This window comes from Lycorma delicatula, chromosome 2 (genome assembly GCF_047948215.1).
Source record: "Lycorma delicatula isolate Av1 chromosome 2, ASM4794821v1, whole genome shotgun sequence".
NCBI classification, from domain to species: Eukaryota; Metazoa; Arthropoda; class Insecta; order Hemiptera; family Fulgoridae; genus Lycorma; species Lycorma delicatula.
Window position 1 is genome coordinate 31,688,941 of NC_134456.1, and position 239,062 is coordinate 31,928,002.

Sequence of the window (239,062 nt, forward strand, 5' to 3'; positions counted from 1 at the left end):
GGTTTCCGATCCTGCAGTACTGGTGGTTGCCGGCGTCATACCCATTTATATTTTGGCAAGGAAGCGCCAGGCAACCTGTAGAAGGCGACGAGCAGGTGAAGACCGGGAGACCATTACTAACGAGGAACCCACTCGCATGGCAAGAAACCTGGGTCCACGAGACCAGAGGAAGGTGGTCCGCAAGGCTTATCCCTCTGGTCAGACCGTGGACGGAGCGACGGCATGGAGTGGTGAGGTACTGCATGACCCAGTTTTTAATGGGTCACGGGTACTCCCGCGTTTACCTCCACGTCATAGGGAAAGTGCCGTCCCCCGACTGCCTCTATTGCCCCGGTGTACGGGACGACGCCGAGCACACCTTTTTCAAATGTGCTTTGTGGGCGGCAGATCAAGGACACTAGAGACAGATCTCGGAGCACTGAGCCCCTACAACGTGGGTGCGATGATGCTCCGTAACATGAGCAGCTGGGAGGTTGTAGTTTGATTAGTCGGCAGAATTCTCAGGACCAAGAAGGATGATCTGGATAGTCCTGAAAATTAGGTAGCGGCCTTCACAGGCTAGAATAGAAGGACTCGGCCGGAAGTAATGTGTTAAACGGTTCCGGGTCGAGTCCTGGTAGAAAGGGGGGTTGGTTTTAATCGGTAGTCTGCTGATAGTGATCGGATAATACCATCAGTGGGAGCCCGACACTCCGTGCGTAAATGCATTTCCACCTCCCACCGCCTAATAATATACTCCCACAGATAATGAAGACACTGCAGTTGAAAATAATAGCTATTTTCAAGAAAGATATCAAAGTAATATAAGAAACGAAAAGTATAAATGTAGATAATATATCTACTCTGAAAATAATTAAAAATTTATAGGGGATTCGAGAAATTCATAACATAACCTAATTTCTAGTGCACGTCGCATTGTAATCTCGTATGTAATCTCGAGATTACATATTTTTAATTTTTAAGATTTCATGTTTTATAAATGCGTTGACTGTTAGAAATTTATCACTACTTTCATTAACTCTTTTTTTACAGTGTATTTTCTTGTACAGGCTTTCAAATTCTCTAGAAAAGAAAAATAGTTCTTACGAATTAATGATCAGCGAAGGAACTTTCTCCCTCATCTCAAGAATGAAAGCAAATTCTGAATTCAGTTTATTATCGATCGTTCCGGGTTCTTTAATCTTTAAAGAAATCGTGTAATATGATAGTGTTTGACTTCATTACAACTACTATCTTAACTGAAAACATTCAAAATCAATAACAAAGGATTACTGCCTTCGTTTTAAGAAAGGAAAAAAGTTGAATAATTACTGATTTTGTAGAAAAACATTTTCTACAATGCCTGCCCATCCTCAATCTCCCTTTCATTCGTTGAAATATATTTTATTATTATAAATATTACTTATAGTTTTCCTAAATTAACATCAAAATTTCAAATAATATTTAGTTATAATAATTATAATTAGTAAAAGAAATAATTAAATTTCGTTAAGAAAATATAATTGTCTTTCTAAAAAGCAATCTCGATCAAATTATATTCTATCTATTATACCTTAATAAATCATCTGAATTTTGTATCTTTTATTATTTTTAAACGGTAAGTAAAGAGGACAAGAGGTTATATGTAAAAAACTGTGAGGTGTATTTTCTAAATTTTGTAGGAATACCTGGATAGATTGAACGAACGATCTTTGATACTAAATTATCTCGAACAATGAATTATAAAAAGTTAGTGATAGGAAAACATATTAATAAATTGAAATAGCAATTAATTAATTACTTTTAAATTGTTCTATAATGATTACAATTGATAATGATGATGAACAGCAGGCCTGTTTTACAAATTTAAAGATGTCAAATTTACAACTTTTTTTAAAGTAGCGAACATTTTACTTTTGAAAAATATAAAACGAATTTAAGCGATCCACTGAAATACAATTGAGTGAATGAATGGTTTTCCTCTGTACGGTCTGTTTTCTGAGTTGACATGAAGCGGAAAATCACATTATTGGCTGGACCACTTGTGTTGATGGAAAGAAAGCAAAAGCCTCAACTACAATAATACAATCCAATAGATAGATAGATATGTTGAAATGACATACACCCTTCTTTTTCAATAACACATCATTGTTTATGTCAATTCAAGTTTTGTTATAAGTTATTATATTTCAGACGTATAGGATCAATAGTACTTTTACGAAGGAAAGTAGGCTTAAAAGCAGTACATTTTTTATCTCACTAACAATGTTATATATACCTGTATTTGATAACATATCGAACATTGTTCTTTTCACCAATTTTTTTACGAAATAAAATATGTCCATAAAATCAATCATAGACATTAATATAATCAATTTATTAATATAATCGATTAATATTATAATGTAATCGACTTATTATTATTTTTTATTTGTAAAAATAAATACTACTTTGAAGCGATTCCTCCAAAATGTAATTATAGAAATTAAAGTAATTTACTACTATGACAGGAATTTAATATTTTTTATCCGCAGCATTCTAAAAGAAAAGCTAATTTTTAATTACATTAATCCCTGTCATAACTGAGGGCAGTCTAAGAAAATAAAACTTTACAGAGCTCATACACTACAACCTGTATCTATAAGTGTGTGTTACATTAAGTTAAATATACTGTTACACTGTAATATAATGTAACATGAAAAACGACATAGCTTGTGAACCAGTTTTCTTTTTCTCCATTATAAAGAATTTTTTTTTTTAAATTTATTTACAATCAGTCATTCTACTTGTAAATAATTTGACAAATAAAAATGCCACGTAAGGAAACAATAACTAGGGTTCAGTTCAAAAAATGCATTAAAATAATAGACCTAAAATACATACTTAAAATACCTGAACTAAATAAAATTCTCAGACAAACCAAAACGTTCAGGATCTTAAAGGTTCAGACCTAACCTAAACTAAAATTTTTATATTATTTTTTAGTCCTTTATTTAACAATTCATAAATCACTGACTAAAACATATACAGAAATTCTTAACATTAAAAACTGTTAAAAAACATCACAGTTTCAGAGAACCCAATGAAAATGATACAAACAAAAGAACAGACGCACACAAGATATTTAGTAGCAGAATAATTAAAAAAGTAACCAACAAAAATTAAATTATTGTAAAAAAATGAAAAATTAAAAAAAAAAACAATATAAAAAAACTAAAGGAAAATAATCCACTAATTATAAAAGCAGGTAAAGGAAATGCATTAGTTATCCTTAAGAAAGAAGATTATATAAAGAAATCAGAAAATTTTATAAATAAATCTCAATGAGCAATAGAAAAAAAAGATAAAACCGAAATGTATCGGAAAGAAATTTTTTAAATATCTAAAAATCTAATTAAAAAAAAAAATGATTACAAGTATATAAACATGAATCAGATTACACCAATTATGAGAGCACAGGTTAAAATCCACAGAGAATTTACCGATTAGACCTCTGACAAATTACTCGAATACACCAGCGTATAAATTAGCAAATATATTAAAAGACATGGCATTATTCAAAAACCAATGTACAATAAAAAATTCAATTGAAGTAGCAGAAAAATAAAAAAATATAAAAATAACAGAAGATTGCAAAATTGTATCGTTTGACATAGAAAATTTATATCCATCTATACCGTTAAAATTAACAATAAAGCTTTTAGAAAAGAAACTAAATAAGGTTAAGATAAATAATAACTTGAAAATATAAATAATTAAAACTTAATTAAACTTAACAAAACCAATTTAAATTTAATTATAAAATATATAAAATGAAGGATGGATTAGGGGTAACTCACTATCAGCGATATTAAGCGAAGTATTCCTACAGAATATGGAAGAAGAAAATATATCAGATAACATGAAAAAATACAGTTGTTTAGAATATATTAGGTAAGTGGATGACATTCTTTTATTAATAATAAAAAATAAATAATAATGAAGAAAAAATTCTGGAAGAAAGGAATAAATTGTACCGTAACATTAAATAAACGATGGAAAAAGAGAAAGACGAAATTATTAATTTTTTAGACCTAACAATAAAAAAAAATAATAAGAATCTAAATTTTTAAATATACAGAAAAGAAAGCTGTGCAGATACATCACAATTTACGATTCGAATCACCCAATGGAACATAAATTAACAGGTTTTAGATATATGATCAGAAAAATGAATGAAAATAGAAATAGATTAAATGAAATTAAAACAACAAACGATAAATAAACCTTTAAATGAAGTAAATTAACATTTAGTGGGAAAGAAGTTTACCCAATTAAACAATTCTTTAGTAAATATAACATAAAAATGTCTAGAAATACAAATAATACACCGAAAAAAATCTTTGATTGTAATATAGAAGAAAAAGATATTTACAGCAATAATGGTATTTATAAAATCTATTTTGGGGGAATTTTCTGGACATATCCAGGGATTTTAATAACTTATGGTGACCCATAAGCTATTATGTTATATGCTGCGCCAGTCTGGGCTTACCGCTTGGTTTTAAGGTATTACGCGAATATTTTGCTGCGAGACCAGCGGTTTCTCTTGTTGGCTGTTATAGTCTGTTATAGAACAGTTTCGCAAGAGACAGTCTGTGTTATAGCCGGTGTCAAACCAACGTTTGACGCAGGTCAAACGTTGACCTGCGGTGTCAAACGTTTAACAGCCGGTGTCAAACTATATGGTTTGACGCCGGCTGTTGAACGTAAAGAACCTTATGTTTCCAAGGCAAATAACCTCTTGACGTTGGAACGAAAGCAGGAGATTGAAGACTGAGGGACGGCAGGTCAGGTGGGACGAGTCCCCCAGAGGTCGCTACTCGCGTGGTATATTTCCTATAGTATCTGATCTAGGTGCGGTTTGACGGATTTCCCCCAATCGATATATTACGCAGTTTCTCTCCGGGCATGGCACCTTTTGAGCAAATTTGACTAGGTTTCATTTGGTGGATTCGAGTCGATGCCCGGATTGTAGGACTGACGATACAGTGGGTCATGGTTCTCTATGTCAGTCCTCGATATGAGGTGAACATTCGCGAGCGGTTAAAGAACTTAGAGAATACATTCCTTTCTGGATCTCCACATTAATTGGATGTTCCGCGAGGAATGGTCTATAGTGGCTGATTTTCTTCGCGTTCTCGCGGTGTGTAGGTCCGCAGAAGGTGTTTGATCGCATTATTTGGTCGTGGCAGGATCCCGGGCGGCTAGGGTTTTGGCCTAGGCATTGGATTGGTTGGATGTAGGCGTATTGGCGTCGGGCCACGGTTATTTTGGTATCGTTTGTAGTGGTTAGTGCAATCCATTGCACTTCGGATTTATGACTTACTAAGTCAGGTGAGTACAACGATAGGCGAATAGAGCTGCCGTAATCACGAAGGCGGTTAACTGAATCAACAATCTATTGCACTTCGCATTTGTGACTTACTTACTAAGACGAGTAGAGCTGCCATATATATAAATATAACAACAATCCATTGCACTTTGGATTTGTGACTTATTAAGTTAGGCGAGATGAGCTGTCGTGATCATAATGGCTGTTAGCTGTTTATTTAAATATTATGTTTACAAAAAATGTGAAAGTGTTTTGTGAAAAAGAAAATAACATCTTATTTATTCAAATCTTTTCATAAATGAAAAAGTTATTGCAAAAATTCTTAAAGTGAGTTACTCTAGATTAAAAAACCATTTTGCATTTCCTCGCGAATAAAATTGAATAATTCTACACGAACTCAAGTGGAATAATTTTATTAATGTTATCATGTAATAAATTATAATAATATTGATAATAATAAAATAAAATACTATTGAAATCTGAAAATATTGTAATTTTTTTTTTTAAATAATTTGCATAAAAACAGATGTAATTAAATTATCCCAGTGGATATATACATACATTATTCCAGTGATATATATATACTACCATCCCCGTCGCGGCTCCGCTGGGGATAATTTGCAATCATTGTCCAAAATTTCTTTACATTTCTTCACCTCTTTCAAGTTACACGAAGATTACACACACCAAAAATCAAGTTGAATCTTCATATGTTGCCGAGAAATTAAAAAAAATATCTGGGTTTCAAAAAAAATTCAAAATCTATTTTAACCTTTTAAACACGGAATTTCAAAAAATTCTTTCTAGTGTGCACTTACAAGTAAGAAGAACATGTACACAAATTTCCATCACTTTATCTTTAGCTGTTTTTGGCGGACGTTGATGAATCAGTAACTCAGAACAAGTTCCTTTATAGGTAAAAAAATATCGAGAGAAATTTAAAATAATAACAGTTATAACATCAACTTCGACTACTGAATGTATTAGTAAATATATTAGTCTGATAATTAGTAAATAATTATATTAATGTATAAGTTTATATATTTTTATTAAATAATCTTTGTTTAGGGGTAACGTGCAGCACAAATAAATTATAAAATACAAATTTTATCATACAATTTTAATTCAAAATTGTAATTTATTAATAATAAAAGAGATGATTGACTTTAATACAAGAATGATATTTTTAGAATACATATATACATATACATATATATATATATATATATATATTATTTAGAATAATATTACTCATATGTTTTATTTAAAAATTCGGCAAAATTCCAAAGAATTGCGGTAGATAATAATGTAAGTAACATTTCAGTGGGCTTGTTAAATCAATATGCAATACTACATTATATTCGGCTCTATAAGAAAACTACTGGAACCACTTCATCTCTCTTTTTTCTAACTATGCGTGGGATGACTGCTGATTAAGCCCAGGAATTACACTGCTCAATAATATCACTGTGATGTGAAGGGCTGTAACAATTTGATTTCGCATGTTAATTCGATCTTTGCAGTCACGGTATAAGTAAACTCCTTCTTCTGTGGATATCTTCTTTCCTCAAGAAAATTTTCTGAAATTTTAGATCGAGTTTACTCACCAGAAGATATTTCCTCTGGTAACTCCAAATAGTTCTAAGTTCTGATAAAAGTCACACAATCAGTTAAAACTATATTTCTTGGAATTTAAAAGAATTTCAAACTCTAAGATTTACCAAATCTTGTTTGGTTAGGATGTAGGCATGTATTATTACGACTCTGAGCCAAAATTATAAAATTAAGTTCATGAAAAAATTAAAAAAGAAATATTACGTATACAGTGTCTTGAGTAAAAATAATTTATTTAAAAAAATTAAATTAAATATATAGGTAAAACATCTAAAAAGCTCTTTAATATAAAAACGGATAAAAATGTAAATCATTGGTTATATAAGTTTAATTCAATTAATAAATAATTAATTTAAATATATACTTAAGCACCATTAAAATTATTATCCATAAAATAGAAATTATCTAAAATTTATTTTTGTAATCAGGATAAAATGTTACAGTTAACTATAATTAAAAATTACGAAACAATAATTGGATACGAAAGAAACAAAAAAGGATAAATAAAAATCCTTTTTTGTATAAAAGTAAATTCTTTGCGGATACAAAAATTGTGTTTTTTTTGTTTGTTTTTTGGTTGTCTGAACAAATCCATCGTTAATCTTTTCCCTTCATCGCTATATCAACCATTTAATAGTAATTTTAAAAAACTGTAATAAATATATGAATTCATAACAAAGCGAATACAGAGTGTTTCATACCTCTAAGAATTCCAAAAAAGATATCAGGTCATAATAAGAGACAAAAAACTATTATTCTAATAAATTTAGTAATTTAATTATTCAGTAGTTCAATTCTTAAACCTAAAATTAATAATTATTCAAAATTAAAAACTATTTGGTTATGATTTTTATAAATTTCATTCTACTAAAGTAAGTAAGTAATCATAATTAATTTAAAACCAAACCATTTTTCGAGTTAAAAAATATAATATTAAACATAAATCTCAAATGTAAAATGTTTTTTTAGAGATAATTAAGAAAGGTAAAACTGGAAGAATACTTTTTTACGCAATATGTCATTAATATCTTACCTTCCATTTTCTGGTTAATCATTCTAAAACAACTTTCACATGATTTTAAAAAAATGTTATTTTCCGGCTACGGCGATCAAGTTTTTTTTTGGGGGGGGGGCGAAAAACGCCTGTGCGTTATCATCGCCCGGAGTCTTCTTTAATAAAAAGGTAAAATAACACTGAAATAATAAACTAAATAAGGTTTAAAACTAACATAAATTATATAATAAAAAATTTATTAAAACAAAACTTAAAAAAGTGAAATAGAACTCAAAACTAATATCGCAGACGGAGTCTTTAAAGTATAAAAGTTAAAATAATAGAAAAAGGAAACTGTTTAAAACTTGACTAATTCCGATAGGGAGTGCAAAAGGCTCCCAACTCGGATAAAAAATTGAAGACAGAACCAAAAAATCAAACTTGAAAGTAAAGGAAAAAAATTATCAAAAACTCTTCTAGCATAAAATATATGTGATAATATTACATTTTTTGCAGTAATCTAGTACTACGCAAAAACAGAAAGTCCAGATCAGTCATTTTAAGCTCTATTTGTTTGTACCTTTATCACAAAATAATTCATTTTTATTGAAAAACAGTAGCCAAAGTTATGAATTATTTTAGTCCCATTTAATGTAAAAATATTTATTTCTAACTTTATGAGACATAATTAATAAATAAATACAGAAAAAATTGACTATTTCTATACTTGTGTATTTCTAGACTTAATGAAGAATGAACGGTTTGACTATTGTTTTATGAACTTAAAAAATTAAATTTTTTTAATTTTTATTTTAGGAGCTCCCATACTCGAAGGGAAGCATTCGAGTAAAATTAATTTTTAAGTAAATAATCCCTAATTGATGATAATAATAAAAATAAAAAATAACTTTTTAAAATTATTTAAGAAATACAAAGGTTCAGTCATAATTCTAAATAAGCAAAGTTGTAATTTTGTACTAAAATGTGAAGATTTTTGCCTTATTTTTTTCAAAATATGAAAAAACTAAGATTTACCATTTTAAATGCAACGAATTAATTATTTTCTGTATTTTAAATGGATTGAAATTTAAAATAAATTTAAAAAAAATTGTAATTAAAAAATATATATTTACCACAAACCCAAAAAAGCCCATTAACTCCTTTTCTGAAGCAAGATCTTCAGAGATCTTTCTTCTAAAAAAAGAAAACCATATAGTCTTTTTGAGAAGAGGAGAAAATTAAGGAAAACTTCGGGTAATTTGTGAACTTGATAAAAGAAACTTAATTTTTGTAAGTAAACGATTTTGCAAAACAGCCCCAGCAAAGGTTTGAAATTTTATTTCGATCATAACACCTACACCCCTTTTTTCCAATTTTCGAAAAGTTTAATCCATTCTTTCCCCCTGAAAGTAGTATCTGTCTACCACCAATTAGAAAAAAAATTGGTTAACGGTATCTAGAGTTATAGACCAAATACAGGCCAAAATACGTATTTACTTACGCACACACGCATAAAAGCACAAACGTCCGTCTGACAAAAAAATATTTTTTGTTCTTTGAAAGCATTTGAATAAAAATTATTTTACGTCGAATATTTACAATTTATTTAAATTTACTTTTTTTGTTACAATGCTTTTTTTTAAATGTCTCTTCAAGACACAAACCTTAAAAAATACCACTTTTTTACCGATCTATATACCTGCCCTTTATTGCTATAGCAGCATTTATTGCTACAGCAAAATGACAAATCTAAATTTGAGGTTCTAACCTAGGATCATTGGACGAAATCCGGTAATTTAATCGTATAGCATAGTAATCCTCCTCTATGAATCATGAGACCTTGCCGTTGGTGAGGGGGCTTGAGTGCTCAGGGATACAGAGTAGCTGGACCGAAGGTGCAACCATATCGGAGAGGTATCTGTTGAGAGCCAGACTAAGGAATGATTCCTGAAAGAGGGCAGCAGCTCTTTCAGTAGTTGTTAGGGGCGTGAGTCACAATGACTTAAACGGCCGTATCAACATCACTCAGTCCTCTGAGTACTGCGCAGCTGAAAGCAATGGAAAACTACAGCTGCTTTTTTTCCAAGAAAATGTGGCTCTCTGCATTTTCACATAGCAACAATGGAGGCGCCTTCCTTGGTAAAATATTCCGGAGGTAAAATAGTCCCCCGTTCGGATCTCCGGGTGGGGACTACTAAGGAAGGGGTCACCAGAAAATTAAAAAATAACATTCTACGAGTCGGAGCGTGGAATGTTAGAAGCTTAAAAAATGTTGGTAGGCTAGAAAATTTAAAAAGGGAAATGGATAGGGTGAATGTGGATATAGTAGGAATTAGTGAGGTTCGGTGGGAAGAGGAAGGCGACTTTTGGTCAGGTGATTTTAGAGTAATTAACTCAGCGTCAAATAATGGGCAGGCAGGAGTAGGTTTCGTGATGAACAAGAAGATAGGGAGGAGAGTGGAGTATTTCAAAACGCATAGCGATAGAATCATTGTAATAAGGATAAAATCAAAACCTAAACCGACAACGATTGTTAACGTTTATATGCCTACAAGCGCCCATGATGATGATGAGGTAGAGTGTGTATACGAAGAGATTGATGAAGCAATTAAACACGTAAAGGGAGATGAAAATTTAATAATAGTTGGAGATTGGAATGCAAGCATTGGAAAAGGCAAGGAAGGAAATATAGTGGGTGAATATGGGCTGGGCAAAAGGAATGAAAGAGGGGACCGACTTATAGAATTTTGCACGAAGTATAATTTAGTAATTGCCAACACCCAATTTAAAAATCATAATAGAAGAATATACACTTGGAAAAAGCCAGGCGATACTGGAAGGTATCAGATAGATTATATCATGGTTAAGCAAAGATTTAGAAATCAACTCGTTGACTGCAAAACTTACCCTGGAGCAGACATTGATAGCGACCATAATTTGGTGATAATGAAATGTAGATTGGGGTTTAAAAACCTGAAGAAAAGTTGTCAGATGAATCGGTGGAATTTAGAGAAGCTTGAGGAAGAGGAGGTAAAGAAGATTTTTGAGGAGGACATCGCAAGAGGTCTGAGTAAAAAAGATATGGTAGAAAATGTAGAAGAAGAATGGGAGAATGTTAAAAAGGAAATTCTTAAATCAGCTGAAGCAAACTTAGGCGGAATAAAGAGAACTGGTAGAAAACCTTGGGTTTCAGACGATATATTGCAGCTGATGGATGAACGTAGAAAATATAAGAATGCTAATGATGAAGAAAGTAAAAGGAACTATCGGCAATTAAGAAATGCTATAAATAGGAAATGCAAACTGGCGAAAGAAGAGTGGATTAAAGAAAAGTGTTCAGAAGTGGAAAGAGAAATGAACATTGGTAAAATTGTCGGAGCATACAGGAAAGTTAAGGAAAATTTTGGGGTACATAAATTAAAATCTAATAATGTGTTAAACAAAGATGGTACACCAATATATAATACGAAAGGTAAAGTCGATAGATGGGTGGAATATATTGAAGAGTTATACGGAGGAAATGAATTAGAAAATGGTGTTATAGAGGAAGAAGAGGAAGTTGAGGAGGATGAAATGGGAGAAACAATACTGAGATCTGAATTTAAGAGAGCATTAAAAGATTTAAATGGCAGAAAGGCTCCTGGAATAGACGGAATACCTGTAGAATTACTGCGCAGTGCAGGTGAGGAAGCGATTGATAGATTATACAAACTGGTGTGTAATATTTATGAAAAAGGGGAATTTCCGTCAGACTTCAAAAAAAGTGTTACAGTTATGATACCAAAGAAAGCAGGGGCAGATAAATGTGAAGAATACAGAACAATTAGTTTAACTAGTCATGCATCAAAAATCTTAACTAGAATTTTATACAGAAGAATTGAGAGGAGAGTGGAAGAAGTGTTAGGAGAAGACCAATTTGGTTTCAGGAAAAGTATAGGGACAAGGGAAGCAATTTTAGGCCTCAGATTAATAGTAGAAGGAAGATTAAAGAAAAACAAACCAACATACTTGGCGTTTATAGACCTAGAAAAGGCTTTCGATAACGTAGATTGGAATAAAATGTTCAGCATTTTAAAAAAATTAGGGTTCAAATACAGAGATAGAAGAACAATTGCTAACATGTACAGGAACCAAACAGCAACAATAACAATTGAAGAACATAAGAAAGAAGCCCTAATAAGAAAGGGAGTCCGACAAGGATGTTCCCTATCTCCGTTACTTTTTAATCTTTACATGGAACTAGCAGTTAATGATATTAAAGAACAATTTAGATTCGGAGTAACAGTACAAGGTGAAAAGATAAAGATGCTACGATTTGCTGACGATATAGTAATTCTAGCCGAGAGTAAAAAGGATTTAGAAGAAACAATGAATGGCATAGATGAAGTCCTACGCAAGAACTATCGCATGAAAATAAACAAGAACAAAACAAAAGTAATGAAATGTAGTAGAAATAACAAAGATGGACCCCTGAATGTGAAAATAGGAGGAGAAAAGATTATGGAGGTAGAAGAATTTTGTTATTTGGGAAGTAAAATTACTAAAGATGGACGAAGCAGGAGCGATATAAAATGCCGAATAGCACAAGCTAAACGAGCCTTCAGTAAGAAATATAATTTGTTTACATCAAAAATGAATTTAAATGTCAGGAAAAGATTTTTGAAAGTGTATGTTTGGAGTGTCGCTTTATATGGAAGTGAAACTTGGACAATCGGAGTATCTGAGAAGAAAAGATTAGAAGCTTTTGAAATGTGGTGCTATAGGAGAATGTTAAAAATCAGATGGGTGGATAAAGTGACAAATGAAGAGGTATTGCGGCAAATAGATGAAGAAAGAAGCATTTGGAAGAATATAGTTAAAAGAAGAGACAGACTTATAGGCCACATACTAAGGCATCCTGGAATAGTCGCTTTAATATTGGAAGGACAGGTAGAAGGGAAAAATTGTGTAGGCAGGCCACGTTTGGAGTATGTAAAACAAATTGTTGGGGATGTAGGATGTAGAGGGTATACTGAAATGAAACGACTAGCACTAGATAGGGAATCTTGGAGAGCTGCATCAAACCAGTCAAATGACTGAAGACAAAAAAAAAAAAAAAAAGCATAGTAATATTATTGTCCCTCCTTATGATTTCAGCTGCTAGTATAGGCTATGCTGTAATTCCATCTAAATTACAACAGTAAAAACTTTAAAATAAACTTTAAAATCTAATCGGTTATCGATTTTAAGGAAACGCGATTTTATTAACTTACTGGTTGTAAATTCATTTGAAACCAAATTAATTACCTTGCAGTAAGTACATTACGGTTGTATTTGCACAAAAAAACCAGAAATAGATTGTAGTACTTAAAAAAAGCTATAATTTCTTGAACAGTCGCTTTACTTGATTAAAATTTTTTCCGCTTAAATCGTATGTTATTAATAAAGATTTATTTCACGAGAATCGTGGTACAACAGAGTAGAGTTTTAGCTAACATATTAATAAGTCTCTCTAGTAATGAAAACTGAACGACGTTTAAGTTAGAGTGGGCAGATGCTTTAGTAGAATTCTGTATGAAAAGCATTATTTGCGTATCGACGAACCAGAAAAGATCCGATGTCATTTCGCTCCTTCAGATCTCCGTTAAGCAGACAGAAGAGGGAGAAGCGAGGGAGATAGAGCATTAGACGAGAAGAGGTGTACGGGTACGTAGAGTACAATAAGAGTTCAGAGAGAGAAAGAGCGGAGCTAATAGGCAAACGAGATGAAACAGACAACATAAAATAGACAAGCGATGTATTTTATGAGGAGAAAAATTCCTTTTTAGAAACCCTCTCACTTTGAAGGAGTGTTCTTTTTGAAGAAAGGAATCGAGCAAGTCTGTATGTATTACTGAAAGCCTATTTCACATTTGCGTGACTCTTTTCATAACCCTCTGTGTATTTTCTAAAGCCCTTATTTCCAGCTATTATATATGGAAATACAATTTTACTAGTGAACTTAATTGAGGCTCTCCGTAGATTGAGAACATCTTAATTACTATTTTATATCGCTCTTTTGTAAACGAATACTTCAAGAAATTTATACGGAAACTCAGTCATAAAAGAAATAATTGAAACTAATTATTGCAATCAAAGATCTTTACTTTAAATAACCTAATTTCTTATAAATGCTTTTAAATAGACACCCACACAAGCGCGCGGGCGCACGCACGTAAACACACACACACACACACAAATATATTATACACTTATGCATATACTGTGATTAAATCTTAATTAAACTTGAGAACTCTGTACAATCTACTTAACAGAAGACCGGATTTTGTTCCATTCCTTTTGCGGGGTTTTGTTTATTTTTTATTTACGAGTATTATGTTTTTAATATAAGTAGTAAACTGTTGTGGTGATTATAGCCAACAAGCAGTGAAATTAGTACAGTTTCACTGTATCATCGTTTAGGTACTAATGTTGTTGAACTTCGGCAATCTACGGGAACCGTTTTACTTGTACTAAACACGGTTTTGGCCTTTAGCAAGTTCCTTTCTACTGATTTATGCATATTCTGTTTGTTTATTTTTAACAAAGTAGCAGTAAGTATAAATAAATAATAATTGTCATTAATTATCCGGAGCGTTGCATTGTTGACAGATTAATTTATGTGATATTTTGTAAATCTTCAGTTATTTTCTATGGTTTTGATGCTTCGGATCCTTTCGCAGCTGCGTTTGCGTTCCTTAATCATATATTGAATAGTTGCTTATATCTGGTCGCCTGGCCAAGATGCACTGATAACTCGGAGAAGTTATGATTTCGAAAATAATTCTAAATCATAATTCGAAATTTAAGATTATCAGAATGGTAATGATAAGACTATATCGACGAGCCGTTGTAGTTAAAATATAACTGGTTCGATCTGGCCTCAGTCTATTTCATACCACTATAAAGGACCGCGCTAACTCGAAAATTGCGACCATCCCACCATACGATACCCTTTTGCACTAGCCGACACCCTTCTAAATTTTTGATTCGGTTTAGTACACTTTTCAGTCTTTTTTTTTTTGTTTTTGACATCACTTAATGTCTAATTGGTTCCAAAAACCTTTCTCTACAACATATAATCTATCACCAAAATGGAAACTGTATCGAGGATTATTTAACTTCAGTGATAAAAAAAACTGATTTATTAAACGTCGCTCTAAGCGTTGACAACTATTTTTATTTAATTTTTTATTCTTATTTTCCATATACACTCCTAAGCTATTCAGTTATACATTAAAATGATGTGGTTAATCATCTTAACCAGGAAATTAATAACTTATCAAAATCAGTGAACCCTTTTAAATAAACTCAGGATTTTAAATTAATTAAAATCGGTTCAACAGCTTATTATTATAAATAATTATTTTAAGGCATACAACGATTATATTCTTATAATATTTCAAGAAATCACGGTTAATTGATTTGGAAAATATAAGTCTGAAGTTAAACGTCATCGGAAATTATATTGCCCTTTGTCAGGTTAAAATCTATCGTTGCATCTACAAGATCGTTAAAATAGAATTATTATTGTATTGATCGTGTACTGAAACGTATAAGTCATATAAACAGAAAATCTGAGAGAAAAGACCTTATAAAATGTATAATCTGATAATAAACACAATCATAGCAACGAGGCTGACATTGTTCATTCAACAGAACTTACTGTTCTTATTTCAGTGTTTATTTTGTTTTTACTTTCTATTTAAACACTTCCCCGCTTTATTCATTTTCTTAGTGTTAAATTACAATTAGTGTTAAATTGCAATTTTCTTGGTGTATATTTATTCGAATGTATTTAACAGGTACTAAAGTAAAATAAAAGTGAATTACCCGAATTTAAATGTCTAAAGGTAAACGAAAAATTATTCGGCTTAATGTTTTTAACAAAGTTAATAAGAAACGCGGTTTATTTTTAATTTGCTCGTCTTTTATAAGTTATAACTTTCATTAATAACGACGATAATAATTATTATATAATCATTAAAATTTCAATTTATGGCTTTATAAATGAAAACCTAAGGGCGTAAGTAAATTGGATGAGACTGAAAACGGAGGGTAAGGAGTTTGAGAGATAGAGAATGTAATGCGTTTCGTTTCTATTGGTTCAGGGCAAACAAGGCTCGGGGCGTGTTATTGTCGAGCCCGGTGAGCCAAGAGATGACATCGCGTAGCGCTTGGCATGATCAAAATTAGTGCAAAGTGGCAGAAAATGCCGAGATTTCCTCATTTGACAGCTAGAACACCGAGTAATTGAGCGTGAGATACGTTGATAGAAATCGTAACACGCTCTGTCGCCTGTACACCCCCTGCAGCACCGGTAGCGCACCGCTTGCCCCCTTCCACCGTACTACCCTTGTCCTGGCTCCATTATAAGCGCAGTGTAGTAGGCACATAGTATTGTGTGCACTCCAATGAACGCACACATGCACACAACTCCGGTTACAGTATCTACTCTTAACTGCATATATCTTTTATGAAAGTTAATACAATAGCCACGATAATGCCACTCGATTAACTACATTATTATTATTATTTTCATTAATCGTAAATTAAAAACCAAAAATTAATTAAGAATTATTTTTTAACTATTTACGAAAATTTAAGAGGATATCTATACACCTTTTTTTACTTTCCAATAAAAACAAATTAAACAAAAGTTCAAAAAGTGAATAATAGAACTAAAAAGCCTAATTAAAAGATTAATCTGATTAAGTATAATAACACCTGATTTAAATAGCCACTCTTAAAGTGTAGCCTAATAAACAAAAGAAAAACATATTATTAATAATAGTTAATAAAATCTGGAATATACTTTTCGCTAGTTACAGTATAGTAAAACAGATATAGTAAGTTATAGCGATAAGTTTCAGATATTTTGTATTACATTATTAGTTGCATAATTTTGATGCTATTATCCAACTGTAATTTTTTTTAAATTTCCATTTTTTTAGCATTATAGACTCAGTGGAACGGACTTTTTACATTATTATTATTAGTATTGTTACGCTTACTGAGTAGCACATTAATGAATCGATTATTTCAAAATCCTTGAAGAACGAACTCGAGAATGAGTAACCTGCTTTTTCATTTGCTCCCAATATTTTTTCATACGGTTTTTCATCCGTAGAGATCTTTTTATATTATATAATATTCGATAATATATTTCAATAAAAATTTATTTTGAACATAACATTCAGGACTTTCATACATACTTTCTTTGAGTCAACCCTTTGTTTTAATCCGGTATTAAGTCATAAGTTAATATTAAATACATGCTAACAAAAAACAAAAAAAAAATAGTGTACATCAAGAACAATATTATATATACAGTGGTTTGTATTTTAACGTAAATTAAAAGTAAAGATTTTCAATTATCGGGATAAAAAGTGGTAACAATCTTCTTTATAAAGTTTAATTCTATTAATTTGTACCACCTTAGACTTAATTTTAAGGTAGAAAGTAAATGGAGAACAAAGTTAAATATACTGTAATGGTATTTTCAACAGATTTCTTGCCGGAAATACCTTTGCAGGCCTTTAAATAGAAGAAGAATCACAAAAAGCATTGGATTTGATCTCAGAAACTAATTTATTTATTATTTGAATCTAATATTGCGATTTTAATATGAAATCCCGTCGACGCCATTTCTGGATCCACTCCTATTCTTCCTTATTTAACGGAATCAATTAATAAGATTATAGGTCAACTATCTCTCTATGACCCAGCTACGTAGTTTTACAACACTAGTGGAAAACATGCAGTAACTGACGGACCAGTAATTATTTCGTTGATCTCAACGTCCCTCGTGTAATGAACATCAGCTAAAGGCCTTTAGCTCAAAGTTAATCGATTCAAGTCTCCAATTTATTGCAATTATGCAACCGTACTTTCTAAAAATACAAAAAAAAAGTATTATCTTCAATTCCGGCATTAAAAAGTAATTTATTCCATCGAAATACAGGTAGGTTACCGTACGATTCGAACAAAAGGGTATAGTTTAAGATTTAAAGGTATTCCGGGTCAACTTCTAAAATTACCAGAAGTCCCATGATTCCAGCTAAATTTCCTCTCCATCTAAGAAGTTAAAATTAACTGATGCTAAACCATCTAACTTTTTTAGATACTATAATTTATAAAGTATAAACTTTTTATCATCTAAATTTTGTAGTCTTCGAGCGGCTAAAAAAAAAATCATAACTTTTATTATAAGCTCTCTCTGATCGTTATATTTTCATACCATTTTTACGATCAGTAAACCCTTTTTGTGGTCTCTCACGTTTGACAACACCTTATCTGAATAACTGACAACCGTGTCCTATACCGTCTTCAGTAAAATCTTCGGTTAGCAAGTAAGAAAATATTACTCTCAGTGCATTACAAAACGTAAATCTGATATATAAGTGACAGGTGACAGCGTCTCGGCCTTACATCCGGAGGTCCCGGGTTCGAATCCCGGTCAGAAAAATCCATGGCATTATTCATACTCTACATAATTCATCTATCGTTCATCTAAGAAGGTGTAAGTTTGTTGTTACTATATAAATAAATGAATGAATATAAAAAAATCTACTGGTGTGTTAACTAGTTTATTCTTTGTTAAATGGTTTTACCGAACGGTTGTAGGCTACATGACACACGAAACGTAAGTCTCTCAGAAATCAGCTAATCCATTTTCAAGAATAACAACTCTCTAATAGCAGATTTACAAGGAAAAATGAGAAGTAAAGTGTTTTTTGCAGTTTTTTCATCGTTCAATTTCTGTAGTATATTATCAAGCCGAATTTATTAAATCCTAATAACATTCAGCCCTCCAAGAGACGTCTTTTCTTTGTTCCCAATAAGGAATATATTATAGTGAGAATCATAACTGTCAGAGAAAGCAACGCTGACTGTCCTCTGTTACTTTTACATGATGGCCAGTTAGTATCAGCTGTAATGAGACACCGCATATTTAAACCATGATTGGTGTATATTTTTCTACTTGAAATAGAACACCTCCTTTGGATAGAGAACTTTCATCGTTGGAATTAAATTAAATAGGTAACCTGAGGTAGACGAAACAAATTTCTTAATAATAATTAGTCGTGCTTATCTCCTATTGCAAGACATAGTACTCTCAAAATAAAAAAAGTCCTTTTCATTTTAAAATTTAAGAACAGAAATTTTTATAATTACAAAATAAAAAGAATTATTCGTAATTTTAAGTGATTTTATACAATAATCATATGACGTTACAAATCGTAACCAAAATATACAACGGTTCAATAGGGTTGAATATTCCTAACCGCACAAAAAGGGAATGAAAGGATGAAGTATGATATAGTAGGGGTACTGAAAGGGTGTTAGACAAGACGAGGTAGACGAGCAAAACTTCAGGATTCAGTAAGCGCGCGCCATCAGATGAGAGAAAATGCGAATCTTTCATATTAGTATTAATGTGTTTTAAATGAGAAAATGGCTGATAGAAGCCCTAGGCAACTCCTGATATAGCCTCATTGATCTGTTAACACCTTCAGAAACACCTCTTTAATATTTATTTATCTTTTATGGTATCATTTAATTAATTATTTCTTATACGAGAAAATTATAATTTCTTGATTTATCAAAGTGTTCATCAGAAAACCTTTTATAAAAAAAACTTTATCGAATGGAATGGAATTAATATCGCTTTATTAGTAAAATAAAATAATATGATATTTAAACTAATTGGATTCAATTTAAATCGCGTTTTATATCATAAAAGGGTTTATAAAATATATGAATGAGAAAAACGTTTAAAATACGAGTAAAAAATGACAAAAAAATATCATGATCACAAAATTCCAATACTTCATTAAATGGCATTATTTTATTGATTGTAGTGTTAAAAGATTCATTTGCAATAATTTGTTCCAACAAAAAGACACGAATAAATACCAAAAAAAAAAAAAAACAGCATATACAATCGTCAATAATGTTTATTTTAAGGCTTATATCACCCAATTATTGGTAGAAAAAAGTTAAATAGCACATTACACTACAAGAATCATTATGTAGACACAAATTGTAAAACTAGAAAGCACTCAAAAACCGATAACAAAAAAAATTATTTAAATTCTAAAATTATTTAGTTTTAAATGTCTTTCTACGTCCAAATTTGACTATCTAGTCGTTTCGACTATTAAACGATCATTAATAATCACGAAATACAATATAAAAAAATAAATAAATAAATAAAATAACCATCGAAAGGTACTTACAACTTTATAAAGACAACGATTTTAATGTTGGATACGAAGAGCAAATTAAAAGAAAACTTGAAAGTTTCTATACTTGCATAAATACGAAACCATTACAGAGCATAGATCTGTAATATCTGTTATATAAATCTGTTATATCAATTTTCTCATAATTTAATTCTCTAAAAGGTTTAATAAAAATTTACGAAAATAAAAAAACGTGTTTTTCGTAACCAAATTTTTCTGTTTTACGTTAGACATCAAGAAAACTACGGGATATTCAGTTCGGGTACTTTTTTTATTCGATTTTTCATTTCAATAAACATAAGAGCAACAGAAATCCGAACGAAATTTTTCGCAGGCCACAACTCGAAAACAAGATTTCGGACATATGCTTGCGCGAAATTTTACTTTCCCGTCTAGATAGCGCTGTAGCTCTAGAAGGGAAAGTATCGGACAAATGTCTGTTTCACCGGATCTTTTCGTTTTGACCACTAAAGAACCTAAAAAACCGGATGAAAATTTTTCGGATGTTAATGTTCGTATATACGTGTGTGTGTTGCTCGGTGTTCGTCTCTAAATCACTTTAAATCTCCAGAACTGCTGGACCTATTTTGACCAAACTTGGTCAGATCACAGAAGTAATCTGATATATAGAAATATATGGGGCATTGATTGATGCCATTAAATTTTCAACTTTGAACGTCATGGGAGTGAAGCTGTAGAGCAAGGTCACTCTCAATATCTCGAAATTAACAAACTTTCTTAAACTTTTAATTTATTTTATCATTTTACTCTCGAAACCTAATACTCTGCAGTCAAGTTAATTAAACAATATATAACCAACTAGAGACAAATAATGTGTAATATAAAACAAAACCAAAAACTAAAGAAAATAAACGTTGGTCTTATTAAATAATAAAAAATAAATTTAAAAAAAGTCCGGGTGAATTGTTTAAAACGAATGATGCACCAGCTACATTAAACCGTATGAAAATTATTGAAGGGTCATTTTACGTTATATTTGAATAAAAATAAAAATACTCTCCTTTGAAAAAAGTTTCATTAAAATAAATTTTCAATACAAACAACATATTGAATTTTTTTTTAACGTAGTTTATTAACAAATCCTTTCTCTAATGCATTTTTAAAAATGTTCTGGACACAAGGCTATTCACTATACGGTGTACAGCATTGAGTTTTTATTGCTACTACAATCATCGCAGTAAGCGGACACAAGAGAAAACCACAATTTATGCACTATTGTATAAGACGGGAGATAAAACTGTGCGAAAATTGGAAGGAGGGATAATAGGATTTTACTGGCACTATAACATAATGGTGGCAATAGATAGAAGAGTGAGGAGAAAAGAAGATACGGCGTTATCTTATGAGCAAGAAAGAAGAACAGAGGAAATGGAAAAAAAGACGATGCTATACTATATTACGCGGCCGTTATCAGTTTGCTTCTTCCTCGCCACACCTTTAGAGAATGACACTATATTTTGCTGTGCTTTATTCAGCCCTGACGTTTATACAGAGGTTTACTTTTGTTGCCTGTAAAGCGGTTTTCCTTTACCCTAAACAAAATTATTTATGCCCGTCCCTTCTTTTCATATTGTACTTCTTAATGTAATTCGACTACGTATTTAAAAACAAAATCTTCACAGAAATAAAACTATAATCTACTTACAAAGAATAAAATAATCCTAATTAAGCTTACATGCACGCTTGTTTATTTGAAGTTTTGTTTTCATTATATCCTTTCTAGACAAATATTATAAATTATTTTACGTTTTAATTGAAGAACTCAGCACCATATGAAAGTCCATAAAAATGACACATTTTGTCAATTTTTCAAGTAGTCAACCAGTTCACTAACTACTGCACATACAGAATCAAAGCGAAAATATACAGTTATTACCAAGACATAACATAACTCATAATTAATCGTGCGCCCCCCCCCCAAAAAAAAACTCATAGTCAGGTAATTTTTGTCGAAGTTAAGAATGGTTTAACATTTAAACAAACGACACAGTAGCTCCACCAAGGATGCCTGAAATAGTATTGGTACTGCTAACAGTAAAATGAAGATGTATACTGCGTCAAAACGTTTTAACTCGCAAGAAGCCAGTCACCGGCCCAGCAATCTATCCCCACTGTACGCGTCAACTGAGCTTTCTAAACTTCGATGAGTCATATAAAACTGTATAAACGAGGCAATCCATACTTGTATCTGTATCGTACATTCATACCATCTTCCATACACTCGTCTACCTTTTTGTAAATAAATGCAGATTCGACATAAAACCATCTTAATGATGACTGATCTAAACAGTTCATGCGGCGTCGCCCACGAGCTAATTCACTATTTTAACGTTCTTTGTTCCCACGGACTGTATTCGGCTGTCATCCATCCCAAAATTGTATAAAAGAAGAAAAATCTATTAATAAAACTTTTAGCCAATTATTTTGAAAAATTATGAAATTGCCTGGATCCCAAGAAACTTTTAATTTTATTAAAAAAAACTAAAAATTCGCAACCTCCAGATTTAAAAGAAATTAGAGAGATTATTAAATCTTTAAAGAATAACAGAACTAGTGAAGAGGATTGTACAGTAGCAGAAATGTTAAGGTATGAGACCGATGAATTAGGCTCCAAACTGGAAACCATTCTAAAAGAAATCTAGGAAAAAGAGAAAATACCGACAGAATAGAAAAACCGCGTTAATACACTCCATAAAAAATGAAATAAAACGGGTATTACAAATTACACAGGCATCTCACTTCTACCAATTCCGTATAAAATTATGTCCAAAGCCTTGCTAAACAGAGTACAGCCGATAATAGAAAAACCGATAGCCGAATACCAAGGAGGATTTAGATCCGGAAGAAATTGCGCGGAACAAATATTTACTATAAAAAACAAATTTTACAGTACCAGAAAATTAGAAACTCAAAAAGCCCTACGATTCCATACATCGCGAGACTTTATTTAAAATATCAGAAGAATCTAAAGTAGACACAAAAACAATTAACATTATTAAAGGAACAAATACAAAACCCAAAGTTAAATTTCTTGGAGATCTTTTTGAACCGTTTGAAATAAACATGCGTCAGACAAGGACGGACTTTCACCGACCCTCTTTAACTGCACTCTAGAAAAAGTAATTAGAGAATGGAAGGAAGAACTCGAAAAACTAAACATTACAGAAAATGTTAAAATGGGATATTAAAAAAAAATATAAACACAATCTTCGCAGATGATATAGCGATATTGTAAAAGGCACGGACGAAGCTCGAATTAAAAACCAGAAATTAAGCGAATGTGCAAATAAAATAGGCTTAAAATTTCTTTCGAAAAAAAAGGTTCTCCAACGATAAAAAGAATAGATTGCAAACATTAAAAATTCTCGGAAAATCAAGAAATTAAGAGTATTCAAATTTAGATATCTCGGAGAAGTAATAACGCCAAACGCTCTAGAAAAGGAAGGGCTAAAAAAGCGAACGCATAAAATGGCGTTAAAGTTTAACTTAACACGAAATTGATATAATAAAAATCGCTTTCGCGTAATGCTAAGCTCCGATATTACAAAACAGTTATTCTTTCGAAGGCATTATGTGGCAATGAGTGTTTGCAAAATTTTTCTGATAAAGATCTTTTTAAAATAGAAAAAAGAATTTTAAGAAACATATATGGACTCGATTACCAGAACGAAATTTATTAACTAAAAATCTGATGTGGACACTACATGACTTCCTTGAACGCCCATTAAACTACATATACACATTTTTTTTAAATGAAAAGTACATAAAACTTTATTCCATTAATAACTTTTGATATTTTTTTTATTATTTTTAATTGTTATTATTGAATTCTTATTTATCGTAAACATTTTTTTTTACAATCAGAGATTAATAAATCAATATATTTAAATTAAGAAAAAAAAATAGATGAAGTTTGATTTCAACCGATGTGCCTTCCCCTTGTAAGATCCAAATATTTCATTAATTAAATTTTCATTTGGCTATAACTCTGGAATAAATAAAAACAAGTACCACTTAAATGATATATCGTTCAAAAGCTCTCAATGAGGGCTTATTACTGGAGTTAAGAAAAAGTAAAATTCAAAGCTTTTGGATTTCGGGATTTTTTGGATACTTTTGGTTCAGTCGATTGCAATCAAACAGGGAGGTGCACAACTAGATGTTACAACAGTCCTAAATCCAAAATTTCAACATCCTACAGCTAATCGTTTTTGAATTATGTGAGGTACATACATACGTACGTACAGATCTCACGCCGAAACTAGTCAAAATGGATTCAGGGATGGTCAAAATGAATATTTCCGTTGAAATCTGAAAACAGGAATTTTTCGCTAGCACAATACTTCCTTTACTTTGTACAAAGAAATAAAAAGTGAAATAAAAATGCAGGAAAAATAAAATTCACTATCCGGAGAAAATTACAATTTTATGTAGAGTATGCAAAAACAGATTAACAAAACAAATATTTAACTTTTATAACAGTAGAACTATTAAAATTAGCTGGTTTAAAGAAGTAGAAAACGATCTGAAAACTTCAAAATCTCCAATGAAATCTGTTTCACTACAGACCACTTTAGAAAATTAATCAAAGAATTCTAAGTTTCCAAAGAAGAGGAGTGTAGGAAGAACGTGGGCCGCGGAAGAAAAACAACAACACAGTGAAATAATATTGGGAAAACAAAAGAAGTTCCAAACTATTACTCAAACGTGATCCTTAATGGTCTCAAAAAAAAAAACAAAACTTTTTTTATAAGTATCGTCACAATATGTTAGACCTAATTGTTATTTCGCTAAATGTTGTTCTTAATCAGTATTTTTATCTAAATAAATGTTAAATATATTGAATGTTAATAATTTTATCAGTTAAAATTTAAAAGAAAGAAGTTACTATTAAAGCGTGTAATTCTGAAATTTATATCAGTTATTAGTAATATGTCCAAATTACACTCTGTTTTTAGTAAAACTCAAAACTTTTTGAATTGTATTTGAATACTAGTTGTTCACCATATATAATAAAATAAATAAGGAAAACAAAATGAGATAAGATTACAAAGAGAAATAAGACTCCAGCGTTAAATAAGAATTGTAGGTATACAGTGTGCCAGCAATTCACGAATTCTGAAGATAAGCCTACTTATCAGTGTTATACAAGTATTCTCATACAATGAATAAGCCTGCAATGCGAACAGTAATATTTAAAGTTAACTAATATTTGAATTATCTATCAGCAGTCGTCCTGTTAATTAAGCATTCATGTTATTTATAACTCTATTAAAGATTATTACAAATATTTCATAGTTTAATTATAGTTTTATGAAACTGGAATTGTAAATGTTACTCCTGATACTGTTTCCTATTTGTCAAAAAAAAAAGAAAAAAGTCGTTTACCAAAACTACCTAATGTTTATACATCCAATTTATTAATAATGTAGACTTACTTAAATTGTGTCTTTAGTTCGTTTAATTACTTTTTTGAAAGTAGATTTTCACAATATGCAAAGTTTTTATTTTTATTTTTCTACTATTTTAATTTTCAGTAAACAATTAGTGAAGGTCATTCAGCTACATGTAATCATGTTCATGTATATAAATACATTATAATATTAATATATTATAATCAATCATAAATCACTTATATTATTGATATAAATATGGTAAATTTAATATTTATAAGCAACACTAACCAAATTTTTATTTATTTATTTTTAATTAGATATTTAATATTTATATACATTTAATAATTAATAAATAATATTCTATCATTCATTACTACTTTTTATAATATACAGAATTTACTATGTAAACACTAAAAAAAATTAAAATCATTAAATTATTGAATTTTAATCGTATACACAGAGAATAATTACTATTAATTTATACTACTGTCAGGAAACAGATTAGTTACAAATTGACTTTGCACAGTTGGTAAACGTAAAAATTAATCTTCGGGTACTTCCAAGAAAAAATTAATATACAAACAAAATTTCATAACATAAATTCTTATCAAATAATTGAATCTTTTATTTAAACAAAAATTAAATACTGCAATCTAACCCAATTTATTACTTGACTTAGCAAAGACCAATAAAAAATAAAAAAAAAAAACTTAAAAAACTGCAGCTCTTCAAAATCTTTATTTTTTGTGACATTTATATCTGAAAATAACTTAGCTTTTAGAGTGTTGAACAATCATTGCATGCAACTATAAAAAAAAAAGGATGGAGTAAGAGAAATCTGTATACTCAAAGAATGCGCAGAATATACATTGGTCTGACTACATCTATATGTAGGCGAAAAACGCATACGCGTTATCATCGCCCGGAATTTTTTTTTTATAAAAGCAATTACAGCTAATCTAAAAGATAAATAAAACTTACAGCTAATATTACAGATAAAATCTAAAATAAAACCAAAATTAAGTAGAATTTAACAAAGTCCGAGATGGGTGTAAAGGGCCCATTCTCGGATAACAAAAAGACTAAACAGAAAACTAAAAAACATAAAAGCTCTAACATAAAACTTAAAAATAGGTTAAAAACTAAAATAACAAAATTAAATAAAACTTAAAACTAATATCATTAAAAAACTTACAACTAATATCACAGACGGAGTCTTTAAAATATAAAAGCAAAAATAATAAAGAAACTATATAAAATTTAATAAATTCCGATAGGGAGTGTAAAAGGCTTCCTACTCGGATAAAAATATCAAAAACACAGAACCACAAAAATTAAAATTAAAATAAAAATAAAAAACAAACTTATTAAAAACTCTTCCAGCACAAAAAATATACGCAACAATATTACATTTTTTGTATTAACCCAGCACAACGCAAAAATAGAAACATCCGGTTTAAAATTTCATTAACATTGCACAAGACAACGCTGATGTTTCTGGATAGATTAAATTTACGACGCAACGCTGCATAACAAATGCGATGTACGAGTATGTGGCGCACAGTCATGAGGCAGTTGCATCGTGCGCACAGGGGTGCGTGTCCTCTTGACATCAGCCACTCGTGTGTGACTCTCGTATGTCGTATTCGCAATCGACAGACGATACTTCCTCACGACGAGTTTTTCTACATGAGGAGTCCCATGGCAATACAGGTTCTTTAATCTGCAGGAGTTTATTATCAACGGTAGCCGTCCAGTCACCTTGCCACTTTGCTCTTAGACTGTTTTACATAATTAATAAAATCAGAAGTAGCAACTCGGGTGATGAAAGAAAACTGATTACATGCTTCTTTGGCAGCGGAATCTGCATTTTCATTACCTGGAATCCCTACGTGGCTAGGGACTCAGCAGAACTTACTTCTGTGTTGCGATTATTCAACTCAGCGATTGCGTTTTAAATTTCAATGACGGTAGGGTGTCTGGAATAAAGGTTCTCTAAGGCTTGGAGAGCACTACATGAGTCACTGCAAATACGGATTTTTCTATACTTAGGGTTAATGATATTTAGATCCATATTTATAGCGTATAGTTCAGCGGTAAACACACTCGTAATACCAGGTAGACCAAACACATACGTTCTATCACTGACGACAACAAATGCACAACCAACGGTATCGTTTTGTTTCGATCCATCAGTGTATACCACCGCGCCTGAGTTCATCTTGGAGAGAACATGTTGAAACATATGCTGGTAGTATTGATAGTTTATTGTGTGTCGTAAGGTTGAACGTAAAATTTATAAGGTTTATTCCCCACGGAGGATATGAGCACGGATACGTTGGAAAGAATGACGGTCTGTCAACATTTATATGCTGCAGTAGACATCGGGTACGGACACCTACAGGTGCAGTACAACGTGGATGGTCCTCACACCTTCCTAAATTAGGATTTCTAAGGACTGAGTCAAAAGCCGGGTGATTTGGCTGTCCTTTGAGACGAAAAAATAAGATAATTAAAGCTGGTCTCGTCTATCCCAAAGAGATGGTTCACCACAGTCTACAAGTAAGCTTGCAACAGGGCATGATCTAAACGCGCCTGTGGCAAGCCGAAGGAAATCATGATGTACAGCATCCAGCATTTTAAACACGGTGTGACGAGCTGAAGAGTAGGCGACACAACCATAATCTAGACGGGAATGAACAAAGGAATAATAAAAACGTATCATACATGACCGATTGGCTACCCAATTGGTGTTACTAAGGACTCGCATCATATCTAAAAGTTTGGAACACTTTGTATTTAATTCTTTTATATGTTTTACCCAAGTAAGACGACTATCAAAAAATAAACCTAAAAACTTGACGTAAGGAGAGATAGCAATAAGCTCTCCGTTCAGAAAAACTTGCGGAATAGAAGTGTTCGTAGCCGAGAAGAGACTACACATTTTGTTTTGGCAGATGAAAATGTGAAACTGGTAATTCTGGACCAATCTTCAAGGTGAGATGTTGTCCGGTCCAAGGGAAGTATCATGTGAGTTTTTAAGTGCATGAAACAAATTAAAATACAAATGGGGCGTTTAATTCACCAATGTTTAACGATAATACTTCTATCTGTATCTTGTACCTTTGAAAATCGTTATTATATGATGAAGTGAGAGACACCGAGCGGAAAGATTTTGTTAAAGTATTTGCCATAGCCGAAGATGATGAAAGGAGTTTACCTTCATAAATAAGACTGAGAATAGATTGTTTCGGTGATCCGAAAATTGCACAGATTTTTTTCTACACAGTAGACGTGGAAGTAGTGTGTGAGATAATGTTCACGTATTTCGTCCATAACTTCCTCTTAGCGTTCAAGAATACTCGACGGCATACCGCTCTAGCCCTGCGGTATAAATTTAGATGTTCAGTTGTAGGCCTACGATTAAATTTGCGTAGTGCCTGCCGTCGATTCCTAATAGCATATTTGCAATCATCATTCCACCATGGAACGGAAGGACGTCTAGGATTACCCGATGTTTGTGGGATATATCTGTTGGCATTCTCAAGTATCATGGACGTAAAAGAGGAACATTGGTCAAGGATGGTCGCACCATCGTCATACTGTAATTGGAAGGCTTTATGGTATCCATTCCAATCCGCCTTCTCAACAATCAATCTCCGTGGCCTTCTTTTCACCTCGCGGTCTACACCGAAACCAATAATAATTGGTCTGTGATCACTGCCGTGAAAGTCATCACAAACAAACCAATTCAGACGAGGGAGTAAATTCGGTGAGTATATAGAGAGATCGATGTTAGATACAGTACCAGATGATAAAGACATGAATAGGTATGATCCATTATTCAGTAAACAAAGGTCCAAGTCTTGTCTCACTCTATCATATTTCCTCGAGTGGAGCAGAAGGTTGAGCCCTAGGAAATATGGTAGGCGTAATATGGTGCAGTCTCCTACTATTAGTGATGGAGTTGGTATTTACGTTAGGAGATTTGAGATATCTAGAGCACTGAACTCCGTGTTCGGTGAGAGATACAAATTGCAGATATGCAATTTGAAGGGGATAGAGACATTTACTGCAACAGCAGGTATCAAAGTGGTTAGTTGAATCCTTGTAGCCGACATCCCATTCTTCATGAAAATAGCCACTCCACCACTCTCTCTAATGTCTACTAGACAGTCGTATCTCTCACAGAAATACCCTCTGAGTGTTATTGGGTTATGTTGTAGAAGATGTGTTTCTTGGAAACACATGATTAGTGGATCATGTGCGTGCGCCAGTACTCTAATATCTTCAATACGGGACCGAAGACCTCTAACATTCCACTGAATAATGTTCGTAAGTATAAAAAAATAAATTCAGGAAACTATATAAAAATTAGTTGTACGCGATTCGGTTTTCTTTTTTGTATTTAAAGAACTCCGATGCCCTGGGGTCGGGTGGTTCTTCAGCCACATCCTCCAGTATATGAGGTGATGGTGGAGGAGATTTATTAAAATGGGATGCCGCAGATGACATCCCAGAAGGGGTGGTTATGTGGGTTCCCTTAACGGGGAGCTTATTAGGTGGCTTACTGCCAGCTGTGATAATCCCTGCCCGTACCGGTAAAACTTTGGGAACAGGAACTTTCACAGGGATACTGTTGGATTCACTAACTGCGACGAAAGACTTTTTTTCATCTTTGAAATAGTGGCTGTTAGTGATGCAACTTGATCAGATAACATTTGAACAAGTTTTTTTAGCTCACTGCAGGATCTACATGGCTGATTGCTTAAATTTGTAGGAACTTGTTGTGATGCAGCGGCAGCAAAAGATACGTCTGGTTTAACCAGGTTCCTTGCGTTAATAGTGTTTATATTCTCTGCGTGCCGCTGGAAAAGATAGTTTCTGCTCGGTAGAGATTCTGAGAATTGCCTTTTCTTCCTTAAACGTTGGGCAATCTCGGGAGCGAGCTGTATGCGAACCACTGCAATTGGCACATTTTTCATCTTCTTGGCAGTTAGAATCATTGTGGCCTTCTTTAGCACATCTACCACAGATCTCTGTTTTTGAGCAAGATATTGTTCTGTGACCATACCCTTGACATTTGAAACATCGTCGTGGGTTGGGAATGAAAGGTCGTACTCGAACTGAAAGATAACAATTTTTATTTTTTCCGGTGGGACTGGAAGGTTGAGGGTCAGTATAAGAGAAGGTGTTGGTTCTTCCATTCCTCCGTTTTGCCTTTTCATTATACGCTTCACTTCTACAACGTCTTGAGCACGAAGCTTATCAGTTATTTCAGTCACCTCTATATCCATAAGAACTCGACAAAAAATTACCCCGCGACTCGTATTTAAGGTTTTGTGGCATTCCGCACTTATTTTTATACTGCCCATATTACGGAGACGTAAGATAGATCGACTCTGTTCATCATTGAATGTTTCAATCAGAATCGATCCGTCACGTAATTTTCTGATGTTCTTCGGGGAACCACTTGCACCTGTTATAGTTTTGTTTATTAAGAAAGGTGAAATCTTTTGGAGGGGGCCACTTTCCTGACTATTTCGGAGAACAACGAATTTAATATTTTTAGAATTCAAGTCTAATGATTTGCGGTTTTTTTCTTCAGTAGGACTTTTATCCTCGTCAGACAAAGCTGACCGAGGTCTCATCACAAGACTAGGTTTGGTGGTTTTTTCAGATGGACCACCAACCATCATAGTATTTATTATTGGAACTGAAATTTTGGTCCCACGAGTATCGGCGAAAAAACGAACCACTCCAGCAGAGCACACGTGTACTGGAGCTAGAGCTAAATACAACTGGGTTCGCTGTGGTGCCCAGAGGACAAAGTTCGAGACTCACTACGTATAGACATTCACCCATCGGCACGATTTGTTCCCACCTTGGGTTACGGTTGCGTTTCGTAAGATGTGGCAACAACATCGAGTGTAAATGTAAGAAATATCAGTGTAGAATGTTGTGTAAGTGTTTATGTTGTAATGTTCTTGGTGTAGTATATGTGTATAGTGTAAAGTGTTCTGCAGCTCAGTGTATAGTGGGAAAAACAGCTGCAGAGGCTAGGCCCGTGGGGACACCAACCCCCAAAGTCTTAAAGAATTAGACTCCCCGTCGGGGTCTTTTATAATAATACTGCATCTTTCAACCGAGAGGTTGTAGTAATTATTAGTCACTTCCAAAATTGGCATCTCAACAATTACTGACTTTTTTGTGAATGTGCATGAAGTGATTTCTCATTGCATTCTTTTTTATTGAATGTAAAATTGTATATCAGCATGTCAAGCTTACAAACTGCATTTAATCCAACATTAAAAACAACATATTCCTTTTTTTCACACAGAAATCGATTGTAATACAAATATCACTTCTATCGGAAAAAGCAAATAAGAGCTAAAATAAAAATCTAAACCTAAAACATAGATTTATTACCACAAAATCTTGAGCGCCCTATCAGCAGAATAAGACAATTCCACACCTATGATCAAAATGAAATTTTTCATTATATTTGATTACGCACTTGTACAATACTGCAACAGTACTGCTGATTCTTTCTGAATATTCTTTACATAAATGAAATAATACTAAACTATTTAAGTTCTATCTGATCCTAAAACTTATCATTTGCTAAAACAAATGTTAATTGTAACTAAGCAATATATGAAACTACAGCCCGTTTTAAACAAACTATATATACTATTTTGAAAAAAAATTATGCAATAAAAAATCTAATTTAAAACAACCAAAAATAAATCAGTTAATTATTTCCAATTGTTAACTGAAAAGACAAAGTATAAGTGGTAGTATAAATAATCTTAAATTTTAATTACATTTAATTGTTTTAATTTTTAAAGGAAATAACATTTATAAATACAATAATAATAAATAACAACAGAAGAGTTTTATTTAATTTATGTGAATTACATTATAACAGCCAAATACAACAACACTAGCATGTTTTACTTACATTTTACAATGCAGAAATATTATAATTTGTACGAAAGAAAAGTTTCTTTGGCTTGAGACTAATTGCTAGGAGGCTTTGCTGAGCACAACAATAGGAGTAATTTGAATTAGAGAGCAGATCAACTGAAGGAAAAGCAAGCTGGAAAAAGAGGGAAATGAAAAAGGAAATTCTTATACATAATGTTCATTTACATTTTGATGTTTCCTTTCCTTAAAAGGTGTTGAATGGAGACTAATTTCTTATAAACTTCAATGATTTTCAATTCTCAAGGGTTCTGTAATGTGTGTGACATAATATGATTTCTTTAGACAGCAAGAGAACTTCACCAAATTGGGTTACGCTTTCAGAAAATTCAACGAGCATTTCACAAAGTTGTTTAATGAATAGCATGATAATAAGCACACTTTTTTTTGTTACTTTTAATTCTTAGTAAAGCTGGGCACAATTTCTACTTCAGTAACTTTGCTTTATATCTATTTATTTATTTTTAATCTTGATCGCTTTTATAAACAATAACAATTTCAAGCAAAACATTATTTCTACAGTTATGTAATTTAATTCATCAATTACCTTTGATCCAATAATACTGGCAAGTTAAAAACAAGAAATAAAATATTAATAAATATATTTTAGTTGAAATTTGTTGCCCAATCTGTATTAAATATAATTTATTTTTAATATAAATGAGATCTTAACAAAACTAAATGTTTTTGTTAAAAAATACTCAAAAGAAAACAAGAGAAACAAAAATGAAGTTACCTATGATCATATAAATAATTATTAAATATATTTATTTTTGCAAGCATTGCCAACAAGAAATGCACTATGATAATGACAATCTTGAAAGAACCAATAACATGTTTAAACTTTAATTGATGAAGCAATGATAAGCAAACATTCTGGCTTGAAATCAGAGTCAAGCTCGATGACATTTTTCATACACTATAAAATAACAATATTTTATAGTGTATGAAAAATGTAATCCTGAATTCAAGCATCAGATCATTCAAAAAAATAAAATAAAATACATACTGAGTAAAATATAACATAACTAAACTTTTAGTAATAGAAAGTGCCATAATAAGAATGAAGGAAAAAATAAATGTAAATCGACAGATTTAAAAAGAAAAATCCAGAAACAACAAAGAGAATTTCTAGAATAGTATAAAAGTTTGGATTATAGAAACAGTTATGCTTGAACAAACAAAAAGATGGGTCGGTTGCTGTTACAAGCCCTAGGCCCAGTGGTATAAATACCACTGAGAACAAGAGAACTTTAGTTCAGTGCACAAGAAATACAGTGGCAAAGTGCAATAACATTCGAAGTGACTGTGCAGTGTAACAGTTGAGCATATAAGCAAAAAGTGCATTGTGAGAATATTCTGTTTTGAGACAATGTTTTTTTTTTTTTTATGATTAAGTTCGAGAAGTTGTTTGGTGAGTTCATTGTGAACAGGGATCAAGTGACATTATTCATTGATAAAAGCGTAAGCTAGTTTCCTTTTGTAAGAAGTAGAATTAAATAATTCTTGTATAATTATTGATTTTGTAATTGTTATCTTAGTGTTAATCACATGTTAAATTATAATTAATTTCTATTATCTATTGTATAAATTCATAGTAGAATCAGAATTGTATTTCACTTGCACCTAAAGTCACTTGCACAAGCAGATGAATCGTTTGATATTTTATTCATGAAAATCTGTACAATCATTCTGATGTTACAGTGCCATAAATAAGTATCACTTTATTATATATATATATATATATATATATATATATATATATACAAAATTAATCATAAAATGATTTAGTCTCAAAGCTTAAAAAGCTTATGCATGGAAATTAGTAGAATAAGAAATGCCAAACCTAAGAGGGAGTTGAACCTGGAACCTTCCAGATGTATAACTGAGATATTATCACTCCATTATAAACAATTTCACAGATCGTTCAACACATTAACTTCATTCCAGAATCAAGTAACAAACACATATACATATCAAAATAAAATATCAAAAGAAAAATAATCAATTTTTATGAAACTTTGTATTAAAGTAGCAAGAAAATTTCCAGTAATAAAGTACATAAAAATACAAAAAAGGCATGGGAAAAATAGTACTAGGACCTTTCAACAATTAGTCAATGAAGCTTCTACAATCAGTTATGAATAATAACTCTGTTATGTTCTTTAATTTCCACTTTAATAATTTAATTTCAATGCAGAGTTAAATTTGTTAAATTTAGTACAAAGTGATCAGGATCTATTCTTTTCACAATTACTAGTAAAATTAAAAATACTATTATGAAATGGATAATTATATGTTTCCTTAAGAAGTAATATGTTTAGTGAGTATGAAAAAATTAAGGAATAAATCAAAGAAAATTTCATCCAATAAATAAACAACATTAATGGGCCCACCCTAACAAATAAAAAATTGCATCTCTTAAAAACATCTTCCAAATTCTGGATTGATTGTTCAGTGGTATCAACAATTTCACTTAGATGATTAGAATTTACTTGTATATTGTAACTATTTCTTTATAGTAACATAAATCATTACAAAAATTGGCAAAGCATACATAAAAAAATTCTAAAACATTAAAATTTACTGTTAAAATACTTAAAGTACTAAAAAACAGCCACATATTTCAGAAAAAATTACACATAAATACAATAAGATAGTTTCAACGAGGATGATTATGAATCATAATTAACTTGATTCTTACTAGAAGTTCACTGGTTGTAAAGCAAATATATCAAACTCCAAATTTCCCATAATACAAATCTGATTTCTTGAAAAAATAAAGTAGAATGGCATGCTTTCCCCATATAAGCACAATCGAATAAAAAACCAACACACACTGAAAACATTTAATAGAAGCAGATTATATGGACTACAATAGAAATAAATCTGCTATCTACATGATTTGCCTTACTATCTTTTTCCTAGATGTATCACACATTACTGAGTGCTCATTAATATAAATTTTTACAGGTACAAGTAATTACATTACATTATGTAAAACTAATAATAAGAAACTCTCATGTGTGTGTGTGTGTGTGTGAACTAAATATTATCAATACATGATGAGTGAATCACGAACAGTTTCCTATTATCATTTTCTTTTTTCTATACTGATGAACACAGTAAAATGAATTAAAATGAAGATATGGAAATTAAGTTGCTAATAATTAACTCTTAACCGAGGAGGATTTTAAAGATGAGGGTGAGACTTACATAACTAAACATAATATAATACGAGCATCCTTCCTGAAGACACTTAACAAACTTCACAATAATTGCTCTCATAACTGCAACCCCACAAACCATACCCCATACTCTTACTACTACCTCCATGCCTTACACTGTATATCCAATCTTTGCAAAACAAACTTGAATCTTGTTTAATATAAATTCCCATCCAGAAACATATAGATGAAAAAGAGTAAAATACTGATAATATAGAAAGTTTCAGGGTATCTTGGTATTTATTAAATGGAACAGTATCACAGTGTAAAATGTTTCTCTTCTAGCACTACCAGCCAGGAAACACATATTTTAGCCAAACAATATACAACTTATAATGAAGTGTGCTAAACAGCTTGATAGACTAACTAAAAACTCCCATTAAGAAGTCTTTAGTAATAGTCATAATAATGTAATTAAGTCACTAACTTTACAGCGTAACAAATTTTCTTCGCATCTTAATTGTTTTCATAAGTTGTGTAGGAGATCCATTAGTTAGAATTGAGATTCTACTGCAGGAAGAGGTCGGTTGTTAGAGGATGTATTACAAAGTTAAGAAGCTTATTATAAATTTCTAACTTAAATGATTCTACATTATGATTAATTTACATAAAAATACATGAATTTTTATTAAATGATATCGATTACTAAAATAAAAACATTTTTAAGTTAATTTATGTAGGCCCTAAGAAGAAAATGCTTTTCGCTATAAAATGTTCAACTTCACCTATGCTTTTAGAATAATAACAAATTGTTAGTTATCTTTATTCTTAAATGACACAGTATTTGTGCAGTGTGGCAAAAAAATCTTGAGCCACAATCTTACCCCTTAAAAAATGCACATAAAACATATACGGAAATGAATAATTAACACAAGCAAGTTATGTTTGCATATTTAACATTTTTTTAGAATCAAAAGTAATAATAATTATTTTTTCTTGATGACAGTTACCACTTTTTAATGTAATATGCTTTGCAATTTTTGTAAATATTTTTTTTACTTGGAAAAATTTGAATTTAATTTTTTATGCTTGAATTGTTTTTTACAAAATTTTTATTCATTTTTCAAACAATACAGATCCATATGTTTGGTTTTAAAAAAAATTACAAAAGTATACTATAGTTGTGAATAAAAAAAATTAACAAAATTTAAAAAATAATAAAAATATTAATAAAATGAAATAATTATATTAACATTTCAGTTTTGATCAGTGGCAACAAATTCAAATGAATTTTATACGGGTATAAGTATTACTAGTGTAATTACTGTTGTACAAACTTGCAGGAAAGTAATTGAATAGGAGTTACAGTATGGCATGTAGCACAAAATTCTCATTCTACCAAAGAACAATATACGAATTGCGCATTGATTCACAGTTTAATCTGATAAAACCACAATATGTACTTCTTCCTGTAAATATCTCTTATACTTTAACTCTTTGGGTGATTGGTTGAATTTTAACACATTTCACAGAAATATTTTCAATTTCTTCTTATATTTGTATGTAAATATCTTTAATATTTCTCTACAGAAATTAAATTAAAATCATCTGATAACAATCACTCTTACTTTTGAATACTATTAATTTGACCACCTTTTTAATTCTTGAAAAGTTAACAGCAAACTGTTGATTTAACTTAAAAAAAAAAACAAAAAACAACATACAGCATGCATTTGATATTTCACAAAGATATTCATATTAATCTCAAGAAAATCACAACCCAAAAGAACTCAAAATTAACAGGGAAGACTTAATCCTCTAATATATATTAAGGTATTATTTCTTCCCTACTGTACAAAGGTTAATTAATTTATTACTTTATATCACTTGTCTGTTTTTTATGCCTGTAAATCATGTGAACTGTTTGAGTACAAAAGGCACTACACTAAACTTGCTTTCTCACGGAGTATATGTTCACTATATAGTATAGTACTCTTGTACTACAAAGTTAGTATGTGAACAGGTGTTATATATAAAACTAAACATCTCAAACATTTTGATACACCTTGCATGCAAATATGCAACAGTATATTTAGCTCGATAAAGAAAGTAGCTGGAAACCACTTCAACCTTCATTTTTTTTAGTCAGCCTAGCAAAAGATTCTTGCTATATTAAGATTGGCTATGTCAATTTTAGGAGTAAACTGTGTCTTATATCAGGTCACTTTTTTGTTATAGTAACTATAATACAAAAGTTATTATCTATACAGCTACAGAGTATATTATTAAATTTGTTTTGTCTACAGGTTTAATAGATTTTTAAAGCTAAGTTAGTTTCTTTACTTGAAGTATAACATATATATCTAGTTTATAATTTGAAAAGAATTGTTGTAAAATCAGATACTAATTTTATAAAAGTTCTGCTCTACATGATCACAATAGTTTTATCCACAATTTAAAAATAACTGATTTATTTCCCAGTGTCTGCAAAATTTCAAGTGATAATAGTAGTGTTCATACAAATTGAAAACGAAACATTAATTTAGATTTAAAAAAAAAAATTTTCTACAGAATTTTCACTGTTTGCTGTTTGTAGATGTACATTAAGTACAAGATTATTTTTGCATTTCTTTATTTCATTTCTTGCATTTCTTTTAGATATAGTTGCAATGCTATTTTAAGCTATAGTTATATGGTGGAATCATAGGAATAAAAAAAAATGTTATGGTGTTATAAGATATATGGAATATATGAATTAACTGATTTATGTTTACTTCTTCCACCTAGTTCTAGGTACAAACCTATTCTCATCTCAAGAAAAATCTTCCTATTCTCTGATATCCTTTAATTATTCTTAGAAAATGGCAATATTGTACATAATACTACTCTTTATTTTGTAATTCAATTAGTTTACTTACTATTTAGGAAAGCACATTTAAGTTGCTTCTCATCATGGAGTTCTGCAATCTCTCCCTCAAGATACATCAATTAATTACTCTCAAAAACTAATTTTTCAGCTCTCATTTGTCATTAACAAACTCTCTGAACAATATGGATTGGTAGGTAATGTCATGGTCTGTTTTTAGTAAGTTTTAAAATTTGAATGATCTTTTTACTGAAGCTACACGCAGAAAGTAATTGAAAGACATAAAAAATGGGGTTTTCTAGATTATGGAATTTTTCTAAGTGAACTGATTGTGTTTTTGAAGTAGTTAAATTTTACTTTATTTAATCACCAAGGAAAGATAGTTCAAGAAGATTAATAAGCAGATGGATAGTGTTTGAACTAAGAACAACTTTTATTTAAAATTAAATGCAGTTTAATAAAAAAAGAGCATCTGATACCATCTATATTTACCCATACTGCTGCAATTAAAAAAAAATTAATACCTGGAAACATGTACTTACTTAAAACTTATAAAAATTACTTTAAAAATTTACAAAAATATGAAATTTTAGTCATATTGTCATGCATTTATAACATACTAGTTTAATTTAAAAAAAGTAAGTTCAAAGCATGTACAGCGAATTGCTCAGCTATAAGATTCAATGCCTGCTGCACTACCACCTGATCGAATCAAAGATGCTGCTGCTTTCTTAAATAGTGATATTGACTTTGTAAGACAATTAATTCTAAAAGAATTAAGAATTAAAGAGGCTTAGAATTAAAGAGAATTAAATTAATTTAAGAATTAAAGAGCCTTGGATATGCCTCTATACATGAAATGTACATCCTGAGCTTATCTACAAAAGACACATCCTGTATTAATCACTATCTACAAATTCTTATTTTCAAACTTTGAAAAGATTCATCAGGAAAACCCGTCTTTAATTTATATGACTTAATTTTAGAGAGCAAGTAACACTTTTGATATGCTGAATTAGGCTAGCTAGAAAAATATAGTACATCACAAAGGATCAAATGGATTTGTAATCTGCCAACAGCTGCCTGGTGAAGTTGATGGTGGAAGCAAATAGTTGGACTTCTCAAAATTTTGGGGAAGGCACTGCTGGGATATAAAGAGCTTGTCATCGTATTATGAAACTGTGAAGCGTTGCTGAATAGCCAGCCATTGTTATATAATGTCACACTGATCAAAAGACTTGTAGCTATTAATGCCTGCAATGTTTATTCAAGATACACCCCATAGAGGAGTTCTCAATTGTGTCAAAATAGATTCTAAAATATTAAATAAAAGACTGACTTATCACCAAAGAATAAGAGAAGACGTGAGAAAACGATTTAGAATGGAGTACCTTGGTTTGCTCAAAGGTGATGGAAAAGAGGCCAACAATTGCTTGGAGTAGGAGATGGTAAAAATGGCAAAATGTGTTTGGTTTGATTGAAGACAGCATCAGGAAGACTACTGTGCCCAGCTCAAAGAATTTACCCACTGGAAGTAACTTCGGTTGCTGAAGATGTTCCAAAGACACTAATGAACATAGTTTCAAGAAGACTGCTTTATTGATTCTTATTAGTTACTTGATTGAATATTGTTTTGTTAATTTAAAGTTTTGATTAATTTAATTATTTTTATTTAGTAAAATAATGACTTTGTTGAGACAATCGTAAAAATAAATTTTAAGTAAAGATGAGGTCTTCATTTAATTGCAATAATTCACAATCCAAGGTGGAAGTGTTTCAGATCTCTATTGATTATAGAAACAGTATCGATTTAATGTAACCAGGAAATAGGTTCTTTTAATGATACTGTTAACTTTCTCAATGTGCTTAATGTTATTTGTGTAGCAAATCTTTATTTTTATAAAATTTATACTTAAAACAATCGTTAAATCTTGTTAATCATACATCATCAGTATCCCATAGTTGACAATAATGAATATTACCACTATCACTAAAAAAGTAACCAAATCTAAAATTGTACAAAACCAAAACTATATTTCAGTCTACTGGAGAATGCTATTTAAGTTACATTTTCCAAAGTGATTATATTTATAAAAAAAAGAAAAAAAAAGGCAATTATGCCAAAGTTATCTTTTGTTTCATTTCAACCGACAAGTTCTCTCCTTGATTGTTTTTACACCTCAATTTCTGAAAATTGTCATATCTGAAACAAAATATAAAATAATGGTAACTGTCATAAAAACACTTCTAAAATACAACACATGGCCTGAAAGCCACTAAATCTAAAATAAAATATTTTTAATTGTTAGTTTTGTACTATTTTAATCTCCCTATCCATTATTTTAACTTTGTCATGTGCCACGCACACACAGATAAAACAGCTAGCTAGGATCAATTAAGCTTCACATTTTAATAATATTTGATTGTAACCAAAGACTAGGAAATTTAAAAAAATTTACGCTCCTGTAAACTGTTTTGCTGTTTACATGAACCTCTAAATACCAAATACCACCACAAGAGAATGTTTGTGACCACAAAGCTAGTTAAAATTTAAAAAAAGTAAATTGATCCTTTCATCCGCTTACATGCTTCAAAACTGAAAAGGGAATATATGGTTAGAAAATATGGAGTCAATGATCCAAACCATATCTGACTACCACAGTGACTGTAGTACATGTGTTTAATATAAAACAGGTGAACAGAAACTAAGACAAATACATATATTTTTGTTTATTCATAGTTTGGCTGGTTCTGGAGATGAACTATACACCAAATTATGGCACACAAATTGCAGAGTCCAAAACAAATTATGAATTTGTGTTCACCAATAAATTATAATTTTTATTTACATTCCTTACTTGCTGATTATTTTTAAAATTTTATTATGAAAAGGTTGTCTGATTATTCCCTGAATATTAAAAAATGCTTAAAACTAAGGTAACTTATGATTAGTCTCTTTGATTTCACAACAAAACAATAAATATAGGAAAAAGAAATAATTCTAAAAAATTTCATATCTACAGTAATGATAAAATAATATGAATTATAATATTAAAAAATTTATTTTCTAAACAAAGCTGTAAAAAAATATAATTTGTAATTATTTATATATATATATATATTTGGCCGGTTTATCAAATTTTTATTATTGTTATTTTTTTTCAAGCAAACAACGAAGAAGAAACACCTGAGAATGTAAAATCTACAAAAGCAATTATCAGCTGAATTAAGAAATCATCTAAATATAAATTCTTCACATAGACAAGTCAGAAAATTATTTAAATGAGATATTAAAGTAAACAGAATGGGTATCATTGGATAAGTAAAGTGAGACGAGAAAAAAAGTAAAATTAACAGCAATGATGTTACAATGTATTATTGCTGAAATAAGAGAAATAGTATAGTAGTCATTTTAAACAAAGAAATAGCAAAATGAGTGTAAATGAAGATTACATTTTTTTTATAATAAGAAAATTACTGTTATGATATTGCTGAAAATTAAAGTACTGAGGACAGAGACAATAAACCGTGAATACCTTAAAAAAAAGGTGGAGATCTGAACAAGTAAAACAGCGCAAGTACTTTATGCACACAGGAAATAGCAAAAGCAAAAACAGAATAGCAATGGTTAAGGAAACATAAAAACAACTATTATTACATAATTACTTCTTATTACATTAGTTAAAATGGAAGGATATCTTGTGACTTGTTATACACCTCACAAGATACGCCTCTTTATTCTCTCTACTCTTACAGATGTGAAACATAACTAAAAAAAAAAATAAATAAATAAATGTTGACGAAGTGAAAAATGAAGATGTAACGAGGAGAGTTAATGAGAAGCTTAATTCATAACAGATAAGCTAACTGGCTGGGAAAAACTTGTTTCTCCCATCTCTTGTTTTATTTTACCAAAGAAAATCTTTAAAAATTCCTGTATGAAATTAAGTAGCTACATTGCACTACTAATATTACAAAAAAACTGGCATGATATTCCCACAAAATAAGAAATTAAATAAAACATACATTTTTTTTCAAAATACAAGCGCTATTTGGGAATTAACCTAATTCTGGTTCTCAGTATTATGTGAAGGAGTGGGGTTAGGAATTCTATCTTTGCACAGTTAAATAGCGCAGTTCAGTGTGTTCTAGCAGTGTTATTGGAAATACTGCTCGCTTATTTTTTCCTGTAAAACTCTCATGTGAAATGGCTGCAGTCATAGAAAATCCTGCCGACTGTGTAGTATATGCCATCAGCCGTTTCCTTCACATAAGAAATCTTTCAGTTGCTGAAATTCATCATGAACATTGTGCAGTATATAGAGAGAATATCATAAGTAATAGTGCGGTAAGACAATGGTGCCTGCCACATGTTTCGGGAAGGTTGAACGAACATTCACAACAATGAAAGAAGTAGTTAAGCCTTAGTTATCACAGATGAATTTGTTGCAAGTGTCGATGTGAAAATTCAAAAACATTGTCCATTCATGATAACATAATTATCAAAATTTTTTCCTCACATGTCACAAACAGTGGTATATGAAATCATAACTGATAGGTTAGGCTTCCACAAATTTTGTGCTCGCTGAGTACAATTTCTTTCTGATGAACACAAAAAAAGAGGATGAAGTCAGCACTAACCTTCTTTTACAGTTACCCTAATGAAAACGGTGAATTCCTTGACTACATCATAACAGGCGGTAAGGCACGGGTTAAATTTGTTAATGTGGAAACAAAAGCGCAATCAACGCAATGGGGGCACATCATTTGTCCTCAAAAATCCATAAAGGCCAATCAAACACTTTCTTTAAAAAAGGTGATGGCATCAGTGTTTTGGGACTGAAAAGATAGATCTTGACTGATTTTATGGAAAGGGATGACAATTAATGCTGAAACTTACTATGAGATGTTGAAGAAATTGAGGAGGCCCATACAACAAATGACGCAGCATGCTGAATTTAGGTATCATTTCTCTTCATGACAACATTTGTCTGCATACTACAAGTACGCACTTACTGCCAAATTGACAGTTTCAAATGCTTAACCATCCTCCATCATACAGCCCTGATTGACTCCCAGTGACTGACTAACACCTTTTCCCGAAAATAAAGAAATGGTTAGTGATGCAGCGTTTTATGAGAAGTGTTTTTAAAAACATTTTTACAGATATAACGTCTTAATTTTGTGGGCAAATATGTAAAAAGTAGCTAGTAGATGTAACTAGTAACTACAAGGTGTATATAATAAATTGTTTTTTTACCAATTTGTGTTTTTTTAATGACAACTCGGAAGTTAGTTTCCAAATAGCCCTTGTAATTAATGAATTGTACTGCTTTTTGGAAATTGAGAACAGCTCATAATACCATGGTTAAAAAAGGTTCTACTGAACTTTACTTTCATTCAGTGTGTATAACCAGACTTAAATATATTTAATAAATTCACAAGTCACAGAAATCCAGCTGGAATTTGAGCTGATTAATAATTTTGTTAAATACATTGTAATCTGTTAGATCAATCTAGAAGTCATTTAATAAAAATTGCTATGCAAGATACTTGCAATGATAAGTGCATAAGCATAGACGTATACTCCAAAATTAAGCATTTGTTGAAATTATGTATTTATTACTTTTGTTTCAACCCCCTTCATTAAAAAAAAAAGGTCAGAATAGAGAGGCTCTTTGTGAGAGCAATTTAATTTTTTAAATTAATTTCTAGAACTGCACTTAATTTTTAAAACTATTCAATACATCAGTTATTTCCTAGCAGAAATTATTTTTTTCCACAAGGTTTCTTAACTCTAATGCTTCATTTTAGTAATCAGTCAATAATATCAATTGAAAATTGTAATTTTAATAACTCAGAATAAATGATATATTAACAAAAATTAATCTTATTTAATTTTATTATTTTTTTCAGAATTACATGCAAACTCTTTTTTACTGGAGAAGGCAGTGATTACGGGTATGAATACTATGGGTTACAAAAGATAAAGCAATACATTAGAAAATTCATCCACTATATATACAAATATCTATATTAATCTAAAGTATAATTTTTATACTATTATATTAGACTAATTTAAAAATTTTTCATACCTTTTTGATTCATTTTTCTTCCCATACATAAAATATACAAATGTCAGTATTTATTTTAGTTACAAAATTATAATGCTGAAAATTTATGCTTTTCTTAGGAAGTCAATATGTATTATCCATTTCATTTAATTTAGAACTCAGAACTCTAAAAATATACAACACTTTATAAATGATGACATAAGTGAAATATTAAGACATATTATTTCACTTAAAACTAATGAGTCGTAAAACTAATGATCTCTAAGATCTGTAAAACCGACAAATTTACTACTTCTCAGAAAGATCACAGGCTGGTAAGATGATTTTTGTGTTTTCATGCTGTATTTTATGATTTCTAAATTGAAGCAAACAAAATGACAATTTATAAACTTACATTCTTTGGTATCTCCTTAATTCTTCAATATTTAATGATGGTTTCGTTTCTTTTAATGCCAAAAGCAAATGTGAATTTTTTATCGTAAGTTTTCCAGGTACTTCTGTTTTAGCCTGCACAGATAATAAACAGATAAATTTGGTGATACTTGGTCAGTGAATAATACTTTTTATTTTAATCTATCATACAGGGTCCATATAGTACAATATGCAATAAATAAACATCATTTAAAACAAGCACCTGAAGAACTTATGTCTTGTATAAGGATAAATCAAATATAAACAGGATTTTTGTTCCTGAGCATCTATGGTTGGTAGGCCTGGGCCCGTGCTTCTAGTATGCTTGGGTGAGGTCATTAGGAGTGGGGAGAGCCAGCCATTCCACACTCCCAACCAATTCATCAGTAACACTCATGATGTCGGAGCAACAGGTGCACCCCTCCACTGTGCAATGAATAATTATAAAATTTCTTGTTCGTGAAGGAGTTCAAGCGATGGAAATTTTCTAGAGATTGACTGCACAGTTCGGGGACCAAACATTGTCAAGGATTCGTGTATTTACCTGGCATACAGAGTTTAAGAAAGGATGAGAACAAGTGGAAAATCAGGAAAATGATCGCCATCCTCAAACCAGCATTACAGACAAAAACATTCACGTGGTTGGAACAAGTTATGGGAGCAGTCAAGCAATCATCACAAATGACCTACAGTTCTATACAGTGTGTGCTAGATGGGTCCCTCGTCTTTCGACTGCAGATCAGAAGTCGAGACGTTTGGAGGTCTGTCAGAGGCTTACAGCAAGGTTTGCAAAAGGTGATACATTTTTGTGTCGGATCGTCACCTGTGACAAAATGTGGGTCCACCACCACATTCCTTAATTGAAACAAGCTAGTATGGAGTGGCAGAGGAAAGGAGAGACAGTCCCAGTGAAAGCCAAGACTCGACTGTCAGCTGGCAAGGTTCTTTCAACCGTTTTTTTCAACTGGTAAGGCATTTTTCTCATTGGTTTATCGCATGGGTGACAAACAATCAACACTGCTTAATACTGCATGTTGTAGAACCAGGTGAGGGCTGCATATCGTAAAAGATGAGGCCGACTAATTCGAGAGTCTATCCTCCTCCATAACAATGCCAGGCCCCATACTGCAGCTTTAACGATCTCAAAACTAAAAGGAATACACTGGACTCCTTGATCATCCTCCCTACAGCCCGGACCTATTGCCCTGCGATTTTCGTTTGTTTAGGTCACTTAAAGAAGCTCTAGGAGGGCAATGATTTGAAGATGATAAGAGTGTGGAGGGATTTGTGCGCAATTGGCCCCTGATGCAACCAGCTTCATTCTACAATGCTGCGATATAAAACCTTCCTTCTCGCTGGGAAAAATGTATTTCTAAAGCAGAAAACTATGTGGAAAAATAAATTATATTTGCCATTTACTTTTCATTAAATAAATTTAAAAAAAATAAAATCCCATTTATATTTGATTTACCCTCGTAATAACTCAAAAATTTATTACTAATGAATATTTTATAGTATAGAATGACTTGTTTACTAATAATGAAATAATATTAAAATTATTATTTTAATAAAAAATGCTCCTTACTACCTTTCAGTTCTTCTACAAACACTTATAAGCACTTTCATTGCATTAATTACTTTATCGAATGCATATTCAAAGTTAAAAAACCATTAAAAACTTTGATATACAGGAAGGAATTCATTTTATTAATGACTCAAATAAGACAGATGTTTCCTTTATACATTTAAAAATTTTTTGATTTTTTAATTTAGAATGCTCATCTGATAAAGTAGTAATTACTGCTAAAACAATCATGAGCAAACATAAAAAACTGAAACGCAGAAATGTGTTTCTATAGGTATAGAAGGATCTCCACAAAAGTGCTGAATGGAGTTAATTAAAAAAAGTAAACGAAAGCAATTAACAAAATAATTATATTATGTGGTTAGTATATAATTTACTATCCTATTTTAACATAAATAAATATTATATTAAACTTTTCACACCTTTATTCATCTTCTTAAAAGATAATCAAATTAAGACAGATTAGAAGGTTCAGATATGATCAAATACAATATATATATATATTCACTTATATATTTCACAACAATTAATCCAGAGGAAAGTTCTTTCTGATCACGTTTAATTAATATAAGAAAGTATTTATTACATTAATAAAAAACAGTTTTTGTCATATTTTTAATATAATTAGAAAATTATAATTACAAATAAAAAACAACTATAATTATACATTTTTCTTTGTTTTGAAATTCAAGATGGATGACTTAAATAATTATTATTTGCACAACATAACAATTAGAATTTATGTTTTTATAATTAAAAATTTTTCTAATACATGAGAAATTTTTTGTAACAAATTTATTAATTTACAATTAATTAACTTCTGTATAAGCAGTTTCAATTAAAGTGTTAGAGAAAAAATTAAAATTATAACAGTAAATAACTGGTTCAATCATAAATAGTTGATCAAGAGTGAAAACTGCTAGACCCAGAAGCATCTAACTTTTCATATCCCACAGAGCTCCCACTTTCATGCTAAGAATTATAATTTTATGAATTGATTAATTAATTATTTAATGAAGAAGGAGAGCTTAGATAATCTAGAGGATATATTTTATAAAATCAGGAATAAATAAGAAAAATAATTTGTTTTATTTCAATCACTAACTGATATCTGATTTGTTCTTGTTTTATTGACACATCTTATTTTTATACTACTTCATTTTACGATACGTTTTAATGTGTTCTATATTTTATAGTAATTTATTTATTGTGCAGTTTAAACTGATGACCATTAGCTTTATCATACATTATAATGTAAAATGAAGAACCTTTTTTAAAAAGCTTGTTTTAAATTTCCATTAGTTTATTCTAAGAATGATGACGGCATATACACCTAATTGCTGAGATCAGTGTTCGAATTTATTGATCGTGGAATTATCATCAGTATATGTACACATTGAAAAAAACATAGATGACTATTGAAAATAAAAGATGTGGGATATCACATAAAGTAGAATTTTTTTGCGCAGTTATGCTTGACACTGATTTAATTCAAATACATTTGATCATCCTGTCTATAGTCCCTGATCCCAAACAAAGTGACAAATATTTGTTTAAAACTAAAACAAGAATATGAATAACAGAGGTTTGAAGGAATGAAATATTACAATAACGAATAGTTGAAATCACTGGCAGGAGAATATCAAGGAGAAACAAATACGCTGGTAAAACAGTATGAAAATATCTTGAAATCAATGCAACTAAATCAAAAAATAATTGACTGACTGATTAATTATAACTTTTTATATATATATTATATATATATATATTTATATATATATATATATAAATATATATATATATAAATATATTATATATATATATATTTATATATATATATATATAAATATATATATATATTTTTTTTTTTTTTATTTCAAACTGGATCTTACTTTGGAAAAAATAAGTTTTTTACCTTGTAAAAAATTATAATATTAAGTCCAGTTTTAATAAAATGAATTTAACTAAGTAATCTAGATAAAAATAAATTCAATTCAAATATTTCACATGAATCTATTATTATAAAGTAAAATAATACTAATAATAATGCACAGTTCAGTTTATATAGAGAAATGAAGACTTTGATTACAGTACTGTTAATTGGAAGAGAATTAAAGATAGTGAGAAATGGAGCTAAGAGGAGAGAAAGATGATGACAACTAGTCGTAGTATAATATTAATGTTAATACAGTTTAGCACAAGGTGTTATAAGGAGATAGGTTGATGCTTTTCCTGCTTCCATGTTTTACTTATGATAATCGACTCCCCTATACGATAACAAGATAACAGATACTAATAAAGCAAACTGCAACCCTCCTCTATCCATCTCAGTGAGTAGTAGATGTGTAAAGGATGGGTGAATGGATTAAGTTATGTATTAGAGTGGTAAGGATGTAAAGGGGTGAGAGCATATGTAGTAATACTAGCTCCACCGATTCAGATATGAATACGTTAATTGCTCTTCCCCTTTGCCTCCTTTATGTGACTCCCATCTACAATCTTACTCTAACAAACTATTTCAGAACTTCAATTTGATTTTATAAACAACAATAAATAAATTTAATCACCTGGTTAATAAATAACACAGCTATTAAAATAATGAACAATGCTATTATTATATTAAGCTATCATATTTAAAACGTATAAATTAAATCGATAAAAATGCAATGATGAACTTCTTCTGGCAAATCAATAAACAATTCATCACTAACATCCATATAACATCTGTTTGACCATCACCAACCCTGTTACAATTATTACATATAGCCTAGGATACAATGGTGCAACTAGAATTATGAAGATAAACAGATTTAAAGTTTTTTGGCCCATTTCTCTTTTTGGAAGTTGTACCTCTTTATTTCCATTACAAAGAACAATTAATTTCAGTCATACATATATTTTGCAATTATAATAAAACTATGAGTTCATAAAAATTAATTTCCATTACAAGCAAAACTGTTTGCATTAATTTTGCTTACATTCATCCACTTTTGGAAAGCTGAGATGAATTTCTAAATAAAGATAATATAATATTGATGAAGAGGTAGTCTTAAAAAAAATTTCAAATAAGGAATTCTAATGCAAAGCTGCCACTAAAGGAAGATTTTATGAATTTTTAAAAAAGAAAAATAATAAGCATTTATCTCTATTATAAATAATTCTGATTTCTTTTTTTTTATAGTTTGTAAAATGGTAAAACTTTCAAAACTAAGCAGTGAAAACTCGTACTAATTTTTATCCAACATGCACAACCATTTTATCTTCTTTCTTTCACTTGTTAATTTCTGTAGCTGTATTGTTCTCAACTGCCCCTGGTATTTAGCTGACCAGATCTATAAAAAGTTTTCTTCTCCTATGGTCTTAATGTTTTCCTACATACTAATACTCTGCCCTGGGGATGTCACTCCTTCTTCCATTGTATTCAGAATAAATTCACACCTAAACTTAAAATCTCCTATCCCCTCAGACAGTATGTTTCAATGAAACTATTAAGGAAACAAAATTTAAAAAATTCACTCAAAGAAGGAACCTTCTACCTACTGTAGTACTAAGCGTTATATTTCAACTTCTTTTATTCATCTATTTACGATTCCTTTAAATTGTTTTAAATTCTTTAAATGCAGATTCACTTATGTTTTGCAGTTCAGCAGAGACAAGAAAATAACCAAAGTCTGAACATATAATAATAAAAACTTTCCAGTCACAACCCTGTTAGAGTGAAGACTTTGATTATAGTACTGCTAATTTGGAAGAGAATTAAAGACAGTGAGAAATCAAAGAAACTTTGACTTTAGACTTTAGCATTTAGTATTTTAGCATTCAGGATTGAGCTTGCACTAATTTTATTATTACTCATACAAATTATTATAGAAAGATATTTCATTGTTTTAAAACATATTAAAACAAAACAACATGTTAAAACATTAAACTTGTAAAATATGTTTTAAATACTTACAAGTGAAAAAAATAGCTAATTTTTTTTTATTGTTTTGAACAGTGTATAAATTGTCGCAACAATCTAAGAACATCTGAGTTAAAAATAAGATATTTTTAAAAAATAATTCTAAATAATAACAAATATAGAAAAAGATTATTAAAATAATTTTTTCATGCATTATTAGAAAGTATAATATACTATTGTAGTTTAAAATTTTACTTACAAGCATAGAAAGATCATCTGAATCTTCTTCACTCTGTACATCATTACCATTCAATTCTGTAAAATAAGTCATATTATTAATCAAACTATTACATGAGAAAGCGAAATTAAGTAATAACAACTATAAAATAAACAAAAATACATCTGAAATCAGTGAAATACTCATTATGAAATTCATATTAACCAAATGGAACTGAGGTAGTCATGATATCTTCAACATTTTTCAAAGATACAGTAAACATTACTTCCAAAATGAAACAGTAATAAATGGCATAAACTACAACTATATTATAGACAATTTTTTTTTAGTTGGCTTTACATTCAAGAATTACTGGTTAAAAACAAAATCAGAATGGCCACACTCATGATTTCCTAGCTGTAATGAACATTTCATCTTCATTAATAAATACATAAAATATTTTCATATATCTCTGTCAATCAAAACTGATTTCTTCTCTTTTATTTCAGTCACTTTATACAATAAAACAGAGCATAAACGATTGCTTTTTGCCTTTTTATTAACTTCAGGCAATACTCAGTGAAGTGAATTTTTACTTTAAAGTAAATACTGGTCAAGTAAAGTAAACCCTTGAGACTAGGTGACTAGGTTTACTTATAAGTAAACACTTGTAACATTTGTAGTTGTCCGAGTATTTGCCAGTAGTTTTTCCATTTTGCTTTTACTTATCCAGTATTCTCTTTACTTATCAAGTAAACACTTATATGATTCATATCCTGTACATCATCATGTTCAGAAACTTTTGTCAATACATCAAATGTTTCTCATGTTTTAATCAATCCAGCACCGTTTGCATGCCAGTCTTTTAGCAAACATCATCATGTTTAGTGAAGAAACTAATTTCGAAGTACAAGAACCAGTAGAGCCATCTGCGTCAGAAAGTAGCAGAATGTATTTGGTAAATATTCTTAAAGACAACACCGTTGTTTTAGACCGGTCTATGAGTTCTAAAAGAATTGTTGCCAAAGAAAAAGCATAGAACACTATTCAGAAGGAATATCAGAAAAGTACGGGGAAGTCAATTACAGTAGAAACAATTTAAAAAAATGTTAAATAACATGAAAACAGACCTTAAAAAGAAAACTGACAAAAATAAAAGTGGGAATAGAGCAGTAAAATTACTAAAATGGGAATCAAATCTCCTTGAGTTACTTGAAATCCAAGAAAATCCTGTATTGCATCAGATACCGGGAACAACCAATGTAGGAATTGAAAATAGGATTCAAGAAGATACCCCAATTCAGCCTACTAACAAAATCGCTAACAAGTCGCAGACTAAAATCATTCAAAATCAGGGCAGCTTGAAAAGCGTAAAAAAGAGAGACAACATTGGGACACTGATGAAACAGCCGATCTATCAACCACTGATCTTCAACGACTCGTTCTCAGTGAGCAGCTGAAACTTGCAAGAATGCAGATGAAGAGAGAGGAAATAAAAATAAAGGCAGAGGAGACAGAACTGGAACAAGAGAAAATTAAATTACGTCAGCTGCAATCATCTTCCACAGAATGGTGCGGAGTTAATGAAGAGAGTAGAGATTTTTATCTCAGCCAATACATATTGTTGAAGTAATCCTTATTTTGTATTTCTGTAAAAAAATTATGTATTTATTTTCTTATTTGTAAGCCTTAATAAAATAAAATAAAAACCTATCACTTTCAAAAAAATATATTAAAAATCCATTTATACTTGCGGGGGCCGCGTGCATAGATGTGTTAACACATGCTCATTCATTCGTGTGCGCACATGCAGGCACACACACCAGTATAAAATAGAAATATCCAGTATAAATGATTAATTTTATTTTTTCTCTTATACTGATTTTTCTCTTTATTTATTTTTCTCCTGTTATTTATACTTATTATATTTTTTTATGTACAAAATGAGGTAAGGAAAAGGGTAACAAATTTATAATAATAATAAATTCTATTAAAGTTTTTAATAAATGATAAATATAAAAAAATGGTAAAATGATAAGGAGTTTATTCCAAATCAATTTTCCAACAATAAAGCCATGATTTCATTTCTTCTTGCCTGCCCTCTGAGACAGAGGGCAGGCAAGAAGTAGGAGTAGAAGTAGAAGTAGGAGGAGGATGGAACTTAATTCCATCTTCTTCAAGTTCTTCTGGTTCTTCATTTTCATCCTCTTCTCTTTCATAATTGATATTTTCTTCTAACTCACAATATTCGTCATTTAAATGTTTCACAACATTGTGTAAAACAGAACATGCTACAAATACTTTCGGAATTTTTCCCAATTTTACACGAACAAGATTCGCCAATATCGGGAACCGTTTCTTAAATTGACCAAAAATGCGTTCAATAACAACTATTTCTTTAGAATGTTGTTTATTGAACACTTTTTCCTGCCTGTTTCCCGCTGGTTTAAAAGGTGTTATTAACCACGGGGCAATTCCGTACCCACTGTATCCCAAAAGGCATACATTAGGCGTACCATTAGATTTAGCCATGGTTTGGCAAACACTGCTCCGTCTCCAAATGTGACTGTCATGGAAGCTACCCGGCCAAGAAGCATCAACGCTAGTGATTTTTTCAGTGGAATCATATGTTACCTGAACGTTGATGCTGGGATACTTCTTACGGTTTATGTAAGAGTCTCCGTAGCGTGCTGGTTTATTTATTTCTAAGTACGTGCAATCCACAGCACGTATTACGCTCGGCATTTTAAAGCGAGAACTCCATTTTCTCTTGGCTTTATTTAACTCATGAGCATTCTGTGGAAAGTGAATCCACTCAGATGCCTTTTCATTTATTTACTTAGATGCCTTTTCAGAACGTAATCGAAAGTTTTGCATACTGTAGAACGGTGAATCCCGAAGTCTTCACTGACACTGTTTTGAAATCCAGGGTCTGATAAGTGCCGCAAAAATACTTCCATCTTCTGTTGCGATGACAGAACACCTCCTCCCTTTTCATTACTTTCTTCCAAAAAAGCGTTCGTCAAAAATTAAACTGATTCTTTTGTAAAAGGAATTAGTTCTTCGTATCTTCTTCGACTCAATGCTCGCCTTTTTTTGTAAGTTTTTGGTTGACGAATGTTGACAAAGGCAGCCATACAAAGTATAAAAAATTAAATGAAAGTTTGAAAAGGTTACTAAATAGCTACCTTGAAATTCTACCAGTAAATACTTTAATACTCTTCCGAACATAGGATTTTATTCACTCGTTTTAAATAAAGTCTGACCGGAATCAGTAATTGCGTGTAGTTACAAGTAAACGCTTGATAAGTAAAGGTTATTCACTTCCCTGTTTTACAAGTAAAGAGAATACTTGTCAAGTATTTGGTTTGCCGTTGTTTATTCACAGAACTGCAAGTAAACACTTGTATAATTGCAAGTAAAAGTAAATACTGGTTTTTATTCACTTCACTAACTATTTATTTTACTTTTTACCTTAGTTTTAAATTCTATTCAACTAGTATTCATAATAGTCTGATTTATTTGTTTTTTGTAGTGTCTCATTCTGACTGATATTTCTGTTCATTATTACGTTTTGTTCAATAATAATAATAGACAAAATAATAATAATAACAATTGGTTCTATTAAAATGTTTAAATGCTTTTAATTTGAAGACTAATTTTCAAAATTGAGTTTGCTCTTTTTTATAAAGTTAGTGCTATAATAACAATTAAGATTTTATTTACTTTTTCAAATTTTCAAACCCAAACCTCAATAATTAATGGAGTGATTTTTATCATTCAAATTTCATTATTTATAGGATTTTATCAAGATTACTTTGATTTTTATCTTTTAATTTTTCTCTTCAGCGAGTTAACCTTTTCAAAACTTTTTTACAAAATTCCCAAAAATGTTTTAATTAAAAATTTATTTAATTATAAAATTACTATGAAAATATATGTTTATTTTCATATCAATGTGTGGGTTATTCCTACAGGTGCTGGTAACTTAATCAGTAGTCTGACTTTCTAAATCATCAATAAGCATTAAATTTTATATTTTACTAACTATTATTACAATATTCTATTTTTGCCAACTGTCAGCAAATTACATTATCCAAAAAGGAAATTTTTCTAAAGTTTATTAATCTTATTTCTGTTGTTATTAACATAATAATTACTATTAGCTTTTCTGGTAAGAACATTATAATTTCTATGTTAAGTACTGTTTACTCAACACTAAACAGTACTCAAAACAGATACATAAAATATCTTCATATATCTGTCAACCAAATCCGATTTCTTCCTTTTATTTCAGTCATTTTATACAATAAAACAGAGCATAAAGCTTAGCTTCATTCTTTTAGTAAAAAAATAATTCTTTATCATTATTTTATTAAATGTTGACGAGTTTTGAAACCACTCCATTTTCAAAACTTATTGTACTAATACTTTTAAATTTCTGTTAATCTTTATATAGCATTTAGTCAATGCTCCTCTCTTTATCTGACATCATGACTTATCTGGCCTTCTTCTTGTTTATTTGTTATTAATGATTATCTTTTAATTTTATTTATCAATTTCCTGTTTTCAATAAATTGAGGTTCTTGAAAAGACATCCACTTGATTGTTGATCTATTCATTTATGATCATTTTATTGTTACTTTTTAATTTAAAGATTTATAAATTTTCTAAAATGTTCATTTTTCTTCCTTTACACATTTCTAAATTAATTTCATAGATTCTTCCATTTTCACTGGGATATGTCCTTCTCTTATTAAATGCATTGCATAATTAAAATCTTGTTTTTGATTTTTAAAAGATCTCATATGTTCGTTAAATCTTAATTTTAAGATATAACGTTTCTTAATGTTCTTTATCTTTGTCCAATGTATGTTATGTTGTTATGTTGCATTTACATTTTATTTTATTTATACCATTAAGTAAATATCTTTTTCTTTTATATTGATATTAAAAATCTTTTTAGTGTATTATTCTCTTTATAGCCATTTTTATATTACATTTATTAAAGAACTGTTTAATTGGGTAAATTTTTTTCCAGTAAATGTTAATTAGCTCCATTTAAAGATTACTTTATCATTTGTTGTTTTAATTTAATTTAATCTATATCAATTTTTATTCATTTTTCTGATCACTTCTTTTTTATACTAGTTATTTTTTGCTATTTGAAAAATAGTGTTCTTTTTTATATGCTGGTTTCTTTAATAGTAATTTATGAAGCCTATCTATCATGCATCTATCTAAAAGCCACTAATTTATGCTCCATTGGGTGATTTGAATCATAAAGTATGATGTTATCTGTATAAATTTCTTTTTATTGTTAGGTCTAAAAAATTAATAGTTTTATCTTTATTTTTTCCCATTGTATATTTACATACAATAATGGTAAATATTTTTTTTATTTTTTATTTTAGAACGAAGGTGATGTTCATATCACCTTCACAACAACTATTCTTCTTTTAAATAAGGGGAAAAAATTAGGAAAAACAAACTGAGCAAAAAAAAATAAGTTATACACGACTTTAAAATATTATAAAACACAGTGTAAGATACAGTAAATTGCAGTGTGATAATATTTTTCATTAATAAGAAAATCAATCTAAAAACAAAAAAGGACTATTAAAATAAATAAGATGTAAATTACCATCATAAGAGATCATTTGAGCGCCATAAATAAGAGCTTGCAGATCAGCACCAGAGAAGCCATCAGTCTGAGCTGCAATAAATGAGAAGTCGCAACCGCTGTCTAAAACTAAATGATGACTAAGCACTTTTATTATTGCTTGGCGATCATCCTAATACAAAATTTATGAATTACTATTTTAAAAATTGTACCTCTAATTAAAAAAAATTATTCTTATAAAGAAATAGATTCCATAAAAACTGAAAAATGTGCACGGTAACCAAAAAAACTTAATATTTTCACCAAATTTAACACTTATATTAAAGTCCTTTAAATTTTGGACAAAAAAATTCAGAAATATAAATCCTGATTATCCACATGCAGATAAGTTCATTTTGAGGCAAATTTTCATAGTTTTATTTCTTTCTTTAGAATTAATTCATGCTAAGTTTACGGGTGACACATGGTTACAGTCAAGCTGACAGGTCCAGCCACACTTTCATCAAATGCTAAAAAATCAAGCTTAATTTTCAACTGGAGTCACTGATTATTTAAAACAGGGTCACAATGTAAAATTATTGTTAAACTCAGCAGCCTGTAAAGTAATTCCGAGAGGTAATTTAAACAAAATTTAAGTTAATAAAATTTTACGTTTTTCATGTATGATGTTAATTGCCTAATGATTTTAGGCAACCTAACACAAGAGACCAATCACTTTCAAAAATGGCACAATCATTGACAAGAATATCAACCATCTTCTGTCAGGCTTGGAAAAGGTGGAGTTAAGTGGTTTCCCCCAAGCTTCTTCACTGAACAACATATACTACGACTGTATGAAGGATGTCTGAAAAGATTTGAGCCTAACATAGAAAAATGTATTTTTTCTGTCAAAATATAGTTTTTTATTTTTCAACCAAGTCTCCTTTCAAGTTGATACACTTTTTTCAGCGATGCTCTAACCTCTTTAACCCTTCCAAATAGTAGCTGGCACCTTTCTTCTCAAAATAGGTGTTTAAATATGCAATAACCTCCTCGCCCGATGAAAATCTGTTTTTTCCAAGCAAAACTTTAAGGTTAGGAAACAGGAAAAAGTCGCTTGGGGCCTGATCTGGTGAATACAGTGGGTGGTCAACCAATTTAAAGTGCAATTCGTGAATTTTAGTGAAGACAACTGTCTAAAGGCACATTGTCCTAATGGAAAAGTACTTTCTTCTTCTTATTCAAATGTGGTTATTTTTTTGCAATTTCTGCCTTAAAGTAATGATGTATGTAATGAGCATAATACCGACCAGCTATTGTTTTACTTTTTTGAAGATAATCGATAAATAAAATTCCCTTACTATTCCAAAAAACAGTCGTCATCACCTTCCCAGCCGATGGCACTGTCTTTGCCTTTTTCAAAGCAGGTTCACCTTTTGCAGTCCAGTGTTTTGACTCTTTCATCTCAAAAGTGTACTGGTGGATCCATATTTCATCTACAGTTATGAAATGACACAAAAAATCTGACTCATTTTGCTTAACCTACTCCAGCAGGGCCTAGGAAATGTTCATCTGAATGGGTTATTGGTCCAAAGTGAGCAAAGCGGCACCCAACAAGCGGATAGCTTACACGTATCCAATTCTTTAGTTAATATATGACAAACACGATCTTTCGATATGCCCATAGCCTCTGCTATCTCTCTAACCTTAATTTATCGGTTGTCCAGTACCATTTGGTGAACTTTTTCAATGATATTGGTGGTGGTTGCAATTTTTGGCCAACCCAAACGCTCATCATCAATCAAGTTGGTATGACCATGTTTAAATTCAGCTGCCCATCTTCTCAAGGTGGCAAATGATGGAACAGAATTCCCATAAACAGCATCCAACTCAGTTTTAATTTGCATAGGTGTATTGTCTTTCAAATGCAAGTATTTAATCGCAGCACGATATTCAATTTTTTTTCATTTTCACAAAAACACTCACAATGACCTATTCAAACGATTATCAAACAACTGAGTGTCCAAAATGACTGGAATTTTAGTGGGTACCTTTCAGCGCGTGCATGAATACATTTTCTAACTTTTGTTGACGAGTGCTGCCATCTTCTGTTGAGGCTCAAAACTTTTCAGACAACCCTCATATGTGTACAAAATTTTATACTATTTGAAACTTAAAAATTACTGTACTTTACGTCAGTCCATCATCATATTAAACAAAGTGAAATTAAAAGTGTTAAATAGAAAAAATAAACAAGTCAAACAAAAAGTAGAGTAAAGACATCATTTGGCATCATGTTAAAATGTAAATAAATAAAGGAATATACATTTATGGGACAATAATTACTTCCAACACTGTTTTAATATCTGGTCAATAAATATATGGTGCTGCACAATAAGCAATGTTGTTATTGTTATAGGGTGTTTTCAACAGTAGACTTAAAGGTAATGGTCCACCATTGAAATTGATCTCAACTTTCTCGATAATTAGCTAACACAATTTTGGAAGTCTTACTATACAAACACACACACAAACATACATATATATATATATATATATATACATACACACATATACACAAAAAGATGGAGTTACAAGTTCATGTTTATTATCTAGTTATTCATCATCTAAATAAAATCTTTTGCAAGTGGCTGATTGACCAAGGTGGAATACATGCACAGACAACCACTCCACTTGATATGAATTATATCAATTTCTTCTTGAAGGCATCCCGAAAAGACATAGAAAGGCATTAGTGTATGTTCAAAAATCAGAGAGTATAAATGAACTTTTACAAAGAAATTTCTTCTTTTTTTTTCACTGAAAAAATCAATAACTCAAGATTTTTAAGAATGCAATTGCATCTTTAATTGGCAGAGTTGAAATATGCATTCAGGTTGGAAAAAATTTTAACAATTGAAGTAAAAATTTTATTTTGTGAAATAATTAATTAACTTACTACTTATAAAATAATGTTGTTTGTTTTGTGAAATTATTTTGATATAAATATCATTAAGTGATTTTAGTAGAATACCATATTCAATATAAATTATTCATTATAAACAACCAAATATTCTAAGACCCATATTTTTTTACTACGTATAACAATAATTTTTTTTAAAATTACCATATCAGGTAAGGGGCAATGAAGCATGTGACCAATCCTACCAGGTCTTAACAAAGCTGGATCTAATAGATCAGGACGACTTGTTGCAGCTAAAACATAAACTCCTTTACGTTCTTCAACACCATCCATCTGCGTCAATAACTGATTAACAACTCTATCCATGACTCCTGAACTATCATGACCTCGTCTGCAAACAATATTTCTTTTGTATATAAACAATGTAAATATAATTCACATCTATTACAATTCTACACTATCAAAACATCCTGTACTTTGGTATCTCTCAAGTCAATTTTCATACATTTATAAAAACTTTTTTTTAAATTCTATAAGATATCTGATTTTCTTATTTATACAATAATAGTAAGAGGGAAGTAAAATATAAAAGAACAAAGTGCAGAAATAAAATTAAAAATATGTCAAAATTACGTCAATCACAAACAGAAAGAATAAATAGAACATTTAATAAGTGAGGAAAAAAGGTTTTTGATAATAGGATTCATTCTTCAGAACAGAAATTGTTAAATGATTGTATAGGAGAAAATGTTTATACAACTACAGACCTCATAATCACTAAAAGAATTTAAGTTCCATAATTTTATGATTAAAAGCAAAATTAGAGTGACTAATGACACCTTTTATTAAAGGTGTTAGATGGTCCAATTGTTTATGGTGTGGATATGTACAAACAAATTTATATATTTAGATTGATAACAGGTCTTTTCTCATTGGCTTGCTGCTCTCAGACAACAATTTCCAACTACTAATTTTTTTTTTTTTTAATTTCATGAACTCTAAGATACTTGTTTTATAATACAATATTGCACTACATAGAGTTTTTCTAGAAAAATACCAAAGTTCATTTCAACTGAGGTAACTATAAATTACAGTCAGGCTCACTTCTGTTGTCGTACAAGCTGATTCAGTTACCATAAACCGATTTTTTAATGTATAAATAACAAAAATTTAATGAAATGTAGTAAAAGCAAAGTAGATGGACCACTGAATTCACTTTTCGTGAAACGAGTTTTTATTGCGCGTTATAAAAATTAGTGATACTAATTATGAGCAGCATTGTGCAATCAAGTTTTCTGTTAAACTCGGTGAAAATTCTACTGAAAATTTTTCAAAATTGAAAAGGGCATATGGAGATGACGCTCTGTCACGAGCTAAAGTTTTTAGGTGATTTAAAGCATTTTCTGATGGCCAGGAATCAGTTGCGGATGATCCACACTCTGGAAGATCATTAATGTCAAAAAGTGACGACAATGTTGAACGAATCTGAGGCTTGATATGGTACAATCGGTGATTAACTGTCAAAATGATTGCAGAACAATTGAATTTGAACCATGCCACAGTCCATCAAATTTTGACAAACGAATAGGAGATGAAAAAAGTTTGTGCAAAATTGGTCCCAAAAAACCTCACTGTTTTGTGCCAAAAACAGAAAAACAACAGGATGGAAGTGTGCTGCGATCTTCTAGGGCAAATTGAAACTGATCCTGACTTTCTAAAAAATGTTACTACTGGAAATGAATCTTGGATATTTGAGTACAATCCAGAAACAAAACACCATAGCAAGAAGTGGCACACTTTAAATTCACCACGTCCAAAAAAGGCAAAAATGAGCAAATCGAAACAAAAGCCTGCATGAGACCAGCCATCAAAGACAACTGGATGCTACATCATGACAATGCACCTTGTCACACTACACTCTCAATTAATGAGTTTTTGGCAAAGAAAAACCTTATTCAATTTATGAAATTTTAACAAAATTTACAGAAATTTGTGCATCAGGTTGATACAAAAAGTCTAACAAAAAAAAAAACTGTAAAAAAATAATAAAGCTAACACATGTTTTTCCTTATCGATCTCTCAGCAATACAACAATGGACAAAGAAAAACTTTTTGCAACTCAAGCATTTTTGCAGCATTACCAGAACGCATGCAACCTGTATTAGCATTTTGACTGGAGATTAAACTTGGACATCAATGTTAAAATAAACAGTAATTGATGCCAGTGGTAGCATTCATCATCTCTGAGGCCTAAAAAGTTTAAGCAAAATCATTCAGACAGAAAGTTTACGGCTACAGCTTTTTGAGACATCAAAGAGATCGCTTATAGAGTTCTTTGATCATGAAAGTAACTGTACATATGATATGTATTGTGAAACTCTTAAATATTTTTAATGTTCTTTCAGAACAAAACTTAAGAAGCTGTTCAACAGGATCTTATTTCTGCACAACACAGCCTCACATTGCAACAAAAACCATTTCAAGAATTACATTAACTGCTGGGAAATCTTTGAATATCCACCACACAATTTTAACCTCACATCTTGTGCTTATTACCTTTACCCAATTAAAACAATGGCTTGCATCACATAGGTTTGAAAAGGATGTTGAACTAAAAGAAAAAAATAATTAATTAGGGTTTTAAATCACTAGTGGGAAAATGTTTTACAGAACAATATTATAATTTGAATTAATACTTTACAATGAAATTAAAAATTTTTATAAACATTTCATGTATAATAAGCTGGAACAAAACAAAAATTTAAGTAGATAAAGAATAGAAAATTAAACAATTTCTACTTACCTTGGTGCAAGACTATCAAACTCATCGAAAAACAGAATACAAGGTTTGGCTTTCTTTGCCCTGAAACAGAGATAAAGGTAAAATTTATAAACTAAATGAGTTCATACATCAATATATGTTGACACATTTACCTGACACATGTTGAAGTGCTGGTGGATAACAAAGTACATAAATAGTTGAACAAAACATATAGAGGAAATAGGAGAAATAGGATGGCAAAGGAAAAAAAAAATTGTAACAGCAAACAATCTTAACAGTGAGACATGTAGGGGTTCTAAAGGGATCTTGCAAAAATGAAAAACAACAAACCATGACAGATACAAAAAAGCCTTCATTAGGAAATTCCTGAAAAATGTTAAGTAGGAGATAAACACAATCATCTGAAACAATATTAGCAATGTAAAAAGTAATACACTAAAGTTTACATATAAATATTAGGTTGTAGACTTAAAAAATGTTGGCAATTTGTAAATTTCAGTTCCATCATTACTTACAACACCATCACCAATTAATGCTGTGTTGACTAAAGTTTTTCTGATCCATCCAAAATCAAGGAAATTCTGATAAATCATGATGTTACCCAGAAGCAAACTGAAGTACCACTAGACAACATGAGACATCTAAAATTAACCTGATGTGACCCAAATGTAACCAACAAATGCTCTTCACGGTAACTAATCTCATATTTCCATGGCAATAAAATATCTTCTATGAACTATAGATTATCAACAATAGCTTATCATTCGGTCTGTTACAGTTGCATTAACCGACGTTTCACAAAGACTATATAATCAGACTCGATCACATGAAGGCAATTATATCAACTGATTCCAAGCTTCTGTAGACATCCATGTTGAGGAATTTCTAAATTCCTGAATTTTGCTGGGAAACCAACAAAAACTGACGAATATATATATATATATATATATATATATATATATTCAAGTTCTTGTGAACGCAGATAAATGTAGGCAACCAAAATTGTAGGAGGTTTTGTACTAAAGCACTTAAATAACACTTTGTGTTAACATCTTTTATAATTAACTAATACAAATTTAAACATGTTTTATAAAATAGTGTTAAGACTATAATAAAAGAATAATTTAATTTGATACATTATAAGAAAATTGAAACTGTTAAATTTGAAACAGAACTAAGAAATTTGAAACTGTTATTTTGGTTAAATTAATTATCAACCTAATTTTAAAATTATTTATTCAGTAGTAAAATACACATCATGTTCAGTTACAGAAGTTTCTTTTTTACTAAAATAATTATTTGTACGTTTATAAAGAAATATTAACTCTATAAATAAGCTACAAATAAGAACAAATTATAAATTCTGTTCGTTTAAACATAATTGGTATTGCATTTATTGTTTGTTGAATATAAAATTTCTAAAGAAAAAGTAATCTAAGCAGCAGAAAACATACACCCAAACACCTATTTTATAGTATTCCAGGGAATAAAATCGAAGTACAATTTTTTCACCAGCTACCAAACTTGCCAGGTTTGATCATCTACAAGATCAAATCTACATAGATTATTCTAAACCTTTTTAAACAGCATGTCGACATGAAGTTATAGTATTGCTCAATCAGTGCCAATACATAGGTGACCTTCATGACTAATCAGCTAATGAAAGCATCATTGAGCGACTAGGTTTTTCATTGAACTACAACTTCATTCATTCATGGGTATGTTGTGTGTTTTGTGATGCTTAAAATAGCTGATGTTTATGAATAGCAAATCAGCATTAAATTTTGATTAAAGTCTTCTAGAAATCCATAAAATGATGAAACAAGCTTCTAGTGATTAAAACTTTAATCATACATGTTGTTATGAATAGCTGAAACAATATAAGAGTTGTTAGTCAACAGATGATGACCTGCTTTTGGAACAGCTATCCAATGTAATGTGATGATGTTCATATTGCAATGTTTGTGAAATTGTAATTCAAATTATCATCTGACAATAAAGAAAATAGTAGAGTAATGCAAAATATTGATAAAATGATTTTATGGCATTCATACAAAACAAATTTAGACATGCGTAAAAAAATTTGGCCAACTTAATTTAAGTTTACCACACTACTCCTGTTTCATAACTTTTTGGTCAAAAACTCTTTGAAAGAATGAAGATTAGAGACAACTTTAGTTAAGAAAATCTGCAGATGAATCTATACATAATCCTGAATGATGTATATCAGGACTGCTTTCAGGAGAAGAAACAATGTTGGGATCTGATCACCACCTCAATAGATACTTAAACTAGGAAAGGCTCACTTAATTATAAATGTGTCCACAAAACTAATAAAAAAGAAACTTTTTGAACAGACCTGTATTTTCTTGGTTACAATTATGTTTTTTCAAATTCACTTATTACAAGATTATCTGAACAAAAAAAGTGTAAAAAAATTTTTTTAGCAGGAATTACATAAACTAATAACTACACAATAGCAAATATAGTAAAAGTAAATGTTACGTGCAGGTAAATATATTACAAATACTTATTCTTTTAAATAAAAGTGAAAAACTTAGATTATACTTTTCAATTTTTGGCATTCAATATAATCAAAAGTAAGTCCATTAATTAAAATCACCGACTCACTTTCATACATTTTCAGAACAATATATTAATTTGAAAACAAGTGACTTTCCAAGATAGAAATGATTTGTAATTATTTGATCAACAAATTGGTTTTTCTCCTGCTCATTTTAAAATTAAAAACAAACTGGTTGTTTAACAAAATGCGTTGCAGTAATCGATAAAGTTAAATACATCTGTTTATATTGTGCATATGAATCTGAAATAACTTAACGTAAAAAACTGCACAGATTTCTCAGTACAATTTAAAATTATAACAGAAAATTTACGCATAAATAATCATAAACTTTAAATCATAATAAAATTTTGTGAAAGTTCAAAACAAGTGGAAGATTGATATTAAAAAATTACATACTTTGCAAAAACATTTCGAACTGCCTCTTCACTAGCTCCTATGTATTTGGACAAAAGTTCAGGTCCCTAGAATTACAAAAAAAAATAAAAATAAAATATTTTACTAAATGAATTTATAAGCAATGAATATCTGTTAAGTGGCTTATTACATGTATTTTCTTAGTGTTATCTTCTAAAGAATAAGTCATTAAAAGAGCTATGTATATTAACAAATAAAGCTGGCCTTCACACTCAGTACCACTCTTCTTCATATATAAGTAATATGCAGTAAAGTTTATCTCAAGAAAAACCAGTTGGAAAAAAAAATCAAGCCTAAAGAAATATTTCAACAAAATAAGTATTTTAAAATTAAAAAGAACCTAATTTCTAAAAGAAACAAAAATTTTATAAAATTGTAAAAGACTATCAGGATATTGGCCCTTTCTTTATCCATTACTCAACAATACATTTGCTCTTTCATTGTTAATAAAGTGGGTTTCTCATTATCTAATTCATGTTAATTATAGATATTTAAAAAAATCTTAATTACTAATAACCAGTGTACAACAAATAAAAGTAAAATTGTTTCAAGCAAACTTGGGTTATGCATCAATGACCAAATTTACAGTATAATTTATCACTTTTTTCACATTTAATTTCAAGTAAGGTAAGGGTAAAATTTAGCTGATGAAGAGACAAAAAGAGTAAATGCTCCAAAGACAATAGATTGTACAAGGTGAGCAACTTAAAACCAAACTAGTCAGACTGAACTGCAGTTATTTGAGTATCACCTTATTGCTGCTACCATTGCTATTACTAGTGGCACTATTGGTTGTGTTTGTTACCATTCTTGTCTACTGTCAGTTGTTTTTCTAAAATATTTTATTCAATTGAGGAGAGAGTTGCTATAGTGGAAGCATATGTGTGTTCTAGATCCTTTCAAGAATAATGTCAAATATTAGCAGAAAAATTTCCGAATGCCAGTATTCCAGCAAAGAGTAGCATAACAATTTTGTGGCATACAATGGTATCAAAAAATGAGGTGCCGTATGATTCTTCATGATTTAAATTTGAAATCATATCATGTAGAACTGAGAGATAGGCTCAATGCTGTATTTCATGTCGGGCAAGGCACAGTTTCATTTATCTAGGCATGTTAATTTGCAAAACACCAGATACTGGGCAACTGAGAATCCTTAATAGATGTTGATTTGATGATGAGCATCCACTTCATGTTGAAAAAATCAGTGTATAGCATGTTATTTCTGATATCGTACAGCGAGGCCAATATTTTTTGACCAGACTGTAAATGCAGAATTGTAGGGTACAATTTTAGAAATATTCTACATTCAATTAACATTATAAAAAAATATACAGCTTCTTCCTACAAGACCGAGCAACATGTTACTTACCTAATTATTCACTAGCATGTGTTCATGCAGCTTTTACAGAATAACAAACTGTCAGCAGAATGCAGTGTGGACTCTGCATTCCCCAGATTTCTCTAGTTGCGATTTTATCTTTCGGGAATACTTTAAGGATAATTAATGAATCAAATTCCTACAGTATCAATGAACTGAAAGGGAACATTCAACACGAAATCAACAGCATTGTCAACATTTTGCATCATGTGACTCTCAATGTGATCACTCGAGCACAAAAGTACAACCCCGACCAGGGTGCTCATTTTAAACATCTTTTGGAAAAAATATGGTAATTATATAAAATTTTGCTAATGTAAACACAGAATTTAGTTCATGTTTTCATTCAATCATTAAATATTAAATGTTGCAATTGTGTTTAGTCTGCAGTGGTTCCATTTTAAGCTGATCATCAGGTATACTAGAGGCTAGGTTCTTCTGCCCAGCATGGTGAATATGCTGCCAACAATTTTGGAACAATTATGTATTGACAAATAAAAGTATCCTTAGTATGCAGAATATGACTTATTCACACCTATATTACAAATCTCGCAACATTTCCTCAACAGATTTTCCTCTATCATATCAAACACATACTGAGTATATCAAAAGTGCTCAATATTTTTTCATTTGTCATGTTATACAGGCATCCACAACAAATATCATCAGCAAAGTAATACAAGCCTCAAAAAATACTGCTGCCACTTAAAAGTGCATGGTTTTTTACTGCACAAGATTTTTCAAAGTAAATGTTTAATGGTGATTTTTTTTAAACAAAACTTTATTTCAATGGTGTTCAATGCCAGACATTTTGAATTGAGTTGTCATAGCACATTACACAAGTACAGAGTTGTTATTTTTATTAAAGAGAAAAACAAAATGCAACACAAGCCCAACAATATGAATACTGTTAATCTATGAAACAACAATCTACTTATTATGATTTTAAACAGAATAAATAGAAGATACCTATTTTTGAAAGTTTGAAAGGAACCTCATATAAAGATAATAACAAATTAATAAATGACCAGAGGTTGAAAATAATTTAATTCTTAAATTAGGAAAACTAAATTCATAAAGGAAATTCAAAATACAACTGTTACAAATAACATGATAGAATACATTTTCTTCTTAACTATACATGTAATATATTCATATGTATTCTGCTACTCATTGTTTTGCTTGTCATGAATATAATTTTGCACACACCCATATGGTCAAATAGCTTTTTAAACTTACAAAGATTTTTCACATGAGAAATTAGCTTTATTTGTGTCATTTACAACAAAAACATGGTAAAAACTTTCAAACAGAAACTCTAAAAACTTGTACAGAATATTGAATAGCACTGAATAAGGTACCTTTCTGATTGCACCATATCCAGTAATTTAAATTTGCAGCATGTAACAATACAAATTATTCTTTAATAAGTAGATATCAATATAGCAACTATGCAATAGCACAAACAAACCAGTAATTTTAATCATAAACTTACCCAAAACATCTTTAAATCAAACTAAAAAAATTTTAACAAATTTTTGCTTGTTGAATTTTAAAGAATTTCCTTATTGTTTTTAGCTGTAAGTTTGACACACATTGACACACATTACTGGATATGTAGCATGTCTTCAATAACAATTTAAAAACACTATACTATCATTTTTCAAATTTTTATTATTTGTAAAATATAAGATTTTAACATTTTATAATATTATCGTATTTATTCAAAGATAGGACCCCCTCAAATGTAAGACCCTCCAAGTTTAGCAGGCAAATATAAAAAAAAAAAAAAAATTTGCGAATGTTATTTTTGTCAGTTTGACAGGCTGTAATTCCTAGAAAAAACAGTTATTTGGGTATTTCTTTGTTACTGCACATACAGTTAGTTGTTGGCTAAAAACAAATTTTACCCTTTCAGGTGTTTGCGAAACAATGCTATAGTATTTATCAGAGGGGGAGGGGGGTGAGATAATGACCTTCACACAGTAGCAGCTTCAATCCTATTACCTGCTTTCTTTTAAAGTGAGTTTCTCTTGTATTTTGTCTGTGTTAACAGTAAAATGAAATCACAGAAAAGTTTCACTGTAGGGTTTAAGTTAATGTTTTGGAATTCACTGAAAAAAATGATGCACGAGCAGAGCAGCGGGTCAAGAGTATTCAGTACAATCAAACATGATTTGTTACTAGAATAAACAGAGAGATAAATTTAAAGCCGCGAAAAAAGGAACTCAATCTTTTCGTGGCCCTAAAAAAAGGACGCCATCTCACAGTGGATGATACACTGATTGAATGGGTGGAAGAGAAGAGAAGAGAGAGTGCTGTGTAGTGAACTGTGAAATGATACAAATGAAAGGATGTGAAGTAGCAAAACACCATGTAAATACGAGTGACTAAAGCCAGTCATGGGTGGGTGGTGCGATTAATGAGAAGAAAGGGATTTATTTTGAGGTGAACAACTTCTTTGTGCCAACAACTACCAGCAGAATATACTGACAAAGTTTTGGAGTTTCAACAATACGTATTATGTGAAAGAGGATAAAATCAGTACCTCATATCTCAGATTGGAAACAGAGATGAAACACCTGTCTTTTTTGAAATGCCGCGTAACACAACTGAAAACAAAGTGGGTGTCCAATGTACTGGTGAAAACAGCTGGAGCAGAAAAAATGAGATGTACAGTTATATAAGCCATTTGTGCAGATGGAAAAAGATTGCCTCCTAATGTCATTTTTAAAAGAAAAACTTTTCCAAAGGGAAAACTACCAAGAGGTTTACTTGTTCACATACAAGATAAGGAGTGGATGGATGTGAAAATAATGTGCAACTGGCTAGAAGTTGTTTGGAATTGCCGCCCTGTAGCAATGTTAAAGAAACAAGGACTTCTCATTTTAGATAACTTCTGTGACCATTATGAAGATTCTGTGAAGAATCAAATTAATGAAATGCACACAGATGCTGCAGTTATTCCAGAAGGCCTCACTTCTGTACTGCAACCCTTGGACGTGAGCATCAGTATGTTATTCAAGGACCATGTTAGTTTTATACTACACGGATGGCAGATTGAGATCACAAATTCATGAAGAGTGGAAAAATCTAGGAACCTTCCACAGAGCTTCTTTGCAAGTGGACTGTCAAAGTCTGGAAGGAAATTACTATGAAAATGATAATTAGGAGTTTCAAGAAGACCGGCATCTGCACATTGAATAGAACGGAAGATCACCTCATATATGAGGATTCTGTGACACAACTGAGGGAGAGACTGATATTGATGACAGTGAAGACAAGGATGATGATAAAAGCAGCAGTGACTCCACGTAAACAACTGTGTTCCAGGTAATTAAAACACAATGCCACACTTTTTGTATTGTTAAAATAATGGCAATTGGTTTGAACTATAAATTCGTAAGTTGTACATTTTTGTTTTTAAGCATACCAGTACCTGTGAACCTGAACAAAGCCATGCCCCTGATGTCAAATAGTATGCATCCTCAAATAACAAGACTTTTATATCTGTATAACTTATAACAGTTAGTGTTTAATAAGAGATACTAAATTCATAGTTCGGTAATACAGTTATTTTTATTTTAATTTTCCAAAATACCCATTTGTATGGACCCGCCTTGAATATAAGACCCTTCCAAATTTTGGGGTACAATTGTATTAAAAAAAGGGGGTCTTATTTTTGAGTAAATACAGTATGTTTTACAATATTTTAGGTCAATAATAACATATTAATCAATAATGCTTATTGAAGGATGTATGTACACATGAGCTATTTTTATATTTATACAATTAATTATATATATATATATACATACACTCACTTATATATATTTATAAATTTATCAAACAAATTCTTATCCAACTGGTTATATAAAATATATTAATGCAGTATACATCAATTTTGTTGATAGTACACTTGATTTTCGAGACACTTGATTAACATTTACATATAAAAGTTAATTTGTACTCACACTATATTTTGTTGAATTATGTTTGTTATCAAATTTTTTCCCTTTATCACGGAACATTGTCAATCAGGCTATTTTCTTTGATGGAGGTTATAAGGTTGTACCATTGGTCTTGTATTACTTTTGGTATTGGTTACGTAAGTTCTACCTATATGAGGCATGTCTTTTTAAATAAGGCCTATTTTATACAAAAACACAACTGCATGACATAGAAAAAACTTCACTGCAATAAAAAATTTCAAAGATTTCCCAGAAAAGTCACTTTAATTCTTGAACTAGTTCTGTTTCAGTGTGGGGCTGAGTATTGTCATGTAAAATTCCAAAAAACTGTCATGATGATCCCATTGGAAGCTTCCCACATCATTTGTTCTGAATAGCACATCAAAATCTTTAAGTTTCACAAAAATAACTGCATTTACAGTACTTCTATGATCAAGGAACCCTACAAACAATATCCCTGTAGTATTAAAAAACAAAGACCATAAGCTTTCTGTTTAAGTTAATCTTTCTATTCTTGTTAAACTTAAAATGGGCCTACAAGATGATGAATGCTAGTCTTAGCTTCAATCACAATGTGAGTAGGATATTCATTTAGTAGTGCTGCAAAAATGTTTGAGTTGCAGCAAGACACTTTTTCTCATGTCTGCTTATCAACTATTGTTGGCACCCACTAGATGAAAAACTTTCTTTAACCCTGTTTTCCTGTTAAAATTTCATTGACCACTGAACAAGAAACACTAAAAATAAATTTAATAATTATGAAACAGTAAATAGTATATTTTTATGAATTTTTCTGTTCATTTTTTCAACAAATCATATGTGATTACAGGTGGGTGGATCCAACATTCATTGTCGTTAATGATTTAAAACTGATGATCTTTAAACTTTATCTTCATATATAACATTTGGTCCATAAACAACACAAATTTCTTTGTGGATTTTATAAGCAGATTTGTCTTTGCCATTAAGAAATTAATTATCACTCGAACCTCAGATTTTTCAAGACAATTTATTTTATCACTCACTCATTTTATTCAGTTATGCAGATCAGTTAATCAGAACATAATTGGTCTTTGTCACCAAGAGATGACTAATATATAAATAAATGCTATGCAAAAGCTATCTGTTTGCAAAGTACAAATTGTTGTCAAAGTTGAGATACCACTTATTTAAAAAATTTGCCTTATATATTTGCCTGTTTTTAAGTATGTCTTCAATTGTGTATGTATATTACTGTGGGTTTATGCATATTTATTAAAGATTCAATTCTTGTTGAAGTTTTTTCTATTGTCATTGGGTTCTTTAAGTCTTATTTTAATAAATCTTGTAGTTCAGCTGATGTATTTTCAATCATTATCCAGTGTATTTTTTATCATATGTATTGCAGTTGATTTCATATATTTCATGTTGATTCTGTATTCCTATTTTTTTATTCTTAAAGTTTAAAAAAAATTTATTTTATTTATTTTACTGTTGTAAGAGAATGTGCAGTATTTAAAATTGTTTGTTTGTTTATTAATTGTGATATTTTACATAATATATATAATAAGTAAAACAAATTGTTAGGGATATAGGATGTAAGGGGTATACCGAAATGAAACGACTAGCACTAGATAGGGAATCTTGGAGAGCTGCATCAAACCAGTCAAATGACTGAAGACAAAAAAAAAGTATATATAATAAACAAATTCAAACTTAATAGATATTTCAAATTAACTTATGGCCATAAAATTTAAAAAAATAACCACACTACACTGTACAAATCAAACATAGCAGCATGTGTGTTCAATAATGAACATCCAGAAATCACATAATTAAAATACACAAAACAAGTTAAAGAAAATTAAAAAAATCTGGGAGAGTTGCATAACTTTCCCAGCAAAGGTGAGAATGTTAAAGTTCTGCAACTCTAGCTACAGACTTCTTATTAAAAGAAAAAATTAAGTGGAACATTAAAGTATGTACAAGTAAAGAATTATTATTCTATTTTTTCAGTAAAATTTTGAGATACGGGACTCACAATGACCAATCTACTTCCTTTCCATCACTTTGACCAACCGTAACCAAAATTAAATGTTATCAATGACCTATATTCAAAAGTCATCATGGAAAATTTTGTAAAAATCAGTTAATCTATACTGAAGATATCAAGCAAAACAATAATTGGGGAAAAAATTAGATTTATTATCCCCACTTCATAATGAAATTGCCCAAATACATAACCAATGTGATACATTAATGCAATGGCATAATTTAATATGTGAATGTGACTTAGGCCAGAAACAAAAAAAAAGAACTTTTTGACCCCACCATTATAGGGGTTTGAATATCTCAGCAACTTAGGATATTAAAAAAGGGTATTAAATTTACCCATCTGAGTTAAGCTTTGAGATAAGCCTGCCTTCTTGACCAATTGAACCAAAATTAAATGAAATTTATATACTATGTACAGAAACACAGGTCAAATTTCATTCAAATCAGTGCATCTAGTGTAGAAATATCAGCAAAAAACAAGCCAATATACATATGTATGTAAATAAGCTTCCAGAATTTTTCAAAGCTAAAAAATGTTTTTTCTTTCTTTTTTTTAGAAAAAGGTATTATGAAACAAGCTCTGCAAAAACTATGACACAAAATTTAATCAGATTAGTACACTTTCCCTCATATACTATGCTACATAGCTCTGCAGTATACATACAGCCTTGAAAACAGACAATACAGATTGTAATAATAGTAATAGACTAATTAAAAAGGATTTACACTTTTAAAAAATTACATTTTAAACAGTATAAACATACATCAAATACAACAATCTATCATTAATTAATAAGTAAATACAAAAACACACACACACACACACATACACACACACACATTTTTTTTTAATCTGAAATCAGGCAAAATATGAGTAGAAATAGTAAAAATAATGGTATATCACACAGACTACAAATAATAGAAATTCATACAAACTTACAGCCAACACAAACAAGAAATAAACCAAGCAACTGAAACCAGATAAAATGGATAAAGGAAACCAATTGTCTAATGAACAATTTTCTGTAAGATAGAGGATCAAAATCTACTCTCTAAAACAAATGTAATAATTTTTATGATTAAAGCATTTATTAAGTATTTCTACAGCTATGAAGCTGTCATCATGTTTCCTGCTATTGTATAATAGTGTTCATTTAAATCGATTTACAAGAAAAAATCCTCAATTTTTTTTAAATGAATAATTCATGACATATGCATAAAGGTTTTATTTGAGAAATGTGATATTAAAATTTTGTAAAAGGTGAAGATATGGTACACTTGCTTAGAATTCAAACCTATAGCCCTTTGGATAAAAGGCAGAAGTGCTATGTCTTTGCTATGGAGGGTCATTTTAATACAAAACATGTAAATGTTGCAAGCAGATTGAAATGTGCAATTTAAATTTAACACCGCCTTGTATCTCATATACTGATATCTAAAAATATGATAAATTATCATAATAAAATTTAAAGTTCACTAAAGACATTAATAAAATATTTAATCTAATATACATCAAATATTGTTCATGTTAATACCTTTACGCTAATGAAATTCAAACCAGCTTCTCCAGCTAGTGCACTTGCTAACAATGTTTTTCCTGTTCCAGGTACACCATATAATAAAACACCACTTTCACTGCGCAATGGACATTGCTCATATATTTCTCCAAACTGTAGCAAAACAGAAATAATTTTCACAATGTATTATTATGGATAAAAGGAATAAATAACATTTTAAAACTTAAATATGCCATAACAAAGCATAATAGAAGAAATTACAAATACAAACATTAAACTAAACAAAGTGATTAAATTTCCCAACAGAACACAGTTGCCAGTTGTTCTACATCCAAGGACTTATTAGTATGATCCATTTGTGTAAAAAGCAATATTTTTAATCTTGTTTCTCTCAGAGAGAAAGAAAGATATCCATAACAAAACTGTTTTTACTACTAGTAAAAACTGATAAATAATTAGCTCTTTTGATTTTTGCAATTTTCTAAAATAAAACATTTAAAAAATAACATTCTGATATATCAGCTTTATAGAAATTGTTGACTTGTGTTACTCGAAATTATGTTAGGCAGAGAGAGTTCAAGATTGGCTGACAAGAATTGCTGCTAATGTTGAGAGGAGATTAAGCTTTTTGGCAACTTTTTTAAGACAATTCAATTCCCCATTTTCCTTTTATAATTACACTAATGACATATACTATATTTTAATAACTTTTTATTTTAAATGCTTTTAATTATTCTCTTTTATCTAATCTCTTAGTTGTTCTTTAATCTCTTAAGTTGTTCTTAATTATATAGCAAAGGTATGAAAAGTAATCCAATTTTTGATGGCAAAACACAATTCTGCAGTTGAAATTCAAGACAGATTTTAAATATTTATGGGCTGACTATTAAAGTGACAATAATGTAAAACAGTGGTGGTGTTCATATAAAAAACGGTTAATGAATGTTTATGGTAAGAATGTAGCGGCCAGCCATCAGTGATAACAAATTTGATTGAAAAAAATTAATATTTTCACAATCTTGATTTATGAAGTTTTGGCTGAAAAATTGGCTAAGTTTTGGCAAGTTTTGGCTATAAATAACTGAGTACGAAAATGGGTGCAGAAGATGTTAACTGCAAGGAAAAACATCTTGTAGTGCATGAACTTTTGCAGTTATGATAATGAAGATGATGAATTGTTTGATCACATTTTTACTGGAGATGAAACCTGGATTTCTTACTTAAATATAAAGTTACTGCAATGGAAAAATTCATCATCATCATCGCCTAAACTGAAGAAGTTCAAACAAGAATGTTAGATAAAGAAGCTTATTGCTTCTTTTTTTATGACAAAAGGGTGTCTTGCTAGTTGAATTTTTTTTCCTGGGCACATAACGAAATGTCATCATCAGCACTTGGACACAATATTAATATAGTAATCAATTAAATATTAAAAATTAAACAACAGTAATATAAAAACACAGCATAGGTGTAAAACGCCTATGTCGTATGCTAAAGGTGAAATTAAACTACAATGAAATAAACACTAAGAATCTTACTTAAAAGCAACAAAATTACCATCTGGCATAGACTGATGAAAAACATTATGTTAATAATCAAATATTTGAATACAGATGCATGGCCTTAAGAAATTGTAAGACTTCCAACGCTAGCTACATAACATACAGTCCACAAGAATTTGGTGTACCATTAGTTGGCAGTTGCAGTGAACAGAAACAGATGTACTGGTCTGGCCGACCTCCACGGCATGAGTGGCAGCATCTTGGCCTTTCATCCAGAGGTCCCAGGTTTGAATCCCAGTCAGGCATGGCATTTTTCACACATGCTACAAATCATTCATCTCATCCTCTGAACCAATACCTAACGATAGTTCCGGAGGTTAAACAAGAAAAAAAAAGATGCATTGGTCTGATTGATGAGGTGTCCGTGAGCAAGTTTAGGGTGCCCTATTCCAAATGACAAATAATAATAACCTTCTCTCGATGGTTATCCTGCATGAGGAGCTCCACAGTGACAGTATTCTTAACTGGAGGAAGTTTATTGTTGATAAGGTAGCATTTCATTCATTTTCCCACTCATCATGAACCACCCTCCTAAGAAAAGAGACAAGATCATCAGAAACAATGTGATTATTGAAAGGAGAATAGAAAATAACTTTTTTTGGCACACTATCAGCACACTCATTGCCTGAAATTTCAATATGGCTGAAAATTCAGTAGAAGCTTAAATTATGCTATGCTGAGTCATTTCAAAAATAACAGACTGTATCTGATGGGCAACAGGTTGTCTGGAGTACACTATCACCTGCAAGGCACTTATGGAATCTGAACAGACAAGTATGTGTCTGGGCTAACTATATTTAAGGTCTTATTAACTGCATACAGCTCCACTATGAAACATTGATGATGCTGGGAAGGAAAAACATACATATTCTACGCCCAACCACAAAAGCACAACCAACAGAATAATTGTGTTTAGAGTCGTCTGTATAAATTTTTGCAACATGATTCACGATCCCCCTCTATTAATCATGAGACCTTGCCGTTGGTGAGGGGGCTTGAGTGCTCAGAGATACAGAGTAGCTGTACTATTGAAATTAGGTTATTTATTTTACACATTGAGAATGTAATGCTCGATGTAGATAGCAAGAAGCAATGTTGAAGTATTATTTAAAACATTCATATAATATAGCACTGAGGCCAATGGAATAATTTCAACGCTATATACCTGAAGCTTTTGTACATGTGAATGAAAGACGATCTCTTTTCAGTCCATGGAGTTATTTTTATATCATTACTTTATAAACTGATATTTGGACGGATGAAAAATTGTGCTTTCACTAATGCATACTATTACAAAGATAACCTGCAACTACAAAAACATTACTGTGGACATCTTACCGCAGACTTATATCTTTATGTAATTTATAAATGCATTATTAAAAGCAGACTTTGATAATACTACCTTTTTCTTCAATTATCCTTAAAATTCTATCTAATTGTTTGGTTAAATCTATTATAGTTAAATAAAGTGTAGCACCGATTACTATCAATGATATTTGGGACAAGTTTGTCCCAAATAATTTAAATCACAGATGCCATACAAATAATTTAACCAACAAAAACTATGTTGTATAACCCCTTGACTAGCACTAAAGTTTTCCTGTACTTAACTTGGTTGTTGCTGGTTCCAACATGAGATAATATTCGCTTCCATTTTTCTAGACTGCAGTATAAAGAGCTAGGATTTCTAGAATATAATATATGTTTGGCTGCTTTTTGCTTCATATCTTCAAATTTGACACGATTACTGTACATGGGGCTTAGAAGCAATTTAGTTTTGGCCGCAATCAAGGGAGATATAGAGACCTTATGGATTTCGGGTCAAGATTACTCACAAGGGTTAATTTTTTCTGCATCGTCTCTTAGGTATACAAGGTGCTTTCTGTTTGGTTTAATTTAAATCCCCTAAGAGTAAGGGGCAAAAAATTATTTTTTTCCTGACATGTCAACTTCTTGTACTTATTACATGGTTCTATTAAATTAGTATGTCATAAATTTATGACGTTTTATACAAATTTGGGCAATATTATTCAGGGATAGGGAAGAAGAGTAAACCTAATTTTTTGCCATATGTTATTTGGCTAGATTACCTGATTTCTATGAAATATTTTACGATAAATCATGAATCTCCTCTATGAATCATGAGACCTTGTCATTGGTGAGGGTGCTTGAGTACTCAGTGATACAGAGTAGCTGGACCGAAGGTGCAACCATATCGGAGAGGTATCTGTTGAGAGCCAGACTAAGGAATGATTCCTGAAAGAGGGCAGCAGCTCTTTCAGTAGTTGTTAGGGGCGTGAGTCAGGACGACTTAAATGGCCATATCAACATCACTCAGTCCTCTGAGTACGGCGCAGCTGAAATCAATGGAAAACTACAGCTGCTTTTTTCCAAGAAAATGTGGCACTCTGCATTTTCATATAGCAATGATAGAGGCGCCTTCCTTGGTAAAATATTCCGAAGGTAAACTAGTCCCCCGTTCGGATCTCCGGGTGGGGACTACTAAGGAGGGGGTCACCAGAAAATTACAAACAACATTCTACAAGTCGGAGCGTGGAATGTTAGAAGTTTAAAAAAGGTTGGTAGGCTGGAAAATTTAAAAAGAGAAATGGATAGGATAAATGTGGATGTAGTAGGAATTAGTGCGGTTCGGCGGGAAGAGGAAGGCAACTTTTGGTCAGGTGATTTTAGAATAATAACTCAGCTTCAAATAATGGGCAGGCAGGAGTAGGTTTCATAATGAACAAGAAGATAGGGAAGAGAGTAGAACATTTCAAAACGCATAGCAATAGAATCATTGTAATAAGGATAAAATCAAAACCTAAACCGACAACGATTGTTAACGTCTATATGCCTACAAGCGCCCATGACGATGATGAGGTAGAGTGTGTATATGAAGAGATTGATGAAGCAATTAAACACATAAAAGGAGATGAAAATTTAATAATGGAGATTGGAATGCAAGCACTGGAAAGGGCAAGGAAGGAAATATAGTAGGTGAATACGAGCTGGGCAAAAGCAATGAAAGAGGGGACAGACTTCTAGTTTTGCACAAAGTATAATTTAGTAATTGCCAACACCCAATTTAAAAATCATAATAGAAGAATATACACTTGGAAAAAGGCAGGCGATACTGCAAGGTATCAGATAGATTATATCATGGTTAAGCAAAGATTTAGGAATCAACTCATTGACTGCAAAACTTACCCTGGAGCAGACATTGATAGCGACCATAATTTGGTGATAATGAAATGTAAATTGGGATTTAAAAACATGAAGAAAAGGTGTCAGATGAATCGGTGGAATTTAGAGAAGCATGAGGAAGAGGAGGTAAAGAAGATTTTTGAGGTCATCGCAAGAGGTCTGAGTAAAAAAGATAAGGTAGAAAAAGTAGAAGAAGAATGGGAGAATGTTAAAAAAGAAATTATTAAATCAGCAGAAGCAAACTTAGGCGGAACAAAGAGAATTGGTAGAAAACCTTGAGTTTCAGACGATATATTGCAGCTGATGGATGAACGTAGAAAATATACGAATGCTAGTGATGAAGAAAGTAAAAGGAACTATCGGCAATTAAGAAATTATATAACCAAGAAGTGCAAACTGGTGAAAGAAGAGTGGATTAAAGAAAAGTGTTAAGAAGTGGAAAGAGAAATGAACATTGGTAAAATAGACGGAGCAACAGGAAAGTTAAAGAAAATTTTGGGGTACATAAATTAAAATCTAATAATGTGTTAAACAAAGATGGTACACCAATATATAATATGAAAGGTAAAGTCGATAGATGGGTGGAATATATTGAAGAGTTATACGAAGGAAATGAATTAGAAAATGGTGTTATAGAGGAAGAAGAGGAAGTTGAGGAGGATGAAATGGGAGAAACAATACTGAGATCTGAATTTAAGAGGGCATTAAAAGATTTAAATGGCAGAAAGGCTCCTGGAATAGACGGAATACCTGTAGAATTACTGCACAGTGCAGGTGAGGAAGCTATTGATAGATTATACAAACTGGTGTGTAATATTTATGAAAAAGGGGAATTTCTGTCAGACTTCAAAAAAAGTGTTACAGTAATGATACCAAAGAAAGCAGGGGCAGATAAATGTGAAGAATACAGAACAATTAGTTTAACTAGTCATGCATCAAAAATCTTAACTACAATTCTATACAGAAGAATTGAGAGGAGAGTGGAGGAAGTGTTAGGAGAAGACCAATTTGGTTTCAGGAAAAGTATAGGGACAAGGAAAGCAATTTTAGGCCTCAGATTAATAGTAGAAGAAAGATTAAAGAAAAACAAACCAACATACTTGGCGTTTATAGACCTAGAAAAGGCATTTGATAACGTAGACTAGAATAAAATATTCAGCATTTTAAAAAAATTAGGGTTCAAATACAGAGATAGAAGAACAATTGCTAACATGTACAGGAACCAAACAGCAACAGTAACAATTGAAGAACATAAGAAAGAAGCCGTAATAAGAAAGGGAGTCCGACAAGGATGTTCCCTATACCCGTTACTTTTTAATCTTTACATGGAACTTGCAGTTAATGATGTTATAGAACAATTGCTACGATTTACTGATGATGTAGTAATTCTAGCTGAGAGTAAAAAGGATTTAGAAGAAACAATGAATGGCATGGATGAAGTCCTACGCAAGAACTATCGCATGAAAATAAACAAGAACAAAACAAAAGTAATGAAATGTAGTAGAAATAACAAAGATGGACCACTGCATGTAAAAATAGGAGGAGAAAAGATTATGGAGGTAGAAGAAATTTGTTATTTGGGAAGTAGAATTACTAAAGATGGACGAAGCAGGAGCGATATAAAATGCCGAATAGCACAAGCTATAAACGAGCCTTCAGTAAGAAATATAATATGTTTACATCAAAAATTAATTTAAATGTCAGGAAAAGATTTTTGAAAGTGTATGTTTGGAGTGTCGCTTTATATGGAAGTGAAACTTGGACAATCGCAGTATCTGAGAAGAAAAGATTAGAAGCTTTTGAAATGTGGTGCTATAGGAGAATGTTAGAAATCAGATGGGTGGATAAAGTGACAAATGAAGAGGTATTGCGGCAAATAGATGAAGAAAGAAGCATCTGTAAAAATATAGTTAAAAGAAGAGACAGACTTATAGGCCACATACTAAGGCATCCTGGAATAGTCGCTTTAAAATTGGAAGGACAAGTAGAAGGGAAAAATTGCGTAGGCAGGCCACATCTGGAATATGTAAAACAAATTGTTAGGGATGTAGGATGTAGAGGGTATACTGAAATGAAACGACTAGCACTAGATAGGGAATCTTGGAGAGCTGCATCAAACCAGTCAAATTACTGAAGACAAAAAAAAAGATTCACGATATTTACAATATAAAATTTTTCTTGTAAGATAACTGGATTTGGGTACTTTTAGTGATACCAACAAAGACTACAGCAGTAATTTATGAGAGAAGACCACCAAGTGTGACAATAATATTGAGTAACAGTAAGAACTAGAGGTAATTATAATTTTTATCTATACCACTCAGATGGCTCACCACTGTTCACTAGTAGATTTACAATGGGGGTTGAAAGAAACATACAAATAGCAAGACTGATAAACAAATGATAGACTACATAAAGCATTCTGAGAGCAGTAGTCCATGCGGAAAGCCACACAGTCGTAGTCGAAACAGGAACAAACCAGAGCTTGGTAGAAGCGCAACATGCACACTCTATCAGCTCACCTAGTATTAGACATAACTGTTAGCATGTCTAGAATTCTTAAACATTTTACCTTCAGCTCCATTAAATGTGTTACTCATGACAGTTTTGGTCAAACCACAAAAATCTAACCTTCGTGCATGGTTCAATTGGTTCACCATATAAAAACAGTTGAGTCAACATGTTCCCTCAACTAAAAAAAAACATTTTGTTTTCTCCAGGAAAATTGTGAATCCACTCATTTTGCACTATGATTCCAAATGGGTTATAGCGTTTTGTAGCAGCCTTTCATCAATAGCTAACGTTCTACAAGCAATGTAAATTGAAAAATCATCTACAAATAATGAACACATAACGGGTTTTTGCATACAGTTTGTTAAACTATTTTTGTCAAACAAGGTAATACTTAGGATACTTCTCTTGACATTCCATTTTAGTGTGAAACTTTTGGATACTGTCGTTCCAACTTGAATGCGAAAGGACCAACTGCTGAAGAAACTCCTGATAAATGCAAGGAGATTCCCTAGTATACCTCATTCATTCAATGTATTTAGGATTCCTCTCATGTGGATAATATGTAAAGGTGCAGGTGTTTTCCCTTCAGGAAAACAGGAAAACACCTGCACCTTCACTCTTCTATAATCTGTTTGATGATTGCAAACGTAACTGTAAAAAGTCACTTCATCCTGAGGAGAGTTTCCAGCAGTCACAACATCAATGAATTTTCTTCTTTTAGTAGGACTTCGATATCCTCACAGCAAGAATGGAGACCACAAACATTCCAATAAATAATATTTATACCCATAAAAATTACTTTTTTTCTGTTATATAAAAAACTCTGTCTGCAGATTATTTATCAAATGTTATCTGGTTTTTTCCTTTGGTGTTTATAACTTTTAGGAAGTGCTTTGCTTCTTTGGGCATTTTCTCTGCCACCATATCCTTAAAGAGACCTTGAGATGGTGATAGGGATTTGGAAGCCAAGAGGCCACAGAAACTGTACCAGGCAACGGCTTTTTAGTGGATTCCTTCATATGGATCTTGGTGGTTGGTGCATAGTTTCTGCAGCAGGAATTTTATTTGCTAGTGTACTGACTGAAGTGGTTCTTCATAAACCACTGTCAGTCTTTCTACCAAAAATACTTCTTGACTGTATAACATCTGAAGAAGCTGTTTTAATTTACTGCAGGATCCACACTGCTGATTACCCGCATTTGTGGGGGCTTGCCTTGATGTAGTGTGACAAAGAGATGTCCGGTTTAACCAGGTTCTGGAAGTTAAACATCTTTTTATATTCTTTTCGTGGGCCCAAAAAAGATAGCATTTCCTCGATGCAAATTTTGAGAATTGCCTACTCAGTTTTAAAAGTTGGGCAATCTCATGTGCGAGCTGAATATGATCAATCAGTTAGCACATTTTTCTTCCTCCTGGCAATTAGTCTCATTGTGACCTTTTTTAGAGCACTGAGCACATATTGCATTATTCGAGCCAGAAGTTGTAGTGTGACCTTTGACACTGGAAATATCACTGTGGGATGGAGATGAATGGTCATACTACAACTGATAGGTAACTTACTTTTATTCTCTCCCTCTTTGGTGGTATAGGAAGATTAATTCTTTGGTGGTTGGAAGAAGGAGCGGTTCTTCCAACCCGCTCTGACGTTTCTGTAACACCTTGGGGAAGAAGCTCATTGACAATTTCATTAATATCAATTTCCAGAAGGTCACAGCAAAAAATTATCCTTCAGCTGCTATTTAAGGTTTTGTTGCTTAACATACTTACACAGTGGAACCTGGCATAACAAGCATAATTTGTTCTAGAATCTTACTCATAATACGAAACACTTGTTAAGAAACAATTTTTCCCAAATAAATTAATGTAAGATATGATAATTCGTTCCATGCCAAAAAATATTCAAAATATTTTATATGTAATGTTTGTTTAAAGAAAATTACTTATACATAAATTGTTAAGGAGCAAAATCATCCATATTGTAGTTTATTTATGAATCTATGACACATATCTAATTCTTTTTTACTAGAAAGCTATCTAGCAACATTTGTTTTTCAAAGTGCTACAAAATTTGGTGAAAATGTGACACCGCATTATCGTTGAATGAATAAATTTATAGCCACTGTCTTATTAGGGTGATGTTTTTCAACGTATGATGCAACAGTCTCCCATTCTTTCAGTATTTGCTTTATTATGCCAGAAGATTGCTGCTTTGCTGTTTTTTCGTCCTTCTCCATTGACAAACTCTCCTCTACAACTTCTTGCTGTGAAAGGCAGTGTAATTCTATAAGCTGTTTGGTGGTCAGTGCTTGGTTGTGCTCTTCAACAAGCTCATCAATAACATTGTTATCCACCTCCAGTCTCTCATAATATTGGCTAAAGACACAATCTCATTGACTATAGGCTCCACAAGTACTGTCCCAAACCCCTCAGTCACATTCATCGCGAGCAAATATTTTTTCACAGAAGGACCAAACATTTCATTGATTCAGTCAGTAAAAATGTCACGTGTCATCCAAGCCTTGTTGCTGGGTCTCCAAATCACATTTAGCCTGCTCTTCTGTTAATTATACTTCTTGAAGGCTTGTGGAGTTTCTGAATGGTAAGCAAGCAGCGGTTTAATTTTTAAAACGCTACTTGCATTGGCACAAAATAGCAACATGAACCAGTCTTTCATTGGCTTGTAGCCAGGCAATGCATTCTCCTTTGCTGTTATATACATTCGCTTCGGCATCTTTTTCCACAAGAGAATCGTCTCATCACAATTAAAAACCTGTTGCAGACAACAGGATTCTGAGGTAACCCTCAGAATCTACAAATTTCTTGAAGTTGCCAATGAAGATTTCAGCTGCCTTTGTTGCTGCTTCACTGTGCCTCACAACAGTGGGATGCCGGTTTATCTCTTAAACGTCTTGTACCCTCCATAGATATCCTTAAATACTTCTTCTTCAGCCATTGATGATCCTGATGTGTTCTTAACAAGGTTTGCAAAAATAACTTTCGCTTTCTGACAAATGATGTTTTCGTTAATAATATCGCCTTGTAATTGGTTTTTGTTTATCCATATGAGAAGCAACCTTTCAACATCGTCAAGAGTACGTAACCGTTGCGTAGATATTCTTGTCATTCCCTTTGAAGCATCTATCTCCTTAATCTTGTCCTTGTTCTTGAGGATAGTGCATATCATTGATATAGACCGATTATTTTATGTGCGTGCAAGATCAGCCATGTTCGCACCTTGTTCTCGCTTTTCAATGATTTCATGTTTCATTTCTACAGTTAGTTTTTTCTCTTATAACTGCCTTCTTGTGGTTAATTCGTCAGGGACATTTTTGCAAGGGTTAAACTTCATTGGACCAATGAAATGAGCTTCAGATAGTTGTATTTTATAAGGTGTTACAATGCCACCGAGTATAAGTGTAAGATGAAATAGTGTAAGATGTTGTGTTGCTGTGTATATATATGCTGTGTATATATGTTGTAATTTGTGAAGACTTTGTGGTGTGTGTATGTATATGGTGTAAGAGATTCAGCAGCTTGGTATGTAGTGGGAAGAAAAGCTGCATAGGCTAGGGCCATGGGGATGTCAACCTCCAACGTCTTAAAGAGTAAGACTTCCCATTGGGATGTTGAATTCTCTGATTGCAGAACGACTGTAAATGCAAATGCATATTGTGAAACATTAAATATCCTAGAAGAGCTATAAAATAACAAACAACATGGGATGCTCTCCTGCAGGATTTTGCTTATTCTTGTCAATGCCTGGCCAGACATGGGAAATTAGATAAGGAGGAAATTTGAAAAATTTTGTTAGAAAATCTTCAATTATTTACCATATAGTCTGACTTAGCTTCCAGCGATTACTTTCTTTTTGTTCACCTTGAACAATGGCTTGCATCAGAAAAGTTTACAATGCTGAATTGAAAAATTGTGTTACTGCATGGTTTAAGTCATGGCAGCAGAATATTTTGAAGAGAGATTGAAAAAGCTTTTGAAATGCTAAGAAAAATGTATTGAAGTTGAAGACAGCTGTGCAGAAAAAAGTAAATAAATATAATTTTTATGTGTAAATAATAAAATTTGTTCATAATTAATAGTTTTGTTTTTACTTACAAAATGAATCATTCTTTAAGAACAAGACTCGGAGAACACAAAAAATCCTGTACAAATCAAGTGAGTAAAAATTGTAATTTGAAGTTGCACTTTAAATATACATATATTTTTTCTGGTTATTTAAATGTGTAAAATTGTAAAATGCATAAAACCATACAATGAGTAAAATAATTTGTAAAACATGCATAATAATGTAAATAAAACATAACTGAAAACATAACATAAATGAAACATAACTTCTTACAAATCTTTATTTTAAAAAAAGTATATAGGAAAACTTTTATGGATGTAACATCAAAATGTTTGCACCATCTTACTCCTTTAAAAAAATAAGAAATTTCAAAAGAATCATTAGGTTCCTTCTGCCTTTCAAAATTTACAATGCATGATTTATTGTAGAAAAAGTAAACACTCTGCAGATCTATGATTTTGTGATAGATTTTTTATATTTGTACAGTTAAGTATTAACTACTGTTTATAAATTTATATAAACACTGTATAATTTATATCCAGAATTTTAGATACTACTTCTATTACAAGAAAAATATGCTTATCTTTTCCTTAAACAAATTTTTAAATAATATTTCAGAACATTAAACACATGATACATATTAATATCTCACTTCAATGACAAATTTTTGAGTTGTAATTTGCAAATAACAGCTTGAAATGAAGTGCTCTTTTATAACAAACACATTATTATTTAAATAAAAAATGACAATAAAAAAAATACCTTTGAAGGCCAAATAATAATTTCAGTGAGATTTTCTTTTAGGGTTTTCATTCCACCAATTGTTTTCCAAGAATGATTTGAGCTTTTATATAAGTTAATTGAACGAAGATGAGCTGGAATGTGTGAATCCAAAGCAAGCATAAGATCATCAAGTGTTAAATTTAATTCTTTATTTCTTTCCTTTGTAACTGCATGGAAAACAGAGAATCAGAATACTGGGAAATAGAAAACATACACAAAAGTCACAATATACATTATGATATACATATGAAAAACCACTAAAAAAATGGGCATAAAACATTTTTTTAGCTATGAATAATAATATTAATGAAAATTAGAAAAGATTTACAAAACTTTTTTTAACTTAAATATCTATCTAAGAAAAACTAGAAACTCTTCTACAAGCTCAGTGCAAATTGACCCCTTTACTTTACTCAGAATAAAAGTTGCACAAACTTACTTGTACAGTATGATTTAAGGTACAATAAATTTAATAATATAATAAATTAATATAAAAAAAAATTAATTTTAAATTAAAATAAATAATAAGCAACAGAAAAAAAGGTTGTATACAAGGAACACCTTTGTGAAATCTGAGTACAAACAAAACAAAAACATAATATTATGTTTAATACTTGCTTAAATGATCAACTAACATATAGCATATACACTAAACTAGATATAAGATAATACCTCAGACAGATATATATCTGTCTGATATTATCAGACAGATATTATCATACCTACCTGAGAAGTATTAACAATTCTATCATAAAAATTTATACATTTATCAAAAAAATAAACAATTTATACATAAAATCACAAATTTATAGTAATTGAAGTGATCAGTTAAATTATTGTGCTGAACAGTAGGACCTGGAGAGGTCATTTGTTGCTTTATCAAATCAAATGTACAAATGATCAATGCAAGAAACACTGTATTTACAAAGTCTCAAGTTGGCTCGTTAACAATTGAATCCGATCCAAAGATAGATATACAATGAATTTGTATTTATCTGTCAAAACATTTGTTTTCAAAATTTCTATGACTATCACCTGTGTATAAAAGAATCCTACCTTTAATATTCGCAAGGAAGTCTTTGAGTTCATCAGTAAAAATGTAGAGAGGTAAATTATAGAATCTACAGAATACAATGATATAAAAATGACAATATTCACTTTAAAATTAACTTTTCAACTGTCAGCGGAAACCAGAGTAATCTAATCAGTCAGTGTAGATTTCAGATCTAATATATTACAGCAACTTCTCCGAACCTGTAGTTGTCATTACAATTAGGATAACAGCAATAATTATCAAATGAATAATTATTTATTTCATTGCTGTAGGTACACAATTCAGCAAGAACAACACAGACTGGTAAACTAACTAATCTACTTAACTCCAATAACATCAAATTAAAATTTTCTGTAATATTTCATATGTTCTGTATTAAAAACAGAAATATTTCATCATCTTTATCAGCTACCATTTTTGTAAATGTTATAAATAAACTCAATTAAAACTACATAGAATGAACAATATAAATAGACTAAACAAATTACATAATATCCAAACCAATGAAATTAACAAGACACTCATATTGAACAAGATATGAAATATTAAATTGTTAATATAATTGAATCATAGTGAGAAAAATATTACATACTACTACCATTTAAGCCCAAAAAAAGTATATCTTTAAATGTCTTAGTGATTTCAATCGGCATTTGCCTACATTATCTTATTCAAATCACATTATAATGTTATTCTTGATTAATGTAGCCGGGTAAGTAGTGTGAATCAATGCCAGTTTTTTTTTTAATACTATTTCTTTGAATGTTCTGTATACAAACAACAATACAAAAATACTTCAATTTCTTAAAATTAATGATACATTTTGGGCCAAAAATGTCACTTAAGTAATTGAAACAAGGTCAACTTACACTGACAGAGCAGAAAACATATCTTTATGAGTCTTATCATTCTTGACAACATAGGTAGTTATTCTTCAAACATTAGTGTAAATGAAAACATGCAAGTTTTACTTCTTCCTTATAAAGCCATTTATTTAGAACAACTAATAACCGATTGACTAAAGGACTATAACTGCGTTTAAAGCAAATTATCTCTGTTAAATTTTTTCAAAGCTTATTGACCACTGCGATTCAAATGAAGAGTTTACAATCAAGGCATTCTAGCACAAACTATATTAAGATGGCAATTAAAATCATTCAAGAGGCAGAAGTTACACCTTAGTGTATGAACAGTGTATGAAAGAACTAGTAGTCTGAAGCTGTAGAAACTATTTTTGATAAAAGAAACTGACATTATCATCAACATTAAAACAGAAATAAATCAGGTGACATAGCAATAACTTCAGAACTCATGTTGATGGATTAATATAAAAGGACAGGATCAGCATTTAAATCCAATATAGACGAAATTTGTCCTTTACCAGATATGAATTATCAATGTAAGATATCCATTATTAAGATTGCTTCTATTATTATTTTTTAATTAAACTGTTTTTTTTTTCTTTATCTATTTTCATTGATAAAAAATTACCATTTTATTTTCAGCATTTATGACTAGTATTTGTTGTCATATCATACAACGTTCAAAGTTCAAATGTATTAAAAATACTAATACTTTTTCTTTTCACACAAAATTAGAAATCAAAAGCAATTAATTTTATTACTTTGATTCAATAAGCAATTACATTTATTTATGTTATGAAGATAACATTTGTTAAGTTTACAGAGTATAGGTAACTTTTTTTTATTTAGATTGTTTTATGAATTTATTTTAAGGAATGTAAATTACATTGTTGATAAAGAAATCCATACTATTAGGGCATCCAGAGACAGATTAAATTTGAGGTTGAATATTGAAGATAGATAATACACGGCAATGAGCTGACTTCAGGATATCACATTTTTGTCAACCATTTGACTTCACACCTCAGCCTCTAGTTCAATGTGCCTTACACTCATATGACGCAGAACTGGGCACCACAAGTTATATAAATATAAGTAAATAATCTATGCTTACAATTTTCTGACATAAACATTATTTTCAGTTCAATACCTTTTCTTTGCCATGCGTAGAAGAAAGCTTTATCAACAAGTAATAATAAATCTTCATAGCTGTACCCATCAATTTTCATAGAGAATTCTTCAAAATTAGCATCACTGATTTGATTAATCATCAATTTTCTATTAATAATATCCTTAATTATTGTAATTCTGTCAGCCTAAAAGAAAGGTAAGTAAAGCAATAATATTGGTTAACAACTGCTTCATAATGGACAGCAAAATATTCTACAAAAATCTTGTACAGGAAAGAATGTTCCAACAGGTGAAAATGGCTTAAGAAAAAATATTACTATTATTAGAAACCACTAACTTTTTTTTTATTAGCAATAATTGTTATTACTGAAAACACAAACAAAAACTAAAAAAAAGTCATGCATTGAGTAACCCAGAAGAATGTATCAAGAAAGCTATAGGGATACTTCATTGAACCTTCCTTCCACACTCACATACAAATGATAGTGGGTCCTGCGTAAGACAGTAAATTATATCTACTATAACTTACCTATTCATAGTATACAATGGAATGTTTCAGAAGGCAGCAGCTTGAAAATAGAAGTGGATGTGAAACATATATTAAAGTTAATAGTTAATTAAAGTCATCTTAAATAAATACACAAGCCAGAAAAATTTGGGTTGTGAAATGATTTTTAACTTTTGAAAATTGATTCTTATGTAATTTTCAGCACTGAATCTGAAAATACCCTTAACTTTTTTCTATCACGTCAAAATTTTTCAAAAATCGCAAATGTCAAAATTTGTAAAGTTGAAAAATTTCAAAAATGTGATACTATAAAATAGACATAAAACGTTATAATAAATTAATACAATATATTCACGTTTTTTGGCTTATACTATAAATTTTTATAGCTAAACAGTACAGTTATCTAAAAAGAACAGGGGGGGAGTTGAGTTGAAGGTGACGAGACGGTGAGATAGCTCAGCCGACAGGTTGAGCTATCTCACAGTCAGACTTAACAAGATAAGACCGATAAGACTTAACAAGATGTAACATGTTTACTGGCAGCTATCCACACCACTCATGTACCATACAACTACTATCAGCGCTGTTTGAACTATCAGCATGTATAAATCAACTTTTTTCTCTCCTCCATGATCAAACACGTATTTGTTGGTGGAGAATATATTTTCAGGCCATAAAGCAAACTTTCTGTTTTCAAAATGGCTTCAGGAGGCTGCTAAAATTCTGCAGATCCTTTTTGTACATCTGTGGTGAGTTAAATCTGTGGAAAGGCAAAAAATAAATAAAACAAGTTTCATTTGATAAGTGTACCTCAAATATTTCAGAGTAAAAATAAGAGATAAAGACAAAACTTGGGCACTCCATCATTCGCTACACATGTGTTGAAGGATTTACGACGATGGTCAAAGTGTGAACAAGAAGTGTTCAGATTTGGACTTCCAATAGTGTGGTGAGAGCCACAAAATCACATCAATGATTGTTACTTTTGTTTAACTGGTGTTCACAGTTTCAATTTGAAGAATAAAAAAAGAATCATCTATCCAAATATGCCATCCACTTTATGCCCAGTTCCTCATGATCCAGACGTACCAGGACCAATTCCACCAGAAAATTTACCTAAAATAGACAATTCTACAAGTGATTTAAATGAAGATAACACCAAGAATTACGAACCCAGAGATAGCTGTGCACCAGAGCTTTATTCAGAGTCTGAACTAAACGATTTGGTTTGAGACTTACAGCTGATTAAAGAAAATTCAGAATTGCTTAGTTCGAGGTTAAAAGAGAACCTGCTAGCAGCTGGCACTTCATTTTGCTGGTTCAGGTACAGAAAAAAAGGATTTTCTTCCATATTTTTCGGAAGAAGGGGAATTAGTCTTCTGCACTGATGTACGTGAACTTTTGACTCTATTTAAGATTTCATATGAAAGTACTGACTGGAGACTGTTCATAGATTTATCCAAAAGAAGCCTCAAAGTTGTCCTTCACAATGGGAATACATATCTGTCAATACTCGTCGAACATTCTGTCCATTTAAAAGAGGGTTACAGTAATTTGGAATTCATTCTCGATAAAATAAGAGGATTGAGTGCGGTGACCTCAAAATAATATTGATGTTCATAGACAGCAAGCAGGATGCACAAAGTTTCCTTGTTTTTTGTGTGAATGGGATAGCAGAAACAGAGAAAATCATTGGATAAAGAAAGATGGCCAAAAAGAGCTTCATTAGAACCTAGAACCAAAAATGTGCTCTGAAAAGCTCTCATAGATCCGAATGAAGTTCTCCTTCCACCTTCGAATATGAAGTTATACATGATGAAGGAATTTGTCAAAGCCTTACCAAATGAAGGTAAATGTTTTAAATATATCTGTGACAAATTTTCAGTCTTATCAGCCACCAAATCAAAAGAGGGTGTTTTTATTGGTCCTGACATTAGAAAACTTCCCAAAGATGGTAATTTTGAGAAACAAATGGAAGTTGTAGAAAAAGAAGCCTGGGGAGCCTTTGAAGATGTAGTAATCAAGTTTATGGTCAATAAGAAGGATCCGAATTTCAAATCAATTGCTGATGGAGAAGTACAAGAATTTAGGCTGTTCCTTGAGCTTGAAGTTTCACTACCTAAATTCACATGTAGACTATTTTCCTGAAAATCTGGGTGCCGTTAGCATAGACAAGTGTGAGAGATTTCATCAGGACATGAAAGAAATGGAAAGGAGGTATCAAGGAAAATGGACTACTACAATGATAGCAAACTATTATTGTATATTACACCAAGATGAGCACTGAAATGAGAGAACACAGAAGGAAAAGCGTGAAGCAGAGTATAAACCATCCAAAGAAACTTCGATACATAGAATAAAATTGTAAGTATTTTATATACTTCGTCATTAAGAGTAGGTGAAGAGAGGAGGAGTGGTTTCCAAAGGCATGATGTACCTCATAAAAATTAATTAAACAAATAAAAATAATTTAAAAACATACTGTAATAGAAATTAGGCTTATTCTGTGGCAATTTTCATTAGAAATTAAGGGGTCAATGAACCCCTCCCCCCATCATCTTCAGACCACTCAACTGTTTAGCTCTAAGAATGCATAGTATAAACCAAAAAAGTGAATACATTATATTAATTTATTATTAAAAAAAAAAAACCATGTTTTATATTTATATATTTTATTGCATCACATTTTCATTATTTTTCAACTTTTTACAAATTATAAAATTTATGATTTGCGAAAAATCCTGACGTGATGAAAAAAAAATAAAGGTTATTTTTGGATTCAGTGCTAAAAATATATAAGAATCAATTATCAAAAACTGAAAAACACAACCATTGCAGGCTTACGATATAGATAGATATTTCTGTAAATCACTGATATATAAAACCAGATAATTTCATTTACATCAGTATATATTTGTATAACAGCAGCACTTTTGACTGATACGTTTAGTATCCAATGGCTGATAAAAAAATATTGTATTCAAATTATATAGCAACAACTAATGCAGTTATGTAGTCAACTTAGTCATTGCAAATTTTTTGAAGTGTTCATAGTTAGTATGCTACTCTACTCATAACATGTAAATAATATACACTACTGTATTAGAATATACATCACTGTATTGTTATTATATTATTTTTTTGGTTACACTTGTACTATTATAACCGACACGTACTACCACAGATTTTATAATATAATATACTTTTCACATAACACACATTTAAGATAGCCTCCTCCATTGGGCTATAAAATACCACTGCAATACTACACCTACATACCACTAACAACAAGTTTATATCAGAATAATTCCTGTTGTATGTCACATCAGCACTATCTGATATGTTAACATGTTGTCTAATACTTTTCATAATTGTATAACATAACACTTATGAGCTCCCAAATTTGATGCCATCACATTTTTATTAATAAATTTTCCTGTTTTATTCTATGCATTTTCTTTTTATAGAATATTTATTTGGCACTTTTATAATTAAAAAAAAAAATAAAAAACCTAATCAAAAGCACCTTCTTGTACATCATTACACAACTGTTTAATTTTTGAAAGACTTTGAAATATTTAATGAGTTTTTACTTCATGTTATGATTAAACTTATAGTAATTTATTTTATAACAGTGCATTTAAGTAACTAAAATGTATATTCTTACCAAGTACAAAACGTAACATGTTGACTGCAAACAAACTGATGCAGTTTTAAAATAGCAAATGAAGAGTACAAAAATAAAATTACCTTAGACAATGTTGGAATTTGAAGTAATGTTGGAAATAGATGATAACCTCTAGGACCTAAAATTTCAGGATTAACACTATTACTTGACTGAGCAGTAGCTAGTATACCAATAAGATGATTAGACTGATTTTCAAACACAATATCACGTATCATCCTGCACATCCTTTAAAAAAAAGCATCACTCGTAATAAACAGTAATAGCTTTATAGTAACTCTTGTTATTATTCAAGGTGTTACTCAAGTTCTCATTCATTTCTAATTCTTTATCTACAATTAACAAAAGTTCACACTTAAAAATCTTAGTTATTAATTTTTTATTGTAGATGATTATTTTATTTTATTATTGCATCCCCAGATGTAACTGCATATGCATTTTAATAAAGAATATGAGATGGATGATGGGTGAAAAATTTCCAGATCTTTTTTGGGAATCAAATCCAAGACTAACTCATCTAGAACTTAATGTGCAACCCACAAGTTATAGAAAATGTCTATTTTCCTTTTAATTTTGTGCTAATATTATTAATTATCTCTTCCTTTAATTTAATTTTGTAATTATTAATTGACATTTTTAAATCAATTTTTGTATGTTACACATTTGAAAAACCTTGTTTTAAATAAATGTTGAAACATGTTTTATTTAAAGTTTTAGGAAAAACACAACAAATATATAGACAGTATACTATATTTATTAATAAGATATAATTCTACAAACCCCACTTTGACTGAATTATGTCTTTTACACAAACACATCATAAAATGAGGTTTCGTACAAAACAAAAAATTTTTTAACCAGTATCGTTAAAGAAATTTACATCACAGGAGTTTCAAGGGAATATTTTTTTGTGGACTGCACAATAGATAACACAATACATAACTGAAAAATAAAAATATAAATGAATTTAACAAATTATACAATTTTCTCAAATAAATGGAAACAAAACGAAACATATACAAGCAATTCTTAGAAACAGTCTGTATTCTTTCTTCTCCCTGCGTTTCTTAAGTTAAACTACAATTAAAAATTCCATGAAACCTTTCCCATTAGTTATTTTTTGAAGTTTCCTTTCTTCTATGGCACATTTTATTAAATATAGTACTTCAATCTCCTTACTTTCTCATTTTATTTAGTTCTCTTTTATCATATTTCAAGATGTTTTCCTTAGTCACTTGTTTTAAAATTAGAAGTAGTGACATATGCTGAAAGATATAGAAACAGGGCCGAAAGAAAATTTAATTCTAACTGAAAAGTCGATCAGTGATTGGATCAACCCAAAAGAGAAATTAACAATCAGCAACAAAAATAAACAATACCTTCAGGTAGAAAAATTACAGTAGCCAGAATTAGAAAAATAAATCAGCTAGTGGGAAAAGGAATAAAGAAAGCAATGATAACAAAAATTGTTGAAGTGAAAGGTATGTGTATGGCAGAAAGAAAAATGAGCAAAATTTCACAGAATGAGTACCTTAGTGCTTGTTTCTTTTTCATAAAGATGGCTTGACAATGACAATCAGACTTTCTCAGAAGCTGCCAAGAGAATTCAAGAAAAAAATTCAATCACATCACAAATTAATACTCGACAGTATGAAAAAAATTTATTTTCAACTTTAGCAAATTACTACAGATATATTAAGGGAAACCTGATTCATGGTGATAAGAAATATATGAAAGAAATATATATTTACTTTAATGAGGTTATTATTTTCTTAAACAAAAATGTTGCTGCCATTAAAAAGGGTTTTGAAACAGGTGATTTGAAACTATGTTATACATATAACAGTATATATTGCATTTGTTTAACACAAAAAAAAACACACAGCCACTTCTATCATTAATTTCACATATTGGAATCAATTTTTTTTTTTTTTTTTTAAGTACAAGAACCTAAACTTGACAAAGACGTAAAAATATTATTATAGATAATTAACTGAAATATGTACTGGGTTACTGGGATTCCTGGGAGACACTTTATAGCCACCTTAAGTTTGGTAGCAAAATTCAGCTTACATTAATTTTATTAATATATATATACATAGACAAACAAACAGCTTTCTTTTTTATGTTTAATTTTTTTATATTAACATAAATTACAAAACTGTACTGTTTTTACTTTAGATGTACAGTATTGTATTTTCTTTTTTTGCATTGCTGTAATGATTTCTTTTAGAATATATTATAAGGAGAATGAATGATATTATATTTGTCTAATAAAAATGATACAAATGAAATAATAAAAATTATACCATGAAACAAATATGGTGTAAAAGTACATTTTAGTTGCTATAAAAACTTATATTTATTTTTTCAAGTAGTGACTGTTTACAGCTACACATTTCTCCCAAACGTGAACCAGTTTTCTCATTCCATAAATAAAAATGATAGTGGTTTTTTCTTGATCCATGACCTCACTGCATTCTTCAGCTCATTATCCAATGTGAAATGATTACCCTTAATATCCCTCTTTAATTACAAAAAGAAGTAAAAATTATAGGGTGCTAAATGTGATGATTAAGGAGTGTATTTGGATTAGGTTAAAATTTCAACTTCACAAGAGCCTCGGTGATTGCATGCAATGTGTGTGGCTGAACATTATTATGTTACAGAATTATTGGTTCCATGGATTCTCAAATGCAATACACATGTCTCAACTCCATTGCAGGAGAAAATTTAACATTTTAAATGCTGTTATATGTGATAATTTTTTCCATACATAAACAATTATTATTTTTGTTAAAATATCTAATACCTCAATATGTAAGATGTTAAATTAATAGCTCGTAGGGTTAGATTACCATGATATGTACATAACAAACATACAGATTGTCATATTGAACAATTTTTTAATATACAGTATAATGACAAAAGAAGAGAGCCACTGTTAATACTATTAATAAATATACTTTAAAAAAATTATTATAATAAAATATTGTGTTATTTATTTACTCATAAAACAGAATGTCACCTTCCAGGTAATATTAGAAGATTCTTTTAATTTAGTTCTAAATATTTAAAACACACCTGTAGTACACAAATTTTTGCATGCATATAGTTAAGCTGGATCACACAATAAATATTTATGAACAATGTTTAATATATGATAAGGAACATAAAAGATACGATTTTTTTAAAAAATAAGGTACATAGTAAGATACGGAAATTTTTATTCATCTTACCCTTGCAAAAAGATTTCTTCAGCTTTGTTTTCTGGTTGATTTGGTACACCTGCTATAGCATCAATATCTAATAATACCAGAAGTGACGGCTGATAATATATGCATTTCTGTAACCTCTCAAGAAGGAATTTTTGTATATTATCTCCTTTTTTTCCTGGAAATAACATAATAAATCTAGAAACAATTAAAATTAAAAAATATTTACTGTAGTATATAGTTCATTAAGATTTATCAGTTAGAATTTAATTTACTTCAGACTAATGACCTACGTATTGCAATAAATTAAATCTTATTAACAGTAATAAATATAATTCAAGTTATTTAATCAAACTAATATGTACAGTAAGGGGGCTTATATTGCATTAAGAAAAATGCATCCAAAAATCTGTTTTTATTGGTCTTTAATAACTACAGATCAATTTAATTCCACAAGATGTAAAACATTTATATAAAATATCTTCATTTCATTAACTTTATCATACAAATCTAATTTTATCATTTTTTCAATTTTTTTTTTTTGTCTTCAGTCATTTGACTGGTTTGATGCAGCTCTCCAAGATTCCCTATCTAGTGCTAGTCGTTTCATTTCAGTATACCCTCTACATCCTACATCCCCAACAATTTGTTATACATATTCCAAACCTGGCCTGCCTACACAATTTTTCCCTTCTACCTGTCCTTCCAATATTAAAGCGACTATTCCAGGATGCCTTACTATGTGGCCTATAAGTCTGTCTCTTCTTTTAACTACATTTTTCCAAATGCTTCTTTCTTCATCTATTTGCCGCAATACCTCTTCATTTGTCACTTTATCCACCCATCTGATTTTTAACATTCTCCTATAGCACCACATTTCAAAACTTCTAATCTTTTCTTCTCAGATACTCCGATCGTCCAAGTTTCACTTCCATATAAAGCGACACTCCAAACATACACTTTCAAAAATCTTTTCCTGACATTTAAATTAATTTTTGATGTAAACAAATATATTTCTTACTGAAGGCTCGTTTAGCTTGTGCTATTCGGCATTTTATATCGCTCCTGCTTCGTCAATCTTTAGTAATTCTACTTCCCAAATAATAAAATTCTTCTACCTCCATAATCTTTTCTCCTCCTATTTTCACATTCAGTGGTCCTTCTTTGTTATTTCTACTACATTTAATTACTTTTGTTTTGTTCTTGTTTATTATCATGCGATAGTTCTTGCGTAGGACTTCATCCATGCCATACATTGTTTCTTCTAAATCCTTTTTACTCTCAGCTAGAATTACTACATCATCAGTAAATCGTAGGAATTGTTCTATAACATCATTAACTGCAAGTTCCATGTAAAGATTAAAAAGTAACGGGTATAGGGAACATCCTTGTCGGACTCCCTTTCTTATTACGGCTTCTTTCTTATGTTCTTCAATTGTTACTGTTGCTGTTTGGTTCCTGTACATGTTAGCAATTGTTCTTCTATCTTTGTATTTGAACCCTAATTTTTTTAAAATGCTGAACATTTTATTCCAGTCTACGTTATCGAATGCCTTTTCTAGGTCTATAAACGCCAAGTATGTTGGTTTGTTTTTCTTTAATCTTCCTTCTACTATTAATCTGAGGCCTAAAATTGCTTCCCTTGTCCCTATACTTTTCCTGAAACCAAATTGGTCTTCTCCTAACACTTCTTCCACTCTACTCTCAATTCTTTTGTACAGAATTCTAGTTAAGATTTTTCATGCATGGCTAGTTAAGCTAATTCTTCACATTTTTCTGCTCCTGCTTTCTTTGGTATCATGACTATAACACTCTTTTTGAAGTCTGACGGAACTTCCCCTTGTTCATAAATATTACACACCAGTTTGTATAATCTATCAATCGCTTCCTCACCTGCACTGTGCAGTAATTCTACAGGTATTCCGTCTATTCCAGGAGCCTTTCTGCCATTTAAATCTTTTAATGCCCTCTTAAATTCAGATCTCAGTATTGTTTCTCCCATTTCATCCTCCTCAACTTCCTCTTCTTCCTCTATAACACCATTTTCTAATTTATTTCCTTTGTATAACTCTTCAATATATTCCACCCATCTATCGACTTTACCTTTCGTATTATATATTGGTGTACCATCTTTGTTTAACACATTATTAGATTTTAATTTATGTACCCCAAAATTTTCCTTAACTTTCCTGTATGCTCTGTCTATTTTACCAATGTTCATTTCTCTTTCCACTTCTGAACACTTTTCTTTAATCCACTCTTCTTTCACCAGTTTGCACTTCTTGGTTATATAATTTCTTAATTGCCGATAGTTCCTTTTACTTTCTTCATCACTAGCATTCTTATATTTTCTACGTTCATCCATCAGCTGCAATATATCGTCTGAAACCCAAGGTTTTCTACCAATTCTCTTTGTTCCGCCTAAGTTTGCTTCTGCTGATTTAAGAATTTCCTTTTTAAGATTCTCCCATTCTTCTTCTACATTTTCTACCTTATCTTTTTTACTCAGACCTCTTGCGATGCTCTCCTCAAAAATCTTCTTTACCCTCTCTTCCTCAAGGTTCTCTAAATTCCATCGATTCATCTGACACCTTTTCTTCACGTTTTTAAACCCCAATCTACATTTCATTATCACCAAATTATGGTCGCTATCAATGTCTGCTCCAGGGTAAGTTTTGCAGTCAACGAGTTGATTTCTAAATCTTTGCTTAACCATGATATAATCTATCTGATACCTTGCAGTATCGCCTGGCTTTTTCCAAGTGTATATTCTTCTATTATGATTTTTAAATTGGGTGTTAGCAATTACTAAATTATACTTCGTGCAAAACTCTCTAAGTCGGTCCCCTCTTTCACTCCTTTTGCCCAGCCCGTATTCAACCACTATATTTCCTAACTTGCCTTTTCCAATTTTTACAATAAGGATGGTATTTTTTAAATGATGTATATTAAAAATGACATAATGTTTATGTGAATCAGCAGTTTTTCACTCTAAGGTTTTATATAAATTATTAAAAAAAATCGGTTTTAATAATTATTTTCCTGGGTGCACAACGAAATGTCATCAGCATCCAGACACAATATTTATACAATAAATAAATAAATATTAAAAATTAAATTAGAAACTAAAACCCAATAATACAGAAACACAGTGTAAATGGAAAACGCCTACAACATATGCTAAGAGCGAAATAAAACTACAATGAAATATTACAATAATAAACTAAATTAAAACAATAAAATTACTATCTGCCATATGCCAAATGGCATAAATAACTGAAACGTACTATAATAAAAATCAAATATATGACAATAACCAGATGACCTTATGAAATTGTAAAACATTCGATAACATCATCTCACTGTTTTCTAAAATAATTTGGAAGTTAGTCCCTAGTTTAAACTTTTGACACAACACCGCATAACAGACACAATCCATAAGGACAGAGTGTATAGTTAGTTGGCAGTCGCAGCAATCACAAATAGCTGCATCTGTCTGAGTCATGAGATATCCATGAGTGAGACTATTGTGCCCTATTCGCAAATGACAAACAATAACCTTCTCTTGATGGTTATTCTGCATGAGAAGCTTGATGGTGATACAGTGCTCTTAACTGGAGGAAGTTTATCGTTGATGCATTCCATTCATTTTGCCACTCATTATGGACCACCCTCTTCAGAAAACGAACATGATCATCAAGATCAATAAAATTGGTGAAAGGAGACTGGAAACAAGCCTCTTTTACTACACTATCAGCACGCTCATTGTCTTTAATTCCAATATGGTTGGGAATCCAGGAAAAGCTCACAGTTGTTACGTTGAGTTGTTTGAGAAATAACAAACTATATCTCACAGACAAGATTGTACGAAAGAAGTCTACAGCAAAGGCAAAGGCTGAGTCATTAATGCACTGATGCAAATGTCTACTGAGGCATTAACATCGGTGGCATCCCAATGAGGCTTGGCTTATTACTATGAGTTGTAAAAAGTTAGAAAGCAAAAGACGATACCCATTAAAGCCCATCAGGGCTATGAGCAGGGGGGGATGTGGTGACCGGAATTGTCACAAGGCGAGTGTCATCCCCTACGAGGGTTGGGATGTGAAGTTGAAATGTTTCATATAATTGAGTGATCAGGCAATTGCGAAATATGGTCAGTGAATTGATTTTTGACTACAAGGAACGTGTCAGCAGCAGACATTCATCACCAGATATGGGAGATTTATGGGCCTAATTCAATGAGTGACAGTAAAGTGCGTAAATGGGTAAGACTGTTCAAGGATGGGCGAGACAATGTCCATGATGAACTGTGGCCATGATTACAGACAGCTAAACCTCTGTAAGCAGACAATTTGGTGTGCAAAGTTGACAAAGTTAAAATTCATGAAGACTGGCGATTCATGATTTCCACTTTGTCTATGATATTCTCACAAGTTTCAAGGTCAGTGCTATACAAAATCATTTCTGAAATCTTGCAGTTCAAAAGACTGTGCTTACAATGGAATCCCAGGTTGCTTTCTGAAGAACACTAAAAAAGGGGAATAACTAGTACTTTAACATTTTTGACCCAATTCAGTGAGGAAGGAGATGAACTTTTGGACCACACTATTACAAGGGATGAGACATGGGTTTCTTACATCACTTTAGCATCAAAATGGCAATCAATGGAATGGCAACACACAACATCACCAGTCAAAATGAAAAACCAAACAAACAATGTCAACACACAAGATTATGGCAACTGTGTTCTGGGATAATGTCCTGACAGTCAATTTCATCCCAAAGGGACAATAATAAATTCAGCTGTGTACTGCAAGATCTTAACAAAGCTTCTGCCATACAGAACAAGCGACATGGCCTACTGTCTTCTGGAGTTTTGTCATTACATGACAATCTACGACCTCATTCTGCTGCTAAAACTCTTAGAGTTAATCAGATCTTTTAGATGGGAAGAAATGGACCCCCTCTCTGTACAGCTCGAACCTAGAACCGAGCGGTTACCACCTGTTCCGCTATCTCAAGTTTCTCAGCAGTCAGCAGTTTGACACTGATATAATGAAAACAATTGAAGATTGATTGTCTTTAAAGGTGGCTGATTTATATGACGTGGGTATAAACAATTTAGTAAAACATTATGATTACTGTTAACAAACAAGGTAACTATGCAGAAAAGAAGTGTAAAGAGTAAAGAGTGAAATAAAAAAAAGATTTTTGACAATATCTTTACTAGTATTGTTTGTATTAAAATTCGGACCTAACTAAAAAAAAATAGCCCTCATACATTCACAATGTCGATCTTTGTGGCAGAGTGGTAGCATATAGGCCTTGTAAGCTTCTATGGTGAATTAATTCATCAATCAAAAAAAAATTGTAAAAATAAATTTATTCAAACCTTTAAGAGACCTGCAATCAACTTTGGACACATATACCTTATGAGGAGGTCCAGTTAATGAATTACTTAACCATTCACTTAGGATATGTGCTCCAGAACCTGAAAATTCAAAACATACAATGATTCTATACATAAGTTACAATAATACCAACTAAACAAAATAAATAACTGCTTAATTGTAATCAGGCTTACAGCTTGTTGTGGCTGTATATAATATAAATTTAAAAAAAATAATAATATTAAAAATATCATTTTATTAGTCTATTTTTTGTCTAAATAAATGGAACAGTTGTAACTACAAAATATATCCTATTCTTCAGTTAAATTCAGATCAAATGTTAAGAAATATCTGAGAGAACTCAAAACTATTTCATAAATATAGAAATGCTGTTTGGAAGAATTGGGAACCCCAGATATGTATAAACTAGCTGTAACAATAAGAATACTTATCCACTTCAAAAAAAACAAAAAAACACAATTGAACAAAAAAGACTCAAATGGTCCATCTAAATTCATTTCCTTGCCTGTAAAAATCAACAAATTTTAAAGATTTAAGTAACATTTTATGTGAAAACCCACAAGTTCAAAATTGTTTAAATATTACAATGGCATCCTACAGTTGCATATTAGATATGTTTATAATAGCTATAAAATGGCTCAAAATTAATTTTTTTTATAAATTGTAGTTCAATAGACAAATTTGCTTTATGAATTAGAATATTAAGAATAGTATTAAATTTGAATTAATCACTCAGAAAAACATGGAATTTTATCAGTTAAACAACCACTAATACTGCACATTTCTATGAATTAAATGTAGTTGGGGAAAAAATCATATTTACAGGTCAGTGTAGATAAAGTGCAGAATAAAAAATCATATTTTACTAGTGAGTGGGGATTCTTTTTTTCAATTGCATCTATTGCTTAGATAGACAACATTTAGAAGAAACAACATTATTACTATGATATATCAGAATCATTAATAATCAAATTATGCTAATTTTATTAAAAAATTTATACATCAATAATTGTACTGTGTTATAAATTCCAATTTATGTCTTCCTCTGCAGTTGTACCACCTATACATCCCTCTATTACCAGATTAATTAAACCTAAATGACTTAATAAAATTGACACACTAACTTTTTTTTTCCTCTCAACTCCCCTGGGCCGGACCGACTTGTTGGTATTACGCCACCCAGAGGAGTGTCTTTTGACTCTAATGGGCCTCCCCACCACCGGGCTGTACGTCCGGCATGGCAGGTCGGCCCACCGGTTCAGCTCTTTTGAGAGTTCCTTATTTAGATTTGCCCATTTCTGACACCATGCCATACTTGGTTTGTCGTGGCGTGGTGTCGGGTCTTTTCACTGATCTTCCTTTTCCAATATTCCTAACTTAGAGCCCCTGGAGTCCCAAGCGGCTCATTGGAACCGACACTCCTCGACATGTCGGCCCTCCCCGCTGAGGCTATCCTCCCTACCCTAGTCTATACTAATATCCTTGGCTTCTTTCATCAACATATTTCTGGGTTAGAATCTGCCTAACATAACCTGCTACTGTGTTCCAGTAATATTCACTGCTAGTCATAAATTGCACTATATTGTCAGGTGTTAATCCATTGATGTTCTGATTAAATCTCAAAGAGGGCCCACCTATCACACATGAAAAAGGTGTGCTCCTCATCGTCAAGTTGGTCACAATACATACAGGTTGTTTCTTCTCTTCTGTCTATTTTATTTAAATAATAGTTAAATACACCGTGTCCACAGAAAAATTGTATCAAGTAATGGTCCATTTCACCGTATCCTCTTCTTACCCATGGTGTAATCTCAGGGATGAGCCGCCTCGTCCATCGACCAACACCATCATTGGTCCATTTTTCTTGCCACAAAGTATTGATTTCCTCTTTGGCCTCTTGTTCTATTTTTCTTGCCACAAAGTATTGATTTTCTCTTTGGCCTCTTGTTCTATTTTTCCTTAGACCTCTCAACCCTGTATTTCACGATGAGATCAATCAGTGGCACCCCCACAAGCACACAGTGTGCTTGGTAGGACACCATCCTATAAGCGGCCACCACGCCAAGTAGTATCCTCCAGTGTGTTCTGACAAGTTTCTCCTTGTTACAACCAATGTCTATCGCCTGATGCCATACAGGTACCGCATACATGAGTGAAGATATTATTGTTGATGCTAACAGTCTGCACTTGGATACCCTAGGGGCGTTCTGCGTTGACATTATGATGTTGAGACTCCTCACCATATTTTCGGCCCTCTTACAGATGTTATCTATGTGTTCAGTGTATTTACCATTCCTCTGGAGGATGACAACCAAATACTTCAGACTGTGAACCTCCTCAATGACATTACCGTTGATAAATACAGCAATGGGGTCTAGTACCCTTCTGCCTGTTATGGCAATACACCGACACTTTTCATATCCATCCACTCATATATAACGCGGGTGGCCGCGTTCGCTCTTTCTTGTACCTAATCAACCGTTCTGCCCTCCACAAGGACTGCGAGATCGTCCGCATAAGCCAGCAATTCCACTCCATCAGGGAAACTTTTAAGCAGGAGGTTGTCTATGTCAAGAAACCATAGCAGCGGCCCCAAGACTGATCCTTGTGGCACCCCACAGTGCATCTCGAAATGTATCCTTCCTTCCTGGGCCTCGATGCTACATTTTCTATCCTCAAGAGATAATCCTCAATTTGTCTACGTAAATAAGGGCTCAGCCCCTTTGAGGTCATCGCACTATTTATATGTCTCCAGCTAACTGATCCGAAGGCATTCCTTATATCAAGTGAGATTATCAACGGTATGCGTCTAGTACGCCAAGTTCCTCTTTTGACCTCGTCGGCCCAGTTCGAAATTCTACTGATGACCTGCACCGTGGACTGCCCCCGCCAAAAACCATATTGGTTTGCACTGATCCCGACTCCCTGTTATAATTCCTGTATAATTCTGCTTGCTAGCATCTTCTCTACAAGTTTAGCCATGGTATTTAGCAGACTCAACTGCCTATAAGTGGCGTCCTCAGCCGTAGGTGCACCTTTAGGAAGGAAGACCACTCTGGCCTCCTTCCAACATGCAGGAAAAAACTTCCTCTCTAAACCATAGCTAGCGATCTCTAATAACTCCCAGGGAGTCTTCCTGATCAAACACTTTATTACCGCTGCGGGGATCCTATCCGGCCCGGGGCTTTTTTTTAATGCCAGACTTTTGGCTGCCAGTTGTAATTCGTCGATGGTAAACCTCCTGCCCTCACAGAGTGTGGGTCCACTGTCTTCAGCCATCGTTCTGGGGAACAAATTCGCCACCTGTATCTCTGCGTTTGCCCTGTCCAGCACAGGCAATCGTCTTCCGAATCTCTTCGTCACTACGCGATAAGCTTACACTAAATCAAACATAAATTGATATATAGGTGGGCAAAAGTGAAAATATTAAGAAAATCTTGTTGGTGATGTCCTATTGATTTTAAATTTCCCTTTTATTAGTTTTTTCTCCAATAGCAATTGATGTAAATTACAGTGTACTATTAATCAACCAAACATATATTGGATATAGCTATTATATTCACTAGATATTTTCTATCCAAGTAATGAAAGCATTTACTAAAGACGGAAGATCTTTAGTTTTAAAAATCTGATACAAAGGTGGTTATAATTTAATAACTGATGAGTAAAATAATAATTTCAATGCTGTTCTGCACACAGAAGGCAGTCTATACTTTACAAAAACCTACTGAGAAAAATGCATCTGCAGCAGACTACCCAGATGAAGAAGACAATCGTTAGGTGATGAAGTAAGATTGAAGTTTACAAGTGGTTATCCTGAGTCCTAAAAAGTCTACTCACAGGCTAACTCTTGAACAGAATGTTTAAAAAATCTCTGAAGAATTCAACATCAGACTAAGTTCAAACATTACATTCCTTTTTCTGTACATGGCCAATTAGAAGATGGTCCTGAAAGAAAGCTTGTTTTGCAAGACAGTGTTAAATGAAATAAGAGAAAGAGGCATTGAATTGTTTTCTAAAATAATCTGAAGTAAAGGGGCCAATTACAAATTATCTGACCACATCAACAGTCACAACAGTACTTATTGGTATGTAAAGAATCATAGAACTGTCTTTGTAAACAGCTAAATTGATAGCAATGCTTCTAGAAAATGAGGGGCAATAAAAATACCATCTAGATCACTACAACATAGATGATACAACTGATGAAAATTCAACAGCAGATCCTAGTTTGTCACAGCACAGAGTGGCAGGGATTAAAGGGAAAAAACACATCAGAGTGATGTCCTCGGAAAAAGAGGAGTCCCCTCCTTAGGGATTTAAAGAGTTAACAAGCAAACTTAGGTGTGTGCTGTTGCTTCTCAAGCAAAACTTAGGCTCTGCAGAAACAAATCATGCAACATGAAAAGGTACTGGCAATTTTCAATGGATTGCAGACTTTGACCAGGTACTCATTGCTGGTGATAGTCATCACACAGGCGATTCAGACTGAGCCTATTCAAGAGCGCGGATTAGAAGGCATTCTGGTGGATGATTTGAATGATACTGAGATATTGAATCAATTGCCATGAAGGTGGCCATCAGCAATAATGAATAAAGTCAGACTGGTGAAGGTCCTAACTGAAGAAAACAGCGATACTTGTACTTTTGTGGATATAGCTCATGAAAGAAGTGATGAAAACAGGACTCAGGTATCTAGATTTAAGCCTGGGGACATCATATGTAAAGTATCGTCTCTCTTGGGTCAGGAGAGTAAATATATTACTTACTATAATTCGTCTGGTGCTGATAAGAGAATCCATCTCAATAATTTTGAGGTTGATAAGATGGGTCTTGGCTAAGATGGCATCCCTGGTGTTCATACTGCCTGGCGGTACTATTGGCATAGCCATCATGAAGATCTTAATATACCTTTCAGGAAGAGTGATGCATTGGTAGTGATTGTTGCAACAGCCCCTACTGATAAAACAGGTTGGTCACAGTTGGTTAGACGAACAGCTGTAGAAGGCAGCAGAGTTGTAGTTGTCAGGTTGTGTGGGAAGTCCTATGCAGATCTGGAGAAGACCATGAAATCTTTTGTTACCACTGATGAAGCCGGGGAAGGTCCTCTCGTTACGAAAGTGGCCTAATGACAAAATACAGGTCAGGATAAAAGGCCATGAGAAGGCCTGGAATTTCACCATTGCGCTCCACGTTAAGGCGTCCAACCTCCAGGTGGACTTACACCCGAGGAGATAGGCGGACGGTGGTGCAAATTAGATATAGAGATGGACACCACCAAGCAGGAAGTCAGAAAAGCGTTAGAGAAGATAACTAGCAAGTCAGAGGATTTCCGTATCACGTCATTCAGGCACACTTATGGGGATTCACGCAATGCAACAGTAGTCACAACTTTCCAAATGGTGAATAAGTTAATCAATGAACGAATAAAGATTGGGTGGGTTCACTGCAGGGCGTATATTAGAGAGCAAAGCGACTGTTGCTTCCTGTGTTGGAGGTCTGGACACTGGAGCGGAATGCAGAGGGCCCAATCGAGTGGAACTTTGTTATAATTGCAAAGGTCACAAAATACAGAAATTTAGGGAGCCAAAAAATGTCTAGATTGTAATTCAATTACCCACACACCAGAGGCTTGATGTGCAATTCTCGAAAGCATGATTAAGGTCGTCTTATCGAATCCAAATAGAAGCATCATCTCCCACAATCTCATTGGAGAACTGGCTAGCAGCTTGGGCACAGACTTTTTGATCACTAGAGAGCCCAATTAATTTACAGCAGTGAAGAGTGAGTGGTGCTCCGATACGACCGAAAATGTAGCTATATGCTGTGTCAGCGGTAGATGGGGCTACCATCTGTTCTACAGAGCCAAGGGAATTATTGCTGTCGAGTTGTCAGACACGCTATTAATAGAAACCTATGTTAGCCTTAATTGCGGCTTTCACAAATTCAAGAACTACATGTGGGGTCTCAATGAAGTTATAACAAAATCACTGAAGAAAGTTATTCTAACGGTTGACTTAAATAGTAAGACTGTTATCGCTGGCAGTCTTTATACTAATAGAAGAGGGAAAATATTAGCAGAATTGATGATGTCAGCAGGTTTATACTGTATGAATGATTAGATGCCAACATTAGATCTTACCATTTTGGATGGTGGCTGGGATCACTCCAGTTGCAGCTGGAGGGTCCTACCAGATGAGACAGTTAGTGACCATTTTGCTACATAGCTAGAAATTGAAAACACCTGATCAAAACAGCTGGAGAGCAGAGACCGCCGCAACTAACACAAACAGTTGTTGATAATGCTGTGAGGCAGTTAACAGATGGACGGCTGTCACCTGAAGTTCTACAGGGGCTAATAATACACAAGATTGCTCAGATACCAAAGATTACGAATAGACACCACCCGATATATTAGTAGACGGAAAATATCGCATGGCTCAGGCAAAACCTAGTGTCTGCAATGTAAAAAACAGTGGCTGAGATTGGCAGGTGGTGAAGAGTATGAAGATGCGGCTAGGAGATATGTTGATGTGAGACGCATATTAAATCTTGAAATCAAACAAAAGTGATGAAATGGTGTGAACTATGTGGGGAGCTTGACGTGGATCTGTGGGGGTAGGCCTACCAGATCACTATGAAGTGTTTTGGTAGGTGATTGCTCATCCTTGCAGAAGAGTCAGCGAGACATCAGATACGTAAACTCTTCCCCAGGGAGGAGAGTGGCTTTACAGAATTAATAGACAGCGACAGGAAGAGATTCTCGTAGGATGAGGTAGTCACGGCGATTTTAAGGTTACAGGATACAAAGAGCTCTGGGCCGAATGGCATTCCAGCCACGGTCTTGAAGGGTTGGGCCAGGAAAATACCATGGGAGCTGAGCGATATCGCCAACTTTGGTCTTTAGAGTAAAAGCTTTCCCAAATGTTGGAAGGATTCTAGGTTAGTCTTCCTGCCAAAGACGGCTGATATCGGGGTTAACGCAGACTATAGATCACTGTGTTTAATCAATAACATGGGTAAAGCCGTGGAGAGGATTCTAGCATCCCGCACAGTTGAGGAGTAGGATGCAGGTGCTGGCATCCATACCAGTTAGTATGGTTTTTGGCAAGGGTGCTCTACAGTACAAGCCACTGAGAGAGTGATTAGCTGGGCTGCTGTAGACAGGGAACCTGGAGGACCCGGAAAATTCCCAGTTATAATGTTGGACGTACGAAATGCTTTTGGGTCCCTTATGTGAGATTCTACTTTGTCAGCATTGGTAAGAAAGGGAATCAGCTGCTATTTCCGAAGGCAGGTGGCTGAGTATCTGACGACTAGATGGATCGAGGCTGACTCATTGGGTGGCAAGTTGAGGTTCCAGGTCTATGGAGGGGTGCCTCAGGGTTCAGTACTGGTCCCCCAGTACATATTGTACATATTGCGGCTATTAGTGTATGGCAGAGTCCTTAATCTTCCCATCCCAGTAGATTCTCATATGGTGGCATATGCTGATGACCTCGTCGTCCTGGTAAGATGGAGGCAACTGGTAAAATGGAGGCAGACATAGAAGAATGAGGCAACATGGCTTTAACTAACATCAGAGAGTGGATGATTAATCATGAATTGGACTTGGCCCCACAGAAATGTGTATTTATTACTTTGACTAGAAGACGACATATTGGCAGGGTAGACTTGAGGCTGGGTGATTACTCCTTGCAACTCAAAGTATAAAATATCTAGGAGTTAACATTGACAGATCCTGTAAGTTTACGCAGCATATTCTTGATAGCTGTGCTACATCGAAGAAGACATTAAAGTCTGTTTGAACATGCTGCTTTCGACACAGTCTGCCCCGTGGGCCTCTAAAAATAACTTAATAATGTCAACAGTCATGTCCACTGTGTTGTATGCTGCACCAGTGTAGAGTGCTGCTATAGGTGTTAGAAGAAATCTGGATCAGCTTCAGAGAATACACCAATGTACATTACTGGCTGTAATATGCAGATACAGGACTGAGTCATATAACATAGCTTATGAGTCATATAACTGGCATCGGTCCCACCGATTGACATACAGGTGAAGGAATGGATGATGTGACATGAAAAGACAGAAAGACGTAAAAAGCAGTTACAGCCATGAGAGAGGGCTGAAAGGTAAACTGGGTGGGTGACAAGTAGAGGTTCTGTCTGGATGACGTATATATGTGGATCATTAGGGGCCATGGTGAAATGAAGTTTTTCTGACCCAAATGCTCTAATGGCATGGTGCTTTCGAGTACTACTTGCACAAGTTTGAAGGTTAGATTCCCCCTATTGCATGTATTGTAGCAGGGTGGACATGGCAGAACATATGATCTTTGAGTGTGATGAATAGAATCTTCAGCACAGGCAGGTATTGACAGACTTCAGCCAGATAGTATGATTTCGTTTGTTTTGGTCTCAAATGAAAACTGGAGGGCATTTGAAAGTGGAACTGCCATGCTGGACATAACGCTGGTATGTGGGGAGGCCCCCATAGAGTTAAAGGACACTCTCCTGGGCTAAGCTTTACTTGATTGTATGTCCGGCCCAGGGAAGTAAGGGGAAAAAAAGACCACTAGACCCCATATCCATGGATTTTACTTTTGGGGCATAGTTGAAAATAAAAGTAAATGCTACCAAACCACAAACAATTAAGAATTAAGCACTTGAAAGTAGCTATTAAAACTTCTTTTGAAGATTTTTTTTATGCAAAAAAGTATGCTTAAGTATCCCAGATTATCTGCAGAGATGTATCAAAATAGAAAGAAAACAATTTGAGAAATAATGTAATAAATAGTCGTATAGCTTCAAAATGTTTTCTCAACTCAATTTTTACGGTTTTTTTTCCAATAACTTTACTTACAATGGGAAGCAGTAATCCGTACAATATATTAAAAATATAAAAAAAATCTAATTAAATTAATTTTTGACTAGTTATATGATGAGTTTTACCATTAGACTAACCTGGTGAGTTAGTTTTCTTGTGAAAAAAAGTTGTAATAGTGTCAACATACAGTAAATTAAATATATTTCCATAATATTCTTTTAACCAGATGTGCATTTAACTCTCAAACAATCATAGCTATCAAAGATATTCAAATATTTATTAAAACTATTTTGGCTATCAACTGATGATTTAACAATCAGAATTTATATTGAAATATAGATTTTTAATTCCTTCAAAATGTTTTTGAGCATTTTCTTTTCACAATTTTATTTCAGTAACCATTAACCATAACTATATTTTGGATTTAATATGGCAAGTAAGTCTTTAAGCTAAAAACCAACAAAATATCTACTAATGATTTGTTTTTTAAAAATCCTATTTAATACACACATAAGATTTTACTTATTCAATCAATTGGTTAGTATAACCAATCGATTTTATAATGCTTAAGTAAACACATATGCTGGAAATTCCTTTTTTGTACAGCATAATCACTAAGGTGTAATGGGTAATGATCCAAATCTCATTAATTACATACGGTTGCCCTTAATCAATACCAACTCATAAAGAGCCTGTGAGCAACAAACGTTAATGCTTATAATAAAAATTGAAACTTCGCAATGATTCGATTAGTAATATATTCAGTATATTCTCAGTTAAGATAACTAATAACCCTAGTCAAAAATTCATAAAGTATACAATTAAAAATAACATATCTCAAAAAGATGAACAACTTATTCTTATATTTAATAGCATACCAAAACATTTATATATGCTTACCAACACACAGTACATTATTATAAAGTTTAACTGGTACATCCTCAGGAACAATGGAAGAAGAGAGTTTCAAACATTGATCAAATGATATCAACCCTTCTTTTACAATATCACTTAAAGTCCTGAAAAACAAAAGAAAAAACTTACTATTTAATGAAAATAGACTACAACCTTTCTTCATTTATTGAGCAATATGAAGTCAATATTAAATATTCAAATGTAATCACCTTCTGATGAGAGGAGTTTAACACACAGATGATTAATAATATGTTGATGGGAACTTATAGAGTTAGTAATGGTGGTAAAATAACAGTATTTTGCAAAGAAAAGCAATACCTGAGTACTTTAGATTGAGAGTTAAGTATGTCAAACTCAAACCCTCCCAAACACATAAAATAATGCTTGGACACGAGAGAATTTTCATTTCAAAACTTTAAAAGTATCATATATTATTAGCGTTTATGGTTATAGCAGTTTTGTACATAAATATTGGTCATAATACATATTAGAAAGAAAATAAAATGCGAAGTTGATCACAAAGTTACTATTAAGTTCATTTTGGAATTCTAAGAGAAATACAGGAAGGATGAATTAAGAATGAAGCTATTTGAAATGACAGAATGTAACTCCGCAAGACAATCTAAATGATATAAAATCATCAGGTAATCATACATGCAGTTTGTAATCTTACAAAATTTCTTATTGTGTCTATTTCTACCTTTGTTCATTATTTTTCTATATAATCTGTCAGTTGGTTTAGTATTGTATCCATTATTTTGTATCTATTATATTTATTTATTTTAATACTTTACTTCAATAAATTGATAGTCAACTACATATTTGTATGCTATTTGGCATTTGGTTTCTTGTCCATTTTGAATTTATCTGTTTTTATTTCTTTTGTCCCCATATTACATGTTTTATATTGTAAAATATAATGTCAGTAAAATTCTTCTCCATATGACCATAAGATATCAGGTGAAATACTGGCTCATATAAGTCTCATAGATTATCTGTTTACAAGTATTTATAATATTATGACAAAAGTAATTTTAGATTTTACTTCGGTTAGGTTTACAATTTTTTTTATATATACAGTTGACAAAAAAGAGAAAAGCTTAAAAATAGCTGTTAACTCTTAAATTACCATAAAGCAGATACATTAGATTAAAAAAAAAATCAGTATCCTAAATATGGATATTGAAAATTTTACATTGTATTATGAACTTTATATAATGTTCCAGCAATCACAAAATCATGATGTGACTGGGACCTGACTAAATCAAAGACTGTTTTATAATTACTTTAGTATTAAAACTTTTTAAAAAGTGTTCATACATAGAAAAAAAAATTAATATCATTAAAAACATAGCTAAGTAGATAATCCAATCAGATCATTCATTTTTACAGCAACTTCCTATGAATAAACTATAATAATAGTATTATAGTTATCAAAAAATTAAAAGAAACAATGAAACATTCATGAAAAAACTTTACCTAGATAAAGACATAATGGGTATCTGTGCAACATTTTCATTTATTCTATTACTTGATTCCTTATCACTGTCAGCTTCTTCTGTAGTACTTTCATCAATCTCATTATTACTGAAATAAATTACAACATAACAATGGTAAAACAACAAATACTTTCTTTTTATTAAAATAAATACATTAATAGCACATTAACTTATAACAAGTAAGTTAATTATATACTATAGTTAATAATATACTAATAAACATGTAACCAATACATTAGTATTGGTAATTTGATGATGCAATATATAGATTACTCCATACTTTCAAAAAAATAAAATATTAGCACGTATAGTGTAATTGTGGTTTAAAATATAGATTAAATCTACTCATGAATTCATTTACTTCTATATGTAAACTTACTTACCTACTAGTCAACACCCGTCCTTGGCTGTTGTGCCATTTGGCGACATGCTGACCAATAAAAACAGGCTTCTGTGAACTTTGGACTCTCATCCAGCTGGGTATGGTCCAGGGTCGGACAATATCTCAGGTGAACAGCATCCACTGCCCCACAACCACACAGCGGGCACTCAAAAGATGGTAACACATGGATGTGGTGAAGGTGCAAGCAAGATAGTTGCAGCCAGTTTTTAGTCAGAAGGAAGCTATGCTGACCACACGCTGTAGGCCAGGGGTTAATTGCAAGTGACCAAAGTCTCCCATCTCCTACTAGCAGCCATCTCAGAGTGGCACTGTTCACTCCATCGGTCGACCGCCATGTCGACCAGTGCCCTGGAGGAATGCAAGGACAAGGGACAACTAGGCTGGGGTAGAGTCGTTCCTAACTTGGCCAGTTTATTGGCCTTCTCATTTCCAGATATGTTGACATGACTGGATATCCACTGAAACATCATCAGTATCCACCTGAAATTTCTCAGGCTTTCCAATCTTCTTCTACACTCAACTGTCCTTCTGCAGTTCATTTGGGTGTTGCACGATAGATTATGTATAGCAGCTTGGGAGTCAACCAAAAACACAGCTTTCAAAGAAAAAAACTAGCTTTTCCAATTCAGCCGCAGCGGCATGCACTGCTTCAACTTCACCATCATAGTAGCTAAGGAGGAGCACCTACGGCTATATGTCCCTGGAAAAGACGGCAGTAGTACCCAGCTCCTGTTTCTCCACTGCCTCAGATTGAAGACCCATCGGTGTAAACATGAATCCATTCATTCTTTGGAAATTCCTTGTGGATGGTTTGTAGGGCTAGCTGCTTCTACTCATATTGTATGGAGGCGTTTTGGTTCTTGAGTTCTTGAGTTTGTAGCTAGCTCGAGGTAAGTGGTTAAAGAAATCCTGGCTTGTCCACAGGTGAAAGATCATATTTCTTTACAAGTTTCTCATGTGCAGTGAGTGGAGCCGTCTGTCTCCTCAGACTAGAAGCAGCTTGCTGGTAGCTGGTCCATCGATGCTTCTAGACTTACCTGAAATGCTCCCAGAATCTCAATGCTACCCTTTTTCAGAATGATTGTAGGGGCTCAATCTGAGTCTGTGCCTCTATGGCTGCAATAGGGGTGGACTTAGCTGCGCCTGTGATTACCTTTAAGGGTGTATTTTGAACGAGGTCGAGCTTGATTAGTGTGCTGGCTGTGACCATCACTTCACTTCCATGTACTAGCACAGGTCTTATGTATGACTTTCAGGCAGTTTTGAGAACACCCTGATTTGCATCCCACCTGACAGTCTTCTTAGTAGGCGGGTTCTTTTTACTGCCTTTTCCACACAGTGGTTCACAGCAAACATCTATCCAGTTGAACTGCTAAATATTTGGATGCATTGGTTTCCTCCAGCACTATTCCATTGTACTGGAGGTGGATCTGTGGTATTTTTGTTGACAGACAGAGAAAAGCTGAAAGGTGATTTTAACTAACTAAAAACTAATTTTATAAAACATAATAAAATTGACAAAGAATATCAGTTAAAGTTTTTGATAGTAGAAACTTAAAAACATAACCCAGTTTCACTAATGTTTCACTAATATGTTCTTTCCATCTTAACTTCAGCAAGTTAAAGTAATCTGCTCAGCCAATTTTTTTAACAGCAAAAATCTCAAAAATAGCTGTTTCATCACCATGTTACTCATAATGTATCTCCAACAAGCAACAGCAACTTGCTTTTTTGTTACTGCATCAACATTACTAACACCACATAAACTTGATTCTCACAACATGATGTTTACTGTTATTTTAAGCTTTCTATCTTTAATGTGCTTTGTATTAATTTTTCCTAATGTTCTCATCACTTGCAAAACTTCAGCATGAATAACTGATCCTAAAATAAGGATCATTCACACACTAACAGACTACTCCCTGATGGTATTGTTGGGTCAATTTTGTTATCAGAAATGTTTACACTCTTTGTCTTATTTTTCTGTTAAACTATTCATAGGTTTCTGCACATTATTTCTTATTATTTTTATTTGCATTATTCTGTAGTATAATGTTAGAATTGTTTAATAAGAAATTTCTATTCATTATAATCCTTCACTATAACTTTTCCCTCTGAATTTATTATTTTATTTTCATTAACAAATAGAATTGCCAATTATTTAAAAAAAAGTATATACAGAATGATTCTGAACTACAAGGCAATATGTCAGGAAATGATTCTACAGCTAAAAATAACAAATAAAGTTTGAACATAAGTCAAAAAACGCTTCATTAGCGAGTTATGGCTAGCAAAAGATTTCGCCCAGATTTCTGATCGACCAGTAACATGCAGCCACATTGAATTTCATGGGGCATAAATTACAACACAAATTTGGAGGTTCTATATATATATATATTTTGTGACCTGAAAAACTGGAAAAAATTGATCCCAAAACCATATCTCTTGTAATTGTTGAGAAAATTATTGTAAAACTCAAAAAACTGAAGTCGAAAAACACAATCGTTTAGGTTTGATATACAATAACTTTGTTAATGTGCAATTAATTATTCAATATTTTTTATGTGATTTATATCACTTGCATTATTCGATTCTTGGCACTCACTGATATGTTTAGGCATAACCCAAATATCATCCTTGACTTTTTTAAATTCAGTTTTCCCTCTTCAAGAACTAGAAGATCAGGCTCATATTTACTTTTTAATCTACTGTACTCATGTATTGCTTCAGAACTGGCTTTGATCATGGATGGATCAAAATTGATCAAATGCAATCCCTCAATAGACGTTGCTCTTGAAAAAGTGACATATGTTTGATCAACTGTAAAAATATTTTTACCAGCATCAACGAAGGCATTCTTTTATACTAATTCCTTGTAATTTATATATGGTGATAGCATAGCTTAAACATATAGGAAATTGTTTCTGCATGACAAAAACTTTGTCCATAAATTCAAATTTAACACTTATTCTTTCAACTGTACATTAAATAAAATAATCGTTATTGTTGAACATCATTTTTATCAACATTCTTTTTTATACTTTTTACAATACCTATGGTACCATTAACAAATCCTTAAGATACATCGATATTTCTAGTCAACATGACTTTATCACCAATTTTTATAGTAATGACCTTAGGAAGACCTCCAGTTTTAGAACAATTTTCATCATCTGATTTTAAATATTAGGCAAAATATCAATGCTTCAACAAGAATCTGCTGAAAATCTCAAAGCATTGATTATTATGCTTAAACAAGAATTCGTATATGAAACCGAGAAGTTTTACGACTGCTTTGCGGAATATGTATATGAAATACTTGAAGCAAAAATGTAGCTAATACTGCAAACTAAAAAAAAAACCGAAAAAAAAATGAAAATGTGTATTGAAATCAAAATATAATTTTCAAGATGATAAAGTAACGCTTTTCTAATTTTGAAATTAGACACAAGTACTTTTATTCATTAAAATATCAAAAACTTTATTGTATTTATTTGTCTAACAAATGCTTAAAATATACCAGATAAAAGTCAATTCATCTTCAATGAAGTTTTGAGGAAGATTACATCATTTTTAGAGTGTTCTCTGTTATATCTTGAAAGTGTTCCAAAACTGTTACGAAAGTGATCAAACGTTTACAAAGTTATTCAACTTTATTTATTCAAAATAAAACCATTATAATTGTAGAATTTATAATCATATTCAGACGTTTTTTAACCACAATATATAATATCTATTGATACTAAAAAAATGTTAAAATTATGTTATTTGCTAGAATGTATTTCATTTTATAATTATGTTATTTTAAGAATGTGTTTTAGTTTAGCCTTATATCACTAAAGTGATTTTTAAAATTATAATTAAGTTTTTACTTAAAAAGAAAAAAAAATTGGGCATATACTATGTACAACATCAACATAATTAAAATACATTAAATATTACTCATTGTTAATATTTACTTATTTCTTCACAGGAAAAAACTTCAAATGATAGGTTATGTTGCACTGAAGCTATTATTAAAACGTATTTTTATTTTGTGTTAATATTGTTAAGAATGGGAGCATCAGAATTATAATTCAAATTACCTATGAAATTAACACTATGTAGCTGATGATCAAGTTGAAAAGATTTTACCAAATGCACTGAAAAAAATTTAACTTAAGTTAAAGAGAAAGATTCCATTCAAGTAAAATAGCAAGAATATACTAAATCTGAAATCAAGCAATTGGTTGATTTGATGATATATCAAGTCTAGTCAATAACTATTCATCTGTTAATAATAAGATTCTTCTTATTTTTATGATAAAACAACTTCAAATTTTTCATCAAATAGAGCACTCAATCTTCATGAATGAAAATCTTTTTTTCATACTTATGCAAAAATATGTCTTTTCATGTAACTAATATGTATTCCAAACTTGAGTTAAATCGGACCATGAATACAATTTTTTGAAATATCACGACCCCCAGTGCCACCAATAGTTCTAATTGTAGAATAAAAATTTTACTAATTTATTTCTGTTTTATTTACTCCTTTTTTAATAAAAATAGTATAATCTCTTTTAAATTTTATTATTTTAAGTATATGCTACCTAGTACTATCAAGTACTGCTACCTAGCGACACGATTCGTAAACAGATTAGGAAAAAACTCCGGGTTAGAAGAACAAAAATTTCATATCCAAATTAAAAAACATGATTATCATATATTTATCAAAAAAAAAACCTATATTCATTAAGAACATCTATTTCTGTGATGATATGTAGCTTTATTTCATCAAAATTATTATTTTTTTTTAATAATTTCAACAATTTAAAAAATTTTGAAATGTCAATTTGGAGTAAATAAGTCTTCGGTATTTCTGCCATCAGACAAACTCTCGCCGGCATCATTCTACCCAACGACTTGATAAAAAAAAAAATCATCTGATTTTTTGACAGGCAGTTATGTTACTCTTGTCTCATGTTCGTCTTATTCATTAGTAAAAGTAGATAAATACATAAACTGTCTCTTTCTTCTTATTCATTTGTAAGAGAAAATTTGTTTATACTTCAAGAAATCTTAATTTTATTAAATTAAAAATAATACAAAAATGATTAAGGTAATTTTACAATCAATGTAGTTGTTTGATGTGGTTACCTTTCTGTTGAACACAGCATTTAGCAAAACAAATCCACGCTTTTCTAACTTTGTTTAAGGTGTCAGGACTATTTCTGAGAATTGCTGCTGCTTCAATGATACAATCCCTTCATTCTTCTAGAGCATTCGTTCTCAAAGTGGGTAATAACACCCCCTTGTGGAAACTGGAGGTCTTCAGGGAGGCTGTAGATGGCCCACAGAAAATTGGGGAAAAAGCACATCAGATTCATCCTTCACATTAATGCAAGTGTAATTTTTCAACTGAAAGCTTTATTTTAATTATTGTATTGTTAAACTGAATATACTATCACTGTATCTGTTATATAACTATATAAATACAATTGTAATTTTTTTGAAAGCAATTTTAATAAAAATACTTCCAAATATGATTAAATATGCATTTTAATTGCTCTCATTTAAAATGTAAGTTTGATCTGCAAAGGTAATAATGTTAATAAAGGTCTAATGGCGTAAGATCCAGAGATCATGCAGGCCATTTTACAGGTCCTGCTCAACCAATCCACTGGTTACCATTAGTTAAGTAGTCTGATATTGAAAAGTTTAGTAAACTGACAATTAATCATGCATAAACCACATTCCTGCTTTATATTAAAGAGGAACATCTTCCAAAACTCATGCAATTTGTTTGTAAAAAATTCAAGTACTTTTCTCCATTGAGCCGTGGAGGTAAGGAAAAAGACCCAAATTAATAGTCAGCAAGATTCCACCCACACATTAAATGAAAATTTGTGAGGTAATGCATTGTGGCAGCGTCATTTGGGTTTTCCTCAGCCCAAATATGTATTATGAAAATTTACAATTCCATTCATGGTGAAGCAAAGTTCATCTGTAACTAAAATTCATTTAAGGAAATTGCAATCCTGTGATTTTTGTCTAATTAACCATTGGCAGAATTCTTTTCAATTATTGTAATCTTGTGGTAGTAGATTTTGCACTGATGTGACGTGAAATGGGTACAACTTTTGCTCTTGTAAAGTTCGCCATACAGATGTCTGAGAAATATTAAATCGACAAGATAGTCTTCTAGTGCTGGTTGTCGAAGACATGTGAACTGCATCAAGTACTCCTAAATTCAAATTTCTTACAAATCATTGTCGACCATTTTCTGTATCTCTTGACATTAGTGTACCTGTTTCTCTTAGACGTCTTTTGACTGCTTTAAACATCTTACGGTCTGAAATTCTTCTATTAGGATATTTCTCCCGTATTCTTGAACCACAGCAATTACTTTTTTACTTACAATTTATTTTCCTTAAATTAATAAGATATCAGTCAATTCTGTGATTGTAAATAAATTTAAAGTGTCTCCCATATTTTTGTAACAGAATAAATGATCTGTTATTAACAAGTTGATAACTCATAAGCTCGTAGACCAATACAAAAATATTTTCAAAACTCTTAAAATACTGTACAATAGACAATAATGTTACTTAGCAGTTTATAATAATAATTAACTGTTACTCTGAAGCTTGTTGTTGCTATAGTCTACTTATGAAGTCAAAAAATAAAAATAAAGAAAATTCTTTCCACAATCTATTGCAGTTACTTTTTAAGTTTAATAAATCAGATAACTGTATTTAAGTAGACAAATATGTTTGCTCATAGCTTTGCTATTCATTATAAAATGAAAAGTATTACGTAAATTTTAAAAATTATTAAAAGTAATAAAACCAAAACAAAATCTTATCCCACTGAACAAAGAGTAATAATTATGCACCGCTTTTTTGTGTCTTATTTCATTCAATAAAATTAAGTATTTTTGATGTAAATCAAGTAAAAAATATTGAACACTTAATTGCCCATTTAACAAACTTATTTTGTACGTCAAAGCTAAACAATTGTGTTTTTTGGCTTCAATTTTTTGGGTTTTACAATAATTTTCGCAGTAACTACAAGGGATATGGTTCTGGGGCCTTTTTTTTCAATTTTTTAGGTCATTAAACATAAAGGACCACCAAATTTGCGTTGTAATTTATAATCCATTAAATTTAATAAGGCCACATATTACCGGTCACAGAAATCTTTCGCTAACCATAACTCACTAACAAAGTGCTTTTGGAATTATGTTTATTTGAAATTTTTTTCTTACTTCTAACTATAGAATCATTTTCCAAGAGATTGCTGTGCAGTTCAGAATCAACCTGTACAGGATCATTCAAATATACACTGGAATTTTGCCGCATGAACTGAGAAAGAGCAGTGAATGTGGTAGGGCGCTGAGGGAAGTTAGTTGGATATGTCTGGAGAGGAGCAGCTGGCAACCTTAAGTATAGGTCATGTTCCCATGTCAGTAGCAGAATGTCTGAGCATGCAATATCATCATCTATTGCACAACAAATTATAATCCAATTTATCACAAAGATGTCAGATCCTCGGAAATTTTGACTCTTTTCCAGGTAGAGTTCAGAGATACTTCCTTGTCAAAAACTCAAGTGTATGATTAAGCCAAAAAATTTCAAAGTGTCCATGATGCAGTGGAGAACAAGTCACAAATGTCATCAATGGACCAGCGTCAATGACAAAGGAAATTGCATCAGATGTGGGAAAAAGTGTTGGGATTGTGCATACAATGTTGTCAGATCATTTTGGATACAGCAAAGTATAGGTGAGGAAAGTTCCACGTCTTCTCATTACGTCATAGAGAACTGTCAGGAATACATGTCAGTGGCTTCTGAACCACTTTGAGGAAGAAGGAGAGGCATTTCGAACTATTGTAATCTGCAACAAAATGTAGGTCCACCAATACACCCCAGAAAGCTAGAGAGTATGGAGTGGTGGAAATGTGGTGAGAGAGTACCAATGAAGGCCAAGAAATGCTTGTCCAGCTGAAAAAGTTCTGACAACTGTGTTTTGTAACTCAAAAGGTATGCTGCTGATTAATTTCCTGCATGAATGAAGGATGGCAAATGCAGCAAACTACTGCCAGCTGTTAGATGATGTCAGGGCTGCTTATCGCAACAAATGATGCCGGTAAACCAATTCGCAATGTCTTCCTTCTCCACAAGAACACACAGCTGCATACAGCAGCTCAAATTTGCAAAAACTTACTAAAATTCATTGAACACCTCTTCAACACCCTCAGTATAGTGCAGACTTGTCGTGTGATTTCCACATGTTTGGTTTGCTGAAAGAAGCTTTAGGAGGGGAAAGATTTGAAGATTCTTCAGTCAAGAAGTATGTGTACAATTGGTTGTTGGTGAAGCCATCTTGTTTTTTTGATGAGGGGATCAGGAAGCTGAGTGATGAGGAAGGTGGAGATAATGTATTTCTGTTGAAGGAAACTATATAGAAAAATAGGTAATTTATTTGTAATTTTATCTAATGTCAATAAAGCTATATAAACAAATTTTGGTTTTGTATTTGAATGACCCTCATACTTAATATCACTAAAAAAATTCATTAACTTGCAAAACTTGTGAGCAATAAAATATTTAAATAAGTAACGACGGTTAAAGTACAATTTTTAATAATGTTCAGTACCCATTCTAATTATGTAAAAATAACTCAAAAAAGTAGGGAACAAATAACATAAAACTCTACGTAACACTAACAGAAGAACACAGGATGATTAAAAAGTAACAGGGGCAATATATGATGGATTTTATCTGCTTCAAAAAGTTTGTCCACGGTATTTTCTTCCATTACAGCATTATATATCAGACTGAAGGCCACAGATAATCTATTTTAAACTGATTTATGGTTCTGTATTACTTATAATACAATTCTGTATTACAACAAAAAGATATAATCTCTGTTAACAGACCGTACCCAACAAGGCTGAGAAGGTTCAATTTCCCATTGATAACATTAATATCCTTCATTCAACACCAAAGTTATTAGATAGTAAGATATTTTCTTACTACTGTAAAACAGGACTTTTAATTTCTTTTAGGAAGATTTCCACATTATTAAGGGACAAACACATGAATTGTGGTTCATTTTTTCCACTTTCATACTTTTTATTCTTTGGATGATTAATTCCCCATACAAGCTGGGGAAGCTTGTGCATGGGAATATGAAATAGAGATTCTGTAGTGTATGAAAAATGCCATGCCTGATCAGTATTTCAATCTGGGACCACCAAATAAAAGACTAAGATGCTACCAACCCACCACGGAGTTCATTAGAAAGGTTTTATTGCAAGTTGTAACTCATATCAAAGTTTAGCATTAAGTAAAATTTTAAGAGTACTGTTTGGTTCTTAAGATTTCCTAGAGAGAATTTTGAAAATAATTAAATCTTTATAAAACAACCCTCCTTCTCTATGAATCATGAGACCTTGCCGTTGGTGAGGGGGCTTGAGTGCTCAGGGATACAGAGTAGCTGGACCAAAGGTGCAACCATATCGGAGAGGTATCTGTTGAGAGCCAGACTAAGGAATGATTCCTGAAAGAGGGCAGCAGCTCTTTCAGTAGTTTTTAGGGGCGTGAGTCACAATGACTTAAACGGCCATATCAACATCACTCAGTCCTCTGAGTGCTGCGCAGTTGAAAGCAATGGAAAACTACAGCTGTTTTTTTTTCCAAGAAAATGTGGCTCTCTGCATTTTCAAAAGCAATAATGGAGGCGCCTTCCTTGGTAAAATATTCCGGAGGTAAAATAGTCCCCCGTTCGGATCTCCGGGTGGGGACTACTAAGGAAGGGGTCACCAGAAAAGTAAAAAATAACATTCTACGAGTCGGAGCGTGGAATGTTAGAAGCTTAAAAAAGGTTGGTAGGCTAGAGAATTTAAAAAGGGAAATGGATAGGGTAAACGTGGATATAGTAGGAATTAGTGAGGTTCGGTGGGAAGAGGAAGGCGACTTTTGGTCGGGTGACTTTAGAGTAATTAACTCAGCGTCAAATAATGGGCAGGCAGGAGTAGGTTTCATGATGAACAAGAAGATAGGGAGGAGAGTGGAGTATTTCAAGACGCATAGCGATAGAGTCATTGTAATAAGGATAAAATCAAAACCTAAACCGACAACGATTGTTAACGTCTATATGCCTACAAGCGCCCATGATGATGATGAGGTAGAATGTGTATACGAAGAGATTGATGAAGCAATTAAACACGTAAAAGGAGATGAAAATTTAATAATAGTTGGAGATTGGAATGCAAGCATTGGAAAAGGCAAGGAAGGAAATATAGTGGGTGAATACGGGCTGGGCAAAAGGAATGAAAGAGGGGACCGACTTATAGAGTTTTGCACGAAGTATAATTTAGTAATTGCCAACACCCAATTTAAAAATCATAATAGAAGAATATACACTTGGAAAAAGCCAGGCGATACTGCAAGGTATCAGATAAATTATATCATGGTTAAGCAAAGATTTAGAATTCAACTCGTGGACTGCAAAACTTACCCTGGAACAGACATTGATAGCGACCATAATTTGGTGATAATGAAATGTAGATTGGGGTTTAAAAACCTGAAGAAAAGGTGTCAGATGAATTGGTGGAATTTAGAGAAGCTTGAGGAAGAGGAGGTAAAGAAGATTTTTGAGGAGGACATCGCAAGAGGTCTGAGTAAAAAAGATAAGGTAGAAAATGTAGAAGAAGAATGGGAGAATCTTAAAAAGGAAATTCTTAAATCAGCAGAAGCAAACTTAGGCGGAATAAAGAGAACTGGTAGAAAACCTTGGGTTTCAGAAAACCTTGGGATATATTGCAGCTGATGGATGAACGTAGAAAATATAAGAATACTAGTGATGAAGAAAGTAAAAGGAACTATCGGCAATTAAGAAATGCTATAAACAGGAAGTGCAAACTGGTGAAAGAAGAGTGGATTAAAGAAAAGTGTTCAGAAGTGGAAAGAGAAATGAACATTGGTAAAATAGACGGAGCATACAGGAAAGTTAAGGAAAATTTTGGGGTACATAAATTAAAATCTAATAATGTGTTAAACAAAGATGGTATACCTATATATAATACGAAAGGTAAATTCAATAGATGGGTGGAATATATTGAAGAGTTATACGGAGGAAATGAATTAGAAAATGGTTTTATAGAGGAAGAAGAGGAAGTTGAGGAGGATGAAATGGGAGAAACAATACTGAGATCTGAATTTAAGAGAGCATTAATAGATTTAAATGATAGAAAGGCTCCTGGAATAGACGGAATACCTGTAGAATTACTGCGCAGTGCAGGTGAGGAAGCGATTGATAGATTATACAAACTGGTGTGTAATATTTATGAAAAAGGGGAATTTCCGTCAGACTTCCAAAAAAGTGTTATAGTAATGATACCAAAGAAAGCAGGGGCAGATAAATGTGAAGAATACAGAACAATTAATTAGTTTAACTAATCATGCATCAAAAATCTTAACTAGAATTCTATACAGAAGAATTGAGAGGAGAGTGGAGGAAGTGTTAGGAGAAGACCAATTTGGTTTCAGGAAAAGTATAGGGACATGGGAAGCAATTTTAGGCCTCAGATTAATAGTAGAAGGAAGATTAAAGAAAAACAAACCAACATACTTGGCGTTTATAGACCTAGAAAAGGCATTCGATAATGTAGACTGGAATAAAATGTTCAGCATTTTAAAAAATATAGGGTTCAAATACAGAGATAGAAGAACAATTGCTAACATGTACAGGAACCAAACAGCAACAGTAGCAATTGAAGAACATAAGAAAGAAGCCGTAATAAGAAAGGGAGTTCGACAAGGGTGTTCCCTGTCTCCGTTACTTTTTAATCTTTACATGGAACTAGCAGTTAATGATGTTAAAGAACAATTTAGATTTGGAGTAACAGTACAAGGTGAAACGCTAAAGATTCTACGATTTGCTGATGATATAGTAATTCTAGCCGAGAGTAAAAAGGATTTAGAAGAAACAATGAACGGCATAGATGAAGTCCTACGCAAGAACTATCGCATGAAAATAAACAAGAACAAAACAAAAGTAATGAAATGTAGTAGAAATAACAAAGATGGACCTATGAATGTGAAAATAGGAGGAGAAAAGATTATGGAGGTAGAAGAATTTTGTTATTTGGGAAGTAGAATTACTAAAGATGGACGAAGCAGGAGCGATATAAAATGCCGAATAGCACAAGCGAAACGAGCCTTCAGTCAGAAATATAATTTGTTAACATCAAAAATTAATTTAAATGTCAGGAAAAAATTTTTGAAAGTATATGTTTGGAGTGTCGCTTGGACGATTGGAGTATCTGAGAAGAAAAGATTAGATGCTTTTGAAATGTGGTGCTATAGGAGAATGTTAAAAATCAGATGGGTGGATAGTGACAAATGAAGAGGTATTGTGGCAAATAGATAAAGAAAAAAGCATTTGGAAAAATATAGTTAAAAGAAGAGACAGACTTATAGGTCACATACTAAGGCATACTGGAATAGTCGCTTTAATATTGGAAGGACAGGTAGAAGGAAAAAATTGTGTAGGCAGGCCACGTTTGGAATATGTAAAACAAATTGTTAGGGATGTAGGATGTAGGGGGTATACTGAAATGAAACGACTGGAACTAGATAGGGAATCTTGGAGAGCTGCATCAAACCAGTCAAATAACTGACGAAGACAAAAAAAAATTCATGAATACAGGAAATTGATGCAATTTAATTTTACAGTTAGCCAGAGAGTGGGGACATGATTATCATGGTATTTGTATCTCAAAATTTTACTCACAGTAAAAAAATTATAACTCTTTACCCACATACTTCATGTTTTCTCTAAGTAGCAGTTCTTGGTAGACAGTTTCATAACGTTCCCAGAAAGTTATTAATCTAGTTGTCAGCTTTCTTTAGATTTAAACAGAAATAAAAAAAAAAAATATATCCACAGGAGAATATATAATAAATTTTGGCTAGTTATTTGATAAACCTTATTAACCATTATTAACCTTATTATCCATTTTGATAAGTCAAAAAACAAATCTTCCACTTTAAACCGAAAAGAAAACTCAAATTAGATTTTAGAGTAAATATTTATAAAAAAAATATTATTTGTTTTTTGTATTCAAATTAACTTAAAGTAACAATATAAGACAACTAAAATTTTTGGTGGACAAAAAAGAATATAAGGCAACTACTTTAAAAACAATATTTTTTTCCAAATTAATTCATTTTTGTGCTTTATAATTAATTTTCACTGATCAATATGTAGCTGATAATCTGTTAACTATTGTGTTACCACTATCTTTACGACATAAAAATACTTGCTGAATGATTTGGATTTTCAGCACCTATATAATACTTTCCGATTAACTTAAACAGAAGTACAGGTTTCCATTTAAAAGGCAACCCACCAATCCATCTTCTCTAATCTTTGAATTACTGTCCTACTCTCATATGTCTTACTGGTATAGACTTGTTCATCAAGTGAAAACATCACACCAACACACTAGACAGTCATAACAAAATCATAACGCTCATTGCACTGTTAGAAAGGTGATGTTTTCACAGCACAAAAATGTTTTTGTTTGTCTTACTTTAGTACGAGATCAGTGGTTTCAGTGTAAGAATCTTTTTGCCGTAAGTACTGTGATAAACCAGAAAATCAGGAAAAGATTTTTGAAAGTGTATGTTTGGAGTGTCGCTTTATATGGAAGTGAAATTTGGACAATCTGAGTATCTGAGAAGAAAAGGTTAGAAGCTTTTGAAATGTGGTGCTACAGGAGAATGTTAAAAATCAGATGGGTGGATAAAGTGACAAATGAGGAGGTATTGCGGCAAATAGATGAAGAAAGAAGCATTTGGAAAAATATAGTTAAAAGAAGAGACAGACTTATAGGCCACATACTAAGGCATCCTGGAATAGTCGCTTTAATTTTGGAAGGACAGGTAGAAGGGAAAAATTGTGTAGGCTGGCCACGTTTGGAATATGTAAAACAAATTGTTAGGGATGTAGGATGTAGAGGGTATACTGAAATGAAACGACTAGCACTAGATAGGGAATATTGGAGAGCTGCATCAAACCAGTCAAATGAGTGAAGACAAAAAAAAACAACCCTCTCCAGATGCAGTTGCCAGGAGAAGAAATGCCAATGGACATAAGAAGGCTTGATAAATTAAATAAATGAAAAGCAAAACTCCTTCAGCTTCAGCTTTCACCAGCTGCTTTTGAAATATAATGTGATTATCTTATATCAAATACATTATCTATTCTGATAAATTCAAATCAAAGGCAAGATAATTCTAAAGGTTGTTTGTTCATTTTTTCAGCAAATTAAATTAACAACACAATGGGTGATATATTTAAAAGAAAAATTGTATTGTACAACCATAAATGATAATAATATTTACAAAAACAGTATAGCCCAAAGAGAATCGGTGTTTATTGCATAATAATATTGTCATTCTGATAGTGAAGAATTAGTAATCTTGACATAATACACATCCATAGGTTAAAATATCAGAACTAAAATATTTGACACAAGAACATAGTTAGAAACTGAACCTAAAAATCTGTATTTTAATAAAATTTTTAATTACCTCTTATCACAATCTCCATCATTTTGATATGCCACAGTAAGTTGACAGGTTTTTAACTCAGCACTACAAAATGGCCAGCAAGGAATTTTTGTTGGTAAAAGTGAAACCATAACATTCTCCACAGATCCAGTTACAGATCTAACTGGAAACGGAGCATTATTATTAATTAAGATATTACCACAAACAGAAAGCTCATCACGAAACCAAGACACAACTTCATCTTCATCCTATAAATCAAAAAAGAGATCTATAACTCTATCCTCTCTCTCTCCCTATGTATATAATAAGTCCCTTTCTAAATAGTATGTATATATATATATATATTAATATGTATACATATTATATTTATAATATGTATATAATATAACTACTGTTCCATTAAAATTGCTGATTTTAATTTTGAAATATAAGCTTATACAATGACAAACAGAACCAAAAATTTTATAACAAGCCTTTTTTAATCAATTACTTCAAAATGTTTTCAGTATCTTTGCAAATATTTTCAGTACCTGGTTTTGTTGTTCTTGCAATAGCTTTAGCAGAAGGTATTGCCATTTTTTTTTTTTTTTGATTAGATAAAGATGTATTTAGAATGTGGTAAAAAAGTGTACTGGATATGCAATAAGTTTATCTAATTCTTGTATGTTGTTGGTATGTTTATATAACTCATAATCTTTATGTGCAATAAGATGCGGTCTTTTTTGTATATGTATAGATCATGAAGACTATTGTCAATGCTGATGCCTAAATAACATATATTAAAAATATACATACAAATCCTTCTGTAGTTTTTACAATTAATCATAAAAAAAATAAAAATATACAGATTACATGATAAATATATATTTTTTAACTTATGTTCTTAATCGTTTATCAAACAAGTAATTTATACTTAACTAAAGCCAATAAATTTTCAATTTTCATTTTTTTTTCCAATATGTTGTTCTCAGAGATGTTTTACGTGATGTGAAACCATCAAGATGAAAGAGATGTAGAATATACATTATCACAAAAATCTTGTCGTTGAAAATACTTTATTAATTACAGTAATTTTTTTTTGGGACAACATTCTGTCCAAATGGGGTTGTAACTTATAGTATGATTTTTTTACCAAAATTCACTAATACTACACTAAATTCACTAATACTACATGCTAAAAACTTTAATAGAAAGATAAATGTGGTATAATTCACAATTAATTATAAAGAAGCAAATTTAAAAATAAGAAAATATATACCCTATACTTCCCCAATGACAAAGATTACACACATCTAAATTTTTTATGTCTTAAAATTATCATAACGTAACCAGGAGAGGTGTTAAAATGGCTTCCATTTTACTTTCAACCAAAATCAAAACACACAAGTGCTCACAAATATTAATAAACATAAACAGACTTATAAACATTAATTTTTTGGGAATATAATAATGCACATCTAATCACAGCAGTTTTACAAAGTTAAGAACAAAACAATAGCTATTTACAGTACATTTACAGTTAAGAGAATTAACATGGTTAATTTTCAATATGGAACACATACATCACACTATTATATGTATAGCAGCAGCACACTAATATCTTAACACAGAGTAGTCTAAATTAGAAGTAAATATAATTACTGTTTATTTCCAAATCCCTAGTCTGAACACAACAATTCAATTACCTTTAATAAACTAATTCAATAACACAAATGTAACTCAAGTTACAAAAAAAGATTTACTGCCATAAAACAATGGATATTCCAAATTATTTCTTACTGCTAATGCAACAGATTATGGCCAGTGATCATAAAAAAGACCACTTTAAAAATATTTAACTCCAACTTATGTTCTATTATAAATATCAAGTAATAGGCATTTTATTCTTTTCTTAACCAAAGGTACAGAATAAAAGATAAAATTAAGGAACAGAGGAAGAAAATCAATTAATTACACTAAACTTAGTAACTCGTTAATTGGTACAATTGCCTTCATAAAAAATGTAGTCATTTAACATTGTACTTACCAGAGTATTTGATATTATTGAGAGTTTTATATGCGTCATTTTCACATCTAAACAAGGATTAAACATTTTTAATTTAACTTTTGAGCCAGTTCTCAAAGACATTAATTTTGCTACTGCATCTGATACATACAATGTCTGGTTTTTCCAGTTGCATCCATTCTTTACAAAAGGAATAACAGTGCAGTTTTTCTGTATTTCATATAAACGAACATATATTTCAGAACTTGATTCTTTACTATATGTCTCTTTATTAAATGTATCCAATACTTTTCTCATATAACAAACAACAGCAGAATTTTCTGCAACAAATTTATTTGCCAACTGTGACAAAGCATCTCTATTGGTAAATGCATTATAAGGATGCCTTAAACAATCATGTAATGTATCACAACAAGACACATTTTCATCTTTTATGATAATAACTCTAAATACCCTTAAATGTTTTTTCATCTTAATAACTTCATTTAATTTTGAACAGAAATCAGTATCATCAGTCACTTTATATTTCTCTGATTCATTTCCAATACTATATGTGCTAGGTTTTTCTAAACAGTCTTTTGTTGTCAAATCCTTATTTTTTTCATTTTCACTACTCTGTAACGCACCAAGCGTAGGAGAAACAACAATGTCTGTTAATTTTTCTAGTCTTCCAATCTTAACAGATGGCTCCATAGCATCTAAAAACATAGTAATATATTATGTTATACATCAAATAAATAATAATACAATTAATGTTTTAAAACAAACATGGTAAAATCATTAATACCGATTCCGTAAATAGAAACCTGTTCTTGAAAAAAATATCTGAAAAACAGCATTCAATGATAAGAAATTTATACATCAGAAATTATACCAGATGATAACATGGAACACATCATGTCACCTAAAGGTGACAAGATGTGTTCAAAAGTATTAATGATGAGCAACATTTGAGATGCCCAACTAAGATTTCAATTTCCAATCAGGTAATCTTTTATTGATGAATACCTTTTTCATCATAAATCACAAATTACTCATTTTAAAATGACAAACCTGAAAATTTTAACAACTCATGTGACTATTACCCTACCAACTGGGAACCCAGGACTTAAATTTAGACAGCATTATTCTCTCTAAATCCAGAAACCTTATTACTTATCCTCAAAAGTAATAACACTTTCATTTGAGAACAATTTTCAAGAGAAAAATTATGGTTAATGGCGTACTAAAACTTACTTAATGAAAGATACTGGTTGAGTGCATTTTTAACTGATGACAAAGTTTAAATTCCTGATTTGAACATACTGAACTTTTAACTTTGAAATTTTTTAACCACAACTGTTTATTCTTTATTAATAAAATAATCCTAAGTATATTAATGTAATTTACATACAAAATTGGTAGTAATAAAAACAAAAAAAAAACACACAAGAGAATTAAAGAACCTTTAACTATTCCTTACTATTTTATCTACAGGTAAAAAAAAAAATATACGTGAGCATAACCTTTCAAAGCCACTTTCAATGTCTTTTTAAATCATTAATGGTGTTTTCTCATTGAAATAAAAACTATCAGTTCAGTTTGTCATTACAAAATTACAATTTAAAATTAACATCACCACTCAAAGAAACAAGAGAAACAGTTATTATGTAGTAAGATGACTTTGGGAAGGATTTCGTTAAGTATTTGGGAAGGATTTCGTTAAGTATTATATTTAGAGTGCCCTTCTGTATGGAATTGAAACATGGATATCAGAACAAAAGGAAACAGAAAAATTTACTAATAAAGTATTTAATGAAAAAGTCGTAGACAGAGCTTTTGAGCTACTTTATGAACTTTTAGAAGTATGCTCTGAAAAAAGCAAAAAGTTTAAAACAAAAACTAAATACGTCAACGAAATTAAATCCTGGGTTTCAGATAATTTATTAAATAGAATTAAAAAAAAAATTATTGTTTAAAAGTGTTAAAAATCAACCAAATAATTTATATTTAAAAAGATATTACAGAAGGTGTAGGAATAGACTCATCTATGACATAAGGAAGTCTAAAGAATTATATTATAGAAAGTTTTTTTATTAATAACACTGATAATACTAGGGAACAGTGGAAACTAACTGATTAGTTAATCAGTAAAAAGGATAAAAAATATGAAATAAATGAAATTGAAGCAGAGATAAGTAGACAGCAGAGATAAATAGTTAGTGAGGTTCAAAAACTTTTGAATATTTTTAATAAATAGCTATATTTTAAGAATTGCAAATAAACCAAAAACACTTCTTCAGAATGTTAAGAGTTCAGAATCAATATTTACATAACAATATTTTTACCTCAACTGAAGTTGGAGCCACTATTTTCCTAGAACCTATACATTATCTCAAGATTGAAAAAATGAGAAAGTCTATGAAACCAAAATATCATTTGGTTTTGAAGAGATTTCTTCGTATGCCCTAAAATTTGTGTGTGAACATATTTCTCATGTTTTTGTGTATTTATGCAATTTAAGTCTTCAGTGGAGTAAAGTTCTAGATAAACTTAAAGCAGTGATAGTTCCTATTTATAAAAAAAAAAATATATAGTTATTATGTTGGGAATTTTAGGGCGTAGCCCTGCTTTCACAATTTTCAAAGATTCTGGAAACTGTAGTAAAGTCAAGACTGGTTAACTTTCTTAATAAAAATAATTTTTCCAGTGTTAAACAATCTAGTTTTCAGAAAAATTAAGGCACTGAAAATGCCTTACTTAAATTTGTCTCACAATTGGTAAACGGCATCAATGAAGACTCTAAAGTTGGCACCCACCCTCTTTCTAGATGTCCAACAGGCCTTTGATGTTGTTGATAATAATATATTAAATAAGATGGAGCAAATAGGTATAAGAAGTCTAGCCTTTAACTGGTTTAAATCCTACTTAAAGGTAGAAGGTTAGAATTAAAAATATGCTCAATGACAAGGGAATATTAGAATTTGGTGTCTCTCACGGTTCAGTTTTGAGCCTAATTCTGTTCCTAATTTATATTAACAACTTCAGTTCTGGCAAATTTCAAAGTTATTTGACCACATATGCAAATGATACTGCCCTTTGTTATAGAAAAAAAAGTTTTGATAGAGTTTTGAAATCTATCGAAGACTTATTTAAAATTAGGTTGTGGTTAACCAAAAACGAAATTACGTTAAATGTATCTAAATTCAAATACATTATCTTCCAGTTAAAGGGTGAGAAAACTACCAATTCACATGTTAGATATCTTACTCTCACCTGCTCTAGAATAGCTGAGTGTAGTTGCATTATTATTGATCCAAGTCGATAATATAAGGAGTTGGGTTAGAGATTCTGTCGAGTTCAGATGTATTTTTGTGTGCTCTGTTCATATTTTTTTTTTTTTTTTCGGTTCAACAGTTTTTGTTTCTGATTTGGAGGACTGGCAATCGTCAGTGAAAGTTACTGGAAGCGTCTTTAAAATTTTGTCATTTTTGGATATAGACAGACCTTTTTATTCAGTTTTTTAATTGCCTTGGCAATAAGGTCTTTAGTCATCAGCTTGTTGTGGCAGCAAGTTAGTTCTGATGTTAGTGTGTTACTTGTTTACTACTTGGGGAGTTATTTTTATCTTTAGTAGATGGTATTGTTATCAGTTGTGGATGGTAGATTATTACAGTTTAGACTGATAAGTGCTTGGAGGCTCATCACATGGATCGAATCGTGGCAAAGCAGAGGCATGGGGAGCTGAATTACTCTACCTTACACAGCTCCTCACTGGCCATGGTGATGTTGGAGCCTACCTGCACAGATTCCATTGACATGAAAAAAAAAAGAAAAGACTGATAAGTGCTAGTTGAAATTAAATTTTGTTTTGTTAGCTTCTAATAATGGACTGTTTTAGCTTTGTTTAATAAGCTATTGTTTTTACTGGTTACATATTTGAAATAAAAAAGTTGTTGTTATGTTTTCATCTAGTAGGTATACAGCATGTTCGATAATTGTTGTGCCTGTATTAAATTCATAATAATTGAAATGTTATGGAGGAAGATTTCAGCAAACCGAGGAGATGACAATCCAGTTTGCCGAAGGCAGGTTCCTCTAGGGCTGTGGAGGTTGTTAGTATCGTATCGTCAGTTGAAACAGAAGCAGTATAGAAGAGTCCCTAAAAAAAAGGAACTAACTCAAGACAGCAATGATGGCGATATCACTGAGAGAACTGATTTAGATCATCTGATAGAAGAATTAAAGTTGCTGAATAAGCTTATTAATACAGAATGTTAATCTGAAGCGAGAGGTTAAAGAAAGTGCTGCTCAAGCCCTTGAGAAAACAAATAGACTTAGAAGTGGTACTTAACCTCTGTATGAGTTGTTGCACCCTAAGTTGGTGGCCAGTATGGATATGCAGATTCAGACGGAGCAGCTCTGGGAGCAAGATATAAGGAATGTGATTGATATCCTCACTATGTGGCTTATAGATGAGGAGTCACAGAAACTTGTCACAGAAACTGGTGAACAAACCTGGAGAGGTGACTATGGAATCTTCAGCGTGCTAGGGTTGCTGGTGCAATTGAAGAGGTTTACAGTGTTTTTTGATTCGTTGGATGGGGAGAAGAGTGGTATTGCACAAATTCTCTCTGGGCTGAAGAAACTCCTGCTGCATGAGGATGAGTATAATCCAGATTTTTTTGTCCTGCCGAGTGGAAGGATTGGTGAGTGTACATGAAAGATATACACATCTCGGGAGGGAAAAAAGAACGTTACGGCTGTTTTACCTATAGAGGAGATGACACCGGAAGGAATCACGAAACCAGGGGTCAAGCAGACCACTCCGTCTGCTGCCGACAGCCGGACTGTAATAGTCAAATCCCAAGGAAAAACATGTGCTGATCTCTTCCGCACTGTGAACCTTAGACGGTCACTAGCAAGAAGCTGGTGAGATATTGTCCTTGAGGAGGGGGATAGGCTAGGATTACATATTCTGATGAAGGGGGCGGTAGAAGCAGAAGAGTTCCGGTTGGTCCTGAGCTCGAGGGTGGCCGACCTCCGTCTCGATCTTAGATCATGGGACAGCTGTCGTACAGTTGTACACTAAAAAGGTATTTCTGCAGATACTACAGAACCTGAGATTGTCTTCACACTCAAAGGAGTATTCAGGGATGCTGAGGATTTTAGGTTGTTGTCCATGAGCCAGCTTATGGCAACACCAGAAATGGTATGGTGTTGACCAGCCATCGGGTGGTGATGTGGCTAATAGAGCAGTGGGTGAAGATTGGATGGGTGCACTGCCGGGCATCCATTCGAGAGCCCAAACACAGTGTTATTGGTGTTGGCATGGAGGCATGTGTCAGCAACCTGTAACGAGGTCAACAGGTCAAGCCTGTGTTGACAGGGTGGTAGACCATCAACATGCACAGTGTGCAGAACAGGAGACCTGTGCGCTCTGTGGCAAAGAGTGGGCGCTGTCTTGCAGTGCACTAAGCTTAATTCTATGATGGGGAAGTTAGGAGATGATGGGCAACCCTGGTCAGGAGGGGACAGTTTGACAAGGTGGGCTGTCCTCAAGGAATAATCGAGGACCTCTGGGGAAAAGGGAAATTAAAAGACCCGGTACTGGTGGGGGAGGTCTTGGCTTCCCCCATTTTTGGGCTGAGAAAAGATCCGACCCATCATACAGAACATACAGCCAGTAGATGGAAAGAGCAAGAGAATAAAAATAGTATTATAACATCTATTGACAATAGAGTCAATAGTATTCTTTTTCTCAAATATTACTGTGTTTTAGTAGGTAAGTTGTTATTTTGTGTGTGTGTGTGTGTGTGTGTGTGTGTGTGAAATTATAATTTAAGTGAATGGTATTTTTATACTCCTCATAACTCAAAACTTTAAGAAAATTCAATTTCACCCTTGAATTCTCTATGCGACCAAATACTGTACTTTTCTTAGAAAATTCAGTAAAAATTCTTAAAAATATGTAACCGAAACAAGGTTTTTCTAAAAATATAAAAGAAATTCCTTGATCTCCTTCAAAAAGTTTACTAACTCTTGCATTCCTGTCTGTAAGGTATTACACAGAAAAAAAATTACAAGTCATAAAATAATCAAATGCAATAATACATAAGGAAACTTGTATGAATTAAAATGAATGTAAAAAAATTCAATTATTTTAATAAAGATGTATTAATACAAAATAAATATGTGGGCACTTCAAAGAAATGCCTCTAGAAATTAAACATAGGCAAATTCACTCAAACCAACACCACCAACATCATAGGTAAGATCAATTTAAAGCATATTCAGCAGTAGCAGTGTATTAAACTAATTCAATTTGATTCATATGACATCCTAAAAGTCTAACTTTCTTTCTCAGGGCTCATAGGCAGTTTTCTATCCCTTGGTTTTCTTTATAATGAACATTCATTGTAGCTTCCTACAACCACGGATTGCCAGACCAGGTATAACATAATTGGCTTGACTGGTTTATGAATTATTAACCTTCTGCATGGAAAGGCAAGTACTTAAGAGTAGATGTATAACAAGTGAAGTCTATTAAATTTTGTTGCTCAATAAAATAATTTATTCCTTTGGTAAGATCAAGTTGAACTGGAATTGGGCTTATAATCTGTTGGGGCTGTATAATTTCAAAATAAAAAAGTAAATGAATTTGCATATACTTATAATGAGCAGACAAAAAGTAACAAACAAACACATTCTTTTAAATAGAATGCAAGACATTTAAGGCACCTATTCAAATAATAGTTCAAGAAAGAATAAATCTTGATCAAAAAATAATTATGAATACTTACTAACAAATAAAGAGCAATGTAAACTTTTTGAGTACCACACAGTCATTCGTTGACCAATTGAAACAACCCGAACTTGATCTAACATAGAACTCTGCAATTCATTTTGGCTCACACACTAAAAATATAAAAATAATACTTAAAAAATGTATAAAGAAAAGAAATAATTATAAAATTAGGAGCAAATATTTATTACCAAAATGTTATCAAAAATTAAACAAATATAATCACATTTTGCTTTTTTTTAAAATGGAAAACAACTGGATGGATTATTAACTTCACAAGACAAGACTAACAGATTACCGTACTAAAGATTAACTACTGTTAGTAAGATTTACACAACTTATCCAAAAAAAAACAAACATATGTATGTAATTACAAAAAAAACACAAATTAAATGATTCATTTTTAAAATAATAGCACTCCATTATTAACAGTACTTTCTTCAGTAACCTGACTTGAAGAAGATGCAGTTAATTAGGTCTAAAAGAAGAAATTCCATATTTTGAAAGCAAATTGTTTAATTAATACTCGTAATTTTAAAATGTAACTATTTTTCATAATACTATTTAACAAACAAATTACACTTTATAAATATAGCACATTGCAAATGGGAAAGTAATACTGAATTACAAAGAAACCTTACAAAAAAAACCATGTTTTAGATCGAGATATAAGGTAAAAATTCATCAATAAGAAAAATATATCAATAAAAACATAACAATAATAATACAACTGTAAAAGCAAAAATAAGAAAATACAAGGGCAAGTCAAAAAGTAAATTGAAATTAAAAAAAATCAATATATTTATTTGTACTTAAATAAATGATACATGCATTATTTTTCAACATAATCCCCTCCTACTTCTATGCACTTAGTCCATAATTTAACAAGCTTTTGAATTCCTTCCTAGAAGAAAGTTTTCGGTCCTGTGTGTAGAAAATTTTTCACCCCTTCTGTGGCCTCTTCATCATATCGATGATTCCCTCACAACTCTTCTTTTAATGAGCCAAAAAGATGAAACTGCTTGAAGCCAGGTCCGGACTGTATGGAAGATGGTCCAGCAACTCAAAACTGTGATCTAGAAGGCAAAGGACTGTTTTTTTAACCGTCCGAGTTTGAGTGTTATCCTGAAGCAAAATCACGCCTTTAGAAAGTTTACCATGTCTTTTGGATTTGATTTTTTGCTTTAGTAAACACAGTAGTTGTCACTGTTTACTGACTGACCTTTAGGTGTGAAGTAAACCAAAAGCAAACCTTCCATATACCAGAATAATGTCATTATCACCTTTCCTGCTGACTTCTGAGTCTTGAACTTTTTTGCTGTGGAACATGAAGGATGTTTCCACACTAAACTTTGTCGACTATTCTTGGACTCAAAGCGATGGACCCATGTCTCATCAATGGTTATTATTCGTTTAAGAAATGAGTCTCCTTCATCTTTATAACATTTCAAAAGCTTCTGGGAAATTTTCAAATGATTCTCTTTATGGATGCTTGTCAACTGACGTGGAACCAATGGGCACAGACTTTTTGAAAGTTTGAAGAATCATGGATGATTGAAAATGCTGAGCCATGGCTTACATTCAACTCACTTGCAATGTCATCAACTGTAATTCGTCAACTACTGAGAATCATTTGTTTAACCACTTCAATATTGTCGTTAGTCTTTGAAGTAGAAGGCCTACCTTCCTGCTGTTCATTACAGAGAGAAATCCTACCATTTTTAAAGCGACCAATCCATTCGAAGATCTTGCTTTTACTCAAACAACTTCCTCCATTGTTGCTGCATTCAACAAATAATCTATGCTGGTTGCACCCCTTCTGAACTGAGGAAACTTATCACTTCTCGCATTTTTTGGTGCAATCAGACAAAGGAGCTCTCATTTTAAACACAATCACAAATAGCCAACAATGAAACAATACTTTCAATGAACAGCTAATAGAGTTATAGCAGAACAATCACTGCTGTCATACATGTGATTCGGAGGAAAATAAAAATTTCCCTTTAGTCAAAAAGTAAAGTCTTTTTGACTTACCCTTGCACTTTGAATATACAAATAATTTTGTGTAACACAAACACAAACAAACATTTATATGAAAATGATGAGCAGGAACTAAAAAAAAAAATACATCAAAGTTTGACAACTACAGAAACAAGGTTTTTTCAGTTTGACAACTGAACAAATTTCAGAAATTTGGAACATTTGTTAATTTACCCACACTATCACCATTATGTGTACCAGTTTTACTACATAAAATCAAGCAGAAAGTGACAAACTCTTACACATCATTCATCCAATGAGCATTGTGGAAAATCACCATATAACACGAAAAATCATGTAGTATTTAGGTGGTGTGCCGTAAATGCAAACAATAAAAGTCCATTTCTTCATGGTGAAGGTTTCCAACAGATATAAAATAAAAAGTTTGATAGGAAAACTTGAAAAGTTAAATAAACAACACATCATACAAAAAAAGTTTAAATTAATTTTTAAACTTCAATTTTCTACATATGTTTGAATTTGAGAGTTTTTCTATTATTATTACAAAATAAAGTTCTTTATACTTGATTTTTTAGGAAATATCAGCATGATCTCAAACATGTTCTTGCCCTTTGTACATTTCCCAACTGATTCTTGTGGACTCACCGGCACATATGTTTGCGCAGGGACTGAAAGCCTATGTACTAGTATTTTACATCCATTGGCCTCTGTTACAAACAAACTAAAAACATTGTCATTTTCTATATATCTTTTGTGGTATGGTAATATATAAAAAAAACAGGTTTCATAAACTTTCTGTAGCATATGTAATTGTTGAACTTTATTCTAAATCATATATTCATGTGATCTATGCCTACTTCCTATTATATAGCAATTAACAATAATGGAATCATTCATAAATCAAGCATGACTAATGTGCTGTTTATGAATTGTTGTAAACCCAACACGCAATTCTAGTAATTCCATTTACTTAGTGGTTATTATAGAAACATTTATTATGGTGTACACTTTACTTAATGAAATGAATAGCTGTTTGTGATTTATTTTTACTATTTTTTGTGTTGTTTCATTTAAGGCTTTGTCATAAATTCAGTCATATAAATCTTTAATATTACAATGCAGTTATTTACTTTTAAAATGCCCATGTTAGGAGGAAAGTTAGGAGGTACAGTAAGCTCATAGTCAGGCGAGGGAATTGTATTCAATGTTTACAATTGCTTTTTACAAAACAATGCCGGAACTGGAATAGTGAGGAAAACTGAAGTGCTAATTACAGTTGTCCAAGTAACAAAAGTATTAAAAAAATCGGTCCATAGAATTATAACAGAATGAAACTGAGAAGCCATCCATGTTCATTTGCTGAGAAAATGTATAAATCACCTCAGTGCTGTGTGCAATTTAGATTTGTTTAACAATGATGCTTTGAGGCATTTAATAAATTTTATGGAACCAAAAAATGCGTTCCTACTGTGAAGAAAATTATGCAAAAGGCCCACGAAATTGTAATTAATTTCAAAGGGAGTGAAAAATCTTTAAAGAGAATATTACGTAAAATGGGATTTAGATGGGAAAAAACCAAAGAAAACCGGAAAATACTGATAGAATGGCATGATATTAAAATGCAAAGAATGAAATTTCTACAACAAATTTGCGTGTTTCACAAAGAAGGAAGGTGGACTATATGCACAGATGAAAAACCTACATTCACAGTAGTCAAGCAACACCAAAATTGTGAGTAGACACAACAAACCTTCATAAAGGACTGAAAACACCAGTATCCAAGGGCTCACTATTAATAATTGTCCATGCCGGCTGTAATAAAGAATTCATTAACAATGCTTTACTTATGAATGAGTCAAATAAGAAAGGATATTATCACAAATTGATGGATTCCAAAGAGTACACACAAAATACTTATGGGAGAAGTGTATTCCCCCAACTTGTCACCTCGGTCAGTCATTGTACGAGATAGTCCATCGCAACACAACATTCTGCAACACAAACAGCCAAATTCTAACTCTTTAAAAAGTGATATGATAAAACAGTTAGCCAAACAACAAATTAACTGTTCTCCTGCTATGACGAAGACTGAATTATATGATATAAAATTACACAATGAAAATCAAAAGAAATTTCTAACAGACATTTTTGAAAATTATGGTCACACAGTTCTATGATTGCTACCTTATCACCCTGACTTACATGCCATTGAAATGATTTGGAATCAAGCAAAAGGGCAAGTAGCTAAAAGAAATACAACTTTTAACATGTCGGACATTCCTAAGTTAGCTGGAGAGGAATTTCAAAAATTGTCTGAAGCTCAGTCGAGCAATGTCTGTGAGCATGTTGTCAACATTGAAAAAAAAAATACATTGAAGATGAACATTTACATGATGTGCACATTGACAATTTTGTGATAAATATGAATTCAGAATCGGACACAAGCACTTTAGAATCTACCAACAACAGCAAGTTCAGAATTTGCAAGCTATAGCAATAAAGTGAGTTTTTTTGTGTTCAGTCATTTGATTGATTTGATGCAGCTCTCCAAGATTTCCTATCTAGTGTCAGTCGGTTCATTCCAGAATATCCCCTACATCCTACATCCCTAACAATTTGTTTTACATATTCCAAATGTTGTCTGCCTGCACAATTTTTTCCATCTACCTGTCCCTCCAATATCGAAGAAACTATTCCAGGATCCTTAAGTGGCTTATAAGTATGTCTCTTTTTTTTAGCTATATTTTTCCAAATGTTTCTTTCTTCATTAATTTCTCGCAACACCTCTAAATTTGACACTTTATCAACCCATCTGATTTTTAACATTTGCCTACAGCATCACATTCTTTTCTTCTCAGATACTCCAATCGTCCAAGCTTCACTTCCATATAAAGCTATGCTCCAAACATATACTTTCAAAAATGTTTTCCTGATATTTAAATTAATTTTTGATGTAAGTAAATTATATTTCTGACAGAACGTTCATTTCACCCTGTGCTATTCAGCATTTTACACTGCTCCTGCTTTATCCATCTTTAGTAATTCTACTTCCCAAATAAAAATTTCTTCTACCTCCATAGTCTTTCTCTTGTCCTATTTTTATATTCAGTGGTCCAACTACTTTATTTCTAGTTTCATTACATTCACATACACTTTTTTCATGTCTTACATTTCATTACTTTTGTTTTGTTCTGGTTTATTTTCATGCGGTAGTTCTTGCGTAGGACTTCATCCATGCAATTTATTGTTTCTTCTAAATATATTTTACTCTCAAGCTAGAATTACTATATCATCAGCAAATCATAGGATCTTTTATCTTTTCACCTTACACTGTTACTCTGGATCTAAACTGTTCTTAACAGTTAATTTAATGATCTAAACATCATTAACTGCTAGTTCTATCTACAGATTAGAAAGTAACAGGGATAGGAAACATCCTTGTCTGACTCTCTTTTTTATTACTGCTTCTTTCTTATGCTCTTCAATTATTACTGTTGGAGTTTGGCAACAATAAACTGTTTTTTAAGCACATTGTGCTTAAAAACCGTATTCATTTTAACTGAATAAGTAATAGAATGTCAATACAGATAACAGCTTTTGTTATTATTAGATAATAACTTAATAAAATGTCCACTTAAAAACATTATAGTCCAATGGTGCTTAATTTAAATTTCAATATAAAAATCACTCCCAATATGTGGGAGTGATAGTACTTTCTCTCTCTATTTCGCAGCCTTGCATGCAGCTTTCTATGTGCACATGCACGCAACAGTCAAACACCATGCCGCTGGAACTTGAAGTGTTCTATACAAAGATTTTTGTAATATCTTTTTCGTAAACTGGGGGTTAGCTATTGACATTAAGCTTAAGGAGATTATATATTGTACAAGTATAAAGAAAGATTCAAAGAAAAAAGGACTCATTATATTAAATGTTATCAATAATTTCAAGTGGAAATAGGGGTGCTGCAGTTTCACAGTGCTTATATGCGAGCCGCCACTGCTTCTTTTGCTAATTTGCACTTCCTGTTTATACTATTTTTTAATTGTTGTTTTAATTGTTGGTCCTTTTACCTTCTTCAACACTAGCATTCTTATACTTTCAATGATTATCCATCAGCTGCAATATATCCTCTGATAACCAAGATTTTCTACCAGTTCTCTTTGTTCCACCTAAGTTCGCTTCTACTGATTTAAGAATTTCCTTTTCAATATTCTCCTATTCTTCTTTTACATTTTCTACCTTATCTTTTTTACTTAGACCTTTTGTGATGTCCTCCTCAAAAATCTTCTTTACCTCCTCTTCGTCAAGCTTCATTAAATTCCACCAATTCATCTGACACCTTTTCTTCAGGTTTTTATTACCCAATCTACATTTCACTATCACTAAATTATGGTCACTATCAATGTCAGCTCCTTGATATGCTTTGCAGTCAACGAGTTTATTTCTAAATCTTTGCTTAACCATGATAAAATCAATCTAATAGCTTACAGTACCGCCTGGCTTTTTTCATGTGTATATTATTTTACTATGATTTTTAAACTGGATGTTGGCAATTACTAAATTACATTTTGTGCAAAACTCAATTAGTTGGTCCCCTCTTTCATTTCTTTTACCCATCCTGTATTCACCCACAATATTTCCTTCCTTGTCTTTCCAATGCTTTCATCAAATCTTAGACTATTATTAAATTTAATCTCCTTTTATGTGTTAAACTACTTTAATTATGTGTTAAACTACATCAATTTCTTTGTATGCACACTCTACCTCGTCATCATCGGCACTTGTAGGTATATAGACGTTAACAATCGTTGTCGGCTTAGGTTTTGATTTTATCCTGATTACAATGATTCTATCACTAAGCTTTTTTAAATATTCTACTCTCTTTTCTATCTTCTTGTTTATTACAAAATCTACTCCTACCTGCTCTTTATTTATTTGATGCTGAGTTAATTATTCTAAAATCACCTGAACAAAAGTCAGTTTCCTTTTCCCAACAAACCTCACTAATTCCTACTATATCTAAATTTAACCTACCCATTTCTCTCTTTAAATTTTCTAACCTAACCCCTTTTTTAAACTTCTAACATTTCATGTTCCGACTCATAGAATGTTATTTTTTAATTTTCTGGTGACCCCTTCCTTAGCAGTCTCCACCCTGGGATTCAAATAGGAAACTAGTTTACCTCCAGACTATTTTTACCAAGGAAGACGCCTCCATCTTTGTTACATAAAAATGCAGAGAGCTACATTTTCTTGGGAAAAAAAATAGTTGTAATTTTCCATTACTTTCAGCTGCACAGTATTCAAGAAGATTGAGTGATGTTGATATGGCTGTTTAAGTTTTCCTGACCTACGCCCTTTAAGGCTTCTGAAAGAACTGCTGCCTCTTTCAGGAATCATTCCTTAGTCTGGTTCTCAACAGATACTTCTCAAATATGGTTGCACCTTCAGTCCAGCTACTCTGTATCAATGAGCACTCAAGCCCCCTCACCATCGGCAAGGTCTCATGATTCATAGAGGGGGTAAAGTGAGTAGAAGAAATAATTATTTAAAGTACTTTAAAATAATAATATTAATCAGGATACTAAACTAGTTTTAATTAAATAGCATCGTATGTATTTTTGGTTATAAATATAATCTACATTAAACTGACAACGTTTTCAGTCGGCCTAGTAACATGCCAAATGTTTGCTGAATGCTAGTAGTTTTTGTGGCAACTTTTGTGCCATAGTTATAGCTGCAGCAGTTTCATTTCAGGGTTACTGGGAGATCCTTACATGGACTGTAATACAAAACTATTTTTTATCTTTAGTCAAAGAAATCTCTAGAACCAAGCTTTCCAATGCTTTCATTCCAATCTCTGACTATTATTAAATTTAATCTCCTTTTATGTGTTAAAACTACTTTAATTATGTGTTAAACTACATCAATTTCTTTGTATACACACTCTACCTCGTCATCATCGGCACTTGTAGGTATATAGACGTATATTGTACGTAGACGTATATTGTAGGTATATAGGTATATTGGTTTGATATAACCAACTTATATCAAAATTGCACTGAATGCCCAATGTGAAGCAGGATATAGCAGATTTAATTCATCTGATATGAGGATTGATCTGATAAGATAAATCTAAAAATGAAGTCTTGAATGAATTTATGAACTCAAGATATCTGAGACTGACTGAAGTGGAATTAAACATAGAGTTATAAATTCACTAAAGATTAATTAAAGAAAAATAAATTATCATAAGGCAATGGAAGGAAGAAAATACTGAAAATTATTCACATGCTTGGGAGTAAACTTTCTCCCTCATTAGTTAGGATAAATGAATTTTTTTTATATTTCCACCAAATACTTAGGAAATTCTTCTTAACTTCTCATCTGAAACTCCAATTTTTTTTCTAGTCAAACAGATTTTATTTTATTTTTAAAATGACTTAAAATCCAGTGATAAAATAGGATTTATTGTAAAAAAAACTTAAGCTCCAGATTCACAATGAAAAGACTCTCAACACCAAACCATTTAGTACAAGAACATTTTTAAAATAAAGGTTTTTAGTTACAATGATCAGTTAAAGATTGATGGACTTGGGTGATGAGGGAAAAATTTTCTCCAATAATTTTTATTTTCATAACTTTTATTTATCTCCCCTATATTAATTATTTATACCTTAAGAACTGTATAAGTTAAAATAAAAAATACATAAACATTAATAAAAAAAAATATAGAAAAAATAATGGATATAATGCAAATTTTACAGTGTATTAAAATACCTTTACAATAAAAAAAAAATAATAATAAATACATTAAATTAAACCTGAAAACATAATTACAAAAAATTGCAATAAAAATGCCAAAAATTTTACAATTTAGTTTTATAACAAATAATATACATTAGTTAAATGTATGTATGTATTTTGTATGTATACAAAATAAAGATTTATATATAACAGACATATAAGTTTGCAAATAACAAAATAATAACTCAGAAAAATTCACCTGTTGCAGTACAGTAAAGCTCAATTTTTACAAGAATAAAAATAAGAAAATGAATTGAAAGGATTTTTTTTAAAAGGGCAAAAACGCACTTGCGTGTAAACACCTAGCATAAAAATATAAGAAAAAAACACAAACAACTAAAACTACATTAAGAAATTAAACAAACAAAAACTTAGAATTAATATCACAGCTAAACTAATATTAATGTCGTACATTTAAAATAAAATATGTTTATTTAAAATAAATGTAAACATAAAACATAAAATTTAACTAAACATAAATAAAATTTAAGGACAGAGAAAATAAAAGTAGGTTATCTGTCAGTTCAAGTATGAATATACATCCCCAACCCAATGCAATGTTTCCAATATCAAAGTTATGGGCATACTATAACATCTTGTTCAAAAACTTGTGCTCATGTGCTAAAGAAGGCCACAATGACACTAACTGCAAAGAAGATGAAAAATGTACAAACTGTAGTGGATCACATACAGCTCACTACTGAGATTGCCCAACTTTTAAAGAAGAGAAGGCAATCCTAAGAATCTGTACCAAGCAAATGCTATCTTTTCCAGCCGCATAAAGAGAATATAAGAAGACACTAAACTCTCATAACCTGATTAAATGAGATGTCTCTTTTGCTGCTCCAACATCAAGAGAAGTTCAACATCAACTCCAAATGTAAGTAATCAATAAAGCTATTCCTGCAATGAGCTACACCTTCTGATGTTATTAAAAACACCTTCTGATATTATTAAGTTCTTCACTTACAGCCACTATTTCAGAACTAACTAGATAAACAAAAAGGTCCGTAGTTGCAACTAGTTAAACCAATAGTGGGATCCCTCTAAAAGTTCCTGTCCCTAAAGTTTTGTCTTGCGAACAGGAGTAAATATAACTGGTGGTAAGATATCTAATAAACTCCCTATTAAGGGAGCCCATACAATCACACTCCCTGGGTTGTCATCTGCAACTTCCCATTGTTAAAAATCTCCCCCTCCATCACCTCATATACTTAAGGATATGGTTGAAGAACCCCGACCCTAGGCATTTGGAGTTTATTGAAATTAAAAATTCTAAAAAGGAAAACTGGATAACATAAATTAATTTTTCTATATATTTACCTGTAATTCTGTATTTATGAGCATTATCCAACAGAATGTTCAAGGTCTTCGATTCCCACATTGAAGATGTTAGAGTATTGATGCAAACACAAGAACCATTAATAATGTGTTTCCAAGAAACGCATCTTCTACAACAGGACGCAGTAATACTCAAGAGAATATTTCTGTGAGAGATATGACTGTCTCATAGTCACTAGTAGAGAGAGTGATGGAGTTGCTATTTCCAAGCCGAACTACATGTCAGCTACAAGGATTACACCAGCTACCCTCATTCATGCTGTTGCCATAAAAATTTCTCTCCCCTTCAAATTACATATCTGTAATTTGTATCTCACTGAACTGCTCTCTTGAGTTCAATGCTCTAGGTATAGCAAATCTCCTCACACAAATTCCATCGCCGTCATTAATAGTAGGAGACTTTAATGCCCACCATGTTTCATGGGGCTCATTAGTCTGCTCTTCTCAAGGAAATATTTTAAACAAGAATGAGACAAGACATGGACCTGTCTACTGAATGATGGATCAGGCACATTCATGTCATTATTGTCTGGTACACTGTCCAACATCGACCTCTCCTTATCCTTTGAGTTTACTCCCTTGTCTTAATTAGTCTGTTAGTGACAACTTTTACAGCAGTGACAGCAGACCAATTATTATTGGGTGGTGTCAACCACAAGGTTAACAAAAGGCCACAGAGATGGATTGTTGAAAAAGCATATTGGAATGGTAACCATAAAACCTTCCCATCATGGTATGATGATGTTGGAGATGCCCTTGATTAACTTACCTTTTTTTTACAGCCCTAAACTCGAGAATGTAATAGATATATTCCACAAAAATCTGGAAATCCTAGACATTCCTCTATTCCTTGGTGGAATGATGACTGCTAAAACGCAATTAGGAAACGACAGCAGGCACTGTGATAAATTTAACTTCAGGCCTACAAATGAACATCTAAATTTGTACAGTGAACACCTAAATTTGTACAGTAAGGCTAGAGCATGTCATTGGATATTCTTTGGTGCTAGAAGAAAGTCATTGATGAATTATGTAAACACCATCACACACAATACCCTCACATCTAATCCAGATGTAAAATGTCCAGCCTTTCCCTTACCTCAAGGAGCCAGTGCAGGGAGCCCAATCTTAGTGGAAGAGATATTAAGATGTTTATGCTCAATTTGTGGGAATGCAAACTGCTCCAATATGTCAATATTCCTGGTAAATGGATTGGAAGAGGTGGTTAAATTCCTTGGCCACCCAGATTGCCGGACATAATCCCTCTGGACTTCTTCTGGGGATTATGTCAAAGACCGGGTGTATATGACAAAAGTAGCAAACATCCAGGAGCTGTGCGAGAGTCATTCAGAATGTCATTTCAACCATCACACTGGAAATGCTTCAACGAACATGACAAGAAATTTTCTATTGGCTGGATATTCTTCATGTGACTGGTGGGTGTGCCCTACCAGTCACACAGTGTGGAAGTGATGTGATGTAATTGATTTTTTGTTATAACTTGATAAGACAGGCTTTAATTTAATTTTTATTTCATGTCGATATATGTAATATTTTGAGATGTACTTAAATAAAAATAGAACATTTCAAATGTTCTATTTTTAGGAGAGACAATCCCCTACAAATATAGGGGACCCTCTACATTTATCAGCATATGAGGCAATTTTATTTTCTTCTCCTGAATAGTACATTTCCAATGGTTCAAATTATTAACAATAACCAACTCGATGCCATAATGAGATAAGGGTAATATACTTGTGATGTAGATGAGGTGTAATCTTCTATAGACAGGCCAAACATTCCTGAGATGTGATTAAATTGAATTCACACTGGTGCCCAGAGTCTAATATTTTAATCAGTATAAAATTAACTTACTTTTACTTGGATTTGAAACTGAAAACCTTTGACTTCATAAATTAGCTTTTAAACAACTGATTTTTGACGATTTATAAGGTAACATTTCAAATGTTCTATTTTTAGGAGAGACAATCCCCTACAAATATAGGGGACCCTCTACATTTATCAGCATATGAGGCAATTTTATTTTCTTCTCCTGAATAGTACATTTCCAATGGTTCAAATTATTAACAATAACCAACTCGATGCCATAATGAGATAAGGGTAATATACTTGTGATGTAGATGAGGTGTAATCTTCTATAGACAGGCCAAACATTCCTGAGATGTGATTAAATTGAATTCACACTGGTGCCCAGAGTCTAATATTTTAATCAGTATAAAATTAACTTACTTTTACTTGGATTTGAAACTGAAAACCTTTGACTTCATAAATTAGCTTTTAAACAACTGATTTTTGACGATTTATAAGGTTATGTAACCTAATAATAATAAATTATATGGCATTATGCTTGAAAAAATATATAATACCTACCATTACTTCAAAATCATCTTCTGTTACAGCTGTTACATGAACAGTTTTGACAACTGGAGCTTGAAGTTCAGTAGAAATTATCACAATTTCATTATCAGACAGCCCCAAATGATTAGCATACACAGCACTAATACCAACAGTGTTATCGCTTAGACCACCATGATACTGAGGACTCCATGTAAAATATAAAGCACTCTTTAGGTAATCCTGTTTTAATTTCACACATGAAGACTGTAAAATAAAGAAATATTCTCAGTTTGAACAAACACTACTTATGAGAAAAGCACATTAAAACTGTTTAAGAATAAAACTATTTTACATATTTCTAAATCTACATTACCAAAAGCTGATTGTTGTCAAATATGCTGAGTATTGCTGATAGGAGTTTGATTAGAAGTTGGAAAAATAGCAATAGGGTAAACAGTATTCCATTAACTCACGAGACAATAAACATACAAAAAAAACCTTAACAATCCTTCTTAAATTAAAAATAAATATATTTTATACATCAATTATCAAACAAAATCAGCTAATCTAATTTTTATTTTTGAATGTTCCTGAAAACATGATAAACTTGAGTCATAATTTTCACTAAAATTTACTGCAAGAATTCAGGTGGAAACACATATACACATACTCAAATGTACATACATCCCCTCCAGAATTTTTCAATGCTAAAATAGTGTTCTTTTGTCATAAATATCAAGATCTTTGAAAACTACAACATGAAAAATTTGATCCGATTAGCAAACTCCCTTACATAATGTGTGGTATTCTGTAAACAACATAATTACATACCAGAAAAGTAATAAAAGATTGTTTACATACATTTAACTTAAAATTAGAAACTTAATGAAATTTTCCAGTCTTAAATATCATTCATCAGTAGACAAAGAAAAAAAATTAAAAATATGAAAATAAAAAAAAATAGTATAATAAAAAAAAAAGTAAAGCATATTAACTAAAAAATGAACAATATTATGAAATACTGTAAGTTATTTTTAAGAGTGGTTTTGAAATAAAGTATATAGACAACTGTTGCCATTTAGGTGAAAAAAGAAACCTAAACAACTGAGACCTCCACACCCAGACCACCCACCATGTATTAATGTATGCATCTTGTATAATTTACACACACAAATAAATCTCAGAAAAATAGCATGAACCTTAAAACAATTAGAAACATCCTCTTCCATAAATAAGATTAACACTTTCAGACCTAGACTTTCATAACGTGACTGAACTGGAAGCCTGGACATTTTTGTGGTGTCTAAAAAAAATAATAAGCTAGTGCATATACATAACCTATTATATGTTATATTACCTAAAGGAGAAAGAAATAAGCTATCATTAAACATAAAAATATTTGTAATATATTATTTAACAAAAAATTTTTGCAATCTACATTTCCTTCAAATTTCATAAAAATAAAAAACAGCAACAGCACACAGTACTAGTCAATACACAAACAAACTTGTTGTAATCACTTAAAATTATGACATTTTATACTGTCTAAAAGATAAGATTTCACACTTTCTAATGACAAAAAATAAAAAATGTATAATAAATGTAAAATTAGTAATGAATTTTTGAAAATAATTCGTTTTTCAGTACTTTATCACACAAATAACAGTGATAAACATAATTTTTGTTATGAACTCAGAATCTTTCAATCAAACATAATTTTTGAAAAATTTTTAAATTTTAATTAAAGGATTTTTTCATTTTTCAACGCATAGCATTTTAAATTCCCATACTGTATTTTGTTAGCTCAATTTTTTATTGTTTAACTTTGTTAACATAATGTATAAGCTATAAATTAACAATACTAGACAAAGAATTAAATCATATCACAGTCACATATTATGACATCCTATCTAATAATGAAGAGTAAGTCAAGTCTGTGCAGGTCAAAACATGTACAGCAGTGTTGTTTGTATTAAGCACTGAATTTAGGAATGAATTAATTTTGTTCAGTATTACTGCTGTCTTAAGTTTGTTAACAGTACAGTGTCATAATGCCTCAAAATTGTGTAAATGATATGGATGTCTTTTGTTATATATGTGGTGAGTTTACCATAAATTCAAATAGAAGAAACATTACACCTTTTATTAAAAAAGCATATCATTTGTACTTTCAGTATAAAATTGGTGATCAGGATAAGATGTGGGCTCCTCATATAAGATGCATTAATTGTTTTGTGTATTTAAGAGGATGGCTGAAAGGTACATGGAAGGCTTTTTCATTTGGGGTACCTATGATTTAGCATGAACCAAACAATCATTGTTATTTTTGTTTAACAAGTGTATGAATTTCTAAAAAATCTAAACATACTGTAAAATATCCTTCATTGCAATCTGCAAGCAGGCCTGTATCTTGCAGTGAAATTATTCCAGTTGCTGAGCCACCTGTGAATATATGTTTTGAAAGCAGCGATGAAGAATCAGGCAGTACTGAAGAAGGTAACAATGATTCTGATTTTTAATTATCTTCCAATAAGTCACATTTTATTATATCACAAGGTGAATTGATTAACATCGTTAAGGATTTAAATTTATCAAAAAATCAAGTTGAACTGTTAGGATCAAGACTGCAAGGTTGGAATTTACTTAAAAAAATACAAACATTTCGGTCTTTTGGAGCAGACAAAAAGAACTTTCTCAGTACTTTATTGATGAAAATAATTTGGTTTATTGCACAAATATGGATGAACTTATGTTTCATTTAGGGCAAGTTCATAAACCTGAGGACTGGCACCTTTTCATATATTCATCCAAGTATAGTTTAAAAGTAGTTCTACTACACAATAGTAACAAATATCCTTCGACACCAATCGCTTATGGTATTGATTTCAAAGAGACATAAGATGAGATAAAAGATGTTCTTGAAAAAATAAATTATAAAAAAATAGCTGGAACAAATGTGGTGATTTGAAAGTTATAACTATTTTGTTAGGCATGCAGTTAGGCTCTATAAAAAAATCAAGTTGAACTGTTAGAATCAAGACTGCAAGGTTGGAATTTACTTCAAAAAAATACAAACATTTCGGTCTTTTGGAGCCGACAAAAAGAACCTTCTCAGTACTTTATTGATGAAAATAATTTGGTTTATTGCACAAATATGGATGAACTTATGTTTCATGTGTTTTCTTTGCGGATGGGACAGTTGAATTAGGGATAAAGATTATGTTACCAAAGAGTGGAAGAAACAATACAACTTAATTCCAAATAGGAAAAATATTATTCATGAGCCCTTAGTTGAACCCAAAAAAATACTTTTACCCCCTCACCATATCAAGCTAGGACTAATGAAAAATTTTGTAAACGCAATGAAGAAGGATAGACCCGGATTTTTATACATCAGGCAGAAATTTCCAAATATAAGTGAACAAAAGACTAAAGAAGGAATATTTGTTGGTCCTCAAATAAGAGAGTTGGTTAAAGATGATGTATTTAACTCATGTTAAATAATGTAGAAAGTGCGGCTTGGACTTCATTTAAAGACGTTTGAAAAACTTTTCTCAGCAAACAAAATTCCAACAATTACCACAATATTGTTAATCAACTTGTTACTTCATACAGAGCTATGGAATGTAATATGTCTTTGAAAATAAATTTCCTCCACTGACATCTGGATTTTTTCCTGGGTAAATGTCAGTGATGTAAGTGACAAATATGGTGAACATTTCCACCAAGATATTTCTGTGATAGAAAGCCACTATAAAGGGAAATGGAATAATAATATGCTAGCTGATTACTGTTGGACATTAATTCAGGATGTGCCTGAAGCTATTTATAAAAGAAAAGCATCAGTGAAATAATCATTCTAACACAGGTATGGCCATGCAAAATTATAAATTTTACTGATTTTTCCCTTAATTTTTTTTTTAAGCATAATTTATTTAAAACTAAGGGTGATAGAAAACTTGTATTTAAAGATCTGTATTGTACGCAAAAAAAGCAATTCAAGAAATGGTATCACACTTACAGAAACATTAAGTTTTTTTTTATTATCAGTCATAACATTTTTTTATAATCAATCATAAAATAAATCAATAAAAGAAATGTCCCTAATATTTATTATTCATTTAATTTTACAAGCATAGTTCACTGACATAGTTTCTAAATATATCTGCATTAGTTTTGTTAAGTTCTTTTTTTTACATACTGCAATTAGCCCTAGTGTGGTACAATTTGAAGCAACTATGTAAACATAACGGAACTGAACAGTCAGGGCACCAGCAACTTTGCTTCTTTTCTCCCAGACTTGCCTGTAGAAGCTTTACAATAAATACACACTCTACACATAACATAAAATGTTAAAATAAAAATAAACAAACAGAAAAGAAAAGAGTACAAATCAAAGCACGTAAACAACACCAAGTAAACCGTACTGTACATTTTATAACCTAAAACACTCTTGAACACAAGGTGTTGTTTTTATTGTTATTAATTAAAACATTCACTAGATAGTATAGAAATTCATACTGAATCTTTATAATGAACTACTGAAAGAGTCTACGAGGCCTAGCAACGAGTATAAGCCCATCAATGTTTACCATTCATTAAATGTAGCAGCCTGACCTATACTCAGGCTCCAGCCTTACAAATGAAATAACCTGTCTGTGTATACTCTAGCTTAGGCCTGAGAAAAAATGTTTAATAAATTTATTTCAAATTCAAAAAACTGTTACCTATATGTCCCCTTATCATCCCTTATAAATTTCTGCTCACTACTGATTTTTCCAACTTTTTAATTCCTATTTCTAATAGACAGTTGTCTTGTGTCTAATAAAGTAATTTTGTGTTAAGCTTGCAACTAATGTTAGGCTGAGCCATCTAATTGATTGAAAATTTCCCTTTCTTCCCAATGACTTCAAAATGAGCCTGATCGAATGGTTAAAATAGTCCATTGGCTGAAAAGGTTTTTCAGCTAAAGCTGGACCTCAATTCTTTTAAAAGAAAAAATACTTGACAGTAAATCATATTTTACAATAAAATAATTATCTACTAACACATGAGTGTATCCTCATAATGCATTCATCAATATCTAAGCTAGATCAGATGAACCAGAAATATTCCTCTTAATTAAACTGCTACCACAAGGAGAACTTCTCCTCATTCATCCTTTAAGGAAGAAAAACGGATGACATGCAATTTCTCATTTACCAAATCATCTCTCAAATCAGCTGAGGAAGATTTGTGAAATGATGAGAATGACTCATTTCCACCATTGCCTAAAAACAAGTTTTGCAACATATTTTTATATCACCCCCAAAACTAAAGGATGCAAGTAAAGGAAATTAGGTATCAAGAATATAGGGGTTCCTCCAAAGCAGTACTGAACACATATTACTTTCTTAGTTATTAGCTAATGTGTAACACATTTTAAGGTAAAATATTTTATCAGCTATATACTCTCTCAATTATACCTTGCAAAGCATAGATAATCAACTTCCAAAGTAACTCCCTGGAAGAAATTCAATCCTAAAATTATATTTAAATATGTCATTGAGCTTTACCTGGATCAAAATGACTTTACTTGCAACCAAACTAACACAATTACATAAATAATGAAAATCATAAAACTTACAGAAGAATTGGCAGAGAGCTTTTGCAGTATTCCAAAGGAAAAATGCAGAAAACAGTCTTTCACAGAAATAAGTTTTAATTTAAAAACTTCATCAATCATGATATTACTTCGTGATGATACACTTCCTTTCTGTAAACAGTATTAAATAACAATTTATTAATCCTCTTTAAAACAAAATAAACTTTTTCAAGGAAGCCACATTCAAACAAAAAGAGAATGCAAGGAATAAAAAAAAAGAAAAACAATTTTTACATAATGAAACATAAAATTAAAGGATTCTCCGGATCACCCAGAAAATAAAAACATTGCATTATTGCCTAGACATAAAAATTCTATGTAATTAAATTAATCTACGAAAATGCTTAAAAATGAAGAGTTATTCAAGATTTGTAAAGAAAACAACGAATTCAGTTATTGTAGACTTCATTTCATTTGTGGATGTTTGAGACATCCATATATATATCTTAGGTGAATACATGGAAAGAATAAATTAGTATACATCATACTAAGCCTAAGATTATTAAACCAATATAAGAATTATTCCAGCATATAATTCAAGCTGAACAATCAAAATTGACAAAATAAAAATCAAAATTGAGTCAAAATCCGTTATCGAAATTGAGTTTCTTTGATAACTTTGAATGAATTTTATGAATTATTTCTTAAATAAAATAATAACTAGTGGAGTTACATAAAACTGAAATTTTTAATTACAAATCAAAAAAAATTTAATGTAATGTTTTTTTAAAAACTTTAATTAAAATGTCAGCACTTTTGTGTACATCTTCAATAATTAATACTTATGTTTTCCATTCAGATATCTGCTGATGCTATTTTGTTTGAGTTCGAAAAACATATATGAGGTAAAGTACATAGATATGATTTAAATGAGTTAAAGACAAAGATATAAACTGTGTTTGTTCATTTATTATATCACTCTTTTATTTATTTCATAACATTCAGTGTGTTATTATGTGTCCCATTTATGTGTGTGTAAAACAACTAAGTGAGAAGCACACATATTGGTTGTAGGAAGTTATAACAGGCAAAAACTTTTGTAGTGTTTATGTGTTCTTTGTATGATCTAAAATTATGTTCATTTGTTCACACAGAAAATAGTGCAGGTGCACTTTTGTTTATTGCAATCTGTGTTTGATGATTGTTTTGTTTTACATTCTAAAGGATAATTAGCTTTTTTAAATTTCAAACTATTTTTCCTGAACCTTTGTTTACATTATTGTAATGTATTTTTTCTTCTGATAATCTATGATTTAACTTATTTCATATATATTATTTAATCATGAGTGTTTAATTGAAATTGTTGAGTTGCTAGGTATTTTAGATAACAGAGTCCTTGTTATGTGATTGAAAGGCGATGTAGGTCTTTTGAGTGGTAAATGGGCATGTTTTTAAAGTCTGATTTTAAGGCTTGGTGAATAAATGTGACCATGTGTTTTTCTTTTTATCCTGAAATGTTTTTTGCCGACAGCTTTATTTAATGTAAAAAACGTTTTTTGTACTTATTCTCCACTGTAAAACTTTTTATTATTTTCTGTACATATATATTAACAAGTTTTCACATTGTGAAGTTCCACCACTTTAAGGTGTTGGAATCACCAATGTTATCTGTAATAATAAATTACTTTGTGGGAATATTACTCATTCTACATGAGTAAGCATTAACAAGGAAAAATAACACTGTAACTATATCAGTTGTATAAAGTAGTGTTAGAAGATGAAGAGGGTTTTACAAAGAAATGTTTTTTTTTTACCAAGGCAAGACTTCGTAAACAAGTACTTTGAACTGTTTAAAAAACTGCATTGCAGATCAATAATGGATAACCAACCTGATATAAAAGTCAAATTGGCATGAATTTCATGGTTATGAAAAAAATATATTTAAATCATCACAAATTAATGGGGAAAAATGATCTATGAACAATAAGATGCTATATCCTCTATGTTATTTTTAAAAAAAAATATTATTAAAGAAATTTTAATTTGTTTAAAGAATAGAATTAAATCTAGTAATAGAACAAAAAATCGACGTAACATAGTTGTAATCTTATTTTCTTCGCCTTTAACAAAACAGAATAGTTACATAAACAAACCAAAACAAATCGTAAATCATTTGGATTATTGCATAAACAAGTACGTATAACCTCGCAATATAACGTCACTACAGTTGCCTTCTTATAAAATACAAAAGAAAATTTATCGTAGACTTACAAATTATTTTTTCTTCTTAATTATGTCCTTCACACATCACAAGGCTCTTTCCTCTATAAATAATACATACAAAAAAATAATGAAGAAATTATACAAATAATGTTTACTTCAAGATTAACGTCTTATCAACGGATGTCGGTGTCATTAAATTTATCAAGAAAATTTTAACTCAAAATTTCAACTCAACTTACACGATCAAGCCTCACATAACCTTTAAATATTCATATCACTGTTATCAAACATTTGCAATCATCTTGAAACACAGAGGATTAAAACGTTAATGAATCTTATAAAAACAAATTAATACTAATACTAAGTATTTAGTTAAAATAAATAAAATTTAACTATTTAAACTATTTTAATAAATATTTTCATAATGTTCATATTTTAATTATTTTGAGCGAGTCATAAAGAAAATTTTTATTTACAACATTATATTATTTATATATTTCAGGTTTTTAATTTTAAAATATTGTAATAAAATTAAAAGTGTTTTTAATCCTCTTTCTGTAGTTTTTTGAAACTTACTCAAAAACAGAAGAAATCTAACTAGCTTTGATTTAAGAAAGTTTCTTTACACCAACCACCAATCAAAGTCGTGAAAATTGTAACTGACTTTTTAAATTGGTGTCTGTTATTTGGCCGTTATTGGTATGTATTTAATAGGCTAAACACATGAATTTTGTTTGAATTATTCACTACTGATCTTTATTGACAGAATTTAAACATGTTTCTCTGAAAGTTTTGTTTATAGATATTTACTTGGTTTAATAATGTTTTACTGATTGTTAATACTTGTAAATTTGCATGTTTGTAAACGTAACCTGACAAGTTTGGTTTGGTTTTTACCTGAACAAGATGTATTATATTATCCGTAAATGATTGATACAGCATTTATGTAATTAGTGAATAAATAATTTACTATTAGATATTCAGAATTGTGGCTAAAATTTCAGGAAAGATGCCGGCACCAAATCAGGGTTATAGAAAGACAACTATTGCTGTTTCAAGAAGGACTACAAGAAGTTCTACTTGCAATAAATTATCGACGAATGATGTGACGAAGGGAAAAAATACTACTCTTGGACTAAAAAAAGAGACTGTTGTTTCTTCCAAAAATGAAAATGCTCAAGATGCATTAAATAAAAGAAAAGCTGAAAAATCTCCTTTTTCCGATAAAATGTTAAAGCGTTCTGCGTTTGGTGATATTACGAATGTGAGTAACGCAATTTCTTATTTTTACATTAAGATTTTACGCTCAATTATGATTTTATTTATTCTTGAAAAATCGTTTGTTTTCACATTTACGTATCTTTTATATGTATTACAAAAAAATGTTAAAGGATATATTAAATTACTATTTATGTTCTAAATTATCTTCCTATTCTTTTTTATGTTTTTCACTCTTGTAAGTCAAGATCAGATTTTCTGTGTAATAGCGCCTTTAGTTTCTTTTGAGAACTTATTTATAATTTTGTTTAATGTTATTTATTATTAATTTGTATTCATTATTTATTAAGGTCCACAGGGTCTATTAAATAATTACCAGGACATAAAGTGTTTTATTACTGCTGTTAAAATTTTTAACAGTAGTTAAAAATTTTCTTGTTCTTGTTTTTTCTTGTTTTTCGAGGATAAAATTTTAAAAACATTTGGAGAAGTTGTGTACATTTATGCTTAATGAATATGACAAAAAACAATTGGGTTTTTTACACATCAAAAATTTAAATAGCTATAAGAATCAAATGCAAAGTTAGATCTTACTTTGGTACTGTAGACTGTGATGCTATAAATTTTTAATATATTTTCATAATTTTATCCTTTCATTTCTAATTTTATAATGTACTTTTGAAACAACTTATGATTTTTTTTACACATCACTTACTTCCACAATATTGTTATTTAATTAAGGTTTTTTTAACTTATTGTTTTTTAAAAAAAAAACGCAATTTTGATGTTTTTAATGGTACTTTTAATTACTTACTGAGGCTAAATTTTGTTTATTAGGATTGTAGATTTTTTTGTGAATATCACATAATTTTGTGTAAAACAAATTTACTGTACTAAGAAGCAATTACATTGAATGAAATTTCCTGCTAAGTTGAACTATGGACTTTATATTTCCTTAGGTTATCATTCTAATTAGTTCAATTTTATCACTTATATTTAATTTTAGCTGCTTAGTATTCAGAAATGTTTTATTTATTTCTCAATATTAATTTTCCAATTTACAAATATATCTTCAAAAAATTACATTTGTTCAAGTTAGGTTATTCACATACTCACATTATTCAAATGTAATTTTTAAAGAATCTAAGATAACAAAATTTCTTTATAAATGTTTACCCAAGGTACTTACCTCTGTAAGTGTTGAATTATAAAATTTTTGCTAAGGGTACTGTGTAACTCTGATGAAAGGCGTTTCCAATAAATTTCAATTGTAGCGAATAACTTGGGTCCTAAATAAGGTATATTCCAATTTCCTCAAAATATTAGGAGTCCCTAATTGTAAACAACTATCAATTACTGTATTTTTATACTGGTCATTCTCACCATCTGAAATTAGTTAAAAATTTGTTATGAGCATGAATGGTCATGAACTTCATTGCTTAATTATATCTTGCTGACAAGTTAGCATTAGAAAATTTCTTAGAAACCCGAATAAATGCACATGAAGGGGTTCATTACACAAAGTCCTTCTTACTATTTATTTGATGAGCATCAACCATCACAAAAAACTATTGCCATATGAGTAGAAATAATCTCGTTAATTTTTTGCAAGAAGACTATTGGCTCCTTTTGCTCCAATGTTAAAATAAAATACACCAGAATGGAGGCGCTGGCTATACGTCAAAACTCTGCAGCTGATTCTTTATTCTGTAAAAGTTCTGAAGGTCATGAAAATTTTTCACAGTAGGTTTGCTTAGCATAAGAAATTAATGAAATTCCTTGTTACTGTTGTTTTCTCCTTCCTATAAGTATTATGCATAGGTACCATTATGCAAATATCCATTCATATTTAAGTTTGAGACTAAATTTTTTTTTATGTTACCTTAGACTGTAACCAATTAGACTATGGTAATTCATCTTTGGTGTGAAGACAATTAGCCCCAAAATAGTGCTATTTAGTGAACCACAATTAAACATTGTTGTACAAATTTGAATATTTTACACACACCATTACTCATGGACGTTTTATGGATTTTAGATTATTACATATAATATTATGTTGTAGATTATTGTGGATGATTTATTTAGTTATCATCAAGAAGTTTGTTAGAACTTCGCCGATAAGAGTTTGCAGAACTGAATGGCACAGCAAAGTCAACAAACTATGTTTACACTTCTAAACATGACCTAACCTAAAAGTGAAATGAAAATGAGAAAAAAATAACCTTGAAAACATTTTATATTTCAGTTCAGTTAGATTTGTAATAAAGAATACTTTAAAAAAATACCTTGAATTTTGTTAGACAACATTTGTTTCTTCCATTTGATGAACTGCAGGTCTCAAATATGTCACTTTTACCACAAAAAGGTGGATGTACTAATCGCACTGCTAGGTAGTAGTACCTATTCCTCAAAAAGGTGGGTTTACAAATCACGCCGATAGGTAGCAGTACTTAACGGCGCCTTTGAATTTATGAATAATCTTAATAATAAATTTACAAAAACTTGATAATGTATTTGAAATAATAAAATTTAAAAGAAAATATACTACAGCTTGTTTTAATAGTAAATTATCTTATGTAAATGAAAGTACTGAGGATAAAACAATTTTTTTAATTCCCATCACTTCATTAAAAAAAAAAGAAAAACTATTAGTTTACAAGAGATTATAGCTGCTAATAAAACATGAATGGTAGGAAAGTGTTGCAAATGCAGCAGCAAAGATTTGTTACATAAAACAGAAAAAATTCGATTGGTAAAGTTTTTATTTTACAATTAAAAGTATTTGAACTAATGGATGGAGAAATAAAAAAAAAAGATCATTTAATAATAATATAAAAAGTGTATCCAGTGATACGATAAAAATCAAGGATTATACTTATAAAGTAATAAGTGCAATGATTACATCATGGATCTTTGATTAGTGAAGGTTTCAAACAAATTTTTAAATATGGTATGAAGTGAATGTTATGACTATCAACAAAAAAGAAATTGGTCGAGAAATTCCAAAAATATATATTTGTTTGTTCTAGAAAAGCAGTAAACTTTTATAATAAATCCATAAGATAACAATCAGTAATTCATAAAAAAAAATAAAAGAATAATCTAACAAAACGCAGTGATATCATAAAAAATTACACTGAATTGTATACTGTATGGTAAGAGTCGAACAGACATCATTTCTTCTGCTCCAAAAACAAAAATTTCTATATTATAAGTAAAACTGTTTTTAACAAAATGATACTAATATCAAAAAAGTTAAGATACTACATTTCTATTATAATCTGTTATTAAGAATTTTGTTTTAAAAAAAATACATGTTAAATATATGTAATAGACAATAGATAATAAACAGTGTTTAAGCGTTCCATATAATAAGCAAAAATAGAAAAATTTGTAAAAACTCTTACTGGCCTGATTTCATTTATTAAACAACGAATAATCATAAAAATTGTATTATTTCTGTAAATGTGATATGTATTACATATAAATGAAATCAGGGCAGTAAGTGTTTTGTAACAGATTTTTCTGTTGTTTGCTTTTTATATGGAACACTAAACATTTTTTATAATCTATTATTGTATATTGCCTATTAACATATTTTTAACATATATTTATTTTTAAACAAAATTTTAAATTAAAACAGATTTTGATAATAGAAATGTAGTTTCTTATCTTTTTTTGATATCACAGCATCATTTTGTTAAAAACAGTTTTATTTATATTACAGAAATTTTTGATTTTTAGTGGAAGAAATGATATCTGCGAGATTCTTACCATACCGTTTACAATTTCATTTTAATTTTTTTGGATCTATCAGTACTGTTTGTTATAAAAATGATAGCGACTATGACATGGCAGTCACTTTCACTGTTTTGAATATATCAACAAGAATTTTTAATGTTGATAACATAAAAAAGTGCAGATAATGAATAATAATTAATAAATTTATTTTTTAACTAAGTTCTAATGCTAATACATTAGAAAATTTCTTGTCGCTTAGTAATTATTTTCTACACATCATGAGAACTATTGCATCATCAGTTTATCAACTAATTCTTTAAAAATAGTTACTAGCTTACAGATGAGAAACATGTGTGAAGTAGATAACCAGTTTGACATCAGAAAGAGCATAGGCATAAGGAAGGCCATTTTGGCTCTCAGCTTAATTATAGAAAGTTTACCTTAAAAGAATACAGACGCATACAGATAAGAAGCATTTGCAGATCTAGAGACGGTATTTAATATAGAATGGAACAGAATTTTTACGAAAAGAAAAACCTGTACACAATATATTTTAATATCAGGTGACAATGATGGGTTATAAGACAAACTCTGATTCAAAAAGTGGTAAGTATATAATCTGCCCAACTTACATAAGGAAAAATACAGGAATTGAATGCGGATTATCTATCAAAGGAGAAAACCAAAAGTGTTAAGATTCACTTGTGACATTGCTCTTTGGCAAAAACCAGAAATAATTTTGAAAAAAATCGGGTGGGAATGTGACACATGCGGTTTAACGTGAAATGTTACAGACCTTGGATGAAGTTTCTCCGAGCTGCAGACCGACCAACTTATCTGTAGTTAAATGGGAGAGCTACTATCGTAGTTTTTTTTTTAACAAAACTGAAAGTCTCCAATGGAAAATTTTAGTTCCTTCATTTAGCAAACTTTCCAGATAAATTGATCGGTCTGTATGTCAGCGAGTCACTTTTAGTGTATTGGATTGAAATAAAATGTCGAGACATTGACTGCTTACTAAATTTAATTTTGGTATAACAGACACTAAATGGTACATGATATTTATTTCGACGACACTTGTTCAACGTGGTCTGTGATATGAGAAGAAAGACAACGCATAATAAGCAGTGGTAGAGGTACTTGCGCCGTCGTTCATTGAGCGCGCCGTGCCAGCTTTGCGACGTTCCCTTTCGCTCGCTCGGCATTGGACACGAATACCTGTGCTTGGCCCATAACCTCTCCTATCCAACGATACCCGAAATTTATATTTCTGGTTGACTTTTGCGCGGGCTGATGTTGACATATTGAATTTTTACATTGTTTACTTTAATTTTTTACACATAAATATTGTCCAAAATATACGTATTATTACTTAAATCGCTATCTCAACAAACTAAACACAGACATACGAATCACGTATTTATGTATAAAACTGATAAATGTTTTAAAAATGTAGCCTTAATTAAAAACAATGTTGGCAGAAAAACGTTACAATTTTAAACAGAGCAAAAAATCTTAATGCCAAAATGTTGTCCAAATTTAAATATATATTTCATAAGCATAAAAAATTAATCTTAGAAAATGAAAGAAATACTAATAAATTTTATTTCAGAATCATGTATTATCCAAATACTTTATGTATGATAAAATATTAACATATATTCGGATTCATCGACGTGGACGACATTTTGTTTAGCATAGCATTCAGCCCAATAAATTCATTATCTAATCACGTATTGGAACTACAGGAAATTCTTTATTGTTGTTGCATTTACACCGCGATTCTTATCGCTAGACATAATTCGAAATCAATGTTTGTTGAATCATTTTTGTACTCTTATGGTGTTTTTCGACCAGATTTTAATTATATAGATAAAACATGAGGATGTTGTAAAATATGTAAAAAGACTGAAACAGAACTGAAAAGAATAGAGAATTGATACCAAGCCAGTCAATTGATAAAAAAGGCTATATGTTATCAGTAAACTTAATTTAAACTTAGTTCTATTCAATAAATCATCTATCTTTCATTTCATACCACTTTTTTTATATTAAATCATTTAATACAAAATTTTACACATCTCTAATTACTTTTTTAATCCAAATTACTTTTTATTGCATTACAAAAATCAAGCAGTTCATTTCTGAAAAGTCTTTTTCTATTTAATTTATTGGTGTATAAAATTATTGCATTTTGAGTGACAAATTTTGCCAGATATGTTCTTTATGAATAGTTTGTTTACGTTAATAATATTGTTTATAACAGCATTAAAAGATTAGTAAATAAACTGTGACACATTCAGGTTATTGCCTTTTTGGATTTGCAACATCAGTAGAATTATGTAGAACAATTTTATTTCAAAGAAAGCTGACAGTTAAAAATTCATTTCTGTTTAATAAATTTGTATTTAAGATAATAGTACCTTTCAAATTAATATGGATAATATTTATACTTTGAGTATTTTAAAATAATAATTGACTTTTTAAGGAAGTTTAATTTTTTGTTAGTCCTCAACAAAAAAAAAATTACTGATCTCATATTTTTTATTAACTTTTAAATTTTATCTCTCTTCCTCTCTCTCATCAATCATTTAATTAATTTAAATGCTTAATTTCTCAGTGCCGATGTTCAAATTCTGTTTGTTTATTAATATTTTAATTGTTTTTTTATTGTACTAATAATTGTAATGGATTTAAACTTGTTGTTGATCTCATATTGACATGTTTTGGTATTTACTATAAAGTATGCTATTCTCCTTAATGAATTTTATGTTTTTGTTTACTGTCCGTGTATGCTTGCAAATGTTGCTGAAAATGTTTTATTTAATTTCTGCTTGTCATTCCTAAGTGGAATGTTTTTCACAATTTTTTCATGGCACACTGTTCTATAAATATCACCTTCATATACATTAAAATTAGATATATTGTTTTGGACATTTTTTCTTCTTTTTTAAAGCAGGTAATAACTTTTTAAATTATTTTTTCTCTCAATGATATGAATTTGTTAATCTTATTATGTTTAAAACATAATATATAAATTATGTTAAACTTTATTTGTCCTTTTTAAAAAACAGTTGCTTTGTGTTTTATTAAAGTAAATTCTTAATTTAACTCAACATTAGCTTATGAATATTTTATCCATTAGCTTGTAACTGCTGTTAACAGTTAATTGTCTATTGTTACAGGTAATTTTGGTTTAATAGATACATTGTATTATGATCACAAAAAATGTTGGTTTTTAGATTTCAACGGAAATATCTATTTTGACCATCCGTGAATCCATTTTGACAGATGGCGTGACATCTGTACATACTCGCATAACTCAAAAACTATTAGCTGTAAAATGTTGAAATTTTGTTTTTAAAACTGTTGTAACATCTAGTTTTGCACCTCCTCATTTAATTGCAATCGGCTGAACCAAAATTGTCCAAAAAAGCCCAAAGTCCAAAAAAATTGGATTTTGGACTTTTTCTTAACTGCAGTAATAAGCCCTTACTGAGAACTTTTCAACATTATATCATAAGTGGTACTTATTTACATTGGTTCCAGAGTTATAACCAAATAACATTTTTTAGTTATTGAAATATTTGTATCATTAAAGGGAAAGGCACATCGGTTCGAATCCAACATTTCCTTTAATTTTTTTTTGTTTAATTTAAATATAATGATTTATTAATAATTATTAACCTCTGATTGTAAAAAAAGTTTTACAATAAATTATAACTATAACGATAAAAAAAAAAATTAAAATAATGAGAAGTTATTAGTGAAATATAATTTTATGTACTTTTCATTTTAATTCAAAGATTTTTTACAAAGGTTAATAATTATTAATAAGTCAATATATTTAAATTTTTAAAAAAAGTTAAAAAAGAATATATATGTATATGAAGTCGGATTTGAACCGATATGTCCATGATTATGGATAAGACATGTTCTTACTTACACCACCACATAATGACTTGAACGACATGAAACAAAATTTATATAAACTAATATAAATTGCTGATACAGACACCAAAAAAAAGTGATGCATTGTGGTGTCGCAATTGTGTAACTGTCCACTTTATTAAAGAACTGTAGGATCACATCTCATTTTCACATGAAATAAGTTTAAATGAAGTATATCAAAAAATGTGTGTGTATATGTAATTTAATAGGCGTACAAGGAAGTCACGCGGTGTCCACATTGGATTTTGTTATATTACATCTGAAAAGTGAAACGCATTTTGTTTTCTATTTTGAAAATGTGTTATTCAATTTATGTTATCACATTCAAATTCCAGAGAAATAATATATTTGAATTAAATTTACTAAATTCATAACAGTTTTTTTTTAAATATTTTTCATTTTTAAAATTTAGATTTTTTTATATAGCTTATTTAAATTATTTCTCTCAAAAAATATCTATTCAGGCTAGCTTCTTCCTGGTTTATTTTTTTGGCATCATCATTTCTCCTAACTGTAAAACCAAGATTAATTTCATCTGGTGGGCATCAAATAAAATGAATAAATTTCAAAAAAAATTAAGTTTATAATAATGTAATGCGTGCAAAATATGTACTCAAATTTAATGATCCAAAAACCATTATTTTTTAACAATATTTATAAAGCTTCATTTCTGTTCTAGAGAATCTTGTCATCAGATACTCTTCTACTTCTTCATATTTTGTAATAAATATATGTTTTCTGTAGATGTGTTAACACAAAAGTTTGATTTTCTTCTGCCGTAGGCACTGTCATACACATAAAAATATCAAATTTATTAAAAAGCATTTTAAAAATTAACATTTTTGTAAATATTAAATTACTTCAACCCTTTATTAAAATGGGATTTATTTGAGGAAAAAGTACTATTTTAAACAGAACAATTTACATACAAATGCTAAATATTATAAAAATAAATTTGAAAACATCCTTCTAAAACATATTAAAAATATTTATTTTTTCATAGCTTGGCAATAACAGCGCATCAACAATTAAATTTAGTGACTAACATTTGAATATTCATTTGAGCGGTGTTGGTACTATTATTGTTCATTCAGTCATTCACAATGGGTGATACCACAAATCTGTTTTCATTCAGAGAGTTGACACATGTTAATTTATGGTAAAGTAAATAAAAATGGATTGGTTGCTGTGTGTGAATATACCAGGGAAAATTATCCAGAACAAAGCCTACCAGATTGTAAAACATTTGAGGCTTTGGAGAAGTGAGTTCAAAAAACAGGTATGCTTAAACTACTACAATTCGATGCTGTTCTATGAGAAATGCCAACGCTGAAGAAGCAGTATTGAATGCAGTACAAATTATCTACCACCTCAAGCATCAGAAGGTTGTCACATCGCTTTCATGTTTCGCATTAAAGTGTGCAGTAAACATATGAGAGCAAAAATTATACCCATTTCATACAACATGTGTAAAAGAGTTATTACCGCCTGATTTTGATAAAATTCTGTCGATAGTTAATCAGAAAATGTGAACATCATCCTGATCTGTCATTTTTTAATTACTGATGAATCCTGTTGTGCAGTTAATAGCGTTGTAAATTATCGAACACTCGCACATGAGCAGAAGAAAATCTCCATGAGACTGCTACAAGTCATTTCCAATGCACTTTTTTGTTTAGTGTGTGGTGTGATCTTCTTGGTGATAATCTTATAGGCTCTTTTTCTTATATTCAAGGCTCAATGGGGAGTGGTACTTCCATTTTATGCAAACAAATCTGATTGAACTCTTGAAGATATTCCTCTTGCAGATGTGGTTTTTCAACGACAGTGCACCTGCTCACTACTCCCATGATGAATCATTTAAATAACACATTTAGTGAGCAATGGTTTGGTCGAAAAAGACCAGTAAAATGACCATTCTGATCTCACGCCAGAACTTTTTCCTTTGGGGTTGGATGAAGTTGTTAGTCTATTCCACTTATATTGGTACAGAAGAAGAATTGACATATAATAGAAGGCAGCTACAATTAGGAATAATAATGATGCTATTAGATCATCATTATTATTCCAGTGGTGTTGGGCTAGCATGGATTCGTCAAGCTGAACTATACATTGAACAGAATAGCGACCACATTGAGCAACTGCTTTGAAGAAATATTTGCAGCTTTATCGAGTAATCATTTTGATATTTAATGATTTTAAGAAAAAACCATATATGTGATTTTCATTTATGTTATGTTGTTCAAACATTGATGAAAACTGTACTGTTTAAAATCATATCAATTTTCAATCCAGTTTTTGTTTTTTTTCTAATTATAGTTGAACTTCTCTGATTTGTGTTCAATTTTAACAGACATTATTTACATCAATTTTCTCAGAATTAGATTCTTTACAAAGTTGACTAGAAATTTTTGTTTGTTTATTAATAAATTTACAAAGTTATTTGATTCCATACCAAAAATAAAAGTGTATTTTCCTACAAAACTTTGTCTTGTTTTTAAAAACCATAAAGAAGCACCAAATTTACCCCTCAATTTGTACCCCAAGAATTTTAGCACAGTTTAATTTCACAGAGGGAGCAGAAAGCAGGACCAAATGTTTCACAAGGCAAAACTCTAACGAACCGTTTTCTGACTTGTTTATATGAACATTCATTCTTATTTTTGGCTATAGAATCATCTGCCAAGGTATTGCCATGCATTATGGAATTACCTGTATTTATATTAAATTGATCAGATGTGAAACTGACCACAAATTGATGAATTTGTGGAAAATCATTATATATTGTATTACAGTTTATATTATTGTACTATAGATTCAATAATGAATTTGTTCATATATTTCAACTAAATGATTTTTTTCTTTTTTGTAATTTGAAAATAAACAAATATATTACTGTTATTTTTTTAATTTTGATTGCAAAATAACAATTCACTAATTAAATTTGTATCTGTTTAGCAATAATATATCATGTTCTTATATATTTATTTATTTTTCATCATTATTGCATAACACCACATATGCAGAAATAATCTACATGGTAGGCATAGAGTCATAAACATAAAGTAGCACAAAACAACAACGTCACAAACTAATCCAAAATTACAATTATAACACTATTTCCAAACATATCCCAGTAGCATATTACAAATAAAGCACATTTAAAGATAATTTCCAAAAGATCTATCACATTTTACACATGTTTCACTTCTGATAGCTTTTCTTCAATAAGTAGTATAATCTGGAAAATATAAATGGATGGAAGAGTGAGGTTTCTAAAATATCTAAAAGAACTAACTTGCATAAATCACCAGATTTCAGTTGATGAATCACATGAATGATTTTTTTTTTCAATAATAAATTTTTATATATCAACAGAATTACTCCATAATTTGAAAGTGAATATACACCAATACAGCTTTCCTTTCACTATACATGATAGTGTAAGTATAACAAAAAAGCCCAATTTAATTTAAATAACAGGTACTGAACCTGGCCCTTCCAAGTAAAGGTATCATCAATCATGAGACACAGAAAATCAGCAGAACTTGAAAATTTCAAGACAAAGCGGAGTTATCAGAAATTGTTTCTTGATTCAAATGAAACCTTATTGCTTGTATTTTATTGGAATTAAGTAGCTAGCCATTACCCAGAACCCATTAACTCATTCTGATAAGATCACTATTTACTAAATTAGGGAAATTAGAATAATTTAAATTGTAAAAGCCACCATGGTATCGTCAGTAAACATAACCTAACCAGTTTTGACAGACACATTGAGTTTGGCATATATTGCACTCAGTCATTTAATATATATATATATATATATATATGTTGTACTTAAGTCATTTACATAAATCAGAAATATTGGCCCAAAAATAGATCCCTGAGGAACACGATCAGGTACAAACTTGTAGGTGCTACTACTGCTTAATAACCTGACATGAACACTCTGCCTACGATCTTTTAAGTAGAACTTAAGCAAAGTAAGAGCAGCTCCAGAAACACCATATTACACAAGTTTCTGGAGCAGCAGCTCTTAACTTGCGCAATCAGATGCTTTTGATAAGAGGTCACAGAGGAGACCAAAAGCCAGCTGTGACCCATCAAGATCATCAATCATCTTGATGACTGTTGAATCATATGATCAGCAAGACCTATCAAAATCATCTGAGAAATTTTACTATAATTTTTTTTTTTCAATTTTTTTAAGGACCACTTTGATTCCAGAATAATATTAATAATTTGTTTATCCTTTGATCTTTTGTTTTAGGCTATTGACAAAAAAGCCAATGCAGACACTAAAAAAGTTATTAAAAAACCTGTTCAGGCATCTGTGATAAATAAAGCAAAACAAGTTGTAAAAATACCTACTGTTACTTCAACGTCTACTATTACTTCAGGATTATTAAAAAAACAATCTGTTGCTCTTCAAAAAAATGACAAGCAAACTGAAAAGACCAAACAGAATGTTGTGAAGAAAACTATTCTTACTAGGAAAAAAGAGCTAGAAACAAATGCACAAGTAAACATAAACACCAACAAACCTGACATCAAAATATCTAAACCTGAGATTGTTCTTAAAAAAGTATTAAGTCCAAGCTCAATAAAGCCAGTTACAAAAGAGTCCATTCAATTAAGTGAAATAGCGACTACCTCTAGTGGTGAAGACAGCTCCTTGTATGTTTCTGCCTTAGAAGAGTTAGTAGTAATATCTAAATATTAGGCTAAACACTTTAGTATAATTTTAAACTTGAGATCTAGCCATTTAATTAAAACATTTCCCTGCTGCCATAGTACTGGCAGTTTTTAGTGTATTTATAGCTATTAACGATAGAAGTATAATTATTATATAAAATTTCATTTTTTTAATATGTATACTTAAAATAGCTTGAGTTATGTGGTTAATAGGTAATTAGATAAATTTTTTTGTTAATTAGAAAAAATTATTTATAATTTGGTAATATTTAGGAATTCAGTGATAAAGGATCTTTATCATAATCAACTACATCAGTTTCAAATTTCTGTAACATTCTTTACATACAAAATTTGTCCAAAATCTATTCTCAACAACCTCATTGGTTACAAAGAAAAAAGAACAAAATTATACTTAATTATTCAATAAAATCTTTTTTTCAGTCAAGTGCATAAGTTACATTAACATATCTAGTGTCATTCACTTATAATTAATATCTATTGACATCTTGAAGCTTTAAGAGATGTAAATATTATGACAAAATTCCTTACAAATTAAAATACATTAGAGTATGATTGTGTTACGTAAAGTACTAAGTGGTTTTTATTTTCTTTCTTTTCAATTACTAAATTTTTAATGTCATTCTGTTAATTATTTTGTATAAGTAGACTGATAGAAAAACAATTAATTTTAATAAATTGATTATGTTTATTCGATAATGATTCTATCAAGTTATTAAGGGATGCAGTTGCCTTAATTTTTTCATTTTAAAATAATTTAGTTTGTGGATTTTTAGTTGTTTAACCAGTAGTGTATACATACTATTTTCAGACTGTATACTTTACAGTTATAAAATAATAATTAAATTTTATTTAGTACTGCTGATACTTGATACTCAATTTTATTTAATACTGTGATACTCGTGTAAAAATATTGTTTTTAAGTTCTGCCTATTGATAAACAGTAGACATGTATTTCCTATGGAACTGCCTAGATTAATATTAAGTTCAGCAAACAATTAGAATCCATATTTCAAAACTTAGTCAATGTAATTTAATTTTTGTTTTTACAATTTTAAGTTTGATAGTCAAATAAAAACTCGTTCTTGAAAAACTGGCATTTCTGTAATTGTATCACATAATTTAGCTTACTTTATCATTTTTTTATCTTAATTCTCAAAAATTTACATTTAATTTAATGTATCAATAATATAATGATGATAATAATTTGTCCTTATAAAACAAAACCATTACAAAAGTATATGAATTAAATAAAAACTATATAGTTGCTGACAATATTCTTGATATAAAACTATCAGAGATAATTGATAATATAAAGTGCAAAAATACAGAATTCAGAGTAATCATAAAAATGGAATTAAAACAGTTAAAAGTACATATGTAAAAGAAAATGTAGATTGTACAAAAATTTTAATAATTAAACTCCGTTGACACTTCTTACATAGACTTCACAGTCTGGCAGTATAATTATATTAATAAGCATAAATAAACTCTCTAGTGTCAAACAGCTTTTCCTGAACTCTGTCTGTAATTTTTTAAATATACTATTTACTTTGATATACCTTGATCAACAAAATGTCCCATGAAATTCTTTTCTATTATATTGCAAATTGAGATTTGTTTGTAATTTTATATCTCATTGGCACTTATTCTTCTAAAATACTATTGTTACAGAAACTTAAATTTGTTCAAGAATTCTTTTGGTGTATTATTGTACAGTTTATATGGGATTCTATCTATCTTCATCTGGATGTTTATTACCATAGAGTTTTTAGCAATTTCTCTAAAACATCTGAAGAAAATGGTGCATCCAGCATTTCATTAGTAATGTAAGGCTCCACATAACATATTTTATGATGTTCAATGGAGTTCGGGAGACTTTTGAAATGGTGTTACCCATTCCTTCACTGTTACACCTTTTCTACTAATAAAGTTCTTGAAACAAACTGCTCTCTAAAAATCACCAGCTTTTTTCACATCCTTCATTGTGTTAATAGATTTATTCCAGTAATTTTTTTTTATCTGTGTACAGTTGCTTACACTCATTGCTAGTTAAATTATGACTTCTTTATAATATCAGATTTATTTTCCTGTAGAATCTTAGTAAATTGAACACTTCAGTTCGCAATTTATGGTATCCAAAATTGTCCATACCTAGTCAAGGACTGTTATTAGCATTTCTTTTAAGAAACACAAAATTGGCAACCAACTACAATTACTACCCACAGGCAGTGGAGACTCCATTTTCATCTAAGCTCTTTGAGCTTACTTCTCATTTCCTTTCCAAACACAGGTAATGAAAATTTTTCTGTCCTTTACTTTTTGTGCACTTTTAAGTATCACTTATTTTAGATTGGCCAAGTGTTTTTCCCATTTTGTCTCACCTTTCTAACAATTTCATTATTTTTCAGTCCCACCTTTAGAACATTATTACGGATACCAGTGATGATCTTACTTAAATCAGCCTTGCTTTCCTTATTCCTTTATTCGAGACCAGAATAAATTGCATTTTCCTATAGTAGTCAAAATTGCTTTATTTTATTAACAGCGTATCTTTAAGTAATTTATTTTAATTTAGTAACACTATTATCTGCTTATTTTTTCCATCAATAACCACTATCAGATTTAGTTTACTAATTTCATTTTCCACAACTTGCTCCATATTGATTTTATATCAATTTTTAAATTGCTAAAAAGTAAGCTTATTCATATTGACATTTTGGCTACTTATATCTACCAGTGTAAAACAATCTATTTCTAATTTACTGTTTCTTCTCTGTTTCTGATTATTTATTATTCCTTTTATCTCTATTTCCTACACCATATTTTAATTCATATCTGTTTTGTACTCGCATACTTGCATAGCATATAATTTTCTAAAGATTTTGTTAAAATATTTTTCATTATCAATAAAACTTATAAATATTTTGTCTCCTTATATGATAGAATATTTCAATCAAAAATAATAAGCTTATTATCTTTGTTGTCTGCACTAATCTGGTTATTTTAACTTTTTCTGTTCTATTATTTCATATAGTCATGCATATTTAACCTTAAAATATGTAATTTACTTACAAAAAAAGTTAAAATTATAAGAACATCAGTCCTTCCAACACAGATCTCCTCACAACAATGTGGCAGCTCTAATAATATTCAATAATATAAAATCTTACTCCTTTCCGCACTTTAAATCACCTAAACTGAGCAATCATTCAATAGAACACATTTATTATCTCTATTTCAAAACCAGCCAACCTTAGTATATTAATAATAGACATAATTTTATGTACAAATTATTTTAAGAGTTTATCATTAGTTTAGGTTTATATTTATAATGGTAAATTCATTTTAAAAATTAAGATTGTTTTAATTTTCAGTTAAATTCATAACTTAAAAGTGATATATTATTTATAATTTTTTTACAGATTAAATATTAGTGATGATAGGCAACAAAAGGATTTATCTAAAGAATCTCCAGGACCACCTCCAGGAGTTGATAATTTTGACAAAGAGAACTGGGATGACCCACATCAAGTTTCTCACTATGCATTTGATATTTTTGAGTATTTGAAATCTAGAGAGGTAACTTCTTTTTTATAAAGAAATATTTCATTTTCTATTGTTTTTATTTATTTTTTCTCAACAGTTTGCAGGGTTCAGTTGCAAATTGTTATAATGCATATTTTAAATGCACTGAAATGTCAAATTTGTTTTAAACACTAATTCTAAGGAAAGGAGTGTGGCATTATTAACAGTAACATAGTCACAAGTGTTGAGTGCTATAATTTACTGGTACTCTCTCTGTTATTCAAAATTTCTATGCAAACAGTCCTATGTATAAAAAGATATAAAAAAATACAATGTATGAAGTATGATTAAAAAAGTGAGGATTTCAATTTTTATCAAAAAGAATTTACTTATTCTTTTATATTGATATTGTTTCGTTGTCCAACAGAGATGTGATCCACTTATGCCAGCATTTCTTTTGATCTTTGAAAAATTTTTTGGTATAGCTTTAAGTTCACTTAGTGATTTTGTTTTTCATCTATCGTAACAAATCATTGTTTTCTTTTATGTTCTCTTAATCAGTAGGAACAATTTTAAGCTGCAGGGTGCCACATCTGGATAATACAGAGTATATGGAGCATATATGGAGTATATGGTTTTATTTTTGGCTTAACAATCATGAATTAAGAATAAAGTGTGAGTTGAAATGTTATTATGGTGCAAAATTCAAGAATTGTTTGCCCATATTTGTGAAATTACTTCTTCAAATTGTTTCCTGTAAATGATGTAAAACTCCTAAGTAATACTCTTCATTGACCTTGCAACTTTGTTATAAGAATTCATAATGGATCACTTTTTTTTTAATTAGTATTATTTAAAAATTCATCATCTAAGTAATATATCGTCTTTGTAAAAGAAGATCTTTTAATTGCATTTTAAATAAATTGGAAAATATTTTTCAAATGGTTTAGTAACTTATTTAAAGTGGCAACACAATAAATATGAATATGTAGATATTAATTTATTCTGAATTGAATTTATATGCATATATTTACTGCACTGAGTTCTTAATTATAGTTGTCAGCTGGTCTGAATGAATGAAATAACCCATCTGTAAAAAAGAGATTTGTTCTTGTGCTAGATCAGAATGTGTAGTTTTCCTCTTTGGATATAGTGAAGTATCATCATTTAAAAAACATTGGTTATAGTGTAGTACAATTTATATTACATTGGTTATGGTCTACTATAAAAATTGCATACTTAAAAAAAGTTCAGCACTTCAAAGCAATTACTACAACACAGCTACAAGACACAATTGACAAAATATTGTTCAGGAAGATTATTCTAAAAGTCAGGCAAAAGGCCATCAATGCAAAGCTACGTTCTTCAGTTAGAAGTTTGATTTATTAATACAACTAGCTTTTTGTGTAAGTTAAGTAATAATTATAATGAACAATTTGTTAAAATTTTACACAATCTTAAATTTTGTTTTTATGCTGAATTTTTTATTTGATTTTTCAGGCTCATTATACAATGACGGAATATATGGAAAAGCAGACTGCATTGACACGATATATGCGGTCTCTTTTAGTAGACTGGATGGTTGAAGTACAAGAAAGCTTTGAATTAACTCATGAAACATTGTATCTTGGAGTTAAAATAGTTGATAAATTTCTTTCAAAAGTAATAATTGACAAGGATACTTTGCAGTTAGTTGGAGCAACCTCATTATTTATCGCAAGCAAGTTCGAAGTCAGTTTTTTGTTTTTTCCATTTTAATAAATAAAATATATTAGAAAATCATAAAAAGAAATAGATGATAAGCCAGTAACTAATATTTTTGCTTGTTTGTAAAGAAATAAAGTATGTATAAACATTGCATAATTAAATCTTTCACTGGTTTATTTGACTAATCGAATTGGCAGGATCTCTCTTTAGCAAATAATTTGAATTTAGTCCAGGCTATTAATTTTTTTTCTCTTTTTCTTGATATTTTCTATTATAATTTTTAGTTCACAGAAGTAACATTTAGCTTTTCGAAGTTGCATTGCTTTTATTTATTTAAATTCTTACAGTTATGTCTAAAGTCGTGTTCTTTTTTTGTTTTTAATTTAAAAAACTGATTTTTCTTGTTTTGAATGTGGTAAATAAATATTTTGGTTAAACTCTTATATGCCCAGCAGACATTGTACTACGTCTGCTGCAAACCCATCTCAGTATTGCAATTCTCCACTAGACAGCATTAGTGATGTAATAACGAATCACTGTTCATTAGTCAACAGTATGTCATTACCACCTTTTATTATTGTAATTCAACCTTAAGATAAGATTTTAGGTTAAGGTTAGTTAACCAACAATTCTGTGTACTGAACTTCATACAATATCAATATAACCTAACATTTGCTTCACTCACTAACCTCATATAATTAATCTTAAATATTAAATTCTGGGAGACTAATGAAAGTTTTAGATTGAACGTTCTAATTTTATACATAATATTAGGAGAATAAACTTTATATGATTACAAGACATCGTACTAGGACTATAGCGGGTTTATGCAGTGTATCCATAAATTAATAGTGGGGTTTTAAATGGTTGAAGCTTCAGAACAAAGCATTGTAGAGAAATGAACTATATGTTCATTTAAATGAAAGAGAAACACTGCCAAGTTTCTTACTCGTTCAGTAATTTTTGATGTGTGCTCCCTTAGTTGCCTTGCACATGTCAAGACTATATTCAGTCTTGCTATACATGGCAGATAACATCCAATGTGATATAAGAAACAGTTTTAGTGATTTTTTTTTTTAAAAATGAAGATTTTGAACTTGAATGGAATAATGTTGTGTTTTTGCATAACCCCAGAAACAGAAATCCATGGGGTAAGGTCTGGAGACTGTGGAGGGCCAAGCAATCCAACCTTCTTGTCCTACCCGTTGCTGAGAAAATGTTTTATTAGGAAAATCCTGCACAATTGTGGCAAAATATGGAGAAGCTCTATCTAACTGGAAAACAGAATTCTCCGGTATTTGGGGTGCTGCACACCCATCTAACATACCCAGGAAGATGTTTTCCGTTATTGTTTTTTCAGCCAAAAAGAAGGGGCCAATAACTTGTCTCATCCATTAGCGCACTACACATTCATTTTTTCACTGTCACGCTGATATCCAATAATGGCATGTGGAGATTTAGAGTACCCATATACAAACATTATGCCTATGTATTCGTCCAGAAACATGAAATGTTGCTTCATCACTGAAAATGAACTTGAAAAATCATCATCCTGCTCTGACCTATCCAAAATGTCTACAACAGTGATTTTCAACATTTTTAGCTTCACGACCCCCAAAAAGTAAAAAAAAAATATATAATGAATATTTTGCAACCCTCCAATCTCAACTAAATGAAACCTAGTTAAAACTATTTTGCTGCGTAATAGCAGTGGGTATAAAGTGTACAAGCACAAGCAATTCACAGGTACCAACTTGATGTGTACGTGCTCCTTGTAATTTGGTCTGCATGTATAATATTGTATGTGAAAGCATCATATTCAAACACGCATATGATATGTTTGAACATGTCATGCTCGCAGCTGTGTGAAAGAGATGTAAGGGATTGCAGAATGTCAATTTAGTTTCAAATGTGAAGCGTGAATCAGGTTCCTTTATTTAGGTTTTAAAAGCATATTGTTGGGTAAAGTTAACAAAAATAAAAGAACACACAGCTTGTATTTGCCAAAAGAAATTGGACTTTAATTAGAAAGAAAACAACTGAACTTATGTTAAATCATAACCTTAAAAAATTAAAAGAAATTATGAAATAAACATAACTTAATTCTATACAGAAATTATACAATGAAAAATCAGCATATCAGTTATAATACATGATAACTACATAAAAAATACATATTTCAAATAATAGTTTTGAGAATCTACAATTAAACAAAGCCTGAAAAACAAAGGAATATAAGACACCTTATTACAATTAGATACTTATAAACATAACATCAATAAAAATAGTATAACTGGAAAACAGTTGCATTACTGACATATTCTGTAATAATGAAAAATTAGCAATGAACAAATGTCATTAACTTAGAAAAATAAATTACAAGAATTCTTATTATTGGCACTGGCCTTTCCTAATTTATGAATAACAAACTTATCATTAAATAATTAAAACTAGCAATTCTAGTTTATTGTAGAAAAGAAGCCACGACAATCTTCCAGTATAAGAAAAGAGTTAATTACAATAATCAAATTGAAATAAGTAAACATATAGAGTTCATTTTAATAAATAAGCTTTCTTGAAAATATAAAATTACAAAGAAGTCCAAAAACGTAACTTCACATCAGGAGTTATTTTCTTTAGATTAATTTAAGAGAAGTAATATGAATTCGGTTCATGAATAGATAATAATTAATCTCTGCGATTAACAAATTACATTAAACTGAATGAGAGTCAAGTACAATAAAAACAAATTGTAATAAGTAAGCACATAAAATATGGCCCACATGAACAATAATAACATATTATTACTCCACTTGAGTGAATAAATGGTTTTTTAAACCAAACTTGAAATTGAAATGCATAATGTATGATTAACTGAATGTTTCACAAATTTTACTAATAACGTAACTGTTTACTATAATAAATAATGAATGATATGAACATGCCTTAATAAGACATGAATATTGATAAAAAATGAGCTCGTAAAATTAAAGTGCACATATACATACAGTTTATCCTTGGCATAGTTTACAATGGCGAATCAAAAATAACAGAGGCAACAATTTGTGATTAGAAGTTGAAAAATACGTAGCACCTCAGATATGTATTAACGAGTTTGGAGAGAATTTGCATCGATGAAAAATGTAATCAGCAGCTGGAGAAGATTCGGCGTCGATAGAATTGGCAGTTTGTAGTGATTGAAACACTTTCAAGCGAGACGTAATATACTGAATTTGAGGATTAACTTAACAAAGAAACGAGGCAAAACAAAACATAGAGATCGGTGAAATCATGAAACACTGACGAGTAGAACTAGAGAATATTTCGACCGAGAAATACCATAACGTTTATGAGAGTATGAATGCGAAGAAAGTATTTAAACATTATACGAGAGAGACAATTGCAAGTTGATCCTCCAAGGCTGGAGGATCAGGCTTGTGCATCCGCACAACGTGAAAGCCTGGACTAGAATGACCAAAGCTGGCGTGCTGAGAGATAGGGGAAGCGAACAAAGCAATGGACAGAAGAGAGAGTGTGTGTGTGTGTGTTGACAACAAGAATAGTGTCTAAGTGTTAGTATGAGAACGATTAGAGAAAACTTGTGGAATTCGGGAACAAAGACAAAACAAAAATAATTTACAAGCAAGCAGACCATTAAAGAATTACGTAAGACTGATAAAATAATTTCTGAATACACACAAGTTTAAGAAATGACATCAAGGCAGACAAAGAGAAATAGACTTCTAGGTACTATAAAAGTATTAAAATTGGTGAGAACAAAAACACTTAAGAATAATATATATATTAAGACTTAAACAGCAATAAATAATGCGTGATAGAAATAAGCTGACACCAATATGATGATGCAACAGTCAGTCAAGCTGGCGCCTAATTAAAAAAAACAAATTTTTTTTAATTAGATTATGCAAAATGGATAAATTTGTGAAAAACAGTGAGCCATCTACATCCAGTGAGAATTGATTGGTAAAAAGACTAAGATCACACAGTGACAGTTATTTAAAGTATGGTTTTACCTAATTGGAGGGAAAGTCACAGTGCACTGTTTGATTTCAAGGCCTCTTTGATAAAATTACGAAGCCATCAAAATTAATTCGACACGTGGAATCTAAACATCTGGATCTTAAAAAAAACCCTTGCAATTTTTTGAAAGAAAATTACATACTTTGAGAAATCAACAAGCTTCTATTTATAAATCATGCCAGATTGATAAAACTACACTTAAAAGCATTTATCTCATAACATTAAGAGTAGCCAAGATGTCCAAATCCCATACAATTGCAGAAAACCTCATTTTGCCTGCTACAGTCAGTGTTTTATAGGCATGGAAGAAGCAAAAGATTGAAAAAAGTTCCCATTCTAATGACACTGTCAAGGCGAATTGATGACATGGCTGCCATTGTTCACAATCTGATAATTCAGCAAGTAAATGTTCAGCAGTAAATGAATTTTTTGGTATTCAGTTTGATGAATCGACAGATTTGGCAAACATTTCTTACTTCTTATGCTTTATGAGATATGAATGCGATAGGGACAATCAAAGAAAGTATGTTCTGCAAATCAATAGCTGGTCATGCATCAGGACAATGTCCGTTGTTGTTTTTTATGAAGCTACTAAAAACTATAATATAGACGACAAAATGTATTGCAATATGTAATGATGGTGCAAAGACAATAACAGTGAATTTCTGAAAAAAGGTGTCCGTTTCGCTCTACACCAAGGGCGAAATGGACACCCTGCTTCCTTCACAGACAAGCTCTTGTCACAAAAGATATGCTAGAAAATCTCAAAAAAAAAATTATTTAAAAAGCTTTAAAAATGGTTAATTTTATTAAAAGTCATCATTACAGAATAGGCTGTATGCTAAACTATGCAATGAAGTGGGCTAAAAGAAACAAAATCTCTTCTTTTCCATACAGAAATCAGATGGTTATCGCAGGGAACGTGTTAACCCAGTTATTGGAATTGTGAGATGAATTAATATTATCTTTCCAGGATAAACAAACTTTATTCTCAATGTTTTTACAGAATAATTATTGTGTTACTGTTGGCTTACTTAACTGATGTATTTTCATACTTAGACAACTTTAATATGAATTTACAAGAATATGATAAAAACATTTTATTAATGACAGACAAAGTTCATGGTTTCATTAACAAATTAAGCTTGATATCTGGATTATTTGCCACTCGCTTCCAATTATATTGAGAAAAATTTGGATGACAAGAAACTATTATTCAACTCAGTTTAGATAGCATGAAGATGCATTTATGTGAGCAAAAAATTCAGTTGGAGTATTTCCTGGAAGATAAAAATAATTTCTCAAAGAGATGAGTACTGAATACATTACCATTTGAGATTCACAACTAGCTCATCGAAATGTCTGCCAATGAAATGTTTTGGCTTACTCGTCGAAGTAAATATGGAAATTTAATCACAGTAGCATTGAAAATATTAATCCCTGTTGCCATGTCTTACCTCTGTGAAAAGGGTTTTTCATCTATGGTTACGCTAAAAACAAAATATAGGAATAGTCTTTTATCAGTTGAAAACAATTTGCTTTGCATGTTACAAACGTAGATCCACATAAGGAAAAACTTTTAAATGAAAAACAAATGCAACTATCAATCAATTTTCTTTACATTTGTACTTATTAGTAAAATGTTTATAATAAATTTTTTTTTTCTCATATGTTTTCATTATAATTTACATGTAAAGTTGTAGGCTAATTTCGCAATCCCCGCTTTTCATATTACTGTGACCGCCAGGTTGAGAAACGCTGGTCTACCGCAAAATCAAATCATTTTACTTTATCCTGTACATAAAGTTGTTGTAACACCTGAATTTCATATGCATTGAAATGTAACCATTTTTAACAAATTGTGAACAGTTGTTTCAGGAATGCCCAACTGTCTAGAACACTTGTACATGGATTTCTTCGGGCTGCACAAAATATTTGTTCGCACTGCTTCAGTCATTTCATCATACACTGTTGGCCAACCTGGACAAGTTTGCTTCAGTAGGCTGCCCATTTCTTTGAGTTATTTGTCTCAGTTGAATGTTATTGATGTGAGGGGTCTTCATTGTATACACAACAGTATTCACACTTAACATGTGTAACTGACTCAAACATAGCAAGCCACCACACATTAAACCTTCTGCATCGCAATCAAGATGATTAACCTGCACATGCTGCTTGCTTGTACTGGAAACAATATGCATGTGCTAACTTTCATATATATAAACTAAGAGTGTTTCTCTTTCATATAATGTACAGTTCATCTCTCACAATGCTTTGTTCCAAAGCTATAACCATTTAAAATCCCCCCACTATTATTTTACAGACACTGTATAAAATATTAATGTCAGCAAGTCCTGAGGCATTTATACTTCAATAACAATGTCTAGACATAGTACAGTGTCTGCTCTGCATATAACAGATTTTAACCCACATTTTTAATCACATTAATTTAATTTTTTATATGCAGGAAATAAGTAATTTCTATCATTCTTGTTTGTTTTCATGTATATGCTACAAGGTTTTTTCAAGAGTTTGTTTTTTTTTTTTTATTATTTGCTGCTTATTTTGATGCATTTTTTTTTTCTATAATTTTATTAATCAGTTTGTGAAGAATAGAGGAATGTGTGCATAATTTCTGCCAAAATAAACATTTTTTTAATATAGTTCATGTACTTCTCTCTTTTCTTTAGTGAACTGTGAAAGGGTTAAACTATTTATGCTTAAGTTGAGTGAGTAATTTGCATCATTGATAGTCAGCTGTTATGATAACTGAGTCATTGTATATCAAATCACCAAATCTAAAATTAATTGGTTCATGGCCATTTTTTTAATTTTGTTATTTTTTGTATATTCATTCTCTCATATTTCAAGAGTTCAAAACAATTTTTTTTTTCTTAATTGTACACATTCAGTTAAATTTTTTTAATGCCTCGCATGCCAATTTTTGGTTTTTCCTTCTCAGAAACTGATTGGCTTAAGGGACTTGAAACAAAAACCATTGTGTTGTACACAAAAATTACTACTTATTATGTTAATATCATTTTCCTATATTGTTCATTCATGCTCTAAAAATCAGTTCTGAATCACTCATTTAGAATGCAAAAATTTCAATTTTTGTTCAAGTATTTTACTGTGAAGGGAAGAGACATCAGTTCTAATATTTATACCTCTTCTTAATGTAGCTCTAGAGATCCTATTTATGAATTTTGAAATCTGATGTCCTGTTACTTTATTTTTTTATAAAAGATCAAAAATGCAGGATTTTTTTAAAATGTTAGATTTTTGATGCCTTATATCTGAGATGGGGAAGGTAAAAAATTCAGAAATTATTTGGTTTGAGGTTGTAATAAAAAGCAGTAAAAATTACAATATTGAAATTCAACTGATAAGCAACATTTTACAGCTGATTGTAAGAAATTGTACTGGTCATATCAAAGAATGTCTTATATTCATTTTTTGTAATACCTAAATTCAGTATGTATCATACATGTGTTAAGATTATTTGGAGTTTACATTATTGCCATAAGTCAAATATTTCAGACATTTTCTTATCAGTTAAATTGGGCGTAAATTATTTTTTAATATTATGATAACTTTTATAAAATTAACTTATGGCTAAATAAGAGTATAATTCTTAGAATTTTAACTGTTTGTTAAGTACAAGACTGATTCTTAAAAGAAAATACTTACCGGTTTACAATTTTTCAGGTATTTTGTAGAGTATCTTGCTTATCAGTTGAATACAGTGTTGTAATTTTTACTGCTATCAATTTGTTTAATGTCTGATAAAAACTTTTTTGTCTACATATTCCCTTCAGCCAGCTTACCAGCAAGAGTAACATTTTACACCTTTTTAAGATCTTTAGCTTGTTATTTTTCTTTTTTGTTTCTCATTTCTGAGTACCATCAACACCCCTTACATAAAATAGTTTCTGAACTTCATTTTTGCTTTCACCATGCAACAATTTCATCAACAGGGATGTTTTCCTTCCCTCTTCATCTATCCCCTTCTCTTTATAATATTGCTAACCATAATTTTTATAAACAAATTTGGTGACAGTATATTTCCTGTCTCAAGCCAGATATTAACCAATCTGAGAATAGTATGATATGGATAAATTATTAATTGGAAAGCACTGCTGGGCAAAATTATCATCTGCTTTGTACAAAATTAATTTTGACCTTGACAGTTTAAATTTTGAAATATATTTTGTCATACAAATTCTGAAATGTCATAATAAATAAAAAATAAGATCTAAATATGGCAAACCAAGTACAAAATACACATTCACTAGATCAGTGCAGATGATGACATTTAAAGTCTCATTTTAGTATTTAGTTGTAAAAGCTGAAATAAATGTTTAAAGTTAATTTAATCTGTTGACAAAAACTCATCACTAATATATGCAGAAATTGTAAAACTACAAGTTATCTGGAACAAAAAATGTAAAGCATTAAATATGCAAGCAAAATCTAGAAGAGTTAATACTGAAAATCAGGTTAGTTGTGTATCTATCTCTTTGAAGGTCAGACTGTTCTAAATGTACACTTTTGTAATTCCACCTTCCAGAGAGCTCTCTAATACTTTTTACTGGTTATGAAATAAAATCAAACTTCTGGTAATTTTTACAATTTCCCTATCACACTTATTTTAATCTAATATCAACATCCTTAACTCACTCCATTAGGTTTTAGTTTCCTGGTTGACCTGAATACTATCTGTCCGGCAGATTTGATCATTTCCAGACTCCTGTCACAATAGCTGCTTTCCCATCTTTGTTTAGTTTAAATGGGCTTCCTTTAGCTTCTGTTATTTCCTCACTTGTAGTTCTTATCTCAAAACACTACTTTCTCTTCTGTTTCCCAATACTCTTCAGTTTACATTTTTAACTGTTCAAAGTATCTTTACCAAACGTTGATGCCTTAAACATCTTGTCACTGTATCCACCCTCATCTTCTATTAAAATTCAATCTGTCCTTCCTTTCTCTTACTATGAATTAAGTTTCCACCTTATCATCACTCATCTCCAATTCTACCATCTTCTTTTTTCTTCCTTACATACCCTTTTTTCATTTCTTATTCTCTCCATACATTTTTCTTTCATTTTACCATTTCCTTACACCCATTCCACCATTGATGCCTCCTTTCTCATTTAATTGCTAACTTTGCCACATATCCTTTTGGCACTATTAACAATAGTTTCCATAAAATTGCCCATTCTTAGGGGTAATAGTTTCAAGACTTCGTCAAGTTTAGGATGTTATGTTTAATTTATATTACACAGTAAGTTCTGAAATTTTCTTTCCACCTTCCCAATTTTGAAACTTTGTCACTTACTGCCTTTCTAAGTCTCAATTTAGCCACTATTAGTACCATCCAATGCAATATTTGGCATCACACTAACATCTGAAAATTTCTTTCTTTTCTTGACTGTAAACACATAAAAATGTTAAAATTATATAATTACAAACAGTATTTTTTTCTTGGTGATTTTGCAATCATTAGCCAGTATTAATAATAAATGTCAAAAACATGCAAGAAAACTCCACCCAAATTGTATTTACACCCAGTTTTGTGATAAGAACTTCAAGCATTGCTTCAGCCTCTGGCATTTCACCCTTCACACCTTTCAGTTGTTCCATGCTACCACTGAGGTAAGATATTAGAGATATTTTTTAATAAAAGAGTGAATGAATTTTCTTGCATCATCCAGGATCCCTATTAATTACTAACTAATAATTGCTTTAGTGTTGTTAATACTTGTACAGTTTTCATTTTAGTGATTTAAATGAATTATTACAATACACATCAAGACTAAGAATCTTGACAAGTGACAGATGTAAAATCAGTTTCTTGGAAGTTTTTACAAGTAGAAAAGTAATGATTTAGTGAAACTTTTTCACAAAACAACAGTTTTTGTAGATTTGGTACTTAGATTTTTGCAGCCTCATTAAAGGTTACACACAAATGTCTGAATGAAAACGATGAACTGAATATAGTTAAACCAGAAATGCATTATGCATACTGGGATTTAACCTGACAGTCAAGTTCTGTCTAAAATTAATTGATTATAGCAATTCTGAAATATACTGAAAACATGTTTCCAGTCAGTTTAAAGTAAAATTTAGATCAGTATATTTTTTTTTTTCAGGAACGATCTCCTCCACTACTGGAAGATGTTGTTTATATCGGTGACAAGGCTTATACTGATGAAAAAGTAATTGAAATGGAAATTACAATACTGAAAAATCTAAATTTTGATATGGGCTTTCCACTTTCTTACAGATTTCTTAGACGATATGCTAGGGTAAGTATTAAGTTTTTTTATCCAAACAGGCTGGTAAATTTTGATAAGAAAGGTGTGTAATTTTTTTCTGTTTTAAAACACCAAAGACAGTCTGAAGGTATTCTCATCTTTACAGATGATGTTTTTCTTATTAAAATCACCAGAGTATGGCAAGATTGACATGTTTTAAGGTAAATTATTAATGTTAAATACATTTTTTTAAAAATGCTCATTATACTAAGTAGGTGCTGGCTAAATTCAACTGAAATTATTGAACAAGTTCTAAAATAGCAGTATATCTTCAGGTCATAATATAGATAAGGGTTCATAAGTGTGTTGATTACATGTGTGTTAGTTAATGAAAAAAAAAAACAAAAAAACTTTAAACCAAAGTTATACTAGCTGCAACAGTAAATCAGACAGTATGGCAATTTCCTTCAAGCTGGTTTTTCTTGCACCCTGCATTTCACTGTAAAGCATTTACTTTCAATGGAACTGCAGTATTTATGTGAAATCCTTTTACAAGATTATTGTGTAAATTTCTCACTCGTTACTGAAAGAATATATTTAAATGAACTGTTGACTAGAGTAATATTAAAAAAAAATTACTTGGACAACATTGAAGTTTTTATTATGTATATTTCTGAATTTTCTTTGTGATATATCAACCACAATTTATTTCTGGTGAAGATTATTTTTCTCAGGTGAAGATGGCATAGTCGAGTTGGAGACTCTGCCGTGAGTAGACGTGTTTAGTACTGCTCCGCAATTTCGTTATTTTTGACCGGGTATTTTGGTGATTTTTATTGATTTGTCGATTGGAATTATTAGAGTTTTGAATACTGATTACGGACCATCATATACGAAGATTTTTTGGACACGGACTGATTGTGTTTTTTAAGAGTTTTTGATAATTAACAAGTGACCTAGTTAATTGGTGTTTTTATACCCTTTTACTATTTTATAGTAGAGGGTATCACTGAAATAATACATTTGGATTAGTGAAGTGTGGTATTATGTACTAAAACTGTAAGTAGAAGTGCTTTTTTAACTCTTTTAGAGTGAAATAGGGTTATAAATACACTTATTTTTGCGAATTTTTCTAAGTCGAAAGACAAGATTATACAAGCGTTCAATTAGTAGTAAACAAGGACTTGTAAATTATTTCGTTTAGTTCTAGTAGTAATAGAGGTAATTTTTCTCTAAGTCCTGAGAGTCGCTTTAATAGGGGAACAGTTTTTTCCTAATATTTCCTGTACTATAAGTCCTACATCCAAATTTCCTAGTAATAAATCCGTTTCATAACTTTTTCTATCTCCTGACCCCCCAAAAATTTTTGACACCTTTTTTGGGATTGATACATTTTACCTACCCCCTGACCCCCCCAAAATTTTGGGGCCCCTATTTTGGCGAGTGGGTACTCATTGGATGCGGAATTGTCCCCTGAGTGCAACGGTGTACAATGCGTAGAAGAGGGTCGCTTCCAATGGAAGATATGTCCACGCAAAGAGCTAGAAGTTCCAGAAATGTTGGTACGAAAAAGGCGACGAAACCAAAAAGCAAGAAGAGAGTAAGACAAGGCTCCTCAGAGGAGGAGGAATCAAACCCGAATAGTCTGGGTAATATTACTTACCAGTTAGGTCTGTTAATGATGACATTGAAATAATACATGGGACCTGGCCTCTCCAGATATATCGGAGAGCATGAAGAAGATTTATATAGGGCTGAAGGCTTTGACGGAGATGTCTCCCCCATTAAACGTAATAACCCAAGCTACCCAGACGGACTTGGAAGTAACTGAGGATAATGTTGAAACAATACTTTCAGGGAAAGTTACTGATGATCAATTGATAAATCTGCTGCCTAAACGCTGGCCAGAGACAAGATAAACACTGTTACAGAGTTACCCAGTGAGGTGAATGATATATGTAATATCAAAGATTTAAGGAGAAATAACACAAATGAGGATGCAGAGACACAGATTCCGAAATATTCGGCTGGTGATATACTAAGGGAAGAAATTTCAGTAATTGGAGCACAAAAAGCCGAAGTTCAAAGATGTAAATATAAGGTCTATTATGACTCTAGAGATACAGATAAAAAGACAATGATGCATATACTACAGGCGATCAGAAAGATATGTGCACAGTCACCAAAGATAGCGTTCACATTGCCAAATAATAGTATTGGCAATTATGCTAAGAAAATCCTATCGTATTTACATAAGGATAGCACAGAACCGGTGAAAGTCCTAACATTGCATACTGGCCCTAAAAGTGATCAGTCTAGACCAGGACAAGTCCATATTAAGAAAGCCATGCCGCCAGCGGAAGATAGCTGGATGGTAATAGTTAAAGCAGCAGGCACAAATCCTATGCGGATCTGCTAAGGTCTATGAAAGCCGCTGTAGATAACGAGGACGCAAAGGACGTGTTATCTTTGCCAAAAGGTAGAAATGACGAACTACATGTCTGAATTCAGGGTGCGCAAAAAGCTATAGAATTTACTAATACACTAAGAGATAAAGCGGCTGATCTACAGGTAGATTTGAGATTGCGAGCTAGTAGGCGAACGATTGTACATATTAAAGATGTAGACCTCGAAACAAGAAATTATGACAGCGGTTGTGAACAGAGTTGGCAGTGATGAGGAGGTAAAGATATCATCCATCAGGAAAGGGTACGCCGAGACCCAAAATGTTATAGTTATCACCTCGTATAGGGCTGTCTGTAAGCTGGTGGAACAAAGGTTGAGGATTGGCTGGGTAAATTGTCGGGCATATATTAGGGAATCAGAGGAAAAGTGCTTCAGATGCTGGAATACTGGACATCGTAAACATGAGTGCAAGGGCCCTGACAGAATGGATCTCTGCTTCAATTGTGGAGGCAGAGACCACAAAATTGCTGAATGCCGGGAGCATAGTAGCTGCCTGGATTGTGGGAGCCAAGAACACCGCACCGGAGGCTGGGGGTGCTCAAAACACTTAAATGCTTAGGGTGATAATGGTTAATGCAAACAGAAGCACCATGTCTCATGATTTGGTTAGTGAACTGGTCATAGAGCAAAGGGCTGATTTACTGATAATCACGGAGCCGAACAAGTACGTTGTTGCTAGATCAAGCTGGATGGTGGATACAGATGGTGACGTGGCAATTATGGATGTAAGTGGCAGGATAGCATGGATATTGACGTCCAGATCTGGAGGCATGTTGGCGGTGGAGTCGGATTCAACACTAGCGATTGGTGCCTATGTGTCTCCAAACTGTGACATACATCAATTTACTAGAAGACTAGACATAATACAAGGAGTAGTAAATAAAGCTAGGAAGAAAGTCATTATTCTAGGAGATTTCAATAGTAAAGCGATTGCAGCAGGGAACGCATACACCAATCAAAGAGGTGAGATCCTTACGGATATGATGGGGGCAGTTAGCTGCCATTGTGTAAATGATGGCACCCCTACATATGAGGCGAGAGGACACTCGTCAGTCTTAGACTTAGCAATCATAGACGATAGATGGAGTAGGGAACACTGGGACTGGCGAGTGTTACCACATGATGTGGTGAGTGACCACTATGATTACCATAAAAGGCTCAGACTATGTGACTAGAGAGAAAATGCCCTATAGTAGTTTTACAACGGAACAGATTGAGATCATAATTGATAGAACGGCCGAAAGGATTATCAACATACAGAATCTGACACCAGTTGCCCTGACTAACGTTATAAGACAGGATATGGGCAGAGTAGCTCACAGAAGAGCTAATAGACACTCAGTGTATTGGTGGAATATGGAGATTGAAACACTGAGATGGCTCCTACAATCGCGCAGAAGAAGGAAGCAGAGACTCAGAATGCGAGGCGGACAGGAGTACGAGGAGGCATCTCTGGTTTATATAGAGACCAAACGGGCCTTAAACAAAGCTATTCGTATGTCTAAGAAAAAACAATGGCACAGACTCTGCGAGGAGTTAGACGGAGACCCCTGGGGACAGGCATACAAAATAATCACCAAGCGATTTGGAAGGTGTCTGCCTGTATTAAATAATGAGCAGGTAGAACAACAAATTAATGAGCTATTCCCCGGTAGAGTAGAAACTTCAGGAAATGTTATAGATTGCGAACCCAGACGCTTCACGTTCTCTGAACTGCACTTGGCTGTAGCACAACTGGGTAATAGGAGGAGCCCGGGTCCAGACGGAATTCCAGCGGCACTTCTTAAAGGACTGATAAAGAGAATTCTTTATGAAATGCTTGATGTTGCCAGCCATGGATTAGAAAACAAGACATTTTCAGGAATCTGGAAGGAATCTAGGGTGGTGTTCCTCCCAAATGACAATGGAGAACCTTTATACAGACCATTGGGTCTTTTAAATACCATGGCGAAGGTAGTGGAGAAGATGCTCACTGGCTGAATCTTTAAGGAACTTGAGGAAGGAATAGGCATTAGTGGAAATCAGTTTGGATTCATGAAGGGTCGTTCGACGATACAGGCGGCGACCAAGGTGATCGAATGGGCTAAGGATACTAGGAGCGGGACATGGAGAACGAGGGGTATTCCCCTATTCATAGCTTTAGATGTAAAAAATGCATTCGGTTCTATCAAGTAGGAATCAATAAATAGGGCATTAGTGGAAAAAGTTATCAGTCCTTATTTAAGAAGGTAGATAGGGGAATACCTCTCAAATAGAGAATGCTTGGTGGACACGCAGAGCGAGTGCCTACGTTTCAATATTTATGATGGTGTGCCACAGGGCTCTGTACTGGAACCCTTATTCTGGATACTGGCCTTCGATGGGATATTAAGACTAGACTATCAGGATGGGGTACAAGTAATTGCCTATGCCGATGACCTGGCGATACTCATCAAGGGTAAAACAACTGTCGATGTACAAGAGAGTGCTAACAACACGTTACGAACGATAGATAATTGGTTGAAAGAGAGGGGACTCCAGCTGGCAATAGAGAAATGTAAATATATTATGTTCACAGGGAAAAGGATTTTAGACCGTCCGGCCATCCAAATTGGAAACCAACAAATAACAGAGGTCGAAAAGATTAAATACCTGGGTGTTACTTATGAGAGGAATTGCCGGTTCACCCAGCATATAATAGACATATGTGCCAAAGGTGAACAGATGACTAAGAATTTGAATATAATGTCTTCACAGAGAGCTCCAAGACCCTCTAAGCGAAGAGCGATAGCGTTCACAGTGACATCCATGATGTTATATGCGGTACCAGTGTGGTGGCACTCAGTCAGGGTTAAAAGAAATTTGAACAGACTGGTTAGTACTCATAGGAGGCTGTTGCTGGGGGTGGTTTCAGCTTACAGGACAGTCTCCTGTGAGGCGTTGTGCATGTTGTCTGGGGTGTCACCAATAGACTTAATGGCCCTAAATAGAGTCGAGAGGGCGCAAGGCCTCGAAGCAAATGAAGCAAAAGATAGATTTAGACATAGATGGTAGGAGGATGGATCAGCCAGATGCACGAAGGAGCTGATTCCAGATCTGGCAACCTATTGTACCTCCATCGTGTTGGAAGAAGGCCAGGTCCAGAATGTATGTACTGGGAGAGAATTGACAATGCAGAACACACATTTTTCTGCTGCGAGAGGTGGGCAATTAAAAGGAGGAACTGTGGCATAATAGGTATGAGCCCAGCAGAGGTCCTAGTGCACATGTTGAGGAGCAAAATAAACTGGAAGAAGGTTACAGAATTTATAGTAGCAGTATTAACAGAGAAGGATATAGATGAAAGGCGACTAGGTTACTAGTGTAGAATAGGGTAAAGTGGACAGCCTCAGCGGTGAGAGACGGCATGCTAAGGTGTGTCGTTCTCAATGACCCACTGATGTTTTTTTTTGATAACCTTCATATTTTTCATCTAGAAAATCAGTATGATGTGAACACAGAAAATAACTTCATTAGAGTATAAGAAGTATTTATACACTATAAACAGAACTACATGATTGGAGTTAGGTCTTTGTTTTGCAAGATTAATTTCTTTCTGGACAGGCCTCATATTTCTTAACTTTTATTATGTTGTAATTAACAGATAAATTCGTATGCCAAGGTCATTTTTACCAGTAACTGTTGATCCATGTCATCTTTTAATATCACATGTGCCAGTGAACTGTAATAAAAATCATACACCATATTAATGTGGTAGTTGATTGGTCCAGCTCCTTTGTATATTTATTTACAGTTTTACAATTTATCTACACCCACATTTAGAAGAAATAAACAAAATTTCCAAGCTTACAGATAAAATGCAAGTTATTATGAAAAAATGGTTAGGTTAATGACACAAATTAGATAAAACCAAAAGTGCTTACAGTTATATTGTTTTATTTATAAAATGTAACAAAATTATTTGAAATGAAGAATAATTAAAAAAATTCAATATGCATACCTTCTGTTGCTTGGAAAATGGCCAGTTGATATTTTGTTTCTGTCTATAAACTATGTAACGTATCTTTCAGTATAGTTGTAATTGCTTACTTAATTCATTCCTTTAAGTAAACCATAAGATATAGATTTCCTTTAAGATAAACATTTTCATTATTAATAGTCTTTTTAGCAAAGAAAAGAGACTTAATTACACAATTTGTCATTAAATTACCCAGATCTTAATTTCAGTGTCACATGCTTTCTTAAAAATTACATGTCTGTTTTCAAACCCCCATCCACATCAGTAAATTGTGTTTATTAACTTATCCATTACGGTGAAAAGTAGCTTCATTTATAAAAATTATATAAAAATGTTTTGTTTCTTTTAACCTGAACCAAAGTTCTGATTAATTTTGGTCTAAAATTTCAACAGCAAACTGGTGATATAGCAGATGGTTTTATTTCTTGAAGAAGCTGGATTTTGTTTACATGCAAATGTAACCTTTTCAGTTGAACTTAATAAATGGTTGTTTTTGAAATTTATAACTCAAGGCTTCAACAAGCAATGGGTTTATTAGGACTTAGGGTTGCAGTCAATCGTTCTACACTTTCTTCTGTTAAGCCTTGCAGGCAATTTTTGTTTGAGAACAAATCCTGATCCTTTGAACTGATTGAAAAAGTATTATGTATTTCTTTTTTTATGTGTGGTGACTCCTTTTACTGTATGTATATCAAAATGTATTTTAAGTGAACTAAGATTATTGACTTCAGCATGCCGCAAAACATACTGCTTTGTCTTGAACAGAAAATACAGTAAGCATAGAAATAAATCTCAAAAATAATACAGCGAGTAATGCAGTAGTAAGAATTGCTGTTACACAAACTTTTCCAGTGGAGGCTTACAGTGCTACCAACATAATTTCTTAAAATAACCTTAGTGGCTTGATCTGAGCTAGTGTTCTTTTATAGAGAACGGATTGATGAGGGAATTTAGGGTTCCGCCTGTTCTTTCCTGTGTTTTGATATTGTTTGAGAACAAGAGACATGATACATGAAGACTAAAGATCATTTTGATTTGCATATATTGTGTAAATACTACTGAGAGCCTTCCAGTCAACTAATGACCTTTCTCTTCTTAAAGTATATTTCTTATTGAAATGTATGTGGTGTTGTGTGCTTCTAAAATATAAGATTCGTGTCCCGCAGAGATGTATTTTAATAAATCATTTTTTTAATATGAATATTCATATAACTGTATTTTTTTAATAGAAATTAAATACAAAATGTAGTTGAACACAACTTTCAATAATAGAAAAGTACAGTTTTATTGACTTATAACTTTTACATTTAAACATTTAGTAGTAATTTTCAAATACCTACCTTAATTTAATGTGTATGAACAGTGTGTAGCAAGCGAAGTAGATAATTTTATACAAATGTGCACCATATGTGGTCATATCAAGGTATAACTAATCTAAAAAAAATTGCATTTCTAGCCAAAGTACCACCTAAAGAATCCTTCTAAATTGCATTTGGGTTCAAAAAAAGCTTGTGGCCTAATTATGACTTTCATCATATTCAGGCTGGTCCAAATGTACATTTTACTATATCAAGTCCAAAAATGAAGTGTTAAAATAGAATTACTTTTACATACTGCATTTGACTTTTTAATTACTTTATAACTTTCATTTTTAGTATATTTTTTCAATTTTATTCTAAATGTCAATCAGTATATTCAATATAAGAATAATATTAATAAATAAAAACTACATTCAGTCCAAATAATTGCATTGTCTTTTTGCATAATAAACTATAATTGCTTGCATATATAATAGTAATATTCAAATAGTAATTACTTGCAAATAATAGTAATATATTTCAGCATATTTATGTTGTGTCATATGTTAAGTACTACAGTATTATGGTCTGTTAATTTCAGATTATAGAGCTTTAAAAAATATAAAATTTTATATATTAACTTTTATAATCCTCCTCTCATACAACTAAGCCTTTTCTTGTTGTAAAAAATAATTGTAGATAAATTGGTTATTGTAAAAATAATTTTCTATGCATATGTTTTGTTTTTATTAAAAAAATGTGCAATTTTGCAAAAAAAGTTTTATAAAACAGTAGGAAGATTAAATAGAATTGCACAATTGCTTTTAATATTATATGAAAACTGCTTAGTTTTTGGGTCATTACATGCTAAATCAACAAGGCCCATAGACTGACCAACTGGGATTTTCATGAAATTTGGTATGAATTAACTGCTGACAGAGTTATGAGAAAATACTGAGTTTCAGATCTTTTATCATAAACTGTTTCATTTTTAGACTCTTCAAATTTGCTAGAAAATGGCAAATCTTGATAAGCTGCAGTAGTGTTAAGTCAACATAACTTTGTTATTTATTAAGGTAGAATGATAAACTTGGTCTCATTTTAAAACATATATTTGATGCTCTTTCATACTATATACAGCAAGCCTATGTTTACGTAAATTTGATTTCATGGTCATCACCTTTGACCTGAATTTCAGAAAAACAAGTCTTCAATTTTTTAATAGAAAATATATGATATTTGTATTATGAAGCAGTGGAGAAAATTTGAAAGTGGAAGAGAAATTTGAAAATCTCCTTTGTTATCAGGAGGTTAATTAAATTTGTATCAATGTTTTAGCAAAATTTACTTTTTTAGAAATTTCTATTAGTTTTATAAGAAGACTACAATGAATATTAATCAAGTTAAAAAAGGTTGAAAATCATTATACTTTATGCTTAAAAGTGAAAAATAAGTTAATAATTTTAAGTAAAACAATAAATCTCATACATTTTTAAATGAAATAAATACTCAAGTGTAAAACATAATTATGTATTAAATATAGTTCTCAAGACAACTCTAATACAAGAAGCTACAATAATATTAATAATAGTTGTATGACTAAAATTAAAATATATCATGCACGTCTTTAAATAATTACAGTTATGGTGTTTCTGATTTGGCATTTTGATAGTCTTAAAATCTTACACAATATACAAAAAGTATGGCAAATCAATAAAAATTTCAAATTAAAGTTTTATACATTCTTAAATTAACTGTTCATTCCAGTAGCAGTTATTTTAGAAAAATATTGTAATTTGTATTAATGTTAACAATAGTCTGACAAAAATACATCAACAGTACTTATGAATTGATTAATGCTAATGAACTGATTAATTTTTCAAAGTAATGCTTCTTAATAAAAATATTTTTTTATAATAATGATTTAATAAATGTAATCTGATATTTTCATTGGTTTTCAATTATTGCTACTTAAAAATTATGCCAATGATTAGTATCAGTTAAATTTTGAAAGAGTGTTTATGTGCTTATTTGAAATATCTGATTATTTCGCTGTCAGTTTTTCATTTGTCTGAGTAGTTTCCTTTGCAGATAATGTATTTGTATGTCCAGTAGCAGTTTCAGATTAACTTTTGTTAGTACTTCTTGTCCTGTAATATTAGAATATCACTATGTACTAAAAAAAAACATAAGAAGAAGATGGACTAACTTACTTCCACTACTTTTGTTGATTCATTTGTAGATATACACAACCAAGCACCATTATAAATACATGTGATGAAACTTTATATATCAGAAATTTCAGGAAAATCAACTTTACAAAACTTTATGTTCATATTCTTCATTTTCAGAAATAATTTTGATTTTAAGATTGATTGATTTGAGTACATGGGATTGCACCACTGCTTTTGCTAAACAAGATGCTAAATACCTTTTCTTCTTTCTAATATTCTTCTTTTGAAACAAATATGAAATTCATATTTTTAATATTTGACCAAGTCTTCGTAAAGTTGAGTGACTTATTTGATTTAACCTAGTTGATTATTTGGTATGGGCATTGTAAACTTGCTTTTGATGCTAATCTTTTAAGAGTACCTCCAAGGCCATCACAAGCACTTTTTCTATGTGATGAAGCAAAGAAGTGCCATTCTGCCTTGGCACTAAAGTTTTCCTTTAGTGTTTTTTTTTATATTGTGCTGCTGAGCCATCTGAGAAGTAAATTAATTAGTTTATTCACAATATTATACTTTTCTTTTAAAAACTGAATTAGTTTTTTCTGAAAAAGGTGAACTGATATTGTGTTATGCTTAAGGCAGTTACCTAAATTATTATTTAAAGTGTCTGCAAATTCTTGGCTTTAAAAATAAATAGCAAAAGGATGAATTGTAGCTTGTGATTGTTCCAGTAAAACCCTTGGGCTTCATCTTGTAGCACAAATGAATATTTTCAGCGAAGTCACATAATGTGATAAAGATTCCGGGTTCAATTATAGTTTATAAATTTTTTTAAGAAGTTTGATTGCTAAGAAGTAAAAAATGAATGACGAACAAGAATTAATTAATTTTTCAATAAATGTCTGAATAAAATTTTCTGTGTTTTCTACAGTTTCTAAATTTGAATGATTGATATCCATTGCTGAAAAGTTATTTTGTTCACAGAATTTTCAACAAATATTGAATCTAAAATGTTTTTAAAATTGCTAGAATCTGGACAATTCTCACTCGCCAAGATAACAAATTTCTTGAGGTGGATTACAAATAATTTGTACCACACAGTGTTTATTAGAAGTGAAAATGATTGCTGCATTCATTATTTTGTTAAATAATTTTTTTACATCCTTCAAACATTAATTTCATGTTGTGATGGAACACAGATACACTATGAGTTCCAGTGCCACCTGCTAAAACACAATTTTTAGAATGTAAAGCAGCAAAGGTAGAAGACTTAATTTTAATACCTGTATGAGTATGTTTAAACTGTTGATGTATCTCTTTCAGATTAGCCAGTACTAGGCTTTTTTGAACTTGAATGTTTCCAAAAGGTGATTTGATTGTGACAATGTTTTTTGCCTGGCATTACACAACTTACATCATCTGATTAAAACACCTGAATACATCCAACTATGTTTTGATCCAGACACCTTCCAGGTTTAGAGTTCAGTGATGACAGAATCCCTTGTTCTTTAACTAGTTGTTATGCCTGTCGTATCATGTAATTGGTAGTTTCTGGGAATTCATATTACACTTTTATGCTCCAACTTCATGTGAGAAGAATAAGAATTGTTATTTTAAGACTTCTACCCATTGTACAATTAAACTTTTCTTTCAACTGTACCAAGATTTTGCTATCAGGTTCAACTTGAGATGAAGTCTCAGAGGTTTTATTAGCTACGAGGGTAAATCAATTACTATCTGCAATGTAATTACAAATTTTATTGAAATACAAATAGGAAACTTACATGTACATCATTTTTAAACATAGTCCCCTTGCATTTCAACGCACTTGGTCCATTGTTGCACAAGCTTCCTGATGCACTCATAAAAGAAGGTTTTTCGTTGAGCTGCAAACCAGGAATGCACCGCTTCTTTCACTGTTTTGTTCGAGGTAAATAGATAGCCCCTTTATGCCTCTCTGAGTGAACCAAAGAAATGGTAGTCAGAAGGGGCAAGATCAGGACTATACGGAGGGTGAACCAGTACTTCAAAGTTGAGTTTCTGGAGCGTTTCAGCAGTGTGGGCAGCAGTATGTGGACGGGCATTGTCGTGCAACAATACAACACCTTTTGACAGCAGTCCTCGGCGGTTGCTTTGACTTGCGGGCTTCAGCTTAGCAGTAAGCATCTCACTGTAACGCACACTGTTTATTGTCATGCCCCTTTCCTCATAATGTTCCAGTACTGGGCCTTGTGAGTCCCTAAAACCATAAGCATCACTTTTCCTTTGGATGGTTAGATCTTGAACTTTTTTTTGTAGGGCGAATTTGGATGTTTCCATTCCATACTCTCCAGCTCGTAATGATGGATCCATGTTTCATCACCAGTGATGATTCTGTCTAAGATGTCCTGTTCGTTACCATGGCAATCCAAATATTTTTGGCAGATGTCCAAGTGTGTTTGTTTATGCAACTGTGTGAGTTGTTTTGGGACCCATCTTGCACAGACTTTATGAAACCCAAGTCTGTTGTGGATGATTTCGTAGACAGAACCGTGACTGATTTGAAGACGATGTGCCACTTCATCAATAGTTACTCATCTGCCTACGTAAACCATGTCATCTGCACGCTCAAATGTTTTCCTCATTTGTGGCGGTAAACGGTCGTCCGGCTCCTTCGTCATGCATAACACTTGTGCGACCATTTTTGAATTTTTCAATCCATTCGTAGACACTCCAGCAACATACTGTACTGAAAGTCTTCAATGAATTTCGGCCCTTGATACACCTTCCGACCACAGAAAACGGATCGCTGATCGTTGCTCTTCTTTGGTGCAAACAGAAAGCAGAGCAGCCGTGGTTAACGGCAGGGCAGTGATAATGGAAGTAACCTAGCATTATCAAACCTGCACGAACATAACAACAATTAAACCATGCATGTGTCGTCTACGCAACATGACAATACTGCCAACATAAACGAAAATATAACAAAATTGCTGATAATAATTGACTTACCCTCGTACATTGAATATTTTCCGTCATTGATGAGTCAATTTTTGCAATCTTTTTGGCAGGATATGTTTTCTCTTGCAGTCTTAGATTTTACATTACCCAGTACTCACTATTGAGTATTACATTAGTATACAATTAGTATTACACTGAGTATACATTACACAGACTCATTAAGCCTGTGTAATGTATAATTTGTTTCAATATAAAGGGTTTCTTCACCATCATCTGCTTTTTCTTCTTCTGAAGCTTTATTACTAGAGGTCAGTTTTTTCAGACACATCACAAATCTTTCAATCACTTTCTAAACTGATTTTCTTTTTTATCATCCATGGTAACACTTTTCTTAAATTCATTATGATGACCTACTTCTTCAAATGAATTGCAACATTTATTATTGTAAAAAGTTGCCATATTTCAAAAGATACCTAGCTTTAAAAAAACTAAGTAACTACACCAGCACCTAGTTAACAAACACTTTATCTTGACTTCTGGGCAGACATATTTATACAGTGCTTATGCTTTCTCACATCAAGTTATTTCACAAATAAATCAAATATTAAATTACAATACATATCAGTTAAATTTAGGTCATATTTAATATTGTTTACACAAAAACAATGGTCACAGAATATGATTAAACTGATGATATAGTAAGCTTCAATATATTCTGTCTTTTCAATTTGTATTAATTACACTGAGTCATCGCTTTACAACACCATTGGTCATTTGATTGAGTTGAGACATACTATTTCTTATTACTAGACAAAAATATGAGCAACATATTTCCTCATTACTTTTAGTTTCTTTTTGCAAGACATTTTATTTGATTTTGCAAGTTCAGCCAACAAAAATTTAAGTATTTACCACCTCAAAACTCCAAAAAAAGGATTTTTTTGTTAAAACATTGATACACATTTTATTTTTTTCTCTTGATCCTAATGCAGTCCCAGTTTCAAATTTGCACACCTATTTTATAATAAAATGAATAAAATATATTTTTCATTAACAAAATTGAAGACTTGTTTTTTCTGAAATTCAAGGTTAAAAGTCAGAGGCTGTGACCTTGAAATAAAGAATTATGTAAGCATAGACTTGTATATCATTTGAAAGAGCACCAAATAAACTTTAAAAATAAGTTCATGTTTATCATTCTACTGTAATAAATAAAGTAATGTCAATGTAGCACTATTACTACAAGTCAAAATTGGTCATTTTCCAGCAAATTTAAAGGACCGTAAAAACAAAACTGAAAATCAGTATTTTCTATTTTCTCAAAACTCTATCAACAGTTAATGCATACCAAATTTCAGTCAGTCGGGTTGTGAATGGCTATCCACCTTGTTGGTTTGACACAGAATGACCTAATCATTATCCACCATTACCCACATAATTTGACTTTCTACTGATGCCAGATAACTAATCGTCATCCACTTATTTTGGATTTAAATTATAGATGTTGAAACCAACCAAAACTAAATAAATTTTGTGTTTTAAGTACTGTATAAATATTTATCCATAGTTTTTTATTATTTTTTTTTTTTATCTGATTGGAAAAATTCAAATTTCCTGCCATAATCAATGAGTTAAAAGAGTTAAACAAATTGTGTTGCACTATTTATTCTGATATAATTCAGAAATATTTTAATTAGTAATAATACAATTATATTTGTTACCTAAACAATTAAATTTAATTAATAAGTTATCTATTTGTAATTAAATATATATTTTTCTTAATTTTTACAGTGTTCAAAGACTCCAATGTCACTTCTGACTCTTGCACGTTTTATTCTTGAATACTGTATCATGGATTATTCCACAATAATGCTCTCAGATTCCAAGGTGGCTGCTTCAGCACTACATATTGCCCGCATTATGAAGAAAGTTGGCAGTTGGACTCCTACGCTAGAATATTATTCAGGTAAATATTTCATGTATATTATTATTACATTATTAACCACAATAAAGTATTAATTTTTAACGGTCTGAAAAAAGTTATCTTCTTTTATCAGTGCCAAGATTATATATTATTTGCTTTTTTTTCTTTTCTTTTTTATTGTATCTATCTTAATATCATTTCCTAAGTTATAGCTGCGTAAATTCTTTTAGACTTACATATTAACACATTTCCTGTTATGCAGTTTTTGTAATACTTATCCACCCATACTGAAATATTTTTCCTTTTTGCATTTTCTAATCTAGATAACCTTGTAATATTATCTTTTATGACCTCATAGGATCACTTTAGTCAGTCCGTTATCCAAGTCTCTTCAATGAGACTGTTAGGGCCTTGCGATCCTCCCAGTACTTTTTCATACATTTTGATCTTTCTACCCTTCCTAGTGTTGAAAATGTTCGTGTTGTAAATTTTTTTTATGAGTGTGAAGCAAGTGTTTTTGTTCTTGATTTTCTTATTTAATTTTATCTTATCTATGGTGTCTACTGGTGTAAGGCCAAATTTCCTTCAGATCCTCTTTTATATCTCTGATCCACCTGCATCCTTTCTTAAAGCCACAATGATACTAACTGCCAAGAAGATGAAAAATGTGCTAATTGCAGTGGTTCGCATACAGCTCACTCCCAAGATTGCCCAACTTTTAAGGAAGAAAAAGCAATTCTCAGAATTTCTACCGAGCAGAAACTGTCTTTTCCGGCAGCACGTAGAAAATATAAAAAAAATATTAACTCAAGGAACCTGGTTAAACCAGACGTATCTTTTGCTGCCGATACATCACAACAAGCTCCAACAAATTTAAGTAATCAGCCATGCGGATCCTGCAGTGAGCTAAAAAAACTAAAAGTCTTTCATCGCAGTTAGTGAATCCAACATTGTGATCCCTATGAAAGTTCCTGTTCCTGAAGTTTTAACGGTATAGGCAGAGGTAATCACAGCTGGCAGTAAGCCATCTACTAAGCTCCCTGTTAAGAAAACCCACATAACCACCCCCTCTGGAATGTCTTCTGCAGCATCTCATTCTACTAAATCTCCTCCACCATCACCTAATATACTGGAGGATATGGTTGAAGAACCACCCGACCCCAGGGCATCGGAGTTCTTTAAAATCAAAAATACAAAAAAGAAAAACTGAATCACGTACAACTAATTTTTATATACTTTCCTGAATTTATTTATCTATACTTATGAACATTATTCAGTGGAACGTTAGAGGTCGTCAGTCCTGCATTGATGATATCAGAATATTGGCGCACGCACATGATCCACTAATCACGTGCTTCCAAGAAACATCTACAACAAGATCCAATAACACTCAGAGTATTTCTCAGGGTATTTCTGTGAGAGATACGACTGTCTAGTAGACAGAGAGAATGGTGGAGTGACTATTTTCATGAAGAATGAGGTGTCAGCTACAAGGATTCAACTAGCCACCTTCATTCCTGCTGTGCAGTATAGGTCTCTATCCCCTTCAAATTGCATATCTGAAATTTGTATCTCACTGAACTCTAGAAATCTCAAATCTCACGCAAATACCATCACTATTGTTAATAGTAGGAGACTTCAATGCCCACCATATTTCCTGGGGCTCAACGTTCTACTCCACTCGAGAAAATTGATAAACAGAGTGATATAAGACTTGGACCTTTGTCTACTGAATGATGGATCACATACATTCATGTCTTTATCATCTGGTACTGTATCTAACATCAACATCTCCATATGCTCATTGACTTTACTCCCGCATGTTAATTGGTTTGTGTGTGATGACTTTCACAGCAGTGATCACAAACCAATTATTATTGGTTTGTTGACCGTGAAGTGAAAAGAAAGCCACGGAGATGGATTGTTGAAAAGGCAGATTGGAATGGATACCATAAAGCCTTCCAATCACAGAAGACGATGGTGCAGACATCCTTGACCAACTCTCCTCTTTTACATCCATGACGTATAGGGAGCCTTTTATATTCTCTATCAGACTTTGTTAAATTTTATATAGTTTTGTTTTTATTTTTTTACTTTTATGTTTCTTTTAAATAAATTTATTGTATTTTTAAGACTCTGACTGTGATATTAGTTGTAAGGTTTTAGTGATATTAGTTTTAAGTTTTATTTCATTTTTGTTATTTTAGTTTTTAGCCTAGTTTTAAATTTTATGTTTTTTATTTTTTAGTCTTTCTGTTATCCGAGAATGGGCCCTTTACACCCATCTCGGACTGGTTAAATTCTATTTACTTTTAGTTTTATTTTGGATTTTACTTCTGATATTAGTTGTAAGTTTTATTCATCTTTTAGACTAGTCATAGTTTCTTTTATTTAAAAAAAAAAAAAAAAAAAAAAATTCCGGGCAATGATAACGCACGCATAGGCATTTTTCGCCCTCCAAAAAAAAAAAAAAAATACATCCTTTCTTGGTGTTTTTCGAATCGAGTTTGTACTGCACTAGCTAATTTGGAGCTTCCTTATGGTTTTATAACTAAGAAATTTACTAAAAGTGGTGGTTCAGACCTCTATCACACTTAGGTTTTAAGAAAAGCAAGATAAAATACAGAAAGTTTTAACAAAAAATACACTCTTTTGGGTTTGGAATTAAATAACTTTGTTAATTTGCAATAAGTGAATAAAAATTTCTAGTTAACTTTGTAGAGAATTTAATTCTGAGAAAATTGATGTAAATCCCGTCTTTAAAATTAAATACAAATTTGAGAAGTTCAACTTTTTGACCATGATTGTCGTGTAATTTTTAATCACCCAGTATGGGGTGTTTCATTTTAATCCCTCCCTGGCAATTTTCTTGTAAACTATACACAATACAAAAACAACCTAAACAAAAGTCACTCGGACTGGAGGGGGGACACAACGGTGACCTTGGCTGTTATTTCAAGGTTAATGTCGTTTTTTAAATGGAATTACCTATTTTTGACCCCATCAATGAAGAGTTAAAAATGTTACATCGGAGTATGTTCCAAATATGATCTTGGAATTTTTTTGAAGGTCATATGACTAATCAGAGATAGTATTATAAGGGTGCTGCTGGTTCTTTTTTCAAATAATTACAATCGCTGATTTCTAAGTTGTAAGAAGAGGATTGCTATCTGGAACTGACTTCAAAATCCAGCAAATTGTGTTAATTATCTATCAAATGTGATAACTCTTAAACCATATACTCCTTTTTTTGTATTTTCTGTATTTCGTAAGAAAATTGCCTGGGGGACATTAAAATAGAACACCCGATAAATAATTAAAACAAATTAAATTTAAAAATATAATAATGTTCAAAATATTTGATATAATACCTTGATTTTTAATATTTGCTATAATAAAAATATCATCTTTACAAAGTAAAATGAAAAATAATTGTATCAAAAGTAATTCCTTTAACATTAACTACAGTACCGTGATAAAAATTGGATATTTCTAAATGTTTTTTTCAGTACAGAGAATTCATAACTTAAAACTAACTGCAACCCACAGAATTTTAAACATCCACATCATATACCAGACTTAGAGAATACTACTTCATATTTATTTAAATGTTAGTGGCATTATCAGATTCTTGGCAATCCAAAGACAGGATTGAAAGGGATCACAAAAGGCACTGAGAGAATATGGGTAAAATATATTGCAGTAAATTATTGAAAATTTGATGATTTATAGAATTCAAAATAAAGAGGTTCAATCACACCTGAGAAAAAGTTTGTTATCTTTCAAAAAAATTAAAACTAGGATGAGGTTTTCAGATGCTCAAGAGTTACTGAATATGGAAGTTTGCCAATTAAAAAATGTAATAAAAATATTAGGATATATAAATTAAATAACTTCTACACACATTCAGGGATTTTTACAAAATTGAAATATTTAGAAACATCATTTAAAATTATTTAACAAAACTAATACCTTATTTTTTAACTCAGTACAATAACACTTGTTTTTTTCCAGGATACAAACTTCAGGAGTTTAAGGAAATTGCAATTCAGATGAATGAAGTTCTTCACAAAAAACCTAGAAGTACTTTGTCAACAATCCGTAACAAGTATTCCCATGAGTAAGTAAATGAACATAACACTATTATTTCAAATTTGTTAATATAAAGATCACTATCTTAAATATTACTATGAAAATTTTTCAAAACATCTGAGTGAAGATAATAATGATGGTAGGTCTAAATCAATTACTGACCTGATAAAGTAAATTAAGATACCCTAACAAGACTCTTAAAATCATTCACTGCATACATATTTATTATGAGTTTTGTAAAGTGTTATTTTTACTGATAAAACTAGTCATGCACTTGACTTCACCTAGGTGACACGATTCCAAAAGAGGGTTTTCCTTCATCAAATCTTTTTTTTTTTCATCTAATTTTAAAGCAAGGCAGTAGCAGTAATAGGCAGCAAGATCCAGAGAACTCTATTCAAAATACAAAAAAAAAGGTTTTTTTTTAGATAAAGATTGTTATAAATTTTATATAGATTAAATTATGTTTTTATGAAACTACAACACTTTAATGATTTTTTTTAAGCAATACTTTTCTTGCTTTAGCATGAAAATAAAATTATAAAAAAATATTTTCGTTGATTTAGTTGCATTCCTTGACAGATTTTTTAAATATTAAATAACTTTTAAATCACAGCTAAGACTAAATCAACTTGTATTTTCATTAATAATGGATAAGCCATTCCTTAGTCTGCCTGAACAGACACACATTATGATTTTTATATTTACTCTTTCCATTGGCAAAGAACATATCTACTGTAAAGCACTTATTTGTTTGCAAATCTATAACTTTTATTATTTTTTCATTCAATTGTATCATGCTCAATAGAATAGAGAAGGGAAATCAGTCAGATTGTCATACTGAAGAAGAAAAACTTGAAAATTGTGAAATGATTCGTATATTTATTTAAATTCCGTTGCTCATTAATAAATAAACAATATAATATAAAGGATAAAACTAACAACTGTGATGTCAAGTAAATGCAGTTTTAGCTTTTCTAAGCAATTAAAATATCAAAAAAAAAAAAAAAAAGCCAACAAGTGTGGATTGTTTATGATGTAGGATTCTACACACAACTTAATTTAAAATGTTTATAATTTTATTTAAATATAATATTTTTTTGTCTATTTAATTCAATGATACTAACTAAAGCATGCACATGCATATACCATATATTTATTTCACGTGGGTGTGGCAATATTAACTAAACTAATGTAATTTCAAAACTTACATAGAATAAATTTCACTTGTGTAGTCGGTAGATTGGTGTATCTGCAAAGCTACCAGGTACCGAGTCAACCTGGTGATAGAGTTGGAGACCCAGCCAGACTAAGTAACCTTTTTATGCTTTAAATATTATTAATTTATTTAATTCTACCACTAACCTGTGACATCACAACATAGTAGATGACTAAAACAGCATTTTTTGTGGTGGGTGTGAATTTGCCAAAATTTTATTTTGAAAGTATTGTTACTTTTTAATTGTTAACAAATGCGCCTAAGAAAATATGACCTTAATTAGGTGAAATTTCAAGATACTGAGAGTGACCTTGCTCTATAGCCTTACCCCTCTTGACCTTGAAAGTTGATAATTTAATGGCATCAATGCCCCACATTTAGAAGTAATCTGACAAAGTTTGGTCAAAATTGGCCCAGTGTTTCTGGAGATATAAGGTGATATAGATGCCAACACCGAACACGCACAAGTACATGTGAACATTAATATTTGGAAAATTCCCATTCAGTTTTAGGTAGATTTCATAAGGCCTATTGTAATGGGTATCATGATTTGACTTCTGCAAAATTTTGACATACCTTCACGTTTCACATCCCCCAGACCCCAAAATCACAGTCAGCTCAAACGTTTATATTTATATATTATATATATTTCACTTTCTTGTGGACATGATAACTGCTGTAAAATTTTGCGCCAATCAATTCCAAATTGTTCCCTAAATATAACTCATCCCAAAATTTCAGTCGAGTTCATTAACAGCCAAAATCGAACCATGGGAGGGCTTTTTCGAAAAAACAAAAATATTGCTATAACTTTCTTATTAAGTAAATTATCGAATTCATTTAAAGTTCCTACTATTCCTTGGATAAGGGCCTAAACCTTATATAAGTAATTTTTTGATATCACCAACCATTGGTCCAGAGGGTGCAAAAAATGGAGTTTTGAAGACAAAAAAAATCGTACCTCCCTTAATAGGCACAGTATCGAATCTGTTTAAAGTGGTAGTTAGTCCTCTAAACATTACATAAAACTTCTGTCTGAAATAATTTTTGATATGACCAAACTGTTGCTACAATTTTAAGAAGATAGGGCTTGTCGTATGCTAAACATGTGAAACTTTTTTTCACATGCAACCATTGTGGAAATATTTTTTATCCCCTACTTAGCACCAGTGAAATCTACCTCTGCCTTCCGTTGTGCCAAAAGGGATATTTTTGAGTTCCTTTGATGTCAAAACATCAAGATCTACTGAAAACCGCATAAATTGAATTGTAATTGAATCAATTACAATACTTTCCCTTCTAGAACTATAGCACTATCTAGACAGGAAAGGAAAATGAGAACATCTGTAGAGTGTCATTAAAAAGAAAATATCAAGATATTTTTATTGTGATTAAAGGTGATGCAGAACAAGTGTTTCTTATGAGGGCAAACCATATTATCCTTGCTAATTTCTAGAAATTTTTTATTCATGCTAATGGTGCACATTTTTTGCAACTTTCCATTATACTGAAATTAACTTATTCCATTACTTCATCCTTAGCAACATATATTTAGAATTGATCTTGAAAAAGAAAGGGTTAGACTTTTTATCAAATTTGTGAATAAATTTGTTTATATCTAATATTCCTTCTTATTAACAATAATAAATATTGTTTTTTAATAAATAGCTGTGATATAAAATTGGTAGCTGTTAAAATACAGAATGATTCAGGGGGAAAAATTTTAGAAATTAAATATTCTTATGAAAAAATTATATTCTCTTTGTGTAGACATTCCTGCAATGTCTTAATTAAAAGCTGCATGGTTCAACACACACCAACATTTCAATAATAATTACTGTACAGATCTTGGCTTTTAGTTCTTCTGCCATACTTTCTTTCTTTTTCCTGTTTAGCCTCCGGTAACTACCGTTTAGATAATACTTCAGAGGATGAATGAGGATGATATGTATGAGTGTGAATAAAGTGTAGTCTTGTACATTCTCAGTTCGACCATGCCTGAGATGTGTGGTTAATTAAAACCCAACCACCAAAGAACACCGGTATCCACGATCTAGTATTCAAGTCCGTGTAAAAATAGCTGGCTTTACTAGGACTTGAACGCTGGGTTCTTGCCATACTAGATTGACTATTATACACTTGATTTTAAGATGACCCCACAAGAAAAGATCACATTTTAACAAATCAGGAGACCTAAGAAGCTATAGAATGTCATCGTTTCTCAAAATTTTATGGTTAGCAAACAGTTGACGTATAGCAGCCTTCAATATTCATATTGTGTGTGATGTTGATCCTTGAAATCAAGTATTGTCAGTAGTATGTAGTTATTGCGCAACAAAGATAATCAGCATGGTGGCGTATAGATCTGATGGGTCTTAAGGCTATCCTCATTTTTAAAAAAAAAAAAAAAAAAAGTAAGTGCTTATTGAGCCATACAATGACACAGCACTCCACATGATACCTTCTAGCAGACACTGGTGTAGCTATGTAGGAATTCTCTTGTGCCCTAAATCAAAAATTTTGTTTATTAACAAATTTGTTAAGGTGGAAATGGGCTTCATCCAACATCCACAGTTTGTCAATAAAGTCATTGCCCTTGTTTATCTTTATAACTATTTTTTCATAGAATTAATGGCGTTCATAGGCAGTCTGCAAATTGTACAGATGGTAAAATATTTCCTGCAATAATACTCTTCAAACGTTTGAATTATGTTACTGTATGGACACAAGTTGACAACTAATTGAAGAATATAGGCTTCTCAAATGACAGTAGCTCAAACAATCTTGATATTATCTGGTGTACGAATGGTCTGCACACTGTTTGAAGGTTTCTTTTTCATTGGTGTATCTGTTTCCTCACAATTGCATATCCATGTGTTAATTGCATGCATATGCAGATAGTACGATTCTGGTGTGCTAAATTAAAGTGGTAGTGAAATGTCCTATGCACAGCCTCCACAATCATTAATTTTATAAAAAGCTTTGATGACAAAAACATGTTGAATATGAGCTGAACAATTAAGAGGGTTATTTTTTTCAAGGTCCAATCGGTCACGAAATAAAAACCCGCGCAAAAATCAGATGAACCTTTGCACATATGTGTTGCGCAGCGTCTCTAGTATGGCCTTCAATCACGCTGCGTCACTTCGTTTAGTTCTGAACATGCAGCTAGCACGTAAACATGTCTACAACAATAGCATCTCCCGCCAAGTGTGAAGTGTGTGCGGTAATTCGATTTCTTCAGGCTTAGGGGTGTAATGCAGCTGAAATTCATAGACGAATAAATAATGTGAACGGTGAAACTTCAATGAGTGACAGCAAAGTGCGACAATGGTGCAGGAAGTTTAAAGCAGGATGTACAGGTGTTCATGATGCAGGCGGTCAGGGAAGGAAGCGAGTGTCAACCGAAAAAATCGTCGGTTCACAATTTCTGTATTGAGTGATTTGTTTCCTGAAATTTCAAGGTCAGCTAGCTCTCTACACCATTGTGAGCGAGAGACTTCAGTACCGCAAACTGTGTGCGAGATGGGTTCCCAAGATGCTGTGCGACCATTGCAAAACAATGTACGCCTCCCTAACATTTCTCCAGCGCTACCACAATGAAGGAGAAGATTTTTTGAACAAAATTGTCACAGGGGACGAGACATGGGTCCATTTCGAAACTGAAGAAACAAAAGAATAATCCAAACAGTGGATCCATTCTCAATAAACCAAAGAAGTTCAAGCAAACCTTCTCCAACAGAAAGTGTATGGTTACTGTGTTCTGGGACCGGAATGGAGTTCTCTTGGTGGAATTCATGGAACATGGCACAACCATCACTGCACCCTTATACTGCATGACTCTTCAACGTCTACAAAGGGCAATTCAAAATAAGCAGAAAGAATGTTGTCATCAGGCATTGTCTTTCTCCATGATAATGCTCGGCCGCATACTGCAGCTGTAACAAAGAAGTTCCTGCAGCGTTTTCGTTGGGAAGTGTTTGATCACCCACCATACTTGGCTCCATCCGATTTTCACCTCTTTGTTCACATTAAACGCTAGGAGGACAACATTTTGGCACAGACATCGAGCTGCAGATCAGCGTAGAAACATGGCTGAAAACACAGGCGGCTCCGTTCTATGACGAAGGTATTGGAAAGTTGGCTATGACAAATGTCTAAATAGGAGTGGCGACTATGTAGAGAAATAGTATAACTATGTAAGTACATGTTACAAATAACAAACTTTTTATTTTCACTGTGGTTTTAATTTCGTGACCGATCAGACCTTAAAAAAATAACCCTCGTATCATGTGTGTCTTGCTAGTTTTTTTAATATTTGAAACACTTATTGTAATATTAGATTATAGACATTTTGTTCTTATATCCTTAGACTGCACTAAAATTTAAATGCAAGCTATACATTTTTTCAATGTTTAGTCTAGGACGTAATATTTATTTTCTGTTTTATTTCTGCTGTAATGACTATTTTTTCTGTTATATGTTTGCACACCACATGGTGGTTCGATAACTGCTAGTAGTAGCTCACTAAAATGAGATAAAATAGTCATGAATAATAAATGAAATATTAAAGTTTAATATAAATTTAGTGAACTGTAATCTCACACATACATATGTAGCAGATGCCTGTATGAACACACACACACTATTCTGTAACAAGACTAATTTATAACACACACTTTTTTTCTCATACTTAAACTAAGAAACAATAATAATTACAGTATTTTTTTCTTTTTCTTCACAGAATAAACATTTGTAAAATAAAAACAGCCACCTAAATGTATCTAATTAATGAACATATGTATCAAATTAAGCAACACACTCCCCACCTAAATGTATTGTTCACACAAAATAAAAATACATCTTTATTCAGGAAATGGAGTAATCTTTGTTATGGGGCGTTTTAGACCCCTCCAGTGGGTATCCACTGTTGACCACTGAAGACAGAGCACCCAGCTTCAAGTTTGGATATTGTGAAAACCACTTCCTCCATTGAGATTATTAGGTAATCAGTTGACCATCTGTGCTACAAGTTCTGCATTACTTGTAGTACTTGTTGCTGCCTGTTAACAGCTAAATCTACAAGATCAGAATCAGGAAGGGAAGTTAAATCTTCACCAACAAAAAAAATAAGCTATATGAGAAATGAGTACTCAGTAGGTTCATTGGATAATAGACATAAAGGTCTCAAATTTTAGACATGACTCAATTTGGCACAACAAAGTGGACATATCTTCAAACATCAATTTTGCATCTCCTGCAATTCATCAAAAGTGATATTTCATGGATCACACAGTGGCTTCCCACAGACCCCCAAAATGAAAAGAATTGGGAGGTATGAAGTGCCAATTGATAAATTCTTCATTAGCAACACGTGCACTCAATCTATCTTTCTTGTTGCTCTTGAGAACATAGAAATCTTTCTAACTCCTTCAACTTATGTTCTCCTATGAAATTTATTCTATTATCACTATATAAATTAATATACTTCTCTCTTCGTCTAACAAATTTTCGAAAAGTTGCAATGACTGCATCTGAAGTTAGGCTACTAATTAACTCTATATGAACAACCTTCATCAGTGGGCAAATAAAATGGCAATATACACCTTGCTTAGCATCATAATTCATATTAAACCTTTTTTAAATATATTGGTTCAGCATAATCCACAATGGAGTTAAGGAATGCTCCAGCAGATTTTACCTGATGTTTAGGTAAATTGTAATAAGAAAATTAAATAATTGATATTTGCTGTAATAACTACAATGTTAGATACATTTTATGACAGAATGTAGAAAATTCTTGTTCTATGCTTGACAGAGAATGAGTGTGTTTTTCTTGATGGCTTGGAAATTCTGTATGAACCTTTGACAGTAGGCTAAAACACAATGCAATTTAATTAGTGATGAAAATTTATGTAACACATTTCACTCTTCTTCTTTCCCTCAGTAATGAGCCAGTTAATGGTCAAACATTGATCATAACTGTTACACTGACACAAAAATTACATGGAAAATCTATAATTGATTCATGAATCCAACTCAGGCCACTCCACCAAAGTTGGATGTCCTTGAGTGCAAAGGAGGTAGACCTCTTGAAATGAGATCTGCTGGATTGTCATGGGTTAGTACTGATTCCATCTAGATTCTTGAATCTCAATGAGATGGTTAGTGGCAAATGTCACCACCATTAAAGAGATGCTAAGATCCAGCACAAAACAGTTGTCGAGTCAGACCATCAGTATGTCTGATTTAAATGGGATCAATTACGTCACGAATCTTTTTAAACAATTGCCTTAAAAGGAGAGCTGTACACAGCTCCAAATGTGATAAAGAATTTTCATAAGAGATGTTACAATTGATTTGGAATATAATAATTTCATCTTAATACATATTTGTATCTAATGCAGATAAATAAGGGGATGCTCCACAAGCTTGTTCAGAAATATCAGCGAATCCGTGTAGCTGAATCTCCTTTAATGCAGTGTTTGAGAGTGCTAATTTGTGTCAGATAATTGACAATAAAATTACTGCCATTTCTAACACAATGTGTCTGGAAGTTCATCATCCCATTGGAGTTTTTCCTTGTAGGTTTTTAAACCTAAGGGATCAAATAGAGACAATCGCTATTAACACATTTTTTTTAATGCACTTAATTTGGAATTAAGATAATTCCAAATAGCTAACTAGTTAATAGCAATTAGTTAATTGATTAATTAACCTAATTCCATTAGCAAACTCAAGAGGATGTTGGAATTCCCAGTCTTCAGGAACATTCAATAGTAACTCAGTCTTGTTTGAACAACATCTTTCAGAGATGAAATCCACTTCTTTTAGGTAAAGCTATAACTTGATCCTGTAATTCAGTGGGGAATAAATTACCCACGTCTTGAAGTAACTGCTAGAAAGGAAGTGGATGATATTCCACATGTCACAGTCTCCAAAGAATTCATTGTAAATTTGTGTCTTCATCATTAACAGCATTTTTCAGTACAATCTTAGCAATACCTCCAGTGGAGACACATAACTATGAACTCTAAATACTACACAGATCTTGTTTTTGTTGGGCCAACGCATAAAATGTCATTGAGTGATAATCCAGAAGTAGTGATGGATGAAGCATCAAGAACAACACCAGTCTATTATTTAAATGCAGGAAGATGAGGTAGGTAGTATGTTAATCCAGCATTGGAATCTGGGACTAAAATTTGATCCATGTGTTCCTTGAGAAATATTCTTTCCTTAATTTTTCATTTCAATCAATGTTTTTCCAATCTGAGAAATCTGCTCATTGCACCCTCTAAAGAATCACCAAGGTTAAAAACATTCTCCTACACTGGAAGATGAAAAATGTATCGGCCAGAATTATCTCTTGTAGCATGCCAACAAAAGTGGTGGTCTTCACAATAGAATTGATCTTCAAACCTATCATTACAAAAGAAGAAAGTTTTCTGTGAATTAAAAAGTGTCATCAACGCTGTTAGTAGAATGATGATGCCAAATAAAATCTATCCTAGCTGAGTATTATTTAATATTGTTGTAATATTGTTCAGCTTCAATCAGCAGATCGATCTTACCAGATACATTAAAGGATGGATCAGCTAACTCTGTCTCCAAAGGAATATTCCATTCAAGAATATAATAAATGAATAGTGTATGAAATGAGGGGATTTTTGGAAGAATTGAACAGCTAATAGTAAAGTTTTAAGAATTAGTTCTAGAACTAATGTTTATTGATTGAGAACACTCTCTGAACAAGAACATCAGTAACAAAATATGATTGATACTGAAGTAAAGCCCTACAATTATGATGATTGATACTGAAGTAAAGCCCTACAATTATGAAGTTGTCCAACACAATTCCTAATATGGAAAATTGCAGTAGACAATAATACCTTAAATGAGCAATAATTAGTTGAAATTTCCTAATTACCAACATCAGGTGGTTTATCTGCAGATGACGTCTTATCTTCTATAATAAATTTATCCTTAAACCTATATTAACACATGTGATAATGTAAACCACACTTACGACAAGATTGCTTTGAATCATATTTAAGAGATAAATGATTAGGACACAAACAATTAAAACATAATTGATTTTGTCTAATGACTACCTTCTATCGACTAAGAATCTAATTCTGGATGCAAATAAACTCTGATGTTGATTACAAATAACTCGAGTTTTTAATTTTTTTTAATAGCCATGTAGGATTTTCTTGATTGCTTAAATTCTTGTTTGAAAGTTTGATTAATAGAAGTTACATCATTGGCTTGCAGAGTTTCAATAATCAACATTGCAAAATTTTGGAAAGGAGGTGTGACACCTCCTTGCCACTCCTTTTAAAAAATAACAATAACTGCTAATCCGGAAGGATCTGTTCCTGAATTATTATGTTCCCAAGCCCACTTACTGGACACATCTACATTAACAGTATCCGACATAAAAGCAATTCATCTAATGGTACAACAAGCACATCAATGCTTCTATAGCACTGTTAACAGGGTTAAATAACTTTCACAAATTCTGAGAGATTTCTTTCATAGCTGATGGAGGATTTAGTAAGTTATTAACACACTTTTGAACACTCAACCTGGGAATCTTACATCTCTTACACACCAGATCCCAAACAATTGTGAAATTATCTGTGGTCTTAGGTAAATTAGCAATAAGATCCTTAGTTTCATTTGTTAATGAGGAATTTAACACGTTTGCTGCGGCAATAAGAGATGGGCAGCCTTTTAGAGTGTGTTATGGGATCCATAGTTCCTCTAATTATATTTCACTCTTTGCGTTACAGGACATATTATTCCATACGAAGCAATGGTCTGGTGTGTAGCTTGCTTCATGTCAACAGACTTTCTGTGCGGCACAGTTTGCCATTAAAATTATCTCTCCTTGTGTTTTGTCCACATAGTCACATCGATTCTGCAGATGTATAAATTTGTTTTATGTCTTACATTATTATAAAAAGCAGAATAAAAAATAGACTGAAACTGACAAAAACGAGTTAAAAATTTTTTTCCCCATAATTATGACTACAGGTTAATTTACCAAAACTGCAGCTTACTAGTGAAAAGATGATACCATAATGTTTTTATCTCGAATATTATGTCACATTATTGATTTTTATTACTCTTTCGTTGCTTGCACTTTGCTGATGATTCTCAGAAACAACATGATAAATTGTATAAAATATGCCTTCTAATTGATCATTTATTACAAAAAATCCAATAATGCATCATTCCAGGAGAGAACATTGTCATAGATAAGTCTATGATACCATGTCGGTGTTGGCTGTTTTATCAGACAGTATATAAAAAAAGTGGCATAAATATGATGTGAAGATATACAAACTTACACTATAAATGATTTTTGTATAATTTTAAAAAGGGGGGCACTAATATCGGAGAAAGTCACACATTATCTATAATTAAAAAATTTTAACAAATTTGGAGGAATACATTATGTGGACAACTTCTACACAAGCATTGCAGCAAAATATGTACTATCTCCCAAAACAAATGTGTGGAACATTACAAAAAGATCATAAATATCTGCCGAAGAATATTGTTTACGAAAGAAATAAAAAAGGAGAAATAATTGGAGTTATGAAAGATGACATAAAAATAATTATGTGGAAAGACAAGCAACAGGTAATTATGCTAACTACAAAAGAGGTATATTTACATATAGGTTGTAAAGGGATTCAGTGACAAAATCAGAGAGTATAATTAATTACAATGATGTCAAAAAAGGTGTGAAGTGGTACAGAAAAGCAGCCCTAGTGTTAATATTTGTTCATTATTTAATAACGCATAGGTTTTAAAATATCAAATGTAAAAAAAAATGTTCAATTTTTAATTTTAAGGAAATTATAATCAAAGCTCTGGTTGCAAAAATAATCCAGATGCAAAAACCAAGAACTCCTAAGAGAATTCATTCATTAAAAATCGATCTGTACAAAAAGAAACACCAAAAATGTAGTGGCTGTTACAAGGTTTTACGGCAAACTTTATCGAGCTGAGAAACGGACAACAAAGTCAAAAAGGATAACATGTATTTTGATGAATTTGACAGAAAACCAGCTTTGTATTTAAATTTGCCTCAATTCTCATGAGAAAATATAAATATATCATGTTAGACAAGCAGTGAACTAAAATTGTTTCGTATTTTTAGTGAAAGAATATTTTGTGGTGGATAGTGAACTTTTCCCAGAGTAATCTTACTATAAAATTATGATTAAGTTTTCAGTGAAATATTTCTTTCATTACAAGGTATATGGACATTAAATTTTAAATATCTAGATAATAATTTCAATTTTGTTTTATTTAATTACTTTGTCCATATCTATTGTAGCTTTACGAATATTGTTTTTATTTCAAATAATGATTTTAGGTCATTTTATTAATTTTTCAAAGAATCCTATACTTTTTTTCTTTCACTGAGTGGCACATAACATTTTATTAAATATATTGATAACATTTTTATTATGGTTTATATTATTTAGTTTCAATGTATTAGTTTACTTTTTTCTATGATTTCTTTAACATAATTAAATTTACATTACCATAAAATTTTATTAAATTGACAAATGTGAATTTTTCAAGTAATAATGTTTAATTATGTCAATTTATTACAGACTCTTGATATATTTCGATATTTAAAAAAAAATTACCATTTATTAACATAAATATTCAACTACATCTTTTAAATCATTCACTGAATGCTTTTATGAGAAAGTTTACTTTTTCCACTATTGAAGTAATAACAAAAAATAAAATAATTCTATATAGGTGGTTTACAGCAGGAATAAATTATAAAGAAATCATACCTATATAAAAAGAAGTATACTGTTTCAACTTATTTGCCACTGCCTTCAGTTTGAAGATTCACTGTACAAAGTCGGCTGTACCAAATACAAGTATATCATACGGAATTTAGCGTAACTGTTTCAGAGTATGATAATTCATACTATTTCTGATAAACCTTTTAACTAGTTTTAAGCATTGATTATAATACAAAAAGGAGAATAAAAAGAAATATGTATAGAAAGTATTTTCCTGTGCCCCTTTTGGAACATGAATATGGAGTATATGTTGGCCATACCACACAGAACAGAATCCTTTAACAAGCATCTTAGCAAGTAACTGGTGTGCGGTTAGAGTTGAGAATGCATGACATTACTACTCCATACAGGACGTATATTACCCATGCTGCAGCTAACGTGTTAAATAATGTAATCAATGAATATCAGATAATACTGGTTATTCAAAATTAAACTTTAAACTTTCAAATACAACCCTAAAATGAACCGAGTCAGTAATAATATCACTGTCAAAAGAGGGTAAATCAGTTACTAGAAGTGAAATTGCTGAATTTATTACAGTTGTATAATTAGTGGATTTTGCTGAAACTTTACCTTCATTTCTTTTCACTTATAATCCCTTCCATAATTATCGAAATGGAAAGAAGTTGTTCAACAACCTCAATATTTGTTGAATATGAATAAAAACAACCCTTTATTATTGATGAATAATAAAGGAATAAAGTAAATGACAAATAGTAATGAAGAACATGAAATAGAAAATAATTAAATCAAAAGCACAAAAAATTAGATTAAGATAAAAAATATAAATTGACTTATTGATATTTGGTATTATCTTGCAGACAAATAGCTGTTAGCAAGTTTGATAATATGAACAATTATGCATATGATAAGATGCTTTAGATAAAGTAACTGCCTCTGCTTTTAAAGAGATGTAGGCTGCAATCTAGTTTCAATTTCACAATAATACGAGTAGTTTTGGCATATGATAAACATCAGGCACCGGGAATTGACCAACTTGACCTGGATATTTTCTACCTTCTGCTGTTAGTCATAAGAAAGCCGATTGGCAGGCTGTTCTCGGGGTGCCTAAGCTGGAGTTGCTTTCCGACTTGTTGGAAGGTGGTTTTGGTGAGGGTGCTCTTAAAATCAGGAAAGAATCTGAGTGAGGTCAGCAGTTATCGACCCATCAGCAAGTTGCTTGAAAGGCTGGTTGTGGTACGGCTCTAGGAAAGTATCGATATAAACTTACTTCTAAATAGACGCCAGTATAGCTTCATGAAAGGGGTTGGCACTAAGGATTGCATCTTAAATGCTCTTGCCAAGGTGGAAGGCGCCAACTGTAAATATGTTTTGGCAATTTTTATTGACATAGAGCCATTTCCTTACTTGTGTTGGAGTTCTGTCCTCTATGAGTTATAACGCCGCAATATTCACGTACCGCTGCAGGCTGTAGTGCATGATTATTTGTCTAACCATACAGCTCTGTTTAGAGATGCACATCTGGCTGTGGAAAAGTCCGTCACCAGGAGAGCCCTGCAGGGTTCCGTTCTCGGTCCCCTGCTGTGGAATCTGGTATTTGATGGATTTCTGGGATTGACATTCCCAGAAGGAGTCACGGCCCAGGCTTTCGCCAGTGACTGTCTCCTGTTAGTTCATGGTAATTCACAGGTGCAGGTGGTTTTGTTGACCGCAGAGGACTGGATGGGCATGCAAAATTTAAAGACTTCTTCAACTTCAAGATGAAGTTTATGCTTCTCAAGGGTGCTGACAAATTATTGTACAGTCGTAACCTCCACATTAGTATAAAGACTGTGTGATCAGCCGAGTTCATAAATACCTAGGTGTTTGGTGAAAAGTTGCTGTTTAGCAGCCACATTAGGCAAGTAGCAGCGGATGCCGTCTCTGTGATGCACAAGCTTAGGAGGATTGCTCAGAAGGATTGCGGGCTGTCATTTGTACATGGTGTACCGAGGTGTCTTCAAAAGTATGGGCTCTTATACTGCATTCGTTAGGGCGCATAGGTTGGACAGAAATTGAGGACTTATTCAGAATTTAAGGAGTGCCCAGTGCAGAGCATTAATATTATGCATTGGTGTTTTTAAAACAACCTCCTGCGAGGCTACCACTGTATTAGGAAAGGCTCTCCCAATTGATTTAGTGGTGAAAGTTAGGCGGCCATGTGGAAGTTGCGAAGAGGCAGGGAGGCGGAGGTATTTAGGATGCGGTTTCGAACCGGACCACAATACACTGTTGCTAAATTTCATTCAGTTGCCCATCTCCCACCTGAGGAGGAAACTTTACAGCCTCGTGATGGATGCATGGCACACCACAACTAAGGGAAGGTCCTTGTATAGATTTATACAGGACTTGGGGGGATGGTATGCCTCTCCTTCGTTTTTAAGGGCAATGGGTGCCCAGCTGCTCTCCAACCACGTGAACTTGAACTAATATTTGTTTCGGTTTCGCCTGGCAGCTGATGAGCTGTGTGTCTGCAGGGAGGTCCAGTCGAACGAACATACGATGTTTGACTGCCCAGCTCTTGGGGGGACCAGAAATCAGGCCATCCTGGAACTTTGAGGTCAAGGGGAAAATTGGCCACTCATAAGCAGCGAGTCAATGTGGCATGAGGTGCATTGTCGAATAGTGTGGGTGTTTCTTGATGTCGTTGCTTTGTTCAACCGGCATCAGTAGTTTATTTAAGGGAAAGAACCTCGCTGCTGTGGGAAGCTACCAGAGAGTTATGGCTGGCCATCAGCCTATTAAAGCTCCAAATGCTTTAATATTGGTGGACAGGTACTTGCTGGCATTTGGCGACATAGGTGTGCCAGCGAATTGCTGTCTTGACGAGATAAATTTAATTTATTGAATGTCATATATATTTTAGTAGTTGACGGCATGCGCCTACTCATTTTAGAATATATGACAAATGAGCAGTGGGACACGAAGCAAGTGGTGTGTTAGCACCATGCTTAGTTAACTCATGCAATTAGGTTAGCTGTAGGAGCAAGTTAGGACACTGGTCGCTAAACTGATTAAAGGCTCAGTAGCCATTTGTGGCACAGACATTCGGTCTTATGCTTTAGGGCGACCAAATGGGGTGGTGGCGGGAGAAATGTCATGTGCAAATCAATAAGATAAATATCATACATTTTAATTACACACACACAATTCTGTAATAAAACTAACTTGTAATACATAGACTCTTTCTTCGCATACTTAATCAATACAAAGAATAATAATTACTGGTTTTTTTTAATTTTCACAAGATAAATGTTATAAAATATATCACTCCCACCTAAATATATAATTAATGAACATAACTGTCGAATTAAGTAACGGCTAATTGTAAACCATTTACAGCTACCTCCTGGAAGAATAGGTCATACAGCCTTTGTTTGCTTAGGGCAAAGAAACATTGACCTTAGAGCTATTACAAATGCACTGCAAAGTTTCATGGTTTTCACTATCCCATATTCAGCAGTTATAGGTGTTCACCTTGCCCCTAATGTGAAACGTTGATTCATCAGTTTATATTGTGTAAAAATGTATCGTCTGCAATTCTATCCATCATTTACACAAAACTGCAGCCAAGCAACTTTGTCATCATCTGTAATGTGTTGAACTATGGTTAGTTTATATGGCTTAAAGTGCATTTGTTTACGTAATATGCAACAAACAGTTGTTTGTGGAGTGCTATTCTCATGTGACGCATGTTGAGTTTATTTCTTCAGACTACATGGCAAACTTTCTCTGAGATAATCCATAGCAGCTTCAGGGATGCATGGGCATCCTGGTGATTTTGCATGTTTTAACAAAATAGCCTGTCACAACGAAGGTTTGGTGCCAAGAATATAATATGTGCCTGTTAGGATGCTTCCTACCATACTCTATGAAAATTATATAGAAGTGCAGTCGGTGACTGCAAATCTTGAAACCAAAACGCACACGTGCACGTTCTGCACAGTAAATGTATCCATTTTTAACAACACTGGTGTCAGCAATGGTGGCCAAATTCAGTACTAACCGAATCTATAAGATTAAAATTTATCTAAATAAATTTTTATATGCTTTTTAATTTGTGAAGTCCTTTTTCAATCACCTGGTATTATACTTCATCTTTCAAATATTATATCATGACAACAATAATACAAAAAATAAAAGTGTGCCTAATAACATGGAAACAGGAATAATTGCATTCAGAGAAATAAGTATAATTGAAAAAGATTCAGCTACTATCAAATTATGTGAAACAGGACACAGGACAACTTTTTTATGGCTAAAATTCTATGTAATTTTAGCCATAAAAAAGTTTTTTTTTATGAATGATTAACTTGTGCTGTTTTCTTGCAGAGTATTTTTTGCGGTTGCCAAAACTCCATTGGTCAGTAATGAAGAATTATAAGTATTTTAGTGTTATAGGTAAAATAAACATAGTGAATGTAAATATTAGTATTATTTGTTTATTAATTTTTAAGAGCAGATGGACACTGTCAAATGACAGAACACTCCGTGCATAAGGTAGGTAGGGTAGGTAATTAGATGATATTCATCTGAAAAAGCCACATTTTAAATATACTATTTATTTTTTTAATATCAATAAATTTAAATGACTACTTTATTTCTATATATATATTTAATTTCTATATATATATTTAACTACTTTAGTAATTATTTTTGAGTGGCTATGCTCTGTAGAAATTGTGAAAATTTTAAGAAATGCTTTAAAAGATTTCTAGAATCTTCACAATTTTTAATTTTAGTTGCATTGAACAACAATTCTGTTCTAGAGATGGAATGTTTTCATAAGTTTTTTTAAACAGTTTAGTTTTTTCATGCAAGCATAATATTATAATTGCAATATGTTACAAGAGCCAAAGAACAAAGATTACAGAGCGATGATTTTCTTTTATGTATTTCTACTTTTGTATGAAAAATTAAAATATAAATTATTCTCATCAATTGTTACAATAAATTTAAATAATATAATATTTATATATTATAAAAGTATCTATATATTATAAAAGTATCATTATCAGCTACGATCTTTTTTGTTTAGAATTTATTGTAAATATTTTGTTTTTAGTTTATTAGAAACTTACTTCAGATGTAATTATAAAAAAGAAAAAAATATGCTTTCACTTATTTTTTTTTCAAATTTTTGCTTCATTTTTATATAAAACATAATATAACTTTAATTTTGCAGCATATATGCAGTAAAATAAAAAGCCCAAGATCAAGTAAAAACTTCTAACTTTTCTTTTATATTTAATGCTATATTATGGAACAGTAAGTGAAAATAAATGTCTTAACTTAGTTGGATATTTCAGTCCAGCTTGTATTGATTATATTTTCTGTTTATAATAATGGTAAAAAATTATGGGTCAAAATTAAAGTAATCAATCACTTAAGTTAAAAAAATTTTAATTCTGGAAATTTTAAATCTGGACTGAAAACTTCAATAAATAGAGGTCCTCTTTTAAATATTTTTTTCTCTCTGGTTAAATGTGTGTGTTGGAATGGGTTAGTGCCATGTAGACTGCCAGGCTGAGGAAACTTTGTAATGCCATAATTTTGTACTATTATTATAAACAGAAAATTAATCAATACAAGCTGGACTGAAATAACCAACTAAGTTAAGACATTTATCTTCACTTACTGTACCATAATATAGCATTAAATACAAAAGAAAAGTTAGAAGTTTTTACTTGACCTTGGGATTTTTATTTAACTGCAAATATGAAGGTTTGAATCAGAAAATGATTAAAAGTTACATTAAATAATTTATAGTACAAATTTTTGAACAAATAACTACAATTTATATATACTAGTTTTGATTTTTTTTCTATCTTTATAACTTTTGACTGTTTTTATAATTTATGTTTTTAATGTGCATGCTTATCTATTAAATTTAGGTTTACTTATCAAAAAGAATATGCATTTGCTTAGAAAGAAACCTTAAAATTAATAAATATTATTTTCCCAATTATCCATTGTATATTCTCATAACAACTGCATTTTATTCTCATAACAACTGCATTTTATATAATTATAACTTAAATAATACTTAATGCAGTTATTATTATTATTATTTAGTTAATTAATTATTTTAAAACTGTATCATTAGGAATTAATACAGTATTTCATCATTAAAAGCAAAAGGCTGAAGATAGCATACTAATCATAAATACCATTAAATGATGATACTTACTATGTGATCATAACAGAAAAACTACGATGATTTTGTAAAATAAAAGAAAAAATGTTAAAGTATTTATAAAAATTACAAAAAAAAATTCTGTTCATTTATTTATTTAAAATTAAAATATTTTTTAGTTCTATTAAAATGTTCTTGGTTTTAAATTGTTGCTTTAAAAACTGTTATAGACATCAATTCACTCCCAGAGTGCTCTAATATTTTGTTTTAGTGATTACCATTAGCTTTGTTAAGTATTTTATGATTGATTTTGGATTATTTAAAGAAATATTATGTAAATTAGTATTCATCTAATTTATAATATCCACAAATACTTAAAAATAATGAGATATAAGAGATTGTCAGTCTGTTATAAATATAAACATAATATAAATTAGATTAATTTCTGTAATAAAATTATACATTTTACTTTCTTATTTTTAATAGTTTTAAGTACATTTAGCAAAATGTTTTATTTATATTTCTTTACTAACAAATAAATATATTAGTGGTAAAAATACTTCTGTACTGTTTGGTGTGTGTATATATTTGTTTTACTTTGTTGCAATACAAGTGGATGATATTTAAAATTATTCATACTTGTTAATAAAAATAATATTTAAAAAAAATGATTGTTTTAAATAATGTATTCTCTTTTTAACAATTATAACAATTTTCATTCTGTGTTAAATTACTTTATTTTTCATGTGTAATCGTAGTAATTGTTATAACTGTATTTTGTTAACACCCTTCAGTATTAATGAGTGAATTACCAAATACAATAATTTAATAAACCCCACCAATAAGAGTGACAGGAGTTACGCCTTAATCCTTAAATGCATTCAGAGCGTGATAAAAGTTTATTTATTAGTTTTAAATAAATAAAAAATAATTATTGTTTAAAAATCATAGTTTTTTTGTACTACCAAAGTAGTAGAGGAGATTGTGAAAAAAGTAATGATAAATGTTAATAGATATGAATACCACTTTAATAACTGCTCTCTATATTCGTATTCAGCTCATATCTCTCATTTAAAGAGGTTCACTTTATTTATCTTTTTTTGGCAATTATACTCTCATTTACCCACATAATTTTCAACATCCTATTGTAAAACCACACTTCAAATATCTCTTTGCTTCAGTAGTACTTGTTACACTACCATAAAATGCTCGGATATCAGCAGAATTCTTTTCTAAGTTACATTTCTTTGCTTGCACCATCAACTTTTGATTTTTACCTTACTTAGTCCATCCTCTAGTAATAATTCAGTGTTATTAATTTTTTATAATTCATTTCTGGCTTCTGCCTAAAGAACAGTGTTAGTGAATTTTAAAATGTTTTTTTCTCCTTGTACTCTACATTCTTTGGATTCCTCTACGCTGCTTCTAATTTAACAATCATGAATGGTAATTCTGTAATTTTAGAATGATAATTTATCATTTTCAGGTTTTTTTTTTAATAAAAGCAAACAAACATAAGTTGAGCAAAATATTTATTAATATATTAAAATTATTTAATTCACAGTACCACATTAAACTAAGGTCAGAAATAATTTTTAGCTATGACTAAATTTAAATATTGACTAGAAGTAAATAATTAATAATATAATTCAAAAGATTAAACTTTTCAAACTTATTTTGTGCCTCTAATTTACATCCATACAAATATTTATAACAAAATCCTAAGAATAAAACTACCATGTGTGTATGTGCACATTCATGTATTATTTGTTATCATTTCTCTTCACATCGCTTCTTGTTAAATTAGATAAATTCATACTTTAAAAATTATACAATATATTTGAATTTATAATCACAGATAAATTTAAAAACTAAAAAAATATAATATAAAAACTGCATCAAATATTTTATATTTTTAAACTCCCACATTAGTTAATATGCAGTCAAACTTCTGAGTAATTTTTAAAATTATTAACCAACCCTAAATTGTGTAGATTTTTATTACAGTAACTGAAATTGCAAGTACTGTTTTGGTTATAATTGAAGTTAGATATGTAAAGAGTTTTTGTGTAACCTTCAGTATTAGAGGATCGTGCTTTCACAATTCAAGTAATGATAGCTGGTCATGGTTGGAAGAAGCCATACGAAGACTATAGAAAGTTGTGCAAGTACACTGATGGAAATGTCTGTCGAGGATTTGCATTGGTGGCATCTTGACAAGAGGCCTTTGATGACTGTGATGTGTTATAAGGTTTAGAGAGGTCTAAAAGTTGACATACGGTAAAGCCCATCAGGGCTAGGAACAGAGGAGTTGGTGTGGTAATTAAGATGTCAGAATGTTTTAGTTACATAATATTGTGTATTGTTTAATTTAATGATCACGGCATTAAAAAACTTAAAGGGCTTAAAAATAAAATGAACATAAAACTTAACAGTTTAATTGAAAGAGAAAATAAATTGCTGATTACCTTTTTTTTGTGAGGCAACAACAGGCTGTTTTAAGTTAACATAAATATTTTTTACGATATTTTATTCCGTCTTGGTTTAGCACTACTATTTTTAATTTGAGAACAGAAGTAACAAAGTCAATAAAATGAATTCAACAATTCAAATTTTATATATTCAATAATTAAGTAAAATAAGAATTAAGGACACAAAAAGATGAAATATTATCTCCCTCACAATGTAAAAAAAATGTGTACTATTTCATTATTATGTTGATGATTGTTTAATTAAATCCATCATTTTTAAGTAAAAACAAATAAAATTAGGGAAAGTGGAAATTTTAATAATAATAATAAATAGTACATGGATACTCATTAATAATACAACTAATAAATAATATGGCATTAAATGCGAAATAACTGGTCAAACTCCCTTCTAAAATCAAATGATAAGCATCAAGCAAGCAGCCAGCGTATGAATAGAACAAAGTTCAAATTTGAATCTGTATTTGACAAAAGTTGGGAGATTGCATTTTCTACTAATAATACAACTAATAAATAATATGGCATTAAATGCGAAATAACTGGTCAAACTCCCTTCTAAAATCAAATGATAAGCATCAAGCAAGCAGCCAGCGTATGAATAGAACAAAGTTCAAATTTGAATCTGTATTTGACAAAAGTTGGGAGATTGCATTTTCTACTAATAATACAACTAATAAATAATATGGCATTAAATGCGAAATAACTGGTCAAACTCCCTTCTAAAATCAAATGATAAGCATCAAGCAAGCAGCCAGCGTATGAATAGAACAAAGTTCAAATTTGAATCTGTATTTGACAAAAGTTGGGAGATTGCATTTTCTACTAATAATACAACTAATAAATAATATGGCATTAAATGCGAAATAACTGGTCAAACTCCCTTCTAAAATCAAATGATAAGCATCAAGCAAGCAGCCAGCGTATGAATAGAACAAAGTTCAAATTTGAATCTGTATTTGACAAAAGTTGGGAGATTGCATTTTCTACTAATAATACAACTAATAAATAATATGGCATTAAATGCGAAATAACTGGTCAAACTCCCTTCTAAAATCAAATGATAAGCATCAAGCAAGCAGCCAGCGTATGAATAGAACAAAGTTCAAATTTGAATCTGTATTTGACAAAAGTTGGGAGATTGCATTTTCTACTAATAATACAACTAATAAATAATATGGCATTAAATGCGAAATAACTGGTCAAACTCCCTTCTAAAATCAAATGATAAGCATCAAGCAAGCAGCCAGCGTATGAATAGAACAAAGTTCAAATTTGAATCTGTATTTGACAAAAGTTGGGAGATTGCATTTTCTACATTTCCATTACTTTGGTTCTACCTTTTAAGATTCATACATTATAACATGAAACCATTAGAACTTTATTCTCGCACGTAACATAATGTAAAAAAATGGTAAATAAAAATTAATTGTAACAATATGACTGCTAACATAGTTCCTTGAAGCTTACGTAAATTAAGTAAGCAATACTTACAAAAGGCAGCAAAGTTTTAATGAAATACTGTGTAAAGACTAGATAGGGTTTAAAATACTACAAACTGAAAGAATACTTAGGAAAGTCAAAGAAGATTGCGTCAAAACAGTTGAAACAAATTTTAATACAAAGCTAGCTTACAATTAACTAAAATAAAGTGTATATGAAATGATATATAGCATTTAAAAGAAATGTAATTCAACCAGTAGGAGAGTTAGTGTTCAGAATATCTCCCAGCGAGCTGTTCTGTAATCCTGCAGGAATCACGTTCAGACCTAAGTAAAAGCGGATACTTCTGGTGGATTTGAACCATTCACAGTTCTGATATTTATGCTGACTAGTAATAAACATTGAATGGGCCTTGAAAGAATGATGTAAGGTTAACAAACATGATTCTGAGAATTTAGCAGTTTAAAAATTTTGATAAATAAAAATACTTAAGATTTTTTTTTCTAAATCACTGAATTTTTCCAAACAATAAACTTTGATTATACCATTAATGCTTTTAAGGACTCAAATGTAGGAACCTCAAGTGTTGGTATTATTCTCACAATTAAACTTTTAAAATAAAAAATTATGTAATACAGGTTTTCCAAAAATTAAATTCGGAAGGGATATTAAAAAAGATGAAGTTACACAATTTCATGTAGAAGCAAAAGTGAAGTTTATGGAAAATACATGAAAAGAGATGTGATGGTGAATTGTTTGTTCTTTAATTTGTCAACTGCACGCACCAAATCATTAGTAATCAAAAATTGTCATACCTGCTCGATTTTTCATCATAAACATTATAGATTCCTTCATTAAGCCATCTTACATGCTATGGTATCGCTCATTGTATCCACAAACAATGCAAATTCAACAGTGAACTAAGACTGATTTAATGTTCCTTCTATTCAAGAAACTGATCACAGACTGATTTCACTCATGGTAAGTATCTCAATTTTCTTAAATGTACACTAAGTATATGACTAAATAAGAATGGTATAAAAACCTTACTAAGATATAGTGGGCTGCGTATTGTTATGCACGTAGGCTGACGACGGCTGGCTTACCGCACTATTAACTAACCTGAAAATATCTTATACTATGCAAGTATATGGAGCTATATGAGCTGTTTTTATAAAGGAATGACTATCTAACTGTTCCATTTGTCCTATCAGTCTTATCTCTCTCGCACACAATGTGCACAGCTATACCAAACATGCATGTTTTCCTGACAGGCAAGAATACAAGCACTGCAGTGAAAGTAGCTGAGGAAAAAGTGTTATCCCAACTTCTACAGTCCTCAATAAAATTAATCCACCACTTTAAATAATTTTAATTTAGAAGTGATTGCAAATAAAATGATGAATTTGGAAAACAATGGTTTTTCATATTTTTAACTATTTAAACATTTCGTATCTCATTTTCTGTACTTTTAATAGCATAGAGTGGTCTGTTCTGCTGGTTCGAGTGTGTGCTCTATAAATTTTGTTGAAATTATTTTTGTTGGTATGCTTCATAGTGAGTACAGTACATAATTACACACAGCTAAAAATTCAAGTGAAATGGAAGCTGTTAGGGCTACTACATTACTTAATAAGGGTTATAGTCTGAGACATGTTGCTCAGTTATTAGGAGTATGCTGATCAACTGGGCAAGGTCGTCCACACTGTACTGATTACAGAAGTGATAATTTCATGAAAATTGTTACTTTGAAAAACTGTAAGATTACAAGCATTGAACAGACCGAACAGTAAGAAAAATTCTTAGGGAGTAAGGACTATGCAATCGGGAAGCCTGCAAAAAAAAATACCACTACTTACCCAACTACACTGGGTGGTCAGACTTCGCTTCAGTCAACAAAACATTGGATGGAAGCGAGTACTGTTCACGGATGAGACTAGAATATGTTTGTTGTCTTTGGATGGGCGGCAGCAGATATGGAGAAGGCAACAGTTTCATTTGGAGGAGGATCCAACATTTTTTGGGGTGGCATTTCTTTCAATGTCTGTATTGAGCTAGTTGTAGTGCAAGATAGAACTTGTACCTTTTGCTCCATTTATTGAAGAAGAATTCATTTTCATGCATGATAATAATATACAACCTCATGCTGCTAGAAGGGTTTCAGAGTACCTTGAAGTAGGTGTCAACAGTGTGATCTGGCCAGCCAATAGCCCACACATAAATCCTTTTTAGCACGTTTGGGTTATGCTTAAAAAAGGTGTTCGATAACGTAATCAGTGTATCTTCAAAATTTGATCAGTGTCATACAATTGATCAGAAAGAATTCAAAACTTGGTTCGAAGTATGCCTAGACAGATGGAAGCAGTAATCAAGGCAAGAGGTTGCTAACTAAATATGGAACACATTTTTATTCAATAATGTTTTGTTAAATAAAACTTTGTGTTTTTAATGCAAATTTTATCTTATTTTTGGTAATTTTTCTTTTTTACAAAATTACAAATGTTGATACAAAGAATAACAATAATAGAAATGAACCAGACATATAAATAAACATGATTTTTTTACAATTATCGAAAAATCTTACATGATGCATTAATTTTGTCCAGGACTGTATAAATTAAAACATTATTACGAGTATTTAAACCGTAAAAAAAATCTAATTGTAGGAACAGTAATTAAAGAAAGACTGTAATAAAAATACTAATTTGATAAATTTTTGCAATGCACCAGTGTCATAGTACAGATGGTTCTGTTAAAACAAAATCAGGTCTAAATATTAAGGTTTTTGTCAATTTTCTAAAAATACTAAATCAAGGAAGCTGACTGCACTGCCTTCCAGGAACACAAAGATTTAAACTATATACAAACTAACAATTTTTAAAAAAAATGTTGATATATGTATACACAAATACTATGTTATCAATACAAGTAAAATTAAATTTTCCATTAATTTAATTGAAGTAATCTATTAAAATTATGATATATATTATAAAATTAAAATATATAACTAACAGAAATATATAAACATTTATTTAATATTACATAAATAACATAATACTAAGTGTTTTCTATAAAATATACAATTTTGGAAGCATAAACTTGAGGTAAAGTAGCAACCATAACACTGTTAGAATAATGCATTATAAAAGCAATATCTCGAATTGTAGATCATAAAATGTGCGCATCAAATCCAGAGCTTACACAGTTTATGGTTTTGCTGATTTAATTTTATGGTGATTTTTCACAAAGAAAATCAATCTTTGTGTGGAAAATGTGTAATGCGACACATTAAAAAAGGGTTTGTAATAAGTTCATAGATCAGAATACTGTATAATACACAATTTGTATAATCTAATTATACTGAATGTTTTCAACATCAATCGAGAACTGTTGCAATTAAAATGAGATATATTTAATCTGCAACCTCTTTTTATAAAGTTAATTATGTTTATCTTTTTACAAGATTTTTTTTATCTTAGCTCTATAAAACGTTCAGACTTTCAGTAATTTAAAAATATAATACTTCTACATACCTATACGTGAGCAAAGTGCATTTTTAGCTCTTGTGTGTAAATAGTGCTTTATAATATGTTATTATTTATCATTCAGAAATCTTAAAATCTAGTTACTTTAGTTCAGTGTAATATACTATAATTGACAGATTCATATGATAATCCAGAGATCTCTCACAAATAGTGCAACTTTCATGATTTAGGGTCCATAGGCACCTGCTTCCCTTGTATGTATGAGTCTGCCTGTGCCATGTTATTTTCTTGGACTGCCATGCAGGTTGTTTTAATTAGATTAGCAAGAAGAACATGGACAGTAGCATTTAAATAACAGTTTGAGACAGGCGTTTAACATGTTGAACACCTGCTTAGAAAGTTTCTGTTTTAACCATCTGCACCACTTTGTCATATCAGAAAAGACAATTTTATCTGTTAGGGTCAAAAATTATAATTTTTTATTTTTTTCTGATATTAATCTGTACCTATGTAAGAGATATGATTTATAAAAAACTTTAATCTTATAACAGCCAGCAAGACGTCTGTTTTTATTATATCAAACAATACTACAGTACTGTTAAGTATATAGTACTATTGTATATTGTATATAGTACTGTTAAAGACAAAATCATTTGGGTGAGAACAAAATTAGCCACAAAAACTGCCAAATTTATGTATGAACTATTCACTCAACCTTTCTAATATGTCAGATAGAAAATCAACTTGAAGTTATTCAAATAAAACAATATCAAACAAAATATAGAAGCTACAAATCACAATGATGATGGAGGTAATCTCATTAATAACTGTATCTTACCACCTGGTAATTATAAAATTTCAGATTTATTTTAAAAAGTAGCCATTTTAAATTATTTTGTCATCAATTCAATCCTTGGTTTGGAAGTTCAGAGCAAGATTTTATAAAAGTATTGTTAATAAATTTGTTGACTTATTTTTAGACCAAATTCATTATTTAACTTCAGCCATGACAACTCATCCCAAATATAAGCAAAAACGAAATTGTAAACCAATGGATTATCACATAAGTAAAAGCACATACATACATGTTTATATATAATATTAAAATAAAATCATTTAGACATCTTCAAAAACATACAATAACACTGATCTAACTATAGTTCATATCAATGAAAAATAAAATTTCCAAGTGATTGGAAATTTGCAAGAGTATGCTATCAGATTTCTCAATAATTATACCTTATACCTAGTAACAAAATTATCTTTACCTGGAAGAACTGGCACTATCAAATTTAAAACTTCTACCATTTAATAAAACTTAATGTATACAAAAACAATAAATGTTCTAGGAAATTAGTGAAAGTTAATTCTTATACTTATTTACAAGTACAACCAGAATCATTTACGTTTGGTAAGAAACTTACTGTGGCAATGTTGTATTAAAATCTAAACCTGACTCGCATCACACTTGTCAGAACCATTATATGTTATGATCCCAGTTATTGTTACATAAGAAAGAAAACAGAAAATGATGTTCTATTTGGAACAAATAACAAAAGAGAGAGATTATTACTATCAGATCATAGACTACACTAGAGAATGTTTTGCAGGTATATATATATATATATATATACATGCAAATAACTTCATAGCCCAGAATAAGAATAATATGGCTACCTCACTTGGAGTAAATAAAAATAAAAAAGGATTGTTTTATCATTTCTCCTACTCGGCCATAACAAGCTTTTAAATAAAAAATTTAGAACCAGTTATGTTAAAATTAACATCTTAATGTTATTGAGCAGTAAAGAGTTGTATCAAAAACTAGTTCTAGTATTGCTGTTGCAAGTTAAAGAGTTGATACGCTGAAATGTATATAGCTGGCAAGGCATTCTGATGAGAAATTAATGTAAATGAATTTATCCATTGTGAAAGTGGGACTAGATGCAATTTCCTCAAATCTTAAAACCTTTCATTATCTGGCTGAAGGTGAAAAAAATACCTTTTCAATAAAATCTACTAATATTGTCAAGATGAGCATAAAGATCCTCAAATAGCTATCTAAAAAGAAGATAATAATCAGATCATTTTGTAAAATGAAATAAAATCAGTCTGAGCCTATACTGTTGGAGAAAAAGAGTAAATATTCCATTAGGTACAACATTAAAAATAATCAATATATAAATAGTATATAAAATATACTATTATATACTATTTATAATAGTATATAAAATATACTATTATAAAAATTTCAGTATATAAATATACTGAAATAGTATATAAAAGATTTCATTCCTTACAAAATGAACTATGTTTAAGTTTTGTTTCTTCTTCTTTTCGACATGGATTAGATTCCTGGTGAAGTCTGTGAAACTTATTCTCCATCTGGTATGTGGTCTCTTCTTCAAGTTGATATTTTCATGTGTTCATCGATAGTCATCCACTATCCATTTTCTGTAAATGTTCTAATCATCTGTTTGTGATAACAAGTTAGATCCCAAGTGATGCTTGTAATCTGCAATTCATTCCAAATATCCTCGTTTCTAAGCCTGTTCACCCACGAACATCCTTTAACAGCTCTCTTGAACAACATTTCTGCATCTTATCATTAGCTGCTCCTGCTTTCTGTTTACAACCCATGACTCACCATCATATTGTAGTATAGATACAGCTATCATCTTATAATTTTTGGGTTTGACGCTTTGCCTTGTCCAGTTCATTTAATTATTCCAGAGATACTATTGAATTTATTTATATTTTTAATTAAATCTACTCTGTACAAGCTAATTTCACAGCTTAAGTAATTAATCTGTTTTGAGTTGCTCCAAAATGATATCATTAATTACAATCTTAGATTGTAAATTGTAAAGATTTCTAATAAAAGGCATAATTTTGTCTTCTTGGCCACTATTTTTAAATTGTATTTATACAAATATTCTGAACATTTTGAATGATAACCAATTCATCTCCAACACTATAACATTCAGGAACAGGTAATTTTCTAAGTTTATACCCTTACAAACTAAATTTTTCAACTTTCATAGAATGTCATCAAGTACAAATTACAAAACGGGTGATAAGCTTCACTCTTGTTTATCTCCCTGATTTATGCTTAACTATCTAAAGATTCCTCCCTTTATCTATCAGTAGCACAGGAGATGTCACAATTACTCATTTCCTAATGTATGCAGAGAAAATGGGAGAATATTTACTCTTATTTGTATATGGCTGTACGTACAGTAATGTTTGAGACAAAAGAAAAAATAGAGATGGAGAAAAAGATTGAGAATCTTAAAAGTTAAAATCCAAAACGCAATCGGTTAGAAGATTACTTATCTCAAATATTTGCAAAGCAACAGTGATGCAGATTTTATAAAAGGGACCACAAAAACAGTAGTTCACAGAGCATCTAGAAAAGATTTGTAAATATCTTGGAAGAAGATATTCATAACAGAAAACACAAGGCATTTTAAGTATTGAAACATTTGAACAATGTAAAAGATACACTAAACATTAATCGAATATAAGATTAAAGACAGATAGAGCATTATAAGGATTTGCGGCGCTATATGAAGGAAAAAGAACAGATCAAACTGGATGACGAAAATGTAATTGGAATTTATGAAATTTCTGTGGAGGAGTTGGAAGGTGTGTGGTACATCAATGAAAATTAAGAAAGCCATGGGTTGGGATGGTCTGAACAGCCACCTTTTTTAGTATGTTGGCCCAGTTATTAAAAGTACATTTAAAATTTATCAACACTGTTGGATTGGCAACAAAGTAAAAATCATTGTTTAAAAAAGGAAATTGTTCACACTAAACAGGGATTACTTTATTGAACAGTAGTTAAAAAAAATCTACTTTAGAATAGTAACAGCGACATCCAAAAAAATTGTAAATGCTATATTTATAGAAGAACAGTATGGTTTTGAAATGACTGTTTTTACTCTAAAATAAATTATTGAGAAATGCAGGGAATACAATTTTTGTTTCTTAAATAATTAAAATAAGGAGATTTGTACTATAAAACTTTTGAGAAATGTTTTTCCAAAATATTATTTCTTATGACATTAGATTTCAAGATATTGTTGTAATTTTTATTCAAATTAATCAGGATTTTAGGCTCAGTAAATCTGAGTATAAAAAGTCAGATATTCAGAAAGAGAACACATTTTCCTTTTCCATATCACATATAATAATCATTTACCAGTAATCATCCTACGTAGCATAGGGAAATTAATAAAGGTAATATTATATATTAATACATAAGAGCTAAACTTCTAATTGATAAAATAATAAAAACCAGTGCTTATAAATCACTAAAACCAAAGACATTTTATTTTTTTATAAATGCACATTTAAATTAATCATTATTTGATTATATTCTTAATTGATAAATTCTATTATATTATTTTATATTTACATTTACTAATTCCTACATATCTACTGATAATAACTACCTAATGGATGAAAACGTGCAACTAGTTTTAGATTTTTATTTTTGTCCAATTTGTTATATATTTTCTCAATATTTAGATAAATTTTTAACATAGAACATTCTCTGTAACTGTATAAAGAAATTAAGTTTTAAACTTTTTGTTAATTGTATTTTTCTTTTGTATAGAAACATAATACTTATTTCAGATATACATAATGTTTTATCACTAACAATGAGTGTAAGAACCTATTAACTACAAATGAGTAAAGTACAATTGTGCATATATATATGTTAATACATTTATGTTTTAAAAATAAAAACATCATTAAAAATACCTGCCAGTAAAACCTAAAACATACAAATAATATAGAATAAAAAACTGGTAACTGAAATGGTAACAATTCAGCATATTATAAAAATAAAAACTGCACCATACAAGAACATATAATTGTGAAAAACACATTATTATCTAAGGTTTTCTCCTTTGCGTAATTATATAAACATAATCTGTAAGACTTCCATACAAAAAAAGAATTGACATAAAAGAAACAAATAGCACCTTAACAAATGCAAATTATTACTTTTCTAATTTAATTTTCAAGCAAACTTTACTTTATAATGCTGTTGTTTTTTAATGGTTATTTTTAACAAAATAGTTATAAGTTCCCATTAGATTTAAGTAAACAGAAATTTATATAAACATAAACATCACAAAAATTAAAAAAAGTTGAGGTTGCTCATCTTTTATTATCTTATGTATATGGACTTAAAATAGTGAGCAAAGAGAATACAAATCCATCTTAGGAACTGTTTTCATCAAAAGAATGTGCAAAATTACAGTAATTTTCAAAAATCATTTTTGCTTCATGAATAATGTTAAACAACTTTATAATAATATTAATGTTTGATTAAATAATATAATTAAAAATGGAATTTACTAATAAATACTGCCTCTAAATGACTACTAGATAAAACCATTCAGAGATAATTTACAGGATGCATGTTCATTTAAACATTTAGCTTAATGAAAAAAAAAAATTAATAAAATGACTACTTTAAGAAGTTGCTGTCCTTCCAAATTCTTTGAAGACTTTACTTCAGTACACTTGATAATTTTACATACACCCTTTGAAAAAAAAAACCTGTTAAATAAAAACATTACAGACTAAGTACAATATTTAACCACATAATATTAAAGGTAAATCCTAATCATTTCATAATGAGCACCATTAACAATAATGTCAGCTACAGCAGTACCAATGAAAAATCTGAATAAAAGCACAAAAATGAAAATCAGGAAGCATTTTACACATAACTATTTAGAAAGTATTTCATTTCTATTTATTTTTTAAGTGCGTATCTGTTCTAATCTCAGGCTGACCTTTATCTAATAGTGTTGTTAATTTCCAATTACCAAGCATTCTTAATGAAATACATAAATAATATTAAATACAGATACACTAAAAACATTTTTATAATTTGAAAAAATTGCTGGAATTATTTCATCTGGAAATTTTCTTTTGACAGTACTAATTATTGATGAAATAAAACTGGAATTAGCATTACCCAGATGGTTAGATTGATTCCATTTTCATCACCCAAACCTTTACTTATCCTTGATTCCTTCTTTAACATTATCAGTTAAGTATATATCGGCTTCTAGTAAATTCTCCATGCAGAAGATGCTGGAACCTGAGCCAGAGCAGTCTTGATATCTGGTGGGAGGGCGGCTTGTAAACCAACACATGACCATTCCCTTCCAGTAGCTGCAAAACAAGCCTGAAGTGCCTATCAATAATGCCAAGCTTCCAAATATCCCCCCTCCCGAACCTGACAATACTGATGGTAAGCAACCCAGCATAAGTGGAAATGGTATCTTAACTTTTTTTTATGGCAAAGTTGAGCTGAACTCGGATAATACTTTGGTAGTTGAGATTTAATTAATAATACTGTCTAAGGGCTTAGATAACCTAAAAGTGAAAAAGACCAAATGCTGGAAAATACATAATCTTGCTGTTATGAACCCAACCCAATGTAATCTTGAAAGAAAAAAAGATTAGCCTGATTTTTTTTGGTATTTTTAAGTGTGAAACATATGTTATGCAATGAGGTCAAACAAGTGTCTAGATAAAACTGACACTGAAATTTCAAAAAGTGTTAGGAATTAACTGAAAGTAACCTACATTCTGAAAGACCTTCAACAGAAATTTTTTTTTGACAAAATATTACAAAAAATTGAATATCTATATTTGCTATTAATGACAAAAGTGCAAAAGAATTCACAGAAAATTTGTCAACTGTTGTTCCAGAAATTTTGTTGAAGGCTATTAACATGAAACACGTGAAACAGCAGTAATTCTGCAGTTTTCTATCAGAAAGAACTTTGTACCTTACTTGAAACTATAAAAATGACTCAAATTTCTTCAAAAAGATTATTACCACACTAAATCATGGAATAATGTGGCTAATCTGGAACTAAAATCCAATCTTTAGTTTGGACTTAAAACAGATAAAATTCGTCTGAGTCTTCATATCTAAATATGGTACATCTTAAGGCAGAGTAACATAAACTTGATGTCATTCAACAACAAATCAGACAACTAAAAAATATTACATCAGAATGATTTTCAACCTGAGGAATAAGTAAAATAAAAACTATAATTTCATTAAAGACCTTTATCTCAGACTATCTTCAATAATTTAACTATGAATAAATTCACCAGTTACTTAATTCATCTAATCTTCCTCATTAAAATAGATGTAAGAGTATGTCCAAGACAATAAAAGAAATGTAGAAAATAATTAATGATATTTCAAAATAAATTGGGTATCATTTTATTTCAGATATATTTATGATAATAATATTAAATTTAGAATCCTTTTTTTAGAAAAATTACTTTATAATCATCCCTTAGTGATATAACTAGCTTCTTCAATTTTTATGTTTCATCTCTTGCAAGAACTAGTTAATATTACTTTATTTTAGTGAAAATTCTACAGAAATCAAGATTATCATTTTTTATGTTTCTATGTTTACTACTATTAAAAAAAATATAAATATTAACCATGCATATTTTTTATGTTTTCTTTTATTTTTCATTAATATTAAACAACAAGTTTTACCACGTATTATATTTAAAACAATGTTTAATTCAAGATAAAACATATAGTAAAAAGAAATAAATCTTTACAACTTAAAAAAATATTTTTAAAATGAGCTGAAATCACAAGGCAATAACAGCAGAAGATCCTAGATTGGCTTCAGGCATTAGCAGTTTATTCATTCTTGCTCTCTTTACTTTTAAAGATGCTATTTCATGGGTTGTTCAAATGTTTATTTAGAATTTTCAGATTGCATTTAATACAAATTACTATCCTATCTGAAAATTATAAACAAACATTTGGAACAGCCCATGAAATAGCATTCTTAAAAGTGAAGAGAGCAAGAATGAATAAACTGCTAATGCCTGAAGCCACATTTAATAAACCAGTTGCTGTATATAAATGAAGTTAAATGATTATACATGTAGGCATGGGTCTGGGCCCAGAGTGGTAAGTTTGT

The 239,062-nt window shown here is 31.2% G+C and overlaps 2 protein-coding genes across 4 annotated transcripts; one reads left to right on the forward strand and one right to left on the reverse strand.

Annotated features, from left to right (window-relative positions):
• Window positions 1–40,241: 40,241 nt before the first annotated feature.
• Window positions 40,242–157,661, reverse strand: Pex1 (peroxisomal biogenesis factor 1). 3 transcript variants are annotated; one of them, XR_012755441.1, is made up of 22 exons: window positions 157,442–157,661; window positions 155,213–155,341; window positions 149,620–149,850; window positions 137,075–137,189; window positions 130,314–130,990; window positions 128,309–128,535; window positions 113,298–113,405; window positions 111,804–111,922; window positions 102,056–102,154; window positions 96,688–96,841; window positions 93,514–93,676; window positions 89,275–89,440; window positions 86,187–86,374; window positions 74,082–74,216; window positions 65,143–65,207; window positions 62,181–62,240; window positions 59,582–59,768; window positions 56,497–56,647; window positions 50,895–50,950; window positions 45,133–45,245; window positions 44,760–44,904; window positions 40,242–40,867 (listed from the first exon to the last, which is right to left on the reverse strand). XR_012755441.1 is itself a non-coding variant. In XM_075358590.1 (21 exons), the coding sequence occupies exons 2-21, from the start codon at window positions 155,309–155,311 to the stop codon at window positions 40,780–40,782; spliced, it is 3,201 nt and encodes a 1,066-aa protein (XP_075214705.1). In that variant the 5' UTR covers window positions 155,312–155,341; window positions 157,442–157,661; the 3' UTR covers window positions 40,242–40,779. The 3 variants fall into 3 exon arrangements, 2 of the variants coding, with proteins under 2 accessions (XP_075214705.1, XP_075214706.1); XM_075358590.1 differs by lacking the exon at window positions 44,760–44,904; XM_075358591.1 differs by lacking the exon at window positions 44,760–44,904 and having other exon boundaries at window positions 157,633–157,655.
• A 369-nt stretch (window positions 157,662–158,030) lies between these two features.
• CycB3 (cyclin B3) lies at window positions 158,031–222,724 on the forward strand. The gene is made up of 9 exons (XM_075358592.1): window positions 158,031–158,092; window positions 158,398–158,657; window positions 170,580–171,007; window positions 174,448–174,604; window positions 176,051–176,281; window positions 186,451–186,606; window positions 201,222–201,396; window positions 205,369–205,474; window positions 221,845–222,724. Exons 2-9 carry the CDS (start codon window positions 158,403–158,405, stop codon window positions 221,894–221,896), a joined length of 1,560 nt encoding a protein of 519 aa, XP_075214707.1. The 5' UTR covers window positions 158,031–158,092; window positions 158,398–158,402; the 3' UTR covers window positions 221,897–222,724.
• Window positions 222,725–239,062: the final 16,338 nt, after the last annotated feature.

Bases quoted from the DNA above. Each gene is read 5' to 3' on its own strand.
- Pex1 (XM_075358590.1), bottom strand. From the start codon at position 155,311: ATGATTGATGAAGTTTTTAAATTAAAACTTATTTCTGTGAAAGACTGT. The intron at 130,991-137,074 runs GTAAGTATTCAT...CTATGTTTTTAG, and splicing joins ACATTGCTCTTTATTTGTTA to ATGCTATGGAGCCATCTGTT. The intron at 74,217-86,186 runs GTATTTTTTTTA...GTTTTGCTACAG, and splicing joins TTATTATTTGGCCTTCAAAG to TTTGGAGAAATATATGAGCA.
- CycB3 (XM_075358592.1), top strand. From the start codon at position 158,403: ATGCCGGCACCAAATCAGGGTTATAGAAAGACAACTATTGCTGTTTCA. The intron at 176,282-186,450 runs GTCAGTTTTTTG...TTTTTTTTTCAG, and splicing joins TTATCGCAAGCAAGTTCGAA to GAACGATCTCCTCCACTACT. The intron at 205,475-221,844 runs GTAAGTAAATGA...GTTTTCTTGCAG, and splicing joins CGTAACAAGTATTCCCATGA to AGTATTTTTTGCGGTTGCCA.